The sequence below is a fragment of the Littorina saxatilis genome, linkage group LG2 (genome assembly GCF_037325665.1).
Source record: "Littorina saxatilis isolate snail1 linkage group LG2, US_GU_Lsax_2.0, whole genome shotgun sequence".
Classification (NCBI taxonomy): domain Eukaryota; kingdom Metazoa; phylum Mollusca; class Gastropoda; order Littorinimorpha; family Littorinidae; genus Littorina; species Littorina saxatilis.
Window position 1 is genome coordinate 102,404,666 of NC_090246.1, and position 288,358 is coordinate 102,693,023.

General features: G+C 44.0%; 5 protein-coding genes and 1 non-coding gene across 9 annotated transcripts in view; 3 read left to right on the forward strand and 3 right to left on the reverse strand.

Annotated features, from left to right (window-relative positions):
- LOC138960386 (tyrosine-protein phosphatase non-receptor type 23-like) overlaps positions 1 to 28,508 on the reverse strand; it is a 64,654-nt gene extending 36,146 nt beyond the window's left edge. For both annotated transcript variants that reach the window (XR_011453955.1, XM_070332283.1), the window contains exons 1-17: positions 28,422 to 28,508; positions 26,767 to 26,841; positions 26,434 to 26,561; positions 23,129 to 23,255; positions 22,588 to 22,722; positions 21,807 to 21,968; positions 20,952 to 21,110; positions 19,847 to 19,905; positions 19,452 to 19,531; positions 18,953 to 19,067; positions 18,314 to 18,379; positions 17,371 to 17,510; positions 16,305 to 16,396; positions 7,916 to 8,120; positions 6,450 to 6,607; positions 6,092 to 6,243; positions 438 to 631 (exon numbers count right to left, since the gene is read on the reverse strand). Coding sequence is in view for 1 of the 2 variants with exons in the window: in XM_070332283.1 (XP_070188384.1) it covers positions 438 to 631; positions 6,092 to 6,243; positions 6,450 to 6,607; positions 7,916 to 8,120; positions 16,305 to 16,396; positions 17,371 to 17,510; positions 18,314 to 18,379; positions 18,953 to 19,067; positions 19,452 to 19,531; positions 19,847 to 19,905; positions 20,952 to 21,110; positions 21,807 to 21,968; positions 22,588 to 22,722; positions 23,129 to 23,255; positions 26,434 to 26,561; positions 26,767 to 26,841; positions 28,422 to 28,508 (2,134 nt within the window). In the remaining variant the exon portion in view is untranslated. The remainder of the gene's footprint in view (positions 1 to 437; positions 632 to 6,091; positions 6,244 to 6,449; positions 6,608 to 7,915; positions 8,121 to 16,304; positions 16,397 to 17,370; positions 17,511 to 18,313; positions 18,380 to 18,952; positions 19,068 to 19,451; positions 19,532 to 19,846; positions 19,906 to 20,951; positions 21,111 to 21,806; positions 21,969 to 22,587; positions 22,723 to 23,128; positions 23,256 to 26,433; positions 26,562 to 26,766; positions 26,842 to 28,421) is intronic.
- LOC138960505 (5S ribosomal RNA) lies at positions 15,036 to 15,154 on the reverse strand. The gene has a single exon (XR_011453987.1). It is a non-coding gene; the product is annotated as a 5S ribosomal RNA (ribosomal RNA).
- A 1,422-nt stretch (positions 28,509 to 29,930) lies between the features above and the next one.
- LOC138960381 (protein singed-like) lies at positions 29,931 to 71,591 on the forward strand. Its single transcript, XM_070332277.1, has 4 exons — positions 29,931 to 30,932; positions 55,967 to 56,126; positions 58,800 to 59,107; positions 66,611 to 71,591. Exons 1-4 carry the CDS (start codon positions 30,092 to 30,094, stop codon positions 66,814 to 66,816), a joined length of 1,515 nt encoding a protein of 504 aa, XP_070188378.1. The 5' UTR covers positions 29,931 to 30,091; the 3' UTR covers positions 66,817 to 71,591.
- Positions 71,592 to 73,904: 2,313 nt separating this feature from the next.
- Positions 73,905 to 149,559, reverse strand: LOC138960383 (cytochrome c oxidase assembly protein ctaG-like). 2 transcript variants are annotated; one of them, XM_070332279.1, is made up of 6 exons: positions 149,419 to 149,559; positions 147,735 to 148,224; positions 146,992 to 147,147; positions 145,843 to 145,968; positions 145,327 to 145,368; positions 73,905 to 74,886 (listed from the first exon to the last, which is right to left on the reverse strand). In XM_070332279.1, exons 2-6 carry the CDS (start codon positions 148,200 to 148,202, stop codon positions 74,734 to 74,736), a joined length of 945 nt encoding a protein of 314 aa, XP_070188380.1. In that variant the 5' UTR covers positions 148,203 to 148,224; positions 149,419 to 149,559; the 3' UTR covers positions 73,905 to 74,733. The 2 variants fall into 2 exon arrangements, with proteins under 2 accessions (XP_070188380.1, XP_070188381.1); XM_070332280.1 differs by having other exon boundaries at positions 149,468 to 149,519.
- A 162-nt stretch (positions 149,560 to 149,721) lies between these two features.
- Positions 149,722 to 174,672, forward strand: LOC138960382 (developmentally-regulated GTP-binding protein 2-like). The gene is made up of 14 exons (XM_070332278.1): positions 149,722 to 149,881; positions 152,156 to 152,244; positions 153,863 to 153,934; positions 155,095 to 155,184; positions 156,226 to 156,286; positions 157,548 to 157,638; positions 158,804 to 158,876; positions 160,894 to 160,984; positions 161,258 to 161,355; positions 170,932 to 171,008; positions 171,407 to 171,495; positions 172,056 to 172,114; positions 172,393 to 172,446; positions 173,549 to 174,672. The coding sequence occupies exons 1-14, from the start codon at positions 149,818 to 149,820 to the stop codon at positions 173,633 to 173,635; spliced, it is 1,095 nt and encodes a 364-aa protein (XP_070188379.1). The 5' UTR covers positions 149,722 to 149,817; the 3' UTR covers positions 173,636 to 174,672.
- Positions 174,673 to 177,889: 3,217 nt separating this feature from the next.
- LOC138960384 (uncharacterized protein CG5098-like) lies at positions 177,890 to 199,874 on the forward strand. Of its 2 annotated transcripts, XM_070332281.1 has the most exons (10): positions 177,890 to 178,078; positions 178,199 to 178,301; positions 183,605 to 183,718; positions 184,329 to 184,429; positions 184,714 to 185,190; positions 186,530 to 190,633; positions 191,151 to 191,244; positions 192,517 to 192,566; positions 195,073 to 195,130; positions 195,647 to 199,874. In XM_070332281.1, exons 1-9 carry the CDS (start codon positions 177,983 to 177,985, stop codon positions 195,115 to 195,117), a joined length of 5,184 nt encoding a protein of 1,727 aa, XP_070188382.1. In that variant the 5' UTR covers positions 177,890 to 177,982; the 3' UTR covers positions 195,118 to 195,130; positions 195,647 to 199,874. The 2 variants fall into 2 exon arrangements, with proteins under 2 accessions (XP_070188382.1, XP_070188383.1); XM_070332282.1 differs by lacking the exon at positions 178,199 to 178,301 and having other exon boundaries at positions 177,971 to 178,078.
- The last annotated feature ends 88,484 nt before the right edge of the window (positions 199,875 to 288,358 follow it).

The following is a 288,358-nucleotide window of genomic DNA, read 5'->3' on the forward strand; positions in this document are numbered from 1 at the left end:
TACAGTGTATACATGTAGAAAAAAAAAACTTCACAAAAAGAGAATTAAAAAAAAAATTAAAAAATAAAAAGACTGATTTGTCAGAATTTTGGAGGTTTTAAATGTGGGTTCCACTGTAATTGTTTCTTATTAATAGTTAACGCTCAATGTCTGGGCCACAGTATGCATCAGTGACTAAATTGCCTTCTCATCTTTTGGAATCATGTAAGGTTTATCAACATATAAAGCTGTGTGTGCATAAACTCTTATTTGAAATTGCATTGTCCCCAATACCAACACACAGACACACACACACGAACACACTCTGCCCCCCCCCCCTCCCATTTTTCATGTTTGCAATGATAAGGCCACTAGTACCGAATAACCAACTCAAAACCTAGCTCTAGCTACAAGAGTGATAATGCTGTCATGACATTCACAACCTTTCAGCTGCTCACCTTTTGGCATATACTTCGACATGATCAAGTCTCGTTCCTCCTGGCGTACTTTACACTCGCTGCGACATCTCTCTAAAGTTTTCAGCACGGATTCGTTCAGACGTCGGTAGTAATCCTGTCCTTTCGTAGACTTGGCCAGCAATTCTTCATACTTCTCAAATGAGATGAACAGGTCCTTGATTTTAGCCTCTCGCCTGCAGAGGAAGACACAAGAGAAAACACACAATACAGACGATATAATGACTAACACATTAATCCAATGACATTGTGGAGAAAGAATCAAACAAGCAAGACAGACGAAATAATGACTAACACATTAATCCAATGACATTGTGGAGAAAGAATCAAACAAGCAAGATAGACTACTAATCCATTAACAAAAACTAGTCCAGTATCAGGGGCTTTAACAGGCAGATGACATAAACACCTGCAAACCATTCAAAGACAACTTCAGCATCTGCACGATTAAACAATTATGACATCCATTAAATTTATGAATGTTTGATCTCAAGTGATTTTGGACTGTACATAAAGCGATAACTAACTTGGAATGTCAGCAAACAATGGCCACCTGTTTATTTCCTACCATTCCTAACTGCATCAAAGTAGAAATGACAACAGTTTTCACATTGTTTTCCTACCATTCCTAACTGCATCAAAGTAGAAATGACAACAGTTTTCACATTGTTTTCCTACCATTCCTAACTGCATCAAAGTAGAAATGACAACAGTTTTCACATTGTGTTCCTACCATTCCTAACTGCATCAAAGTAGAAATGACGACAGTTTTCACATTGTTTTCCTACCATTCCTAACTGCATCAAAGTAGAAATGACAACAGTTTTCACATTGTTTTCCTACCATTCCTAACTGCATCAAAGTAGAAATGACAACAGTTTTCACATTGTGTTCCTACCATTCCTAACTGCATCAAAGTAGAAATGACGACAGTTTTCACATTGTTTTCCTACCATTCCTAACTGCATCAAAGTAGAAATGACAACAGTTTTCACATTGTTTTCCTACCATTCCTAACTGCATCAAAGTAGAAATGACAACAGTTTTCACATTGTTTTCCTACCATTCCTAACTGCATCAAAGTAGAAATGACGACAGTTTTCACATTGTTTTCCTACCATTCCTAACTGCATCAAAGTAGAAATGACAACAGTTTTCACATTGTGTTCCTGCCATTCCTAACTGCATCAAAGTAGAAATGACGACAGTTTTCACATTGTTTTCCTACCATTCCTAACTGCACCAAAGTAGAAATGACAACAGTTTTCACATTGTTTTCCTACCATTCCTAACTGCATCAAAGTAGAAATGACAACAGTTTTCACATTGTGTTCCTACCATTCCTAACTGCATCAAAGTAGAAATGACGACAGTTTTCACATTGTTTTCCTACCATTCCTAACTGCATCAAAGTAGAAATGACGACAGTTTTCACATTGTTTTCCTTCTGGGAGTTTTTCTGGTCTTCTTTTAAAAGGCCAAGCAACCAAAAAATGGTTGTGGAATATGGCGCCAACAAAGCACAAGGCAGAAGACAACACAGCACAAGGCAGAAGACAACAAAGCACAAGGCAGAAGACAACACAGCACAAGGCAGAAGACAACAAAGCACAAGACAGAAGACAACACAGCACAAGGCAGAAGACAACAAAGCACAAGGCAGAAGACAACACAGCACAAGGCAGAAGACAACAAAGCACAAGGCAGAAGACAACACAGCACAAGGCAGAAGACAACACAGCACAAGGCAGAAGACAACAAAGCACAAGGCAGAAGACAACACAGCACAAGGCAGAAGACAACAAAGCACAAGGCAGAAGACAACACAGCACAAGGCAGAAGACAACACAGCACAAGGCAGAAGACAACACAGCACAAGGCAGAAGACAACAAAGCACAAGGCAGAAGACAACAAAGCACAAGGCAGAAGACAACACAGCACAAGGCAGAAGACAACAAAGCACAAGGCAGAAGACAACAAAGCACAAGGCAGAAGACAACACAGCACAAGGCAGAAGACAACACAGCACAAGGCAGTAGACAACAAAGCACAAGGCAGTAGACAACAAAGCACAAGGCAGTAGACAACAAAGCACAAGGCAGTAGACAACACAGCACAAGGCAGTAGACAACACAGCACAAGGCAGTAGACAACAAAGCACAAGGCAGTAGACAACAAAGCACAAAACAGAAGACAACACAGCACAAGGCAGAAGACAACACAGCACAAGGCAGAAGACAACACAGCACAAGGCAGAAGACAACAAAGCACAAGACAGAAGACAACACAGCACAAGGCAGTAGACAACAAAGCACAAGGCAGTAGACAACAAAGCACAAGGCAGTAGACAACAAAGCACAAGGCAGTAGACAACAAAGCACAAGGCAGAAGACAACACAGCACAAGGCAGAAGACAACACAGCACAAGGCAGAAGACAACACAGCACAAGGCAGAAGACAACAAAGCACAAGACAGAAGACAACACAGCACAGGGCAGTAGACAACAAAGCACAAGGCAGAAGACAACACAGCACAAGGCAGAAGACAACAAAGCACAAGACAGAAGACAACACAGCACAAGGCAGAAGACAACACAGCACAAGGCAGAAGACAACACAGCACAAGGCAGAAGACAACACAGCACAAGGCAGAAGACAACAAAGCACAAGGCAGAAGACAACAAAGCACATGGCAGAAGACAACACAGCACAAGGCAGAAGACAACACAGCACAAGGCAGAAGACAACACAGCACAAGGCATAAGACAACACAGCACAAGGCAGAAGACAACAAAGCACAAGGCACAAGACAACAAAGCACAAGACAGAAGACAACACAGCACAAGGCAGAAGACAACAAAGCACAAGGCAGAAGACAACACAGCACAAGGCAGAAGACAACAAAGCACAAGGCAGAAGACAACACAGCACAAGGCAGAAGACAACAAAGCACAAGGCAGAAGACAACAAAGCACAAGGCAGTAGACAACACAGCACAAGGCAGAAGACAACAAAGCACAAGGCAGAAGACAACAAAGCACAAGGCAGAAGACAACACAGCACAAGGCAGAAGACAACACAGCACAAGGCAGAAGACAACACAGCACAAGGCAGAAGACAACACAGCACAAGGCAGAAGACAACACAGCACAAGGCAGAAGACAACACAGCACAAGGCAGAAGACAACACAGCACAAGGCAGAAGACAACACAGCACAAGGCAGAAGACAACACAGCACAAGGCAGAAGACAACACAGCACAAGGCAGAAGACAACACAGCACAAGGCAGAAGACAACAAAGCACAAGGCAGAAGACAACACAGCACAAGGCAGAAGACAACACAGCACAAGGCAGAAGACAACACAGCACAAGGCAGAAGACAACACAGCACAAGGCAGAAGACAACACAGCACAAGGCAGAAGACAACACAGCACAAGGCAGAAGACAACACAGCACAAGGCAGAAGACAACACAGCACAAGGCAGAAGACAACAAAGCACAAGGCAGAAGACAACACAGCACAAGGCAGAAGACAACACAGCACAAGGCAGAAGACAACAAAGCACAAGGCAGAAGACAACACAGCACAAGGCAGTAGACAACAAAGCACAAGGCAGAAGACAACACAGCACAAGGCAGTAGACAACACAGCACAAGGCAGAAGACAACAAAGCACAAGGCAGAAGACAACACAGCACAAGGCAGAAGACAACACAGCACAAGGCAGTAGACAACACAGCACAAGGCAGAAGACAACACAGCACAAGGCAGAAGACAACACAGCACAAGGCAGTAGACAACAAAGCACAAGGCAGAAGACAACAAAGCACAAGGCAGAAGACAACACAGCACAAGGCAGAAGACAACAAAGCACAAGGCAGAAGACAACAAAGCACAAGGCAGAAGACAACAAAGCACAAGGCAGAAGACAACACAGCACAAGGCAGAAGACAACAAAGCACAAGGCAGAAGACAACACAGCACAAGGCAGTAGACAACACAGCACAAGGCAGAAGACAACACAGCACAAGGCAGAAGACAACAAAGCACAAGGCAGAAGACAACAAAGCACAAGGCAGAAGACAACACAGCACAAGGCAGAAGACAACACAGCACAAGGCAGAAGACAACACAGCACAAGGCAGAAGACAACAAAGCACAAGACAGAAGACAACAAAGCACAAGGCAGAAGACAACAAAGCACAAGGCAGAAGACAACACAGCACAAGGCAGAAGACAACACAGCACAAGGCAGAAGACAACAAAGCACAAGGCAGAAGACAACAAAGCACAAGGCAGTAGACAACAAAGCACAAGGCAGAAGACAACAAAGCACAAGGCAGAAGACAACACAGCACAAGGCAGAAGACAACAAAGCACAAGGCAGTAGACAACAAAGCACAAGGCAGAAGACAACACAGCACAAGGCAGAAGACAACAAAGCACAAGGCAGAAGACAACAAAGCACAAGGCAGAAGACAACACAGCACAAGGCAGAAGACAACAAAGCACAAGGCAGAAGACAACAAAGCACAAGGCAGAAGACAACACAGCACAAGGCAGTAGACAACACAGCACAAGGCAGTAGACAACAAAGCACAAGGCAGTAGACAACAAAGCACAAGGCAGTAGACAACAAAGCACAAGGCAGTAGACAACAAAGCACAAGGCAGAAGACAACACAGCACAAGGCAGAAGACAACACAGCACAAGGCAGAAGACAACACAGCACAAGGCAGAAGACAACAAAGCACAAGGCAGAAGACAACACAGCACAAGGCAGTAGACAACAAAGCACAAGGCAGTAGACAACAAAGCACAAGGCAGAAGACAACAAAGCACAAGGCAGAAGACAACACAGCACAAGGCAGAAGACAACAAAGCACAAGGCAGAAGACAACAAAGCACAAGGCAGAAGACAACAAAGCACAAGGCAGTAGACAACAAAGCACAAGGCAGAAGACAACAAAGCACAAGGCAGAAGACAACAAAGCACAAGACAGAAGACAACACAGCACAAGGCAGAAGACAACAAAGCACAAGGCAGAAGACAACAAAGCACAAGGCAGTAGACAACAAAGCACAAAACAGAAGACAACAAAGCACAAGGCAGAAGACAACACAGCACAAGGCAGAAGACAACAAAGCACAAGGCAGAAGACAACACAGCACAAGGCAGAAGACAACACAGCACAAGGCAGAAGACAACACAGCACAAGGCAGAAGACAACAAAGCACAAGGCAGTAGACAACAAAGCACAAGGCAGTAGACAACAAAGCACAAGGCAGAAGACAACACAGCACAAGGCAGAAGACAACACAGCACAAGGCAGAAGACAACACAGCACAAGGCAGAAGACAACAAAGCACAAGGCAGAAGACAACACAGCACAAGGCAGAAGACAACACAGCACAAGGCAGTAGACAACACAGCACAAGGCAGAAGACAACACAGCACAAGGCAGAAGACAACACAGCACAAGGCAGAAGACAACACAGCACAAGGCAGTAGACAACAAAGCACAAGGCAGAAGACAACACAGCACAAGACAGCAAAGCACAAGACAGCAAAGCACAAGGCAGACGAGTTACTTTGATCTCTTAGTACTGTTGTATGGTGAAAAAGACTCACTGAGAAACCTGCTGGGTAAAGCCCTGCCTGAGAGCTGCAAACCTGGCGTTGGCATCAGTCAGTGCTCGCAGAATGTTTGATTGTGCAATCAGGTTCTGACCAATGACGTTGATTAAAGAGTCATGTTTCTTCAACTGGTCTTTATACACATTCTGAAAAGAAAGGGGAAAATAAGTGTCAGGCAGTCCATTTCTTTTCAAAAAGCATACAGCTATACACACATTCACTTTTTAAAAACTCATAGTCAACCGAGTAAACACAGGAACAACATTTTCACCTCACAAATTCTAATTTAGGTTAAACCCTATAAACACAAACACCCCCCCCCCCTCCCCCCCCCCCAAATCAACATACTAACATCTCTGTTGGAGTCTAAGCCCATGAGAACTGTGGTGATGTCGTCCTTGTGGATAGCCTCCCTGAACTGGTTTTCCAGCGTGCCCCTCTGCTTCTTCATCTCATCCACCTTGCTCAGCAGCCGACGCATCTCTGTCATAACTTCTTCATCCTCAGGGCCTGACAACATCCATAGCACACCGCTTGTCAGTCACACATTGAAATTCACCACTGGTGTACACATACGCACGCACGCATACACAACACAACACAACACAACACAACACATGCACGCACACACACACTTTCACATTGGAGACCATGTTTCAGGAAAAAGCGTGTTCGTCAAAACGCTTTTTTAACACACTTTTTAATATCACTAAAGCAAAAAACCCAACCGTGTCAGAATGGCTTTCGAAGACTTTCTCTTCCGAACATGATTTTCTTAGATTTGTAGAGGTCTAAAAATGGGGATTCCACTGTATTAGACACATTTATCATTGTTGCCAATTGTACACGTTACACATGATGCAATCTGAGTATTCCTAGACACATTCATCATTGTTGCCAATTGTACACGTTACACATGATGCAATCTGAGTATTCCTAGACACATTCATCATTGTTGCCAATTGTACACGTTACACATGATGCAATCTGAGTATTCCTAGACACATTCATCATTGTTGCCAATTGTACACGTTACACATGATGCAATCTGAGTATTCCAAGACAAATGGGGATTCCACTGTACTAGACACATTTATCATTGTTGCCAATTGTACACGTTACACATGATGCAATCTGAGTATTCCAAGACAAATGGGGATTCCATTGTACTAGACACATTCATCATTGTTGCCAATTGTACACGTTACACATGATGCAATCTGAGTATTCCAAGACAAATGGGGATTCCACTGTACTAGACACATTCATCATTGTTGCCAATTGTACACGTTACACATGATGCAATCTGAGTATTCCAAGACAAATGGGGATTCCACTGTACTAGACACATTCATCATTGTTGCCAATTGTACACGTTACACATGATGCAATCTGAGTATTCCAAGACAAATGGGGATTCCACTGTACTAGACACATTTATCATTGTTGCCAATTGTACACGTTACACATGATGCAATCTGAGAATTCCAAGACAAATGGGGATTCCACCGTACTAGACACATTTATCATTGTTGCCAATTGTACACGTTACACATGATGCAATCTGAGAATTCCAAGACAAATGGACATAAACACATAACTAATACACAAAAGCAAAAATAAGAAGAGGTTGGTGAGCCAGACAAAGCTTGTCAAGAAATATTCAACACACTAACACTGCCGAGTAATCAGTCGAACATTTGAAGAAAGGATTGAGGGCAACAGTATGAGACATAGAAAAGCCCTCTGCTATTCCAAGGCTCAAGAACTTCCTCCAAACACACAGTACCAAATCAACGAGCAAAATACACGTCTTACTTTTTGGTGGCTGTGCAGGTGGCAGTTGAGCCTGAAGCTGGTCGGGGGGTAGTGCCAGCATCTTGAGGTTTGCGATGTGTGCGTTCATGGCAGCGTGCAAGCTGGCATTCAGCTGACTGCCTTCTTCGTGTTTTTTCAGATGCTCCTCGCAATCCTGCACCATGTTTGGTAACACTACGCTGGTCATCTTCTTGCCAAACTGCTTCTGCAACAACACAGACAGAAACGTTTACTGCCTGAAATATGGGTAGCACAAAAACATTAAAGGGGAAAAAAATCAAAAAAAATCAAAGAAACAAAGAAAACTACGGAAACAGACATCAGATTCACTGATTTCATCTTTTACCAAAGTTTAGCTGTAAGAACTCACACATTTAATTTCTTTACTCAAAACATTTTCGTGACTTTGAAGATCAGGGGCTTTCAAATGTACTGAAATCCATAAATTGACAGAAAAAACTCATGTTCAAAAAGACAAGAAGAGCAAACGCTCGATCGAGTCACTTTCGCAGTTCTGAATATTATATGAGGCATCAGATGGACAGGAAGAAATTGCTATTCACAACACAATGAGTCACGTTCACATAAAATTTGAGCCCGGTCACTTTTATAGTTTCCGAGAAAAGCCCAACGTTAAGTTGTATGTTGCCGAACAGAAAAGGCTAGTTATCTCCCTTGTTTTTCTGATAACGTTCGTAAAAGGCTACAGATGTAAATACTTTGATGTAAAGAATAATCCTACAAAGTTTCAATCACATCCGATGAACTTTGTCAAAGATATAAAATGTCTAATTTTTCCTTTGACGCTGACCTGTGACCTTGAAAAAGGTCAAAGGTCAACGAAACCATCGTTAAAGTGTAGAGGTCATTGGAGGTCACGACTAAACAAAATATGAGCCCGATCGCTTTGATAGTTTCCGAGATACTTTGTCAAAGATATAAAATGTCTAATTTTTCCTTTGACGCTGACCTGTGACCTTGAAAAAGGTCAAAGGTCAACGAAACCATCGTTAAAGTGTAGAGGTCATTGGAGGTCACGACTAAACAAAATATGAGCCCGATCGCTTTGATAGTTTCCGAGAAAAGTCCAACGTTAAGGTGGTGTCTACGGACGGCCGACCGTCCGGCCGGCCGGCCGGACAGACTAACACTGACCGATTACATAGAGTGTAAGGCTTCTTTTTAAGCCTACTGTCTATATGATACTTACCGAGACAGTACTATTCTTGCACATTATCTATTATAGGCCGAAAAAATTGGACAAAACGCTGAGTGGGTACAATTATCTCCCATAACCATGCGCCACCGTGGATCCCAAGCACTGTCCGAGTGCTTCCCCCTTACAGGATGTAGGTGGCGCGTCCTCTTTCTTTATGAGCTGCAGACCCTCAAAAAGCCCATAACATATCAAGAGGGGAGGCGGGAGGGAAACTCTAATAGTACTGTCTCGGTAAGTATCATATAGACAGTAGGCTTAAAAAGAAGCCTTACAGTCAATATAACACTTACCTCGACAGTACTATTCTTGCACAGAATACCAGAGTGGTGTGAGGGTGATATGTAGAGTATTAAACTCCTTAATCAAAATCACTTAAATCCAAGGATTAAGATACCCAGGCAATTTTCGAACAGTACTACCGTAAAAGAAAATATACCCAAGAAACATACCTTAGACTGACGTGACCATGCTGGCAACCACTGCTGTGTGGTGAACTCAATGTCAAAGTCCAGGCCACTCAAAGCTTGAATACCACTGAGTCTACGGCAAGTGGCTAAAGCGATGAGGAACAATTAGTCTTAAAAATCAGCAACTTGATACTGATGCCTGCCAGGGGTTCAAACTCATTGCTACGCAGGAGTTTGAGGACCAGAAAGACATCCCCCTTGGGAAATGAAACCCGAGGTTTAGACACCGCTGCATTGCTAATACCCGAAAGGACATTAGCGATGAGGGAGGACCTGATCAAGTGTTCAGATCTGCGACCAGTAGCGGCCGCAATCGTGGAAGCGATGGCAGATCTGTATCCAAGAAGAGTCTTAGAAGAAAGACTCTTCTTTTGATACACTTCCACCAGGAAGTTGGCCAAGTCCTGTGTTGAGGGATAAAGCGGCTTTATCCCCTTGGACAAGGCGAAGGTGGCCCAAGCTCTCCAGCGTAAGTCGTAGAGCTGATTAGTTGATCGCCTCTTAGCGTTCAAGGAAAACTCTACTGAACTCTTGTGCAATCCTAGTGCAAGCAGTTTGGAGCGCACAAGAGCCATGCGGTCAAGCACAGACTCTCTGGACGTGGATGAGGGAGGCATGATCGAGGCTGGAGCAGACCTCCCCCGTCCAGATCCAGAGGTAGAGGGTCTACGTGGGTGAGACCGCGAAGATCTGGAAACCACGGAGCTGTTGGCCAGTAAGGCGCGACCAAAATCAGTCTTGGTCGTTCCTGCAGATATTTTGCCAGCACCCTCGGAATCAGAGATGTCGGGGGATAGGCGTAAGCATCGAGGAGCCTCCACAAGAGAGTGAATGCGTCCAAGTGGAACGCATTCATGTCTCGAAAGGGGCTGACGTACCTGGGAAGCCGAGCGCTGAATCGAGTTGCGAACCGATCGATCAGAGGACGGTCCCACCTTGCCCACAGACGCTGTAGAACGTTGTGAGCGATGGTCCATTCTGTGGAGAGAACCTGATCGCCCCGACTGAGAATGTCGGCCAGGGCGTTCATTTTCCCCGGAACGAACTGGACTGACATCCGGACCTGATTGGTCTGGCACCAGAGCAGAATCTCCTCCGCCAACAGGGAGAGGGACCGAGAATTGGTGCCCCCCTGGTGGCGAAGGTAAGCTAAGCATGTGGTGTTGTTGTCCCCGTTGAAAATCAGAGGGGCCAAGGACAGGCCGAATGGGAGGGCCCGAAACTCGAACACTGTGCCCTCCCAAACGAACCGGAGCAGATGTCGGTACCCCGGGGCCACCAGGATGTGGAAGTAAGCATCCTGGAGGTCCCAGACATGGCCCAAACGTTTGGCCGGATGACCAACCGGACCGACGAAGGGGTTTCCATCTTGAACTTGCACCTGTGAAGGTACAAGTTCAAGGTGGAGAGGTCCAACACCGGCCTGAACCGGCCGTCCTTTTTGGGGACGGTGAACAGGCGGGAGCAGAACCCCCGAGAAGGCTGAGAAAGGGGGTAGACCGCCTTCTTCTCGACCAACGAGTTCACCTCGTCCTGAAGAGCCTGCCATCTGGCAGGGTCTCGAGGAGGGGGGAACGTCCAGGGTAGAGCGGACAATGGAGGTTGTGACGACAGCGGTAGAGAAAACCCCGACCACACCACCCTCAAGAAAAACTGGTTGGAGACCAGTCTGCCCCACATGCCGCGGGCCCGAAAAAGGGAACCGACGGACGAAAGAGGGGCAACTTGAGGGGGCGTCAACGTAGGGCCGGGACTCACTGAAAATTCTGCTGGCGGGCAGGCGCAGGCTTGCGACCACCCCCCCTGGTGGTGGTGCTTCCCCTTACCTGTCTGAGCACCCTTCGTCTTGCTTGGGAACGCAACAGGCGCCTAAGAGGAGGAAGAAGGAGGCAGTGAAACTGGCTTCTTCTTCTTCTTCTGAGGCTGGGAGCTGGAGGTGACTGTAGCACTTCTCTTACTCCCCGCCGCCGTCGCCGAAGCAGCGAGGCCAACCATCAGAGAATCAGTGTTCCTCTGGCGTGTGGACTCCACCACAGAACGAACAGTGTCCGGATGAAAGAGGGAAGAAGGCTGAGGAAACGTGTTCCTCAGACTCTTCCTCATATCCGGAGGCACTATAGAAGTAGGCAGAAAATGATCACGGAACAGGGCCAATAAAGTGGACCCGTGTTCCAATGGCCAATTCTGCCGCAGACGTCACGCACGATCGCACGGCATGCAAAGCCCGATCCACTCGAACCGTGTCAAGGACCCGAGTGGAATCGGACTCTGCCCGATCGGGAGGGTTCAACAGTGTGGACAGCGTGCTCATCCATGTCAAGGCCTGTGATTGGGCCTCGACTGTGGAAGAAACGGTGGCCTCAAGATTGTGGAACGAAGCAGAGCTCAGTTCCACCTTCTTGACCGAAGGCACCTCCCCAACGAACACATCACCGTCAGCCCCACCCTAAACACTCGAAGTCTGGAAAGGGAGAGTTCGAGAGTCAAAGGGAAAAGGGAGGGACGAAACAGATTGGACACGAGGAAACAGTGGAGGTGCGCCTCCCAAAGGAAAGCATGGCACTGAACCCGCGTCCTCCCGAGGAACATAGGTCGCGTTTGCACGTGAATCTGTACTCCTCAGGCGATGTGCTGCCGCTTCCACCGTGGCACTAAGACTAGGGTGGAACGCGAATTGCCGGCGGACGGATCGTTCATAAAACGAGCCGCCGGCAGACGCGGCGTGAGCCTCCCACGCCCGGGCCGAAGCGGACTCAAAGGACGAGAGGGCGTCTCAGGGAAGGACGTCCTGAAACTGTTCAAACGTCCTTCTAGCTGTGCGAGGACGAGCCTCCTGCCTCTCGTCCTCAGACCCCGGGTCCAGGTCCTGTGTGTCAACACTAGACGACAGACGCTTAAGAGAGGCATCCGTGACGTCAAGACGCCGCGTGATGTCTGTCATGTACTGTTGGAAAGTACGAAGCATAGCTTCGGAAGTTCCATCAGAAACCGGCAAGGGTAGAGGATCAGTGTTAACCTCAGGGCGACCCTGATCCTCCTCCCTATCGTCCTCCGACTCACTCTCCTCTTCACTTCCCGACAACTCCTCAAAAGCAGGAGTGTAGGGAGCTTGAGGGGGAAGAGCCGAAAGCGATGAAGCAGGCTGTGAAGAAACGCCCACAGAAGCAAGAGGCCGCGAAGACCCCTGCCCCAAAGACGAAACGTCTCCAGCAGCCGAAGGGGGAGAAAAACAACAACCCTGCGACTGTTGGGTCAGCCCAGCCAACGAACCCCCGCCATTTATAGACTGAACAGGAACCCATCGGGTCTGATCAGAAAAGAAATGGTCCGGTCCGGTCGGGGGTGCCGATCCGGTCCGGTAGGGTGGTCCGGTGTTCCGGTCCGGTGCCGGACCATCCGGAGGTCCCGTTCGGCACCGAACCATCGTACCCACAGAAGTGTTCGGGTGGTTAGGTCTGGACGTGGACATACCGTACCATACGGACCACGGTCCGGTATGGTCCGGTTCGGTGCCAGACCATCCAGACCAACAGAGGTGGTCGGGTGGTCCGGCACCGGGTAGGTCCGGTACCATCCGGAGGTCCTGTTCGACATCGAACCATCCGTACGCACAGAAGTGTTCGGGTGGCTCGGTCCGGGCGTGGACGTACCGTACCATCCGGACCCGTAGGTCCGGTTCGGTGCCAGACCATCCGGACCAACAGAGGTGGTCGGGTGGTCCGGACCGGTCCGGTAGGGTGGGCCGGTGTTCCGGTCCGGTGTTCCGGTCCGGTCCCATACCATCCGGAGGTCCCGTTCGGCACCGAACCATCCGTACCCACAGAAGTGTTCGGGTGGTTCGGTCCGGACGTGGACACACCGCACCATCCGGACCCGTAAGTCCGGTGGTCCGGTGCCAGACCATCCGGACCAACAGAGGTGGTCGGGTGGTCCGGTCCGGACCGGACCACCGGTCCAGTACCGGACCATCCGGACCCGTAGGTCCGGTCCGGTCCCGTACCATCCGGAGGTCCCGTTCGGCACCGAACCACCCGTACCCACAGAAATGTTCGGGTGGCTCGGTCCGGACGTGGACATACCGTACCATCCGGACCCGTAGGTCCGGTTCGGTGCCAGACCATCCGGACCAACAGAGGTGGTCGGGTGGTCCGGACCGATCCGAAAGGGTGGTCCGGTGTTCCGGTCCTGTGGTCCGGTCCCGTACCATCCGGAGGTCCCGTACGGCACCGAACCACCCGTACCCACAGAAGTGTTCGGGTGGTTCGGTCCGGACGTGGACCTACCGTACCATCCGGACCCGTAGGTCCGGTGGTCCGGTATGGTCCGGTTCGGTGACAGACCATCCGGACCAACAGAGGTGGTCGGGTGGTCCGGTTCGGACCGGACCACTGGTCCGGTACCGGACCATCCGAACCCGTAGGTTCGGTCCGGTCCCGTAGCATCCGGAGGTCCCGTTCGGTACCGAACCATCCGTACCCACAGAAGTGTTCGGGTGGCTCGGTCGGACGTGGACATACCGTACCATCCGGACCCGTAGGTCCGGCATGGTCCGGTTCGGTGCCAGACCACCCGGACCAACAGAGGTGGTCGAGTGGTCCGGCCCCGACCGGACCACTGGTCCGGTACCGTACCATCCGGACCCGTAGGTCCGGTGGTCCGGTGTGTTCCGGTTCGGTGCCAGACCACCCAGACCAACAGAGGTGGTCGGGTGGTCCGGTCCCGACCGAACCACTGGTCCCGTACCGTACCATCCGGACCCGTAGGTCCGGGGGTCCGGCAAGGGCCAGAGGTACTGTCCCGCACCGGACCCTAAGGTCCGGTACGGTCCCGTACCATGGGTCCCGTCCGGACCAAACCCGGAGGTCAAGTCCAGTCGGGACCCGTGGGTCCGGTTCGATCCCGACCCGTAAGCCTGGAACGTTCCGGACCCTTGGTCCGGACCATCCGTCACCCGAACACCAGACACTAAGGAATGGCGTGGGGTCAAGACGGTCCGGTCGGAGGTGTCGGTCTGAGCAACAGAAACAATGTTCCCGTCGCCCTGACCATTCGACAGAAGTACCACGTTCTGTCGAACACCTCCACGTCCAGTAACTAGTCGGCCGGAGCGTCTAAACAAGAGGGACAGCCACCAGTCACACGGACGTCAGAGGGAACCGTAGTAGCAGTGGTCGTAGGCACGAAGCCTGAAACCCCTGCCCCCACAGGACCGCCCTGAACGGGGTCAATTCGCATCCCAACCCCAGCGGGGAGGGAATTCAGAGACCCCGTCATCTCCTCCGATCTCCCCCCCCAGGAGGCCGAAACTACTGTCGAAACAGCAGCAGACGACCCAGCGAGGGAGTTCAGAGGAGGACCCGTGTCCCTCCTGGCTTCCACAGCGGTGGAAACCGAGGAGGGCACAGGAGAGGCACCGGAAAAAGGAAGATTTTAATGCCAACTGCACCCGGTGTTCCCAGGCGGTCACCCATCCAAGTACTAACCGGGCCCGACGTTGCTTAACTTCGGTGGTCGGACGAGAACCGGTGTTTACAACGTGGTATGGCCGTTGGCTGTCAAAACCTGAGTCTCCCCAGTAGCCCCTAGATCGGATTCACCAACCCCCAAAGAGGGTTGGGAATCGACCTGCCCCCGGATTCGAGCCAGGGAGGAGAAGGAAACCTTCCCCCCAGGCTTGAAACCGGGAGGAGCTGAAGCCTGAGACTGAGGGCCGGACAACGGCGTCGAAGGGGGGGAAGCCTGTTCCACTGAAGGAGAAGGAGAAAGAAGCTTTTTCTTTCTCCTCGACCTTCCCCGAACCTTCGACGGCGCAGCCCCGCCCGAAGTCCCAGGCTCAAGCCCAGCCTGTTTGAGCAAGCTCGCATTGAGCTTGCTCAAACAGGCTTTCTCCGCCCTCCCTCGCCGCAAACGCAAAGCGTTTGGGGAGGGAGAGTCGGAGCGCCGAAAGATCCCCTTCTCCGTGCGTAAAACATGACGCTGGGCGCCCGGAGAAGGGTTGCCCCCGGCAGACTCTGGTTCCGTAGAACCAGAGCCCAAAACAGGACGAGACATCCTACCTCGCCCTGTACGTACCCTTAAAGACCGAGAATTAACAAAATTCAAAGAAAATTTAGGTCAATACTCAAGTGAATGCGGCGAAACGAGAAGCAGACGACCGGTCACCACGAAGTAGGACGGGAGGCACGCCGAGTCCGCCACACAAAAACGGAGGCACAAGTTGAAGGAAACACAACGTAGCCTCAAGCCAGAAGTGGAAAAACACACAATAATCCAACAGGTGATAGTCCACACAGAAAAGAAGCCTCTTAGTCCAAAATAATCCGGGAGCGTAGCAGAAACACAGCCGGTCTGACACGCGCGAAAAAAGAAAGAGGACGCGCCACCTACATCCTGTAAGGGGGAAGCACTCGGACAGTGCTTGGGATCCACGGTGGCGCATGGTTATGGGAGATAATTGTACCCACTCAGCGTTTTGTCCAATTTTTTCGGCCTATAATAGATAATGTGCAAGAATAGTACTGTCGAGGTAAGTGTTATATTGACTCACTTTTTCTCAAGTGACTCAAAAAACATAACAAATACGTCTCCTTTAAACCGAATGTTGAAAGAACTGACACAAAACACCACAAGTCAGTTGGACAAAACACTACAAGTCAGTTAGATAAAACAACACAAGTCAGTTGGGGAATGGTAGGGTGCTCACCTCAAACTCTTCTGATTTCTCTGAATCTTCAGCTATCATAGCCTGGGTCTCTTTGATGTTCATCTCAGCCTCTGTGGCTAAGCCCGACAAAACTGTAAAACATAAAATACACTGTATACCAACACCTTTCAACTCACACATTCACCCAAGGATTTAGATCACCGGGCGTCTCAAGAATGCGTAATGATTAACATACACAGAGATGGCCACACCTGCTCGGCTGCTGGCGTGCCCCTCTGCCTGAACATACACAGAGATGGCCACACCTGCTCGGCTGCTGGCGTGCCCCTCTGCATGAACATACACAGAGATGGCCACACCTGCTGCTGGCGTGCCCCTCTGCATGAACATACACAGAGATGGCCACACCTGCTGCTGGCGTGCCCCTCTGCCTGAACATACACAGAGATGGCCACACCTGCTGCTGGCTGCCCCTCTGCCTGAACATACACAGAGATGGCCACACCTGCTGGGCTGCTGGCGTGCCCCTCTGCCTTAACATACACAGAGATGGCCACACCTGCTGCTGGCGTGCCCCTCTGCATGAACATACACAGAGATGGCCACACCTGCTCGGCTGCTGGCGTGCCCCTCTGCATGAACATACACAGAGATGGCCACACCTGCTCGGCTGCTGGCGTGCCCCTCTGCATGAACATACACAGAGATGGCCACACCTGCTCGGCTGCTGGCGTGCCCCTCTGCCTGAACATACACAGAGATGGCCACACCTGCTCGGCTGCTGGCGTGCCCCTCTGCATGAACAAACACATTTACAATTCCACCTTACATTCTAATAGGTTCTGCCTTTTCTATTGAGCAAGCCTGAATTTTCAGGCAAATGATGTGCAGTTGCTTTTATCAAATGTGATCGTTTTAAGAAGTAGACATTGGCACGTTTAGTATCTTAGTTCAGTTTTCTATTAGAAAGGACATATTCACACACACACACACACACACACACGCACACACACACACACACACACACACACACAATGTCTTGGTTCATAAGAAAACAAGCCACTGCATCCAGAAAGCTATCAACGTCTACAAACACGTGACCAACCTGACATGGAGCCGACCAGGTCTTTGATGGCATTAGTCCTCACGCTCATGGCTGCACACTTTTCCAGCAGATCCTGAGGCAACCTGTCTGGTGCCTGTTCAAACATGCTCGGGTCGATCTGAAGCGACTCCATGAACTGCCTGCAAACATCAAACATCCTGATATTAGTGCTGAAGATGCAAGCTATGACGCTTCTTTCTTATTATCAAAAGCAGCCTTTACCGATAACTGTGCATTTGTACATGCTCTCATATGAAACTTTTTGTTGTTGTTGCTCAAACAATTGTAACATGCAAACATCAACCATCGTGATATTAGCACTGAAGATGCAAACCATGACGCGTCTTTGTCATTACATGTATCATAAGCAACCTTTACCGATGACAACTATCTGTATTTGTACATGCTCTCATCTAAAATTCTTCTTTATTTAGTGGCCTCAAACAATTGTAACATAGGCAATCACTTGTCTTCCCCCGATCATCCTCCACGTCCTATCAAACATAATCAATCGCATTTTAGTTTAACAAGAGACGGGCGCTGTGGCGGGGTGGTAAGACGTCGGCCTCTTAATCGGAAGGTCGTGAGTTCGAATCCCGGCCGCGGCCGCCTGGTGTGGAGATTTGTCCGATCTCCCAGGTCAACTTATGTGCAGACCTGCTGGTGGCTTATCCCCCTTCGTGACCAAGTTCGCACGGAAAAGATCCTGTAATTCATGTCAGAGTTTGGTGGGTCATAGAAACACAAAAATACCTAGCATGCTTCCTCCGAACGCGTCGTATGGCTGCCTAAATGGCGGGGTAAAAACGGTCATACACGTAAAAATCCACTCATGCAAAAACACGAGTGTACATGGGAGTTTCAGCCCACGAACGCAAAAGAAGAAGAAGAAGTTGAACAAGACAGTGCATAGAAATGAGCACAGTGCAGTTTGGTTACTTACTCCAGCTCTGTGTTGGCCGTTCCTATGTCCTCCGTAACTGCCCTCAAAACTTTGGCCTTCTCCTCGCTGGAATCAAAAACACTTAGCATTATTCATATACAAGAACATGGAATCAGGCACTAAATTGATGTTGTCTGGCAGAATAAAGTAGCATTTACTTTGCAGTTCCAGAAACAAGCAAAATCCACAAACATATATGAGAACTGGAATGTGTGTGTGTGTGTGTATGTGCCAACCTATCAGCGTCTCTATCTGTTTGCATGCAGTCGTGCGCATATGCGTATGTATGTGCACTTATGTGGGCACATGTTTTTTTGTTTTGTATGTTTTCCTGCACTTCAACTGTCACTGCAAGTGCAAATAAGCTTAGCAGCAAATACTCATATCTTTACAGCGACATTTCTTCACAAAGAAACAACACATTTACAAAACAGCAGAAACTTCTAAAATGTTGCCAAACATGATCATCACATGACTACTTTCCTTCCAGATGTTCTAGAAAGGTCTGGTGTACCACTGTCAACCTGAATACCTCTTGGTCATTTTCATTTACAAATTTAATAAAAACACCACACCCTACTGCAAGAAAATAAGAGCTGTAGCCTCCCTGCAAGCAATGCATTTCAGAATTTGTTCTACCTGTAGACAGAAGATGCCTCGTGCGCCTCCATGGGAACCAGCTTTTGGAAGAGGTCTGGTCCACAAATCTCAGGATCAGTTGGATCGAAAGGGATGCCCTTCACCAAAGGTGCCCCTGTCACACACAAAAATAAGTCTGTCAGCTGTTCACGCTGATGCAACATCACTGTTACCGGTAATCAATCACAACAGCTTCAATCGGAAAGTTGTATTTGCTTTGGTCTCATAACAATAACAATTACATAGACAAAACGGTACTCTAAACTGTTCTATCCTCTATCCCTATAATAAGCATCCATGCTGCTGAATTGTAACAGATTCAACAAGTGGAAATCACCGGAACATAGACACCTGGACGAATGTGCGATGGTTAGACAGGAATGCTATATTTGAATTAAAATAAACTAAGCTCTCCTGAAAAAAAACATCAGGCTTTTATATTTTATGCAGCACCCGCATAATCATACACATGAAACTGATAAAACTGAATCATAAAAACCTTTGACTTCTGGCAAGCTCTCAATGGGAGGAATCTTCTCATGGTAGACGAAGTCATTATCCTTTTGAGCTGACTGTAACCTGAAAATATACCAGAAGCCAAGAATACAATGTCATGTGAGACATCAAATTACAAAGACTTCATTTGCAAAATATGAAGAGAAAATGCTGCAAAAACAGACAAGGTCATTTCAAAATTTAGCAAGAATACTTAAAGAATACGTAAAAAGGACATGGTTTTGCATCCACATGAACATGTTCTGCCTGTGAAATTGCTTTCAATGATACACCTGCTCTCATGAATGGAAGCTTAAATTGAGAAACATGCACGCACAGCTGCTAGCCCCCCACTCCCCCCCCCCCCCCCGAATTTGTCTGGGTCAAAACTGTACTTACTTTCCTCCCACCACATCCTGAGCGAAGGTGAGAGCCTCCTGCATTTCTGGCACTTCATTCTGAAACACGCACAAATCAAGCTTCCTCATGATCCTCTTTCAACTGTTACCAAAAAAGTATAAGGTAATATTCTAGAAAGAAAGTGAGCCAAGCTTGTCCCTAACTTTAGAAAAAGGCAGACAACAAATACACACACGCACAATGTTTTCAAAACACACCACATTCATGTTACCATCACATGCACAATGTTTTCACACCACATTCATGTTACCATCACATGCACAATGTTTTCCCACCACATTCATGTACCATCACATGCACAGGGTGGCCGAGTGGTAACGCACTTGCGCTCGGAAGCGAGAGGTTGCGTGTTCAGGCCTGGGTCAGGCCGCAATTTTCTCCCCCCTTTCCTAACCTAGGTGGTGGGTTCAAGTGCTAGTCTTTCGGATGAGACGAAAAACCGAGGTCCCTTCGTGTACACTACATTGGGGTGTGCACGTTAAAGATCCCACGATTGACAAAAGGGTCTTTCCTGGCAAAATTGTATAGGCATAGATAAAAATGTCCATCAAATACCCGTGGGACTTGGAATAAAAGTAAAAAAATTCCATCTCACACGGCATTAAGTCTCAGGAAACATGAATACACGCATGCAGGAAAAAAAAAATATGGGTAGCGCCGTATGTATGGCAGCTCGCTTTCCCCGGGGAGAAAGCAGCCCGAATTTCCATGAGGGTAACCTCACTGGACTGTAAATCTTATCCAATCCAATCCAATCCAACAATGTTTTCACACCACATTCATGTTACCATCACATGCACAATGTTTTCACACAACATTCATGTTACCATCACATGCACAATGTTTTCCCACCACATTCATGTACCATCACATCAGAACAAAGTCAACATGTGGAAGTGAATAACAGCAATGTCATTAAAACTGTACTTAACATGAATCTTTGTCAAAAATATTGCTCAAACCAAAGTAGAAAGTTCCCTTGAAAAGTGTAGTGTACCATTCCAATGTTAAGTCGCATCCCTCTTGACACACTTTTCTAGTTTATATCTCAAACATGCAGACAAACACACTCCAGACAACAGACCTTGGCAAGTTTGACTGATTCATTCAGCTTGTCCTGAGCAGCCTGGAAGTATGAGAGTCTCTCGCCCCACTGCTGCTGCTCCTCTGTTTGACGGCCCATGTAGTAGTGCGTGATGCACTGGTAAAAGGCAATCTTCAACTCTATGCGCTTCTTCCAGTCCTGTGCCAACATGAACAAGAAAAGAAATGATGTAGACTGATGACTTATGTTTACCAGAGTTGCCAAACCCTGTCAAGCTTCAAGTGTACCATGTTAGAAATCTAAATTTAACAAATGGTGTTGAAGTTTAGTATTGTCTCAAATTCAACTGCACATTTGCGTTTCTGCTATCTCAAACAAGAATATATACGTAAATGTTGGCTAGGAAACAACAGCAGGAACGTAGGTCCATTAAAGAGTGTCTGCAGTTGCACTTTTCAGTGTGAACAACATGTTCCGACTTCCACAAAGAGAAGTGCGGAAATTAGTACCAGGATTCACAACAAAGAAGAACACTGTTGCAAGCTTGTTATTGTTTGTTTGAACGCAGAATGTTTTTGCTTGGCGTAACAGCATAGCACTTACTGCTACAGCATAGCACTTACTGCTACAACATAGCACTTACTGCTACAACATAGCACTTACTGCTACAACATAGCACTTACTGCTACAACATAGCACTTACTGCTACAACATAGCACTTACTGCTACAACATAGCACTTACTGCTACAACATAGCATGCTATGCTGAAAACATAACAGTCAGCAGCTCTGGTTCACACACACAGTCTAAATATTGTAGAGTTTAATTTCCAAGAGACTGAAAATTAATTCAAAACTAAAACAAACTCTTCAATTTTCACTCCAAAAATTCACCTTGTAGCTCCTTGAGTTGATGATTTGTTCTTGGTTGCATTGGTTTAAGTTTTTGACTGACTGACGATAAAACTCCACCACCTGGGCCGCAACTTTTGCAGTGATGGTGTTTTTGCGGCTGTCGATCATTGACTTCTCTAGGATGCACTCTTGTGCCTGAGCCTGAAAAATATAATGTCATCTTTAAAAAAAAAATCAAAACATTCAAGCTTTGGTGCATGAAAGCATAAATACATCAGCAAACAGAACACACAAAATCCAACTACAAACAGTTACTGGTAAGCTCGAGGCAGAATGCAAAACATATAATCATAATGTTGTTCTTATTCTGCAAACAACTATTATATTGATCCAAATAAGTGTGCATTTGTAAAGTGAAAGCAGTACAGGTGCAAATATTGCCAGCTTCCATTATCTTAGTCTTACCATGTACCCCACCACATACTGACTTTAAAGAAAGTATCTCCATGGATCAAGTAAGGATGAATAGGCAAATGCACATTCATGTTCCCTGTTAGATTTACGCAAAATAACACCAAAAGAACTGCATTTTTTTTATTTGTAAAACTGTCATCACATTGTGCTTTTGTCTTCACAGTCATCAGTTGCTGCTGGGAGTTTCTTCTTCTTCTGCGTTCGATTTTCATGGCCGTTAAATCTTCAGGTCGGCGGCTGCCATGAAGTCCGCAGTCTTCTGTAGTTCGGCAGCTGCTAGGAGTTTAACTTTTATCCTGACAAAAATAAAAAAACAAGCTTTCACACACACACACAATCTCTTTACCAGCATGAGGTTGACATGGAAGGTAAGGTACTCGTGCGCCAGATCCGTGCTCATCGCTGAGCTGCCGAAGTGATCTCGCAGGTGCTCAAAGGCCCACGCTGCGCATTGAAAATGGGTGCACGACACCTTCATCCCCTGCAACAACAACACAACGTTCACAATTGTTACTATTATTTGATTTACATGACACACATAACATCAGCATTCAAGTACACAATCAGAAAACCTGGGTGACATCACCAACACCATCAGTTTTGACAATTACCACCATTGAATTCATGTAACAAGAAAAAGACAGTCATACGACACCTTCATCCCCTGTAACAATAACACAACGTTCACATGACTTCCACATTTCCTGTAACAACAAAAAGACTCCAACATTCCCCATAATAATGATATAACATCTATATCCTAGATTCTGCACGACATCATGAGCAATGGCAAGAACATCCTTCATGTCAGCAAGAAAACAAATGTAGTATAAAAGCTCTGCTCAAACTAAACACTGCTTCCCTGTTGCATGAATAAAGGGACTGACCTCTGCATTCTGCCTGGTATCAATAGCCCCAAGGTTGGAGTGAAGAGCTCCAATATTGTAGAGAATGCACGCCTGTTCAAACTTGATGTCTGCTATCACATGATCCCTGCCTGTCTGGTTGTCCTCCCTGAAAAGAATGATTCTTTGTAAACAATCTACTGTAATACAAAGTTACCTCTTCTGCTTTTTCCATTGGAGATGGAGGAAAACTGAGAAAAGGGGTGTGGGCATGGAGGAAGGGTCATTCACTGATTCAGTCACATCAATTGCTAACGAGTAACAACGTGTATTTTGATTCAGTCATATTGGATTGGATTGGATTGGACAGTCCAGTGAGGTTACCCTCATGGAAATTCGGGCTGCTTTCTCCCCGGGGAAAGCGAGCTGCCATACATACGGCGCTACCCATATTTTTTTTTCCTGCATGCGTGTATTCATGTTTCCTGAGACTTAATGCCGTGTGAGATGGAATTTTTTTACTTTATTCCAAGTCCCAATTGCTAACCAGTAACAACGTGTATTTTGATTCAGTCATATCAATTGCTAACCAGTAACAACGTGTATTTTGCAGGTTGCAATATTGTCCAAAAATCACATCATTAATAATCAGTCAGCCTTCTTACTCAGTACTTAATTCAATCTTTTTTTTGTTTTGTTCCTACAACATGATGTAACCATCTGACCATTTGTTGGGAATAAATGACCAATTTCTCCTTGAATGAGGCGGTACATTGCACAATACCTTTTCGCAACATGGTCGGTGCAAGCACTGGAGGATCTGCTTCTTTCGATCTTTGCAAAGTCTATATTTAGGTTTACTTCAACAACAATATTAAAAAATTAAATTAAAAAAGCCATCTTATACAGTAGAACTCCCCCTCAGCGACCCCCCTGTTTACGACCACCCCCTTTTTACGACCGATTTTGCTACCAAGGATGCATTCTACTATAAACAGGGTTCCCACTGGTTTTTAGAAACAAAATTCCATGACTTTTCCATGACTTTCCATGAGCCTCAATAACATTTTCCATGACTAGATCCACAGGTCGCCATTTCCGAACACGCAAACTTTTTACGTCTTGTCACTGCCAGTTTTGACACTGGCTTGCTTTGCACTGAATTTGATTTTGAGTCAGTTTCTACGCAGTGTCTCTTCGACAAGCAAGTCAAGCACTTGCTACGCAGTCAGATTATCAGTAATGCTTGCTGGTCCTGTCATTTCACTAAACTGGACCAGCCACTGTTTGTATCTGATGCACTTTCGTAAATTCCGTTTCGTAACTGTCACTGTGACTTGACAAACTGTCATTTTTTTTCACCGCGATACACAGTTCATTGCAAAGATCTTCCTCGGTATTTCGTTCCAATTCCGCATACTTTTTGTTGTCAAGAAACAACTCGAAAGAAAGTTTCAAACTCATCCTCCTCTATCTTGCTTGTCGAAGCGCTAAAGTACTTTATCGATGCAAAAACAAAAGCAGAAAACTTCGACGAAACCGACTCAAATGCAGCGCAGACGACACGACGAGATAACGGAAGGAAGTGAGCCTCGCTTTGGCTCAAGTGCCGTTAAAAATACCGTTATTCTCGTATGCAAATACGAACGAGAAGTTGGTCATACGAACAAGCCTTGTGCTGGCGACGCAAATCGCTGCTGGCTGGCAAAAGGGGGGGAATGGCTGGGCATCAAAAATCGCCGCTGGCTTCTAAAGGTTAATTTTTTTTTCTTTCTTATTTTTGTTAAATTCCATGACTTTCCATGACTTGAATTGAAATTCCATGACTTTCCAGGCCTGGAAAATTAAAAATCAAATTCCATGACTTTCCAGGTTTTCCATGACCTGTACGAACCCTGTATATAATGAACCCCCAGTGAACGACTCACCCCAAAACACGACTTACGACCGAGCTTTTGGGGGTGAATTACGACTTTCGCGCATTTGTAGTCGAGCAGACGAAAACAATACATGGCGGCTCTTGCTCCTCGAACTATCGCGAGACGAAAAAAAAATTAAATCTCGCGCACGATAGAATCCGCGGCGACTTCCTCAGGAGTCGGGAAGACGCAAATCCTGTGTATCGTCAAGGATAATGACCCAAAATGCGACTTACGACCGAGCTTTTTGGGATGATTTACGACTTTTGCGCATATTTCGAGCAGACGAAAACACAACATGGCGGCTCTCGCTCCTCCAACTATCGCGAGAAGAAATAAAAACGAAATCTGGCACGCGCGAGATCCTGATACATCCGGTTTTTTCTGCATGCTTTCTTGTCACGACGACTGTCTTGTTGACAAACGAAGATTCGCGAAAGAAAAAGAAAAGCGCTGACTCTTGAGTAGAGAGCTAATAAAGTAATCGCTAATCGAGCGAAGTGGCAATCCGCGGCGACTTCCTTGGGAGTCGGGAATACGAAAATCCTGTGTGTCGTCAAGGATAATGACTCGGTGTTATCTAGATGGTGAGAAGGATAGCGAAGCGAAAGTACGCAAAGAGAGGAGCCTGTACGAAGACCTCAACGATCGTGGTCAAGTTTAGCGATGCAAGGCGACGAATCATTCATATGAGCGGAAAGATGATTCGGGAGAAAAGTCGTTATGCTTTCTATCGAGTTAGGACATTCGGATTTTACTGGTTGCGCCACAATGTCAAATGTGCTTCACTCAGCGGGGAGCGAGTATTACGCCATGAGTACATTTTCTTTGAAATTTGAGTTCAAGTTGTTCTGCTGTAATGTGTTTGGGTGTGTGTGTGTGTGTTTTGATATGACAGTAAACTGCAACTGTGTGTTTGTGTGTAAACATGACAGTAGATACACTGCAACCAAATTCATGACCGACCGGCCAAAAACTCAAACCCCCCTTTTAAGACCCCCCCCTTTTTACGACCTAATTTTCAAGGTTTTTCCAAAGTCGTAAACAGGGGGTTCTACTGAACATCTGTGAACATTGATCTGGTAAAAGGTATTGTAAGTGTAACACTTCTGTCACACACACACACAAGCATTTTCTCAATCTGGGACTAAATTTGAACGATAGCTTACATTTCTGAAGTTTCTCCCTTACTTTATTTATAATACACCCGAAAAGAGCCTCAGCCTAAACAAACCTTCCATACAATAAATAGCGAAGATTAAACACAACGACAAATGCAAAACTACTAAGCCCAAAGGGAAAAGACGATTGCCAGAAAGTGACCCAGGATTCAGGCCCCGAACTGAAAGACCGACTAGCTGTGCTGGCACGTTACCTTGCATTATAGATCCATTTCCGTCACAACCAAGCCCCACTTGTCGGACTTACCAGGTGAAAGTGATGGCTGCCTCTCCTGCTTCTCCCATAGGAAAGCGGCCGTTCATCAAGTGCAGCTGGGCGTAGTACCTCTTCAGTGTTGCACAGCCGACAAAGTCACGAGTCACATGGATGGCATTCTGCAAAACCATAATTAGGGGCACACCTTTGTTTAAATTTGTTTAAAGTTAACTTAAACTCAGATTACAGAGGACATGTAACATCAAATTTATCAATCTTGTGGCAATATATCTGTCACCATATGGCATATCTGTCACAGGTAATAAAAATTGAATCACAATTTCTAGCTTTATTTGAATCTCTAGCTTTTCTTTTTTGCCTTACCTGTCTCAGTTGGTCAAGATCAGCAAAGTTTTTATTGTACACTGCTGGGTCTTCTCCATAATGATCACGGATGAACTGAAAACAAATGAAAGAAAGAAATGGTAAGAACAGATCATGAGGCAAAGCAAAATGCATCAACTTTAGCCGATCCATGTTTAACAGTGGGATACAACATCCAGTTTGACAGTAACAATTACAATTGTTACTATTATTTGATTTACATGACCATAAATTGTCCAGGCTCCCTGTATGATATTGGAGCTCACTGCCCAGATTGTGTTTTCAAAGCATGACTGGCCACTGCCTTTTCTGCCAAAACCACCATCACACATATGTTCGCTTTCAAACGCTCTACAAGACACACATAACATCAGCATTCAAGTACACAATCAGAAAACCTGGTTGACATCACCAACACCATCAGTTTTGACATTTACCACCATTGAATTCATCGGTAATCAACGCAGTTTTTAGTTATCATCCTACAAACTCTAGCTTTTCTATTCTCAGAAACTAACTTCGCTTCATAATCAACATAAATGAAAGGTAGAACATATTCATCTTGCACTTCTTTTAAAATTGCAATTACTGAATTAGACAAAAACTAGATCATTGGCAAAACTTGTTTGGGCTGGGCTTTGGTTTTGGGTGGAGTGCCAGGTCCATCCTCCTTGAACCGACTCTTTGCACCTCCAGCCGAGGCCTTGATTGTTTGTGTGACAGCACTGACACATGTGCAAGAGAGTTTCCGTGCAATGGGAAGTTTGCATACATGTGTGTGTGTGTGACATGTGACATACATGCCAGTGTTTCTGGGCAGAGAAATGTTTGCCAAATAGCGACCCTTTCCATAACGACCACCTGCCTATAGTAATAACCACCACTTTTGCTCAGCCCATGACCTTTATCGATAGGTTTGACTAAATTTACCAATATTGTTGAAAACAGCGTAACGAACAATAGCCGCTGCTTTCAAACTATTCCTGGAAAAACAGACATTCACAGGAACTCTTATTTTCGAAGGACGATCAGAGACTGGAACCATGTACAGGACGATCAAGTTCTGGCAGGATCTGTGGAGATCTTTAAATTTCATCTCCACCCAGTCTAGGAATTATTTATGCGCTCCTCCCTTCCGTTGATCAAATGCCAGAAGTGGTTTTTCAACGTATTGTCACAGATACAGATACAGATCATGTACGCAGGTTTATGCCCGAACACTCCCTTTTCTTCTCTTCAAGCTATTTCTTTATCGGTACTTTTCATTTTGATCACACTTTTCCACTCAGTGTCACTGTCACACCCGATTTTGTTTTGGAGCTGTGCAACTGCAAGTGTATGTCACCGACACACCCTCCTTACAAAACAAAGTAAACATCCAAATTCAATCATTTGCCAAAGCTAAACTGTAGTTATTAAAAAGAAAACAATTCTGCAGATAACTGTACATGTGTAACGATGGTTACTGTCTACCACTGTCAGTTAGTGAGTTACGTTCGTCTGCCACTGCCAGTCGGTCACTGTCAGTAGCAGAATAAAAACTCCAAAAATTGTGTTGTGTTTGATACAAAGATCGAGGGAACCATAAGGTCCGCCAGTAAATGACAAAAATCAACTGGTCTAGAATGCAAGCACGAATAAATTTTCTTCATTACCTTCTTCAGAGTAGGTCCAAAATCAACATATTCTGGGCTGTGTTTCAGTTCGAAAGCAAGCATCGGCAGACGAGGTACAGCCTCCATTTTGGTTATTTACAAAATGCGAGTTGGCGGATGACCCGAAACGAAAGAAAGATAACTCTGACGCCAAGTCAGCTGAGAATGAATCACGAATCCGTTTTAGAAACTGGAATCGCATTTACTGATATAAAATTTCTAATTCGTTCCTGAAGTTACTTTGATTTTCTGTTCTGTTTTTATTGTCAGGGTTGATGTTGGAGCACTGAAGACCTACTAAAAGTATTTAAGTTCTTAGAACTTTATGTTGTTGTTGTTAGTTTTGATTTTGAAAGTCACTATACACCCGAGTCTTTCCTCAATCTGTGAAGCTTTGCTACAAATCAGGGCTGGATCAAGTGTGTTGGGGGGTTGGGAGGGGGTGTTCCTGGGTATGGGGAGGCCCCCCCCCCCTCTTTACCCGGCAAATATACCCTGTTTTTCTCAAGGCGCGGTAGACGAAGGCAAGTGAAAACACTGAAGACCGACTCAGACTCTTTGTCTGTCTCTGTCAGTCTGTTGCCTGCCAATATGCATGTCCGTCTGTCTATCTGTCTGTCAGTCAGTTTCTCTCGTCACCACTCGAGCAAACACTTGAACACGGCCGATAAATGGGACGTAACTGTGGCCGCTCTATATGAGACGCAAGGGACACAACCGGGCAGTCAAAGCGAGCACCAATAAAATATTGGCAGTAATCGACTGGACTGATAAATAAAAGAAGAATGCGCACAAACGCGGCCTCTGCCAGTAACATTATCACTTGTGTTGTATTTTTCTGAATCTGCACATGTAGTTCCCCCCCCTCCTCCTCCCCGGACATAAACAGGGAGTGTGCGGGCACGTGTGTTTTGTGTGGAGAAAGCAATATTTGCGTCGTGCCGGTGTATCAAATCCGGCAGGGTAAAGGTGGTGCGTGTTCAGGCAGTTTGCTGCGAGTGTATGTGCGTACAGGTTTGCTTTTATGAGGGCTTGATAAACAGCGATCTAAAGCATAACATGATCACAGATTCCGACAGCTTTGCGTATACTGTCGACGGCTGCACGTTGTCTAACTGACGATACATTTGAGCGTTGCACGAGGGCTACACTGAAATTGAATGACCTCCCCTGTTTTAGCTCGCCTTTCTCGCTGTGGCAGACGATTTAGATTGAGGGAAAGTTTCCAGTGCCATAAAAAAAACACCGCAGGATTTGTTTATATTGCAAACACATCAACAGGGAAGTCTTCCTACTTCAACTATTCTTTGATAACCCTCACGTGATTTGTTTACAGCAGCTTCGAGCCTTCACACACGCGGCCAGTTGAGACAGCACAAAGAGAAACATTGTCAGGCGCACAGTCAAAGGGGAGCGACTTGCCACAGCCAATCAATACGCGGCTTCTTTCTTAGTTATTTTTGTCGTCCAATCAGCGTAGTCGTTAGCAGCCCACGAACCGGCGAGAATAAGCGTGCTACTCGTGTATCGTCTGCTCGCTCACAGATGGGGAGAGAGGAGGACACCGGATCAGTTTGTGTCGTCTGAAACCGTGAAACGTCTGCGCGAAGAAGGCAGGTCCTGAATTGTGGAACATTTTTCGAAGCGTTGTAAAGCCTGTATTGCAGAAAATGATGGCGGTCAACGGAGTAAACGGCGTGAACAAAACCGAAACTGGCTGGAAAGTCGGCTTGATTAACTATGCCCAGAAATACCTTACAGCGGAATCTTTCGGCTGCAAGATCAATGTGTCTGGCACCGCCCTGAAGAAAAAGCAGACGTTCACTTTGGTGCAAGACCCCGTGGAAGAGGTGGTGTACATCAAGAGCCACCTGGGCCGCTATCTGTCGGCGGACAAGTACGGCAACGTGACGTGCGAGGCGGAGGAAGCGGACCAGACGGAGAAGTTCTCCGTGGAGTACGACAAGAACTCCTCCGGGCGCTGGGCATTCCGCAACGTGGTGCACCACAACTACCTGGGCGGCACGGAAGACAACCTCAAGTGCTTTGCCAAGGCCATTACTGACCAGGAGCTGTGGACCGTGCAGTTGTCCATCCACCCGCAGGTGCACCTCCGCAACGTCAACAGGAAGAGGTACGCCCACGTCTGTGACGACCAGCTGCAGGTAACTGAGACCATCCCCTGGGGGGACAAGGCTCTGCTGTTCCTGGACTTTGTGGACGGGCGGTATGCTCTCAAGACCTTCGACAACCGCTACCTGCAAACCAGCGGCGAGCTGTCCGAGCAGCTCTCGGATACGGCCAAGTTTACCCTGGAGATCAGGTCGGGTCAGAGCGGGGGGCTGGCGTTCCGCGACTGTAACGGATGTTACCTGACGGGCGTGGGTGCCACGGCCACAATGAAGGGCCGCAACAAGACGGTGGGCAAGGACGAGCTGTTCACCCTGGAGGATACCCACCCGCAGGTCGTTCTCTTCGCCTACAACGGCAAGAAGGTCTCCGTCAAGCAAGGTAAGAAGAGCGTACTTTTTTTTCGTCTGGGTATACTTTTTTTGCTGTTTGTTTTGCTTGGTTACGTGTGTGTGTCTGTCCGTCTGTCTGTCTGTCTTGTTTTGTCTGTCTGTCTGTCTGCAATGGAGGTCTCCCTATTGACGTCATCACTTCGTGCGCACCGGGGCTTGGAGGGCAAGAAGCCACCACGCCGCTTAGCGAAAACATGGAAGCGTGGTGCCGATCGCGAAGTTTCGCTGCGGCGATTCCGTATTTGCGTCGACGATTTGGTTAAAATTCATTCAAGATGGTGAATACTTGTTGCATAATCGGTTGCACAAGCCGAAGCAACAAGGAAAATGCTCTTGCATTTTTCAGAATTCCGAAAGTCGACGCTGGAGGAAGACACCGAGATTTACTCAACAGCAGTATTAATTTTGCTAATGATTGAAACACCGATTCACTCGCTTTTTGACTGAAATGTGCAGTTTGAAACAAGATTCAACACTGCTTATGTTAATGCCATAGCTTTTTGACTCAAGTGTGTGCCTTAATCAATGCTGGTTAGCATGTCTGTATAGTTTATTGACAAGTGTGTGATTTAAAACAGAAACAAAACTGTTTATGTGGATGCCAAACCTGAAACACAGTATTGATTTGACTTGTGTACAGTATCTGTATGACTTGTGCTGGCTGGCATGAGTGTAGTTCCTTTTTTTGCTTCCTGGCTCAAGTGTGTATAATTCAAAGCATTTTCAAGACTCAACACTATTCCTTATTTGATTTTGAGATCTGATGCGAAGTGTGTGTGTGTACAGTTCTTTTCTTTTTTTGTCAGTTTTTATATGTAAACAGTTACCGTTCATTGATTGGAAACACTAATTCACTCATTGTCAGACATGTGATTTTTGACTGAAGTGTGCAATTTGAAACAGATTCAACACTGCATATGTTGATGCCATAGCTTTTTGACTGAAGTGTGCAATTTGAAACAGATTCAACACTGCTTATGTTGATGCCATAGCTTTTTGACTCCAAGTGTGTGCCTTAATCAGTGCTGGTTAGCATGTCTGTACAGTTTATGCTTTTTTTTATTGAAGCATGTGATTTTAGTAAGAACTAATAAATACATTGTTGTTGCAGTAACGTTTTTGTTCTTAAGACTTTTTTTTTAAGCTTGCGTGTGTCTTATCTGAGACATTTCTTAATTGTGAAGAATCTGGTGAGTGATTGTCAGAATGAGTGTGTATCTGTGTAATGGCTCCTTTGTTTAGTCAACAAAGTTAATATGTTGAGCCCAGCTGTCCTAAACGGAAAAATATGTGTCTGGTTTGTCTCAAAACAGTAACGTTTCACAAAATTGAACAAAACTGTTGAAAACACACCTACTGGAGCTAACAAAGGCAGAGATTAGGTACAAATCAAAAGTAATGTGTTAAATATCACACTCACACCAGCTTCACATTCACAGAGTGACAGATTGGTAAAAATTAAAATACATATAATGTGTTCAACGCTTTATTTAACTGAACTGTCATTGTCAACATATATATATAAAAATTAAAAACAAAAAACACGTAACACTGAATTCAGGGAAATTTTTAGTTACTGTCTTCAGCAGCACTAAAGTAAAAAGAAATAGAAAAAAGAAAAAACAAAAACAAAAAAACACACACACATTACACATTTACAGGTTCACAATAAATGTTCTAAGGTAATATCAAAGTAAGCACTAAAGCAGACACCAGACTTGATCCCAAAAAGGAAAAAAGAATCGCTTCTCCAAACATAAACATACAAAGTTAGAAATACCATTTCTCGAATAACAATGAAATGAAAACTCACACACACTGAAGCAGAAATAATAGGTAATCTAAAACTAAAGAGCTTCACACATAAACATACAAAGTTAGAAATAGAACTACAAGTTCTTGAATAATAACAAAATGAAAACTCATGCACACACACTGAAGCAGAAATTATATGTAGTCTGAAACTAAAGAGCTTCGGTCAATTTCTCCAAGTATCGCACTTTAGCAACGTCACTCAATGATGTAATGTACTTCTCTTTTGGCTGGTCGACCGTTTTTGTTCCTGATTTTGACATTATTCAATTAAAACACTCCCGAATCATCGAGCGGCGCACTGACACTACTAGCCGTTCCGCTTCTTGCCCTCCAACCCATTTCTGCGTATCACGTGACACCGCTCCGAAGTACGCAAAAGGGAGACCTCCATAGTGCAAAAGAAACACAAAGAAATGACAGATGGAGATAGAGCATAGAGGTGCATGCTTTTTAGGTGCATGCTTTTTAAGCACTGGACTGACATATTTCTCACAGTGGAATTTGATAAAATGATACAAGATACAAGATACAAGATACAAGAAATTTTATTGTCCTCATCAATACAAGGAAATTTGGCATGTGTGTGGCAAGACATAATACACTGATACATAGACATTTACAAAGCAACAACTGAAGTTCAATATCAACACACCCTTACGCACACATACCCACTACTTCAGACACACAGGCTACATGTGCCCCTCGGACGTACGCAACCCACAATTCACCCAGCCATACAACTCCACATGCACTTATTCATGCAGCACTCTAGCGCCCGGCCATGCACAACTCACACACTGGAACCCTCGTACGGCTACATATGACACCCGCACAAACATTACAGCCTCAAACATCGTACTAAATCTACAACTAACAAGCATACATCCACTATCAAACACCGAATACATCATCACACATTACATCATAACATATTGCATTATAACACACGCACAAACATTACAACATCAAACATCGTACTATAATCTACAACTAACAAACAATCATACACTATCAAACACCAAATATATCATCGTACATTAAATTACATCATACCCCCCCACCCCACCATACATTCACAATCGACACAGAATACATCATCATACATATACATTACATCATAACCCCCATACATGCGCAATCAACACATAGTACATCATCATACATTACATTACAACATAACCCCCCCCCCATCATACAAAGTAAACAGACGTCAACATTCCACTCTTACCCCCCCCCCCCCCCCCCCCCCCGCCAATCACACGTCCTCTACTCTACCATCGCTCACACCTACTAAACATCACCCATAGTCCTCCAAGTCACAGTTCACAGCACTCATTGTCCTTCCGCAGTCACAGTTCACATCACCCATAGTCCTCACATCACAGTTCACATCACCCATAGTCCTCACAGTCACATTTTACAGCACTCAAGTCTATCTAGCATACTGTCACATTCATATTGATGAAAAGAGTCATGGCATAAAAGAATAATTATCAAAGACAGCAGTAAACATGACCCTAGGATGTGTGTCTGTCGGCCACACTCAGTGGGCTTCATTCCGGCTTGACAGCTGCGTGTTGCATGATAACGGCCAACGCGGATAAGACTTGCCCGAGTACTTCCTTGTTCCAGTGGCATCAGCCTAGTGTTGCCCATCTGTGTCCGCAATTGATGTCTACAGCTAATCAGCATGCAGTCATAGACGGTAATAGAATCATCAGCCGCAAGGGATTATAGACGCCCGCGCTTACGCATTCTCACACAAGCGGCAAACGTGCACGTGCATCACACTAGCAGATAGGGAGCTAATTTCAGCAGACTTCCATAGCGCCTTGGGAGTGACAGCTGCGGCTGCAGCACACTCGTTCAGTTCACAGCTTGTCTTTGTTTGCCAAACATCACGGCCAAAGCATTCGCTCTTATTGCAATTATTGGGATCGTATTTTCCGCTTTGGCCAATAACCAGCTATAACATAATAGTGCTTTGACAAAGACGATCATTTCAGCCAGATCCTAGCTTTCTGAACTAGTCTCGTGTGCTTTACGGTGGATAATTGGACTGGGTAGTTTATTATTCGATCATCTAAATCACTTCTTGCACGAAAACGAGTTCTCTATTTGTTGCTATAGAATGTCATCCTTGTGTCACTGTGTGTTCGTATTGCTCACCATGTTATTTATCATGTAGGAGTCGAAAGCGGTTATTCAGATTTGTGACACAGGAAGGTTGAAGGTTCAAACTGGTTCAAAGAACTCGAGAATGTTGGCACAAAAGCGTGTGTGTGTGAGAGAGAGAGAGAGAGAGAGAGAGAGAGAGAGAGAGAGAGAGAGAGAGAGAGAGAGAGAGAGAGAGAGAGAGAGAGAGAGAGAGAGGGCACTTTTAAGTTAATTTCTGTCTCATTATACACACTTTATGTTTAGTTGTGGTTTTTTGTAAGCTCAACACTTCTAATTATAGGCTAAGTTTGGGAGCCTCATTCAGTCGTATCAGAAAAAAATCAAGAAACCACGTTTCCAGACTATTATTGATTGGAGAACAAAAAAGTTGGAATGATCCCTTCTATTAAACGCCGCCACAAGGCTGTCAAAGGAAGTATGAGTCACACCCGGTGCGACGCTGGGTGCAGACACACATCATGAGGCAGGCGACAGAAAGAAAGAGAGAGAGAGAGAGAGAGAGAGAGAGAGAGAGAGAGAGAGACAGAGAGAAACAGAGAGAAGGGGATAGAGAGAGAGAGAGAGACAGAGAGAGAGAGAGAGAGAGAGAGAGAGAGAGAGAGAGAGAGTGTTAGTTCTAGCTGTGTGACACTGGCAGGCACTGTGATGGGCAAGCAGAGAGGGTGGTGAAGATGGCGATAAAATGACCTTGATAACTCCGGAGTGCCAGACCTCGGAGTGTCTGCTGCACGGTGTGTTGCCACTGATGAGATAACCTCATGACTCACTGATTTCTACCGGCCACAGGCACTGGAACCTCTGTGAAGTCAATGTGGATAGCTTTATTGGGACCTCTGTGAGGTCAAAGTGGATAGCTTTATTGGGACCTCTGTGAGGTCAAAGTGGATAGCTTTATTGGGACCTCTGTGAAGTCAATGTGGATAGCTTTATTGGGACCTCTGTGAGGTCAAAGTGGATAGCTTTATTGGGACCTCAATATTTGGTCACTTCATTGACCTCGGTATCGTTTCAGCGTCGTTCGCATCTCAGTACCGTTCGCATCTCAGTACCGTTCGCATCTCAGTACCGTTCGCATCTCAGTACCGTTTCAATATCCTTGTATGTCAGGTCTCACCAGCACCATCCCCAGCACAATTTATGCTATGTTAGCACCTAAACACTGTGTCAGTTTTATTTGCAAAAATCAGCACTTTGTCTGCTTCGTCTGGGCCTACATCTTATCACTGTTTCAGTTGTAGAACACTCGCAAGATCTCCCACTGTATCACTATCAGCTTTATTTTACATTTCACGTGTGTCAGCATTGTTCATGCCTCGGCACTAGTGTTAGATGTACTGACTCTTTCCTACTACTATGTCAGTGCTGTAGGTAGTATTGCCCACCCTGGTAGTATTGCCCACCCTGGTAGTATTGTGGGCCCACCCTGGTAGTATTGCCCACCCTGGTAGTATTGCCCACCCTGGTAGTATTGCCCACCCTGGTAGTATTGCCCACCCTGGTAGTATTGCCCACCCCAGGGCCGGACTAGGCGAAGAGGAGGGGGGGGGTTGCCAGTGGTGGCCCAGGGGTATGTCCCCCCCTGGCAGCAGGGGCGGATCAGTTCATTTTATGGGTGGGTTTTTTTCAAAAGTATATTGTGAAGATATGGGTGTGAAGGCGCGAAGCGCCGAGCCGACGGCGCGAAGCGTCTAGCTATCTAGGGGGGTCCGGAGGCATGCCCCCCCGGAACATTTTGAAAAAAAGGATGCAAAATGGTGCAATCTGGTGCATTCTGAGGATGATCATTACCAGTTTCAGGCAGCAGATTTTGTCACTGATTAATACCCCAAAAATTGAAACTCAATGTAAAATAAAGAAATGCATACCTCATTCAATATTTTTATTTTTTGGCTGGGGGGGGGGGGTCCGGAAACCCTAGAACACCCCCCCCCCCCCCTCGTTGTGGTGGTCAGGGGGCGAAGCCCCCTGAAGCTGATGGGTAGGTCATATTCTGATAGGAAAATGGTCGCTCCTTGCATGAAACGGCATGAAATAAGCAATAATAAAAAAAATTAAATAAGTAAGGTACATGTTTAGGCTAGGGGGGGGGGTTGCGCAACCCCCATAACCCCCCCGGTAGTCCGGCCCTGCACCCTTTCTATGTCTCTTTTCCTTTTGACATGAGAGTCTCAGAGATGCTGTTACTTTGTATCAGTCACTCTCCCGTCATTTGTTAGCATGAAAGATCGATACACGAAGAAGGCGTCTGCTGAGATCATCTTCACTCAGGTTGACTCTGTTGTATTGGGCTTCGCGGTTAGGACTCTGGGTGCCGTACTCGAACGTGTAGGGCAAAATCAGCTAGCTTGCTGGCAGCATCAACATTTGGATTTTCAGAAAAAGTGGAGTGATACAGTAGCAAAACAGCATTTGGCCGATCTGTCCATTCTGCATTGGAACCAATTTAGTGCTAGTTAGGTTACTAGGTCTCGTTGACGCACCATTGGGATTCGTGAATGGACATTTGGCACGTGTACTTCTCACCAGAACCTTTCTTCTCTGTGCATTGACGCGTCCAACTACTACACGACAGCGTTGAAATGTAATAAATGCAAATAAAGCCCTTTTCAAACGCTTCCGCTGCCTGTAGTTCAGCATCTCTCTGCCTCGGAAAGCCCTGCCCCCTCTGCTGTTATTCTGCTCTGTTTAGAATGACAACATATCGATTTATTTTCACTTCTTGTCCGCGCCAGTTCCTTTTTCACCGTTTGGTGTCCATTCCGTGTGTGAGAGAAGAGGGGGCTTTCTTTTTCTTGGCTCGGGTTCAACTAGCTTGACCCCGCTTATGCCAGTAAGGGTCATAAACCGAGGTCATTTGCGCCTTCTGAGTTATCGTTATGTTCTTTCTTTCGATTTCTGGAGGGCTGAAATATATGTGCAAAGTAAAATGTAATAGTGCGGCGGCCGTGATTTTTCGACCCAGTTTCTTTGTGCGCTGTCCAAAATGAGTAAAAACGTGGGCAATAAGAATAAACTGTGCAGGATGTCATGAACTAAATCACACCATATACCGTGGTTGCACAGGCAAATCTGTCCGAAGCGGTTGCACCAGAGACTATAGAGTATACATCTATAGTCTCTGGTTGCACCCTTATTTTTCTGTCCGAAGGGAGACACGCGACGTAAGTTTCTGCACAAAATCACCTGTAATTCCTCACAAATGACATTTCATCACAAAACTACCGTTTTTACTTTGGCCTGAGGTGTCATAGCATCATATCATCGATTTGTTTCATTGCTTCAATGTGTTTGTGAACGTTGGCCTTCAGGTATTTACACATTTCAAGCGCATTATGTGCACATTTTGACTTTCCGCAGTTACTAGGGAAATTCAAGCACATGAGAAAAGCTACACGCGATTGTAATGTGATCTATGGTCATTTCTTGACATCTGGGTCAGATGGTATGATTTAAAGTGGTGCAGGAGCGTCATATTGCTGCCATTACACGACTGTTCGTGGGGTATTCCTTGGCGGTGTCAGTTATTTGTCCTCGTCTGATCGTCAGTGAAGCTGGGTGTTCTTCCTTTCGCACGTTTTGTCTTGGACAGCATTTTTTGTTTTTTCGCTGGCTTTGCTTTGGAGAGCATTCGCTGTTTTCCTTTTCTTATGCCTGTTTTGCTTATTCTAATCACGTGCATGTCTGTGGGCTGGAACTGAGCAGCTGTGAAAGAAAAAGGGGTAACCCTATCTCGTAGTTTTCAGCATCAGTGAGATAGCTGCAACTCGCGTCTGTCAGAACGGGCACTTGGGTCAGGCCGTCTCCTCTTTCACTTCCTTCTGTCGTTGGATTTTCTCTGATGAAGGCCTGTGTGTGTTGTGAATTCAGTGCTGCTCATAGACATAAAAAGCTGCTTCTGCTGGTGATGCTGCGGGTGATGCTTGAGAGGCGGCAAAGAATGTCTGTGTGCTCTTTGAACGCCTTGACAAATTCCTGTGTACTGAGATCCGTGCATCCGTCTCCACACAGACACGAACCCCGGGACACACACGACTTAGAGACGGAGGCAAACACAGACAAGACAGTTTCGGACATACATACACACAGACAGACAGAGGCTCTGTGTGTCTGGTTCTGTTTGTGTGTCTCGGCTTGGCTCTCTCTCTCTCTCTCTCTCTCTCTCTCTCTCTCTCTCTCTCTCTCTCTCTCTCTCTTCACACACACACACACACACACAGATCAAGAGCACTACCCAAAAGAGCATTGTGGCTCGATCAATTTTATCAATCGCGAAAGGGAAATACTACCCCCGAAAAAACCGGCCCCCTTCCCTTTTAGTTTTACCACTCGTTAGTGGCGAACATCGGCAGGAATTTTTCTCCTGGAGAGACCGCAACTTGCAAAAAACAGACTTGCGTTCACAGTTACATCTTAGCCCAAAATGGCACTTTGCCTACTGCATTTTGCAGGAAGCTCACACATGACTGTGACTGTTTTCCTGCGGCTCTCCTAAAAACGTAGCGGCATGCAAAAACTGATATCTTCTTCGGCAGCGGGACGCAGCCACCACATCTCGTCGTGAAAAAAAGGCCGTGGGAAAAGGAACGCAGCGGGCAATACCGGAAAGTCTCTGCTGCTTCTACTGTCATTTTCGGACCAGTGTTTGTATACAGACCTTGGCAAGGGGTGGAGAGGAGGGGGGAGGTGGGTGGTGAGGTTGTGTGTGTATGTATCTGGGGGGGGGGAGAGGGTTAAGATAAGCTGTTGATGGTATACGTAACACTGTATTTGTCATCGATGTTCAGCCAAGCGCGACGACCACAGAGATATAGAATTCTATATCTCTGTGGCGACGACCTTTCAGAGGTCAGGTTTGGTCAGGTGTGATCCCCCCTCCCCCCTTATTTTTTTTGTACGAGTGTTTGTATAAAGATATTGGCAAGAGGAGGGTGGGGGTGGGTGGGATAAGGAGATGTAAGACAAGCAGCTGATGGTATACACGCTGGTCTCAAACGACGTCACCGATGTACAGCCAAGCGCGAAGGCCTCACCGTGACAATCAATCAATCAATCAAACAATATGAGGCTTATATCGCGCGTATTCTGTGGGTACAGTTCTAAGCGCAGGGATTTATCCCCCCCCCCCCCCCCCCCCCAACCTAATAATATACCTATCTTTTCTTCCTGTTCTTTTCCTCTTTTCTCGCAAGAGTTTAACTGGTGTTTGTGAGCAAGCCTCCACCACTCACACCTGGATGAGATTACACTTGTTACCTATTTGTCATACACACTATCTTTGGCATGACTGACTGATTTTCTGAGAATACCTGCTGACTCGGAAGTTCCTCAACCGGCTTCCCTGTTCTTTTCCATCAGTTTACGTATGTCCTTACTTCACTGTTCTTTTCCATCAGTTAACGTATGCCCTTACTTCACTGTTCTTTTCCAGTTAACTTCTTCTTCTTCATCACCTGCCTGTGTCAGATACACTTTTATTAGTTCAACATGACTGATGTTTTGAGAATTCCTGCTGACTCAAAATTTAACAGCCGGTGTGACGATTTCATCTTTCGCCGTGGTCATATTTCGATTCTCGGCCTCGTTGATCTAGTATCTTCTCTTCTTGTCGTTCGCTGTTAGATCGTCAGTCCGGACTGCAGGGCGAAACGTGCTGTCCTCTCCAAGTCCTCTTTGGGGCCGTATAGCATTTTTTGTAGCGCTGTCTCCTCTGGCCAGGTGGTGTCCCTCAGAGCACTGTGGTATGGATGGACAAGCCTGCAGGATGTGCTCTGCTGTCTGATTCTTGCCACACGGACATAGGGGGGAGGGAACTAGCTTCAGCTTTGTGGCCATATGATGGTTTAGTCTGTTATGTCCAGTGCGGAGTCTGAGTAGGACGACTTGTTCTTCACGTTGGAGCAGGTGGTAGTCATCTTTCTCCGCTCTGGTTTTCCTCTTGATCTAGTATAAACTCCACACTGAACAAAACAAAAAAACTTCGATTGTACTGATGAGCGACTATGTGTACCTTACATTCATGGGGCCAAATTTGTCCAACCAATTTGTTTGTATTTAACTTAGAAATTTGATTCATCCTAAAATGTTTCCCTTCTTATTCAAGGGACGTAACCACTCGGTACACGTTTTCGAAGAAATCGATTTTGGGGGTGAAATCTATTAAATTTCACCACCAATTTTCTTCACATGCAAGAAACTGACATGCTTTTCGTCCATAAATAATTTCACTTCTTAATTTTACCAGGAAACATTTCAGTCTTGAGTATGTATCGAGGGGGAAATTTATATGAACACGGGCGAAAGATGAAATCGTCACACCGGGTAGAGACCCATATTAGGACATCAGTTTAGATAGGCCCATTATCACTTCCCTCTCCTTTAGTCGCTACGAGGGGTTCACTAGTCCGAGGGTTCACTAGTCCGAGGGTTCACTATAGACGCTTGAACAAAGGATATTCAATTTGATTTGTTTTTATTGTGTGTGTGTGTATGTGTGCGTGGATGTGCGTGTGTTTTTCACTGCTGTGGGAACCAAATCGAAGAATATTCTCATGAAAACACTGAGTTGTTTTCATTCAAAAAGATAATGTGGTGTTTTATATTTTGACTGAAGAAATCTCAGACTATTTCCCCCAAGAAACTTAGTTATTTATATTTTGACTGAAGAAAGGATATTACATTTATCAGGATACCGCCCCGACTGGACAATTACGTGATCGAACTGCCTACAGTTTTTAGTCATATGTGACCCTCCACCACGGAATGAGTCGCATGTCACCTCGCGCGGTTCTGCGCCAGGCTTCATATAAGTCCGGGGAGTGTCTGGTAACAGTGTGAGGGTCACCTTAGTCACAGGCTTATAACTCAAACAGTTTTCGCTCTTTTCTAAAACGGTTTTCACCACTAGATAGAGCATACAAAACTCTGTGGGAAAATGTAAAAATATGAAAATCATAATAATGTGACATGTGACTCATTCCGTGGTGGAGGGTCACATATTATATAGCACCTCGGGTTTCCTTTTGTCCGTGAGGGTCAATTAGTTTTCCCACCGACCTGTATTATGGAGAGGATCGAGCCTGGGTTGTACTACAGCCTCACACATAATTTCATTGAAATCGGTTCTCAAACATCGGATATCTATTTGCGGACAGACAGACACACACACACTGACACACACACACACACACACACACACACACACACAGACACAGTGAAACCTATATACCGCCTTTTAAGGGGCGGTATAATAACTGGAAAATCAAGCGTCTATAGTGAACCCTCGGACTAGTGAACCCTCGGACTAGTGAACCCTCGGACTAGTAGCTACATGTAACTTCTTTTTTCTTGTCCTTGACCTTTTCCTTGTTGTTTTCTTTGTTGTTGTTGTTTTTGCTGCTCTTCTTCTTCTTACCGTCGTCATCGTCGTCATTTTCTTCATGTTTCGGGCAAACTCAGGTGACGAAATCATCAAACGGCTTTCATTCAACACTGAATTCGAACTTGGCTCGCTGAGCAGTCCTGTGGTGACCGAGACCTTCCTTGCTTGCTAGCTACAATGAAGCCTTTTCTGGCCTCTCTCTCTGATTTTTCCCCCTATCTCTGTTCTTTCAGCTCTTTAAATCCCTTCCGTCGTTTTTTCTAATTCTTCATTAAGGTGTTGCATTGAGGACAACACACGTTCCTTGACTTTACATCCCTTGTCCACATTGAGGCCCGCCAGCTGTCGCAACAGTCGCGATGGGGGCCGTGCCAAAACAAGTGTTGCTGTTGATACAGTGTGCTGTGCCCCGGCCACTGAGAGAGGGGCACCGTGCCCTCAGGCGAGGCGAGGTTCGATCCCCTCGAGAGTAACACCATCCTTGTTCTGGCGAAGGACGAAGGCATTGGGGTCTGACAGGCATTTCGCGGCTGCTTGTGCTAAAGTGCCCGTGAGGTTGTTTCTTTGGGGGGGGGGGGGGGGATTTCACTGGTGTCCTATTGAGAGCGAGTGTTTTTTAAGGCAGTGATTTCATTCAGTTGTTTCTTTTTATTCTGCGTGTGGGTTTGTCAAGGGGGGGGGGGGGGGGGGGGCAGGACCCCTGACAATGCCAAAAACGGTGGTGCTGAAGTCACGTTTTGTAACTTTTTGTGCTGTAGTGAATAGCTTGCAACGCAAGCTGTGTGCACATTAAGGTTATTGTGCTCACCTATTCAGCAAGAACGGTTTCTATAATATTCCTTTTGCTGTTGCCACTTTGTGAAATTTGAAGCCACTCGCGCGTAACTGCCGAGGAAGGAATACTGTATGTCCCTTTGCTTGTAGAATGCTGTGTAATCCGAGGGGCTTGCCACACACACACACACACACGGAAGAGAGGAGAGGGGGGAGAGAGAGATCGGGGGGGGGGGGGGGTGTAGAGTGAGAGAGAGGGGGGACATCTCGTACTGTTATGGGGTTTGGCTGGTTTGTTGCAAGACTTGTATAATTTATACAAAACTGTATGGTATACACAAAGAGAGAGAGAGGGAGAGAGGGGGGACGCTGACACCAGACGAAGAATTGGTCTTACCTGAAACTCTGTCGTCAAATGCATTGTCAGCTTTGTCTTTCATACATTAATATTTTATCGTCTTCTTCCAGGCAGGTGCAAAATGTGATGATACAGCATGTGTACAGTATAACGCTTTAGAAGACACCACTATTTGCCGTTATTGAAACTTCAGGTTATACCCTAGCTGACACAATGACAGCTATTTCCCTGGTCACGTAACCTCACAGCTATCTTCCTTGTTGTACCTTATCACGTACCATGACCGCTATTGACCTCGTAACAAGTCACGTACCCTTTAAACTAAGCCTGACACAATGCACGTGACCGTTGCATTTTTTGTTTTTTGCTGGAGTAAACATCACGTTATGCTAACACTCATATTTTCACGCTTTGCAGGAGCAAAATCCTCTGACAATAACAAACATGCAGATGTGTTTGTTTGTAGATATGTCCATAGTTGTATACTTGTTGGGACAAATGGAGGTCAGACATACCTGATGCATGGTGTATGAAAACAAAGTTGCACGTGTTTATTGTTGTTGGGGATTGATCATGGCTGTCTCCGAGGACACCGGTGCATGCTGGGAAGAATCTGTGTCTGCAGACCACGCTCTTTTTCATGTTTAGAATCTCCGAACATTACTGCGGGTCTGTTAGGTCTGCATTGATCATGTTTGGCGAGGTGTATTTGCCGCGACCCACGGGGTCCTCTTTGGACAGTTCACTTACAGTATGCCGATATGCTGTGCGGTCCTGTGTGTAGACAATCCGTGGACAATGTCCCGTTGTTGACCCGAGGCTGCTTGTTTTCCCACTGCGGATTAATGGTGTCAACAAGAGTCGGCCAACGGCGATTGGAACGAGCTGCAAGAGCTCTAGGTATCTAGGATTTTCTGTGCAGACGCCCCCTTTTTGCCGTGCAGGCTCTACTTGCCCTCTCGCCTCTCGGGCGCGTGGAACTGGATGTCACAGTGTACTCGTAGAATCGAAAATTTCAAAACTAAATTTTCATTTAATTAATATACTTACTCAACTCACATAAATGGCATTAACTTCAGTTCATTGCTAAGATATTGAAGTAGTACTCGACCCTGGTAAGGGGGGAAGTAACTCCCTAAGAAAAACAATCCGTAGTCAAGGACGGGAGTCACCTCCCCTACCGGTAACCCGCACATGCGCGGTCCTGCTACCGGCCGTCATTCCCCCACGGAAACACACACCTGTAACACATATAATGTTAGCGGGGATGGATGGGAGGGTATAAACGATGTGAGTTGAGTAAGTATATTAATTAAATGAAAATTTAGTTTTGAAATTTTCGATTCAATCACATATTCTTACCTCAACTCACATAAATGGCAGATTGCACATAAAGGCGGTGGGATACTCACATTAATCTCTTGGAAGTATCTGGCCTGCGGCAACCATAGCTGGGAGGCAGTTGGTACCGTCCGGATGAGTGCTGGCAATGCCCCGGAGGTAGTAGCTGAGGAAGACATCATGAGTCGTCCAGTATGCAGCTTTGAGGACGTCTGACATCCTTCCAGACTTGAGGACAGCTAAGGAAGTTGCCCACGCTCAAGCCTCGTGCGTACGAGGTGATCGAGGAGGAAGGACTGACTGCCCCCCCCCCCCCTTTTTGTGTCTGCCACCACTGATAAGCATGCCTTATAAGTGTGGAAGACCATCTGGAAAGCGTGGTTTTTGCAAAATCTTTATTTCGGGCTGAAATGATCGAAATAAACAACTTCGGAGCTGATGCTCGAAACGGAGCGGTGCGCGACAAGTAAGCCTTAAGCGCGCGTACCGGGCAGTTAGAAAAATCCGGATCGCCGGGGGCTAAAAATGTCCCGGAGAGGCCGAATGGAAATGATCGGTGAAAGTGGACCAGGTTTTTGATTCTTGGCGAGAAAATCGGGACGGACACGCAGTGAAACCGAGCCGTCTCTTCCGAAAGTGATATCCCGGTCTAGGCCTGAGAGGCCGTGGATCTCACTGCCCCTCCGCGCGGAAGCGAGCAGTATGAGCATGAGAGTTTTGCGCGTAAGGTCAGAGAGACTAGCGTCTTGTAAAGGTTCAAAAGCACTAGAACGGAGAAGTTCGAGTACTAGAAGAACGTCCCAAGCCGGGACAGAAGTTCTCTCCGTTGCAGAACTGAGGGCCGCGCCCTTTAGCACACTCGCGATAACTCCCCCGAGGGAGATGGAGCGTCCAAGTTGCTTAAAAGTAACAGAGATGGCTGAGCGGCGAGCGCGCAAAGCGGACGCGGCGCGTCCCCGAGCGGAGAGCCATGCCAGATGGTTTGCGACCTGCATTGATCGCAGGGCGACCGGGACAACATTGTTAGCCGCAAACCATCGAGTCCAAGCCAGCCAGTGTGACTAGTAGACAGAGGAGGTGGCCTGTGAGCCTTCTGGCCTAAGTCCAAAAGCGAAAACGGAGGCGCCTGAGCACCCCAGTGATCTCCGAACCCTCTCCAGGCGTGAGGATCCAGGCCCTCGGGGCGATGTGCAGAGTCCCCGTTCTGGGCTGGAAAAGCTCCCCTCGCCGGCGGCCGAGCGGGATTGGCGGGCCGCTGGTGAGCCGCATGGGGTCCGGGAACTAATGCTGACTGGGCCAGCGCGGTGCCACGAGAAGGAGATGAAGCCGCTCCAAGTCGGCTTAGGCTGAACCCTTCCGATGAGTGGAGTGGGAGGGAAGGCGTAAGCCTCTAGCCCTGCCCAGCTGATCGTCATCGCGTCGATCTGCCAAGCTTCCGGGCCCGGAAACAGACACAACGATCGGGAGGCGACGTGAAAATCTCGTGGCGAAAAGGACGACCATCGGACGCTCTACCTGCGCCCAAAGAAGGAGGAGCGCCTGATGGGTGATGGTCCACTCCGTGTGGAGGATCTGGAAGGAACGGCTGATGACGTCGGCAAGGACGTTCAGGCAGCCAGGCAGATAGCGAGCCGAGATCAGGATCTAACAAAGCGTCTCGCATGCTCGGCTGGACCACAGCCGAGATCGGGACCCGCCCTGTTTGTTGGAATAAGCAGAGACCGCCGTGTTGTCGTAAAGAAACAACAAATGGGTGCCCTGGAAAGCGGAGAGAAAGTGATGAACCAGAAGCCAAGGAGTGTTCATCCACTGAGGCGTGGTCTGCTGCAACCAGACCTCGAAACGGAACTGAGACGTCCCAGCCGTGTGACGTCAGATTCCAGACTGAACTGAGCGCCGCCTGAAAAGGGCGCGCCTGCAGTTTGTATAAACGACGTTGAGTGGGACGGACTGCCCACTCCCGTTAATCGAACACCATGCCTTGGTGCAACACCCCGGGGACAACCAAAATTCTGCCGTAAAGTCCCAAGAAGGGGTGGCCGAGAAACTCCTCTATAGCCTGCTTCCGCAGAAAGAGAAGGATTTCCGCCTGTAAAGTCTCCTGAGCGTCTGGGCTGACCGGAAACCGGAAGTTGGCCGGCGCCCTGGACGAAGGGGCTTTGCCTTCCTGCCAAGGAAGGCGGAACCCCGATCGAATCACCCCCATGCCCCATAGGCTGCTTGTCCGAGACAGCCAAGCTGGCAGGACCCGGAAGAGGCCGCCTGCTACCAAAAGGGTAGAGGCTGGGGGGGGTGACTGGATCGGGGGTGGCTCATTGGGGGTTGGGCTTGCGCCCCGACCCCCGCTTCCCGAAGGAAGGTTTACGCTGGTAAGGACGGGACCGTGACCCACCCCTACCTGCGCGAGACGACTGCTGCCCAGAAGAGCTGTCTGGCGCTGACGCAGAACTCCGTGGTTTGTTGCTGTGCTGCTTAAGAGCGAGTTCCGTCAGTTGCACCACATGTTGGTCACGAGTTTCCTCAGTTTGCTGCCGAAGGGCATCCAAAGAGCGTGACCCCAGCAACGCACCCTCTGAAAAGGGAGAGACTCTCAAAGAGTCTATGGTGGCCTTATCCGTTAGGCGAGAGCCGTTAAGAAAAGCCTCGCGCCTCCAGAACACCACCTGAGAGTAGAGCCGAGCAGCAAGCGTCATCTGACTGTCAGTGACCTTCGCAAGCGCCGCCAGGAGCATGGCAGCATCAGCCTCAATAGCATCGTCACGAAACCTAAAAGGCTCGATGGACGAAGCGATGGCTCTCGTGAGAGACCGGATGAGCGTTTCCGCTAAAGAGGTCAGTTCAAGGGAAGAACGCCCGCTTTCCTCCAGCCCGAGTAGACTCTGTTCCGTACAAACGGAAGTCCTATCTCGGCTATAACCATCCTGCCGCAAGCGAGCCAGTTCCGGAGTCACCGGAAGTGGAGCTGTGGGCAGCGAAAAAGAGGAGAGAAGAGAATGTGGCCTGCTAGGCAGCCGCGATCTTCTTGAGTTGGCTGGGAGGCCGCCGCCCGCCTGAGCCGAGGTTAACCAAGGCTGGGCAGAAGGGGGGGCTTCCCCATGAGCAGCCAAAAGAGGGTAGGGTGTGTTAGCGTCCGCCAACACCTGAGCCATCACAAACGGGACGGAAGGAGATTCCGTGAAACGGAACTTCGCCCTCGTGTCCCCCGCGCCCGCAAAGTCTGCCAAAGCAGAAGGAGGGGGTGCGACAACAGTAGAGTCGGCGGAGACACCCTCAGGGAAGTACCGTGAGGTTATCTCCGCAGCCAACTCCAGAGTAGGGCCCAGCTTATTGGGAATCCGTAAGGGGGTAACGGATTCGGAACGATCCTCATCCCCTTCCTGTTCCTCTCCAAAACCTTCCTGATCTCCATCAGAAGGAGGGTCCGGTAAACCGGAAACCCACCCGTCCACGGAAGCGGAAGTGGCTAGAGTCGGTTGAACAATAGACGGAAGCGCCGCAAAATGTCCACCAACAGCACCGCCGACAACCGGAACCGCCGCGGCGGAACCGGAAGTCGGGGCCGGAAGTCGATGCGTAACCAGGGACGGGATAGCAGGGACACTGCCACCGGAACCACTAGCCCGCTGTCCTCCACCGGAAGTGCCTGCCACAGCACAACCGGAAGTCGAGGACGACAATCCGCGGGCAGGCCCGACCGGAAGCCCCGAGGGGCAACCAGAGGAGCCTACCCCCTGCGAACTCCAACCAGGAACGGCGGCAGCCGAACCAAGAGCTACAGGTCGATGACCGCCGACAGAATCTTGTAGGCCAGAACTGGGCAAACAAGACGCTGCTGCCTGCCCCCCAGAGGCCGGGACAGCCGAAACTGATCCCAGGGGGGCAGGCTGGCGCGCTACGCCGCTCCCTAGCGCACCCGCCACGTGATGGACGGTGTACTGCCGGGGAGGAGCCGTCTGCGAACCCGGCGACGCAAGAGCGTAACCCGGGCCCGCAGGCAAGTGTGAGCCCCCAAAAAGATGGGGACTCCCACAAACGCCGCCCAACGCCGAAGCGCTGGAACCGGGCGGCGCTAAGGCCGCGAACCCCCCTGAAAAGGCAGGGGAATCCGCAACCAAACCAGAAAAATCCGGCCCGAGATCAGCCGACGTGATCGTCGCGGACGGCCGCAGCCGAGAAAGAGAAGCCACCCCCCCCACGCCAGGCGGGAGGGGAGCGACAGGCCTTTCAGCCGAATGTAAGGCAACTAGGTCATGTTTCAGAGTGGCAAACATAGCCAGAATTTCTTCCCGCGACACGGACTCGCTAGACCGTGGCGTCTGCGAGCGCGAGAGAGGAGGAGAAGAACGTTCCCGCGTAGGGAAAACCGGTGACGGTGACGTAGAGTCGAGCGACACCCGTTCTGTCTTCTTAGTCACCGGGTCAGTAACCAGAATTAAAGAAGTAGGCTGTGAAGAAGACACAGAGGCACGCGTCTTTGATTTAGACTTAGACTTGTCTTTATCCTTCTCTTTTCCCGGTGAAGAGAGTAGGGAAACAAGTTTGCCCTTGCTTTTTGAGTTTTTGTCCGCCATTTGCAATATCGAACACGCGCACGTGGAGATGAATTACAACAGCGAAAATACTCAAACGAACGAAAATACTCGAACGAACGCAGCGAAGAGATAGTGAAACGATCTTACCTAAAGATAGCAACGCAAAGACCAGGGTCAAATGGCCTTCCACGAAAGGCCAAGGCAAAAAATATGCCGGAGTACAACAACACGTCTGTGCAGTAGTGTTGAAGTGGGTGGAATGACGGCCGGTAGCAGGACCGCGCATGTGCGGGTTACCGGTAGGCCGGGGAGGTGACTCCCGTCCTTGACTACGGATTGTTTTTCTTAGGGAGTTACTTCCCCCCTTACCAGGGTCGAGTACTACTTCAATATCTTAGCAATGAACTGAAGTTAATGCCATTTATGTGAGTTGAGGTAAGAATATGTGATTGAATGAGGGCAGGTGTGCTTGAGCATTTCAAGAGAAGACAGCTCAAAAGATAGAGTTAAAGTTAGCGCCTATACTGTGCCTTCAGCCGATGTAAGTAGATTACTGGATCGCTTGGAGTGTTAATTCCGTCTCCACATTGTTTACTCTTCACAAATCTCTTTCCACCAGTTCCCGTTTTACCGACACTGCTTGTCTACCTGAGCCTTCTTGCGCACAGCCTTGCATCTACATCATTTTTTGGGGGGAGTTTGTCTTTTGATTATAAACAGAGGCCGCTTTAAAGTCTTGGCATATTCATGGAGTGCCTGATTTGATGCAGCTAAAATCCACAATATATTCATGGAGTGCCTGATTTGATGCAGCTAAAATCCACAATCGCAGAGCAATCGTTCAGAATATACATGTTTAACATCGGGGAAAAGTTGTAAGCAAAAGCGTCCCTCATTTATCGATAGATCATAGGCTGTTGCTTTTTTAGTCCTTTTGAAGTCCCCAATAAATGTCTGGTCGTAATTCAAAGGAAAAGCGCTTTTTGGAACTTGGGGTTTTCCCCTGCTTTTATTTTATTTTTTTTTTCTTCTAAATTTTAGAAAAATATTCAGATTTAATGAATATATAAACCGTAACACGCTCTATGTCATTTGACAGGGAAGCTTTGGCTCTGTCGTTGTGAGAGTTTGCACTCATAATTTATGAAAGTTACGCTCATTATTATGAAAATAATGCTCACTTTCAAATCCACATACTGCATTTTGTGCCTAAAAAGGAGTTGTATAGTGTATAGGTCATGCTAAGATGCAGCTCGCGATTTGGGTGCCGTCATGTTTGCTTGATTTTTACATTTAGTCAAGTTTTGACAAAATGTTTTAACATAGAGGGGGAATCGAGACGAGGGTCGTGGTGTATGTGTGTGTGTGTGTGTGTCTGTGCGTGTGTGTGTGTAGAGCGATTCAGAGTAAACTACTGGACCGATCTTTATGAAATTTTACATGAGAGTTCCTGGGTATGATATCCCCAGACGGTTTTTTTATTTTTTCGATAAATGTCTTTGATGACGTCATATCCGGCTTTTTGTAAAAGTTGAGGCGGCACTGTCACACCTTCATTTTTCAATCAAATTGATTGTAATTTTGGCCAAGCAATCTTCGACGAAGGCCGGACTTCGGTATTGCATTTCAGCATGTAGGCTTAAAAATTAAATAATGACTTTGGTCATTAAAAATCTGAAAATTGTAATTAAAATTATTTTGTTATAAAACGATCTAAAATTACTTTTATTTTATTCTTCATCACGTTCTGATTCCAAAAACATATAAATATGTTATATTCGGATTAAAAACAAGCTCTGAAAATTAAAAACATAAAAATTATGATCAAAATTAAATTTCCGAAATCGATTTAAAAACAATTTCATCTTATTCCTTTTTGGTTCCTGATTCCAAAAACATATAGATATGATATGTTTGGATTAAAAACACGCTCAGAAAGTTACAACGAAGAGAGGCACAGAAAAGCGTGCTATGCAGCACAGCGAAACCGCTACCGCGCTAAACAGGCTCGTCACTTTCACTGCCTTTTGCACTAGCGGCGGACTACGGTCATTGTGAAAAAATGCAGTGCGTTCAGTCTCATTCTGTGAGTTCCACAGCTTGACTAAAATAATGTTGTAATTTCGCCTTACGCGACGTGTTGAAACTGTTCCACCTCTAGACATGAATAAAAATATCTCAGTGACTGGTAGGTATTTCAAACAATTGGTCAGTTATCGTTTGCTGACTTCTTCACTAAACTGAGCAATTACATGCAAAGCCGCCGCAAGCCACACTCTGTGGTGAGTCGCTGTGAGCCGTGTGTGTGTATAGTGGATGTCCTATACAATACTAGTACTCAATGCCAACACCAGGTCGATTACTAATTAATGCCCCTCTTCTCTCGCGGGTAACGGAGATCGCTGGCACCTGTTTCCTGTCGATCCTATACCTGCCTGCTTTTGATGAATATTCAATGCCCTGGAGATAACAGTGACCGGAATGATTAAGTCAGCGCAGGCCACATAAAAGATTGGGTTAATTAGCTCTCACGCGTAGCAGTTTCAGGCTGATTGTGCGGATCAAGCTGCTGGAGTCAGCAAGTCTGCTTTCGTCTACAAATATGGGAGCTCTCAGACTCATGTGTTGCAGCCTTTTTTCTGCATGGGAAAAAATAATTGAGTTTTGCAGAAAGCATGTGGTCTAGATTTTGCCGGGTGTGATGGGGTGAGATGCGATAAAGTGCCTGAGCAAAAACAAGCAGGGAGGAGGAGGGGGGTTAGAGGGGGAAGCTGCAGTAACAAGCTCCAAAAGACAGAAGGCTGCTCTCACCAGTCCGCGATAATGCAGTGCATAGATAGGAAATTGGGAATGTTGTTTTCTGTTCGTTCTGGATGGTATTACATGGTCGAAGAAAAGCACTACGTTTCCTTGTCACACAAGACCTGGGGGTTGGTTAACTGTGTAGATAAGACGTACTGATGTAAAATCAACAACACAAAACTCCCTTTTCACTACAGCTTGAGCTCAGCAGTAACAATTTGTTTTCTGAGACTGAACACTTCTTTGAAAACAAACGTATTTAGTCAGTTTTATTGACAGAAAGGACCTTGCCTGTAGCAAACACCACGGAAGTGATCCGGCAGTATACCCGGACTACTTTTCCCAAGCGTATTTTCACACGGCACCTGGCTGGTGGATTTATGGAGTTTTCTGATGCATGGCGAAATATGAATGGCACATAAAACTGTCGCCAGTTTCCTTCTGACTGTGACTCAGGGTCGGGAGTACTTGACACTCAAGGCGCTGTTGAGAACTTCCGCGATCTTTCTTTCGTGCTTTCGGAAATGGTTCTACACGCGTTCAGGAAGCATCTGCCTCTGCCGCTCGATGTAGAGGGGACAATTTGCAAAAAATGCAGAGTTTAGCATATATTTACATCCGCACTCTCGCTACCGTCAACAATAGTGTAATTGTAAGAATTCATTGTTTTTGGTTTCATGTTCGTGCTGGTGTCTCCTGTTGCAGCATTATTCTTATCGCAATTCTATTCACGTCGGTGTGTTTTCTGACAACTTATCCTCATTAGACCAGTTCTCTTTAAGGTGCGTCCTGCTTTTGCAATTCATTACTTGACGTTTAGAAAACGCACACACACGGCACACACACACACACACACACATAATTGCGCGCGCTGCTTTGAGCCATTTGCTGACTGAGGAACGTTACACAAACCCAACTTACCAAAGGTTAATTGCTGACACAGAGCCCAGAAATCTTTGACAGGAACACATCTTGACATTTTGAAAAAAATCCTACAGAATTAACTTAGGTTGCACAGCGTGCCGGTATCGATATGAACTGTTGACATTTCTTATTTTTACTGGCAGTGGGGGATAGAAGACTGAACCAAAGACGCTGTAGAATACCTTTGACCCTGCCTCAACGGAGAAAGCTGAAACCGTTGATTGTATGTAATTAGTCTTGAGTCGAGCGTTTGAAAATGCCTGAGCCTGAAGGCGGGCGTAACTTACACCTCGTGGTATCAGCCTGCCTTAGACGGAGATGAGGACGGCAGTTGGCCAGATGGCCAGAATAGCGCGCTGCATTTTCCTGCATAGAACTAAGGCGCGTCTGCCGCGACGCTGCCTGAGCTAAACATTGGTGGGAACTGCTCACAACCCGGCACACGGCACTGTAAACATTCCCCGTCCATTCACCTCTCTCGCCACCATCCGCCCTACCCTTGGTCTCATGCCTGTAATGGCAGTTTCAGCTCTGTAACAGACGCTTACATACGATAAATGTTTGTTGCACCATGATCAGCACAGTCTTCAACCCGGCAGTATTGACACGTGTTTATTTAAACTCTCTCTCTCTCTCTCTCTCTCTCTCTCTCTCTCTCTCTCTCTCTCTCTCTCTCTCTCTCTCTCTCTCTCTCTCTCTCTCTCTCTCTCTCTCTCTCTCTCTCTCTCTCTCTCTCTCTCTCTCTCTCTCTCAAGGGCACCTGAGAAATGTTCATAGCTTTCGACTTGTAACCGTTTCGTGAAATCTCCCACTGCCAAGGTTTATTCCCCCCCCCCCCCCCCCCCCTTCTTCTTCAACGCTTCCAAATAAGAAACTTTGGCAAAACGGTTCCTCAGCAGCTGTTTCAGTTCGTATTCCTGGGGCCATTATGTCCTTTTCCTGCTGTTTCAGCGTTGTGAGTGACCAGTTCATGACCTTCGCTCGTCATGCTAGAACTAAGAAGATACGATCACAGTGCAGAGAATTGATGGGATGTAGGGACACAGCAAGTTATCTTGATCTGAACATATCTGTCGACCTTCTGGGTGGTCTTCCCCATTGATCAAGACATTTTAATTTTAATCGGTTCCGACTTTCAGGACCTTTTATCTTTAGCTTTTTCTGTCTCTTTGGTTCACAATTCTTCTCATTCGATTTTCTTTTCTGTTACAGTTTTTCCAATTCTTTGATTTCTACTTGTTCTGAACTTCACCTCATACCTCGGGTTAACCTTCTATTCTTGCAAAGAACTTTCATTGCTTTTGGCACGCCAGTCGACAATGGGGCGCATGAAGCCAGGCGCCGTTTTCCTTCTGTTCCTTGCTGGTTTTTCACTGTTCTCGAACACGGGATTTTTTTCTGGTGACTTCGGCATCCCTTTCAGCGAAGAAACCCGGTGAACTCACCTGAGCTTCACCTGTTGTTAAAACGTCTTTCCTCAAGCCGGCTGACCTTTGCTTCTCCAGAGGTGTCAACGAGAGTGAACTCTGGCGGAGGAAGAGGCAACATATCCTGTGGATAATCGTCGTCAGAGGGCGAGGAATGTGATGAGAGCACGTGCTTCACGCGCTCAGCATGCTTCGCTGTGAATCCCATGGCCTGCTTGCTTGCCTCCTTTCCCTTTGCCAGCCTGGCAAGCTTCAGCGTCTGTCCTTCGGTGCGAAAGTGGCTGCTTCGCTCCGTCTTCTTCGTGTCTTTTCTTTGAACGATATTTTTGTTTTCATTGCATAACCCAGCGAAGTCAGCCGCAGAGGATGTCAGGAATTACGTTAACATGTGGTTGTGTTAGACAGACAGCGAAGGTCAGATGCTTTAGCGTTTGGAGACTCCTTTATTATGATAATAAACATGGAGATAGCCGTAAGCCTGGTACTGGATCAGGCATCAAAACGACTGAAATTAGTCACGAACGTTTAATGGCATGGACAATTAAAACATTAAAACACGAAGGATCACAGGAATGTGTATGGAAAACATTCTGATTTATTCAGCTGCACACCATACAAAACAATTACCAACAAAGAAAGTGCAAAGCACTTAAATCCTTCGTCAGTCATCGAGAGCAATTGGAGAGCCATAGTGAGAGAGTTGTTGAAGGGTCTGCACTTGACTCCTAGCCTGTAATGGTATGCGCTAACGAGCGCCGGCTCGTACCGGGTATGGGAAGCTGTCAGTGACATTTGTTGCCCTAGCCGTCACCGTGTTGACGAGACCTCACTAACCTTTGTGCAGTTGCAGTGCACCATGTGCGGGTCCTGTGTCAAGGCAGTGTCATGTAACTGTGCCGTGAGTGTCAGTGAATTGTGTCAACGAGGCTTACTCGTAGTTAATCTCGTTAGTAACCTAAACGTTCGCCACGCTCTGCAGTGGCTGAAGTCCTGGAGGGATGCGAGAGCATGCACTGATTATGGCTGTGCGTTTTACTTCCGCCTTGATTGCTTGGTTGCCCTGGATGGAATGCATATTATTTTAAAAGCAACAAATTCCCCTTGAACCTGAATGATTTCCAAAAATGTCTACATATACACCCATTTAGTGTTGTTGTTGTTGTTGTTGTTGTTGTTGTTGTTGTTGTTGTTGTTGTTGTTGTTGTTGTTGTTGTTGTTGGAAATAGCATTAACAAACCCATACACACCCATTAAGTGTTGTTGTTGGAAAGAGCATGAAGACCCCCATATACACCCACTTAGTGTTGTTGTTGTTGTTGTTGTTGTTGTTGTTGTTGTTGTTGTTGTTGTTGTTGTTGTTGTTGTTGGAAAGAGCATGAAGACCTCCATATACACTCATGTAAGTGTCTACGTGTTTCTTCATCTTTTCGAAGTAATTCTAGACGATAATAAAACGCTCATTCTCCTGACAGTTGCTATAATATGTCGTTGCAGGTGTGGACGTGTCCGCCAACCAGGACGAAGAGGAGGGGGAGAGGGAGATCTTCCAGATGGAGTACGAGCCCCACAGCCACAAGTGGGCCTTCCGCACCGTGGACAACAAGTACTGGTCATTGGAACCCCTCGGCGGAATCCAGGCCGTCGGAAAGGGCGTGTGAGTTACTCTTCCATATTTTGTACTTTACCCACCTGTAACGCTTTACATTTGGGAACATGAAAGGGTTTAGCCTGTCCTTAACTAGGCGAAGTGGACTACGCGAACTATACTTTGCGAAGCTGGCCGCACGAAGCTTCAGCACTGAGTGTTGGGTAAAGACTACACCAAGCTGGCCACACGGAGCTTTAGCACTGAGTGTTGGGTAAAGACTACACCAAGCTGGCCACACTAAGCTTTAGCACTGAGTGTTGGGTAAAGACTACACCAAGCTGGCTGCACGGAGCTTTAGCACTGAGTGTTGGGTAAAGACTACACCAAGCTGGCCACACTAAGCTTTAGCACTGAGTGTTGGGTAAAGACTACACCAAGCTGGCCGCACGAAGCTTCAGCACTGAGTGTTGGGTAAAGACTACACCAAGCTGGCTGCACGAAGCTTCAGCACTGAGTGTTGGGTAAAGACTACACCAAGCTGGCCGCACGAAGCTTTAGCACTGAGTGTTGGGTAAAGACTACACCAAGCTGGCCACACTAAGCTTTAGCACTGAGTGTTGGGTAAAGACTACACCAAGCTGACCACACGGGGCTGTAGCACTGAGTGTTGGGTAAAGACTACACCAAGCTGGCCACACTAAGCTTTAGCACTGAGTGTTGGGTAAAGACTACACCAAGCTGGCCACACTAAGCTTTAGCACTGAGTGTTGGGTAAAGACTACACCAAGCTGGCCACACTAAGCTTTAGCACTAAGTGTTGGGTAAAGACTACACCAAGCTGGCCACACTAAGCTTTAGCACTAAGTGTTGGGTAAAGACTACACCAAGCTGGCCACACTAAGCTTTAGCACTGAGTGTTGGGTAAAGACTACACCAAGCTGGCCACACTAAGCTTTAGCACTGAGTGTTGGGTAAAGACTACACCAAGCTGGCCACACTAAGCTTTAGCACTGAGTGTTGGGTAAAGACTACACCAAGCTGGCCACACTAAGCTTTAGCACTGAGTGTTGGGTAAAGACTACACCAAGCTGGCCACACTAAGCTTTAGCACTGAGTGTTGGGTAAAGACTACACCAAGCTGGCCGCACGAAGCTTTAGCACTGAGTGTTTGGTCCAAAAGACTTCGCGAAGTCGACTTCGGGCTTAATGAAGGACCGCCTTTACAGTTGCATGCCTCTGACCATCTGTCAAGGTTATCAATATTACTTTCAATGGTGTCTCTCTTAATACTTGTATTCGTGCCGTCCGCACAAATGTTGCACACACTCTGGGTTTGGTCGAACGGACATCTGTTTAACTGCCAGGACGTGTTTTTATTGTGACTAGAAATAGCATGTAAATAAGGATCGCAAGAAGTACCATCTTATAATAATGCTCATTAAAACATAGTATTTTGCGAAAGCAGAGTTTGAAACCTTGAGCGTATTGAATCTGATTATGTTTTAGTTTTCTCTGGCCTAATTCTTCTCTTGACAACAAGAAGGTCGGGAAAAGTTTTGATAGGTCGGGTCGCAAAAAATCTTTTTTGCAGGCGTTTTTCGGCCACATAGTTGCTGCCACTCTTTATTCTCATTATTATTCAGTGTTAAAGACACACAACAGACATTTTTGTTCCACCTAATGGCGGGAAACCCGCGGAGTCACATTATTCCGCAATCCATCATCGTGTGAACTTGATACCCCATCGACATTCATTCTGCTCGCGTACTGGAATCCATAAAGCAAGAGACCTTGCCGTTGTGATCAATAGCAATCGCTACTTCCATACCCCCAGCACGATGAATGCACTTCCTTGAAGGTTCCTTGCCCCTGTACGCCAGACAATGATTGAAGGTTCCTTGCCCCTGTACGCCAGACAATGATTGACAGTTCCTTGCCCCTGTACGCCAGACAATGATTGACAGTTCCTTGCCCCTGTACGCCAGACAATGATTGACAGTTCCTTGCCCCTGTACGCCAGACAATGATTGAAGGTTCCTTGCCCCTGTACGCCAGACAATGATTGAAGGTTCCTTGCCCCTGTACGCCAGACAATGATTGACAGTTCCTTGCCCCTGTACGCCAGACAATGATTGAAGGTTCCTTGCCCCTCCTTGCCCCTGTACGCCAGACAATGATTGACAGTTCCTTGCCCCTGTACGCCAGACAATGATTGAAGGTTCCTTGCCCCTGTACGCCAGACAATGATTGAAGGTTCCTTGCCCCTGTACGCCAGACAATGATTGACAGTTCATTAGGGTTTATTGTTTATGTCAACTGCTGCCGACAGTGATTGTTTTCGAATGGAATTGATAAGGCTTATATTCCGTCTCTTTGTATCAGTTAAAAGATGGATTCATCCGCCGGTTAAGTGTTATCATTGAACAAATAGTACTGTTAATTACGATTTACCTTTCGACTTACCAGCCAGATATTTGCGTTTTAGTTAGTTCTTGTTGTTTTTCAAACAACACAGATTGCCGTAGTAAGGCGTAGTTAGTTCTTGTTGTTTTTCAAACAACACAGATTGCCGTAGTAAGGCGGGCCTTTCTGTTCCTTCAAGATTTCTTCCACAACTTTTACTGATAGTTGGTGAGTCTTGAGATACAGGTACAACTACTGAAAGTCCAACCTCGCAGGACTGTACGACTGTTGAGACAAGTATTAAACCCAACCTCTTCCTTTGTTCCAATGCTGCAGCTGCGACGCGACGCTGTTCGACGTGGAGTGGCAGGATGACGGTAGCAGCGTGGCTATCCGCGCCCACAACAGCAGCTACGTGTACAACAAGCCCACGGGCAGCCTGATGGCCGGCAGCGAGAGCGTGACGGAGAAGGAGCGCTTCGTGATCAAGGTGGCCAACAGGCCCATGCTGGTGCTGAAGAGCGACTTCGGCTTCGTGGGCAGTAAGTCACCAGGTGCCGCCAAGGCCGAGCTCGTCTGCAACCGCTCCTTTTATGAGATCATCTACGTGGAGCCCCGAATCGACGGTACTTACTTCTTGAAAGGTAAGGATTGTTTTGGGCTAAGAGGTTTAAGGGAAAGATACACAATACAGCTTTGTCCAGTGTAGTTTGTTGAACGCAGCACGTTGTATTGTACAGTCGAACCTGTCTAAAGAGACCACCCAAGGGACTGAGCAAAAGTGGTCTCTGTAGACAGGTGGTCTCTTTAGACAGGTGGTCTCTTCAAACAGGTGATTTATATAGACTTAAAAACCATCGGGGATCCTTTGGGGTGGCCTTAATGGGCAGGCGGTCTTTATGGACTGGTGATCTCCAGGGCAGGCTCCACTGTATAGCACAATGGTTCGTGCTATCTATGACGTTGCCTTCAACATTTTGGAGTTGATTTCTAAAACGAAAACGACAGACAGGTTCCGTTTTCTTGACATTGTGAAGTGACAAGCTGCAATCACAATGCTGGTCAAGATGATCTGGTGGCGCTTTAAATGCGGAAGCCGGAAAAAAACAAAATAATAAAGCTGGTCAAGATAGCTGATCGCAATGCCTTGTGTGCGACAATTTTATACAAGTCGTATTGTGTATGTTTCCCCTCAGCGGCTTATGCTTTGTTTATGATGTCTGTTGAGCAGCCAAGTTGAACTATTCCTTTCCGTGAGATTGAAGTTTATGTGTATTCTATTATGTAGATGAAATCTCAAACGTTAGAGGATTGGTGTAGGTTTTGTGTTTTGCTTAGTTAGTTGGTATTATGTTTGAATCAATGTTTGTCAGCACGTTTTAACCCCCCCCCCTTCTCTTCCTCCCTCCCTCTCTCCCTCCCTCCCTCCCTCCCTCTCTCCCTCCCTCTCTCTCTGAATTTTTTAGTCTAAATTGTCAGATTATACTACGCAGTAGAATTTGTCCCCCTCCGACTAAGATTAGCCTATGTGATTGCATCGTGGGTTTGTCTTTTGGAGGGCTGTCAACTGTCCTTCTTTATGCATACATCAGATGCGGTCCCTTGGCTGATCGCCATGAATTTTTGGGTCAATGTTGCCCCCCCTTCCTCGGCCCCTACTTTCCACCATCATCCCACCTCCTCTCTTTGAGGAAACTGGTCTTATCAAAACCTTCCTCGGCCCCTACGAATACGAATACGAATACGAATACTTTATTATCTCATACAGAGAAATTTCAGTGTGGTGCACATTAAAAGACAAAACAAATAATAAGACAACAGATAAAAATACCATACGAAGCATACTACACTCGCGCACGCATATGTACACTAACAGGAATAGTAACATGATTCCAAATAGGTTAATTGCCGTCAGCTTTAGCTAAAAGTTTACCGCTAAAAACTATCATTATCACAGGACTAGATATGTCATTGAACAATATTTATCACAGGACTAGTCATTCGAGGGTTATCACACTCAGCATAAGGGTGCACATCAAAGAATATACTTTCCACCATCATCCCACCTCCTCTCTTTGAGGAAACTGGTCTTATCATCAAAATGGTCATAACCTCTCACATCAAAGGTATTCTCTACGTCAAGCCAAAAAAAGTTGTTCAAACAAAGAATAGGATTAAGTCGTGCCGATGATTGAAGGCAACCCTGGCTAGCCTTTGATCCTGCCTGATACACTTGTCGGATTAAAGGGAGACACACACCGAGTGCTCGTTGATTAACTGCGAGGAAAACGCAACCCTTGTTTTCCTAGCTCGCCCAAGCATGCTGGGGGATTCGTAGGCGTCGCGTGGAATTGGCGAAATGGTGACCCTCTCTATTGTGTGACCCCGTCCAGAACCTGTGTGGACGGCCATAGAACGTGCAACAATGCAGCACTGGCGATTAACGCATCGATCATGCTGTGTATCAATATTGAGAGAGAGAGATTGGGGTGTGGGGGTGGTTGTGAGAGAAGGAGATAGGGGATAAAGAGAGGTGAAGAGGAAGGGAAGAGAAATATAGGAATGAAGGAACAGACTGAATAGTCGGGAATACGAGAGAGAATTGGGGACTAATGCTCACTGTAGCAACTTGTTTTCCCGATGTATACCAATTGGTACACCCAACTTAGTGAGAGAAAATAATAATAATAATAAATGAGCATTTATATAGTGCAACATCATAACTTTACAATTATGCTCTTTGCGCTTGACACATTTAAAATTAAAACACAGTTATACAAGCATTTACATCTACATTCATAGTCAGCAACGCTTAATTAAAAGCATACACCATCAAACATACATTACAAAAGATTCTTCCACTAACTAAGTAATAAAAACATGAATAAAATAGGTAGTGAAAACAAGGAAATACCAGCTGAATACCCTTAATCAAACAGAACATGTTATCAACAATACTGAAAACAGCCCTAGATGTTTATATACATTATCACATTATCACTAAAACAACAAATACACTACATGTAGCCTACTGATGGACTGAGAAAACAAAATCAGGGGTTGTATTTCTTGAAGAGGTGCGTTTTAAGTGCTCGTTTGAATGCTTGGGGTGACTGAGAGTGGCGGATGTGAAAAGGGAGAGAATTCCATTGTGTGGGTGCGCAGAAAGTGAAAGTGTGTTGTCCGTATGTTTTAGTTTTGGTGTGTGGAATGGTGAGGATGCGACAGTCAGAAGAGGCACGGAGTTGTCTTGCTGGAGAATAGACAGTGAGGAGTTCAGAGAAGTAAGCAGGAGACGAGCCAGAAAAGAAGTTAAAGCAGAGGGTGGACAGTTTGTAGTCAATGCGGGCTTGAATAGGTAACCAGTGCAGTGTGTGAAGAAGTGGTGTTGCGTGATCTCGTTTTCGTGCTTTCAGAATGAGGCGTGCTGCCGAGTTTTGGACTTTTTGTAGTTTATGCAGGAGGTACAGAGGACAGCCAGAGAGAAGAGAGTTGCAGTAGTCAAGTTTAGAAAGAACAAAGGCACAGACAAGAGTGTTAGTTGTTTGAGAGGAGAGTGTGTGGCGAATGGTGCTGATCTTACGAAGCTCAAAATAAGCTGCTCTACAGACTAAAGATATATGTTTGTTAAGGGTCATGTCAGATGAAAGGGTGAATCCAAGGTTTCTAGCTAAAGGTGAGAAAAGAATGTCGGTGTTGCCTATTTGAACAGAAACAGGTTGGGGAGAGGGAAATGTAGTGTTCTTCTTTTTGCACAGTAAGACTTCAGTCTTATCATCATTCAGCTTAAGTTTGTTATCGACCATCCAAGATTTAATATCAGTGATGCATGTCTGAATGGTCTGGATGGCGTAATGTGTCTCTGCAGGGGGACTGGGTTTATACAGCTGGGTGTCATCAGCAAAAGACTGATTTAAAACAGAATGGTTTTGAATCAGTGTGGAGAGGGGCTTAGTGTACATGATGAAAAGGATGGGACCGAGTACTGAACCTTGAGGAACGCCAAAAGAAAGTGGGGCTGGAGCAGACATCTGGCCATCGACAAGCACAGCATGAGTCCTGCCAATGAGATAGGACTCAAGCCATGCTAGCGGTGGACCGGAGATGCCGTACAGAGTCTGAAGTCAATGGAGAAGCGTGACATGGTCAATCGTGTGGAAAATGGCTATTCTCCCCCCACCCCTGCCTTCCCGTCCCCTTTCCCTATTTGGGGGGGGGCGGGGGGAGAAGAAACCGAGTAACTGGGAATGGGAATGAGAAGTGGGTGCGCTTATATTGCAAGAACGTGTTTGTAATAGTTTTTAACAATAAAATATACTCATGTTATCATCGAATAATAGGAAAGAAAAAGGGCCACATCTATCTTACCCCCCCCCCCCCAACACACACACACACACACACACACACACACACACACACACACACACACACACACACAAGGAAAAGCTTGAATTGAGCTTACCGAGCAAATGCCTATAATCGAATTACAGGGTAATTGTTAGTTTGCGTCATATGGGGCGCTCCCTTTTGTTTTACAAAACAAGTCGCGTAAGGCGAAATTACTACATTTAGTCAAGCTGTGGAACTCACAGAATGAAACTGAACGCACTGCATTTTTTCACAATGACCGTAGTCCGCCGCTTGTGCAAAACGGAGTGAAACTGACGAGCCTCTGCGTGTCTGTGTGTGTTTTCTGTTGATGCTTCCGTCCTTGTCATATTTGTGCCTATCAAATGATTTACAATTGATCTCAAACATTGGGAATAGGGAACGTTGACACTGTCACATTGGCACACAGTTCACAATTGCTGTCAAACAGTTGATGGGGGGGGGGGGGGGGGGGCTGAGATTGCTCGGAGAGAGAGGGGAGGGCTGAGATTGCTCGGAGAGAGGGGTTTATCACTGATGGTTTAAACGAAGGCGAAAGGGACTTCATATAAGTACAGATGTTGTGTGGAGAGATGTTTTTTTAACAACTTATCTGTGTCGATCTGCCGACTTCGGAGAGAGAGAGAGTATTATTAGTTATTTCTAATATGCTGACTGTTAGAAAATGATAAGACATGTCTCGTAAATGATATGGCAGGCTCATTTGGATATTACATTTCCTCGACATGTCTGTTATCATTTGCTAACAGTCAGCATATTAGAAATAACGGTTTTATTACCATGCAGTTTATTTCGACCAAACAGAACAGCCAACGGGGACGGGATTGAACCGAGGCTGTTGTGACCTTTATGCACATGACCTCATGCAGCTAATCGCAGCCAATCACACTCTTGACCTCATGAATATTAACAGCTGACAGGTTCTCACGCAACACTCTCACATCAGGTTCAACAACCCTTTTGCTTTGCTTTGTCTAGTCTACCAGATAGGGTCAGATTTATTATCAATATTAGACAGTAAGTAAATGATTTAAAACTGCATTTGAAGTAAACTGAGTCACGCAATTTCAGTTCATTTCTCGGAACTGTTACCATGTAAGTCAGTTTTAAGCGAGCTGAGCACAACATGTCGTTTTCAGAAGGTGGGTGGTGCCTGTATACCCACCCCCGCCGACAAACTGTGGGTGGTGCCTGTATACCCACCGGGCTCGCCGACAAACTGTGGGTGGTGCCTGTATACCCACCCCCGCCGACAAACTGTGGGTGGTGCCTGTATACCCACCCCCGCCGACAAACTGTGGGTGGTGCCTGTATACCCACCCCCGCCGACAAACTGTGGGTGGTGCCTGTATACCCACCCCCGCCGACAAACTGTGGGTGGTGCCTGTATACCCACCCCCGCCGACAAACTGTGGGTGGTGCCTGTATACCCACCCCCGCCGACAAACTTGGCTGTTCGGGATTTAACATGGTGATGGGTTTCATTGTGAAAAATACAAATTGTCACTCCTTAGAATAAGTTTTAAGTTCAAAGTTTCAGTTTGTCTTTCTTAATTTTAGCTTGATAAATAAAAAGGGTCCTTGCCTGACCGTTATAACATTTAGAGGGTCACCTAGAATCAGCCCTGATTGGTCAGCCAGTGATATGGTTCACTAAAGTGGTAATACATGTATATATTCATTGTAGTCAATGGTAATACATGTATATATTCATTGTAGTCAATGGGAAGGCGTCGAGTAAGTGAGGCGGGGATATAGCTCAGTTGGTAGCGCGCTGGATTTGTATTCAGTTGGCCGCTGTCAGCGTGAGTTCGATCCCAGGTTCGGCGGAAATTTATTTCAGAGTCAACTTTGTGTGCAGACTCTCTTCGGTGTCCGAACCCTCCCCCCCGTGTACACTACATTGGGTGTGCACGTTAAAGATCCCACGATTGACAAAAGGGTCTTTCCTGGCAAAATTGCTTAGGCACAGTTAATAATTGTCTACCTATACCCGTGTGACTTGGAATAATAGGCCGTGAAAGGTAAATATGCGCCGAAATGGCTGCAATCTACTGGCCGTATAAAATTTCATCTCACACGGCATCACTGCAGAGCGCCTAGAACTGTACCCACGGAATATGCGCGATATAAGCGTCATTGATTGATTGATTGATTGATAAAGAGATTGGAAAGACAGAGACCGTGATGTATCTTCTCACTCCTCAGAAGAGAGAGAGGGGGTTCGGGGTTGGGGGCAGAAAGAGAAGGCTTACGCGCTCCTGTGGAAGGATTGAACATTTCCTCGAAGCCGGCAAAGAGGCAACCGGTGCAGCATCCGACAAGCTCACAAATTCCGTTGGTCCACAGTGAGCGTCAACACGAGGAGCGAAACAAAAGGCGACAGGGCTTGGTCGCGCATCGCGAGTTGGACACCCGCGTTTTCTGGGCAAACAGCTTCGCACATGTCACTGTGACTCGGGAAGAGGGGGGGGGGGGGGGGGGTGAGCTTGACTGCCTGACTGCTTGCCTCTTTTTGCACACGAAGTGCTCCTCCAAATTGTGAGAAAAGCCGTTGGTTCGGGGATTAAGTTGTGGAGGTTGTTTGCCGAGACAACGAAAACTTGGCCCGCATTTGAAGCGAAAAAATGATAAGGGTTGCGACTTCTCCTGCTGACTGGAATTGATGATGGCATGACTATCCTCCCAGTGCCGTGAGGGCCGTGCGAGAGGTCAGTCCTAACTGCACTGTACCTTCCCGTCTAGACGTCAGGTCTAACTGCACTGTACCTTCCCGTCTAGACGTCAGGTCTAACTGCACTGTACCTTCCCGTCTAGACGTCAGGTCTAACTGCACTGTACCTTCCCGCCTAGACGTCAGGTTGGGGAGGATTTGGTGTCCAAAAAGGTATGGACCGATTAGCCGAGAGAAGTGGAGCAGGCAGGATTATTGAAAAGTGACACAGAACCGCCAGCTGTTGTTTCCCTCCAAAGTGTGAAGTCCGCATAGTGCAAGCTTTTGACAGGTACAACACGTTGACCAGCGACTGATGACTTTGATGTTAATATAATAATCGCTGAGAGTAATAGTATGCCGTGTTTGCTTTTTTGCTTTGATGACAAACTGCCACAATTAAACATGTGCGTGTCACTGGTGTATGCATCGGCGACCCCCTTGTGTGTTCTATCATATGCCCGATTCGGTAACTAGGACTGAAAACAAGTTGTTACAGGGGTTGTGCTTCGTCTTAGTTGACGTTCTGCACTTGTACTAGTGTTGTTTCTAAAGGCAAGTGTAACTACGTGTTCTGACTCGAATCGTGTCTAGAAGTTGTAACCCCTTTCTTCCCATCCTGCTCCCTCCCTCCTTTCGTCTTCCCCTTCACTTTCGTCTTCCCCTTCACTTTCGTCTTCCCCTTCACTTTCGTCTTCGTCCAATTCCCCAACCCACCCCCTCCCATCCCCCCCCCCCCATCCCCCCCCCCATCCCCCCCCGCCACACACACACATCTTCACCCGTTTTGATGCAAATGTTTAACATTCATATCTTCGCAAAAGACAAGTTATCTCACTGACTTATCGTCGCATGTACATGCATTATAAATTCATTGTCAAACAATTACTCTTCAATAAAGATCTTTCGTTCGATTTGCCAGTTTCGAGCAGGTTAGGTCGAATTCCTCGGTATCGATCAGAACTTGTCTTATTCACAATTCACTGCGTTTACAACCCCGCCAAAAATAAGTTTAACACGAATATGTCTGTCTTGTTTTTTTCAGCTGCTAACGGCAAGTACTGGGCGATGGCAGAGGACAATTCCATCATGGCCGACGGATCCGGAAAGTCTGTTTTCCGCCTGCAGTTCCGCGACAACCGAATGCTCAGCATCTTGGCCGAAAACAGCTGCTTCATCAAGGGGGAGCAGAATGGACTCTTCCGGGCCGTGGCCCAGGAACTGGAACCCGCCGTGCTGTGGGAGTATTAAGGAGTGCTCGTTATCGAGTGGGAGTACTTGTGGCGTCATCAGTTGTCATCATCGCAACATCTTATCAACCTGAGAGGCAAGGTCATACCAGAAGAAACATTGCCAACGAGAATGACAACAAGCAAGAGTCCGGTGCCTTCGTGTTTACCCTGGAGGGCGTTGGTCAAGACTGAAGATCTGACATGGTGACCAAAGTTGAACGATCTGTCCTCGAACAAAACCCCGGCTCCTCCTGGTATGTGGTGTATGCTCACTGCCTCGTATGTGTGCGTGTGTGTGTGTGTGCGTGTGTGTATGTGTGTGTGTGAAATATCCTTGCCAGCCGTCTTGTCAGTGTTTCGCAACTTCAGCCATCATCAACTCGTGCCCCTAGCATGTTCGTCTGCACAATGTCTCTTTCTACGAACTCGCCCTGCATAACACTCGGACAGTCACTCTGTTCGCAACTTCGCCTCATGCAGCCGAGAGCCTTCAACAGCAGCTTCACGGAACAAAATCCCAAAGAACTCTTTCAAGCTTTCAGAGGTCTAGGTCACAGGAGACACAGACTGTGTATGGTTCTCGCAATACATTGTATACATATTCTCTCAGAAGACTGTATGGATTATATTCTAATACTGACGAGGGACTGCAGTAAGTGACGAGGTGTTCTCTACCAAGTGCTGACTACACTGCAATTTCGCGTGGCTACCATTCCTGTAAGTCTGCGCTAGGAGCCAAGAACGTATTGTTCGTTACTGACCTGTAAATACTGTCTCCCTTCTTGTCTTTTGTCCTGTCGTTCGTCTCAGCGCTACTGGTGACTTTGAGAAAATGAGGGGGAAGTTCTTGGTTATACTTACAAGGTTTTACTAGCTGCATTAGTTGAAAAGCTTAAATGTACCTCCATCACTGATGAGCAAGGTTGGATGGCTTTGGACACTAATGATAAAGGGAATATGCGTAAAGTATTGAGAACAAAGACAACAGTTTGTTTGTGAAAGCAAACACATTAGCCGTTGTATTTGTCTGTAGTATCCAGCGACTTCAAAGTATAACCTGTTGTTCGTTAATGACATATGAACAGTGGTGCTCAGTTTAAACCTGACAGAATCTATCAAAGCAAGCTGCTAATGGGTTGTCACCAGTTTTCAACGCGACTGTCAGCTTTTGTGTTGACATAGCTGCTACTTGACATGCAGGATGGTGATGGTGATGGCCATTCAGAGGCAAAAGTCACGTCATGTTCAGTCAGTCAATCACTTTACACAGAGGCAAAAGTCACGTCATGTTCAGTCAGTCAATCACTTTACACGCACAGCTTAGCCACTACCAGAAGCAAGAGTGGAAAAGTACAAACAGGTCTGTCCTTTATGTCACTGGGTTCAGTTGTAAAAGGGAAAGGATTATTTCATATTAGCTATAGAACATACTTGGTAACTCAGCAAGGTTCCTCCTGATGCTCAAGTTGATAATGCAGTATGTGAACATTTTGGCCTTTTGCAAAGATTTGGTTTCATGGCTTTTCTCTCCTTTTTCGTCTTCTTTTGTATACATGTTCAAACAACAGCTTTTGTTTTGTTCTCCAAGGTCATTTAGCATTTGCTTTATAAGTAAAAGTGTCTCGTTTGAATGTTTCATTTGAAGTTGTGAGGTGATACATTGTCCACTCAAGTTGCTCCAATGTCAATGACTTTTGTGCACACACGTGTGTGTGTGCCTGCTTCGGTTTTCATGGCCTTCGTTCAGCTCCTCAGCCACGGAGGAATATACTACAGCCGTTTTCTGCCTTTTTGCATATTTTGTATGAAAATTCAATGTTTACATTTTGGTGTCGAGCCTTTGTTCTCTTGCCTTTTGTTTTTCGGTGTAAGTGTAACCTGTCTTTGCTTTTGCTTTAACATATCATTTCGGCCCCGCATGGACAGTTGAACACAAGAAACTGAGATCTTGGGATGCGATGATTTATTGGAAACAGGCATGGAAAATGTTATTATCCAGGGTTTTGTTTGTTTACACAAAGTGCACATGTTTACTACGTCAAAACGCACTTATCTCCAGATATGTTTTTTGTGTGTAGATCTTATGTTGGCCAATTGGACCGGACCTCCTGTATGTATTTGCAGGACGATACAAAGCACTCCAGAAAGCGTACACATCTGTCACCAGGGACCAAACGTGTACTAACCGTGACGGTTGTCTTGCTCATTTTTACCCTTTAGTATACATGTAGTTTGAAGCAATTGTATCAATAACCTCCATTTTATTTGCAATTTACACTATAGGTTTAAAGTGTTCTGGTACCCTTACGTTCCTTGAAAACATTCTGATAATGATATTTTGACTGAATTTACATCCTGATTTACACCTTGTTGACGTCAAACTACACTGAAGAACTGGTGTTCTTAACGTTGTGTCTTTTGCTTTGGTATAAAATGCATCTGTTTATAAACAACGTGTCCCGCAGTGGGGCACTGCGGTTATGAAATTAAAGGCCCCTCCTGTTTTTGGAACCGCAGGAGCTTTCTAGTTTGCTGTTAGGTAGATTTTTGGTTCCTCTTTCCTGTCATGCTCTTTTTCTTCATGAATTCTTTTCTTTTTTTCTGCCTTCTTGCTCATTCACCTGTATTTTTTCCAAAAATCTCTTCTCTTGCCGCTTGTCTCGCGATTCATGTATAGTTTAATCTGTTAGTGTTCTGATGTAAGTCCAGCAGTAGATAGGTTAAGCCTATTTTAACATACTGGAAACTGGTAATCTTCCAGTAGGTATTAATTTAGTTTTACTAAAGCCTGCTGGGACACAAGTAATGGGTTAGTGCATTTGTAAACAGGAATCGCTTGACAAGTGGCCCCCTTCATCCCCCCCTTCCTCGTCCTGATATGGCTCTGCGTAGTCGGCTGGACGTTAAGCAACAAATAAACAAACAAACAAACAAAAATAAACAACGTGTACAGCCTGATCGTGTCTTTTGTGACAACTTGTGAAAGATCTGTGTGAATGTTGTATTGTGTATAATTTTTCATAATGACGATGCTTTTTAATTACTGTCAATATTCGAATATATATACCTACTATCTGTATTAACTCTGTTGCACAGGAAAGCAGCTGGGGAAATCAAAACACCTGCTTTTAAGATTAACCACCGTTTTAGAAAGATTGCAAAAAGGTTTGACCTCTTGCCTGTACCAAATTCAAAACTCTTCTTTTTTTCGATGCCCAACACGTTTTGCCATGTTCCTTTGAGCTGGGCTTTTCTCTCGACATTTTGATTTCAAGTTATTTTTGTTACGCCGCCTTTATGTAATAAAGCGGCGTATAGGCTTTACTCTGTCTGTTTGTTTGTCTGTTTGTCTTTTTCTCTGTTTCTCTGTCTACGAATTGGACTTGTATCTCTTGTACTCTGGGGTCAATTGAGCTCAAATTTGGTGAGTAGCTTGGAATTGTGCATGTGGCGCATACGGTGTGTGCAAAAAATTATTTATCTTAAAACAAAAAGCTACCTGAACAATACTCCGAATATTGATTGCAGTTGGTGGTGTTTTGTGTTTTCTTTACAATTACAGCGAAGGATATGTATGGATTACACGTGGGCAGAGTTCTTTCTGATGAAGACCTTACCTTTGTATACCTGTGAAAGATGTTAGAATCTTTAGGTATCAGCATTTGCTGCGAAGTATGTCTTTGTATTGCACGTGGGACGAGTTTTATCTGAGGATGACCTCCCTTTTGTATGGTACAAGATGCTCTCATCTTTGAATTATCAGCATTACAGTAATGGTTTTGTGGAGAGAAAACAATATATACATGTGACAACGAGTAGAAGTTATAATGCATACACTATTTATTTTTTTTTTCTTGACTTTTTTACTTCTCAAAAAGCAAATAACGTATCTTTCTTTTCAGATGCGCCTTTGGTGGCATTTGTATTTGCATTAGCAAGTTGACGTTTTTTCGTGTTTTTGAGTGTGTGGGTTTTTTTTTTTGTTTTTTTTTTGGGGGGGGGGGGGGCAGGGTTAACCTATTGCTTTTTTAAATACTGCAGTTCATTTGTAATCGCTTTTATAACGTACGGCATCTGTTTTGTATCTCACTTTGACGATTTATACAGATTGCTGTAGATAAAGAAGCCGATGCTCAGTAGGACTTGTGCTTCGCTGTGCATATTTGTAGCAACTGTTTCTGTCCTTCCAACACAGAAGTTAGAAAGAAGTGACCTGTAACATGTCTTGATCTAGTGACCTGTAACATGTCTTGATCTAGTGACCTGTAACATGTCTTGATCTAGTGACCTGTAACATGTCTTGATCTAGTGACCTGTAACATGTCTTGATCTCAGTTACGCATGAACGACATTGAAACGTAATAGATTGTAACAACTGTTATTCGCCCAAGCCAGCGAGAGTATCGACTGTCAAAGTACAGCCTAGCTCAAAACTGCCTGCATTTTCTCCTTTGTCTTAAGTCACAGAGAAAATATCGTTACTTTTGAGCGGTCAGCATCAAAAACTCTCGTCTGCTTTGTATGGAATGTTGCATTGTTTGTATGGCGATCATAATTGTGAGAGGTGAAAGAAAGTGCGTGGTAAACATGGACTGGATGTGTAAGAGAAAACGACAGACAGCTTTTCACCGTCAACTGTACATAGTATTTCAACCATTTCCTCGCATGACTCGCTATATTTCCGCTTGAACTGACGGCAAGAGACATTTTGTGAGTGTAGAACTGTCTAGCTTACAATTTCTATCTCAGAATTCCCCTTTTTCTCTTGTGAAGAATAAAGGCTTTTGAACTTTCCCATGTTTGTTTCTTTTATTTTTTGTATGTTGATGATCTACTGTCACACACACTCTCTCTCTCTCTCTCTCTCTCTCTCTCTCTCTCTCTCAGCGAAGCAGCACAAGTGTTGAGAGACTCTACAGGCAACAAGTGTTCCTTTAATGATTTTACCGTTTTCATCAACTCCACGAGCTCTAACGTAGTGCACACACACACACACACACTCACGCTCTCTCTCTCTCTCTCTCTCTCTCTCTCTCTCTCTCTCTCTCTCTCTCTTTCTTGACATACCTACACCAAACATACAATACAGCGCAAGTGTATACATCTTCCGACGACTGACTCTGACGCCGCTGTCTCCAGATGCTACGCCAACCACACACCCACCCCGGGTATTGACGCAGTGCCACACCCTCTCATTCTATCTCTTGCTCCACCCGTATATAGCGCTAGTTTCACAGGATGCTCATTTTGCCTTCAGGCGATGCTATCAGGCTAATATGTGTCTGTCACCCATACTCTCAGACCTATTATTACCTAATCTGGTATATTTCAGCGAGGTAATATTACACAAGGAAGAATCATTATTACAGTCTGCGATCGCGGTGTTCTCTTCGATTACTCGTTGTGTTAATGGAAAGCTTTAGCACTTGCTGATTCCAACATGTTCAGTTTTGTGCACTGCCGATAGATGGTTGAACTAAACACAGTTCAAACCAAAGCTTCACCACAGAAGAAGTTTGCCGAGGTAGGAACTAGTGTCACAAGCGAAAGGATACCACTCTCAGACCTGAAGAAAGCATCTTCATGTTCACAGTTTGTTCCTCGTAGAAAATTTAACTCCTGCATCACTGGTCTCCAATATTCACCGCGGTATTTCTACACTGAGAAGGCGGTTGTCATAACAACCAGACCATTTCCAGTCAAAGTGGGGTGGGGTTCAGTTCTTTGGGCCATAACAAGTAAAAGGCAAGCTAAACAGTATAGATCAATTGATCGATGTGTTAATACAGCCGCAGGAAGGCCGTTTACAAGTAATGTACCACGCCGTTTGGCGTCGGGGAGCTTTGATGAACAGCAAAATAAAGAAGATGTCAAGTCAAAGCAAGCATGGGTGAAACAGAAAAGTCAGTTAATAATCTTACTATTGAAACCTACACGACAGGCATTTCTTCTATTCAACACTTCCAGGGTGATGCAGTCATATGATCAGTTATAGGCAACAGAACAAACAACGTTAACGAAACTGATGTACCACGTGACATCACACACACGCCAGTGTAATACACGTGCTATATCTGCTTCCTTCCGTCCTTCCACGTTTTCGTGGTGATCAGCTCATCAGCAAGAAAATAGAACGCAAACTGATCGAATATTAAACGGATTACTGTGCAGAAATGTAATAATCACTTCCTCGTGTCTTACGTGTCTAATTTATTAAGCTACGCGATCAAGAAACTGGGCTATAAGGTTCACCTACTAGCTGACCTCGTGACTTCGGATCTCATGTCAACATCAGTCTCATTCAGAGCTTCTGAGCTTGGCGAAGTTGTCCCCCTTTACAGTCGACGTCTGGGCGAGGAGGGCTCAGGCTCTGATTGCATCATTCTTTCACATAATGGAAACATACTGATCCTTTGACACGATTTTTGCGAGAGAGAGAGAGAGAGAGAGAGAGAGAGGGAGAGAGAGAAAGAGCGAGCGACAGAGACAGACACAGTGACAGAAAGATTGAGAGACAGAGATGGAGAGACAGAATGAGAAGAAAAAGAAAAAGAAGCCAGCATGAGCTCAACTAAGAGATCGTAAAATGAAAGAGGAAGTAGACTTCAAGCTGCCAAGAAGTCTAGGATAACCTTGGGAAGAAGTAGAGAGCCTTGGTGAGCCAGCCATAGATCAATATTCCCCCATCCTCCATCCCGGCAGTCTGTACGAGAAACGGCGCCTCCGATTTATGGCCAGACCTAATTGCCGCCAATTGCCTACCGCGTCCGTGGGGAGCCTGAACAAATGTTTGTGCGGCCGTCAGAATGTATGATTCAGATTGGGCCCTTCTTGGCTTCATTTCCCCAGAAACATGCAATAACACAAGTGCCGTACACTACCTTCCTGTCAGTATGCGCACATAGCATCAACACGTACATTGCACACGCGTACACATAAAGATAGAGGTAGATAGAGAATTATGGCTGTTGTGGATCATTCAAACGACGAATAAGAAAAGATACATGTGTTGATTGTGTTTGGCCCTCTCAGGCGCCATGAGTCAAACGGGGTGCAAAAAAACATTCAACAACAACACAAAACATACACAAAGAACTTATTAATTCAATCAATTAATCATTCATTTATTTCATTAATACCATGTATTCTCTGTACAACTGTTATTGTTAAATAAAAATTACAAGAAAAAATAAAGCCAACTTCTGACATCAAAAGTCTCAAGATTCTTCAACCCCTGGAGTCAGTATAAGCGCCCGCGGACTCAATCAAGAGTCGCGAAGACACAAAGTCAAAGATGTCCAATTTTCGTCCCTCGTTTGGAAGAAAACGCAGATCAAAGTGATCACTGTCACTGTGTCTGTAGACGTACACGATCACGTCAGACACACGCAGAAGTTCTTCCTGGTCTCAAAAAAAGGTGTTGGAATATGACAAGGGCATCCAGTATCCCACCAAAGAGAGTGAGGATACATTCTTTTCTCAACCTCATTGATTCAAATATGCCTGTGTCGTGTAAGGCGTACTGTACGAATAGGGTTGAGACATTTCACTGTGCCTGAGGTAGGGGGACCTGGCCTCAAAGAACGTGTAGGAGAGGGTGAAGGTCACTGTGCCTGTGTCATGTAACCAGGCAGAGGGACCTGGAAGCCCTCCTTGGCCTCAAAGAACGTGTAGGAGAGGGTGAAGGTCACTGTGCCTGTGTCATGTAACCAGGGAGGGGGACCTGGAAGCCCTCCTTGGCCTCAAAGAACGTGTAGGAGAGGGTGAAGGTCACTGTGCCTGTGTCATGTAACCAGGGAGGGGGACCTGGAAGCCCTCCTTGGCCTCAAAGAACGTGTAGGAGAGGGTGAAGGTCACTGTGCCTGTGTCATGTAACCAGGCAGGGGGACCTGGAAGCCCTCCTTGGCCTCAAAGAACGTGTAGGAGAGGGTGAAGGTCACTGTGCCTGTGTCATGTAACCAGGGAGGGGGACCTGGAAGCCCTCCTTGGCCTCAAAGAACGTGTAGGAGAGGGTGATTGTCTCCACGCCCTGCAGCTTGGGGTCCTCGGCAAACTCGGGGTCGATGTAGAAGAACACTGGCATGTCCACCTGCAACAGAGAAAGGTACATCTCTATTACTGACAGGTTGTACTGAAGGGTCTTAGAGTACCCCTAATGAGCTCAGCGTGACTTGACACCTGTGGGTATAAAACAAAATTAAGTTACTTCCCAATGGCGCCCGACGCGTCCCTAATGAGCCCAGCTTTATGTGTTTCACTCGACTCCCTTCTCTAACCATAGAAACATAGAAGTAGCCACTACTCTATGTGTTTCACTCGACTCCCTTCTCTAACCATAGAAACATAGAAGTAGCCACTACTCTATGTGTTTCACTCGACTCCCTTCTCTAACCATAGAAACATAGAAGTAGCCACTACTCTATGTGTTTCACTCGACTCCCTTCTCTAACCATAGAAACATAGAAGTAGCCACTACTCTATGTGTTTCACTCGACTCCCTTCTCTAACCATAGAAACATAGAAGTAGCCACTACTCTATGTGTTTCACTCGACTCCCTTCTCTAACCATAGAAACATAGAAGTAGCCACTACTCTATGTGTTTCACTCGACTCCCTTCTCTAACCATAGAAACATAGAAGTAGCCACTCTATGTGTTTCACTCGACTCCCCTCTCTAACCATAGAAACATAGAAGTAGCCACTACTCTATGTGTTTCACTCGACTCCCTTCTCTAACCATAGAAAGATAGAAGTAGCCACTACTCTATGTGTTTCACTCGACTCCCTTCTCTAACCATAGAAAGATAGAAGTAGCCACTCTATGTGTTTCACTCGACTCTCTTCTCTAACCATAGAAACATAGAAGTAGCCACTACTCTATGTGTTTCACTCGACTCCCTTCTCTAACCATAGAAACATAGAAGTAGCCACTCTATGTGTTTCACTCGACTCCCTTCTCTAACCATAGAAAGATAGAAGTAGCCACTCTATGTGTTTCACTCGACTCCCTTCTCTAACCATAGAAACATAGAAGTAGCCACTACTCTATGTGTTTCACTCGACTCCCTTCTCTAACCATAGAAAGATAGAAGTAGCCACTCTATGTGTTTCACTCGACTCCCCTCTCTAACCATAGAAACATAGAAGTAGCCACTACTCTATGTGTTTCACTCGACTCCCTTCTCTAACCATAGAAACATAGAAGTAGCCACTCTATGTGTTTCACTCGACTCCCCTCTCTAACCATAGAAACATAGAAGTAGCCACTACTCTATGTGTTTCACTCGACTCCCTTCTCTAACCATAGAAAGATAGAAGTAGCCACTCTATGTGTTTCACTCGACTCCCCTCTCTAACCATAGAAACATAGAAGTAGCCACTACTCTATGTGTTTCACTCGACTCCCTTCTCTAACCATAGAAACATAGAAGTAGCCACTACTCTATGTGTTTCACTCGACTCCCTTCTCTAACCATAGAAAGATAGAAGTAGCCACTCTATGTGTTTCACTCGACTCCCCTCTCCTCCCACCGACTCGTCACTGAAACTAACTCCAAACGCTCTTTGCTCTAACCTTTTGACAAGCAAACATTTTTTTCGCTTGCCTCCAATTTGAAGCACGAAATGCAATTATGGGAGTGCACCATCCAGCAGGTAGAGGGAGAAAAAACAAGTCGCGTAAGGCGAAATTACTACATTTAGTCAAGCTGTGGAAGTCACAGTGTGCATAACAGAGTGAAACTGACGAGCCTGTTCAGCGGGGTAGTGGTTTCGCTGTGCTGCATAGCACGCTTTTCTGTACCTCTCTTCGTTTTAACTTTGTGAGCGTGTTTTTAATCCAAACATATCATATCTGTATGTTTTTGGAATCAGGAACCGACAAGGAATAAGATGAAATTGTTTTTAAATCGATTTCGGAAATGTAATTTTAATAATAATTTTTATATTTTTAATTTTCAGAGCTTGTTTTTAATCCGAATATAACATATTTATATGTTTTTGGAATCAGAAAATGATGAAGAATAAGATAAACGTAAATTTGGATCGTTTAAAAAAAAACATTTGTTTTTACAATTTTCAGATTTTTAATGACCAAAGTCATTAATTAATTTTTAAGCCACCAAGCTGAAATGCAATACCGAAGTCCGGCCTTCGTCGAAGATTGCTGGGCCAAAATTTTAATCAATTTGATTGAAAAATGAGGGTGTGACAGTGCCGCCTCAACTTTTACAAAAAGCCGGATATGACGTCATCAAAGATATTTATCGTAAAAAAGAAAAAAAAGGCCGGGGATATCATTCCCAGGAACTCTCATGTCAAATTTCATAAAGATCGGTCCAGTAGTTTGGTCTGAATCGCTCTACACACACAGAGAGACACACACACACACACACACACACATACACACATACACACCACAACCCTCGTCTCGATTCCCCCCTCTACGTTAAAACATTTAGTCAAAACTTGACTAAATGTAAAAAGAGAGAGAGAGAGACGAGGGGGGGACTCTAGAGTGGTCTAAAGGTATAAACAGAATGGTAGAATGTTCTATGAATTGTTATCCAGCAAAAACTCACACACAAAAATAACCCCGAGTACTTTCAGACTTGGGCCATTACACTTTTAACAAATCTCCCGGCCTTTGATCAATCTTTAGCTTTCTATCAAGCAGTTCCTTTGTGGTCGAAATAGTTTCAAGCAATCAGACTTGGGCCAATAGTTATAAGGCTTCGTCCCGACAATACATTCCATCCAACACGTTTACACTGACACCTATAGACATGTAGAAACAAAGCAATTAGCAGAAGTAGTAGCGAGACAGACACGGCAGACGAAGAGATAATTTAAATAACAATGCAACGTCACGGCAACTCCAGACTATTAGACCGCTGCACAGAGAAAGCGCAATGAAGTGAGTTCGTGACAGCGGGAGAGAAGAAACAGCTGGCCCTGTGCTGTGACTTATAGGGAAGGGGGCTGGCAAAACAAACAGGGCTTGTTCTCCGACTTCTCAGGGGATCTGCTCACATCGCTACAATTATCGCTGTATCAGTGTATGGTTTCATGACCTGAAAATGTTACTTTTGGCGCCTTCTTTTTCAAGCTGTTGTATCCTGGATTCTGGAGATTATTTTTACGACAACATAATTATGACTGCTGTTTCTTGTCAGCAGAGAAAATGGAGGCGACTGAGTTTATCTACAAAGTAAAAACGAGGAAGAAAAAATGGTATGTAAAACATGTACTCAATCAACTGTGGTTCACACTAACCACAGGGTTGTAAGAAATATTTTCTATTGTTACGCTACATTACATTTGGTTGCATAACAGGATTTCCGGTTAGTAGTTTTAACGTCTGTTTCCTGCCAGTTTATAACCTTGTTGGAATGGGTTCTATTTTGAACAATGCCACAGACAGTCACTTCTACCTCCACAGACGATCTGAGCCCTCTCAAGCGCGGCACTCAACTCAACGCTGTTTGGAGCAGGCTCACCAGTCTCAGATACCCTGTACTTTCTTTCTTTATTTATTTATTTATTTGGTGTTTAACGTCGTTTTCAACCATTCAAGGTTATATCGCGACGGAGGGAAGGGGGGGGGGGGGAGATGGGATAGAGCCACTTGTCAATTGTTTCTTGTTCACAAAAGCACTAATCAAAAATTTGCTCCAGGGGCTTGCAACAATATATTACCTTACTGGGAGAATGCAAGTTTCCAGTACAAAGGACTTAACATTTCTTACATACTGCTTGACTAAAATCTTTACAAACATTGACTATATTCTATACAAGAAACACTTAACAAGGGTAAAAGTAGAAACAGAATCCGTTAGTCGCCTCTTACGACATGCTGGGGAGCATCGGTTAAATTCTTTCTCGTCCCAACCAATATGGGACTCCCCCTAACCCGCGGGGGGCTACCCTCTACCTTCAACACCTGGACAATTCATGTAATCACTCAAAGTGCTTGTGAGTCAGAGGGGAGACTAAAGATAATGCAACCGATAACCAGCAGCGTTGACCATCACCACTGACCATGCAGCTATTGACCACAGGGGTCCACCTTCACACCACGTGCAGCCCAACAGCTATGGACAGCGAATTACCACGACCAGCAACATCCATTAACAGCTTAGGCAAATGAGATACAGCAGATTACGAAGAGGGAACGGATTGCTAGACTGAGCGCCAGGCGCTCTTTCCCCCACGAGGTCTGGCCCAAGTTGACACTATGCTGCCTTTTTGTAGCCATTGAAAGCAATTACTCAAACACAAGTAAAAGACGTAAGAACAAGCATATGATAGGGTCTATGTTCACAACTCCCCTGTCTGAGACCGTTGTTTAGACTTTGAGGTATTCAGGGCCTCGGGAAATAAATCATTCCGACACACCGGCTTACGCTGGCTTACTGGAATACGCACTGTAAACCCTGATACGCACATCCAAGCGGCTCTTGAAGATAGTCGGTGCCGTGGATCAGGTAAGCTATTAATAACAGTTTGACTCTCTCCGAGAAGAAAGACTTCTTTGTTGTTGTTTAGAATAAAACTGGTTTCCTAAAGGTCTTTTTAAAGTGCGTTCTCGTTTGTCCACATTGGCAGACTCAACTGGTAGATGCCGTGTTCATATCTGTAGGTATACACAAAGCCACATCTCCGCCTTCGGTGCTATAGTGTTAGGAGCTTGAGCTACTGCTATATATATAGTGTTAGGAGCTTGAGCTACTGCTATATATATAGTGTTAGGAGCTTGAGCTACTGCTATATGTATAGTGTTAGGAGCTTGAGATACTGCTATATGTATAGTGTTAGGAGCTTGAGCTACTGCTATATGTATAGTGTTAGGAGCTTGAGATACTGCTATATGTATAGTGTTAGGAGCTTGAGCTACTGCTATATATATAGTGTTAGGAGCTTGAGCTACTGCTATATGTATAGTGTTAGGAGCTTGAGATACTGCTATATGTATAGTGTTAGGAGCTTGAGATACTGCTATATGTATAGTGTTAGGAGCTTGAGCTACTGCTATATGTATAGTGTTAGGAGCTTGAGATACTGCTATATGTATAGTGTTAGGAGCTTGAGATACTGCTATATGTATAGTGTTAGGAGCTTGAGATACTGCTATATGTATAGTGTTAGGAGCTTGAGATACTGCTACATCTGGGTAAGGAGCACTTCTACCATACACTTGACACGGTGATCTCAAATTAACACTTTTTCTCTGCTTATTCTGTCAGCTTGTTACTGTCGTCAGGGCTGTTTTCCTGGCTTCTTCTTCTTCTTCGTCTTCCTTCACGTCCATTGTCCTGACTCAAAAGCGTACGTCAGTATATCGACTGAAGTGAATGTCTGACTGCAGAAACGAGATATTATTCAAAACGGAGTGTACAACTCACAACAGCTAGCGCCTAGTGGACTGGAGCTACGCCTTGTGTCCGATTTAAAACAAAACAAAACAAACAAACAAAGAGAGAGAGAGAATTAGAGAGAGAGAGAATGAGAGAGAGAGAGAATATGAGAGAGACAGAGAGAATGAGAGAGAGAGAATGAGAGAGAGAGAGAGAGAGAGAGAGAGAGAGAGAGAGAGAGAGAGAGAGAGAGAGAGAGAGAGAGAGAGAATGAGAGAATGAGAGAGAGACAGCTGCCGACAGCAAACATTATCCAGATTTCCATTTTTTGTCTTCAGCAAGAATGCAACAACTTTGCAAACCTCAAAACAGTAACAGTCTTTCAGTAATGTTTGAACCCCCCCCCCCCCCCCCCCCCCGGATCAATTTGCAAAACCGTACAACGGCTGAGAAAGCATGTACATGCATGAGTCGCCGATTGGTAGTCCTTCTACTTTCAACACTCTTCAAAGAGATGCCGGTGAAGAATCGTCTGCCCCAAAGGCATCATAGCTGCGGCAGAAATGACAGGGACGGTGACAGACCACAAACGCAAGCCACAATTTTCCCACCGTCCCCCTCGGCTGGAACTAAAGCCGATGACTCAACCCTTTTGTCTCCAGAGCCGCAGAGCGCGGCACTGTCATTCCTCGCTTTTTACTAGCACGTCAAGCCTCCCTTTGCACCCCGGCCCTCTGTGTCAGCGCGGCGAACTTGGGGGCAATTTTCACGCACATAATAAACCCGCTTGTCCCCGCCTCGGGTCGGGGATGGACGTTTCGAGCCAGACTGTCGAGGAAGGTTAAGACACAGGTGAAAAAGAAACCGAACTTTCTGGAGTGTTTCTGGAAGGCCCTTTTTCTACTTCACTGGTTGGTTATTTCATTGAAGTGTGTTAGTCCAGGGGTTAACTTCGGCTGCTGAAATATGGTGCAGCTATGCAAAACACGACTCGGGCAAAAACGGACGTGTTTCCACAAAGATTGACTCCGAGAGCTTGGAATGTGTGTATAGAGACGGGAGAACTGAGCAAAGGGGAGAGTAAGAGAGAGAGAGAGAGAGAGAGAGAGAGAGAGAGAGAGAGAGAGAGAGACAGAGAGAGAGAGACAGAGAGAGAGAGAAGAGAGAGAGAGAGAGAGAGAGAGAGAGAGAGAGAGAGACAGAATAGAGAGAGAGAGAGAGAGCTGTCAGCTAAATAATCCCACGGTCTATTGAATTACAGACTGGAGGGTAAAAAGGAAGTAATAGATACCCGAAAAGCTTTTCTCTCATGACATTCCGGCAAAACACAGGCATCCCTTGGGAAGCAAAACTAGGACAGCAACCACAGAGATATCTCTGTGACAGCAACCAAGCCTCCAGACACATAATTATAGGTTCACGTGGTAAAATGTACATGTTCTTCCCCCGAAGGAAGGATTTCTTTGTCACAACTTCTTTGCCTCCTCCTACACTCTGCACTCCGGCGATGTTAACAAGTCTACACATACAAAGCATAGAGCCTGAACCTTGTCAAATGATCAGACCGTAGGGTTAGGGTAAGATATTAAGAGCTGTGCGAATGGAACGGAATACCACCCAGAGTCAAGCTCTCAGGCATTTGAATTATTCTAAAGTCAAAGCTGAAACAACAACAAAATCATGTTGTGCCGGCTCATCACAAACAACAACAAAAATCATGTTGTGCCGGCTCATCACAAACAGTTATTGCTGTCAAACTTTCAACATGAACGTACGCAAAACGGTGATATGTGTCTGCCTGTCTGTGAGCCATTCACAATAGTGATATGTGTCTGCCTCAGTGTGAGCCATTCACAATAGTTTTAAAGTTAGCTGTAGGGTAAGCATCCCCGTATGAATTAGTTTAGGATTAGACTATAGGTTTAGGTTTTAGATTAACTAATGATAACGTAAACCCACAATATTGCCCGGAATCCCATCCTCTCAATTTATTGATATAATCGTCGTCAGCAATTCTCGTCAACACTTTTCAAACAGCACTGACGAGCTGCAATTTTCTTTGGCATCAGCTCCCGATATTCGATGACCAAACATGCCCCCCGGCCTTGACGGGAAGATATCCTCCCTCATCTCTATACATACGCCCGTGGCCAGAAGCAATGTTTTCCATGGACATGGGCCAAGAAGCCAAGAAACGGCACTCGGGCATTAGTTAACCCACAACTTCCCGTTATCAATGCTGGCTGACCAGTGCACCAAGAGGCACTGAATAAAACTACGATTCTTCTATATTTCTTGATTTAGTCTGTAGGCCATTGTGTCCAATGCTGACCAATAGTTAAGCCCAATCCCTTATTTGCTTGCCATCTGCAAAGATGTCTATGAACATCAGCCAATTAACAGCGAAACGTTACTCAGACATTATTACCGAAACACACACATCACGGTGGCTGACCAGTCCGTTGGATAGAACCTCTCTTCTTCCTCCTTCGGTCTATGTGACTGGCCTGTCCAAACACAAACGCGTGTTTGTTTGAAAGTATGCGAGCGTGCGTGCGTGCGTACGTGCTAATTGCTTGCTATTGTACAAGACTCAATACTTTTTAGTGATACTGACTCAAAGTTTCTGTTACTGTAAGAGCATCTGCTGGGGTCCAAGGAAGGGCGGCTCAGCAAACAGTGATGTATGGTTTGACCAGTAACAAGCTTCAGCTTTCCTATTTCAGGAACAGCAAACTCGCACTGTATCCGCCGTCTGCTTGAAGAAGGAAAGACTTGCGTATAAACGACTGCCAGATGGCATTCTGTCATGCCAAGTTTTTGACCCTTGCGATCTGTACCAGCTCTTGGCTTTTCTCGCGATGGTTTTTTTTAAAGTGTACGGAAATCAAACAATTTAATGGACACATTAAATTGTATGTTTCTATCGATGACCAGCTCAGCTGATTTGGAGCCATCTGAATGAAAGAAGACAAATGAACAGATTTATTGATTAATTTGGTGTTTAACGTCGTTTTCAACCGTTCAAGGTTATATGGCGACGGAGAAAGGGGTGAGAAAATGAACAGATTACAAATGCGTAAAGTGATCAAATAACACTAGGCCAACAACAACAACAAAGCAACCAGCCATGTGCTTCCGGTCTTGCCAGCGATCCAAAAGAAGAAAAGCAATACTAAATGATTCGAATGATGAATTAGACCAATCGCGACAACAACAAATAACCAAGTACACATCGCGACAACAACAAATAACCAAGTACACATCGCGACAACAACAAATAACCAAGTACACATCGCGACAACAACAAATAACCAAGTACACATCGCGACAACAACAAATAACCAAGTACACATCGCGACAACAACAAATAACCAAGTAGTAGTACACATCGCGACAACAACAAATAACCAAGTAGTAGTACACATCGCGACAACAACAAATAACCAAGTACACATCGCGACAACAACAAATAACCAGGTACAAATCGACCCTGCTTCTTCGTTGATGGGCTGAAAGTCACACGGCTGTTACCTGTATGGCCCAGGGCCGGACTACCGGGGGGGGGGGGGGGGGGGGGGGGGGTTATGGGGGTTGCGCAATCCCCCCCTAGCCTAAACATATACCTCACTTATTTAAAACATTTTTTATTATTGTTTATTTTATGCCGTTTCATGAAAGGAGCCCCCTGACCGGCCCCCACAAGGGGCTCTGCCCCTTGACCCCGCCAGGGGGAACTTCCCCCTGGACCACCACTGGCACCCCCCCCCCCCCCTCCTCTTAGCCTAGTCCAGCCCTGTGGCCGTTTACTATACCCCGCTATCTGGGCAGCCAGGCGACGCTTTCGGGGGATGCATGCTATTTTGGTGTTCCTACAACCCATCGAACATGGACATGGATTACAGGATCTTTTCCGTGGTTAACTAGAAATCAACCACAAATGTACGCGCGACCAGATTTTTAAAACGCGACCGAGACCACAAGACACCGAAAGGGAACGACAACTGCGCCTTGTACTTCCTGCCTGCCAGACGTGACTTTTCACGCCAGAGACACGCGCCGATAAGCCCGTGACAAATGTCTGAATTGACGGTATCGCTTCCTCCCTGCTGTCTCGCAAATTCTCCCATCTGTGTATACCCCCCGGGATCTTTCCGATTGGGGCTGAAGAAAGCGTTGGAAGCAAAGTTGTAACACACCCTTTGCTAGAAGTCCTATTGTTGGTCCAGAGAACTGGGCATGGGGTCGAGTCTTTGCTCAGGCCGTACTTGGCTCGATCAAGACTTTCTTGTAACACAAAACAAAAATATGTTAAAACATTTAGTCAAAACTTGACTAAATGTAACAAAGCCTAAAATATAAAAAAATCGTTTCCTGAACAAAAAACGAAAACAAAACCTCTGCTGACGTCCAGCATCTCTGACACTGGTCGCTGTACTTTTATTGACATTTCACTTTTTTTTTTCTGTTTGAGTGTGTGCGTGTTGTGTTTTGAGGGGCGAGAGGGGGGTTGTCCGCAAAAGCCACGTTTCATCAAACACTATCCCTCGTTTCTCACTTCTCACACATCAAGACCCTACAGTGCCAGACTGATTAGATTTTCTTGGTCAGGTCCTTTGTCACTCAAGCCGAGGTGCTGGACCAAGAAATGCTTTCAAGTTCCTGCCATAGTTCCGGCCGATCGAGAACACAGACATATTTCGTAAACTGTGCTGCCAAGACAAATGAATGCTTGTTTTGGGTTTCTAACGTGATATGTTAGATTGTTGGAGTTTAAAAGCTGAGCTTCACTGAGAAGAAGAAGTGTAAGACATGCACACCCAGAACGGTACACATAAATCCCGTCATACAGCCGTGTGCGGGTCAAGGAGACTTGCTTATTCGACAGACACTGCACACCTTTTGACTAAATATTTATGTTATGTTATACACATTGTTTTTTTCTTCATGTTTTTTTTTAAATTAGAGACAGTGGGTGCGAGTGTGTTAAACAGAGAAAGAGGAAGGGGCCGGTAGAAAGAGACTGAGCTAGAGAGGAAGAGATTGTGTGTCAACGTAAATTTACAAAACGTTTTGCTGACATCTTATATATAGCGCTCACATGATGTACACTGCATCTGTGCGACATGACATGCACTTTGCATCTGTGCGACGTGACATGCACTTTGCATCTGTGCAACATGACACTGTGCGACATGACATGCACTTTGCATCTGTGCGACATGACATGCACTTTGCATCCGTGCGACGTGACATGCACTTTGCATCTGTGCGACATGACATGCACTTTGCATCTGTGCGACATGACATGCACTTTGCATCTGTGCGACATGACATGCACTTTGCATCTGTGCGACATGACATGCACTTTGCATCTGTGCGACATGACATGCACTTTGCATCTGTGCGACATGACATGCACTTTGCATCTGGGCGACATGACATGCACTTTGCTGGCAAAGAAGCTGGGAAAGCCAGGGAAACTTCCCTGTTATCAGGGGCCGACGGAAACATTGCATGCACTTGTCGCTTCTGGCCATGACGCGCGTAACGTGCACGTGCAACCTGTGCAACTGACAAGGAAGTGCACATCAGTGTAGGCCACGGACAGACTATCTGCAACTGACAAGGAAGTGCACATCAGTGCAGGCCACGGACAGACTATCTGCAACTGACAAGGAAGTGCACATCAGTGTAGGCCACGGACAGACTATCTGCAACTGACAAGGAAGTGCACATCAGTGTAGGCCACGGACAGACTATCTGCAACTGACAAGGAAGTGCACATCAGTGCAGGCCACGGACAGACTATCTGCAACTGACAAGGAAGTGCACATCAGTGTAGGCCACGGACAGACTATCTGCAACTGACAAGGAAGTGCACATCAATGCAGGCCACGGACAGACTATCTGCAACTGAAAAGGAAGTGCACATCAGTGTAGGCCACGGACAGACTATCTGCAACTGACAAGGAAGTGCACATCAGTGCAGGCCACGGACAGACTATCTGCAACTGACAAGGAAGTGCACATCAGTGCAGGCCACGGACAGACTATCTGCAACTGACAAGGAAGTGCACATCAGTGTAGGCCACGGACAGACTATCTGCAACTGACAAGGAAGTGCACATCAGTGCAGGCCACGGACAGACTATCTGCAACTGACAAGGAAGTGCACATCAGTCAGTGTAGGCCACGGACAGACTATTTCGTAAGTGTGTGTGCACTTCAGGCTTAGGCACAACTGATACAGAACACGTAATAGAAGTAAGTGTGAATTTAAAAACAATGCTTCAATACAATATCGACCCTAACATTTTCCGCGACAGGTTTCAAGGCGTGCCTGGACCTCAAGACACAGAAGACTGCACCCACGGTTTCTGGTTGGACACAACAGGTACAAAACACACAACAGGTACAAAACACACAACAGGTACAAAACACACAACAGGTACAAAACACACAACAGGTACAAAACACACAACAGGTACAAAACACACAACAGGTACAAAACACACAACAGGTACAAAACACACAACAGGTACAAAACACACAACAGGTACAAAACACACAACAGGTACAAAACACACAACAGGTACAAAACACACAACAGGTACAAAACACACAACAGGTACAAAACACACAACAGGTACAAAACACACAATAGCGGCGCATACAAATTAGCGTGCCTTAGAAAAGCAATGACGCAAAACAATTTTTCTAAGGAACTTTTTCCTCGTGAAAATCGTGACCAATAGGATTTAATGTTCCTTACATAGTCATTACTGTCTCTCTGTCTTATTTTAGCCTTCTTAGAAAACAAGTCACTTAAAGCAAAATGATCTCACTTGAACTGATCACGCCCTTATCACAAGATTCCTGCTTATGTAAGCAGGATATCGTATAAGTATCTTATAACTATACTATCGTTAGTATGTTATAACCCTGTCACAAGATATCTATCGTTAGTATGTTATAACCCTGTCACAAGATATCTATCGTTAGTATGTTATAACCCTGTCACAAGATATCTATCGTTAGTATGTTATAACCTGTCACACGATATCTATCGTTAGTATGTTATAACCCTGTCACAAGATATCTATCGTTAGTATGTTATAACCCTGTCACAAGATATCTATCGTTAGTATGTTATAACCCTGTCACAAGATATCTATCGTTAGTATGTTATAACCTGTCACAAGATATCTATCGTTAGTATGTTATAACACTGTCACAAGATATCTATCGTTAGTATGTTATAACCCTGTCACAAGATATCTATCGTTAGTATGTTATAACCCTGTCACAAGATATCTATCGTTAGTATGTTATAACCCTGTCACAAGATATCTATCGTTAGTATGTTATAACCCTGTCACAAGATATCTATCGTTAGTATGTTATAACCCTGTCACAAGATATCTATCGTTAGTATGTTATAACCCTGTCACAAGATATCTATCGTTAGTATGTTATAACCTGTCACACGATATCTATCGTTAGTATGTTATAACCCTGTCACAAGATATCTATCGTTAGTATGTTATAACCCTGTCACAAGATATCTATCGTTAGTATGTTATAACCCTGTCACAAGATATCTATCGTTAGTATGTTATAACCTGTCACACGATATCTATCGTTAGTATGTTATAACCCTGTCACAAGATATCTATCGTTAGTATGTTATAACCTGTCACAAGATATCTATCGTTAGTATGTTATAACCCTGTCACAAGATATCTATCGTTAGTATGTTATAACCTGTCACAAGATATCTATCGTTAGTATGTTATAACCCTGTCACAAGATATCTATCGTTAGTATGTTATAACCTGTCACAAGATATCTATCGTTAGTATGTTATAACCCTGTCACAAGATATCTATCGTTAGTATGTTATAACCTGTCACAAGATATCTATCGTTAGTATGTTATAACCCTGTCACAAGATATCTATCGTTAGTATGCTATAACCTGTCACAAGATATCTATCGTTAGTATGTTATAACCTGTCACAAGATATCTATCGTTAGTATGTTATAACCCTGTCACAAGATATCTATCGTTAGTATGTTATAACCCTGTCACAAGATATCTATCGTTAGTATGTTATAACCTGTCACAAGATATCTATCGTTAGTATGTTATAACCTGTCACAAGATATCTATCGTTAGTATGTTATAACCTGTCACAAGATATCTATCGTTAGTATGTTATAACCTGTCACAAGATATCTATCGTTAGTATGTTATAACCCTGTCACAAGATATCTATCGTTAGTATGTTATAACCCTGTCACAAGATATCTATCGTTAGTATGTTATAACCTGTCACAAGATATCTATCGTTAGTATGTTATAACCCTGTCACAAGATATCTATCGTTAGTATGTTATAACCCTGTCACAAGATATCTATCGTTAGTATGTTATAACCCTGTCACAAGATATCTATCGTTAGTATGTTATAACCCTGTCACAAGATATCTATCGTTAGTATGTTATAACCTGTCACAAGATATCTATCGTTAGTATGTTATAACACTGTCACAAGATATCTATCGTTAGTATGTTATAACCTGTCACAAGATATCTATCGTTAGTATGTTATAACACTGTCACAAGATATCTATCGTTAGTATGTTATAACCCTGTCACAAGATATCTATCGTTAGTATGTTATAACCCTGTCACAAGATATCTATCGTTAGTATGTTATAACCCTGTCACAAGATATCTATCGTTAGTATGTTATAACCCTGTCACAAGATATCTATCGTTAGTATGTTATAACCCTGTCACAAGATATCTATCGTTAGTATGTTATAACCTGTCACAAGATATCTATCGTTAGTATGTTATAACACTGTCACAAGATATCTATCGTTAGTATGTTATAACCCTGTCACAAGATATCTATCGTTAGTATGTTATAACCCTGTCACAAGATATCTATCGTTAGTATGTTATAACCCTGTCACAAGATATCTATCGTTAGTATGTTATAACCCTGTCACAAGATATCTATCGTTAGTATGTTATAACCCTGTCACAAGATATCTATCGTTAGTATGTTATAACCCTGTCACAAGATATCTATCGTTAGTATGTTATAACCCTGTCACAAGATATCTATCGTTAGTATGTTATAACCCTGTCACAAGATATCTATCGTTAGTATGTTATAACCCTGTCACAAGATATCTATCGTTAGTATGTTATAACCTGTCACAAGATATCTATCGTTAGTATGTTATAACCTGTCACAAGATATCTATCGTTAGTATGTTATAACCCTGTCACAAGATATCTATCGTTAGTATGTTATAACCTGTCACAAGATATCTATCGTTAGTATGTTATAACCTGTCACAAGATATCTATCGTTAGTATGTTATAACCCTGTCACAAGATATCTATCATTAGTATGTTATAACCTGTCACAAGATATCTATCGTTAGTATGTTATAACCCTGTCACAAGATATCTATCATTAGTATGTTATAACCTGTCACAAGATATCTATCGTTAGTATGTTATAACCTGTCACAAGATATCTATCGTTAGTATGTTATAACCCTGTCACAAGATATCTATCGTTAGTATGTTATAACCCTGTCACAAGATATCTATCGTTAGTATGTTATAACCCTGTCACAAGATATCTATCGTTAGTATGTTATAACCCTGTCACAAGATATCTATCGTTAGTATGTTATAACCCTGTCACAAGATATCTAACATAGAGAACCAAGACACAATGTTAACAGACTTCCATGTTGCGTTTATTTATATCACTACATGCAGTCAGTGGCATTATGGTTCATGGCTCATCGTCCACAGTTCAGGTCCCAATTTATCAACTCGCGACAGCCAAAAAGACACACAAAGAGGATAATTTGATTCTAATTATAAGAGAACACGATGAAAAATGAGCAACGAACACTAATCGATGCGGTTTTTGAATGGAGAAGAATTGTGTGACTGTAAGGCAACCGGAAAACGCTGTGAGGGGTCATGCAGTTGCCAGCTGGCGCCATTCTTCTTTCTCTTATGATAATTCTGCTGGCAACGGTTAGAAATCAATCAGGGTTTGTTGTGAAGATACATACAGACTTCTTCCCTCTGTCTCTCTGGACAGAATCACGCATACACGTGTATAAACACCCTCTCTCATGCACAGAGCGAGAGACGGAGAAAGAGACCTTTAAACCCCGACGAAAGCGTTTTTTCCCAACGCTAAAAATAACAAACAGCAACGATTACTGAAGACGTGAGTAATATGATGACCAGAAGATACACACCTGATGAAACACCACGGTTTACGAACTGATAATTGCTGAACACAGTGATTAAGGTGCAATTGAGTATCGATTAACCCACATACAGACGCCTTACCATTGATGTGCAACACCCTTTGAGCGACATGACAGAGTCTCAATGACTGACGGCCCTGGGGCACAAGTCTGTTTCATGCTGATGTACAAACTGATAATCTTCCTAATAGGGAGTCGCCCGACGCAGTCACCAAGAATTGTGTCCGCTAAAATGCTGTAAAGTGCATTCGAAAATATACAAAGGGCACCAGGAATTGTGTCTCTTTAAATGCTGTATTAAAGTACATTCCAAAAGTGTACTAAGGGCATGAACATGGGCAGTGCACCTCTCTCTCTCTCTCTCTCTCTCTCTCTCTCTCTCTCTCTCTCTCTCTCTCTCTCTCTCTCTCTCTCTCTCTCTCTCTCCCCCCCCCCCTCAGTTATAACAATAACGTGAAATCTGAGTCACCTTACGGACACATGCAGCATCACAGTCACAAGAATGCGCTTCGTCATGGGAAATTCCAGTGACCGCAAAGTCTTGGTCATCACCTCAAATAACCCAGATCCATCGATTTTTCTTTTAGTGCCAAAGAACGTATCCATGTCGTGCCGAATTCACGGAATTGCCGAATTCGCGGAATCGGCAACATTTTTGCCCATTTCGCGTAATCGGCAAAACGCTGCCCATTACGTGAAATCGGCAGCGTTTTGCCGAAAATGCGGAAAGCCTTCTAAAATTTGCCCATTTCGCAAAAGCGACAGCCAGTCTGTTACTTTTTGTGTCACCAGAACATTGCATTAACATTGCTTTACCTCTCCACTATGTTTTGTATGGTCTATATTCGTCTGTGTCGAGCATAACTCCGGAAATGCATGAAAACTACACTTTCTGCAATAACTTGCCATAACTTATCGATTATTGCGATATCTATCCATTGGAGTATCTAGTTGTCTAAGTGTGATGATATCCCAGGCATTTGAGAACTTTAAAACCAAAAAGTGGCTGCCGATTTTGCAAAATGGGCAAATTTTAGAAGCCTTCACGCGATTTCGGCAAAACGCTGCCGATTTCACGTATTGGGCCGCGTTTTGCCGATTACGCGAAGTGGGCAAAAATGTTGCCCATTAAGCGGAATCGGCAATTATGTGAATTCGGCACGACATATATATATATATATACTAGAGGGCGAGACAGAGACAGACAGCGTGGCGGTTCACCACAATCACCTTTGAAGGCGAAGTCCTGTCAAACGGGATTGAGAATTTTAGAGCTTATTTCTTAGCCCTATATTATCTGTTATGGCTTCTCAAATGCCAGAACATACAGACAGACAAAAGCCGCCAGACCCCATCACAAACAGAACTCTACAATCCACAGGTGTTGCCTCCACACACACACACACACACATAGACACAGACACAGAAGCCGTATATATCTATCTATATATATAAATATATAGAGATAGATGACAGTGGATTTTTCGATAAATAGATTCGACCTTTGCACTTTTACAGTGAGGACAACTTACGGGTACATGCAAGGAAAGCCCACAACTTCTAAGGCGAGTCTGCTTTGAAGGGCGACGGTAGTCTCCCTGTCACACTCGACCCCCTTTGAATGAACTTAGGTCCCTCCAAGGTGGAATGGGAACAGCACGAAAATGATTCAGTGGCCTGAACATTTCATGTCGAGTCCCATCGCTGTCGACGACGCCAAATGTAACCGAGTGCCAAAACACGAAGTCACACGGGATTGAGAATAACTGTTATGGCTTCTCGAAGGAAGGCCTGAACATACAGACACACCAAAGCCGCCAGACCACATCACAAACAGAACTCTACAATCCACAGGTGTTGCCCACACACACACACAAACACACATACACACACAGAAGCCGTATATATATATGTGTATATGTATATCTATATCTATAAATATATAGAGATAGATGACAGTGTATTTTTCGCGTGGCTATAAATTGATTCGACCTTTTCACTTTTACAGTAAGGACAACTTACGGGTGCAATCGTGACATTCTAAAAATAGTAACGTAGTAACGGGAATATGGATTGACGCCACACGAAGGAAGGGAGATAAACGCTGAAAACACTGGAGAAGATAAGGAAGAATTACTGGGAATGGATCCAGAGAAAACCAGAGAAAAACCAAAATCGGTTCAGCGCTGCGCGCTGAGAGCACGTGTTGAAATATCTCATCGATGAGGTTATGTCCGGGGTGTAGCTGAATACGGTCTCCAAATTTGAAAAAGATCCACCGAGAACTTTGGCTTGGCATCGCGGACACACACACACACGCGCACACACACACACACACACACACACACACACACACACACACACACACACACACACACACAGACAGACAGACAGGCAGAAGTCGTATATATATATATATAAATATACCAACTCCACTTCTCTCTATGTCTGATAATTATAACGTTGCAGCCAGCCTCTGACCGGGTGAATTTAAAACAGGGTAAATGGACAACAGTAAATTGAACACAGGGTAGATGAAACACAGGGTAAATGAAACACAGGGTACATAAAACACAGGGTAAATGAAACACAGGGTACATAAAACACAGGGTAAATGAAACACATGATACTTTGGACACAGGGTAAATGAAACACAGGGTAAATAGAACACAGGGTAAATGAAACACAGGGTAAATGAAACACAGGGTAAATGAAACACAGGGTAAATAGAACACAGGGTAAATGAAACACAGGGTAAATAGAACACATGGTAAATGAAACAAAGGGTACATAAAACACAGGGTAAATGAAATACAGGGTAAATAAAACACAGGGTAAATGAAATACAGGGTAAATAAAACACAGGGTAAATGAAATACAGGGTAAATAGAACACAGGGTAAATAGAACACAGGGTAAATGAAACACAGGGTACATTGAACACGGGGTAAATAAAACACAGGGTAAATAGAACACAGGGTAAATGAAACACAGGTTACATAAAACACAGGGTAAATGAAATACAGGGTAAATAAAACACAGGGTAAATAGAACACAGGGTAAATGAAACACATGATACATTGAACACAGGGTAAATGAAACACAGGGTAAATAGAACACAGGGTAAATGAAATATATACCAACACCACTTCTCTCTATGTCTGATAATTATAACGTTGCAGCCAGCCTCTGACCGGGTGAATTTAAAACAGGGTAAATGGACAACAGTAAATTGAACACAGGTTAGATGAAACACATGAGACATTGAACACAGGGTAAATGAAACACAGGGTAAATAGAACACAGGGTAAATGAAATACAGGGTAAATGAAATCAGGGACCTAGGTCTATGATGAAATACAGGGTAAATTGAACACAGAGTAAATGCAACACAGGCTGCATTGAACACAGGCTACATGAAACACAGGCTGCATTGAACACAGGGCAAATGAAACACAGGCTGCATTGAACACAGGGCAAATGAAACACAGGCTGCATTGAACACAGGGTAAATGAAACACAGGCTGCATTGAACACAGGCTACATGAAACACAGGCTGCATTGAACACAGGGCAAATGAAACACAGGCTGCATTGAACACAGGGTAAATGAAACACAGGCTGCATTGAACACAGGGTAAATGAAACACAGGCTGCATTGAACACAGGCTACATGAAACACAGGCTGCATTGAACACAGGGCAAATGAAACACAGGCTGCATTGAACACAGGGTAAATGAAACACAGGCTGCATTGAACACAGGGTAAATGAAACACAGGCTGCATTGAACACAGGGTAAATGAAACACAGGCTGCATTGAACACAGGGTAAATGAAACACAGGCTGCATTGAACACAGGGTAAATGAAACACAGGCTGCATTGAACACAGGGTAAATGAAACACAGGCTGCATTGAACACAGGCTGCATTGAACACAGGGTAAATTACACATTCCCCTCGGTCACTGTTCTCTGTAATGAAGGGCTTTGTCAAAAGGTTTTGACAGCCTCCCCTCCCCCACTTCATCCCTTGATGAGGTTCCTGTCAATTCCACTGAGGCCCATTTTGCAGCTGCCGTGGCTCCTGGTTAGATGAACCTTGGCCATTTCCAGACATTGCAAGGTCGCTCTGTGGCTCTAGGGAGAAACATTAGATCTGTTCTTACAGACATTTCCGAGGGAAGTGCAGTTTTTTCTCTTGATCTTATTGGACCTATCGAGAAATTGATATTTCGTGTTTCTGAGGCGCCAGCATCAGCAATGTCATGACATGAAAAAGAAAGACAGCCGGGCCGAAAGGACAAAATAAAAGAAATAAAGCAAGATGCAAGAAAGATCAGTTGGCGAAATGTTCATCTACATTAAAATAAAATAAATCCCTTTGTGAAGTGTCCAGACCATAATATTCAAACATAGACACTCCCCCTAACTAGCTTTAGGACTCCCCACCCTCTTTAATTCTATCTCTTTCTGATCCCCCCCTCTCTCTCTCTCTCTCTCTCTCTCTCTCTCTCTCTCTCTCTCTCTCTCTGTCCGTGTCTCTCTCTGTCCGTGTCTCGTTCTGTCTGTCTGTCTATCTGTCTATCTCTGTCTGCTGTCTGTCTCACTCTTTTTCTCGCTCGCTCTGTCTGTCTGTGATCTGTCTGTCTGTCTGTCTCTCTCTCTCTGTCCGTGTCTCTCTCTGTCCGTGTCTCGCTCAGTCTGTCTGTCTGTCTCACTCTCTTTTTCTCTCTATGTCTCTCTCTCTGTCTCTGTCTGTCTCTCGCTCTGTCTGTCTGTCTGTCTGTCTGTCTGTCCCTCTCTCTCTCTCTCTTTCTCTCTGTTCGTGTCTCGCTCTGTCTGTCTGTCTCTCTCTGTCTGTCTCACTCTCTTTTTCTCGCTCGCTCTGTCTGTCTGTCTGTCTGTCTTTCTCCCTCTCTCTCTCTCATCAAAGCAGCACAAGTGTTGAGTGGCTCTACAGGCAACAAGTGTTCCTTTATTGATTTTGCCGTTTCCATCAACCCGACTGGCACTAATAGAGAGCAGGAGAAAATACAGCGACATGCAAACGGAAACGTTGTGTGGAGTGATAGAAACCCACTCGCAAACGTTTTCTTCACGCGAGATTCGCCCGATTCCGTAAAATATTATGAAGATATGTGTGTGAAGCTGATTGCATCAAGGAGCGGCTGCGAGATATGTATATTATTTAAAAAGTGCCGTCCTCGTGCACGTGAACGCCACACCAGCCCACACACCAGGGGCGGACGAGGGGGGGGGGGGGCACAGGGGGCACGTGCCCCCCCCCCCCCCGAAAAAAAAGAAGAAGAAAAAAAAAAGATTTTTCTATGCTGATTCTATGACCATTTCTAAGTTCAAATGGCACCAGATGGCACCATTTTGCTTCTTTAGCTGTTTTTGTTCCAGGAGAAGTTTTTTTTTTGCATTTTAAATACTAAAAAAGCTTGGACCCCAACTTTTGCCGGTTTTTGGAATTTTCCAGGTTGCACCCATGGAAATGTACGCGGATCTGTACACAGGAAGCGCCTTGTCTGTTGTCCCTTTTACTTATAATTTATACGCTGGTTCCTTGGCTCAGTGGCTGCTTCTGTTTTACTTTATATCGGCCGTGAGGGTGAGAGAGAGAGAGAGTGAGAGAGAGAGCATTGACAAGGATGAATACACATACACCGCTACTGTAAAATACTCTCTCTCTCTCTCTCTACCCCCTCCCTCTCCCTCCCCCCCCTCTCTCTCTACCCCCCCCTCTCTCTCTCTCTCTCTTTTAGATCAAACAAATTAGGATGCCAAAGTACCTAGAACAGAACAATAATCACAGGTTCCTTCCTCGTTCTTATCTCTCGTCCCATCCGTGACAAGTGTGCTGAAAGTAGCGTGAGCTGACCTGCCCTTGGCCCTAACTCTAGAACCCCCCCCCCCCCACCCCTTCCTCCCCCCCCCCCCCCCCCTCACTAAACTGACAAAGCTCTTCAAGCCGTGGTCATGACAGGCTCTGAAGCGGCCCTCAGCATCACTTCCGTAATCACTCATTCCAAGAGATTCCACTCACGAAAACGTGATTATTCACACTGATACTTGAGAGATATTCATAAAACTGATTCATTAATTCCGGTATAAGTGAAAAATTCTATCAGCGATTTTAAAATCGCAGCGCTGTCCGAGCGTAAGCGATATATTAACAAAATGTATTCCACTCCATTTACCATGGTTTCGAGTCTCTAACAAAACAAGAAAAGCAACTTTACAAATGAGTCGGCGCTTATTATTTCTCAGAAAAGTGTACAGCGACAGACAGAGTGTGTGTGTGTGTTTGAGTGTGTGTGTGTGTGTGTGGGACACACAGAGGATGACACACACACACAAGACATACTCCACAAACATCTACGATCATCACTTCAGCCGGCGCTTGATGACACAGCAATTGCGTTGTAACCATTAGAGACATTCATTGTCCATTGTTGTCTGCCCTGGGTCGGAAATGGTACGAAGGAGACCTAACAATCTTTGGACAACAACAGATCAGTGACAGCAGCTGCTTCAAAGTGAAGTAATACTAAGCAATCAACAAGAACAGCTAACAAACTGTCAACTGAGCACTTTAAGAACGATTCGGAGCTGTAGAAATGTTGCAGACATGAAGATGCAAGCGGACATAACATTTTCTGCGTATATCCCGAGTTTGAATCTCTGCCAGTTCAGTCTTTAGTTTATACGTGGTTCCATAATCGCAGAATTTCCGAATACGCGGAATCGACAAAATGTAATGCCGACTGCCGATCTGACGAAATATGCAGGCATTTGCCGAGACACGATTCGTTTGAAAACAGCTATTGCAGGTGTGTGTGTGGGTGTGTGTGGTTGTTGTTGTTGCTGTTGTAGTAGTGGTAGTTGTTGTTGTTGTTGCTGTTGTAGTAGTGGTAGTTGTTGATGCGGCTGCTGCTGTTGTTGTTGCTACTGTGTTTTCTATCATGCCCCCCGACGAAGACTTCTTCTTCTTCTTCTTGGCGTTCGCAGAGGTTACACAATCAGTCCAGCACTGGTGATAAATGTTGTCGTTTTCTCCAACTCCTGTCGACTGCCGTATAGTTTGGTCTGCAAGGGAGTTGGTGACGGCCACACTTCTTTTCGTTCCTCATCTAGTAAGGGACATCGCTGTAAGATGTGTTCCGCTGTTTGGTCCTCTTGACCGCAGGCACAGGTTGGTGATGGCGCCAGCTTGAACTTTCGGTTCATGTGAGCATTGAGCCTGTTGTGGCCAGTACGCAGCCTGATGAGGTTGACTTGCTGCTCTCTGGACATTGTGTGGTAGTCATCTCTGTTTGTCCTTGGCCTCATCAATGCCTTGATGATTGTCTTCTGCTCACTAAAGCTGACACTGTTTTCAGGTTGGTCTTCCACGGCTCCTTCTTTTGCCAGCTCATCTGCCCTTTCATTTCCTGGTATCCCACAGTGTGCTGGTATCCACTGGAGGACAACTCTTCTGGTTTGTCTGACCATCTGTAATGCTTTGGCCAGCTGTGGGAGTTTGTCGTTCTCTAGGGCCTGAAGGACTGAAAGGGCGTCCGAGAGGAAGACAACTTGGTAGCAAGAGTCTGCGGAGTCCTGAACGAAGGAGGCGGCCTGCATGAGAGCTTCTGCTTCTGCTTTATAGTTTGTGCAGTGTTTGCCAGTGGCAACGCTGGATGTAGCTGTATGTCCCCCAGGGAACTGGATGAGAATGCCTGCACCTCCATTGAGCACGGCGTTAGTTGCTGATCCATCGGTGTATACATGGATCCACGCCTCTTTTGGGTACTGTTCGTCGATCAGGGCTAAGGTGAGTGCCTGTCGAGCTGTGTCATTCTGATCTTCTCCTGAGGTAACATGTGGAACACTGGTGCAGATCTGGATGCCTGGTTTCTCTGTTGCCTTGGGGGTTTCCTCTTCTTCTTGAGTCAGAGGTAGAGTGTTCTGTGGAAGGACTTCCCTGTACTGTCGAGAAAGTCTCTTGCTCTCGTGTACAAAACTGCTCCGTTTAAGCCGGTTCTTGGTGAGGTTGCTCAGTCTGTGCTTCATGGGGTGGTCGGGTAGGCACTTGAGCTTCTCGGCCTGTACCATAGTCTTGGCTTCTCTTCTCTGACAGAGGGGTTGGATGGTGGTAAGCTTCTCCATTTCCTTGATGGGCGTGGATTTCATTGCACCGGTGATGAGTCGGAGGGCCTGGTTTTGCACACGGTCAAGGGTCTGCAGGTTTGTCTTGGCTGAGGTTGACCACGCTGTGGAGCCGTACTCGAGGTGGGGTCTGATTGTTCCCTGGTATACTGTCTTCAGTATCTTCTCGTTCGCTCCCCAGGTGGTACCTGCCAGCTTCCTGAGTATGGCTAGCTTGCGCCGGGCCTTCGTCTCTGCCTGTGCAATGTGTGGTTTCCAGGTCTGCCGTCTATCAAAGGTGACACCAAGGTACGTTGCTTCTTCATCCTCTCTCAGAGGAGTTCCACCAAGCCTAATGGTTCCGGCTTTCTGCTTTGGCGACAGTGTGAATAGGGTGGTGGAGGATTTCTCCTTGTTGATGGAGACGCACCAATCTTCTGCCCATGCGTTCAGCCTATCTGCCGCTTGCTGCATTCTGTAGGTGGCAGTACTTGCGTGCTCCTCCTTGCACCAGATCACAAGGTCGTCTGCGTAGAGAGCAGCTTTGATCCCCTTGGGCATCTCAGACACCAGATCGTCGATGAAGAGAAGGAAGAGTGTGGGGGAGAGGACTCCGCCATGAGGGACGCCATGACGAAGGAGGAACTTCTTGCTTTTGGTCTGGTCGACGTTAACTCTTGCCCTGCGGTTATAGAGGTAAGAGCGAATCCACTGGTACATGTTGCTGGACACGCCTTTCCTCAGCAGTTTTACAAGGAGTCCATCTTTCCAGACCTTGTCAAAGGCCTTCTGAAGATCTATCCAGGTGACGAAGACCAGCTTCTGTTCCTGAAAGGCATCTTCAACTTCTTGCGCTAGGTAAGTGACCTGATCTTCAGTGCTGCGGAACTGTCGGAATCCAGCTTGTTCAGGGGCGAGGAGGTTCCTGGATTCCAGGTACCACCTGAGGCGCTCGTTCACAATTCTCTCCAAGGTCTTCACAACACAGCTGGTGAGGCTGATTGGGCGATAGCTGGTGGCCTTCTTTGGATCCTTCCCTTTTTTTTAAGATGGGGATCATGATCGCTTCTCGCCAGAGTTGTGGTAGCGATCCTTCTTGCCAGCTGCTGTTGAAGACCTCGAGTAGCTTGTTCTCTGCTGCACTACCAAGGTGGGTTAGCATCTCGTTGGTGATGCCGTCTGGGCCAGGGGACTTCTTTGCCTTTGACTTTTTCAGAGCTGAGTGCAGCTCGTGGAGTGTGAGTGGTTGACTCATGGCGTCCACTGTCGACTGTCTGGCAGGTCTCTCTCTTTTCTCTCTTCTTGCTTCTCTCTGTTTCTCGGGGCTAACATGGAGGTTGCTCTCAGCTGCATAGCTTTCAGCAAATTGGTTGGCAGCATGCTTTCCAGTTAGCACCTTCCCGTTCTCTTCTAATGTGATCTTTCCTCTGCTGGTGTTCTCATCATTCAACTGCTTGGTGAGCCTCCAGAGCTTTCTGCCATCCTTCTCAAGGTTCAGAGAGCTTGTTTTCTCTTGCCAGCTTCTCCGTCTTGCCTGTAGCTTCTTTTTGAGAAATTTGGCTTTGGCTTCCTGGAGGCGGATGTTGTTGTTTTGTGACGGGTTGACTTCTGCTTCCCTTCTGGCGTCTGCCAGATCATCATCCAGTTCCTGCAATTCATTGCTCCAGTAGGGCTTATAGTCTCTCCTGGCACCCCTGGGAATGGACTCACGCGCTGCTCTGAGGATGCTCATGTTGAAGTCCTTCGCCACCATGTTGATGTCTCGACCCTCGACTCTGATGTCTTTGGTGAGTTCGCTGGTGCGGTGTCTAAAGAGGAACCAGTTCGCTCTTTTGTAGTTCCACCGTGGGAAGGAAGCTTCAGTGCAGGACTCCATGCCCAGGGTCAAAAAGACTGGCCGATGGTCACTTCCACCTAGCTGTTCTCCGACCTCTCTGCTGGTTAGCTGGTGCATGTCTTCCGTGCAGAAGGCTAGGTCAGGAGTTGATGTAGTGTGCCATCTTCTGGAGTAGAATGTAGGGCAGTCAAAGGGACTGTTCAAAAGGATGAGACCTTTGTCGTCCTGCCAGTTCTCCACCTCTTCTCCTCTCCGATCCAGGTGGTCATATCCCCAACTCTGTGAATGACTGTTGAAGTCACCCACCACGATGAAGTTGGAGGCCTTTGCGGGGATCGTGTCAAGGGCGAGGTGTCTATCATTGGGGCAGTAGAAGTTGACAAGATGGAATTCTGATGTCTTCGTCTGGATTCGAATCACCTGATATTCGGAGTCCTCCATGTGCGTTTCTATCAAACAGGCATTGATGTTGTTCCTGATGAGGGTCAGGATTCCTCCTTTGCTTCGGTCTGTTCTGTCGGACCTAAGGCATTGGTAGCCTCTCACTTTGAAGGACTTTTGTGGTGTCAGGTGCGTCTCCTGAATACAGCAGATGTTGATGTTCTTCTCATGCAGGATATGCTCCAACTCTGTCTTCTTGTTCAGGATACTTTCTGCGTTCCAGTGCATGACCTGAAAAGGTCGCTGCTGACTGGGTTTCTTCCTGGTTGTGGTGGTGCCAGTCACTTTCCTCCCGCGTCCCCTGGCGTGACAAGACGGACGGGAGGGACCTCCAGTAGTTGGGGCTGGGTCCCTTTGAGGCATGGGACCCGACGCTGCTCCACCCTGGGGGGTCCTCAATGGGCGAGCGCCATTTCCATCTGTGCTGGTTGATTGTGTCATCATTTGCGTAAGTGCGTGTACCCGTGGTTTGTTAGAATGCGCCGTGCGGCCCGGGTCCTCCGTCTTCAGCATTCGGGGTTTTCTGTCGGGGTTACCTCACCCTTAGCTCATGGCCCGTACGTCCTACCCTGAGAGCACAGGGGGGAGGATTTGCCGGGATCCCACCCGGAGCCAGTTTGGTCCGCGGCCGCAAGCGGCTGATCTCCATATCTGAAGATCGTTCCCCTATCCGCCACCCGGGGACGCGCTGGGTTGGGGGTGGTCGCCCCACTGAAAATCCCACACTGGGTTAAGAAAGATCAGCCTGTCCCAGTCCCGACGAAGACAATAATGGTGTTGCGCAACAGGAGTTGTGCTTATAGAATCAATTCTCTTGCCCGCTTCATTTCAAGCAGCGGATCGCCTGCCAGTAATAACAGGGCTGTCAGGAAACTATGGACAACTGTCAACTTGACAAGCGGATCGCCTGCCAGTAATAACAGGGCTGTCAGGAAACTATGGACAACTGTCGCCTGCCAGTAATAACAGGGCTGTCAGGAAACTATGGACAACTGTCGCCTGCCAGTAATAACAGGGCTGTCAGGAAACTATGGACAACTGTCAACTTGACAAGCGGAGAACCGTGCAGCACTGAGCAGACACTATGGTCCATGCGACAAGGAACATGCAGACACTATGGTCCATGCGACACTGAGCAGACACTATGGTCCATGCGACACTGAGCAGACACTATGGTCCATGCGACAAGGAACATGCAGACACTATGGTCCATGCGACACTGAGCAGACACTATGGTCCATGCGACACTGAGCAGACACTATGGTCCATGCGACAAGGAACATGCAGACACTATGGTCCATGCGACAAGGAACATGCAGACACTATGGTCCATGCGACAAGGAACATGCAGACACTATGGTCCATGCGACACTGAGCAGACACTATGGTCCATGCGACACTGAGCAGACACTATGGTCCATGCGACAAGGAACATGCAGACACTATGGTCCATGCGACACTGAGCAGACACTATGGTCCATGCGACACTGAGCAGACACTATGGTCCATGCGACACTGAGCAGACACTATGGTCCATGCGACACTGAGCAGACACTATGGTCCATGCGACACTGAGCAGACACTATGGTCCATGCGACAAGGAACATGCAGACACTATGGTCCATGCGACAAGGAACATGCAGACACTATGGTCCATGCGACAAGGAACATGCAGACACTATGGTCCATGCGACACTGAGCAGACACTATGGTCCATGCGACACTGAGCAGACACTATGGTCCATGCGACAAGGAACATGCAGACACTATGGTCCATGCGACAAGGAACATGCAGACACTATGGTCCATGCGACAAGGAACATGCAGACACTATGGTCCATGCGACAAGGAACATGCAGACACTATGGTCCATGCGACACTGAGCAGACACTATGGTCCATGCGACAAGGAACATGCAGACACTATGGTCCATGCGACAAGGAACATGCAGACACTATGGTCCATGCGACACTGAGCAGACACTATGGTCCATGCGACACTGAGCAGACACTATGGTCCATGCGACACTGAGCAGACACTATGGTCCATGCGACAAGGAACATGCAGACACTATGGTCCATGCGACAAGGAACATGCAGACACTATGGTCCATGCGACAAGGAACATGCAGACACTATGGTCCATGCGACAAGGAACATTGCCAAGACGGTTTGACAGCCTTTCTTCTCGACTGATGGCTTTTGACAACACGATATAGCAGCTATCTTCTACGACAGAGACAGAGAGAGACAGACAGACAGACAGACAGAGACAAAGACAGACAGACAGACAGACAGTCAGACAGTCAGAAAGACTGAAAGACAAACAGATAGACAGAGACGGACAGGCAAACAGACGGAGCGACTGAAACTAACAGAGAGACTCAGAAACAGAAAGAGACAAAGAGGGAAAGAGGGAGGAGGAATACAGAGACAGAGACAGACAGAGACAGACAGATGACAGACTGACTGACAGACAGACGAGCAGACAAACTCACACATACTACAGCGCACCCCAAAAATCACAAAATCCATAAAATCAGATACAAAACCGTGAAGCAACGGGACTCAAACCCGGAACATTAATCTAACGAAGGGGGGTCCTCACGCATGACTGATGATGGAGGAACAAATCACATGGTGACTCACTGGACCTGGTCACGGGTGACTGATGTTGGGCGCAAAGTAAGAATCCGGGGCAGAGTTGGAATAATCGGGAATTCCCGAAACCTCATTTGATTTCCAACAAAGCGCCGCATTTCCGGAAACAAGCTGCCTCGTTCTAGAAATGGCAACCCTTCGACTGGCACACAAAAAGTATACCCTTTTCACAGGTCATGAATAAGGTATATGAAAAAGCAAGGTCTTATACAGGGGAAGTCTTGAATTGGGGGTGTGGGGGTACACTGTGTAACAATTCTCTCAGTGACACTCAGCGCATGCAGCTAGCTAGTTGCTGCTGTCTCGATCTATTTTGAACACAATGATTTTTTTTTCCTCAGAGTAGAGTGTTAGTTTGTTACAACAGGCTGAAATCGTCTTTAATTTGAATCAACATTTTGCAACAATCAATCACATAGCGCACAGACTTGCACATTACGTTTCAAGAGCCTAGATTACCATGCAGTGACAAGAGCCTACTCAGTAAAGGGATGTAATGCTGTCTCTGCAGCCCAGAGAGACTGTGTGAGTTTAATATATAATCAGTTAAGACTGAGTAAAAAATTATTACAATCGATAGTTACCAGTGAAAAGTTATATCGGAACACTCTTGTTGTGTTTTTGTTGTTGTAAAATGTAAGATCTGAAACGTTAAAAATTACGTAAAATTGGTGCGTTTTGGTCGAGTGGGATGGGTCGTTGAACTGTGTTGTTACCAAGTTATCAAAAGTGTTTTTGCTTTTTGTAATTCGGTTGGTTTGGTGCGTTATACAATGCATCTGCTTTTTCAAGACTAAGCATTGATCACTTTAAAACACAAGGATCATCATAGGCCATCATGACTTGTATCGTTTTACATCGCATTCTAAGAAAGAGCAGAATTCTCACTATGCGCGCGGTACATTTCTAGAATCGCGTAGCGCAAAGTTGGAATTCCTACAATGGCGGCCATTGTTGGAATTCCAACAAAGCGCAGGTCATTTCCGGAAAAGCGCCGATGACGAGATGGGTCGCAACACTGATAATGAGAGTTCCTCTTCCTAGTCCCCTTCTGTCCACTTTGTTATTGCGCGGCTGCGTGTGCCCTCGGGCTGAAAGGGCGCTTCAGTGGACAAACTTGTCATTTTCGGCTTTCGCTGACCAGTTCTTCCTGGTCACTCAGACCATAATTGGGACAGTACAATACAAAGACCCGACGGCTACCATCCTATAAGTGATAGGAACCCCAATGTCCTTGAGGAAATCTTTCTTTCTTTATTTGGTGTTCACATGACGACAAAAAGTGTGTTATATTTAACGAATTGATAAATAAATATAAACATTACATAAAATATTAGCAATCTTGTATCTTTTTCCCCCAAGAAAATGTCACAGGCACCTTGGTTGGTGTGGGTGTCCAACAAGAGTGGGGGTAGGTAGGGGACCAAGGATCTACCATGTGACTGTTTGTCTGTCTGTCTGTCTGTCTGTGCACGTGAACATTCATGTCATCCTCTGCGTCTTTGTAATGCCTCCCCTGTGTATATATCGGCTCGAAAAGAGTATCTGTCTGGTTGACGTGTTGCATTTCATTAGGCCTATGTGCCAGATTTGATACGGTCAAAAATAAAATCCAAAACAGACAGTCAGACAGTCAGACAAACAAATGCGAAAACAAGCAGCGACTTGAGACAGCCGTCAGAACAGCTGCATTTGCCAGAATCTCTTGGCATAAGTTGGCCTCATTCAGTCACTTTCAATCAACGCCTCAACTCTCGCCCGGCAATACCAACTGCATGTGGTCAATGCCCGCTGGCCATCTGACCCTCGAGCTCACTACATGCAAAATTAATCATGTCCGGATCGTGACCACCGCGACAGTTTATATACCGTATGATTCTATATGCATACGCGTGTCGACCGGGTGTATACCCGTTTCCAAGGAAACCAACATTACATGAGACGAGACATCAATAATGTGACTATTAGAAAGCTGTCGCTGAGACGCGGTTGACACTTGAGTGGGACAAGGATATATATAAACACAGCCAGCTCATCATAGGGCAATAAATGTCGTGTTTAGCTGTACAGGGTATTTGAAGAGGGTAGATATCAATTTTACGAAGATGTCGAGAAACAGATAGATATGGTGTTACAGAAGGTGCGAGAAACAGATAGATATGGTGTTACAGAAGGTGCGAGAAACAGATAGATATGGTGTTACAGAAGGTGCGAGAAACAGATAGATATGGTGTTACAGACGGTGCGAGAAACAGATAGATATGGTGTTACAGAAGGGGCGAGAAACAGATAGATATGGTGTTACAGAAGGTGCGAGAAACAGATAGATATGGTGTTACAGAAGGGGCGAGAAACAGATAGATATGGTGTTACAGAAGGGGCGAGAAACAGATAGATATGGTGTTACAGAAGGTGCGAGAAACAGATAGATATGGTGTTACAGACGGTGCGAGAAACAGATAGATATGGTGTTACAGAAGGTGCGAGAAACAGATAGATATGGTGTTACAGAAGGTGCGAGAAACAGATAGATATGGTGTTACAGAAGGGGCGAGAAACAGATAGATATGGTGTTACAGAAGGTGCGAGAAACAGATAGATATGGTGTTACAGACGGTGCGAGAAACAGATAGATATGGTGTTACAGAAGGGGCGAGAAACAGATAGATATGGTGTTACAGAAGGTGCGAGAAACAGATAGATATGGTGTTACAGAAGGTGCGAGAAACAGATAGATATGGTGTTACAGAAGGTGCGAGAAACAGATAGATATGGTGTTACAGACGGTGCGAGAAACAGATAGATATGGTGTTACAGAAGGTGCGAGAAACAGATAGATATGGTGTTACAGAAGGGGCGAGAAACAGATAGATATGGTGTTACAGAAGGGGCGAGAAACAGATAGAAATGGTGTTACAGAAGGTGCGAGAAACAGATAGATATGGTGTTACAGAAGGTGTGAGAAACAGATAGATATGGTGTTACAGACGGTGCGAGAAACAGATAGATATGGTGTTACAGACGGTGCGAGAAACAGATAGATATGGTGTTACAGAAGGTGCGAGAAACAGATAGATATGGTGTTACAGACGGTGCGAGAAACAGATAGATATGGTGTTACAGAAGGTGCGAGAAACAGATAGATATGGTGTTACAGAAGGTGTGAGAAACAGATAGATATGGTGTTACAGAAGGGGCGAGAAACAGATAGATATTGTGTTACAGAAGGTGCGAGAAACAGATAGATATTGTGTTACAGACGGTGCGAGAAACAGATAGATATGGTGTTACAGACGGTGCGAGAAACAGATAGATATGGTGTTACAGAAGGTGCGAGAAACAGATAGATATGGTGTTACAGAAGGTGCGAGAAACAGATAGATATGGTGTTACAGAAGGGGCGAGAAACAGATAGATATGGTGTTACAGAAGGTGTGAGAAACAGATAGATATGGTGTTACAGAAGGGGCGAGAAACAGATAGATATGGTGTTACAGAAGGTGCGAGAAACAGATAGATATGGTGTTACAGAAGGTGCGAGAAACAGATAGATATGGTGTTACAGAAGGGGCGAGAAACAGATAGATATGGTGTTACAGAAGGTGCGAGAATAAGGGCGGGGGTGGTGGGATGAGGTGTCGTGTCAGAAAGAAAGATAAAAAGAAAACACAGAGAAGCTAACATTGTAATATCCTTTGCGCTATTTATGATCCCCCAAAAAGGGCAATAAAAACGTAACTAATCCTTCAATCAGAAATCTTCATCTTTTTCAATCAGCATGTTTTTCTTGCAACGCAGCATGATCAATGCGACAACGCCCATTAGTGTCACTGATGCACACACTAAAATTAAATCAGCGTCAGGCATCAAACCATCTATATCTCTGAAGATCACTCACACGCAAGCACACATACATTCAGAAACATAAACACGCACGCACATGCAAACACACACACACACACACACACACACACACACACACGTGCAAGCACGCTCGCTCGCACATACACACACGCAAGCACGCACACACATCCCATTCCCATCCCACCCCAACTTCGCTGTAATCTCTTCAACTAATGACAAGCACAACTTTGTCAGCAGTGTGCACGTAAGTTTGTTTTATATTATGAGAATTGTTGTGCCTCTTTGGCCAGTGAGGCATTAGCATAATACTCGAGTATCCTGCTAAAGGCTAACTGCAAAAAAAGGCATAGCAATGCTTGATCCATCCTGAACTCAGGTCAAAATGAGTTCGGCTCATTCTCTCCCTGACAGGATGCCTTAAGTTTCCTGCGACTTTTTTTTAATTTTATTTTTTACATATTTAGAGCTTTTTGTAATGTATTATTAATATAAGCAGATTCGCGATCGTCGATAATGATTTTTCATGGTGTTTTGTAATTTTTAAATTACAAAGGAATTGATATGTAAGACAGTTTCAAGCGAGCTATTTTTCGCGGCTGTATTTACTGTGCAAACAACTCTAAATATGGCAAAAGTGTCACGTGATAATCATTCGTTTGGTTTCGGCACTCACTGGAGCAGACGATTTTTTTCTGTAACCAGTTGACAGTGATGAAACCATATATTACGGTCTCCTTCCGGCAGCAGTCCCAAAATTTCGACTTGTTTTGACCTTAGAACGATGTCTTTATCATAACTGTGAAGAACAGAACGGAGATCACTGTCGAAGTCGGCCAATCTGCAATCATTTTCGTCTCGCGAACACTGATCTCAAATTTAGATCAATGCTCGCGAAAACCATATGGGAGATAACTCTGTATTTTTGTTTTGATAGATTCGCGTAGGACTGTTGCGTCCGGTCAGGGAGAGAATGAGCCGAACTCATTTTGACCTGAGTTCAGGATGTGCTTGATCATGCAAGGTTACATGTCTCTGAAATACATGACGTTTGTTTAAGGATTCTCAAGCAGCTCACGCACTGACTCTGTTTCTTAAAAATAGCCTGGACTTTCAATTTCAATGATGTGTATAAAACTCCATCCTTACTGGGGAAAAAAATAACCACGTCATGTCCTAAATAGTCGCTAGTACTGGGGACAGAAATAGTATAAGTTAGTTAGTCAGTCAGTCAGTCAGTCAGTCCGTCCGTCAGTCCGTCAGTCATGGGAAAAAATCCAGGCTCATTTAATTAAATGCAGGTACTTTAAATGTTGTTTCCAACTAACAATTACAAATAGACGTTTCACCCTACACACACGATCCCTGTTACTAAACTTGAATAACATCAATAAAACTGCTCCTGGGTGCAAAGATAACCATAGGTGATAACAACCCGTTCTTCCTGTCTACATATTTTATTTGTTCGTTTGTTTGTTTAACGCCCAGCCGACCACGAAAGGCCATATCAGGGCGGTGCTGCTTTGACATATAACGTGCGCCACACACAAGACAGAAGTCGCAGCACAGGCTTCATGTCTCACCCAGTCACATTATTCTGACACCGGACCAACCAGTCCTAGCACTAATCCCATAACGCCAGACGCCAGGCGGAGCAGTCACTAGATTGCCAATTTTAAAGTCTTAGGTATGACCCGGCCGGGGTTCGAACCCACGACCTCCCGATCACGGGGCGGACGCCTTACCACTAGGCCAACCTTTCCACTAGGCCAACCTTTCCACTAGGCCAACCTTTCCACTAGGCCAACCTTTCCACTAGGCCAACCTTTCCACTAGGCCAACCTTACCACTAGGCCAACCTTACCACTAGGCCAACCTTACCACTAGGCCAACCTTACCACTAGGTCAACCTTACCACTAGGCCAACCTTACCACTAGGCCAACCTTACCACTAGGCCAACCTTACCACTAGGCCAACCGTGCCGGTCTACATATTTTATGGCTGTCACTTTTTTTTGTAAGGATATTTTACGGGCTTGCTTTCTGTTTCGTTCAGTTTAAAAACGTTAAGAATGTCACTTGCGTTAAATCACCACCATTGGAATGTGCGGACAAAACGGGCAAGCAAGAGCTGAAACTGCAATATTGTAACTTGTTCTCCATGCTGTTGCAATATGATTATTTCCCTTCACTTTTTTCAGTAGCAAACAATCCCATAGTCAATTCATCAGAGAGAGAGAGGGGGAGAGAGGGAGGGAGAGAGAGAGAGACAGAGAGAGAGAGACAGAGAGAGAGAGACAGACACAGACAGACTTACAGACAGACTTACAGACAGACAGAGACAGACAGACAGACAGACAGACAGAGACAGACAGACAGAGACAGACAGACAGACAGACAGACAGACAGACAGACAGACAGACAGACAGACAGACAGACACACAGAGTTAGAGGCAGGGACAGAGTGAGAAATAAAAAGAGAGATTGACAGAGGCAGAGAGAACGTAGATTTCATGTTTTCCCACAGAACGAACTGAAGCAGAACCTAGGTCATAAAACAGTGGCATAAACAGGAGAACCCACGAGAAACAGCAGGAACCACACAATGACATACGCTACTAGACGTACTGCAGCCAACGCCAGTCAGACCATGCATGACCTGGCTTTGTTACGTTACAACCCTTCCAAGATCTCGTATAACCTCCTGTAATGTCACACATCGTGCTCACAAAGTCTTTACAATGTCCTCGGTAATTACAGGACATTTTCCTTCCCCCGGTGTTGGTATTTTCACAGACTATAATTATATAACTCCACTTACATACCCTCTGTCCTTCGCTTCTTCCCCCTTTACTCAAACCTATAATTTACATATAACACACAGACTATAGTTATATAACTCCACTTACATACCCTCTCCTTCACTTCTTCCCCCTTTACTCAAACCTATAATTTACATATAACACACAGACTATAGTTATATAACTCCACTTACATACCCTCTCCTTCACTTCTTCCCCCTTTACTCAAACCTATAATTTACATATAACACACAGACTATAGTTATATAACTCCACTTACATACCCTCTCCTTCACTTCTTCCCCCTTTACTCAAACCTATAATTTACATATAACACACAGACTATAATTATATAACTCCACTTACATACCCTCTGTCCTTCGCTTCTTCCCCCTTTACTCAAACCTATAATTTACATATAACACACGGACGTACGAGAAAGGGCAGAAAGAGAAAATAAGGGTAACGACCGTGTTTGTTTGTTTGTTTGTTTGTTTTTCACTGAGGCAGCTAGCATGAACAACTGCTGACCTTTAAAGTACACCCCACTGCCTGTCACGTTTTGGTGTAAACCGACACCATTTAATCCGTTAATGTTATGTGATATACCTTGAACAAGAACATAACAATATTTGTCATCTCTCAAATTGACGGTTTGCTTCGTTTGATGAAAGTTCACCTCTCCCCTCTGTCTGACCATCGGTCATACTGACAGTCAATCACTATCGGCCATGTTACCCGGGTCTTCCAGAGCACCTACACATTCAGTCTGACATCGGACATACTGAGAGTCTATCACTATCGGCCATGTTACCCGGGTCTTCCAGAGCACCTACACATTCAGTCTGACATCGGACATACTGAGAGTCTATCACTATCGGCCATGTTACCCGGGTCTTCCAGAGCACCTACACATTCAGTCTGACCATCGGACATACTCAGAGTCAATCACTATCGGCCATGTTACCCGGGTCTTCCAGAGCACCTACACATTCAGTCTGACCATCGGTCATACTCAGAGTCAATCATCTATCGGCCATGTTACCCGGGTCTTCCAGAGCACCTACACATTCAGTCTGACCATCGGACATACTCAGAGTCAATCACTATCGGCCATGTTACCCGGGTCTTCCAGAGCACCTACACATTCAGTCTGACCATCGGACATACTCAGAGTCAATCACTATCGGCCATGTTACCCGGGTCTTCCAGAGCACCTACACATTCAGTCTGACCATCGGTCATACTGAGAGTCTATCACTATCGGCCATGTTACCCGGGTCTTCCAGAGCACCTACACATTCAGTCTGACCATCGGACATACTGAGAGTCTATCACTATCGGCCATGTTACCCGGGTCTTCCAGAGCACCTACACATTCAGTCTGACATCGGACATACTGAGAGTCTATCACTATCGGCCATGTTACCCGGGTCTTCCAGAGCACCTACACATTCAGTCTGACCATCGGACATACTCAGAGTCAATCACTATCGGCCATGTTACCCGGGTCTTGCAGAGCACCTACACATTCAGTCTGACCATCGGACATACTCAGAGTCAATCACTATCGGCCATGTTACCCGGGTCTTCCAGAACACCTACACATTCAGTCTGACCATCGGTCATACTCAGAGTCTATCACTATCGGCCATGTTACCCGGGTCTTCCAGAGCACCTACACATTCAGTCTGACATCGGTCATACTCAGAGTCAATCACTATCGGCCATGTTACCCGGGTCTTCCAGAGCACCTACACATTCAGCCTGACCATCGGTCATACTGAGTCAATCACTATCGGCCATGCTACCCGGGTCTTCCAGAGCACCTACACATTCAGCCTGACCATCGGTCATACTGAGTCAATCACTATCGGCCATGTTACCCGGGTCTTCCAGAGCACCTACACATTCAGTCTGACCATCGGACATACTCAGAGTCAATCACTATCGGCCATGTTACCCGGGTCTTCCAGAGCACCTACACATTCAGTCTGACCATCGGACATACTCAGAGTCAATCACTATCGGCCATGTTACCCGGGTCTTCCAGAGCACCTACACATTCAGTCTGACCATCGGTCATACTCAGAGTCAATCACTATCGGCCATGTTACCCGGGTCTTCCAGAGCACCTACACATTCAGTCTGACCATCGGTCATACTCAGAGTCAATCACTATCGGCCATGTTACCCGGGTCTTCCAGAGCACCTACACATTCAGTCTGACCATCGGTCATACTGAGAGTCTATCACTATCGGCCATGTTACCCGGGTCTTCCAGAGCACCTACACATTCAGTCTGACCATCGGACATACTGAGAGTCTATCACTATCGGCCATGTTACCCGGGTCTTCCAGAGCACCTACACATTCAGTCTGACCATCGGACATACTCAGAGTCAATCACTATCGGCCATGTTACCCGGGTCTTCTAGAGCACCTACACACTGTTCAACCTCATGAACTCAACACCAAGGTAACAAGAACAAATCTAATCAAAACGGCACCGACGCAACAATGACAGTGCAGCCGGCAAAGATGGTACGACGTTAACGAACCCAAGAAACGTCAAATAACAATGTTTGTCTCTTTTCTTCCATTGCCCAAGGCTTCTGAATCTCACGAGAGAGGTGATCGAATCCTTCCATTGCCCAAGGCTTCTGAATCTCACGAGACTGAGAGGTGATCGAATCCTTCCATTGCCCAAGGCTTCTGAATCTCACGAGACTGAGAGGTGATCGAATCCTTCCATTGCCCAAGGCTTCTGAATCTCACGAGACTGAGAGGTGATCGAATCCTTCCATTGCCCTTCTGATTGGCTTCTGAATCTCACGAGACTGAGAGGTGATCGAATCCTTCCATTGCCCAAGGCTTCTGAATCTCACGAGAGAGGTGATCGAATCCTTCAGAGATTAAAGTCAACGTCTTAAATTGGCAGTGCAAGGACGGTAGCAAAGTGCCGAAGGACGCAACATGGGAGCGAGAAACAGGACGCAAGCATCGAGAAGCTCCACCAGGTGCAAGGGCCACAGACTTCAATTAGGCCAGGGACTTTTTGTTGAGGATGTGTGAGGAGGCATCTAGGCAGGTGACGGTCAAGAGGGGATTTCACATCCAGTAGCAGTATTTTCGTGTCGGCCGGCTAGTCGGCCTACTCCATCAAATGGGCGGAAAGTGGCTTCTTTAAAGCACGAGGGAAAAGTTACGGTGCAAACGGCTTTTTGTACATGTTGACTTCAGACTCACGACCGTTACACTACAAATTTGGATCAAGTTTCTTTGGGTGATAAAAAATAGAGAGAACACTGTTAAACTACAATACATAATTATATTGTCATTCTAGGGTCTCTGACGACGTCAAATGAAACCCATTTCACATTTACTTCTTTTTTTTAAATTAATGATCTGATTTGAAAAGAAAAAGTCAAAGCCCCCGAGGCTAAGAATATTGAAACAAGTTCTGGCTACAGCAAAAATCAAATGAGCGTCTTCAAAGTGAAAAAAAATCAAAGCCCTCGAGGCTTGGAATTCCTGTAGAGCAAATGTGCACAGTTCAAACAAAGCCCTTGAGGCTTGGAATTCCTGTAGAGCAAATGTGCACAGTTCAATCAAAGCCCTTGAGGCTTGGAATTCCTGTAGAGCAAATGTGCACAGTTCAATCAAAGCCCTCGAGGCTTGGAATTCCTGTAGAGCAAATGTGCACAGTTCAAACAAAGCCCTTGAGGCTTGGAATTCCTGTAGAGCAAATGTGCACAGTTCAAACAAAGCCCTTGAGGCTTGGAATTCCTGTAGAGCAAATGTGCACAGTTCAATCAAAGCCCTTGAGGCTTGGAATTCCTGTAGAGCAAATGTGCACAGTTCAATCAAAGCCCTCGAGGCTTGGAATTCCTGTAGAGCAAATGTGCACAGTTCAAACAAAGCCCTTGAGGCTTGGAATTCCTGTAGAGCAAATGTGCACAGTTCAAACAAAGCCCTTGAGGCTTGGAATTCCTGTAGAGCAAATGTGCACAGTTCAAACAAAGCCCTTGAGGCTTGGAATTCCTGTAGAGCAAATGTGCACAGTTCAAACAAAGCCCTTGAGGCTTGGAATTCCTGTAGAGCAAATGTGCACAGTTCAAACAAAGCCCTTGAGGCTTGGAATTCCTGTAGAGCAAATGTGCACAGTTCAAACAAAGCCCTTGAGGCTTGGAATTCCTGTAGAGCAAATGTGCACAGTTCAAACAAAGCCCTTGAGGCTTGGAATTCCTGTAGAGCAAATGTGCACAGTTCAAACAAAGCCCTTGAGGCTTGGAATTCCTGTAGAGCAAATGTGCACAGTTCAAACAAAGCCCTTGAGGCTTGGAATTCCTGTAGAGCAAATGTGCACAGTTCAAACAAAGCCCTTGAGGCTTGGAATTCCTGTAGAGCAAATGTGCACAGTTCAAACAAAGCCCTTGAGGCTTGGAATTCCTGTAGAGCAAATGTGCACAGTTCAAACAAAGCCCTTGAGGCTTGGAATTCCTGTAGAGCAAATGTGCACAGTTCAAACAAAGCCCTTGAGGCTTGGAATTCCTGTAGAGCAAATGTGCACAGTTCAAACAAAGCCCTTGAGGCTTGGAATTCCTGTAGAGCAAATGTGCACAGTTCAAACAAAGCTGAAGGCACATTGTTTCCCGTGAAAACAGTTCTGTTTATTATCTCAGATCTGCACTAGCGGCCATAAAGGAATGTATTTGTTTAAAAAAAAAATCAAACTGAGCACAGAAAGCAGCCAAGCTGTTTCTATTTCACTGGACGGAGTGCTTTACCCCCCACATGTAAACTCCTGGCAACATTTGACACGTGGCGCTCACTTGTTGACACAGGAAGGACAATGCCTTTAAAGTCTAAAAAAGCAAAAAACAAAAACACCTGACTGTGGTTCCGGTCATTTTTGTTAAACAACAACAACAACAAAAACAACAACAACAACAATCAAGTTTGTATAGTTGCAGATCTTAATTTCTAGTCTTCAGCGCTTTCAGAACGTACAGAAATGAGTTCCCTCGAAGCCAACCAAGTTGTGTAACGCTATAGTGACCGTGACCCTGCACACAGACCAAGCGCTCCAAAAAGTATGTGAGGCTGTGTGTGACCCCGTGAGTGTATGCACAGGCAGCTCGCTACATATGGCACAGCTTCCCCAATCCACATCACACACACGCAACTTCAGGGGCAAAAAGAAACCATCACACGAATGTCTCTTTTTATTTCTCAAACTACGCGCCATACTACTGGCACAGAGCTACTAACATGTTGAAGACAAGCTACTGGCACAGAGCTACTAACATGTTGAAGACAAGCTACTGGCACAGAGCTACTAACAGGATGAAGACAAGCTACTGGCACAGAGCTACTAACAGGATGAAGACAAGCTACTGGCACAGAGCTACCAACAGGTTGAAGACAAGCTACTGGCACAGAGCTAGTAACAGGATGAAGACAAGCTACTGGCACAGAGCTACCAACAGGATGAAGACAAGCTACTGGCACAGAGCTAGTAACAGGATGAAGACAAGCTACTGGCACAGAGCTAGTAACAGGATGAAGACAAGCTACTGGCACAGAGCTAGTAACAGGATGAAGACAAGCTACTGGCACAGAGCTAGTAACAGGATGAAGACAAGCTACTGGCACAGAGCTACTAACAGGTTGAAGAACATTCTAGTGTTAGTCCAGCGACAAGGACGGCTGACGGTGTGAGAGAGAAAGAAAGAGAGAGAGACAGAGAGGCGGGGAGGGGGGGGGGGAGCAGGGAAACGTGACGGGCGAGGGGTGTGTGTGGGGGGGGGGTAAAGAACAAAAGACATAAAAGGGGCAGCCTGATTCATAATTTACGAGTGCACAAAACCACGCACACACGCACACGCACAAGCACACACACACACACACCAACACACGTGCAGGGGTGTATCTGCTTCCGTTAGGCGACGGAAACCGGCTTTTCGATGATAGGCAGAAACGGAAATTCCGTTTTTCAAAAAATTCGGGGGATTCGTGTATTGTGTGTGTGTGTGTGTGTGTGTGTGTGTGTGTGTGTGTGTGTGTGTGTGTGTGTGTGTGTGTGCGGGAGGGGTGGGGGGCAAAGAACAAAAGACATAATAGGGGTAGCCTGATTAATTATTTTCGAGTGCACTAAACCACACACACACACACACACACACATGCAAGGATGCATCCGCTTCCGTTTGGCGACGGAAACCGGTGTTTTTTTATGAAAGGCATGCAGAAACGGAAATTCCGTTGTTCAAAATTGTCGGGGGATTTTTTTATTATAACATGTTTGTTCATTGTTACCAAAACTTTAACAGTAGGCTTTGAGAATACCTACTGTTGCTTCCATTTAATTTCTATTCTAATTATCTATACATTGTCGTCGGCATCTGGGGGGCGTTGACATTTAGCGTTTAAAGGGTTATTTTGGGCCCTACCTTCAGATAAAGGTACAACTGGCAAGGAGGGGGGGGGGGGGGTCCGAACCCCCCTATATCCAGCCCACAGACACAAACAGGGTGCTCGAACGTACAAAGTCCACGCACATACACACGCGCACGTTTTCACAGCGCCTTGGGATGACTCAACTGACATCTCTAAACGGGTCTGCATGGACTTCCTCGCCTCTCTCTCTCTCTCTCTCTCTCTCTCTCTCTCTCTCTCTCTCTCTCTCTGTCTCTCTCTCTCTGTCTGTCTCTCTCTCTCTCTCTCTCTCTCTCTCTCTCTCTCTCTCTCTCTCTCTCTCTCTCTCTCTCTCTCTCTCTCCAGACTGGCCCAGTCGATGACTCTCTAACTATCGTTCTAAGTTCTGGCACTTCCCTGCAAAGGTATATAATTCATATTCAAACCCCCTCTGCATTACGAAATGATTCTGACAAGGAAAGAACTCTGCAGAATGTGCGAGAGGGATTCCTACGGGACATCGCAAAAATATGTTTTTATTGGGTGGAAAGGTCATGAAATACATGCTGGGTGAAACCAAGATGAGACGATTGAGCACAACTAGAAACAACTCAAGTCCCTATCATAACCCGATCAGGTTACTGCAAACAGACACTTCTGACACAAAACAACCATGGCTTGAAACAAAACCCTTCCATCTCGGAAACAAAAACAGATCACATGACAGCGTAACCCCATGGGAATAATAAATATATGTTTTGTTCTTTTTTTTGCGTGCGGTAAGCTTACGCTGTGCAGTTGTGCGCCCTGAAAAAAGAAAGGCAAAGGAATCCCCGAATTATTTTGTTTGACACGTACTTTTCAGATTTTCAGAGCCTTCCATGTCCTAATAACCTGAAAAATACTTCATTATCGAATGCGTGCAAGGTCAATGGCAATGTGTTTGTCCGGCTTCTTGCTTGTTGTGAAATTCATCAGCTGATGATTCATGGTACATGCACTTTACTGTTCTCGCGCAACTAAGCTGTATCTTTACAGACGAGTCATTATTCTCACATCGCCGCACTGCAGTCAGCTAGAAAGTGAAATGTCTGTACTAGTATGAATGAGATCATACGCGCACTTTGATCAACGAAAAAAGTGAAGAGTCTCAATCTGTGCCATTGCCAACGTTTTCTTGCTCTATATCCTTCGCGGTAGGTGGTATGGTTAATGTTCTTCACAGCCGTTCGCCAGTGACAATTGTATACATATTACTTGAACAGTCGACTCGGCCTAGCATCGTTCTTGCCTTTGAATGGGATGCCGAATAAGTTTCACATAATGAGCTAATTCGAAACTGCAATATTATAGACATGACAAAAATCTATGTTCAGAATAGCCTCTTTACAAGGGTTTCTTTTCTCAGTCTCTTCAGTGTACCTTGTCCTGTAAAAACGTGGAGCGTCCTATTTCTTGTCATCAAAGTGCTCCTGCTTTGTCCCCCACAGCCGATGTCAAATCTTGGAGCGTCCTATTTCTTGTCATCAAAGTGCTCCTGCTTTGTCCCCCACAGCCGATGTCAACGTCAATCAAGGAGGATCAAGGCGTCTGCACACCATGTATCTGATATAGAACCAATATTTATTCTCTCCTTCTCTATCTTGCGATTAGCGTTTTTAATTGAGCGTTATACCTGCATAGTTACGGTTTGTCTCTCGCCTTGATTATGGTAGTGAAAGCGTAACGCCCCTATGCTTCTATGGACGCGTGGAGACTCTTTAGCGTTTAGTATGGACCATATGTCCACTTATGCTATGTGCCTCTAGTAATCAACCAGTGCACCCTGTTTGCTAGGAAGTGACTTAATTAAATCACGACATGGGACCCGGCCTGACATGACACACCCTTTGAGTTCTTGTGAATGTGGTTTGCAACTCTGCATGCAGTCAGAGCAAATACTCGTTCACACGGGCCCTGTGCATCTCCATGACAAAGAATCTCTTCTCTTCTGGTGCTGAACATAATGCGGTTCACATTTCTTTCCTCGTAGCAATGCAGAAGAGTAAAACCACATTGGCTCTGACCGGGATTCACATTAAACGAATGTTGTCCTTGCAAAGCACAACCGAGAAAAACCACTAACATGTCAACCAGAACCTGACTAGCTTTAATTCTCTTCCCCGTTTTTGTTTTGAACCACGTCATGAACATCTCCGATGCTTTAACATCTTTCATCAAAGATCCAGGGAGTCTTTTCAACCCCCAACCACTTCATTACCTCTGCCTTCGACTGATGCAGCGCTCCTTTCAGCAACTCCTTCGACTCATCGCTTTAACATACCCCCACAAAATCACCCCACCCCCTTTCTACACACACCCTACCCCCCATCCCCTTCCACTTCCTTTTGTGCATCCGAATGTACCCGTCCCCTTGCCTAGCCCTAAACATTGAGGTGAACGACAGGCAACAGAATCATGACAGGTTTTCGCCTTCTTGTTTTCTCAACTTTCAACTGCAGTTTCGTGAAAAGTGCCTGAGCCAGGGATGGAGGTCGTCCTGACGTGTAGTGCACGCTGCACGTGCTCTGTGTGCACACCGCGTGCTGTACTTTCAGGTTTTGTAATGATCCGAGGAGGTATGACCCAAAGCTGAATTCCTCCAGTGACATCCAATTAGGCACGCCGCTACTAAATCAGCAAGTTACAATATCAACAAAGCATGACTTAACTACAACTTTTATCAACAAAGCATGACTTAACTACAATATCAACAAAGCATGACTTAACTACAATATCAACAAAGCATGACTTAACTACAATATCAACAAAGCATGACTTAACTAAAAATCCTTTGAATGAAACACATGACAACTCGTCACTATACATACTACAATCTTACTTTGGATGTTCAAAATCAGTGTGTAGGGCGGGAAATGTAAAAACCAAACTGTAGCTGGCTGATGGACAAAGAAATGCTATAGTTTCTCACATCCCCTCCCCCTTCACTTCTCTAACTCCAGCACTAAGGCGCGGAATTCGATGTCATGATTAGCTCAATCCAAAAAAATGTATCAGAGCCAAGAAGAAACTGATGAAAAAGATGATAAACTGATTCCAGCGCCTGTACATGTACGAGCATGCCTGCTTGTGCAACATGTGTACAATTCCCCGTCTGTTAAAAACATTCACAACGTCGAGTGAAAAAAAAGGACCTACAAAAGCCCGAGTGCACGATAGGGTTGAGGTCGCCACGAGATGGAGCACCCATGCACGCGCGGGTAAAAAAAAACCCACCAAAATAACCTAGACGGTCGGCAGATAAAGAACATTATTTTTTCTTGGATTGATGATTAACACACGCCGAAATAGCTGCGATGCCATAAAATTAGGGCACCAGCGCAGCGTGATGTGGCTTTCCTTCCACTCGGAAAACTGAACATCTAATCATACATGTTATGTTTGCTGTATCATCTGCATTCCTCAAACGAATCTAATTCAAGCTGATGTGAGGCACTTCATCATACCTCGCCTGCCGCCCATGCCCCCCCCCCCCCCCCCCACCCCTCCTTCCCGGGCTCTTTTTACTAACAATTCTCCATCACTTTTCTGTGTAGTGTGTAGCTTATGCATGTGCGATGGTGAAGTATGTCAAAACATACCGGTATAGCCTTGACCTCCTGAGCATGACGCACAGACGTCAATAATTATTGTTCCTTGACAAAGGCATCAGTTTGACATTGTTCTGCACAATAGTGAAGACACTATTTTGGTCTTCCTTCCAGCTTCCCTAGTTTGGTCAGTTCAGTGCCAACACATCTATAACATAAGAAGCCGATGCTTACTTGTTTGTGCTGATTTTAAACCTAGTATTGCCTGACTCAAACTCCCTACCCAACTATAAATTTCAAGTGCCACGCCGGCGGCCAAGTCAGTTTAACATCTACACAGCAAACCCATCGTGAAAGTCAGAACTCCCATCCTTCCCATCCTTTCTCGTTCGCCTCGTTTTCCCTGCCTAGCCCACAGTGAGTAAGTGAACGGGAGAAAAAAGCAAGAAGCAGACCTATATTTTGCCATCCCTCACCTCTCAAATTCAGCCAATTCTGTTGTGACTGTCAGCGTGTCTGGAGAAACGTTAACCTTATGGATGGTACTGCATCCCGCACCTATCCTGTTTTCACTGCCCAGTCTCATTTTATTTTTTAAATACCAAGAGCAAGAAACAAAGAAGGTCAAAAAGGTTCTTGGGCCTGTTTTCTTTTTCCTCACATCTCTAATTCTTTTAGCTCATTCCGTTGTGTCTCTATGTCTGGAGAAAAGTTCACCTGATGGTACTGCAGGCATCTGTCATGCTTTCCCCTGCCTGATGGTACTGCAGGCATCTGTCATGCTTTCCCCTGCCTAGCCGTTGTAAAATGGCGTCATTCTGGTGATGATGTTGTTATTGCTTTTGTAAAGCGCTTTGTGTGTTCGAAAGCGCTATAGAAATCTCCATTATTATTATTATTATTATTAACAAGAAGAGCAAACGCTCGATCGAGTCACTTTCGCAGTTCTGAATATTATATGAGGCATCAGATGGACAGGAAGAAATTGCTATTCACAACACAATGAGTCACGTTCACATAAAATTTGAGCCCGGTCACTTTTATAGTTTCCGAGAAAAGCCCAACGTTAAGTTGTGTGTTGCCGAACAGAAAAGGCTAGTTATCTCCCTTGTTTTTCTGATAACGTTCGTAAAAGGCTACAGATGTAAATACTTTGATGTAAAGAATAATCCTACAAAGTTTCAATCACATCCGATGAACTTTGTCAAAGATATAAAATGTCTAATTTTTCCTTTGACGCTGACCTGTGACCTTAAAAAAGGTCAAAGGTCAACGAAACCATCGTTAAAGTGTAGAGGTCATTGGAGGTCACGACTAAACAAAATATGAGCCCGATCGCTTTGATAGTTTCCGAGATACTTTGTCAAAGATATAAAATGTCTAATTTTTCCTTTGACGCTGACCTGTGACCTTGAAAAAGGTCAAAGGTCAACGAAACCATCGTTAAAGTGTAGAGGTCATTGGAGGTCACGACTAAACAAAATATGAGCCCGATCGCTTTGATAGTTTCCGAGAAAAGTCCAACGTTAAGGTGGTGTCTACGGACGGCCGGCCGGCCGGCCGGCCGGCCGGACAGACTAACACTGACCGATTACATAGAGTCACTTTTTCTCAAGTGACTCAAAAAGTGGCCGAGAGTAAAAGAAAGAATTGATGAGTACTGGAGTTATCAATGTGTTTGTCTCATTGAATGTGCACAATGAAACAGGTCAAGTTAAAAACAAATCTAACCCGATTTGAACACGTTTTTCACATAGTATAGGAGAGAGAGAGAGAAGCGGTCAGCATTTGTAGCTGACAACACCAGCAGCAAAACAACGTCCCTGTGTACGCGCGGATCTCTGTGGCAGAAAACTTATCTATCAGCATCACCTGCACGGAAGCAATCAAACACAGGCGACATCTCTCTCACTAATTCATACCTATAGGCCTCCTGTCAATAATTCACCCAAATCAGTAAGTAATTCAGTCCAAGTCCATCGGACAGCTATAGCCCATCCGATCAATTAATGTTAACGCTGAGAGTACAAGTTATCTTAGATGGACGTCATACCTACCAAGCTGCTCCAACAACACGCACTCAACGCTGACCTTTGGAGACTTTGGGAGACTATAGTAGCATACAGAGAACTATACCGTCTCTGTGCCACATAGTTAGTGGGGACCCAATGCTGACCTTTGGAGACTTTGGGAGACTATAGTAGCATACAGAGAACTATACCGTCCCGGGGAGCCCGGGTAGCTCAGGTGGTAGAGCACTGGACTTGTGATCGAGAGGTCGCTGGTTCGAATCCGGGCCGGGACGGACACGGGTCAACTTTATGTGCAGACCCAGAGACGGTATCCATCTCCCACCCCCGTGTCACCACAATGGCACGTTAAAGATCTTGGTCATTCTACCATAAGTGCAGATGGCTGATACCACCTAAACACGCAAACATCAAAAAGCCGTGAGGGCGTAAAACTCGAATCGTATAAACCAATTCATGTCCAATATAGGCAATTAAGACCTGACGGACAATAAGCCCCTTAAAATTTACTCTCTTTTTTTATACCGTCTCTGTGCCACATAGTTAGTGGGGACCCAATGCTGGATCGCGAAGAGCAATTTGTGACTTATGTGGGATATGTGTGCCCATGTATCGGAAAAAAATCGTGAGAAAGAATAATCAACGATATCAATAAATACATAGCATTATAAACTACTGCATACGAAAGTAAACACAAGAACAGAAAAACAATTAAACAAAATGCTTAAGAAGAAATTCTCTTGCATTCACCGTTTTTCAATTCAAGTGCAACTGGACGAAAAGACAGATTCCTGCCCAAAGTGCGATGCACCACATGTCGGCGAGGTAGTCAAACTGAGCAAACCTTGACTGGGAGAGAGTTCCTTGCACGTCGTGTGCATGCTAAGAACCCCGGGTGGCTTCCGGGACAGGTTTCTGTGCCAGGCTGCATCTCAATTAATGCGGTCGACACGAAACTCAACTTTTTTTCAAAGTCTTAAAAGCTATGCAATCCGGAACCAGTTGCACAGGTTTGCGCATTGCATAAATATTGCTTTGCGCAAAAATGACAATCGGCACCGCTATATACATCACGTGTAATCATTATGCTTAGCTGACGTTTCAAGCCCTGAGGTAGATCGTGCAACTCGTCCCAACAGAAAGAAAAGTTGAACAATGTACAATAAAAAAAAGAAGGCATCAGAAAAAAACAGCATCCTGACAAAACCAGCAGAAAGGAAATAACTGAGCTAGAACATTCTGAAACATATCCCGAAAGAAATACGCGTACAACAAAATAAAACCCACATGCGGAACAAAAGAAACCTACTCCTTCAACGTGAGGGAAGCACACACCCCAAAACGTTAACACAGGCTTAAGTGAACACAAAAGACGACACTGAAAAGTTGACAGCAACCTTTGTCATGTCAACCTCGAAGATGTACAGAGCGCTTCAACAGACAACACGACAGTTTGACAACAGTCAATAGCGGAAATCTGTGTCTACTCCGCTATACTCTTCCCAAACATGGGGTCAATACTGACCCAGTCCAGCTCCCTGAGAACCAAACTGGACACAAGCACACAGATAAACATTTAGGGCCCTGCAGTCGTTGCTTTTTCACGAAACTATGTCCGCCCCTATTTAATCCCAATGTTTTCATTTTTTGGTTCGTAAAATAAGAAGTCAGGTCACAGCGGGCAAGGTACACGTACACAGATACGTTCCCTGGGATTACACAGGTGAACGTGCTGACATCTCTCTCTCTCTCTCTCTCTCTCTCTCTCTGTCTCCCTCTCTCTTTGTCTCTCTCTCTCTCTCTCTCTGTCTCTCTCTGTCTCTCTCTCTCTCTCTCTCTCTCTCTCACACACACACACACACCATCCTCACAGCCAAAGCACACCCCAATTTTCCTCTTGTTCTCGGCTAAAAATTTGGGGGAGCGGGATGGGGGGGGGGGGGGTGTATGCTGATCATTGTGATCGTTGACCGCATCGACAGCAGTCAACAGGGGATCAAGCCGGACAAACCTACGCCCCGTTTGCCCAGACAATGCGAGTCTGATTGCCACAAAGGCGAAGATGATGTGCGGGCAAACCGTGGCCCACGCCAAAAACCCTTCCCGCCTTAAAGCCAGCAAGCCAGATTTTTGTCCCACCACAGCGATACTGGCAGAAGGTCGCATCGGTGTCCTTTGGTCCTGCATGAGATAGCGCCTTTTGGCTGACCACCAAGGCATAAAAAAACATGACAGAGACAGAGAAGATGCCTGCGGCCAATGGCCCCGGCTCGCTACGACACGCGCTGGCAGCATCAGAAGCAGCAGCAGTACTAGCATGGCAAGACTTGACCGGGAAGCGGCGGGTGGACAATATATGAGACAGGCAGAACAAGAGGGCAAGGCCGACTTTGGAGTGGACGTAGGAATCACGTGTGGATTTAAAGGCGGAGGACAGGACTAAAGCCCGCAAGCTTGGACACGGTTTAGGCTGTGACTTCTTCAAACTGATCAATCTGGGCTTGGGAGACAAGTCATCCTTCTAGCCGGCCAGGATCAGCCTAAACCCGTAGCACGGCTGCTTCACTGATCGAGGCTTGCTCCAGCGGGGCGGGGGCGGAAAGGGCAGGGAGTGTGCCGACAAACAGGAACAGATCTCTGGTCCTAAGCCCACAGCAATTGCCTAATCCTGTGCCCTCACTGACTCACCGAGGACAGTTTTGCTGCTGCATCATCACATCCTCACCGATGTGTCCACCTTCCAAAAGCGTGCAGGGCAGAAGGCTGATCATTTCCTAATGTTGCATTTGTAATTTGTCTCAGTAGTGTAAACAGACACTGATGTCTAGTCCCAAGCCTTCCTCGAATCCTGTGCCCTCCCCTAGCCACGGCCCTTGCTGTCTGAGGCTACTTTCATGCTGCATCACCACATCCCAATGATATGTCAACCTCCCAAAATGCGCCGAGGCCAATCTTGATCGTGTCCTAATGTGGCTTATATAATTTGATTCACCAGACAGAGCGAACAAGGTCCTCCAAAAGTCAAACCAAAACAGATCGTTTTCTAATGTTCCCTCTAAGATTGACCTCAACAATACTAACAGACAGAGCGAACAAGTTCCTACAAAAGTCAAACCAAAACGGATCACTTCCTACTGTTCCCACTATATGATTTGCCTCCGCAATACAAACAGACACAGCGAACAAGGTCCTCCAAAAGTTAGGCCAAAACGGATCACTTCCTAATGTTACCTCTACGATTTGCCTTCGTCGTACAAACAGACCAACAGCGAGGCTATTTCAAAGTCAGGCCAAAACTGACGAGTTATTTCCTGCTGCTGGCTTTAAAATTTGCCTGAGCCGTTCAAACAGCGGCAAAACGCAGGTTGTCAGGTTGACGGCGCTCCAAATCTTCTGACGTGGACTTAATCTCGCATCAAAGCGGCAATGCCAAGACAAAATCGTGAAAGGATGAAGCCATAATGCTCAGAGAGAGAGAGAGACAGAGAGAGAGAGAGAGAGAGAGAGAGAGAGAGAGAGAGAAAGAAAGAAAGAAAGAAAGAAAGAAAGAAAGAAAGAGAGAGAGAGAGAGAGAGAGAGAGAGAGAGAGAGAGAGAGAGAGAGAGAGAGAGAGAGAGAGAGTGTGTGTACGTCTGTTTTGTGGGTACGTGTGTGAGGCGGGTGCGTACGTGCATGTGTATCTGTGTGTGTGTGTGTGTGTGTGTGTGTGTGTACGTGCGTGCGTGCGTGCGTGCGAGCGTGTTTAGTGTGTGTGACAAACAGAGAGAGAGGGGGGGGGGGAAGTAGTGAAAGAGGGACCATTTTTAAACCACTACGGGTATCTATATATATATATACGACTTGTGTCTGTCTGTCTGTGTGTCTGTCTGTCTGTGTGTCTGTGTATGTGTGTCTTCGCGATGCACGGCCAAAGTTCTCGATGGATCTGCTTCAAATTTGGTGGGCTTATTCAGAGAGACCCCGGACACAACCTCATCGATGAGATATTTCAACACGTGCTCTCAGCGCGCAGCGCTGAACCGATTTTGGTTCCACCTCAGCTACCCGGGCCCCCATACCGACACACCAAAGCCAAAGTTCTCGGTGGATCTTTTTCAAATTTGGACACCGTATTCAGCTACACCCCGGACACAATATCATCGATGAGATATTTCAACACGTGCTCTCAGCGCGCAGCGCTGAACCGATTTTGGTTTTTGTGTTCATTTCACCATTCCCAGTAACTCTTCCTTATCTTCTCCATGTTTTCAGCGTTTACCTCCCTTCCTTCGTATGGTGCACTATAGTATGAGGGGGCATCTTCGGATATTCCCGGCGTTCTGTTACTATTTTTAGAAGGTCACCGCAGTGTCCAGAACGTAAATTGGACCCGTAAATTATCCTCACTGTAAAAGTGCAAAGGTCGAATCAATGTATAGCCACGCGAAAAATACACTGTCATCTATCTCTCTATATATACGGCTTCTCTGTGTTTGTGTGTGTGTGTGTGTGTGTGTGTGTGTGTGTGTGTGTGTGTGTGTGTGTGTGTGTGTGTGTGTGTGTGTGTGTGTGTGTGTCTATGTGGACAACACCTGTGGATTGTTCAGTTCTGTTTGTGATGTGGTCTGGCGGCTTTTGTGTATTTGTATGTACTGGCCTTCCTTTCAGAAGCCATAACAGTTCAAAAGGGCTTAGAGATAAGCTCTAAATTGCTCAATCCTGTTTGAGTGGAGTTCGCCTCCAAAGGTGATTAACACGGTTACATTCGTCGACAAGGATGGGACTCGATATGGTCAGGAATGGCATTATGGCCACTGAATCATTTTCGTGCTGTTCCCATTCCACGAATCTGGGAGGGACCTAAGCTTGGCGAGTCCATTGTTCGAAGCCGGCGTACGGCTCTAAGTACTTCTTCCCGGCGAAGCCGGCTACCCGGCGAAGCGGGTATTCATCTAGTAATAAATACACGAAGACTACGTATCGTACATTCGATGTATTTTCTTTTTCGGTTTGCGGTTCTTACCACGCCGCCATGTTTAAAGGATCAGGCAGATTGCAGTGGAGGCTGCTGTCTAAATAAGAAGACAGATTGCAGTGGAGGCTGCTGTCTAAATAAGAAGACAGCATCTAAGTTAGGTATGGCCCATTTATGAGATTTTGTTCGAAATCTCCGACTTGAAGCGAGTTATATCTGTGTTCACATCACGCATGTCTGGTCCACATATAGATCATTCATTAGCAGCCTAACCAAAGCTTCAGAAGGACTGTAAAATGAGTTCATCGGGTATATTATACGAAGTGACCATCACCATCACAGTGGAAATAACAAAGGCCTGAAAGAAGTATTAGACCCCGTCATTGGAAACCACGCGTAGGATGCCACCGAATGTCCCACGGGAGCAGCTTCAATGGAGAGCAGTCCAAGGCTGCATCAGAATGTCCCACGGGAGCAGCTTCAATGGAGAGCAGTCCAAGGCTGCATCAGAATGTCCCACGGGAGCAGCTTCAATGAAGAGCAGTCCAAGGCTGCATCAGAATGTCCCACGGGAGCAGCTTCAATGAAGAGCAGTCCAAGGCTGCATCAGAATGTCCCACGGGAGCAGCTTCAATGGAGAGCAGTCCAAGGCTGCATCAGAATGTCCCACGGGAGCAGCTTCAATGGAGAGCAGTCCAAGGCTGCATCAGAATGTCCCACGGGAGCAGCTTCAATGGAGAGCAGTCCAAGGCTGCATCAGAATGTCCCACGGGAGCAGCTTCAATGGAGAGCAGTCCAAGGCTGCATCAGAATGTCCAAGGCTGGTCAGTGAACACCACACGGCCCACGCCAACAACTGACCCGTTATCAAAGACGAATGTTCACATTTCAGATCTAACACGGACAACTGCTAGTATTAATATTCCGTCTTAATCGTGTAGAGAAAGTCTCTAGAGCCTTCCGGGCCTTGGCATGCAGGCATCTCGTCCACAGGCTGACTCTAGTATCGGCATGCAACTTTAATCAAGTTGGTGCAGTCTCAAGTCATTTGCTCGCTGCGATAACTGCATTTTCCCTCGTTACTCAGGGACCAGCAGTGAGTCAGAGGTGCAATGTATGAATATAAGTGTACACAGCTTCAATCCAGTTGGTGCAATGTATGATATAAATGTACACAGGATCAATCCAACACCTCACTGTCCTCGGCATTTTCATTCCTGTTTGTTTCGTTTTCCCTTTAGTTTCAGTCTCAGTCAGGCAGTAGTCGCCCAAAACGATCGTTTTTTGGTGAACTGAACATGCATCGCTTGCTTGTCTTAAAGGTTCCATCTTATACCTGTTATCAATGCCCGAGTTTTCCTGGCGTCTTGTCTTTTCTGGCATGCATTGGGATTCCGCCGACTCAACCACGAAAACGGGATGCCTCAAACAACAGAACTGACAAGAACAGGGCGCCTTTCTCACGACTAAGACCGTTTAGTAGTACCTCCTCCAACACTGACACAAAGGGGAAATTCGTCATCCTACACCTTCCTTCCCTTCGAGAGTTTGTTATTATTGTTTCTTGTCCCGAAAACCCAGGGGGGGGGGGGGGGGGGGCTCACGAGATCGACTCAGCATCGATCTTATCATTCTTACACTTGCAGGTACGGTAACGAACCTTCCGTCATCAACTGGTGGCAGTATCTCCACAGATTTCGCGATTTCTCGCCATGTCCAGGTACCCCTTCCATGTCTGAGTGATATCGGCATACGCCTTCCATCACCGATCACTCAGATAAAAGCAACATCCTTCATCACTTCCCATCCCTTCACGAGCTAGTCTTCAACCCAGTCTGAATTCCTGAACCTGCCGGCCACGAAGGCACGGTAACGACTGACTCGGAAACATCTGTCGTGAACTGATGTTGTGGCTATCTCTGGATCGACTGATACTTCTCGATTTCTCGCCACGTCCAGGTACACCACTTCCATGACTAAGATATCGACATACGTCTTCTATCACCTCAGTCGTGAGCCCACAGAGAGTGCGAAAGATTCTCCTCATGCCTGACGCCCAGAGAAGTCAAAACCTCCTGTCTTCATTTTTGGCTCACGTAAGTGTAGCCTATGCGATGATAAACTTTGTCTGTCTGTGCGTGCGTGCGTGCGTGCGTGCGTGCGTGTGTGTGTGATAGAAACTTTAACATTTCCGAGTCTATGGATAAAGCTCGCATAAGAAGATTACGTCTCGGTCAAAAGTGTTTGACGTGTGTGATAGAAACCATTTGAAGACGTCACATTATGACGTAAGAGGGTTAGACGTCACGCAAAGGAATTACTGAAAGTCTCGGTCATTATATTTAGTCAAGTTTTGACTAAATATTTTAACATCGAGGGGGAATCGAAACGAGGGTCGTGGTGTATGTGCGTCTGTCTGTGTGTGTGTGTGTGTGTGTAGAGCGATTCAGACTAAACTACTGGACCGATCTTTATGAAATTTGACATGAGAGTTCCTGGGTATGAAATCCCCGAACGTTTTTTTCATTTTTTTGATAAATGTCTTTGATGACGTCATATCCGGCTTTTCGTGAAAGTTGAGGCGGCACTGTCACGCCCTCATTTTTCAACCAAATTGGTTGAAATTTTGGTCAAGTACTCTTCGACGAAGCCCGGGGTTCGGTATTGCATTTCAGCTTGGTGGCTTAAAAATTAATTAATGACTTTGGTCATTAAAAATCTGAAAATTGTAAAAAAAAATAAAAATTTATAAAACGATCCAAATTTACGTTTATCTTATTCGCCATCATTTGCTGATTCCAAAAACATATAAATATGTTATATTCGGATTAAAAACAAGCTCTGAAAATTAAATATATAAAAATTATTATAAAAATTTTTTTTTCGAAATCAATTTAAAAACACTTTCATCTTATTCCTTGTCGGTTCCTGATTCCAAAAACATATAGATATGATATGTTTGGATTAAAAACACGCTCAGAAAGTTAAAACGAAGAGAGCTACAGAAAAGCGTGCTATCCTTCTTAGCGCAACTACTACCCCGCTCTTCTTGTCAATTTCACTGCCTTTGCCATGAGCGGTGGACTGACGATGCTACGAGTATACGGTCTTGCTGAAAAATGGCATTGCGTTCAGTTTCATTCTGTGAGTTCGACAGCTACTTGACTAAATATTGTATTTTCGCCTTACGCGACTTGTTCTTATTGTGAGCGGGCCGAGACTAATTGGCAGATCCAGGGTCTCGCTTTCTTGCACAGTTTCACCTTGCTTACTGTGTGTGTGTGTGTGTATGTGTGACGGAGTGATTGAGTTTGTGTTACTGTTTGTCGATTTCTTACGTGAGCCTTGAAGGCTTCGCCTCTTGTCTTTTTTATATTTAGTCAAGTTTTGACTAAATATTTTAACATCGAGGGGGAATCGAAACGAGGGTATGGTGTATGTGCGTCTGTCTGTGTGTGTGTGTAGAGCGATTCAGACTAAACTACTGGACCGATCTTTATGAAATTTGACATGAGAGTTCCTGGGTATGAAATCCCCGAACGTTTTTTTCATTTTTTTGATAAATGTCTTTGATGACGTCATATCCGGCTTTTCGTGAAAGTTGAGGCGGCACTGTCACGCCCTCATTTTTCAACCAAATTGGTTGAAATTTTCGTCAAGTACTCTTCGACGAAGCCCGGGGTTCGGTATTGCATTTCAGCTTGGTGGCTTAAAAATTAATTAATGACTTTGGTCATTAAAAATCTGAAAATTGTAAAAAAAAATAAAAATTTATAAAACGATCCAAATTTACGTTTATCTTATTCTCCATCACTTGCCGATTCCAAAAACATATAAATATGTTATATTCGGATTAAAAACAAGCTCTGAAAATTAAATATATAAAAATTATTATCAAATTTTTTTCCCCGAAATCAATTTAAAAACACTTTCATCTTATTCCTTGTCGGTTCCTGATTCCAAAAATATATAGATATGATATGTTTGGATTAAAAACACGCTCAGAAAGTTAAAACGAAGAGAGGTACAGAAAAGCGTGCTATCCTTCTCAGCGCAACGAATACCCCGCTCTTCTTGTCCATTCCACGTGCACTGCCTTTGCCACGGGCGGTGGAGTGACGATGCTACGAGTATACGGTCTTGCTGCGTTGCGTTGCGTTCAGTTTCATTCTGTGAGTTCGACAGCTACTTGACTAAATATTGTATTTTCGCCTTACGCGACTTGTTTTCTTTCTTTTTTTGCAACTCGATCGCAGCTCCTGGTGCGGGGGTTCCCTGACTCTGATCAATGGGGAAGATTGGCCCGCCGTCGACAGAAACGAGCAGCCGTTAGACACATCAAGACACGCGCTACTACACACGTGTGTACACACGTCGTTGTTTTTGTGACCCCCTTGGGTTAGCCCCGCAGACAATGCCAACAAGCAAGTTAACATCAACATGCCGAGTAGATGATGGCCGCTGTTAAAGTGATGGCAAATGTTTGACAGGATGGACAATGGTTCTGTCGACAGCATGCACGACGTGATATACAAACAGAAACAAAGAAGAGGGTGGACAACAATTCGCTATGCTTTAACTATCAAATAAATAGCATTATAATCTGCGCATACAAAATCAAGAAAGTGAAGGAGAAATTGTCTGCAGCAGCCGGTATCATTCAGTTGAGTCGAGCCTTGGGTTATTAATCATCCTATTTTACTTGCCTGAAAATCCCTTGCGTGTTTTAGTGTCTATCTCAGTGTGTGTGTGTGTGTGTGTGTGTGTGTGTGTGTGTGTGTGTGTGTGTGTGTGTGTGTGTGTGTGTGTGTGTGTGTGTGTGTGATGTGTGTGTGTGTGTCAGTGTGTGATGTGTGTGTGTCTGTGTGTATGTGCCTGTGTGTATGTTTGTGTCTGTGCTGACTGCAATCCAAATCAGAACAAGATACTCAAAAAATGATAAACCTTTCCATGTGATGAAATTGCTGTCTTCGTCCTTTTGTTTAGAATCAACTGGACATCAAGCTTAAGCCACACATCAAAGATAACAAACATTACAACAACGACAACGACACAATACACACACACACACACACACACACACACACACACACACACACACACACACACACACACACACACACACAAATAAAACACTATTCGTCATAACCCGAGGAATGAGGAAATGTATTGTCCAGAAAATAGCAAAAGGTTGGGTCAAGAGAGCAAGCGAGGATGAGCAGTGTTGTAGGTCCCTCCAGACAGCTGTGAAAACAAGCAACAGCAAACTGTCAGCTCATCTCTACCCTGGGGGGAGCAACTCAGACACAAAGAAGGGTAGGATGGTAGACGAGCTAGCGGGTAGCACTAGAGAAGTCTAAACATCTGCCAGGCTGTTCGAATGAATTGTCTGTCTCGCCTGGCTTCTCTGCACCTATCGCCACAGGGGTGTGAAACTCTACCCAGCGATGTGGAAAGCCTCAATGAGCAGTTTATTGACAGCGGCTCGCTAATGCAATGGGGCGTTTGAGTTTGATATTAACACAGGTAAACTGTTCTGAGTGTGTTTAATATTAACACAGGTAAACTGTTCTGAGTGTGTTTGATATTAACACAGGTAAACTGTTCTGAGTGTGTTTAATATTAACACAGGTAAACTGTTCTGAGTGTGTTTGATATTAACACAGGTAAACTGTTCTGAGTGTGTTTGATATTAACACAGGTAAACTGTTCTGAGTGTGTTTGATATTAACACAGGTAAACTGTTCTGAGTGTGTTTGATTAACACAGGTAAACTGTTCTGAGTGTGTTTGATATCAACACAGGTAAACTGTTCTGAGTGTGTTTGCTGTTGTGGGAGCAGCAGCAACATTACTGTTGTTGCCCTCTTCGCACACATGCGCTGATTGTGTGAGTATTAAGTGTATAAGTCTATTGACAAAGACAAAATCCACTGTCTTCAGCAATCAGTAAATAGATCATTTATACAGTGAAACCCCCACTTCCACAACTCTGGGTAAATCAGGTATTCATTCAACATTTAAAAAAAGGAGGGAGTCTTATAATGGGGTATATCTACAGAGGTAATGAACAGAAAATGTGAGAACACAGTGTCTTAAAAGGCGTTCCCTCCTGCAACAAACGTTCTGACCTCCTTACAATATAAATTTAGGTCCATAGATAAAAAATGTTCACAGGAATTATGTGTAGTCTCTATATCTCACAAAAATGAGAGAGAGAAAATGAGATGAGAAGCTAAGCTCACTGCCGCGGTCCTAACGATTTTCATGAGCAATTAAACAATGTGGTTTAAAAAAAATGTATATAACTTAGTTGTTTATAGGGGTAGTGAATGATCAAAGCTACCTTAACTTTTGCCTGTTATTTTAATTTCCAGACAGTTTACCTAGTCTCCTTTCAACTTCCAACCTCCTATAATTTCCCTTTCAATCACAATTAATCCTTCTCTAAAATATAAAGCCTGAAAAAACATATCGTTATGTTTTGCATTATCTCACTCTAAGCATATCAAACAATGTTAACTTTTGGATCAAACGAAACTGGGACAAACTCTGCTCTACTGAACAAACTCGCAACACACATATTGGCTCTGCAAATGTAATGACAAATTTCTTTGATCTGATAATATTGGCATGAACTGCCCTTGACCAGTGCTGAATCTATGACGTGCTAGTTTGCGCTGCATTAATCTTGCAGCTGTAACTATAATTGGTATGGTTTGAGAATGTACGCAAAAGGGGGTCAGCAGGACATCTATCTGCAATTAGAATGAGGGGGTCAGCAGGACATCTATCTGCAATCAGAATGAGGGGGTCAGCAGGACATCTATCTGCAATCAGAATGTAGGCAAAAGGGGGTCAGCAGGACATCTATCTGCAATTAGAATGAGGGGGTCAGCAGGACATCTATCTGCAATCAGAATGAGGGGGTCAGCAGGACATCTATCTGCAATTAGAATGAGGGGGTCAGCAGGACATCTATCTGCAATTAGAATGAGGGGGTCAGCAGGACATCTATCTGCAATCAGAATGAGGGGGAAGGGGAGAAATGTATGTGTATGTGTCTGTCTATGGATGTCTGTTTGTGTATGTGTCTGTCTATGGATGTCTGTTTGTGTATGTGTCTGTTTATGGATGTCTGTTTGTGTATGTGTCTGTTTATGGATGTCTGTTTGTGTATGTGTCTGTTTATGGATGTCTGTTTGTGTATACATGTGTCTGTTTATGGATGTCTGTTTGTGTATGTGTCTGTCTATGGATGTCTGTTTGTGTATACATGTGTCTGTTTATGGATGTCTGTTTGTGTATGTGTCTGTTTATGGATGTCTGTTTGTGTATGTGTCTGTCTATGGATGTCTGTGTATGTGTCTGTTTATGGATGTCTGTTTGTGTATGTGTCTGTTTATGGATGTCTGTTTGTGTATGTGTCTGTTTATGGATGTCTGTTTGTGTATGTGTCTGTTTATGGATGTCTGTTTGTGTATGTGTCTGTTTATGGATGTCTGTTTGTGTATGTGTCTGTTTATGGATGTCTGTTTGTGTATGTGTCTGTTTATGGATGTCTGTTTGTGTATGTGTCTGTTTATGGATGTCTGTTTGTGTATGTGTCTGTTTATGGATGTCTGTTTGTGTATGTGTCTGTTTATGGATGTCTGTTTGTGTATGTGTCTGTTTATGGATGTCTGTTTGTGCATGCCTAGAGAGGTATTTTCAACTCCCCTAAACATGGCCTCAAAACCACACATTTGTATGAGGTGTCTGTCCCCCTACTTTTGTTTTGGCTGAAAAGCTGTAGATTACTTATCTCTTGATTTGCAAACACTGTGTTACATCAGTGTACACAATCTACCAGCAACACTGTGTTACATCAGTGTACACAATCTACCAGCAACACTGTGTTACATCAGTGTACACAATCTACCAGCAACACTGTGTTACATCAGTGTACACAATCTACCAGCAACACTGTGTTACATCAGTGTACACAATCTACCAGCAACACTGTGTTACATCAGTGTACACAATCTACCAGCAACACTGTGTTACATCAGTGTACACAATCTACCAGCAACACTGTGTTACATCAGTGTACACAATCTACCAGCAACACTGTGTTACATCAGTGTACACAATCTACCAGCAACACTGTGTTACATCAGTGTACACAATCTACCAGCAACACTGTGTTACATCAGTGTACACAATCTACCACCAACACTGTGTTACATCAGTGTACACAATCTACCAGGTGAGCATGTGGAGTTCCATGTAAAAAACAAGTCGCGTGAAGCGATATAAAAGCATTTAGTCAAGCTGTCGGCATCAAAGTAAAAGATTTACAGCAAAAACAGTCATCGCCTAGACTATATAGATGAATACCCGGGAAGACGTCGAGCCAAATACCCGGCTGCGCTGGGGACCCGGCTTTGCGCACCGCACGAAGGAAGAGAGATAAACGCGCAAAACACAGGAGAAGAGTAAAAATAGTATAACGGGAATATGGATTGAGCGTTGTCGACAATGACCTTCTAAAAATAGAAACGGGAATATGGATTGACGCCACACGAAGGAAGGGAGATAAACGCTGAAAACACTGGAGAAGATAAGGAAGAGTTACTGGGAATGGATCCAGAGAAAAACCAAAATCGGTTCAGCACTGCGCGCTGAGAGCACGTGTGGAAATATTTCATCGACCAGGTTTTGTCCGGGATGTACCATATGGCCACCAAATTTGAAACAGATCCATCGAGAACCTTGGGCGTGCATCGCGGACACACACACACACACACACAGACACAAGTCGTATATATATATATATAGATAGTCTCAACTAACCACACCGAAAAACCGAGACGGGTCACGCTCGTCTCCGCGTATAGCATGCGCACGCAGTAAACCTTTTCTTTCTTTCTTTTCTTTATTTGGTGTTTAACGTCGTTTCAACCACGAAGGTTATATCGCGACGGGGAAAGGGGGGAGATGGGATAGAGCCACTTGTCAATTGTTTCTTGTTCACAAAAGCACTAATCAAAAATTTGCTCCAGGGGCTTGCAACGTAGTACAATGTATTACCTTACTGGGAGAATGCAAGTTTCCAGTACAAAGGACTTAACATTTCTTACATACTGCTTGACTAAAATCTTTACAAAAATTGACTATATTCTATACAAGAAACACTTAACAAGGGTAAAAAGAGAAACAGAATCCGTTAGTCGCCTCTTACGACATGCTGGGGAGCATCGGGTCAATTCTTCCCCCTAACCCGCGGGGGGTTACTTAAACCTATTTTCTGTAATTCTGAGCACATTTTTATAGTAAACATGACATATGTATTATTTTTGAATTCAAGAGAAATTGAGGAATACGATGCAATCATTTTTAAATCTGTTGGAGAAAATTCGATTTTAATGACAACTTTAATGAGCAAACTAATTAAATAATGTTTACGCTGCCAAGCTGAAATTCAATCCCATAGTCCGGACTTTGTCGAAGATTGCTTGACCAAAATTTCATTCAATTCAATTAAAAAATGTTTAATTACATTACATTTTAATTACATTTAATTTAATTACAGTGCTGCCTCAACTTTCACAAAAAGCCAGATATGACGTCATCCAAGACATTTATCGAAAAAATGAAAAAAACGTCTGGGGATTTCATACCCAGGAACTATCATGTGCAATTTCATGAAGATCGGTCCAGTAGTTTTCTCTGAATCGCTCTACACACACGCACACACACACACATACACCACCACCCTCGTCTCGATTCCCCATCTATGTGAAAACATTTAGTCAAAACTTGACTGTAAAACTTGACTGTGTGTTTGTTCTGTTTAAAACCAGTCTTGATCTAAGGACTAAGTCCGGTCGAGAATAAAAGCTGGTTCTTGTATATGACTGTGTACGTAGGTGTTAGTTGGAGTGCCTTGGAGAATAATGAGCATATGAGCTTGCGGTGATCATCCTTTTCTGAGGATGAAAGTCGCTTGTTCATTTCAATGCTTGTTATTCTCTCAGGTGCCAGGAGAAAAGGTTCCGTACAACTCTCGCTTACTCTATTACACATGTCGTATGCATTGAGCGATTACTTCCCTTTGGTTATTTGATGTCAAAACTTGACTAACTGTAAAAAGTTTAACCTGTCTATAATGACCAGCCCAGAGACCAACGGTGGTCCTAATATAGGTCTATGGACCAACCAACGGTGGTCCTGATATAGGTCTATGGACCAACCAACGGTGGTCCTGATATAGGTCTATGGACCAACCAACGGTGGTCCTGATATAGGTCTATGGACCAACCAACGGTGGTCCTAATATAGGTCTATGGACCAACCAACGGTGGTCCTAATATAGGTCTATGGACCAACCAACGGTGGTCCTAATATAGGTCTATGGACCAACCAACGGTGGTCCTAATATAGGTCTATGGACCAACCAACGGTGGTCCTAATATAGGTCTATGGACCAACCAACGGTGGTCCTAATATAGGTCTATGGACCAACCAACGGTGGTCCTAATATAGGTCTATGGACCAACCAACGGTGGTCCTAATATAGGTCTATGGACCAACCAACGGTGGTCCTAATATAGGTCTATGGACCAACCAATGGTGGTCCTAATATAGGTCTATGGACCAACCAACGGTGGTCCTAATATAGGTCTATGGACCAACCAACGGTGGTCCTAATATAGGTCTATGGACCAACCAATGGTGGTCCTAATATAGGTCTATGGACCAACCAACGGTGGTCCTAATATAGGTCTATGGACCAACCAACGGTGGTCCTAATATAGGTCTATGGACCAACCAACGGTGGTCCTAATATAGGTCTATGGACCAACCAATGGTGGTCCTAATATAGGTCTATGGACCAACCAACAGTGGTCCTAATAGCCAGCTGATGGTCATGGAAAGGTCAATTATATAGGAAAGAACCAGGATCTCTTAGGGGTGGTCGTTATCAAGGTGTTCGCCAGGGCAGATTTGCTGTACAATCAGCACAAATGTAATGTGGGGGACATATCACCTACCATCAGGATCTCTTAGGGGTGGTCGTTATCAAGGTGTTCGCCAGGGCAGATTTGCTGTACAATCAGCACAAATGTAATGTGGGGGACATATCACCTACCATCAGGATCTCTTAGGGGTGGTGTTATCAAGGTGTTCGCCAGGGCAGATTTGCTGTACAATCAGCACAAATGTAATGTGAGGGACATATCACCGACCATCAGGATCTCTTAGGGGTGGTCGTTATCAAGGTGTTCGCTAGGGCAGGTTTGCTGTACAATCAATCAGCACAAATGTAATGTGGGGGACATATCACCTACCATCAGGATCTCTTAGGGGTGGTCGTTATCAAGGTGTTCGCCAGGGCAGATTTGCTGTACAATCAGCACAAATGTAATGTGGGGGACATATCACCGACCATCAGGATCTCTTAGGGGTGGTGTTACCAAGGTGTTCGCCAGGGCAGATTTGCTGTACAATCAGCACAAATGTAATGTGGGGGACATATCACCGACCATCAGGATCTCTTAGGGGTGGTCGTTATCAAGGTGTTCGCCAGGGCAGGTTTGCTGTACAATCAGCACAAATGTAATGTGGGGGACATAATTTTATCACCTACCATCAGGATAGAAAGACTTCCAAGAATCTAATCAGTAATCAAACACCTGCTGATTAGCAAATGCCAAAAGACATACACACATTTTCCCAAAGTTTTCAACTGTAAAAATGCTAATTTATAAATAATCCAAAAAAATACCCTGCCTCCTCCAAAGTCTCGGTTCAAATAAAAGATCAAAACCTACAAACTAAAAATTCCACATTGATTTTAGGAATGAAATCATCCATGGTATCAATCAGTTTGTTTTCAGAATTAAATCTTAAATTAAAAGCATACTATAGTATGGCTGTACCATGCAGGATATACAAGAAATGACATTTACAAAATGAGTGTAAAATATTTCAGGTGAGCACACATGGGCTTAGCATCCACCTCCTTTGTCTCTCAATGAAAACTCACTAAGGTCAAGCATAACACCATGGAAAGGGTCAAAAAGCCATTACAGTACACCTGAGCGATTTTCCATCATAGGTGACACATCAAAGGATCACAGCAATGTTAATCAGTTATTAATTAGACACTAATGAAGTGTCTATCACCCCCAGGCACCAGGGTTATTACCGGGTGATTGACATGCTTGGGCTGCCCGACTCTATCTGTGCTTCATGCCTGGCTAGAGATTTGGACAAACAAAACTGAGGACAAAACCATACAATAGTTGGTAACTAAGGACAAAACCATACAATAGTTGGTAACTAAGGACAAAACCATACAATAGTTGGTAACTAAGGACAAAACCATACAATAGTTGGTAACTAAGGACAAAACCATACAATAGTTGGTAACTAAGGACAAAACCATACAATAGTTGGTAACTAAGGACAAAACCATACAATAGTTGGTAACTAAGATGAGTTTTGTGTGTGCAGGTCCAGCCATGACTGAACACATGTGTGAATGAAGAAACTGATTTATCCAATGTACACAGAAATGTCGTGCACATCGCTTTTTCTGTTCTGGTACATGCATGTTTTGTATACATTGTGACATCCCAGTGACTGTTCTGGTACATGCATGTTTTGTATACATTGTGACATCCCAGTGACTGTTCTGGTACATGCATGTTTTGTATACATTGTGACATCCCAGTGACTGTTTTGGTACAAGCATGTTTTGTATACATTGTAACATCCCAGTGACTGTTCTGGTACATGCATGTTTTGTATACATTGTGACATCCCAGTGACTGTTCTGGTACATGCATGTTTTGTATACATTGTAACATCCCAGTGACTGTTCTGGTACATGCATGTTTTGTATACATTGTGACATCCCAGTGACTGTTTTGGTACAAGCATGTTTTGTATACATTGTGACATCCCAGTGACTGTTCTGGTACATGCATGTTTTGTATACATTGTGACATCCCAGTGACTGTTCTGGTACATGCATGTTTTGTATACATTGTGACATCCCAGTGACTGTTCTGGTACATGCATGTTTTGTATACATTGTAACATCCCAGTGATTGTTCTGGTACATGCATGTTTTGTATACATTGTGACATCCCAGTGATTGTTCTGGTACATGCATGTTTTGTATACATTGTGACATCCCAGTGACTGTTCTGGTACATGCATGTTTTGTATACATTGTAACATCCCAGTGACTGTTCTGGTACAAGCATGTTTTGTATACATTGTAACATACCAGTGACTGTTCTGGTACAAGCATGTTTTGTATACATTGTGACATCCCAGTGACTGTTCTGGTACAAGCATGTTTTGTATACATTGTAACATCCCAGTGACTGTTCTGGTTCAAGCATGTTTTGTATACATTGTAACATCCCAGTGACTGTTCTGGTACAAGCATGTTTTGTATACATTGTGACATCCCAGTGATTGTTCTGGTACATGCATGTTTTGTATACATTGTGACATCCCAGTGACTGTTCTGGTACATGCATGTTTTGTATACATTGTGACATCCCAGTGACTGTTCTGGTACATGCATGTTTTGTATACATTGTGACATCCCAGTGACTGTTCTGGTACAAGCATGTTTTGTATACATTGTAACATCCCAGTGACTGTTCTGGTACATGCATGTTTTGTATACATTGTAACATCCCAGTGACTGTTCTGGTACATGCATGTTTTGTATACATTGTAACATCCCAGTGACTGTTCTGGTACATGCATGTTTTGTATACATTGTAACATCCCAGTGACTGTTCTGGTACATTCATGTTTTCTATACATTGTAACATCCCAGTGACTGTTCTGGTACATGCATGTTTTGTATACATTCTGACATCCCAGTGACTGTTCTGGTACATGCATGTTTTGTATACATTGTGACATCCCAGTGACTGTTTTGGTACAAGCATGTTTTGTATACATTGTAACATCCCAGTGACTGTTCTGGTACATGCATGTTTTGTATACATTGTGACATCCCAGTGACTGTTCTGGTACATGCATGTTTTGTATACATTGTAACATCCCAGTGACTGTTCTGGTACATGCATGTTTTGTATACATTGTAACATCCCAGTGACTGTTCTGGTACAAGCATGTTTTGTATACATTGTAACATCCCAGTGACTGTTCTGGTACATGCATGTTTTGTATACATTGTAACATCCCAGTGACTGTTCTGGTACAAGCATGTTTTGTATACATTGTAACATCCCAGTGACTGTTCTGGTGCAAGCATGTTTTGTATACATTGTGACATCCCAGTGACTGTTCTGGTACATGCATGTTTTGTATACATTGTGACATCCCAGTGACTGTTTTGGTACAAGCATGTTTTGTATACATTGTAACATCCCAGTGACTGTTCTGGTACATGCATGTTTTGTATACATTGTGACATCCCAGTGACTGTTCTGGTACATGCATGTTTTGTATACATTGTGACATCCCAATGACTGTTCTCAATTGTCTGCAAAGAGCACATTGTTTTCTTTAATAAGTGAAATTTCCAGCCACCAGTACCACTGAGCCAACACGGCCCCTGAAGTGAAGGACAGAATGAAAGGTGAAAGATGAAAGGTGAAAGGTGAAAGATGACATTGATACATCCACCACAGACAGCAAAGCCACAAAACTGAGTGAGGTGTTTGGGGTGACAGGGGGTTGGAAAGGGGGAGGTCAAGCCTTGTTTGTCAAGTCGCCCTGCACCCACCTCCTCCCCTTCAAATCAATATTTGCTGCTTGCGCTGCAGCTAGAGGCTGCTAGCTGCTCATGGAGGGAAGATTAGGTCAGACCTTGTGCATGAGATCCCCATGGTAGCTTCTCAGTGCAGCCGCTCTGTCACATGGAGGGGGGAGGGACAACAAAGCTAACCTCATGAAACTTGTGCAACTCTCCGCTTAGTCAAGATGAAGGGGTGACACCAAATGTCAAGAGGCAAACTTGCTGCAATTTTTTTTTTAAATACGCTCACTTGGGACTAAAACCTAACCCTTTGTGGGAAAACAGCTCAGGGAAAATAATGTGTTTGTTTCCAAGCCGTGAGGCGCATGGCAGCGCTAGGCCCCCCCCTCTGGCCACCTGTTTGCGAAGCTCCTGGGCATCCTGGGCATCCCACCTTGGTGTCTGTTGCACACAGCCAGGGCAAATTCTTCACCCGCCATTTCGTTCCCGATCAATTGTGTTCGCCTCTTTAACTCGCCCAAACTACCGACCAAAATATACTGTCCCAGTTCAACTTCGAGCCAGAGGGCCGAAAAGTCACGCCGAAACCGTGTCAGTATCCTGAACTCACGGCTTATGCATACATTTTTTTGGCAGTTAAGTTTTCCATTTTTCCCCCTCACAACACAAACTGCATCAGGAGCGTGTTGGTGGTGCTGTTTCAGCATGATTGGGGCTTAACATAGGTATTATTCATTTCAACAAAGGCGTTCAAAGAAGGTGTCCGAAGAAAAAGTCCAAATAATGTTAAACTGTATTGCAAATGGTAAAGGCAAATCATTGTTCAATCTGACTCAACACATTTCTGTAAAACTGATTCAGCAAAAGAAACATACAAAGCAAGAAAGTAGAAAAGAGCTTGAGAAGAACAAAATGTATTTTACAGTCTTCAGTTGTGAATTTGACTGGAACATACATTTATTTACAAAGTAATGGAGGCTCTTGATCAACACTGATAATTAACACACCATAACACACATTAACAAGAGGCGAAGCCTTCAAGGCTCACGTAAGAAATCAACAAACAGTAACACAAACTCAATCACTCCGTCACACATACACACACACAGTAAGCATAGGTGACACGGTGCAAGAGTGCGAGACACTAGATCTAGATCTGTCTGTCTGTAGCCTACTTACGGGGACACGACTGCCTGAGATGGCCAGATCGACACTGCGCTTTCGACAGCGCTGCGCTTCCTCGCGCAGACACTGGAAACACGCTGTGCAGATTAATTAACCAGTGTAGGAAATCTCCTTTGGTATCTTCTTTATCTATTTTTCTGGAGCTACGAAACCGAACAATGTAAAATCGTCTTCTCCGAATCGGCGAACTGCAGCTCGGTGATAACTGTATCTATACCACAATCCTTCACGCGATCTGACCTAACCTTGACCCCTGACCTGGTCTACATACCACACACGACACAAACCAGTCAGCTGTTTTTACCCCCCCAAAACCCCCCACCACCCGTTTTCTTTGGATACACACTTTAACTACATACGTGCCGACGAAATGTTGATCATTGCTTCAATACTTTGAAGCTGTTGCTTAAATAATAACCAGGTAAAATTAGTATTTCGGTGTTCAGTCAAATGTTAAAGTTTCTACCACAGACATACATACATACATACATACGCACGCACGCACAGACAGACAAAAGTTAGCATCGCATAGGCTACACTTACGTGAGCCAAAAACAGTTCAACAATTTCTGTCATTATTTCGTGCCATCAGAAATGCATTCTATATAACCTGTATTATATTCCAAGTCCTCTAGTCACCTAAAATATGTTTCAAAAGAAACTCTGTTGTTATTATTTGCTTGTTAGTTTCTTGTTTCTTTTCTTGTTTTAGCTGCTTGTGCTTGTAAACCACTACTTAAAACAGCATAAACACAGTAGGTGGGCTGACAAACCGTATTGTGAAACCATACTGGGTTACCAGGATAATTATGAAAAATGAGGTAATTTTCCTGTTACCTTTGTGAAAAATTAAACTGCATGCCACCTCCCCAACAAACAATAATTAACTCAAGAAATAAAAAGGCTCACATAGAATTTGCTCACATGAAATGTTCAAAAGTAGGATTGGCACCTTTAGGCATGAAAAGTTTTCCAGAGTGTTTTGCATGAACTCAGCTGCTCTTCTAGATGAAGCCAATGATATCCATCTTTCTAAACTAAAATTAATATTTTTGTAAAACAAGCTGACAGTAGGAAATTGAGAGAATAGTCATTAAAACCTTCCATAACAGGTAGTACAGAAACATGCAGGTAATTCAGTTTTGTAGAATGCTGTTTTACATAAAACTGAACAACCAATGTTTACTGAAACAGTCCCCATACACGGGTCTGTGGGTAAGGATATTTGTTCACTTCCTTTCTCTTTATTTCTGTGGGAATATCTATCTATTCAGGGTTTTCCTCTGTACACTTCCTCTCTCTTTATTTCTGTGGGAATATCTATCTATTCAGGCTTTTCCTCTGTACACTTCCTCTCTCTTTATTTCTGTGGGAATATCTATCTATTCAGGCTTTTCCTCTGTACTCTTCCTTTCTCTTTATTTCTGTGGGAATATCTATCTATTCAGGGTTTTCCTCTGTACACTTCCTCTCTCTTTATTTCTGTGGGAATATCTATCTATTCAGGCTTTTCCTCTGTACACTTCCTCTCTCTTTATTTCTGTGGGAATATCTATCTATTCAGGCTTTTCCTCTGTACTCTTCCTTTCTCTTTATTTCTGTTGGAATATCTATCTATTCAGGGTTTTCCTCTGTACTCTTCCTTTCTCTTTATTTCTGTGGGAATATCTATCTATTCAGGGTTTTCCTCTGTACACTTCCTTTCTCTTTATTTCTGTTGGAATATCTATCTATTCACGGTTTTCCTCTGTACACTTCCTTTCTCTTTATTTCTGTGGGAATATCTATCTATTCAGGGTTTTCCTCTGTACACTTCCTCTCTCTTTATTTCTGTGGGAATATCTATCTATTCAGGGTTTTCCTCTGTACACTTCCTCTCTCTTTATTTCTGTGGGAATATCTATCTATTCAGGCTTTTCCTCTGTACACTTCCTCTCTCTTTATTTCTGTGGGAATATCTATCTATTCAGGCTTTTCCTCTGTACACTTCCTCTCTCTTTATTTCTGTGGGAATATCTATCTATTCAGGCTTTTCCTCTGTACTCTTCACAATGTTGCTTGTTGGTTTGTTTTTTTTTAATTTCACAATCATTACACACACACACACAAATAAAAGTAGAGTCAAAAAGGTCAGAAAGGTAGAGTCAGAAAGGTAGAGTCAGAAAGGTAAACACAAGTTGTTACTGTTGGCTTAGAATCAGACACCTACCTGTTCATGGGGATTCAGCCTTTGTTCCTCAAAGCAGAAACACTGCAAACAAAGACAAGGGGCCAATAAAATAACCAGCATATTCTCAAAACCTGGTTACAAATGCATAATAAACTTAAAGCTGAGCATCCAAAAACAGCTGCTTTAAATAAAGACGGCAAACCCCAGATTTCACTACAAATCCAAGGGAGGCAACCAGTAGGACACATATCACACAAACTCATTCCCAAGGTTTTTTTGTTGTTGCAGTTGTTCCTGCTATTAATTATTTGTTGAATATATTTATCAAATGAACCTGCAATGTACCCTGTATTCTAACAGTCAATTTAGCTACCCGTTTTTAAATGGATTCATTGCGTGAACATCTATTTCCTTTTTGTTTTTGCAAACAAGAGTGCAGTGACGACATAAGCTGCAATACTTTAAAATACATTTCTATCAGATCCTTAATAAAATAAAATGAAGTAAAATAAGTTATATTACACAATTTGGAGTGCTAACTGGTCACAGACTCACCTGAATTTTGTTAAAATACTGTCCAGCTTCAAAAGGAACCACATTGTAGGTTGATATGCCGATGATGGGTTTGTCGGTCGGGTTTTTAGCTGTGTAGAAAGCCAGGGCCGTCTCTCCTGGGAGGACCTGCACATTACAAACGTAACATTTCACATATTTTTTCTTTCCCCATCAAACTAGGAAAAAGGAAAAAAATATTTAAATGGGGGAAATATGTTTTTGGTATGTGTACTCTAGTTTTTACCGATATTGTTTGTCCATCTTTTGTGCTTATGAGCCAAGGTTTGTTTTCGTGTTGTTGGTTTTTTAATCAATTTTATTCCTTGTCATTTTTTTCTCTTCTTTAGCCACTCTGAGGGTCACTTTAATATGAGTTTGTGCCACACGATGACCAAATTGTGCAGCAGGGGAGAAAACTCTGCTACTCCATGATCACTTGAATATGAGTTTGTGCCACTAGAAGACCTAATTGAGAAAACTCAGCTACTCCATGATTCATTTTGGCTGAGGCAAACCTTGGTGACATGTTCCAAGATGCAAAAACATGTATGTACAATGTACTCTCAGTAAGACTCTCAATAAGCTTAAAAAATGTATTGCAGGCACACCATGGCAACCAAACAACCACACACCAGGGATCACAGGCAACACAGTCTCTCATATAATGTCTAACCTTTTTCCTGTACAACGGGGGCGGGGACGTAGCTCAGTTGGTAGCGCGCTGGCTTTGTAGCCAGTTGGTCGCTATCAGCGTGGGTTCGATCCCCACGTTTGGCGAGAGATTTATTTCTCGGAGTCAACTTTGTGCAGACTCTCTTCGGTGTCCGAACACCCCCGTGTGCACCAAAGCGCACGAAAAAGATCCCACGTTCACAGCGAAAGTCTCAGGGCTTGGAAAACACGAAGACACGCATGCATCATCTCTCGTCTCCAATTATCATGATCGTATTTTGATACTTTGACGAGACAAACCCAATGCTGGTGTGTCGAAGAAGACAGCCACAGCGGGCTTGTTCGAATCAAAGTATCACACCATATCTTCAGCGTATTACCAATACCTGTCCCAATATAGACCAGTTGGTCTAAGAGGACAATAAAACCCTGATAGTGAGGCCTGTACAAGCAAAACATATGACATGAAATTGATACCTTGACTTCTGTTTGCTGTGGCTTGAAGTTCCATCTCATGCTGGAAGCTACATCTGCATTGAAGCGAATTTTGATGCTTCTCTCCGGCACTGCCTGCATAGTCTCTATCTTGGATGTATCATGGCCTCGAGATATTGTGCCACCAAGTCCTGTAGCCTGAAAATGGAATAAGATAAGATCAGACAAGGTAAGCTAAAATTAGACAACTGACGAGCTTAACTAAGCTAGGGTATTCGTCATACCTTACTGACTTCTATGCAGGTTATGAGATATACACAGACATCCACCCTTTTACAATGTGTTATTTGTATTTTTGACAAAAATATGACATATTACACAGATCCAGACAGTCAGTGTTCCTCTAAGACTGAGACTGTCGAGATCTGTGTAAAATGTTATATTTGGATCAGATATACATATAACGTATATTGTATTGATTGCTTTTAGTAAGCATTTCTTTTATTTTTTAAGAGTGAACGCAAACAAACATGCACTCTTTTTTAGTCTTGGCTATCCGCCTAAATATGAGTTTTTGTTGGAAGGAAAATTCCATGTTCAATCGATACATGGTGTGTTGATTCTCACGTGTTGTTCCTACTTACTTAAACTTACAAGTTACACATTCTGCAGAGAAAAGTCAATCTCTTTGTCTGTTTATTTGCATTTGGCTGCCGCTACCAGTGTTTGCCAAATAAAGTAATATGGTATGACTCATACTGCATGTATTATGACTACTGTTGTACCTGGCAGAACATTCTGTAGAGTGGAACACCCGCGTAGCTCATCCCCAGCATGAAGATGCCGGCAGCACACACATAGATGAGGCCTGTCCTTCTGTGGTAAGTATCCTTACTTTTACTATCCATAATGATAAGCCTGTGTCCCAGTACATTATTCCACGAAGCTCCTCTCACTCTCCGCAGAATGCCCTGGGTGGCCCTAGGAAGTCCTTCTGTCCTATGTAGCAGCTGATTGTGTGCAAAACATTTCTGAACTTTGAAAGGGCCCCACTGCCATAGCATTCTCATAGGTTGAAGACTCACACAGTTCTGGCTAAAACTCAGCACTGACATTCTGGCGACTTGCATCACACTGTATTTCACAGATGCTGCACAAAGTCTTACTGGAAGTTGGAAGTTAGAACTGGCAAGGCTGGTCCTGAGCACTACTGGAGATGTTGACACAGATGCCAAAGTGCAGAGTACACTCATCCTGAGCTGTTGAGCTGGCCTCCTGAAACACCACAATTCAAATACTAACTATCTTCTTCTTCTGTGATCATGGACTGAAACTCCCACGTACACTCGTGTTTTTGCACGAGTGGAGTTTTACGTGTATGACAGTTTTCACCCCACCATTTAGGCAGCCATATGCCACTTTCGGGGGAAGCATGCCGGATATCTTTGTGTTTCTATAACCCACCGAACTCTGACATGGATTACAGGATCTTTTCCGTGTGCACTTGGTCTTGTGCTTGGATGTACACATGAAGGTGTTAAGGTACTAGAAGGTCTGCACATTAGTTGCACCCTCAACCCACCAGGCGCGGCCTGGATTCCAAACTACCATCTGCCCCTTGGGAGGCCGACGTCTTACCACTAGGCCATTGCGCTCGTCAAATATCAAGTACATGAAGGCCAATCCAACTCAACGGCTAAAGAACATATTATACCAGTGCATAAATAGTATGTGTGTGTGTACGTGTGTGTGTGCATGCATGTGTGTGAGTTTGTGTGTGTTCATGACTTCAACTAAAAGTTCAAGTCATATGATCCTTGAAAACACTTCAGTCCTGTCGGAATTTTGTCTGGAAACCATCCAGAATGCTAGAGTTGGTCACAAAGTTATGGATTGTTCCCATTGCACAGTCAACTCCACTTCAGAATGAAAACAAAATTAAGCTGTGAATCGTGCGATATTCCTTTGTGCAAACAGTTTATCACTATCGCTATCACTTGTCAATAAGAAGCGACCAATCTGCACCTAATACAAAAAGATGTAAAAGCTAAACGTTCCTCGACACTGTTATGGTCTTAAGCTAACTGAGGCACATAAGTAGGGGTTATTGTTACCCTTGAAAAATAAATAAAGAATCATACAAACCGAACCAAAAAAATTGAACCAAATTTAACAACTCATTTTAAGCCACACAATTATTTGGGAACTTTTGACAATTTATTGGTTGTTTATTATTTACATTGGGTGTTTGCAGATGGGTCCGTGTGGAATAAATTCTCTTAAACTGATTTACTCACGATCGTCTGTGATGAACTTACGTGACAAAAAAACAGGTCTACATAACAACATGAACATGATCATGATGATGGACAAATTAATATTCAGCCATCAGATGCGTAGAAATGAGTGAATATGCAACACAAAAATTGGTTTATTTCATTCTTATTAATAAACGCATGCATAACTAACCTGAATGAATACAGAGAATAATGTAAAAGAAGTTGTCAAGCCACATAACACCAGTTAAACTTCAATTCGTACGTGCAAGGGCGCCGCCATTACGAAAGTAAACTCTGCGGTTATCCCAGACCAAAGAAAATATCGAGGCTGGTCGAGACTTATGTCGCAATATGCACACACAGGGCAAAACCAAACACAAAGCGGATAAAAACAACATACATTACTTTATTACAAAACAGATAGGTACATTCTAAAGACAATTGTGTATAATGAACATCATTTCCGGTGATTCTATACTTCAGTGAACCACTGCGACTTATCGTAAAGTGTTCTGCATGTGCCACCACACATTGGATCCAGTGAAACTGAAACAAAACTGTGAGACAGATTTCAGCAGAAACCGAAAAGATGGGTATTCTGGAGAAAATCGCAGAAGTGGAAGCTGAAATATCCAGGACACAAAAGAACAAAGGTATATGCTTGTTTTATCTGTTACGTACGTGGACCTGTGTCTGATACAAGTACTTAAATATTTACCAGGTGCCATTTTCACAATTTCTAACTTTCCCTTGCATGAATTGGTGCCCTGAACAGTGAACTGTAGTTCCAGCATATTCCTACTTTCACACCTGAAGTGTTAAACTTTAGTGTGTTAAATTCATAGCTCAGAATCCAGCGGCATTCTTTACTTATTTTTAATACAGGTCCCTGTAATCAAGCCAAAGAACATTTGTCGTGAAATTAATTGACAGATTGAGCTCCAAAGTTTGCACTGATCTTGTCTTGATGAAAAAAGAATTCTTTTATGATTAAAGAATGTTTGTGTAACAAGCTAGATTTTAAAAGTTAGGTCTAGCGCAAAAACGCACCACGGTCCAAAAACATTCTGATAATCATCGATCCACGGCTGTCGCCAGTTTAAGGGAAGTAACTCATTTTTGACCTGAGTTCAGGATGGGTCCAAAAAGTGTTCGAGACAATCTGCAAAATTAATTCTTTAAAAATTGCTCGCTCTTTACGTAGGGCACCTAGGATGTTCCCGTTTGGTGAGCGTTCAAATGGAAGGGTGTTTGTACTGTGTGTAAAAGCCTGACAGTATCTGTGATGGTTTACGGGAGGCTTACTGTCCGGGCGTTATTTCCGGGATATTCATAACAGCCGTCCAGCACCAAAACGAGGCGCCATTGTTCTTCTGGGCCAAGTCCACGAAAATAAATTCTTTGAAAATTTCTCACGCTCGACAGAAAGCAGCCAGGATGTTCCCGTTCGGTGAGCGTTTAAATGGAAGTATGCTTGTACTGTATGTAGACGCTCGGGGAGCTCTGTGATGGTTTACAGGAGGCTTACTGTGCCTTTAAGCATAATTAATTAATTTGGTTGTTAGATCGACTGAAAAAGACCCGAGAATGGCTGCGTTGTCATCCAAGGGACATCACTAAGCCAGTGGGAGTTGCCTCCCCTGTCGCCGCTTAGGATAATTCCTTCTTTGACGCATGTAAACGAAATGCATTCCGAGCATTCATACAGTTCATTCCGTGACTCCAAAGGAATCTACAATCAAATTTTCAGACTTAAATGCCTCTGAATTCTGAGAATTGAATTGAACACACAAAAGTTTACCCTTGATTAACTAACAGTAACGCATATATATATATTTCACGTATACATCTTGCTGCCATGTAGTTACATTAATCAAGATCTTCCTACGTTGATGTCACAATGTCAAATGTGTGTGGGTCTGCCCCATGCAGGCCACCCAGCAACATGACACATGTAAAGCCCATCCTTAATGGAGCACCAAGTCAACTTCACCAAGCTACGCAAAGACGTTTTACCAATAACCTGCAGGTACGGCAAAGTACTTCGCGGAGATATGCTGCAAATAGTTCAATTAATAGACTAAGCTGACGGGCGCTGTGGCGGGGTGGTAAGACGTCGGCCTCGTAATCGGAAGGTCGAGGGTTCGAATCCCGGCCGCAGCCGCCTGGTGGGTTAAGAGTGGAGATTTTTCCGATCTCCCAGGTCAACTTGTGTGCAGACCTGCTAGTGACTTATCCTCCTTCGTGTGTACACGCAACCACAAGACCAAGTGCGCACGGAAAAGATCCTGTCAATTGTCATCCATGTCAGAGTTCGGTGGGTTATGGAAACACGAAAATACCCAGCATGCTTCCTCCGAAAGCGGCGTGTGGCTGCCTAAATGGCGGGGTAAAAACGGTCATACACGTAAAATTCCACTCGTGTAAAAACACGAGTGTACATGGGAGTTTCAGCCCACGAACGCAGAAGAAGAAGAAGAAGATAGACTAAGCTTGGTGCAGCGAGCTTGGTGAAGTGAGCTTGGTGAAGTGAGCTTGGTGAAGCGAGCTTGGTGAAGCGAGCTTGGTGAAGCAAGATTGGTGCAGCGAGCTTGGTGAAGCGAGCTTGGTGCAGCGAGCTTGGTGCAGCGAGCTTGGTGCAGCGAGCTTGGTGCAGCGAGCTTGGTGCAGCGAGCTTGGTGCAGCGAGCTTGGTGCAGCGAGCTTCGTGAAGCGAGCTTCGTGAAGCGAGCTTCGTGAAGCGAGCTTCGTGCAGTGAGCTGGTGCAGGCATGATGACTTCTATGCAAAAATGGCCACTTTATCAGCTGTCCTAAAACAGTAGAAGAAAATGTAGATCAACTCAGCGTTACTTGTGTTTGCAATTGCAGCTTTTAGTTTTACAATTGTGCTTTAATTATTCAAATGATGTACATTTCGGTTGTTGCAGCTACTGAGTATCATCTTGGTTTACTGAAGGCAAAACTTGCAAAATATCGTCAGCAACTCTTGGAACCAACTGGAAAGGCTGGTGCGAAGGTACCCTCTCTGGCTTTCATTTTATAGAAGTGTATAGTTCTCAAATTCAAATTGTTTATATAGAGGTTACAACACGAGTGGTTTTTTATATGGCTTGTATTTCAGTTGTATTTTTGTAACCTCTATATAAATATATATGAAAGTTGTATGTTGCTGTTATTGTTGAAAAGCAACAAAAATACCAGAGTGTATCAGTGATGTACATTTTTCTAGCAGCCTTTAGGACAATTGTCCTGAAGACTGAAAATCAATAGGACACAGTGTCCTGAGATTGCAATTTCAATAGGACAATAACACGACTCGTAAAACCGCATTTAAAAAGATTTTTCAGTTTAAATTCTCGGTTGACGTTGTTGTTGGTTCAGCTGAAGCCACAGTGGCTGGCGAACGCAGCATGGACATCAATGTCTGCTGATTTTTATCTGCTTTGAGCTTTTTTTTTGGACCCATCTCGTTTCTCTTTCGTTTTATTTTCGTTCAAACGCACAACGGTTTTTCCGGATATTATGACGAAAAGTAATGCCTTGCGCATGTGCGAACATGCACGGGTGGTTCCCATTGGTTTAAACGATTTATTGCTGAGCCAATGAATGCACTCGAGGCACCATATGGGTTCGGTTTTCTTTTTTTCTTCTTGATCCAACTTGAGGATAAATTAATTCAAAAAATCAGATCCCATATGGTGCCTCGTTCACTCAACAAACTGGTCACACGCAGTGCATACTTTCGCTTGGCAAAACCGAAACCAGCTTTCCTCACGCAGTGTTTACTTTCGCTTGGCAAAACCGAAACAAGCTTTCCTCTTGAAAATTGAACAGTCCGCATGTCCGCTTCATTGTCAAAAGTGATCGGACCCTTGACCACTTCTTCTGTAGGTTAATCGGACCTGTGTCCTGCTGGGGTTAAAGCTATAGGTCCTGGGGAAATTGGATCGGTCAGAGACCGGAGACCGACTAAAATGTACATCACTGGTGTATGTGTGTGTGTGCGTGTGACTGAGTCAGTGAGTGTTTGTGGGTGTGTAAAGATATATTTTGAGTGTCGTTTGTGTACTGTCAATATAGATCAAGTTTTATTTCAAGAGTCGAACAGCAATAACAGCTCTCTGCTGAGCCTGATATTATGATGTGTCTGATCATGTTCATGGTTCAAAGTATGCTTGAGTTCAGATATTTACATATGATGTGTAGGTACGTGTGTGTGTATTTTTGCGTGCCTGCGTGTGTTTTCCCCCTTTTTTTTTTCCCCTTCCTCCCCCCCCCCTCCCCCCCTCCCCCCTTTATGAATGTGTATTACTTTTAGTCTGTATGCCTGTGCCCTTGCCATCATCCAACCACTTCTCTCCCCTTTCATTCATTTCCATTCCTAGAGTTCCTTCCCCTTTTTGCGTGTTTCCCCTCCATTTTCTTTTAAACCTTGTTCGTTCCATGTTGCGTCTGCTTTTTGTTGTCTTTTGTGTTCTTGTTTTTCCTGATGAAGCTTCCAGAAGCGAAAATTCGTTATCGTCTTGTGTCGTCTTTGTATCGGTGAGTACAGTAATCCTTTGTTTGTTAATGTTAACTTTGTTCATCTTACCACAGTCACTTCGTTGTTTAGATTATGATGTGTATGTTTGCAGGGCGAGGGCTTTGATGTTATGAAATCTGGAGATGCAAGAGTAGCACTGATTGGTTTCCCTTCAGTAGGAAAGGTAAGTGAGAAACCGTATGAAGGTATGATCTGCATAATATTAATACATGTGATACAATACTAGATGAATACAAGAGACACACACACAGAAGCCATATATCGCGAGACAGAGTATGCAGCGTGGCGGTTCGCCGGCTTAGAGCACGTGTTGAAAATTTTCATCGACCAGTTTGAATGACTCGCAAGAGAGTACAATGCGGTGGTGGTTGGTAAGCCATGTTGTTGCTGAAAGAGAAAAGGGCACAGTGTTGAAAGTGATTTGATCTTTTTTAAGACAGACACAGAAACACCGGCAAAGCTCCTGACTACTAATGTTGCAATGAATATTTACGATGGGAGGGGTAGTATTAGTGGCAATATTTTGAAGATGGGAGGGATTTTGTACACGAATTGCAATACTTAGATGTACTACCTGTGCAGAAAAGCGCTGCTTAGATTAGTGGCAATATTTTGAAGATGGGGGGGATTTTGTACACGAATTGCAATACTTAGATGTACTACCTGTGCAGAAAAGCGCTGGTTAGATTCGTTTTCGAAGTAGAGCCGAAAAAAAAAAGTGTTTAGTTTCGTATTTCGTATCGCGAAACAGAGTATTTACCGCGCCACCGAGCACGTGTTGAAAATTGTCATCGACCAGTTTATGCTAACGTAGATTCTATACCCCTTTGATTTTTAACTATCGGTAATAGGGATAATGAAGGATCTGAACCAACATTGAAAACTCGGCAGGTTTCAAGTAGAAGGGAAGCTACTGCTGCTTCAGCAACCTAACGTCGTTGAATTGCGTAGATTGTTTCCCTTGGCACAGTGGAATTTTTGTGTGGCTATAAATAGATTCGACCTTTGCACTTTTACAGTGAGGACAACGGGTGCAAGGAAAGCGTTCTGGACAGTGACCTTCTAAAAATAGTAACGGGAATATCTGAAGCTGCTTGTCATACCGTAGTATTCTGATCAGTCATCGCTCAACGGCTATCGCCAGTTATCTCAGAGAATGAGCCGTACTCATTTTGACCTGAGTTCAGGATGATACCGTAGCTGTGATCGGAAGATCAAACTTCAGATTTTGAAGAAGCTCTTTCTCATTCAGGGGTTTGTCTGTGTGTATTATTGAAGGCTTTGTGGCTGTTATGTTAATCTTGGTGATATTATTGTTTTCAGTCTACACTACTGAGCACCTTGACAAAGACTGAGAGTGAATGTGCAGCCTATGAATTCACAACCCTCACTTGCATTCCTGGTGTCATCGAGGTATACAATCCATTCTTCAATATTATGTTTGTTTGTATTGTGGACTTTACTAAGTTCATTTTGAATAACCTGATGCTTGCTGTGCAATGCAGGTTTACGTGTGTACAGTGGAGTCCAGCTATAATGAACCTGGGTATAACGAAATCCCTCTTTTAACAAACTGCCATTGATTTCCCGGCAGACAACCTTCTATTTCTTACTTGTTACTTTCTGGCTACATCGAACCTTTTGAACTCATTTGCATAACGAACCCCTCTTTTAACAAACACGTTTTCATCGCCCCAGAGCCGTTTTGTCTCTAAAAGTCACAAGGCTACAACGAACTGATGTCAATAATTGTCTCCAAAGACAAAAATACACAAAAATACACAAACACAAGTGCACATCGCGTGATGAGCGAACTCGGAACAAACTAACAGCGGGAGGTGCACAGATCGAACCAAAACCGAAAGTTGTGGTGACGTCATGACATTTTGTGGTCTGTCTTGCTAAAAACAATGGCTGACGAACATGGTTTCGAAATCTGGAACTGTTTTTTTGTTTTCTCCGATCCGTGACCAAGTGACGCGATATAGAACCACGCGTTCGTTTGAATCAATACTCTCCTCAGGCAGTGAAGTCTCCTAAATTGCTCAACACTGTGGACAGTCCGGAGTGCAGTTATGTCCCGTGAATGAGCGAGTCAAAGTTTTATCGTGAAAACTGACGCTTTTCATGCACCTCCCGCTGTTAGTTTCCCTCTCTCTATGGATTATATTATGAAGCTGTTGAAAACATGCAGAGATTGTACTCTCCAAGGAAAGATCGATGGGACGATCATTTGAAGGTGATTGGGAAAACTTGTCTTGAGGCCATTTAGGGTTGAAAACTCTACAGCGAATTACTGATATAACGAACTAAAATGTATCTCCCTTGAGATTCGTTGTACCCGGACTCCACTGTATGTTGTTTGTCTTTGTGAATGTTTGTGTGTTTGTCTGTGTGTGTATAAGAATATGTTTTCCTACGCGGTATCAATAAGTGCCATTGTGGATATTTCAGTATGCAGGAGCAAACATACAACTGCTGGATTTGCCGGGAATTATTGAGGGCGCCTCTCAGGGTAAGTTTATTTATGAATATGACTACATCTGTTCTCTAAGTATGTCACTCTGTGTGAATTACTCATTCTATGAGTACAAGTCTTCTTCTTCTGCGTTCGTGGGCTGAAACTCCCACGTGCACTCGTGGTTTGCACGAGTGGAATTTTACGTGTATGACCGTTTTTACCCCGCCATTTAGGCAGCCATACGCCGCTTTCGGAGGAAGCATGCTGGGTATTTTCGTGTTTCTATAACCCACCGAACTCTGACATGGATTACAGGATCTTTTTCGTGCGCACTTGGTCTTGTGCTTGCGTGTACACACGGGGGTGTTCGGACACCGAGGAGAGACTGCACACAAAGTTGACTCTGAGAAATAAATCTCTCGCCGAACGTGGGGACAAACTCACGCTGACAGCGGCCAACTGGATACAAATCCAGCGCGCTACCGACTGAGCTACATCCCCGCCCCATGTGTACAAGTTATTTTGTTTTCACTTTCTGGTTCTATGTAACAGTCAGAATAACTGCCTTGTTTTTGTTATGATGGTAGTTCACTTTGAGATTAGTAAACGTTTGCGAGTAAATCATCAACTTTTGGGGATAAATTGGTCAAGTATTGCAGTGTGCTCAGTCAAATCCGTGTAAGGCCAAAAAGAAAAATATGTCTGTTTCCGGTAACCCAACCAACCCTACTTTTAAGCGCCGACCCTAAAGTTTTTTTTTGCTTTTCGCACCAAAATAAAATAAAGAATAAAAATAAAAACGGGAGGTAATCGGTCGATGAGACTTCACAATCGAAGAGACTTACCTCCCGTTTCCGTCCTCACGCGAAAAAAACATGGCGGCCAATGAGGCCTTGGAAAGAAAAAAATACGTAAAAAGACGTTAACAAAACGTTAAAAAAAAGGGTACCCCAAAAAAACAACAAAAAAACCACCGACCGACCCTATTTTTTTTTTGCGATGTTACCGGAAACAGACATATTTTTGTTTTTGGCCTAAGAGGCTTTCAACTGACGGGGACAACCAAGCCACCATTATGCACCGACTTGACAGAGCCTGACTTGACTAGAGCCTAAATTTCCTGAATTTTCTGTAAGATCAAAACCCTGAACTATAACTACAGTATAATCACTTTTGCATCATGGCTACCAAAACAGATCTATACTGAATGTCTGATTTGCTGTTATCGCATGCCCATCATGTTGTCTCTATTCTTGAAATTGCAAGCATTATGAACACAACTATAGGTGTAATGACTTTTCTTTGTCATTTTCAGGAAAGGGGCGAGGTCGACAGGTGATTGCCGTCGCTCGTACAGCAGATCTGATCATTATTATGCTGGATGCAATGAAGGGGGAGAAACAGAAGTATGTTCTATTTTTGTTAATAAATTATAGTCCAATATGCATTTTTAACAGTCTGTGTACATGTGCAAACTACACCTGTTCCAGACTTTTGCTTCAAGTTTCATCACTTAACACAGCAGCACCGGCACGGTTGGCCTAGTGGTAAGGCGTCCGCCCCGTGATCGTGAGGTCATGGGTTCGAACCCCGGCCGGGTCATACCAAAGACTTTAAAATTGGCAACCTAGTGGCTGCTCCGCCTGGCGTCTGGCATTATGGGGTTAGTGCTAGGACTGGTTGGTCCAGTGTCAGAATAATGTGACTGGGTGAAACATGAAGCCTGTGCTGCGACTTCTGTCTTGTGTGTGGCGCATGTTATATGTCAAAGCAGCACCGCCCTGATATGGCCCTTCGTGGTCGGCTGGGCGTTAAGCAAACAAACCAACAAACAAACAAACCAACAAACCAACTTAACACAGCTCAATTCTGAGCTTGTGGATCTGATTATTGTTTGTGCTTATATATTAACAAGCAAGCTATAATGCCCCTGTTGGCCACATACAAAATTACAACTGAAAGTCATATTAAGTACTTCAGCTCATTTTATAATGGTGTTTTAGGTACTGGTAGGTACATGTTCCATTACACATACTCACCCAGCCACATATGAGACTTCTTTTCTTCAGACTATCTACTCAAAAGCTTGTATTTCTGGTATGCAAGAAAAATGATTGAGATTTAAGTTGACTATGATGTTACATGTACCAAACAATGCTTTTTGAATTTATTTTGACAGAAATTTGTTGAATTGTGTATGCCTACATACTACAAGACATGCAGGCATGGACACACACACACACACACACACACACACACACACACACACACACACACACACACACACATACACACACACACACACACACACACACACACACACACACACACACTTCACACATACGCTTGCACACACACACACATACACACTTCACATATACGCTTGCACACACACTTCACATATACGCTTGCACACACGCACACACACTTCACATATACACTTGCACACACGCACACACACAAGGTATATAAGTTGTGAGTTTATTGCTGCTTTTTTTTTTGCTGACCTTTTAAAAATAGCTTATTTTCTTGTTTATTATACAAGCACTTAGTATTTCTGGCCCGTTTCAGAGAACTCCTGGAACAAGAGCTGGAAGCAGTTGGTATTCGTCTCAACAGGGAAAAGCCAAATATTTACTACAAGGTAAGCTTCGCTGTGATATAAACAGACATGAGATTACGTTCATATGCTATCTTCCGTAAATTTCAAAGCCCCAACAGAAAGATTTTGCGGTTTTGTTAGTCAAAATCAGAACTGAAAAGTAGGTATAAACCACAGCTTTGATCACTTTCCGTAATGTCAGTAAAAATTGACTTTTCAGAATCACATCGCGCGTAACACATGATGCAGCACCCAGAAATACAGCTTACCAAGAACATTTTTGGCTCACGTAAGTGTAGCCTATGCGATGATAAACTTTGTCTGTCTGTGCGTGCGTGCGTGCGTGTGTGTGTGATAGAAACTTTAACATTTCCGAGTCTATGGATAAAGCTCGCATAAGAAGATTACGTCTCGGTCAAAAGTGTTTGACGTGTGTGATAGAAACTATTTGAAGACGTCACATTATGACGTAAGAGGGTTAGACGTCACGCAAAGGAATTACTGAAAGTCTCGGTCATTGTTATTGTGAGCGGGCCGAGACTAATTGGCAGATCCAGGGTCTCGCTTTCTTGCACAGTTTCACCTATGCTTACTGTGTGTGTGTGTGTGTGTGTGTGTGTGTGTGTGTGTGTGTGTGTGTGTGTGTGTGTGTGTGTGTGTGTGTGTGTGTATGTGTGACGGAGTGATTGAGTTTGTGTTACTGTTTGTCGATTTCTTACGTGAGCCTTGAAGGCTTCGCCTCTTGTTTGACTTGGTCTTTTTGATCTTGGTGTTTGATTTGTTAATTGTGATACATGGGGAGTACCACTGTACATGTACTTTTCATCTGTTCTTTCTGTCTGCCTTCTTTTTACATTTAGTCAAGTTTTGACTCAATGTTTTAACGTAGAGGGGGGAAATCGAGATGAGGGTCGTGGTGTTTGTGTCTGTGTGTGTGTGTAGAGGGATTCAGAGTAAACTACTGGACCGATCTTCATGAAACTTTACATGAGAGTTCCTGGGAATGATATCCTCAGACGTTTTTTTAATTTTTTTTGATATAATGTCTTTGTTTGATGACGTCATATCCGGCATTTTGTAAAAGTTGAGGCGGCACTGTCACACTCTCATTTTTCAATAAAATTGATTGAAATTTTGACCAAGCAATCTTCGACAAAGGCGGGACTTTGGTATTGCATTTCAGCTTTGAGGCTTAAAAATTAATTGATGAATAGTCTCCTGTCCGCCCAGCCGACCTTCCCCTTGACCCTGCTTGTGACCTTGATGTTTGATGCCCCCGCAAGGGGCACGGTACTCTCTAAGCACTCAAAACCTCAAAGAGAGATAACTGGCGGAAACCTTCCTATTGTAGTCTCATGTCCGCCCAGCTGACCTTCCCCATTGACCCTGCTTGTGACCTTGATGTTTGATGCTCCCGCAAGGGGCACGGTACTCTGTAAGCACCCAAAACCTCAAAGAGATAACTGGCGGAAACCTTCCTATTTGATCATTAAAAATCTAAAAATTGTAATTAAAATTATTTTTTCATAAAACGATCCAAAAACAATTTCATATTTTTCATCATTTTCGGACTCCACAAACATATAGATATGTTATATTCGGATAAAAACAAGCTCTGAAAATTAAAAGTATGAAAATTATGATTAAAATTCAATTTCCAAAATTGATTTAAAAACAATTTCATCTTATTCCTTGTCGGTTCCTGATTCCAAAAACATATAGATATGATATGTTTGGATTAAAAACAAGCTCAGAAAGTTTAAAATAGAGATACAGAAAAGCGTGTTACTACCGCTCAGCGCAACTACTACCGCGCTTTTCTGGCTTGTCGGTTTCACTGCTATTGCCACGAGCGGTGGACTGACGATGCTACGTGGTCTTGGTGATAAATGCAGTGCGTTTAGTTTCATTCTGTGAATTTGACAGCTTGACTAAATGTTGTATTTTTGCCTTACGCGACTTGTTTATTTTCTGTCCTTTTTATATCTTCCTCACCTTCTGTGCATCGTCTTCTTAGTTTGTTTGGCTAGTTGTTAGTGAGGTTTTGTTTCTGTTGCAGCAAAAGAAGGGTGGTGGCATTTCCTTCAATTCAACATTGCCCCTGACCAAATGCAGTGAAAAGATGGTTCAGCTCATTTTGCACCAATACAGTATCCTTTTGTAAGGTGTTCATGCATTATGCAGTTATAGTGTGTGTGTGTGTGTGAGTCTGTGTGTGTGTGTGTTTGCCAGACTCGCTTTCACAGATCTATGCATGTGCTAGCATGCTATACATGTGTACAGCGCTGCATGTCTTTTGAAGGCAATCACATTGTGCGTAGTACAAAATACAGTGTTCTAGCTCCTTGTTTGTTCTTTTGAAATGTTGATTATTTGGTTTGTTTTGTTTCTCTTATTTACAAAATTCCTTAGCTTAAATTCAGAAATTTTCAATGCTGAGATTTTGTTTAAAGCTGACTGCACCTCTGATGAGTTTGTAGATGTCCTTCTTGGGAACCGTGCCTACTTACCTTGTCTTTACGTAAGTGTTTCCCCGTCCTTCTTGGCAACCGTGCCTACCTGCCTTGTCTTTACGTAAGTGTTTCCCCGTCCTTCTTGGCAACCGTGCCTACCTGCCTTGTCTTTACGTAAGTGTTTCCCCGTCCTTCTTGGGAACCGTGCCTACTTACCTTGTCTTTACGTAAGTGTTTCCCCGTCCTTCTTGGGAACCGTGCCTACTTACCTTGTCTTTACGTAAGTGTTTCCCCGTCCTTCTTGGAAATCGTGCCTACTTACCTTGTCTTTACGTAAGCGTTTCCCCGTCCTTCTTGGAAATCGTGCCTACTTACCTTGTCTTTACGTAAGTGTTTCCCCGTCCTTCTTGGGAATCGTGCCTACTTACCTTGTCTTTACGTAAGTGTTTCCCCGTCCTTCTTGGGAACCGTGCCTACCTGCCTTGTCTTTACGTAAGTGTTTCCCCGTCCTTCTTGGGAACCGTGCCTACTTACCTTGTCTTTACGTAAGTGTTTCCCCGTCCTTCTTGGCAACCGTGCCTACCTGCCTTGTCTTTACGTAAGTGTTTCCCCGTCCTTCTTGGGAACCGTGCCTACTTACCTTGTCTTTACGTAAGTGTTTCCCCGTCCTTCTTGGCAACCGTGCCTACCTGCCTTGTCTTTACGTAAGTGTTTCCCCGTCCTTCTTGGGAACCGTGCCTACCTGCCTTGTCTTTACGTGAGTGTTTCCCCGTCCTTCTTGGGAACCGTGCCTACCTGCCTTGTCTTTACGTGAGTGTTTCCCCGTCCTTCTTGGGAACCGTGCCTACCTGCCTTGTCTTTACGTGAGTGTTTCCCCGTCCTTCTTGGGAACCGTGCCTACCTGCCTTGTCTTTACGTGAGTGTTTCCCCGTCCTTCTTGGGAACCGTGCCTACCTGCCTTGTCTTTACGTGAGTGTTTCCCCGTCCTTCTTGGGAACCGTGCCTACCTGCCTTGTCTTTACGTAAGTGTTTCCCCGTCCTTCTTGGGAACCGTGCCTACCTGCCTTGTCTTTACGTGAGTGTTTCCCCGTCCTTCTTGGGAACCGTGCCTACCTGCCTTGTCTTTACGTAAGTGTTTCCCCGTCCTTCTTGGGAACCGTGCCTACCTGCCTTGTCTTTACGTAAGTGTTTCCCCGTCCTTCTTGGGAACCGTGCCTACCTGCCTTGTCTTTACGTGTTTCCCCGTCCTTCTTGGGAACCGTGCCTACCTGCCTTGTCTTTACGTAAGTGTTTCCCCGTCCTTCTTGGGAACCGTGCCTACCTGCCTTGTCTTTACGTAAGTGTTTCCCCGTCCTTCTTGGGAACCGTGCCTACCTGCCTTGTCTTTACGTAAGTGTTTCCCCGTCCTTCTTGGGAACCGTGCCTACCTGCCTTGTCTTTACGTAAGTGTTTCCCCGTCCTTCTTGGGAACCGTGCCTACCTGCCTTGTCTTTACGTAAGTGTTTCCCCGTCCTTCTTGGGAACCGTGCCTACCTACCTTGTCTTTACGTAAGTGTTTCCCCGTCCTTCTTGGGAATCGTGCCTACTTACCTTGTCTTTACGTAAGTGTTTCCCCGTCCTTCTTGGCAACCGTGCCTACTTACCTTGTCTTTACGTAAGTGTTTCCCCGTCCTTCTTGGCAACCGTGCCTACTTACCTTGTCTTTACGTAAGTGTTTCCCCGTCCTTCTTGGCAACCGTGCCTACTTACCTTGTCTTTACGTAAGTATGGGAAACACAGTGAGACATGTCTTGTGCTTGTGTCTGGGTGTTGCTGCTAGTAGAGAGGTCTGAGCAATACAGACATTCGTTTTTTCCAAAGACTGTAGTGGCCTGGAACCAATTAGATGAAGAAACTGTAACCTCGGCATCGACCGAGAGCTTCAAGTCGGCGCTGGCAGTAGCCAGACGACGATAAAGAACTAGCTGCGCACCCCCACTCCGCTGCAACAATGCCAGACATCTGGATGACTTGTTCTACAAGTGCAGCGTAACAGACAGATACAGAGAGAGATTTCCCTGTATTGTTGCTGCTAGTATATGTCTTGTGCTTGTGTCTGAGTGTTGTATTTCCCTGTATTGTTGCTGCTAGTAGAGAGGTCTTGTGCTTGTGTCTGAGTGTTGTATTTCCCTGTATTGTTGCTGCTAGTAGAGAGGTCTTGTGCTTGTGTCTGAGTGTTGTATTTCCCTGTATTGTTGCTGCTAGTAGAGAGGTCTTGTGCTTGAGTCTGGGTGTTGTATTTCCCTGTATTGTTGCTGCTAGTAGAGAGGTCTTGTGCTTGTGTCTGAGTGTTGTATTTCCCTGTATTGTTGCTGCTAGTAGAGAGGTCTTGTGCTTGAGTCTGGGTGTTGTATTTCCCTGTATTGTTGCTGCTAGTATATGTCTTGTGCTTGTGTCTGAGTGTTGTATTTCCTTGTATTGTTGCTGCTAGTAGAGAGGTCTTGTGCTTGAGTCTGGGTGTTGTATTTCCCTGTATTGTTGCTGTTAGTATATGTCTTGTGCTTGTGTCTGAGTGTTGTATTTCCCTGTATTGTTGCTGCTAGTATATGTCTTGTGCTTGTGTCTGAATGTTGTATTTCCCTGTATTGTTGCTGCTAGTATATGTCTTGTGCTTGTGTCTGAGTGTTGTATTTCCCTGTATTGTTGCTGCTAGTATATGTCTTGTGCTTGTGTCTGAGTGTTGTATTTCCTTGTATTGTTGCTGCTAGTATATGTCTTGTGCTTGTGTCTGAGTGTTGTATTTCCCTGTATTGTTGCTGCTAGTATATGTGTGGTAATATCCAGTAGTAGATCGTATCTGTAGCAGACGATCCTTCTCTATGTACAATGCAAGGGAAGCAACTCCCTGCCCCTGCGCGGGCGGCCTCGTTTTGGTACTTGAATAAACCTGTTGTCATTACACTCGCTCGTCATCGTTTCTGACCGTATGCAAGAATACTACATGGTGGCAGCGGTCTCATAGAACCCACGATGCAAGGAGACAACAATGAACAGGCCCAGGCAGCTGAAAACAGGGTTCAGCGCCATACACCCCTGCCATTGCCGAAAACATTCGACGGCACGCCGGCTTCATGGCCAAAATGGCGGACGCGATTCGATCGCTACAGAACAGGCTCTGGACTTTTCGAGAAATCAAAGAATGAACAGGTCAGCACCTTTTTGTATGCGATGGGCGAGGCTGCAGATGACATTTTAACCACTCTGCGAGTCGACGAAAACACAGCAACGTACGAAGAGGTAAAACAGGCACTCGACGACTACTTTGGTGCCCGTAAGAACGTTGTCGTGGAGAGGGCCAGATTCAACAAACTGACCCAGAAACCTGGAGAGCCAGTCGACTCTTTCATCCAGGAGCTGTACCGCATCGCAGAGGAATGTGAGTACGGCCCCCTGAAAGATGAACTAATCAGAGACAGGATTGTGGTGGGAGTGACGGACGACGACTTGTCCGAGAAGCTGCAGAGCATGGCGAAGCTAACACTAGTGGACGCAATACAGCATAGCAGACAAGCAGAAGCCAGGAAAGAGTCGCAACCTCTGATCAGAGACAAAGCAGGAGTGGACTTCGTGAAGCACAGGCAACACAAGTCACGCTCTCATCCCAAGACGGCCTCCAGCAACAATCACAGTCGACGTCAAACCTTCCAGCCACACAGACAACAGAAGTGTGGTTATTGTGGAAAAGAACCACACTCACGGGACAGCTGTCCAGCCAAGAATGCAACCTGTCGAGCATGCTCCAAACACGGCCACTACGAGACGGTCTGCCGTTCCAGGAAGACGGCTTCACAGAAAGTCCATGAAGTGGAACAGAGCGACGAGGAATCCGACTATGACTCTGAGTACGAGACCTCAAACTTCATCGGAACTGTCGACAGCAACTACGAAGATTACTGGACAGCATCCATCAAAGTCAATGGTCACAACACACAGTTCAAACTCGACACTGGGGCATCGGTATCTGTAGTCAGCAACACAGAGAAATGGCTGAACAACAACAAAGTACAGACAACAAGCAAGAAGCTAAGAGGGCCTGGAGGTGTCAACTTATTCCCTGTGGGCACCATAGATGCAACCCTCACCTACCACGGCAGAGAGATGACAGAAAAGCTCTACATCTTGAAGAATCAGCCATGTTCCCTCCTCAGCAAGTCAGCATGTGTGAAGTTGGGCATTGTTTCACGCATAGATGCCATTGAAAACGAACCAGACTTCAAACAAGAATTTCCTGCACTCTTCAAAGGGCTAGGACTTGTCAACAAGTCCTACAAAATAACGATGAAAGCAGAGAAAACTCCAGTCTGCATCTACACCCCGAGGAAGATTGCACACCCATTGCTACCGAAAGTTCAAGAGGAACTTCAGCGAATGGAGCAGCAAGGAGTCATATCAAAAGTGACAGAGCCGACAGAATGGTGCTCAGGAATGGTGGTGGTGCCAAAACCAAGCGGCGCGGTACGGATTTGCGTGGACCTGACGCACCTCAACCAGGCTGTTCAACGAGAACCCCACCCAATGGCGTCAGTCGACGAAAGCCTAGCAAAACTTGGACAGAGCAAAGTATTCACAAAGCTTGATGCCAAAAGCGGATTCTGGCAAATCCCTCTTTGCCAGGAATCAAGACTCCTGACGACATTCATCACACCTTTCGGACGGTACTGCTTCAACCGACTGCCCTTCGGCATCAGCAGCGCACCTGAGATATTTCAACGCATCATGTCGGAAATTCTCCTTGGCCTCGACAAGGTCATATGTCACATGGATGACATCCTCGTTCATGCTTCAGATATGATCACCCACAACCAGCGCGTCAGGGAAGTTCTCGGGCGACTGCGGGAAGCAGGTATCACACTGAATGAGAAATGTGAGTTCTCAAAATCATCAGTCAAGTTCCTGGGCCACATCGTCGATTCAACAGGCATTCACCCTGACCCCAAGAAAATAGACGCCATCCAGAACTTTCCAGCTCCCACCAATGTCACAGAACTCCAACGCTTCATGGGCATGGTGAACCAGCTCGCCAAGTTTATGCCTGACCTGGCGAAGATCAACACTCCCCTTCGCCATCTTCTCCGCAAGGAAATCGCCTGGATGTGGGACGAACAACAGCAGTCAGCATTTCAGCGAATCAAAGACCTGCTGACATCTCCTCCAGTCCTAGCGCACTATGACACACACAGGAGGACGATCATTGCCGCTGATGCTTCAGCTACAGGCATCGGTGCAGTCCTTCTTCAGCTCCAGCAAGACGGGTCTCGTCGACCGGTCTGCTTTATCTCCAGGTCTCTCAGCGACGCAGAAAAGAACTATGCAGTTATCGAAAAGGAGGCGCTAGCAGCAACGTGGGCATGCGAACGCTTCAATGATTACGTCATGGGTCTGCAATTCACCCTCGAGACAGACCACAAGCCGCTGGTGCCCTTGCTGAGCACAACCGAGCTACACAGGATGCCGCCCCGTATTCAGCGCTTCAGGCTACGCATGATGAGGTACTCCCCAAAGGTTGTCCACGTCTCAGGCAAACATCAAATCACTGCAGATGCCTTGTCAAGAGCACCTGTCGGTCAACCAGAACCCGCCGACATCGACCTCGTGGATGACGTTGCAGCCCTCGCTAAGCAAACTGTGGATATCCTCCCAGCCAGCACCCAGAAACTGCGAGAAATACGGGATGCACAGAAAGCAGACGGGGAGCTTCACCAAGTGCGTGAACTTTGTACTCATGGTTGGCCGGCCTACATGCCAGAGAACACTCTACTAAAACAGTACTGGCTGAACCGGGAACACCTGACCATCGTAGATGACCTCCTCCTCTTCAATGATCGCCTGGTCATCCCAAGATCCCTTCGTATGGACATCCTCAGCCGTCTCCATGAGGGTCACCTGGGCATCACCAAGTGCAGGGCTCTCGCCAGAACGTCCGTCTGGTGGCCCTACATTTCCTCAGCGGTGGAAGAAATGGTCAACAAATGCACCACCTGCGCAAAACATCGACCCGAACAGAAAGAACCGCTTCTCCCGTCATCCTTTCCTGATCGCCCATGGGAAAGAGTTGGAATGGATTTGTTTGAGCTGCACGGAAAAACCTACCTCAGCATCGTCGACTACTACTCCAGGTGGGTAGAAACAAAACTACTCTCCCGTCAGACAAGTGCAGAGACCATAAATCAGATAAAGAGTGTGTTCGCGGTCCACGGCATTCCTGACGTCGTGGTCAGCGACAATGGCACCCAATTTTCCAGTGAAGAATTCTCTACCTTTGCCACTACCTACGGGTTCACACACGTTACTAGCTCCCCCAGATACCCAAGGAGTAACGGAGAGGCAGAAAGAGCGGTACAGACAGTAAAGCGTCTAATCAAAAAAGCAAAAGACCCTTACCTAGCCCTGTTAATGTACCGGGCCACCCCCCTCCAGAACGGCCTCGCGCCAAGCGAGCTTCTAATGGGCAGGAAGTTAAAGACACGTGTTCCAGTACTCCCCAGCAGCCTGGGCCCAGCAAGGCAGGACCATGAAGCGGTCAGGGCAACAGAGGCAGCCAACAGAGAAACCCAGCGGCAGAACTTCAACCGTCGACATCAGGCCAGAGAGTTACCTCCCCTTCAGCCAGGTGACTCCGTCTGGATACGAGACATGAAGCGCCCTGGGGAGGTCGTTTCAAAAACAATCCACCCACGCTCCTACATCATCAAGACTCATCACGGCAACATCCGCCGAAACAGATCTGCTGTCGTGTCTACACCCAGCGCAGACGGTGATGTTCAGCCCTCCACTCCACCAAAGTTACCGGTTCCTCAGCAAGTTATGCCAGGACAACCAGAGCCAACAGCTACGCCTTCACCCCTAACAGCTGGACCGGAGTGTGCTTCTACACCAAAACAGTCTTCATCAGTCCCTACCACTACTCGATCAGGCAGATGTGTCGTCAAGCCAAATAGACTTGAGCTGTGAGACAGTGTTACTCAACTTACTGGCAAGAACATTAACCCAGTCCAACAAAATAACTATGCCTGAAAAATTCCTTTGGTTTATTTCGGAAAGAATGAACCGTGCATATTATGAAGGAAAAAACACTGCAACGATAATCAACACTGTAGTTCTTCTTGATATACCAAATCAGTATTGTTGTGTTTCCGTTTATACTCTATAAGATTTCTTATGTTGTAGAATGTAGGTCTAACACATACTGGCTCAGTAGAAAGAAATGACAAAGGACCAAAAACAAAACTCTGAAAGACCTGAGTTCACTAGAAATAAGGACTGAACAGATTTGTTTACTTTAGTTCATTTATTATTCATTTAAAAGAACTTGTAAGGGAGGTGTGGTAATATCCAGTAGTAGATCGTATCTGTAGCAGACGATCCTTCTCTATGTACAATGCAAGGGAAGCAACTCCCTGCCCCTGCGCGGGCGGCCTCGTTTTGGTACTTGAATAAACCTGTTGTCATTACACTCGCTCGTCATCGTTTCTGACCGTATGCAAGAATACTACAATATGTCTTGTGCTTGTGTCTGAGTGTTGTATTTCCCTGTATTGTTGCTGCTAGTATATGTCTTGTGCTTGTGTCTGAGTGTTGTATTTCCCTGTATTGTTGCTGCTAGTAGAGAGGTCTTGTGCTTGTGTCTGAGTGTTGTATTTCCCTATATTGTTGCTGCTAGTATATGTCTTGTGCTTGTGTCTGAGTGTTGTATTTCCCTGTATTGTTGCTGCTAGTAGAGAGGTCTTGTGCTTTTGTCTGGATGTTGTATTTCCTTGTATTGTTGCTGCTAGTAGAGAGGTCTGGCAATGTTGCAAGCCTACAACCGAAATGACGGAATAAAAAGTGAATTTCCATTGAAGAAACGCAAAGCAGACGGACGAAATAAGTCACAGCATCAGTTATTTGTGTCTGTTGTGTCTCTTGTTTTCCCACTTTATAGGTTGATAGGTCCAAGTTCTTGTAATGTTTGCCCACTTTATAGGTTGATAGGTCCAAGTTCTTGTAATGTTTGCCCACTTGATAGGTTGATAGGTCCAAGTTCTTGTAATGTTTGCCCACTTTATGGGTTGATAGGTCCAAGTTCTTGTAATGTTTGCCCACTTTATAGGTTGATAGGTCCAAGTTCTTGTAATGTTTGCCCTCTTTATAGGTTGATAGGTCCAAGTTCTTGTAATGTTTGCCCACTTTATGGGTTGATAGGTCCAAGTTGTTGTAATGTTTGCCCACTTTATAGGTTGATAGGTCCAAGTTCTTGTAATGTTTGCCCACTTTATAGGTTGATAGGTCCAAGTTCTTGTAATGTTTGCCCACTTTATAGGTTGATAGGTCCAAGTTTTTGTAATGTTTGCCCACTTTATAGGTTGATAGGTCTAAGTTTTTGTAATGTTTGCCCACTTTATAGGTTGATAGGTCTAAGTTTTTGTAATGTTTGCCCACTTTATAGGTTGATAGGTCCAAGTTCTTGTAATGTTTGCCCACTTTATGGGTTGATAGGTCCAAGTTGTTGTAATGTTTGCCCACTTTATAGGTTGATAGGTCCAAGTTTTTGTAATGTTTGCCCACTTTATAGGTTGATAGGTCTAAGTTTTTGTAATGTTTGCCCACTTTATAGGTTGATAGGTCCAAGTTCTTGTAATGTTTGCCCACTTTATAGGTTGATAGGTCCAAGTTCTTGTAATGTTTGCCCACTTTATAGGTTGATAGGTCCAAGTTCTTGTAATGTTTGCCCTCTTTATAGGTTGATAGGTCCAAGTTCTTGTAATGTTTGCCCACTTTATAGGTTGATAGGTCCAAGTTCTTGTAATGTTTGCCCACTTTATAGGTTGATAGGTCCAAGTTCTTGTAATGTTTTCCCACTTTATAGGTTGATAGGTCCAAGTTCTTGTAATGTTTGCCCACTTTATAGGTTGATAGGTCCAAGTTCTTGTAATGTTTTCCCACTTTATAGGTTGATAGGTCCAAGTTCTTGTAATGTTTGCCCACTTTATAGGTTGATAGGTCTGAGTTTTTGTAATGTTTGCCCACTTTATGGGTTGATAGGTCTAAGTTCTTGTAATGTTTGTTTGTTTGTTTTTCCTGAATTAAACGTTACAATAATGTAACCTTCTTGCTTTTTGATTCGTCATACAAGCTGTTGTACTTTTCTCCTATATAAATGTCTTGTACTTTTCTCCTATATAAATGTGTTGTACTTTTCTCCTATATAAATGTGTTGTACTTTTCTCCTATATAAATGTCTTGTACTTTTCTCCTATATAAATGTCTTGTACTTTTCTCCTATATAAATGTCTTGTACTTTTCTCCTATATAAATGTCTTGTACTTTTCTCCTATATAAATGTCTTGTACTTTTCTCCTATATAAATGTCTTGTACTTTTCTCCTATATAAATGTCTTGTACTTTTCTCCTATATAAATGTCTTGTACTTTTCTCTTATATAAATGTGTTGTACTTTTCTCCTATATAAATGTCTTGTACTTTTCTCCTATATAAATCATTAAATGTGTTGGACTTTTCTCCTATATAAATGTCTTGTACTTTTCTCCTGTATATATGTCTTGTACTTTTCTCCTATATAAATGTCTTGTATCCTTTCAACTAAAAGGATTCTTCCCTCCTTGCAGGTGTACAATAAGATTGACCAGATTTCCATTGAAGAAGTTGACAGACTTGCCAGGAAGCCGCACACAGTTGTTGTCAGGTGATGCTAACTTGAGGCAGTTTTTGTGTGTGACCTGACTGTTTTAACTTGTCCATTGAATTTTATATACAGGATTGTATAAATACACTGTTTGTTCTAGCCATTTAAAAAAAAAAAATCTGTACAATTGCAAACCGTGGCTCTCACAGGAACTTGTCACTCTGTTACGCCATCCAGTTAGACCAAGTCTAAGACACAGTGATAACATTATAATATATTTGTCAGAAAGAAATCGGTTCCAAAAAATATCAACCTGTAAGAATGACCAGTTACTGATTTGTATGTGGTATTTTGAAAATGGTACCGTAAAATACCAGAAATTTCCTGTTTAAATACATTTTTATGAGGTACATGTATATATATATGGAGAATGTCAATGCGCTGAAATTTGTTGGCAGCTGCAACATGAAGCTGAACCTTGACTACCTCCTTGAAACCATGTGGGAGCATCTAGCCCTCCTCAGAATCTACACCAAGAAACGAGGAGGTTGGTATGAATTGAAGATGAATAGTTCGGTTGCTAAGATTTGTTATGGCATAAATAGCTCCCTCTATGTCACATGTTTGCCATGAGAAGAGAACGTAATCTACTTGCAGTCTTTCAAACTGAAACACAATGGTAAAAACAGAGAGAGTGGAACAAAACAAAAGTGAAACTTAAGTTTTTCTTCAATCAAGGACATATTTAGTGTTGAGTGTCACACAGTAAAAAAATAGTACATGTAGTGGTGCAACTTACTTTACTGCTCAAGTGTGTGGGAATTTAACTTTTCTTCTTTTTTTTCTTTCTTTTTTTTTGGAGGGTGGGGGGGGAGGGGGAGTGACACAAAGACAGAAGAAGGAATGTTTTAGCAAGATTCTGATTGCTCGCATGGTCATTTTCAGGGATACACTTTACTGTGGCTGCATACAAGTGTTGGTATCATATCTAAAAGCTGGAAGCCAAAATTATGCCTCTTCTGTATCTAAAATAATCCAGCATATCAATAATTTTGTTTGCAAAACTTATACTCAGTGTTATTTTGTTTGTTTGTTTTTTGTTAACAGAAAGACCAGACTTTGATGACGGCCTGATCTTGAGAACAGGGGCTACTTGTGAACATGTTGTGAGTTTCACTTTTGATTGAATTTGTAGACTTGTTTCCTTGGTAACTTGATCATGGAACTAAAAACAAAGTAGCGACATTGGAGTTGTTGGGGTGCCTACAGGATTGTCATACTTTGTAGGTGGCTAACTGACTGTTAAATCAGTCAATCAATCAAAGATAATGATTTGGAAGTTGATCCTCTTATTCTTCTCTTCTTCTGTTACGTTTTCAGTCTTTTCATATTTTCATGTTGCTATGCTATGGTGCTTGATTTTATAGCTGTGCTTTTTTTTCAGTGTCATACAATTCACAGAACCATTGCTCAGGGTTTCAAGTATGCTCTTGTCTGGGTGAGTAATATTAGCAACTCTCATTCATTCGCTCTTGTTCTTGTCATCTGAGGTGTCTGGTCTAAAAGATAACACCCCAAATGTTCAAAACAGAATGGCTGTGAGGATGTATCTGCAGACTATCATATGACCAACATATTTAGACAGACCTTATCCCGTTCCTGTAAGATTCTAGCAATCTAGGCCAATATTTCACTTGAAGCTTACACCCGCACATTTGGTACCTTGGGCACTAAGACTTCAATCAATCAATCAATATGAGGCTTATATCGCGCGTATTCCGTGGGTACAGTTCTAAGCGCAGGGATTTTTTTGGATTTTTTTTTATGCAATTTATATCGCGCACATATTCAAGGCGCAGGGATTTATTGATGCCGTGTGAGATGGAATTTTTTTACACAATATATCACGCATTCACATCGGCCAGCAGATCGCAGCCATTTCGGCGCATATCCTACTTTTCACGGCCTATTATTCCAAGTCACACGGGTATTTTGGTGGACATTTTTATCTATGCCTATACAATTTTGCCAGGAAAGACCCTTTTGTCAATCGTGGGATCTTTAACGTGCACACCCCAATGTAGTGTACGCGAAGGGACCTCGGTTTTTCGTCTCATCCGAAAGACTAGCACTTGAACCCACCACCTAGGTTAGGAAAGGGGGGAGAAAATTGCTAACGCCCTGACCCAGGGTCGAACTCGTTTCCGAGCGCAAGTGCGTTACCACTCAGCCACTTGTAACCGTTGGAGGCCACAGAGCTACACTGAGCAGTGTCAGTTACACATGATACATTGCAAACGCATCAGAAGAGCTGATTGAGCTGGCATACCAAAAGGTGTTGGCCTTATGTCAACTTTTTCCCAGAGGTAGGATGGGGATGGGGATGCTGCCAAATCTATATTACGCTGCGTTTTCAAATGATACTGTACACACAATTTGTTCATGCGCACACACTCCAAGACAGACACACGAAGACAAACGCATGCACGCACGCACACACACATGCGCGCACACACACTTGCGTGTGCGCACATACACACACACACACACTGACACATTTTGATTTGACTGCATGCTGAAGGAGTATTGATGTGTTGCAGGGGAGGAGCGCAAAGTACAGCCCGCAGAGAGTTGGATTACATCATCCCATGTGTGATGAAGACGTCATGCAGATTGTCAAAAAGTAGAGGAGACCAATGACTGTGAATCCATTGTCAAGATGAACTTATGGGTGCAAAACTGGCATGTTGCTAGGAAAAATACTGAAAACAGCTAGCAGCAGTTCCTGTGTTGTGAGGATGTTCATATTTCCAAACAGTTTCTTCAAGGAAAATATCATGCACTGAGAAGTCTGCATTGTGAATCAGTAATTTTGTCTGTGTATGTGTGTGAAAGAGAGAAAATAGGAATTGATAGTTCCGAAGACACAAATTGTGCAGATGGCCGGGCTTACCAAATAGACATTGTAGCTTGCATCGTGAAGATGCATGTATATAAACACGTCAAAGTGGGTGCCCTGTTGTTTGTGTACATGAAGAATATTCATGTCATTTTTACTTTCGCTTAATTTGACTTTTTCTTTGAATGCTCCTTGAAACAAACCACTGCTTTGCAGTTCCAAACTTGTCTTTGTTCCTTTGTTCATGCCTTCCTTTGTTCATGCCTTCCTTTGTTCATGCCACTGCAGGGTTTCACTTCAGCCACAGGGTGCAGTCTTAGCAAGGAGTTGTATTTTAAAATGTGTGGTTTTGGTATAGCAGAGAGGTACTGCATTATTGAACGCTGCTGTTGACATGCAGAAGATTGGATGGATACTGATATGGTTACTGTTTGTGGTTTTCTTTCTGTGAAAGATGAGCGTTTGACATTTGCTGCTCTTGATATATTTGTTTGTTTGTTTTTCCTAAAACACTGTGCATGCTTTCTTTATGTTAAATCAGAACTTAGTGACAAACAGGTTTGCAGTTTTGAAATGCACTCATTTCTGTATTTGTGTTTTTTTAAACACTCTGATTTTATACCCTGGATGCTATGGTTTCATATCCAGGATGCTACCTTAAACCTGTCTTTGGTTTGTATATCATAGACATAGTGCTACATCTACATGTACAACAAAATGCAGAGAATATCTAAACAGGTGGAACATAGTTTGCCATGCTTGTCTGTTTTCTTGAACATTGAATCCAATGTAATTAATGCGCCCCAATAAAAATGTGGCAATTTGTCTTTGTGTTAAAACTCTTTCTAATTTGTCTTTGTGTTAAAACTCTTTCTAATTTGTCTTTGTGTTAAAACTCTTTCTAATTTGTCTTTGTGTTAAAACTCTTTCTAATTTGTCTTTGTGTTAAAACTCTTTCTAAGAAGATTATACTTGCTTGGGTCTGCTTGATGACCCCTGACCCCTTAACTCCCACCATACTAACCCTACACAAACACTGTTACACACATACAAAAAAAAACCACACACACACACACATACACACATACATGTATTCACTCACATTGTTCTCATGGCAGAGTACATAGCTGGTTTCTTCTTCTTCTGTGTTTGTGGGCTGAAACTCTCACTACACCCGTGTTTTTGCACGAGTGGATTTTTACATGTATGACCGTTTTTACCCTGCCATTCAGGCAGCCATACGCCACTTTCGGGGGAAGCATGCTGGGTATTTTCGTGTTTCTATAACCCACCGAACTCTGACATGGATTACAGGATCTTTTCCGTGGGTACTTGGTCTTGTGCTTGCGTGTACACAAGAAGGGGGATAAGGCCAGGGGTGGGACTTTTCCGCGGATTTCCGCAGACACAACTTACGAATTCCGCTGGGGTAATCTATTTTTCCGCGTCCCATTTCATCACAGTATCTATAACTTGTTGACTGAATGATATGGAGAGAAGTGAAGATGGAACAGAACACTGGAGGCTTGAGAGTTAAATTGTGCTGACTGAAAACTCCTGATAACTAATAGTCATTTTGAGCTTCAAGGCATTGGGGCGTCACTAGGATCATACTATTGCCAGTATTGGATTATGGATACATGGTTCATTACTTTAGTATGCACCATTACAATGTTACCATTGTTGTGTGAAAGTGTTTTTTGTTTGGTTGGGTTGTTGTTTTTTGGGGTGGGTTTTTTTTTGGGGGGGGGGAGTGAGGAGAATGTCTTTTTTACCTGATCCATACGAGTTGAATTTTAGTCTCAGAATGCACCACATTGCGCAGATTTTAATGTACCATTTAAAAAAAAATTCGGGGGAGCCAAGAGAATCCCACCCCTGAAGGCACTGCATGGCAGGTCTGCACATAAGTTGACCTGGGAGATCGGAAAAATCTCCATGTTAACCCACCAGGCACGGCCGGGATTCAAACCCACAACCTTCCGCTTTGGAGGCCGGTGTCTTACCACCAAGCCATATAGCTGGTTTGAAAAGGAGGCTGTTTTACAACCTGTGCATTTAATTATGGTCTCAAATTTATTTTGATTACCACTCAAACACCTTTTGCATCACATTAAATGATTAATCCTATTTCTTCTTCTTCTTTGTTCATGGGCTTAGACTCCCACGTTCACTCATGTGTTTAGCACGAATGGATTTTTACGTGTATGGCTGTTTTTACCCCGCCATTCAGGCAGCATACGCCGACTTCGGGGGAATCCTATTTCATTACTGTGCAGAACATTTTTGAGCCAGTGATATACATTTTAAAGATAACATCAATTAATGGCCAACTTGCACAATACACTGATAGTCGGCAACTTAAAAATACTACAGTAGAATCCGCTGAATAAGGCCATGTTTAATAAAGCCACCCGCTTTTTGAGGCCATGTATAATAAAGCCACCCGCTTTTTGGGGCCAATTTCTGACTGCACGGATTTTTCCTTGTGTTTTATGCTTAAAATCACCCGCTTTATAAAGCCACCATCCCGCTTATTAAAGCCAGTTTTTGGCTCGCGTTAGGTGTGAAAAGCCGTAACAGTGAGTCTGTAATCGCTGTCTGATCACTCACAGCTAATGCATGACTGGTTTTCAAACAACCTGAGACGTTTTTGCCAGCCTCTTGTGAGTTTGAAAAAATCACGTTAAGTGCAAGTCAGTGGTCATAAACAACTTCCAACAGAAGCGTACTTCTGAGCTTTTGTTCATGTGCATGATTGTTCATGATCGCATTTCTGTCACATACACTGCCAACAAGACTTAGTGTTTAGTCTGAATCTGGACACCAGCAACCATGGCCACCAAACGCAAGAGAACAGACATGACCCTTGTAGAAAAGATCGCAATCCTAGAAAAGTTTAAAGCTCTGCCGTCTGTCTGTCAGGGAAGGTGCTGTAATTCTGGGAGTTTCACGTGGGATATGCTGACAAATCTGCTGAAAAATGAAGGAAATCTGCGTGAAACTGCAACTGGTGCACCTGAGAGAAAACGTCAGTGACTTGGGAAAGATGTGGAAACAGAGTTTTTCTGTTTAATAAGAGATGCACACAGAATGTCTCTCCTTTGTTTTAAGGACTTGGGAAAGATGTGGAAACAGAGTTTTTCTGTTTAATAAAAGAGATGCACACAGAATGTCTCTCCTTTGTTTTAAGGCTCTGTTTGCCTGAAAACCATGAGTTCCTTTTATTAAATCCACCCGCTTAATATATAGCCACTTTTGTCCTGCACCAAGGTGACCTTAATAAGCGGAGTCTACTGTACTAATAATAATAACAATAAAACATTCTTCTATAGCGCTTTTCACCACCAAACAGCAGAAATGCACTGGACATCAACATTCAATATTTCACACAGAATATGTCAGATACTGACATTCCTCTGTTACAATTATTTCTTGGTTTATTTTCTTCCTTCTCTGTAAAAAAAAAAAAAAATGCTGAAGGGAAGGGGAGAGGATTATTATGCGTTTTGGGGATTTTCTGGTTTTTTGGGGTTTTTTACTTCATAAGGAGATTCTTTATTATTGTCGTTATCAACATTTTTTTAAAAAAAAAATGTGCAAAGAGCGTTTCGTTTTCAAGAAAGGTGTCACAAGAAAAGAACTCAACCTTATTTGGTTTGAGTTGTGGGGCGGATCACAAAATCGTGGTGAAGTGAAAAAATTGGACTCCTTTTGGCTTTACTTTGATAGTAAATGTTACTGCGCATAAAGTTGCATCTATTTTTAGATCAGTGAGAAATGGAAAAACATTATAAGGGACGTAACTCCTACTACTGCGCGATCAAAGGGAGACTAATAGTGTGTGTACTGTCGCATGCCAAATAAGCAATACCCATCGCTTACATTTCTAGATGGTACATTCAGTTCGTACATGCCATATCATAGGAAGCATCTCTACTCTTATCGCCGGAACAGACAATTTAAAACGCACGCAGACGACGACACCGCAGAAACATAAACCTGTAAACAATGGAGAGTCACTGACCTCGCCTCTCACCAATCACGTGACTAGCGGCCATTATGCTAAACGCTGCATGATGCATTCGTTTATTTGCAGATCTAATGAGATCATTCAGTCTTAGCATGTGCTTGTATGATGTCAGATTCAGTGGAGCGATGGCTGCAAACCTTTCTATGTGCACAATACGCCGGTATATTTGAAGCTTATGGTTACACAACGTTGCAATCGGTAAGTATCGTTGTGCGCGGTTTTCCAATATGGCCACCGCTTTCTATTTGTTGTTACAGTTTTAGTTACAAATAAACTACTCCCTTTCTGTTTCACTGATCTCTCTTTAATTTCTTGTAGGTATGCCAGCTTCAACTGCCAAACCTGTTGGCTATGGGTGTCCCAAGAAATCACTGTGAAAAGATATTAGAAAATGTGAACAACTTGAGGCAGACGATGTTCGGTGAGAAACTTAAAACCGCATGATCACTGATGCGCAGCTTTATTTTCGTCATAACGCGTGTGTCCCTGGTGCTTCCAATAGTCGCATTGCTGGCTAGAGCTTCATCGTTGATTGTATTCATGAGAAAAATTGCTACAAACACTCTGACATGGCTTGATTTCCAGATGTGGAGTGCAGCACGTGCTTTTGTAATTAAATGCATTTTTGTTTACGAATTACAATACAATGATCAAAAAAGATTCAAAATCAAATACTTTAATAGTCCAGTGGGCCAGCATATCACTTGGTGTGATGATCTTTATACTTGGGCATAGGCCACCAGTGATTATACACACTTGTTCCATTACCTTCTTATTTATTACAATTTTGATCCTGCAGCTTAACCTTGTCATAATGTTGGCTCTTGTTGAGTTGTTCAAATCAATTAGGTAGGGGCTACTGTTACGCCTTTTTCAAGTCGTAATTCGACTCAGAAATTCTATAGTTACGGCATGACGTCATTTTACTGTCGTAACCCGCTCACTGCAGGCTTCGGTTACACCTTTTCCACTAGTTGTAGAGTCACTCGGCCAGACTTTGATTACGGCGCGGCGTGATCCTACCCGGACATTCTCTAGTTACGACATGACGCCATTTTACTGTCGTAGCCTACTGTAACCCGTGACCATTTTGAAGGGTAGGCCACTCACCTGCACGTTATCATTATTTTGTGTAACGATTTGTGCAATAATGCATCCTTTGAACACTTCCATGCCAAGTGATAAAGAGATCTGTATTCTAGCAAAGGAACTGCTCCTGCAAAGGGTATAGTACCTAGTAAACGCCCACCCCTAACTTTTGGGCAAAATTGGTGCATGGAGGTGGGGGGGTGGGATTATAGGGGAAGGGCTCCTAATATGGACCACTTTTTGTTTCATGCTGATAACTAGCTTGTTTTTTTGCGAAGATGTTTCATTTTGTGTTTGGTAGTCGCTGCACCTGCAGGGTTCGCGACGACCGAACGTAGAGCTGGACGAACACGTTCGTTTCAAAGTCCGAGATAACTTTTTGCAACCTGTCGAAGGACTCAAACGTACTTCCTACTGTCAAAACTGCTTCGCTGTGAAGTCCGCTATCCATGACTTAAGTAAACTGGCCTGCATACGGGTAGAAACGCACAACCCCTACTAATGAACTGTTGAACATGTCTGTCCTCACTCGACCCACGCTTTAAAATGGCCGCCCAAACCGGAAGTAGAGCGCGGCCCTGGCGGGGAAATGCTTTGTGGCGTAATCAAAGCAAAGAAGGGAAAAGTTACGGGCGGCGTAAGTGTAGCCACTGCGAATCAATTACTAACTGTATTGAGGTCTAACGAATGACGTCTCACAACGTGCGCGGTCGTCCTTGGCGGTCAAGAAAGCCGCCGCGATCATTGCGCAGACGACACTTCTAGACCGCCAATATTTTTTGTGCGCATCACGTGCTCCACATAAATCGGCCGGAAACTAAGCAATTGGGAAACCTGGATACTAGTATAGGTATAAAAAAAAAGTTTAACTTAATTTCAGGCCTTAACTTGTGAACAGTAGATCACATGTAATATACATTTATAGCTTTAGGTAGAATATAAAGCTGAAAGGAGGCATTGCATGTCATAATTTAGGTCTTTCAGTTGTGTATAGTCTGCACATCTGTTCTGACACGTGTTTCTTTCAGGCGAGACTTACTCGCGGCTAGCCGCTCGCAGAGCTAGGAGGCAAGAGTGTTTATTAAACAATTTGATTGCCAACAGGCCGTTTGGCAGCGAAGACGCTCCAGAACATTTTACCCTCGTGCCCTGCACCGGCTCTATGAACTAGTGAACGGGAAAACAACAAATGGCGGCCGTAGTGTTTGGGTTTCTTTTCGATGACGAAACTTTCTTTATAAGGCGGTTCTAGCGCTTGAATTGCACCAATTTAGGGATGATGAAAAAGTATTTCAACTCTAGATCATTTTGAAGTAAACTTTGACTGAAAATAATACCTATAAGTATAAGTATACCTATCGTATTCTACGACATTTCGTCCGCCATTTTGAAAGCACTTGCACAGAGCCAGTGGTTTCCCAAGCAAAGAAAGCGTCTTTCAAGGGCGTCCACGTTAAAACCCTTACACTGGTGCAATTCTGTAACACATGTTACATAGCCACTGGTGAATTAACAGAGAGAAAAATAAAGAAAAACGGTCATATAGGTTTTCGCATCCATCGGAGGTAATCGGAACCGACCAAACAGACTGAGCCAGTAGCGCGACATATGTCGTGACAACCAGGTGACAGTATATGTAAAGTAGCGCGACATATGTCGCGACAACCAGCCTAAGGGTTAAGAAACAACGGGCTGCTATGCAAGAATTAAACAACATTGGTTCATAGTCATACTGAGAAGGTCATCTACACTGGTGGGTAAATATCCATGGACAGCCAATCGGATTGGCAGCTGAGCGGCTGCCCTTTTTTCTCGCGCAGCGAGCAACCCCAAGGCATCCTCGCCTTCGCTTGCCAAATCCTAGCGTCCCTCGCGGCGAGATTTGCCCAAGAAACGGTACTTCCTCGCCCCACTCACCAATTCTTGCCTTAAAGAAACAAGGGACAGGTTGATTGGTTCACTTTGCAGAGCGCTCGATCTCAGGATTACCCCCCGCGGGTTAGGGGGAAGAATTTACCCGATGCTCCCCAGCATGTCGTAAGAGGCGACTATCAGATTCTGTTTCTCCTTTTACCCTTGTTAAGTGTTTCTTGTGTAGAATATACTATATAGTCAATTTTTGGAAAGATTTTAGTCAAGCAGTATGTATGTAAGAAATGTTAAGTCCTTTGTACTGGAAACTTGCATTCTCCCAGAAAGGTAATATATTGTACTACGTTGCAAGCCCCTGGAGCAAATTTTTGATTAGTGCTTTTGTGAACAAGAAACAATTGACAAGTGGCTCTATCCCATCTCCCCCCTTTCCCTGTCGCGATATAACCTTCGTGGTTGAAAACGACGTTAAACACCAAACAAAGAAAGAAAGAAAGATCTCAGGATTAATACTGATACTAGTGATAGTGAGTACTTGTAGTTGTGTGTACAGTTTGTTTGTAGAATGGGAAGTGAAGCTGATACTCATAATGCTATTGCTTGAAAACCAACTCATTCTGTATGAAATTGAAAGTCTTCAGAAAGTTTGGTCACTGAGTATTTTGAGATGAGTGCCAGAAGACAATCCATATTTTTTCTTGGACATTTTCATTTTGTCTTGAGTAGAGGATGCTTTCCAGTAAGTTGTAAGAAGTCAACTAATTTTAGGTACATGTCAGCAGGGTCAAACAGAGGCTCCTGCTCTTTCAGCAGGGTCAAACAGAGGCTCCTGCTCTTTTAGCAGGGTCAAACAGAGGCTCCTGCTCTTTTAGCAGGGTCAAACAGAGGCTCCTGCTCTTTTAGCAGGGTCAAACAGAGGCTCCTGCTCTTTTAGCAGGGTCAAACAGAGGCTCCTGCTCTTTTAGCAGGGTCAAACAGAGGCTCCTGCTCTTTTAGCAGGGTCAAACAGAGGCTCCTGCTCTTTTAGCAGGGTCAAACAGAGGCTCCTGCTCTTTTAGCAGGGTCAAACAGAGGCTCCTGCTCTTTTAGCAGGGTCAAACAGAGGCTCCTGCTCTTTCAGCAGTGTCAAACAGAGGCTCCTGCTATTTTAGCAGGGTCAAACAGAGGCTCCTGCTCTTTAAAGGCCTCTGGCATTATTCCAGTATTGAATTTGTAGGTGTTTTTACATTTAGTCAAGTTTTTTAAGGCATTGCATTTAGTGATTTACAACTTCTTTGAAGTTGGAACTTCGTTAATTACTTCAATAAAACAGAATATGGGCACAGACAATGACAGTACTGCTAAACTTGTGTGATTTTTTCCCTTCTGGTCTTGACATTGGGTAGACCTATCAATATTCTGCCAGTACATACTTCTCAAGTTTATGCCTGTTCATTCTGCAGCACACATAATAATATATTATATTATATATATTTTTTCTTTTGTTCAATGTGGTTTCATCCCTTGCCATTGCATACAACTGGGCATTAACAGCTTCCTTTGTACTCTTCCTAATGCTTATGAATCATTGAATGGCAACACGAGTTTTTATCCCTTCTTGAAACTTGTTGCTGTACCTTTGCTCACTAAAATTGAGTAACCCTTGTTATGTAATTTTATGTTAAAGACTTTTGAGACAATGACAAAAGGTGACGTTTTCATGTCAGTATGTCCCAAATGACATCACCAGTACATTTTTCATTCTATCTAATCTGTTTTCGTTCTATTTTTTCTAATAACATGCGTTAACAATTGATTGCCAACTGGAATGGAAGAGCACAAAAATTGTAACTTGATATGTAGTTTCTCTAGAGGGAAAACATCTTCCACTTTCATGTCAGTGTGTCCCATGCAACATACATTTGCCAAACAGCTATTCGTAAGTAGATTATTTGTTAGTGGTATAGAACATACTGATCAACAATCAAAGTCAGTTTTCACATTCATGTTCTACCTATTTCTTATATGTTTATTCTTTTGGCAATGGTGAAATGTCAGCAATCGTGTGTCATTCGGGACAGTAGACATGACTCCTGACCTTTTCCCTTTTGTCACTGTCTCTTTTACGTTTTAAATTTGTGCTCAGAATTGTACATTTTGAAGGTGTACAGTGTTTAATATCTCATAGAATCACTTTGCTTTTATAGATCTGTAGCTTGCCATTAATGCCAGTGTGTTTCTTCATTTACTTGCGTTAATTGCTTTTGAACGGCAGAATCCAAATGAAGCTCTGTTATTCAGTTCTAATAGTTACGCTTACAACTTACAGACCATCTAGCTTTCCGCTGCAACCTGAACTGAAAGGAGAACCACAAATTTTGAGTTTGACATAAATTTGTTAGTGTTTTACTGTTAGTGTTATTGACTTCCTAGTAACATTCAAAATCTGAGCTTGTGAATTGTTCAAAGTGAAATTGAAAATGTTTTTTTTTTTTTTTAGATGTGAGCCATTTGATCTGCAGAATTTTGACATGAAGGTCCTTCTGAAATCTTGACTCTTTTACGGCTGTCACACAGTGTGACTGACAATCTTTACTAAGTTCATATCAGTGATCAACAATATCAGCAGTTGTACCCAGCAATAACATTTTGTATAAGAAATTGATGTGGAACTGGAAGTAATCAGAAGTTTTGTCTGAAGAAAAATGACTGCAGTGTAATTGTCCAATGTTGCGTTTTCCTTAAAAAATTAAAGTGCTGTTTCTTGTACCTGTTACTTCTCAGGGCACATCCAGAAAAGAGGTGATTCCAGCTTGCATCACTTCCACAAACACAACCCCTCTCTGAATCCAGCAGTGTGGGCGCTGAAGACGGTAGCAATGAATGCAAATTACAGAGGTATTTCTTTTCCCTGGTCGCATATCATGTTGAGGCATATTTTGTTGTAAGCTTCGATTTAAGTAGTTTCTTCTTCTTCTCCGTTCATCCGCTAAAACTCCCACGTTCACTCATGTTTTTGCAGCAGGAGTGGGTTTTTACGTGTATGACCGCTTTTACCCTGCCATTCAGGCAGCCATACGCTGCTCTCGGGGGAGACATGCTCGGTATTATTGTGTTTCTATCCCACCGAACTCTGATGTGGATCACAGGTTCTTTTCCGTGCGCACTTGGTCTTGTGCTTGCGTGTACACACGAAGGGGCATAAGGCACTATCAGGTCTGCACATAAGTTGACCTAGGAGATATGACCTAGGAGATAAGAAAAATCTCCACCCTTAACCGACCAGGCGGCCGCGATTTGAACTCAAAACCTTCCGATTAGGAGGCCGATTCCTTATCCACTACGCCATTCCACCCGTCTAGGAGTTACAATACATCTAAACAACAACCAAAGTATAGTTCATTTTCTGGCAAGATGATTGTGTTGAATTGACGCATTCATGATTATCCTTCAGATAGTCTTGACATTGCTTCTGTACATTTTAACATTTTGTTTGTTTCTTTCCAAGGCATGAATCCATACCCAGATGACTACAGTGGCTATGCCCAAGGAGGGAGCAATATGCAGGGCATGGGCTATCACCAGGGCACTTACGAAAATGCCAATATGGTATGTGTATGGTCATACCCAAGCAAAGTTGCCTTTTGTGGGTATGAACTTGTTGAACATTTATTTCTGTACCTATTTTAACAACAGAACAGACTGGTTGTAATCTTGTATTGTCCAGTCACTTGGAAAAGATAATTTTACTTTTTGTCATGAATTTTCAAGGTTTTTCACTAATTCACTCATTCAGGCACGAGAAATGAATTTAAAGTGACTGCTTGGAGAAGAAATGTCCTAGATTTTGTTGCTTTGTGTCTTAAAATGAATGACAGAGAGCTTGGTTGCAGGCAATGATGAACCCCATGGGCGGAGCAGGCGGAGGAGGTTACCCAGTGCCGGGTTACGACACCAGCCAGTCACACATGATGATGGCGGGGCAGGGCCAGCTGTCTGCTGCTCACACTGCCATGTACCAGCAGCAGACCCAGCAAGCTTATTTGGCACAGCAACAACAACAGCAGCAGCAACAACAGCAACAACAACAGTACTACAGCAGCAGTGGTGGGGGTAGTGGTGGTGGCGGCTCAGGGACTCAGTACACCAGTCAGGCCTATCCCGTGCAAGCAGGCAGCAGTGTGCAGAATGTGACGGGCAACAGCCAGTACTACAGTGCAGGGGCCAGTCAAGGGGGACAGAGCAACTCCACGTCCAAGATGGTGCCGCCGCCCCACCACCATATGCGTAACACCACTGGCCAGCAGAATCCCCAGCAGGTGGCTGACAACATTCTGCAGATGGCCAACGCTTACCCCAGCCACCATACTGTAAGTGCTCACTGATGTTATTCCTTTTCAGTCTCTACTCTCTTCCCCCCCCCACCCCACCTCCTCCTCTCTCTCTCTCTCTCTCTCTCTCTCTCTCTCTCTCTCTCTCTCTCTCTCTCTCTCTCTCTCTCTCTCTCTCTCTCTCTCTCTCTTTCTTGTGCTTAATGATTCCTTTATTTTATTAGGGTCTTTTAACATGTGAAAACTGTAGCTTGTGACAAAAGAGGGGTCTTAAAATTGGGTCATTTTGCACTTGCAGACAGTGTCACCTGTAAATCTGAAGAAGTAATATCTTAACCCAATGCCCCCTGACAAAAAAATGGCAGGCAGCTTTCTTAATCCTGAGCAAAGGGAAACTACTCCGCACAACATGCACACATACAAAACAAAACAATTCATATAAAATCATAGAATACTCACATTTATATAGAAGATGGCAGAATAACTCGAGAATACACTATAGTTTCATATGCAAGTATGTTCTGTCCACTTCCAATGTAATAAATGTTGTTTTAAAAAAAAAATCCAGCAAGTGTTCTTCAAAAACGTCCAACATGTCAGCCTTCAGTCCTCATTTACACCAATATATGTTGAAAACTCCCAGAAAAATCCTCCCGAAAGTCCTGTTGTCGAATAACAACATCCAGATCGATGTCAGACTCATCCCCTTTCACCTCTTCAAGTAGAAAACCTTCGAAAGGCGTGTCAGAATCGTCATCCGAGTTCCCCATGATCGAACACCATACTTCCAAACCTTCGTTCAACGCCATTTTGTCAGGAAAAAAATCTCAAACTTTGAAAATTCACAGCTAACACACTATCGCATCGATTCAAACTCTGCAAACGCTAGAATGAAGCAGCCGGAAGGAAGTGCATTAATCACATCCGGTCGCAAGGCCTTATGGGTAAGGCTCAAAGCGAAAGTGAAAGTAGGTGACCTAGTGTTTAGCGGGCCATGCCGGGCGTTTCAGGGATTTCATAGGGCACTTCCGGCGGGCCATGCCGGGCGGTTCAGGGGGCATTGGGTTAAGGAGAGGAAGTCTTACATTTCTGAGAAGTGTATAAAAAAAAATGTAAAGTACTTTCTGGATGTATTCATATAATCAGCGTAGGCTGGTTGACCGTTTTGAACTGTCTGGTTGGTGTACACATGTAAATAGGCCCAGTGAAATTGAACACTTTATCTGTACATATTTATTATGATATAATATGCGTGTGGAAGGAGTGTGAAGTTTGGATGCATACACCATAACAAAATCCTGTGCTTTGCATTTGGTAAATAAACTGTTTGACTTGACTTGTCCTTTGCTATATATGCATGGTTTAGTTTTCATTTCAGGTTCAGGTGCCTTTGAAGAACAGACACGCCCCGTACCAAATTCCACGCTCACCACAGAACTTCTACCCAGAGAAAGGTGGAGGTCAGCAGCAAGTTGGGGGCATGGGTCAACAGCAGATCATGTCCAACCCTCAGGGTGTTGGTGGACAGCAGGCAATGTGCGGGGGGCAGATGCAGAGCCAAAATTGCCAGCCACAGTTGCAGATGGCTCTGGCTTCAGGGATGGGCCAGGTGGGGGCTGTCATGTATTCAGGGTCGTCTCCTCACAGTCAGATGCCTCCCCGCTCGTCTCCCATGATGGCCAGCCCTGTGGCCGCACACCAGGGTCTGTCCAGTCCCAGCGCCATGCACAGTCCCTGCTCAGCCACCGTGTGTTCCCCCATCCCCTCCTCTCCCGGCCTGGTCAGCATGCGTTCTCCTTGCTCCGTCCCCATGCGCTCTCCGGCTCACATGCCGTCAGGCTACCCCGGTCAGGCCATCAGCTCTCCGCCACAGAAGCCGTTTGCTCCGTCTGACTCATCCCTCACTCAGCACTGCTCACCCTCCTCCATGCATTCCCCGGCCAGCCACAGCAGCTCTCCCTACACCTCGGCAGGCATGGCTCATCACATCAGCAGCCCGCCGCGGCCGCACGTCTACTCCGGCCCCAGCCACAGCCCCTACAAGATGGATATGTTGATGGACTCGGGGCAGGGGCCGGGCGGGCAGGGGCCGGGCGGGCAGGTTGGCCAGGCTCCCCGCCCTCAGGGTTCGAACCCTCTGCAGTCCCTGCAGAAACTGGTTATGTTGCCCGAGACCCAAGTGGTGGACCCCAAGAGTGTGGTCAGTGACGGGTGCCTGCAGAATAACGATGAGGGTTCAAAAAACTTTGAAGGCCCAGCAGAGCAGTCTTGGGAGGCTGTGGATTGTTCTGCCGGGGTCGTCATCAGTTCTAGCCCTCCCGCTTCTCAGGAAACCAGTATGTCCAGTACTTGGCACCACAACATGTCCACCGACAGTGCTAATGCAGATAACACAGCCAGGTGTTCACAAAGTTCTGCTGTGTCATCTTCTGCAGTTGATAGTAACATTAACAAAGTTTCCATGGTACCCAGCACTGCAACGAATGCTGTTATTGCAGAGCCTAGTGCAGGGTCTTCTGTATGCCCAAGTCCTCAAGGGCTGCAGTCGTCTGTTTCTGGTAAATGGGATGAAACAGCTCCTCTGACTCCTTCCCAGCAAGGTCCTTGCAAAGTCGATAAGGGTGTTCCAGGCATTACTAGTGCTGAAAGTCAAAGTGTTTTACCCAAGAAAGGCAGTCATTCCCCAGTTTCAAAAGCAGAAACTGACATGCCAGAATTCACAGCTGCTGGCAGCCGTGAAGAAGAGGGCCAACTCGCAGACTGCAGTACTACACCAGACAAGTCTTACCTTGTACTTTGCAATGGGGTTCCGACGTCACCATCATCAAAAGATGAGACGACGGTGTTGCCAGGCCTTGTTGACTCTGTGTCAGATAACCCAGCCACTGTCACGCCTGTCAAAACAGATGAGAGTGCGAGTGTTACTGAAGAAAAACCAGAGAAGTGTTCACCTGGGAACCCTAAAGATACAACGAAAACTGCTCCCAAACCGTCCCCACCAAAGAAACGTAGCAGTGAGAGACTGTCGCAAACCTCCAGCACTAAGCAAGCTGGCAGTTCCAGCACTAAGCAAGCTGGCAGTTCCAGTGCAAGTAAGGTAGTAAACAGCATATGTGAAAGTGACTCTGAAAGAGATTCTGCAGAAAACTCAATGCATGTCTGGGAAACTCTCAACTTTACTGGCAGCGCTAAGCTTGTAAATGGAAATGGGGAAACACATGTGAATGGAACTGATCACTGTGATGCTGGCGAGAAAAAGAACAACAACGGTAACAAAAATCATGTTCACGTCAAAACAGCAGATAAACAGGAAACCACCCAGGCTGGTATGCATTTTGCAGGGAGTTCGACAGAGACGAAACTAGTGAAGAAACGGAAGTCTAGAGCGTCTGCTTTTGCACGTGGTGGAAACATGGTCACTGCTGTCAACGGTACTGGAGATGGAGTGTTGCTTACCTCATGTAATGCGGGCCTTGGAAGTAGTGACAGTGAAACAGAAGTTAATGGGGAAGGTGGAGGATTGAAGAAAGTTTCTGGAACCACTGATTGTAAGCCTGTCTGTAGCACCGGAGGCACCAGCCATCCAGCCAGTGATAATGAAGACGACCGCTTTGCCAGTGGCTTGGACTTTGGATGTGACAGTCCTCCCCCATGTGAAACGCTAGAGGATGATGCCTGGAAACCTGATGAGGAGAAACGTCTGTCCCGAAATGGTGTGGATGAGGCGGATGGGAATTGCGTGGAGGATAACTGTGACAAAGGTGAAGATCTCTGTGTCAAAGGTGAAGATCTCAACAACAAAGGCTCCAAGACCTCAAATTCTACCAAATCTACCCCTACCCCATCGGCCCGTGCTGTGACTCGTAGTTCCACAGGCAGAGCCCCAAAACGAAAGGTGGACGATGCATACATGACCCCTGCTAAGAGAAAGGTGGACGATGCATACATGACCCCTGCTAAGAGAAAGGTGGACGATGCATACATGACCCCTGCTAAGAGAAAGGTGGACGATGCATACATGACCCCTGCTAAGAGAGCGAGAAGAAGCTCGGGCGCTTCCAGTAAACAAAGCGAGACCATGTCGCTGTCAATGGAGTGCGATGAGATTGACACAAAGGACAGTTTTTCAGAGGTTGAAGTGATCAGCAGCAGCGATGAAGCCAACACTACCTGCAAAGACAAAAAGACACAGAACAAAAGTCTGAAGAGTGAAAATCAAAAGCTCGATGAACCAAAGTGTAAGAAGAGTCCTGTTGTTGTACTGACCAAACCAGCGGGGCAGAACAATAAGGTGGAACAGGGGACAGCCACGGGTGACCAAAAGCCCACAATAGTTAGTCCAAAACATTCTCGTCAAAACTCTAGTCAGTACCACAATGTGAGAGGAGAAAAGGGTAAGTTTGTGTCAAGACGAACTAGCGACAAGATATCTTCAATGACCATCAAGGTTGCTTCAGACTCTGACGACGAACCACTGATTCTAGTACAGCGACGCTCGAGCAGGGAAGAAGATAGCTCGGCCAGAGTGGACTGCTCTGCAAGTGTGAAAAATGAAATTGAAAAGCATCTTACCAGTACTGAAACAAACACTGAAGAAATGATTGATTTCAAGTTAGATTGTTTCTCCATTCCCACCCAAAGCATCTCGGCACCGCAAGAAAAACCTGGCCAGTCCAGGACGGTCTCTCCAGCCAGGTCGGACGGCAGCACACCAAAGAAGAGGGGCAGACCACGCAAGTCGGAAGAGGGTGATGCTGTTCAATACTTTAAAAAGGAAAAAAAAGGCACCAAGGATAAAAAGAAGAAGAAGAAGAAAATGTCTTTCAGCAAGCCAGACACTGCAGATGACTCCTTCAAAGACATGAGGCTCAGCAAAACCCTAAACCACCTAAACAGCAAAAAGAAGGGAGAGAACTCACAGTCAGGTGGGCCGTTTTCTCCCTTTGTCCGTGTGCAGGGAAAACGTGAGTTGCCGGGTAAAGTTTCTGTGTTTAACCACCCACCAGCTGACACCAAAGACCTGAAGTCTGTGAACAATAAGAGCTCCTCAGACACTGCTGCACCTACAATCACTGTGCAGATAACAAACTTTTCCTCCGACAAAACTGTGATGCTACCGTCAACAAAGACCACTGAATCTCCTTGGGTGTGCGGACTGTGTGGAAAGCGAAGCAGTTACAGGTTTCTGGGAGATCTTTTCGGTCCCTACTACCTCGAGTCTCATCTTCCTACCAACAGCAAATCTGATGGTAGCAAAAAAGACGTCAAACAAGAAGTGGGCAGCTCCGGCGAGGCGCAGAACGCACATCAGACGAGGCGCAAGTCGCTTGGCTACCGTCGCACCAGCAGCGTGGACGAGTCGGTGTCCATTCCGCAGGAGGTGTGGGTGCACGAGGACTGCGCCATGTGGTCCAGTGGAGTCTACCTGGTGGATTCTGGCTTGTACGGTCTGGAGGAGGCTCTGAGGGCGGCTACGACAACAGTCAGTACCCTTGTTTCTTAGCATACATCATTTCATGTCTGGATGCTCGCTTTGGTATGAAGAGTTTACAATCATGATTTAGATTATTTGGAGTCTGTAAGCCGGCACTCGTACTGGATTTGTCTCTCTTAGTCTTAGTGAGGATCTTAGTTGGGTATTTGCAATTTATGTTGGTATTAAAGGACCAGACTCGAGGAACTTAGTTTCATTCTGTGTATTGTTGTGTCACTTGTAAGTTGTATTCTGTAAACTTTGGTATTTGACCTTGAAGGCACAGATGCATGGTGGTCTAGCACGAGTGACTTTAGTAACGTAACGGGTGTCTTGAGATGGGCCTTCTTTGCATTATTCACTGTCTGGTGGCCATTATCCCTTCATCACCTCTGACAAGTAACATACTCACATAGATTATAGATGATTTGAAAACAGGACAACATTCAGAGTCACTGCTAAAAGTGTTCCAGGGACACACACTTGGCTGGAGAAAAAGTGAGGACGTGTGAAATGGTTTGTGCAGGTGTGTGCCTGCTGCAAGGAGAAGGGTGCAATGATTGGATGTCTTCACAAGGGCTGCAACCACAACTTCCACTTCATGTGTGCTGTGGACAAACGTAGGTACAACGACAACTACAAACAATTGACGGTTGCTGATGGAAGAGAATATTTTGAATAGGCTTACACTACAGTTAATGATGAACAATGTTTGTTATGGTTCAAAGTTCAACGAGATCTTTCCGCTTCAGTATGTATTTGCTGGAGAGTATGGGAGTGGAAAACATTGTCAGATTAGGCACAGGCAATTTTTAAGAAATGAAAATTGAAAAGCATTTCATTGACTCGATTGAGGAGGGTCTTGCTCAAGACTCAAGACTCAAAATGTTACTGTCCTTATAAAAACAAGGAAAAATGCTGTGCGCATATCTCAGCCACATTAAAAAACAAGTCGCGTAAGGCGAAAATACAACATTTAGTCAAGTAGCTGTCGAACTCACAGAATGAAACTGAACGCAATGCAACGCAGCAAGACCGTATACTCGTAGCATCGTCAGTCCACCGCGCACGGCAAAGGCAGCGAAATTGACAAGAAGAGCGGGGTAGTACTTGCGCTGAGAAGGATAGCACGCTTTTCTGTACCTCTCTTCGTTTTAACTTTCTGAGCGTGTTTCTAATCGAAACATATCATATCTATATGTTTTTGGAATCAGGAACCGACAAGGAATAAGATGAAGGTGTTTTTAAATTGATTTGGACAACTTAATTTTGATAATAATTTTTATATTTTTAATTTTCAGAGCTTGTTTTTAATCCAAATATAACATATTTATATGTTTTTGGAATCAGAAAATTATAAAGAATAAGATGTACGTAAATTTGGATCGTTTTATAAAAAAAATATTTTTTTTACAATTTTCAGATTTTTAATGACCAAACTCACTCATTAGTTTTTAAGCCACCAAGCTGAAATGCAATACCAAACCCCGGCCTTCGTCGAAGATTACTTGACCAAAATTTCAACCAATTTGGTTGAAAAATGAGAGCGTGACAGTGCCGCCTCAACTTTCACGAAAAGCCGGATATGACGTCATCAAAGACATTTATTGAAAAAATGAAAAAAACGTATGGGGATTTCATACCCAGGAACTCTCATGTCAAATTTCATAAAGATCGGTCCAGTAGTTTAGTCTGAATCGCTCTACACACACACACACACACACAGACAGACACACACACACACACACACACACACACACATACACACACACACACACACACACACATACACCACGACCCTCGTCTCGATTCCCCCCTCTACGTTAAAATATTTAGTCAAAACTTGACTAAATATAAAAATAAACAGTAATGTTGTTTTCCTTTGCTTGCAGTGTGTTTCCTAGATGTGGAGAACTTTTCCATGCTCTGCCCAAAACACAAGGTAAAGTCACTGTTGCCAATTGTTTTAAATCTCTCTGCCCAAAACACAAGGTAAAGTCACTGTTGCCAATTGTTTTAAATCTCTCTGCCCAAAACACAAGGTAAAGTCACTGTTGCCAATTGTTTTAAATCTCTCTGCCCAAAACACAAGGTAAAGTCACTGTTGCCAATTGTTTTAAATCTCTCTGCCCAAAACACAAGGTAAAGTCACTGTTGCCAATTGTTTTAAATCTCTCTGCCCAAAACACAAGGTAAAGTCACTGTTGCCAATTGTTTTAAATCTCTCTGCCCAAAACACAAGGTAAAGTCACTGTTGCCAATTGTTTTAAATCTCTCTGCCCAAAACACAAGGTAAAGTCACTGTTGCCAATTGTTTTAAATCTCTCTGCCCAAAACACAAGGTAAAGTCACTGTTGCCAGTTGTTTTAAATCTCTCTGCCCAAAACACAAGGTAAAGTCACTGTTGCCAATTGTTTTAAATCTCTCTGCCCAAAACACAAGGTAAAGTCACTGTTGCCAATTGTTTTAAATCTCTCTGCCCAAAACACAAGGTAAAGTCACTGTTGCCAATTGTTTTAAATCTCTCTGCCCAAAACACAAGGTAAAGTCACTGTTGCCAATTGTTTTAAATCTCTCTGCCCAAAACACAAGGTAAAGTCACTGTTGCCAATTGTTTTAAATCTCTCTGCCCAAAACACAAGGTAAAGTCACTGTTGCCAATTGTTTTAAATCTCTCTGCCCAAACCACAAGGTAAAGTCACTGTTGCCAATTGTTTTAAATCTCTCTGCCCAAAACACAAGGTAAAGTCACTGTTGCCAATTGTTTTAAATCTCTCTGCCCAAAACACAAGGTAAAGTCACTGTTGCCAATTGTTTTAAATCTCTCTGCCCAAAACACAAGGTAAAGTCACTGTTGCCAATTGTTTTAAATCTCTCTGCCCAAAACACAAGGTAAAGTCACTGTTGCCAATTGTTTTAAATCTCTCTGCCCAAAACACAAGGTAAAGTCACTGTTGCCAATTGTTTTAAATCTCTCTGCCCAAAACACAAGGTAAAGTCACTGTTGCCAATTGTTTTAAATCTCTCTGCCCAAACCACAAGGTAAAGTCACTGTTGCCAATTGTTTTAAATCTCTCTGCCCAAAACACAAGGTAAAGTCACTGTTGCCAATTGTTTTAATCTCTCTCTCAAGCCTCCTGCCCCCACCCCCTTTCTTTGCCACCTCTTAGAGTAGTCAACCCTGGCTGCATATGTCTGTCTTTGCCACCTCTTAGAGTAGTCAACCCTGGCTGCATATGTCTGTCTTTGCCACCTCTTAGAGTAGTCAACCCTGGCTGCATATGTCTGTCTTTGCCACCTCTTAGAGTAGTCAACCCTGGCTGCATATGTCGGTCTTTGCCACCTCTTAGAGTAGTCAACCCTGGCTGCATATGTCTGTCTTTGATCTTCAAAATTGAAGTAGGCTTCAGAAACATTACCAAAGTAGATTTTTTGTCCATGCCTAAAAGATAACTGATCTGTAGAACTGTTTATTAACTTGGATGAAAATTAAAGAGAGAGTGTGTGTGTGTGTGTGTGTATGCAGATTAACCTTCAACGGATCACGCTTTGGACTGCACAGTCCGGATGACGTGGGTCATATACGACCCGTAATTTTTAAAGAAGTATGCAACGTAAAAAGGATGGTTGTACAAGACCCACGCCATCCGAAATAGGGATTCACTTTTTCCCGCCTCTTTGCAGAGTATGGGTTGTAGACGACCCACACCATCCAAATAAGGATTAACACGGTAACATTCCTTCTTTGATTCCGTATGGCCCTTATGGGTCGTCCCTGACAACCATCATCCAGACTGTGCAGTTCAAATTTCGGAATCGTTTGTTTGTTTACAAAGATTGTCCTTGGAAAAGTGTGGAGGGGGAAGTAAGTTGTGCGAACTTTGACCTTAGTGTTACTGTGGCCTGAAGAATCACGCTTTATTCTGTTCCACTTACAGGACAAAAGATCATAGAGTGCTACTGTTGCCTGAAGAATCATGCTTTATTCTGTTCCACTTACAGGACAAAAGATCATAGAGTGCTACTGTTGCCTGAAGAATCATGCTTTATTCTGTTCCACTTACAGGTCAAAAGATCATAGAGTGCTACTGTTGCCTGAAGAATCACGCTTTATTCTGTTCCACTTACAGGACAAAAGATCATAGAGTGCTACTGTTGCCTGAAGAATCACGCTTTATTCTGTTCCACTTACAGGACAAAAGATCATAGAGTGCTACTGTGGCCTGAAGAATCATGCTTTATTCTGTTCCACTTACAGGACAAAAGATCATAGTGTTACTGTTGCCTGAAGAATCATGCTTTATTCTGTTCCACTTACAGGACAAAAGATCATAGAGTGCTACTGTGGCCTGAAGAACCATGCTTTATTCTGTTCCACTTACAGGACAAAAGATCATAGAGTGCTACTGTGGCCTGAAGAATCATGCTTTATTCTGTTCCACTTACAGGACAAAAGATTAAAGAGTGCTACTGCTTCCACAAGCAAGTCCTGACAGGAGATTACAGGTGCAGTATACTTTCATTGAGTGTCATTGGGTCATTCATCTGGTATTGTCATGTTGTTCCAGTTTTATTGAAGCATGACAATGAGACTTTGTTAGTTGTAATTGCACTGTTTAATTTGTCTTAGAGGACGGAATCGATTTGGGGGGGGGGGTGTAGAATTGATATAATGTTCTCCACCCCACCCTTATCTCACCCCTTTCTAGTGGTAGATTTTGCTACCGTCACATATATTCAGTGTTTTCGGATAAACTTAGCAAGTCTAATAAATCTTTCCTATGCACATAAGAGGCTTATTTTGAAAACACAAACCGGGAGGGGGGGGGGGGGGGGGTGGTCATGTACTTTTGAGTTGAACTCAATAGCTTTCTTGTTGTTTATCTCAGTTTAGCGCTGGTTTACTGCAACTTTATTCAAACTGATTGTGTGTGTGTTTTGAGAAGAACAAATAAAATGCTATCTGCCAAGGAGGTATGTGCTGCAACTTTATTCACACTGTTCTTTTGTGTGTGTGTGCAGAGAAGAAGAATTGAAATGGTATCTAGCGAGGACGTGTGGTCAATGGTAATGGGTTGTCCTGTGTGTGTCCTGACTGACCGGCCCTTTTCCTATGCGGATCTTCATCTTGGGCCAGATGCTTTCGCTGCCATTGTCAAGATCTCTGGCACCAGTTTCCTGCTCTTTGATGGGATTGAAACAAGATCCGAGGCTGCCATTGTCAAGATCTCTGGCACCAGTTTCCTGCTCTTTGATGGGATTGAAACAAGATCCGAGGCTGCCATTGTCAAGATCTCTGGCACCAGTTTCCTGCTCTTTGATGGGATTGAAACAAGATCCGAGGCTGAAGAGTGTATCTGGTTAGGTTTGAGAGACAGTTGTGTGTATGGTGCACGGTCCTCCTCTCTGACTGTTTGCTGCTCTCTTCTAGTTCAAACTGCTGAATTTCTCTCTGTGGTGCATGACTAACGCTTTTCCAGCTTCCAGTTTGTAACTTTGGTCTGTATTCCTCTGACTGAGAGTACAGTTTGAGATGTGTGATGTACAGTGTGATTGATGTTGCTTACTGCAGTTGTAAGTTTTGACCTGTTGAGTGTGTGACAGTGTGTTGGTGCTTTTGTGTGAAACGACAATGTAATTGTAGTGTGATGTTGTAAAAGCTGTCGTGGTAGGAGGTGGAAAGAAAACAAAATGTGGCGAGTAAAACTGTTACTGTGTAGCCTATTATTTGCAAAACAAAGTAGCTTGAAGCTGAGTCTCTGCTTTATGTTTCTGACTCAGTTTTGTCAAGAAGATTTTTGTTTTTATACTTAATTGTTCTGTGGAATATACTGGTGTCTTGAGTATGAGATGTTGAGTGGATCTGATACATGTATGTTTACAATCCACAAGACAACAAGTTTTTAGGAAAAAGTATTAATGAGTTGACGGAAGAATTGATTATATAATGCTTTGTTCTTATGTTTGATTAGTTATTCAAGCCAAGCTTTAACAGCTTATGTCCATGCTGGAGCTTAACACCAGTCCAAGACCATTTCTACATCACCTCATCAATCTCTACATCTTACACATTTTTTTCGATGGCCTTTTTTTTCAGACTTTTCTGCTCTCTTGTATGATTTCCCCTGTACAATGCTTTATTCTGGAGACAACTGAATTATTTATTTCCACACTATTTCAGACCGCTAGTTAGTTCAAAACTACATTACATACACAGAATAATTTGCAAGGAGCAGAAGAGATCAAGAAATATGTTCATATCAAATTTACTATATATATCTATATATAATATAAGAATCGTCTTGAAGGTGTGATTTATTTGATGAGGTACCACCATGGGAAGCTCTGTAGTGTTGAAAGAAAACCCTGAGCTTTACACAGGACCTTGTCTTACTAGTTGTACATGCAAGAATGGCATGTCTGTTGAGTCATATTTTGTAGAGCTTCTAGAAGTGGAATGGTTTATTTCATTAGAATGGAATGAAGTTTTTGGTCAGTCGCGGATGTGAGCATCATCAAAACTTTCACCTGGCTGCGACCCATGAAGACGACACCATCACGTTGATTCGTTGATGACACAACCATTTGTCGAGGGTAGCGTAGGCACCCGGTCTGCTCCCCGCCTAAAAAAGGCCAGTGCCGTTCCGTCTTCGAGGGACTGCGTGGGTTTCATTTCGGAGTTTTCCTTCTCCTAGACGAGTTTCCTTCCATGGATGATGAGCCTCCTCTACCCTCGTTTTGAATTCAGAGTATCAAAACTTTCATTGAGGACTAATGTGTTGTTTGATTGAATGAAATAATAGTGACACGGGTGAATTTTTACATTTTGAGTGCATGGCCCTGTTCTTATTTTTGGTCGACTTTTTATCAAATGCTTGGTTCATACTATTCAGGTTAAAGTTTTATTTACTCGGCATCTCCCTTGACTTACTTGACTTATTCCTGTAGACTCCCTGTGGAGCATAGGGCCGCACGGCATCTCCCTTGGGCTTCAGTTATGGTTGTGTTCAAGATTTATACCAGTAAAATCTAGGGCATAGTTTTATCGAGTTCACTTTTTTCTTTCCTCCCAATTGTCTTTTTACATTTAGTCAAGTTTTGACTAAATGTTTTAACATAGAGGGGGAATCGAGACGAGGGTCATGGTGTGTGTCTGTCTCTGTGTCTGTGTCTGTGTCTGTGTCTGTCTGTGCGTGTGTGTGTAGAGCGATTCAGACTAAACTACTGGACCGATCTTTATGAAATTGACAGAGTTCCTGGGAATGATATCCCCGGACGTTTTTTTTCATTTTTTCGATAAATACCTTTGATGACGGGCTTTTTGTAAATGTTGAGGCGGCACTGTCACACCCTAATTTTTCAATCAAATTGATTGAAAATTTTGCAAAGCAATCTTTGACGAAGACCAGACTTTGGTATTGCAGTTCAGCTTGGTGGCTTAAAAACTAATGAATGAGTTTGGTCATTAAAAATTGGAATCTTGTAATTAACATTATTTTTTTATTAACGATCCAAAAATAATTTCACCTTATTCTTCGTCATTTTCTGATTCCAAAAACATATACATATGTTATATTTGGATTACAAACAAGCTCTGAAAATTAAAAGTATGAAAATTATGATTAAAATTAATTTTCCGAAATCAATTTAAAAACAATTTCATCTTATTCCTTGTCAGTCCCTGATTCCAAAAACATATAGAAATATGTTTGGATTAAAAACAAACTCAGTAAGCTAAAAAGAATAGACATACGGAAAAGCGTGTCATCCTGCTCAGCGCGACCACTACCGCACTTTTCTGCATGGCTTGTCGATTTCACTGCCTTTGCCACGAGCGGTGGACTGACGAAACTACGAGTATGCGGTCTTGGTGAAAAAAGTAGTGCGTTCAGTTTCATTCTGTGAGTTCGACAGCTTGACTAAATGTTGTTATTTTGCCTTACGCGACTTGTTTTTCTTCTTTCTCTCTGGTTGTTGTTGAGATACCAATGGTAGCTTCACATGTTTTTACTTTTGACATAATTTGTTTCATTCCTAAGTTGTGATTATTCTCTTTTGGGCAAGTGACAATAATCCCTTTCATTATTTTCTCTTCTAATGCTCTCAGCTTCCCCCACCCACCCTTTGACTCTCCTTTGTTTGAATATCCCACTGGCTATGTATTTCTATCTCTACCCACCCTTTGACTCTCCTTTCTTTGAATATCCCACTGGCTATGTATTTCTGTCTCAACCCACCCTTTGACTCTCCTTTGTTTGAATATCCCACTGGCTATATATTTCTATCTCAACACACCCTTTGACTCTCCTTTGTTTGAATATCCCACTGGCTATATATTTCTATCTCAACACACCCTTTGACTCTCCTTTGTTTGAATATCCCACTGGCTATGTATTTCTATCTCTACCCACCCTTTGACTCTCCTTTGTTTGAATATCCCACTGGCTATATATTTCTATCTCAACACACCCTTTGACTCTCCTTTGTTTGAATATCCCACTGGCTATGTATTTCTATCTCAACCCACCCTTTGACTCTCCTTTCTTTGAATATCCCACTGGCTATGTATTTCTATCTCAACACACCCTTTGACTCTCCTTTCTTTGAATATCCCACTCGCTATGTATTTCTATCTCAAATGAATAATCTTGATTTTTTTTCAGCTGCTGATCTGAGCCTAATATGGTTTCTCCATATGGCTACTAAATGCGCTAGTTCAGTGAAACTGACACTTTCTGTGGGAGCATTTGATTGTGTCAGTGGTCAAATTAGTCATCGAGTTTGGACAGTTCAGTGAAACTGACACTTTCTGTGGGAGCATTTGATTGTGTCAGCGGTCAAATTAGTCATTGAGTTTGGACAGCTGCGGGCAGCCATACATGTATAAAGTAGACTGCACGGCCAGTTGGAGTTGAACACTGAATTGTTGGCCTGTGTTCCCACCCAAAGATTTGTGTGTGTTTGTGAATATCGTTCAAGAGTCAAAACCTGTACATTATTTTGGCTGTGCTGTGTAGATACAACATTATCTATATAACGGTTCTCAAGGTATAATGTCTTATCAATATATTATATATCGGTTATACTTGTATGCGTAAAGGAAATTGCTGAGGAGCAGCAGTTTTCTGTTTTAATGACGTGCCAGTCACGGAGAACAAATTGTCTTTCCCACCTCTGTTGTAATTTGTATTTGCTGCTAAGCTTAGTAGTGGCCTGGAGACAAAATAAAGTTATTTTTCTCATGACCGTATCCAGATTTTCATGATTAATGTGACTGATAGCTACTGTGTGTGTGTGTGTGTGTGTGTGTGTGTGTGTGAAGCGTCAATATAAATCCATAAGGCCATGTTGACATTCATGGAATGTAAAGGAGAAAATCTTTCAGAAGTGATGAGCACAAGAGAGTTGAAATGTTTGATGAGATGGATTATTCCCCCTTGTCCATGCCACTGAAACTTTCCCCCTTGTCCATGCCACTGAAACTTTCCCCCTTGTCCATGCCACTGAAACTTCTTTGTTGAAGAACAACGCATCAAGCACGCATTATGATTGACAAAATTGAAATTACAATTCATGAACCTGGTTTGTGATATCAGCTTTTTGTAAATCACCAATTATTACCAAAGCCATGTTACAAACACAACACTGCCGGTTGTTAGAGAAAGTTAACTGTTGATTATTGTATAACGTCAGCAAACACTAAATGTCACTTTCTGTAGGATATCTATAAATGAGAAGAAAAAAAACAACAACAATTAAAACAGTCCCTTGCAAATAATGTTCATACCTTTCCTTCATGCATATAAAACATTAAGTCATTATCTCCCAAATAAGGTTCATACCTTTCTTCTTCTTCTTCTTAGGGATAGGTAGCCAACATCAGCATGGTGATGAATCTGCTACGCTTGGGTGATGGTGGTTCCGGTCTATTGCTTGGTCAGGGGTGAAGTTCAGGGGGGGGGGGGGGGGGGTTGGGGGTAGGGGGGGGGGGGGGGGGATGATGGGTCAGTGGAGAGTTGCCAGCCTGGCCTGAAAGGATGCCAGGGATGGCGCTGTGGCAGTTTCTACAGGCAGGCGGTTCCACTCTGGAATGGTGCGTGGGAAGAATGTTTTCTGCCTGTAGGCTGTCCTGGAGTGGGGGATTTCGTAGGACAGAGCGTGAGTCTGCCTGGTCGTGCACTTGGGTGGGCTTGGCTTTGGTGCGTGGTTGCTCTTCACTGCGACAAGGTCGTGGTGGACTTTGTAGAAAGTTGTTAGTCTCGCTCGCCTCCGTCTGCTCTCAAGCGTAGGCCACTCAAGGTCTTCGAGCATGTTGTTGACGCTGGAGGTCTGGCGGAAGCGATGCGACACCCATCTGGCTGCTCTTCTTTGGACCTTTTCGAGAGAGGCACTGTCTTCAGCGGTGTGTGGGTCCCATACTGGGCTGGCATACTCTAGGATGGGTCGTACTAGTGCCTTGTATGCAGCCGCCTTGACCTTCTTGTTGCTAAGCTTGATGTTGCGTCTAGCAAAGCCAAGTGCTCTGTTCGCCTTGGTGGTGATGTTGGCGATGTGGGTGTTCCACTTCAGGTCTTTGGTCAGGGTGACGCCGAGGTACTTGGCCTGGGTCTCCTCCTGGAGTTTCTGGCCGTGGAGCTGGTACTCGTATGGTAGGGTGGTACGGCGTCGGGTCATGTGTACGGTGTTGCATTTGGCAGGATGGAATGCCATCTTCCACTTCTGTTCCCAGGACGCCAGTCTGTCGAGGTCTGTTTGGAGGTTTTCTTGGTCCGCTGCTGTCTTGACGTCAGCGTGGCACGCTGTGTCGTCGGCGAAAAGTCGCGCAGTCGAGGTCAGGTCTGACGGGAGATCGTTTATGTACAGCAGAAATAGCGTCGGCCCGAGCACGGACCCTTGAGGAACGCCACTTTCCACTGGAGCTAGCTCTGAGATGGCCCCGTTGACGACGACGGACTGCTTCCTGTTGGTGAGGAAATCCTCGACCCAGGCGTTAACTTTCCCACCTATGCCGTACTGACGGAGTTTATGCACGAGTAGACTGTGGCTGACCTTGTCAAACGCGCGGGAGAAATCCAGCACTAGAAGGTCCACCTGGTGCCCTTGCTCAAGCGCGAACGAGGCCTCGTCGACAAGCCCTAGCAGCTGGGTCTCGCATGATCTTCCCCGTCGGAAGCCGTGTTGTTCAGGGCAGAGTATTTGGTGTTGTTCGCAGTAGGTGAGGATGGCGCTCACAATGATGTGCTCTAGGAGCTTGCAGGGGATAGATGTGAGGGAGATTGGTCGATAGTTCTCCGGCCTGTAACGCTCCCCTTTCTTGAACACTGGCGTTACATGGGCTAGCTTCCAGTCTGCTGGTACCACTCCCGATTTGAGAGAGGCCTGGAACAATAGTGTTAGCGCCGGTGCAAGCTCCGTCGCTACCTCTTTCAGGACGCGGGGGCTGAGTTGGTCTGGCCCACTAGCTTTGTTGGGGTTCAGGTTACGTAGGAGTTTTTCAACGCCTGGGGCCGTGATGGTGATGTCTTCGAGGGGTGGTTGTTGTGGGCTGAGAGGGGGCATGGGGCAGCGGAGCTCAAAGTCTTCTACGTTGAGTTCTTCTTTGGTGCTGAAGGCAGATTCGAACTGGCGGTTTAGCAGCTCTGCTTTCTCTTTGTCATCTGTGATCAGTTTCCCAGACTCCTTGAGCGCAGAGATGCCAGAGTATTCGTTTTGCTTGGACTTGATGAATGTCCAGAATTTCTTGTTGGGATGTGGTTTATCATCACAGTCCTCGGTGATGAGTCCTTCCACGTAGCGCCAGTATTCTTTCCTCAGCTGGCGCTGTATCTGGCTCTTTAGGGTCTTGAATACTGGTTTGAGATCAGCTCTTCCTGTCTTTTTCATTAGTTTGTGGATCCGATCACGTATCTTGATCTGTTTTAGGGTCTCGTGGCTGATCCAGGGGGGGGTTTTCTTGGGGCCCAGTGTCTTCAGGGGGATGAACTGGTCGATCTGTTCATTCAGCCCTGTTTTGAGGTCTGACCAGATGGTTTCAGGGTCGTCCAGGTGTCCCGAGTGGGCGTCGAGGATGGAGGTGGTGAGTTTTTGGGTGGCAGAGCGAAGGCTGTCCCAGTCAGCCTTGCCGTAGCAGCGAACTTGGCGCGCTTTCTGTCGGACCCGTGAGGGGTTTATCTGCAGTTCGGCATATACAATATTTCCTTCATGCATATAAAACATTAAGTCATTATCTCCCAAATAATGTTCATACCTTTCCTTCATGCATATAAAACATTAAGTCATTATCTCCCAGATATGTGTACGCACGGTCGTTTGTGTGTGTGTGTGCGTGTTACAGGTGGACAGAGCATTGTTCAGAAACATTCACAACCATCACAATTATAGATTTCTTTTTTTATTACACCGCAGCAAGAAAATAGAAGATCCTGCACACGAAAATCTTCATGGCGATTCTTTCCAACTTGACCCCCAATGACCTCTCACTCTGTTGTTCCGACTGTCCAGCCAGTCCAGCCAGGCTCGCTTCTCAGCTTGGTGTGGGTTACGTACGTTCACGGATGCACGAGTCTGTGTGAAGATGACTTAATCGGATGGCAGCGTCAACGCGGTTGAAGAGCAGAGGCTAACGACCCTTGTAATTGCTCGTTTGGGCTTCGACACATGGATGGGGTATGGAAAGGGGTGGTTTAGAGTAGATGTATGATTTTTCGATGTTTTTTTTTTTTTTTTTTTTTTTTTTTCCCCTTTTTTTTTTTTTTTTTTCTTTTTTTTTTCCTTTCTCTTTTTTTTTTCCTCTTTTTTTTTAACCTCAGTTGCATGCAGGTTTGCTACTACAATTATTGTTTGCCTTTTTATTATATCTTTTTTTTTTTTTTTTTTTTTTTGGCTTGGAGCAAACCTTCTTCATAGGTCTTTTCTTTTCAAATGTGTACAATTTTTAAATCAATAAACCTTATCAGTAAACTAATATGTTCAAATAAATAAATAAATAAAAATAATCATAACATAAATTTATTCCTAATGTTCAGCTCAGTTTCCAGTACACCAAATCTTTTTTAACACTCAACTTATACCAGGCCCCTGAGGGTTAAGTCCCTTTGAAAAATAAATAATATTTCAAGGGGTGTCCCATATCTAAATTTACTTATACACATTTTTCCAATCAAGATTAAATGGGTAAGATACTTAAACATTTCATGTGTCAAACCATTCTTATCTCGCACATAAATCAGCACATCTGTTGCTTGTAGAATAATTGCTATGTTATATCGATTGTAGAACAATGTTTCAACATGCTTCCACAAATGGTGAATTTTACTGCAATAGAAAAAGAAATGTTCAATGTAATCAACTTGTTCAATACAGTATGGACATTTATCATTATTTGCGAGTCCCATTTTTAAGAGGAGAATATTGGTTGGGTATATATTGTGTAATATCTTCCACTGTAATTCTTTTAGTCTGGTTTCTGTTGTTGTTTCTTTTGCATTGAGCCAAACTTTTTCTTCAATACTAATACCAAGTTTGTTCAGCCAAAATCGAACACAGCAGGGTGGACTATATTTCATATCTGTCATAAAATTTCGAAAATCTCTAGCTTTTAACATCACTTTATCATTAAAATACAATTTCGAGAATTCTTCAGTGACAGCATATACATAATCCGTATTGTTCTTTAAATAACGAGACAACGCCGAGTGAACAACAATGTACTGTAAATAGAGTTCTGGTGAAGTACCAATTAGGTTCTGTACATTTTGAAATGACAAAATGGAATTGTTTTCTAAGAGGTCATTGACATGTGTTATTCCTTTTTTTGCCCAGTTGTCAAAATAAATTACATTATTTTGATATTTTATATCGACATTATTCCATATGCATGCCATCTTCAGAGATGACGAAGAGTGCAGTGTATTATGTTCCAACCAGACTCGCAGTACTTTGCTCCAGAAGGAGGACTGAAGACTATCTAACCCTTTAAACTTTTTAGGACCAATAATTGAATTAAAACATGATAAATCTGTTCCAAAATTACGGAAATATAATCTAGGAATCCAAGTCCATGTACTATTGTTATTCATATTCGAGAGCTGAGCAAGCCAGCCGCACAGAATAGATTCTTGCAATATTTGCATATCAATCATTTGGATTCCTCCTGTTCCTATTCCACTGCACATAACACTTCTCTTCACTTTCTCAAACGCTTTCTTGTTACAATTAATTTTCCTCCAAAGAAAACGAAACAATAACGTATTAATTTCTTTCAACACAGGTTCAGGGATGCATATTGCCTGCATAACATAAACGAGCTGAGAAATCAAAAAACTTTTTATTACGCACATTTTACCAAATATGCCAAGGTTCCGTTTTTCCCAGTTTAAAATCACCTGCTTAATACTCTTAATTCGTTGTGTCCAGTTTTCATCCACGAGGGAGGCACTGGATGTATTGCAAAAATATATTCCCAGAATCTTCATTTGTTTAACCCATCTTAATCCGTATCCTCCCTCGTTGCTATTCCGTTTTGATCCAATCCACATTGCTTCTGATTTTACTCTATTTATCTTCAAACCGGATATAATTGTAAACTCGTCTAATATCCCCAAAACAACTTTAATGTCATCTTTATCACGCAGAAACATGGTAACATCATCGGCATACAGAAGTGCCTTCAAAATCTTTTTAAACATATGCACTTCTTCTGAATCGTCAGTTTCAATTTCCAAACCTTTTACTTCAAAACCTTTTCGAAATCGGGTTGCAAGCAGCTCAATTCCAATAACAAAAGCCAGTGGTGAGAAAGGACAACCTTGTCGCACCCCACAGCTGACTTCAAAATCACTTGAGAGCCAACCGTTGTATCCAATGCAGCTTCTTGTGCTACTGAACAATACTTCTACCCAACGTAAAAAATCTGTTCCAAATCCGTATCTCTTAAAGGCATATAACATAAACTCTTTCGATATACTGTCAAATGCTTTTTTGAAATCTAAAGCAAGTACCAAACCAGGTTTTTCTTGTAATCTAAAGTGTTCAATAACATCATCTATTGTTCTCAGCGTATGAGAGACGTTTCTACCTTTAATAAAACCAACTTGATCTTCGTGTACTATGTTTTGAATAACTGGGCTTAGCCTATTTGCTAAACATTTAGCTAAAATCTTATAGTCTGTATTTGTCAAAGAAATTGGTCTCCAGTTTGATAAACTGTGTTTTGATAAGTCTTTCCCTTTGTGGATCAGGGTAATAACCGCCGATGCTTGGGTGAAGGACAGACTTCCATTCTCAAATGATTTGTTAAATGAATCAACAATAAGAATTCTTAACTTTGACCAAAAAAACTTAATAAATTCTGTGGTAAGGCCGTCCATGCCTGGTGAGGAACCATTTTTCATCAATTTAAGTGCCGATGATGCCTCTTCAACCGTTACATTTCCTTCACACTTTGCCTTCTCCTCATCACTTAACTGAGGAACATCGCAATCTTGCAAAAAGGATGTAATATTATTGTCTAAATTTTCATCAGGTAATTTTCGTGAATAAAGAGTTTGAAAATACTCTCTCTGAGCTTCCAGTATATCAAATTGATCTGTAATGACTTCACCATTCTCCAGTTCTAATCTTGGCATTAATTTAGAATGTGCACGTGATTTTTCTAAGTTAAGAAAATACTTTGTATTTGTTTCTCCTTCTTGATTTTTCGATGTTAACTTAGTGTCCAAAAAAATGTATAACAATATCTACTGTAGGACAATTTGGCGGACATTTTCAGTTTGCTTCATTTGTCTGCTTTATCTGTAGTGTTGTCTCTTTTCTTTGGAGCTTATCTGTAGTGTTGTCTCTTTTCTTTGGTGCTTATCTGTAGTGTTGTCTCTTTTCTTTGGTGCTTATCTGTAGTGTTGTCTCTTGTCTTTGGAGCTTATCTGTAGTGTTGTCTCTTGTCTTTGGTGCTTATCTGTAGTGTTGTCTCTTTTCTTTGGTGCTTATCTGTAGTGTTGTCTCTTGTCTTTGGTGCTTATCTGTAGTGTTGTCTCTTTTCTTTGGAGCTTATCTGTAGTGTTGTCTCTTGTCTTTGGTGCTTATCTGTAGTGTTGTCTCTTGTCTTTGGTGCTTATCTGTAGTGTTGTCTCTTGTCTTTGGTGCTTATCTGTAGTGTTGTCTCTTTTCTTTGGTGCTTATCTGTAGTGTTGTCTCTTTTCTTTGGAGCTTATCTGTAGTGTTGTCTCTTTTCTTTGGAGCTTATCTGTAGTGTTGTCTGTTGTCTTTGGTGCTTATCTGTAGTGTTGTCTGTTGTCTTTGGTACTTATCTGTAGTGTTGTCTCTTGTCTTTGGTGCTTATCTGTAGTGTTGTCTCTTGTCTTTGGAGCTTATCTGTAGTGTTGTCTCTTGTCTTTGGAGCTTATCTGTAGTGTTGTCTCATTTCTTTGGTGCTTATCTGTAGTGTTGTCTCTTTTCTTTGGAGCTTATCTGTAGTGTTGTCTGTTGTCTTTGGTGCTTATCTGTAGTGTTGTCTCTTTTCTTTGGAGCTTATCTGTAGTGTTGTCTGTTGTCTTTGGTGCTTATCTGTAGTGTTGTCTCTTTTCTTTGGAGCTTATCTGTAGTGTTGTCTCTTTTCTTTGGAGCTTATCTGTAGTGTTGTCTGTTGTCTTTGGTGCTTATCCGTAGTGTTGTCTCTTTTCTTTGGTGCTTATCCGTAGTGTTGTCTGTTTTCTTTGGAGCTTATCTGTAGTGTTGTCTCTTTTCTTTGGAGCTTATCTGTAGTGTTGTCTCTTTTCTTTGGTGCTTATCTGTAGTGTTGTCTGTTGTCTTTGGAGCTTATCTGTAGTGTTGTCTCTTGTCTTTGGAGCTTATCTGTAGTGTTGTCTCTTGTCTTTGGTGCTTATCTGTAGTGTTGTCTGTTGTCTTTGGTGCTTATCTGTAGTGTTGTCTTTGGTGCTTATCTGTAGTGTTGTCTCTTGTCTTTGGTGCTTATCTGTAGTGTTGTCTGTTGTCTTTGGAGCTTATCTGTAGTGTTGTCTGTTGTCTTTGGTGCTTATCTGTAGTGTTGTCTGTTGTCTTTGGTGCTTATCTGTAGTGTTGTCTGTTGTCTTTGGAGCTTATCTGTAGTGTTGTCTCTTGTCTTTGGAGCTTATCTGTAGTGTTGTCTCTTGTCTTTGGTGCTTATCTGTAGTGTTGTCTCTTTTCTTTGGTGCTTATCTGTAGTGTTGTCTGTTTTCTTTGGTGCTTATCTGTAGTGTTGTCTCTTGTCTTTGGAGCTTATCTGTAGTGTTGTCTGTTGTCTTTGGTGCTTATCTGTAGTGTTGTCTGTTGTCTTTGGTGCTTATCTGTAGTGTTGTCTCTTGTCTTTGGAGCTTATCTGTAGTGTTGTCTGTTGTCTTTGGAGCTTATCTGTAGTGTTGTCTCTTGTCTTTGGTGCTTATCTGTAGTGTTGTCTCTTTTCTTTGGTGCTTATCTGTAGTCTTGTCTCTTGTCTTTGGTGCTTATCTGTAGTGTTGTCTCATTTCTTTGGTGCTTATCTGTAGTGTTGTCTCTTTTCTTTGGTGCTTATCTGTAGTCTTGTCTCATTTCTTTGGTGCTTATCTGTAGTCTTGTCTCATTTCTTTGGTGCTTATCTGTAGTGTTGTCTCTTGTCTTTGGAGCTTATCTGTAGTGTTGTCTCTTGTCTTTGGTGCTTATCTGTAGTGTTGTCTGTTGTCTTTGGAGCTTATCTGTAGTGTTGTCTCTTTTCTTTGGTGCTTATCTGTAGTGTTGTCTGTTGTCTTTGGAGCTTATCTGTAGTGTTGTCTCTTTTCTTTGGTGCTTATCTGTAGTGTTGTCTCATTTCTTTGGTGCTTATCTGTAGTGTTGTCTCTTGTCTTTGGTGCTTATCTGAAGTGTTGTCTCTTTTCTTTGGTGCTTATCTGTAGTCTTGTCTCTTTTCTTTGGAGCTTATCTGTAGTGTTGTCTCTTTTCTTTGGTGCTTATCTGTAGTGTTGTCTGTTGTCTTTGCTGCTTATCTGTAGTGTTGTCTGTTGTCTTTGGTGCTTATCTGTAGTGTTGTCTCTTGTCTTTGGTGCTTATCTGTAGTGTTGTCTCTTTTCTTTGGTGCTTATCTGTAGTGTTGTCTCTTGTCTTTGGTGCTTATCTGTAGTGTTGTCTGTTGTCTTTGGTGCTTATCCGTAGTGTTGTCTCTTTTCTTTGGTGCTTATCTGTAGTGTTGTCTGTTTTCTTTGGAGCTTATCTGTAGTGTTGTCTCTTTTCTTTGGTGCTTATCTGTAGTGTTGTCTCTTGTCTTTGGTGCTTATCTGTAGTGTTGTCTCTTGTCTTTGGAGCTTATCTGTAGTGTTGTCTCTTGTCTTTGGAGCTTATCTGTAGTGTTGTCTCTTGTCTTTGGAGCTTATCTGTAGTGTTGTCTCTTGTCTTTGGAGCTTATCTGTAGTGTTGTCTCTTGTCTTTGGAGCTTATCTGTAGTGTTGTCTGTTGTCTTTGGAGCTTATCTGTAGTGTTGTCTCTTTTCTTTGGTGCTTATCTGTAGTGTTGTCTCTTTTCTTTGGTGCTTATCTGTAGTGTTGTCTCTTGTCTTTGGTGCTTATCTGTAGTGTTGTCTCTTGTCTTTGGTGCTTATCTGTAGTGTTGTCTGTTGTCTTTGGTGCTTATCTGTAGTGTTGTCTCTTGTCTTTGGTGCTTATCTGTAGTGTTGTCTCTTGTCTTTGGTGCTTATCTGTAGTGTTGTCTCTTGTCTTTGGTGCTTATCTGTAGTGTTGTCTCATTTCTTTGGTGCTTATCTGTAGTGTTGTCTCTTGTCTTTGGTGCTTATCTGTAGTGTTGTCTCTTGTCTTTGGTGCTTATCTGTAGTGTTGTCTGTTGTCTTTGGTGCTTATCTGTAGTGTTGTCTCTTGTCTTTGGTGCTTATCTGTAGTGTTGTCTCTTGTCTTTGGTGCTTATCTGGAGTGTTGTCTCTTGTCTTTGGAGCTTATCTGTAGTCTTGTCTCTTTTCTTTGGAGCTTATCTGTAGTGTTGTCTCTTTTCTTTGGTGCTTATCTGTAGTGTTGTCTCTTTTCTTTGGTGCTTATCTGTAGTGTTGTCTCATTTCTTTGGTGCTTATCTGTAGTGTTGTCTCATTTCTTTGGTGCTTATCTGTAGTGTTGTCTCTTGTCTTTGGTGCTTATCTGTAGTGTTGTCTGTTGTCTTTGGAGCTTATCTGTAGTGTTGTCTCTTTTCTTTGGTGCTTATCTGTAGTGTTGTCTCTTTTCTTTGGTGCTTATCTGTAGTGTTGTCTCTTTTCTTTGGTGCTTATCTGTAGTGTTGTCTCTTTTCTTTGGTGCTTATCTGTAGTGTTGTCTGTTGTCTTTGGTGCTTATCTGTAGTGTTGTCTGTTGTCTTTGCTGCTTATCTGTAGTGTTGTCTCTTGTCTTTGGTGCTTATCTGTAGTGTTGTCTCTTTTCTTTGGTGCTTATCTGTAGTGTTGTCTCTTTTCTTTGGTGCTTATCTGTAGTGTTGTCTCTTGTCTTTGGTGCTTATCTGTAGTGTTGTCTGTTGTCTTTGGTGCTTATCTGTAGTGTTGTCTGTTGTCTTTGGTGCTTATCTGTAGTCTTGTCTCTTTTCTTTGGAGCTTATCTGTAGTGTTGTCTCATTTCTTTGGTGCTTATCTGTAGTGTTGTCTCATTTCTTTGGTGCTTATCTGTAGTGTTGTCTCTTGTCTTTGGTGCTTATCTGTAGTGTTGTCTGTTGTCTTTGGTGCTTATCTGTAGTGTTGTCTCTTGTCTTTGGTGCTTATCTGTAGTGTTGTCTGTTGTCTTTGGTGCTTATCTGGAGTGTTGTCTCTTGTCTTTGGAGCTTATCTGTAGTCTTGTCTCTTTTCTTTGGAGCTTATCTGTAGTGTTGTCTCTTTTCTTTGGTGCTTATCTGTAGTGTTGTCTCTTTTCTTTGGTGCTTATCTGTAGTGTTGTCTCATTTCTTTGGTGCTTATCTGTAGTGTTGTCTCATTTCTTTGGTGCTTATCTGTAGTGTTGTCTGTTGTCTTTGGTGCTTATCTGTAGTGTTGTCTGTTGTCTTTGGTGCTTATCTGTAGTGTTGTCTGTTGTCTTTGGTGCTTATCTGTAGTGTTGTCTGTTGTCTTTGGTGCTTATCTGTAGTGTTGTCTCTTGTCTTTGGTGCTTATCTGTAGTGTTGTCTCTTTTCTTTGGTGCTTATCTGTAGTGTTGTCTCTTGTCTTTGGTGCTTATCTGTAGTGTTGTCTCTTTTCTTTGGTGCTTATCTGTAGTGTTGTCTCTTGTCTTTGGTGCTTATCTGTAGTGTTGTCTCTTTTCTTTGGTGCTTATCTGTAGTGTTGTCTCTTGTCTTTGGTGCTTATCTGTAGTGTTGTCTCTTGTCTTTGGTGCTTATCTGTAGTGTTGTCTGTTGTCTTTGGTGCTTATCTGTAGTGTTGTCTTTGGTGCTTATCTGTAGTGTTGTCTCTTGTCTTTGGTGCTTATCTGTAGTGTTGTCTCTTGTCTTTGGTGCTTATCTGTAGTGTTGTCTGTTGTCTTTGGTGCTTATCTGTAGTCTTGTCTCTTTTCTTTGGAGCTTATCTGTAGTGTTGTCTCATTTCTTTGGTGCTTATCTGTAGTGTTGTCTCATTTCTTTGGTGCTTATCTGTAGTGTTGTCTCATTTCTTTGGTGCTTATCTGTAGTGTTGTCTGTTGTCTTTGGTGCTTATCTGTAGTTTTGTCTGTTGTCTTTGGTGCTTATCTGTAGTGTTGTCTCTTTTCTTTGGTGCTTATCTGTAGTGTTGTCTCATTTCTTTGGTGCTTATCTGTAGTGTTGTCTCTTTTCTTTGGGGCTTATCTGTAGTGTTGTCTCTTTTCTTTGGTGCTTATCTGTAGTGTTGTCTCATTTCTTTGGTGCTTATCTGTAGTGTTGTCTCTTTTCTTTGGTGCTTATCTGTAGTGTTGTCTCTTGTCTTTGGTGCTTATCTGTAGTGCTGTCTCATTTCTTTGGTGCTTATCTGTAGTGTTGTCTCTTGTCTTTGGTGCTTATCTGTAGTGTTGTCTCTTTTCTTTGGTGCTTATCTGTAGTGTTGTCTGTTGTCTTTGGTGCTTATCTGTAGTGTTGTCTCTTGTCTTTGGTGCTTATCTGTAGTGTTGTCTGTTGTCTTTGGAGCTTATCTGTAGTGTTGTCTCATTTCTTTGGTGCTTATCTGTAGTGTTGTCTGTTGTCTTTGGTGCTTATCTGTAGTGTTGTCTCTTGTCTTTGGAGCTTATCTGTAGTGTTGTCTCTTGTCTTTGGAGCTTATCTGTAGTGTTGTCTCTTTTCTTTGGAGCTTATCTGTAGTGTTGTCTCTTGTCTTTGGAGCTTATCTGTAGTGTTGTCTCTTGTCTTTGGTGCTTATCTGTAGTGTTGTCTCTTGTCTTTGGTGCTTATCTGTAGTGTTGTCTGTTGTCTTTGGTGCTTATCTGTAGTGTTGTCTCTTGTCTTTGGAGCTTATCTGTAGTGTTGTCTCTTGTCTTTGGTGCTTATCTGTAGTGTTGTCTGTTTTCTTTGGTGCTTATCTGTAGTGTTGTCTCTTTTCTTTGGTGCTTATCTGTAGTGTTGTCTCTTGTCTTTGGAGCTTATCTGTAGTGTTGTCTCTTGTCTTTGTTGCTTATCTGTAGTGTTGTCTGTTGTCTTTGGAGCTTATCTGTAGTGTTGTCTCTTTTCTTTGGAGCTTATCTGTAGTGTTGTCTGTTGTCTTTGGTGCTTATCTGTAGTGTTGTCTCATTTCTTTGGTGCTTATCTGTAGTGTTGTCTCTTGTCTTTGGAGCTTATCTGTAGTGTTGTCTCTTGTCTTTGGTGCTTATCTGTAGTGTTGTCTCTTGTCTTTGGTGCTTATCTGTAGTGTTGTCTGTTTTCTTTGGAGCTTATCTGTAGTGTTGTCTCTTTTATTCCTGTCGTCAATTGTTCCTGTTTAGTGCACGTTGGAGGGTGTTTAGGGGCGGCCCGGAATTTAAAAAAAATTGCACTTGAAATAATAGAAGCTCATGTGAAAAAGGGAGCGGTTGGTATTTTCTCTGCTAATCCTTGTAAGAAATAGTAATAATGATAATGATAATGGTCCAAAGCGGCCTGGAGGTCAGTCGTAGGCTTGGATCCGCAAAGCTAGGCGAGGCAAAGCGGCTTGGTCGCTCTAGCAGCGGTGATGATGGTAGTGGTGCCGGGAGTGGTGACGGAGTTATATTAGGATGACTGTCAAGTGAGGGAGTGGGTGGGGGGGGGTAAGAAAAAGGGGTGTGGGGGGCTCAAGGCTTGACAGTGGCTTCTCTATGCTTGATGAGCTCAGCGCATTCCTGCGTCGTGCGGTCTGTGCTATATATGTTAGGCCGCATTCCTCTCTACTGCTGTTGTCTCAGCTCAGCATTCTGACAGTGTAAAGGAAAGGTGGCCGCCCCCGATACGATAAACAGCAAATCGAAGTATGGTTGTGCGTACAGTATCATCTGACCCCAGGCCAATGTTGAATGTCGATGTCACGTCTAGGACGTTTTCCTTTTGCTGCATCAGTGGCCGATTTGTTCTGGTGGTGATCGCCGCTAGTGTTACTGTCCGGCCGTTCTCAGTCTGTTCTGTCCCTAGTTGACATCTCTCTCTCTCTCTCTCTCTCTCTCTCTCTCTCTCTCTCTCTCTCTCTCTCTCTCTCTCTCTCTCTCTCTCTCTCTCTCTCTCTCTCTCTCTCTCTCTCTAACACACACACACTGACACACACACACTGACACACACACACACACCGTCACACTGACACATGCCCGCGCGCCGCTTGCACGCATACTCACACACACATCAGTTGACATCGCTCACACTCACACACACACACACATACCGTCACACACACACAAACACACACGCACGTACACACCGTGGCAAACGCACACACGTGACACACACACACACCGTGCACACGTGCACACACACACACACACACACACACACACACACTGACACACAATTATGTATACACATGGGCACTTTTGAAAGTTAGGTATCACTCACACACAGACACACACTGACACCCTCATGTCAGTAATCATGTTTCATAAGTGTGATACGGACATCCGGCACGCGTTTAAAGTTATCAGGAAATATAAAGAGATTATCAATTGTCTCACCAAAGATAACAATAACAGTCTATTTCAAACTAATTCGTGACCCTGTACATGTCTGCCAGAAAAAGGGTAGGTGTAGGTTTTTTTTTCAAATGCACAGGAACGAATCGTCATCTAATTGAGGAACCTTCACTAAAGGTATCTTGAGATAAAACAGAGAGTATCTATAGGTACGCTAATAACACTGAAAAAGAAACATATACCTTCCACAAGAAAATGTTACTTTTTCAAAACACACTGAGACAAATTATCATCTCCTTTAGTGAAGAACTGCCTGCACTGCCAGCTTGAGGAAATAAAAAAAGGTACCTGTCGCCAGTTGAACGCATACTCTGCCCACTGTAATTTGGTTATGATTCAAAATGCAGATGCACTTTTATGGTAGAAGTTCAATGTTAACAATCTGCTTGTGAATTCTGTGCCGCCGTGTACGTTACCTTTTTTTCCCCCTTGTTTCTTTTCCTTGTTTTTTGTTTTTGTTTTTGTGTGTGTGGTACAAACTGAGACTAAGGGGCTCCATCATTAGACATAAGTGTATGCAAGCGTTAACCCGCTGTACCTGGACTTGAACAACTTTCGCAGGGCTCGTGCAGGAAACTTGTATCAGTAGTTCAGTCTGAAACTTTGACATTTATCATTGTGCTTCAATACGTCCGTATCCCTACGGTAGGGCCTACCCCAACCAAAGAGCTTGTAGGCTACGCTACAAGATCTTTGCCCCAACCCCCCAAGGAAAAACAAATCAGGAAAAAAACATCAAACTCGTGTTAAAGTCTCCATAAGGATTGTTCCTCAGTTGAAGATCGTTTGGCACTAAATCCCAATCCTTGTTCAGCTGAGTGTAGTGGCAATATAACGAACAAGATATAAATGGGACCACCGACATCGACGTGTTCTCATTAACATATTCAACAGGGACTCGATATAATACAGTGTTGGCGTCGGCAGGGGAGAAAAACCAATAAAAAGTCTTGTTGGTACTCTGTGCCCCTGCTACACAGAGACAACCCTGTCATAAAAAAAAAATGAAATGCTCCGCTGCATGCATACAGTATTTGATGCGACGTCTGTCTCCTGGCTTGCGAAGAATCACTGTCGCTGTGCACGTCAATAAACGTCGCACTGAGGATCCGGTGCATGCATTGCGAAGTCGTACTGTCTTGTGGATGGGGCACGTGCAAGTCGTACTGTCTTGTGGATGGGGCACGTGTAAGTCGTGCTGTCTTGTGGATGGGGGACGTGTAAGTCGTACTGTCTTGTGGATGGGGGACGTGTAAGTCGTACTGTCTTGTGGATGGGGCACGTGTAAGTCGTACTGTCTTGTGGATGGGGCACGTGTAAGTCGTACTGTCTTGTGGATGGGGCACGTGTAAGTCGTGCTGTCTTGTGGATGGGGCACGTGTAAGTCGTACTGTCTTGTGGATGGGGCACGTGCAAGTCGTACTGTCTTGTGGATGGGGGACGTGCAAGTCGTACTGTCTTGTGGATGGGGCACGTGCAAGTCGTACTGTCTTGTGGATGGGGCACGTGTAAGTCGTACTGTCTTGTGGATGGGGCACGTGTAAGTCGTACTGTCTTGTGGATGGGGCACGTGTAAGTCGTACTGTCTTGTGGATGGGGCACGTGCAAGTCGTACTGTCTTGTGGATGCGGCACGTGCAAGTCGTACTGTCTTCAGTGTGGATGGGGCACGTGTAAGTCGTACTGTCTTGTGGATGGGGGACGTGTAAGTCGTACTGTCTTGTGGATGGGGCACGTGTAAGTCGTACTGTCTTGTGGATGGGGCACGTGCAAGTCGTACTGTCTTCAGTGTGGATGGGGCACGTGTAAGTCGTACTGTCTTGTGGATGGGGCACGTGTAAGTCGTACTGTCTTGTGGATGGGGCACGTGCAAGTCGTACTGTCTTCAGTGTGGATGGGGCACGTGTAAGTCGTACTGTCTTGTGGATGGGGCACGTGTAAGTCGTACTGTCTTGTGGATGGGGCACGTGTAAGTCGTACTGTCTTGTGGATGGGGCACGTGCAAGTCGTACTGTCTTGTGGATGGGGCACGTGCAAGTCGTACTGTCTTGTGGATGGGGCACGTGTAAGTCGTACTGTCTTGTGGATGGGGCACGTGCAAGTCGTACTGTCTTCAGTGTGGATGGGGCACGTGTAAGTCGTACTGTCTTGTGGATGGGGCACGTGTAAGTCGTACTGTCTTGTGGATGGGGCACGTGTAAGTCGTACTGTCTTGTGGATGGGGCACGTGTAAGTCGTACTGTCTTGTGGATGGGGCACGTGTAAGTCGTACTGTCTTGTGGATGGGGCACGTGCAAGTCGTACTGTCTTGTGGATGGGGCACGTGCAAGTCGTACTGTCTTGTGGATGGGGCACGTGTAAGTCGTACTGTCTTGTGGATGGGGCACGTGTAAGTCGTACTGTCTTGTGGATGGGGCACGTGCAAGTCGTACTGTCTTGTGGATGGGGCACGTGTAAGTCGTACTGTCTTGTGGATGGGGCACGTGTAAGTCGTACTGTCTTGTGGATGGGGCACGTGTAAGTCGTACTGTCTTGTGGATGGGGCACGTGCAAGTCGTACTGTCTTGTGGATGGGGCACGTGTAAGTCGTACTGTCTTGTGGATGGGGCACGTGTAAGTCGTACTGTCTTGTGGATGGGGCACGTGTAAGTCGTACTGTCTTGTGGATGGGGCACGTGTAAGTCGTACTGTCTTGTGGATGGGGCACGTGTAAGTCGTACTGTCTTCAGTGTGGATGGGGCACGTGTAAGTCGTACTGTCTTGTGGATGGGGCACGTGTAAGTCGTACTGTCTTGTGGATGGGGCACGTGTAAGTCGTACTGTCTTGTGGATGGGGCACGTGTAAGTCGTACTGTCTTGTGGATGGGGCACGTGCAAGTCGTACTGTCTTGTGGATGGGGCACGTGTAAGTCGTACTGTCTTGTGGATGGGGCACGTGTAAGTCGTACTGTCTTGTGGATGGGGCACGTGTAAGTCGTACTGTCTTGTGGATGGGGCACGTGTAAGTCGTACTGTCTTGTGGATGGGGCACGTGTAAGTCGTACTGTCTTCAGTGTGGATGGGGCACGTGTAAGTCGTACTGTCTTGTGGATGGGGCACGTGTAAGTCGTACTGTCTTGTGGATGGGGCACGTGTAAGTCGTACTGTCTTGTGGATGGGGCACGTGTAAGTCGTACTGTCTTGTGGATGGGGCACGTGCAAGTCGTACTGTCTTGTGGATGGGGCACGTGTAAGTCGTACTGTCTTGTGGATGGGGCACGTGTAAGTCGTACTGTCTTGTGGATGGGGCACGTGTAAGTCGTACTGTCTTGTGGATGGGGCACGTGTAAGTCGTACTGTCTTCAGTGTGGATGGGGCACGTGTAAGTCGTACTGTCTTGTGGATGGGGCACGTGTAAGTCGTACTGTCTTGTGGATGGGGCACGTGTAAGTCGTACTGTCTTGTGGATGGGGCACGTGTAAGTCGTACTGTCTTGTGGATGATGGGGCACGTGTAAGTCGTACTGTCTTGTGGATGATGGGGCACGTGTAAGTCGTACTGTCTTGTGGATGATGGGGCACGTGTAAGTCGTACTGTCTTGTGGATGATGGGGCACGTGTAAGTCGTACTGTCTTGTGGATGGGGCACGTGCAAGTCGTACTGTCTTGTGGATGGGGCACGTGCAAGTCGTACTGTCTTGTGGATGATGGGGCACGTGCAAGTCGTACTGTCTTGTGGATGCGGCACGTGCAAGTCTAATGTGATAGAAGACGACCTGTATAATTACATGGTGACCTGAAAACAGAGTCTCTAATTTAGTTTTTAAAAATGGTAAAAATTAAATGAAAGAGCTGCAAAGATTTTGTTTTTGTTTGGCATTCATTTATCTTTGTGCAGTTTTACTGCCATTGAATTAAAAAAAAGCGATCGAGAATGTTTTTGAATTTAAGCTTATAACGTGAAGAATACATACATATTTAGGCAAATGCAGAGTGACACTGGATTTGGCACATAAAACAAATGATACCTTTATATGGGTCTGTTTGTACTTCAGTCTTGAACTTTGACGTTTTTCTGATTGAAGCATTTGTAGAAGAGAGAGAGAGAGAGAGAGAGAGAGAGAGAGAGAGAGAGAGAGAGAGAGAGAGAGAGAGAGAGAGAAGGAGGAGGAGGAAGAGAGAGAGAGAGAGAGAGAGAGAGAGAGCGCACTCAATATAACCTCCTTCCTTATGAAGCGATTGCACAGTTATATTAGTTCAACACTAGCGTGTAACGACTTCCTTATGAGAAGATTTAATTCATTCAGCTCTTTAGCACGTCCTTCTTTGACCTTTCTTTTAAGTTTTTACTCCTCACTGATAAGATAAACCAGCGCTGACACAATGTGCAGGGTGTGCAGAATTTACAGCTTTCAAGCCTTGCTGTTACCTTGTCACTGTCACGCGCATGTCACTCAGTGCTAAGCTTGTCTAATGCATGTTGTCCTCTCCTCTGAGACAAAAACTTTGCTTTATCACCTCCGGGACAACCTGTGTCTGGCCTGTCTGAAAACACCTCCGGGACAACCTGTGTCTGGCCTGCCAGCGCGGTGGAACATTTTCTCTGCCCACGCGGCAGCAAGCAGGATGTCTCTGAACTGTTATGGCCTACTGAAGGGAATACAGTCTAAAACACTGCTTTAGCCGTCCCCCTCATTGTTTAAACAAAATTGCCCATCAGTGATGTATTGGACGCATACAGCCGATAACCTGTTCGAAAGGTAGCCGTCAGAAATGACCTGCAGTTCTATTCAGTCTCAGGTAGTTGAAACGGAAAGACAAGTCGCGTATAAGGCGAAATTACTACATTTAGTCATAGACCATTTATTTGGTCTATGATTTAGTCAAGCTGTCCAACACACGGAATGAAACTGAACGCACTGTATTTTTTCACCAAGACAGTACAGCTTCGTCAATCCCCGCGTGAAGGAAATCGCTCACCTCCCACGTGCAAAACGTAGTGATATTGACACGCCAGATTAGCGCGGTGGCGTATTGTGCTAAGCAGGAAAGCGCGCTTTTCTGTATTCTTGTTAACTTTCTGAGCTTGTTTTGAATACAACCTATCATATCTATATGTTTTTAGAATCAGGAAATGATAAAGAATAAGATGAAATCATTTTTGGATCGATTTCTTAAATTTTAATCGTAAGACTAATTAATCTATTTTCGTTAATTGTGATCACATTTTAAGAGTAAACATGACATATGTATATATTTTTAAATTCAGAATGTGATGAAGAATACGATGCAATCAATTATAAATCTGTTTGCAAAAAATCGATTTTAATGACAACTTTAATGAGCAAACTCATTAGTTAAATTTTAAGCCTCCAAGCTGAAATGCAATACCAAAGTCCGGGCTTCGTCGAAGATTACTTGACCAAAATTTCAACCAATTTGGTTGAAAAATGAGAGCGTGACAGTGCGCCTCAACTTTCACGAAAAGCCGGATATGACGTCATCAAAGACATTTATCAAAAAAATGAAAAATACATCTGGAGATACCATACTCAGGATCTCTCATGTAAAGTTTCATGAAGATCGGTCCAGTAGTTTTCTCTGAATCGCTCTACACACACACACACACACACACACACACACACACACACACATACACCACACCCTCGTCTCGATTCCCCCCTCTACGTTAAAACATTTAGTCAAAACTTGACTAAATGTAAAAAGGAACACGTGGGCGGTGTCAAGTGTTTTGGAAAAATAAGCTGAATGAGTATGTAAGTATTTGATCTCACCTGCTCCCCCGAAATCGGCGTATGCTGCCTGAACGGCGGGGTAAAAACGGTCACACACGTAAAAATCCACTCGTGCTAAAAACATGAGCGAACGTGGGAGTCTAAGCCCATGAACAAAGAAGAAGAAGAAGAAGATCTCACCTGCGTTTGATTTTAAGAGAAAGTGGGTCCCTGAAAGGGTAATATTTGAGTTATTCTCCGGAGTTATGTACCATTTTGTGACATGTATTTCAGTTCAGTCCTTTAAATGATTATAACGTATATTAAATGGCAGCTAGAATGAATTCTCGGTACTTTTTTGTGTGATACTCCACTTAGATAATGATACAGACATGCAACAAACAAAAACCTAGTATATTTTGGTCTTTTCGTTTTAATTGTTAGTATTCAAATCCATGTCACAGCCTTTGGTTTCCGATGTTACGAAGGTGATGAACTTTAAAACCCTTGTCATTTACTGAACGTAGACAAACAACATATGCAAGTATTTCTAATCATTATTTCTAATCATTTATCTGCAGGCCATGGATATGTATGGAACCAGTGTTCATTAATGAAATTAATGTGTATCATAGTATGGTTGAAAAAGAAATATCACCTTCGTAACATGGTTTCCAGTGGTATATACACAGCTCTTGGGAATAGCTCATTTACATCAATTCTATGTACGTAAAACCCTCGGGGTAAATTAAAATAAAGTCATTTCTGAAAGCTTTCTTGTACTGTTGAAGATACATTGTCTACAACGAAAAGATGAACCCTTTGGGGTTACTTCTTCTACTTATTTGATAAAAATTAGTTAAGTTACTAGGTCGATCTAGCGATGTAATCCTTTATGCTGTCTGTGGGACAAGGGGTGTAAATTGCCAGAACTCCTAATCGGGAAGTCGTGAGGTCGAATCCCGGTCGCTGCCGCCTGGTGGGTTAAGAGTGGAGATTTTTCCGATCTCCCAGGTCAACTTATGTGCAGACCTGCTAGTGCCTTATCCCCCTTCGTGTGTACACACAAGCACAAGACCAAGTGCGCACGGAAAAGATCCTGTAATCCATGTCAGAGTTCGGTGGGTTATAGAAACACGAAAATACCCAGCATGCCTCCCCCGAACTCGGCGTATGCTGCCTGAATGGCGGGGTAAAAACGGCCATACACGTAAAAATCCACTCGTGCTAAAACATGAGTGAACGTGGGAGTCTAAGCCCATGAACGAAGAAGAAGAAGAAAAAGAAGAAATTGCCACAAAAAAAACTGGAGAATATCAGATCTAACTTGTTGTGCTTTCCTTGGTCAAGCGTTGATTATTGCGTGACGGTTAGTTAATTATATCAACAGGCAATCTAATTGGCTGTTCCTTATCAGACAATTGTCTCTCTCTAATGGGTTCTTAATTAATGTAACCCCCCTCTAGGCCAAAATAACAATTGACCCCGGCGTGCCATCATAAAAGCTTTCGTGGAACCACATTTATTGTGGCTCCTTGACAGTCACTGTCCGGCCTTTAAAACCGATGGTGATTAATTCGTTCTTATTTTGCCTACATCAAACTATAGAAATAGTTGTGTGGTCGTAGACGAGGGTCGCTGATGGTTGTTGTGTCAAAGACGTCGTCGTAGTCGGCGTCTTCGGCTTTAAATATTACAGTGCTTGACGCAGTGGACTACAGCATCTGCATGCACTCTGTTAGTGTACCGAATCTTATTTTCCTGCGATTGGAAACAAAAAGAGGAGACGCAAAACACCCTTATTTGGTAGCGCATTTGTTGATAAGCGTGCATAATGCAAAAACTACATTTGTCTTGTTATACACACTGAATTACGATTGTCCTCTTTTTGCTTCTTGGTGGTGGACATCCATTCGCCATGGGAAATCTGGGTTTCTTGCTCCTTTCTTGTTCGTTTCTTACACAACGAAGTGTATCCCTAAAGCAGCCTCTCCCCCCACCAGCAATTCTGCTCGCCTCCACCTTCTGTGTGTCACGTCAAGCTTACCCCTGGGGACCAGAGCTGACCTTCTGTGTGTCACGTCAATCTTACCCCTGGGGACCAGAGCTGACCTTCTGTGTGTCACGTCAAGCTTACCCCTGGGGACCAGAGCTGACCTTCTGTGTGTCACGTCAAGCTTACCCCTGAGGACCAGAGCTGACCTTCTGTGTGTCACGTCAATCTTACCCCTGGGGACCAGAGCTGACCTTCTGTGTGTCACGTCAAGCTTACCCCTGAGGACCAGAGCTGACCTTCTGTGTGTCACGTCAAGCTTACCCCTGAGGACCAGAGCTGACCTTCTGTGTGTCACGTCAATCTTACCCCTGGGGACCAGAGCTGACCTTCTGTGTGTCACGTCAAGCTTACCCCTGGGGACCAGAGCTGACCTTCTGTGTGTCACGTCAATCTTACCCCTGGGGACCAGAGCTGACCTTCTGTGTGTCACGTCAAGCTTACCCCTGAGGACCAGAGCTGACCTTCTGTGTGTCACGTCAAGCTTACCCCTGAGGACCAGAGCTGACCTTCTGTGTGTCACGTCAAGCTTACCCCTGGGGACCAGAGCTGACCTTCTGTGTGTCACGTCAAGCTTACCCCTGGGGACCAGAGCTGACCTTCTGTGTGTCACGTCAAGCTTACCCCTGAGGACCAGAGCTGACCTTCTGTGTGTCACGTCCCGCCCATAAAACAAAGAGCGAGGACACAAACAGTATGTATGTGGGGTTGTGTCACGGTGTCCTCTTGTCTGACCTTGTCATTTGCATAGCTTCTCTTCATTTGTCACATCTTACTCCGTAAACATGTTGACATGTTGTTTTGTTTAATCAGCGAGATGATTGCTATACGCCGCGTGAGTAGTGATAGTAAGGTCGGGTCAGTGTGTGTCTGTGTGAGTGTCTGTGAGTGTGTGTGTGTGTGTGTCAGTGTGTGTGTGTGTGTGCGTGCGCGCTTTGGTGCGTTTGTGTTTGTGTGCGCGTGCGTGCGTGCGTGAGTGCGCGCACGCATGTTTGTGTGTGTGTGTGCAGGCTGTGTGTGTTTATGTTTAGTGTGTGTACGCGCGTCAGTGTGTGCGTGTTTGTGTGTCTGTCTCTCAGTCAGTCTGTTTGTTTTTCACGGTCTGTTCACTCCTCCGCCTGTCTGTTCGATTCATTGTTCGTGCTGTAGAGAAGTTTATAAGCACAACGCATGCTTTAATGACATCTTTGTTAGTTCGCTGTCGGCAAAAGATTTAGCTGCAGCAGACAAGGAAGTACAACTTATGTTTGTGTACAACTTATGAGAGATGTGCCACCATGGGTAAGACAATACCGGTCCACTCGGAATTCTTTCAGACTGTGGACCAAAGATAGAAGACAGTGGACCAAAGATAGCAGACAGTGGACCAAAGATAGCAGACTGTGGACCAAAAATAGCAGACTGTGAACCAAAGATAGCAGACTGTGGACCAAAGATAGCAAAATGTGGACCAAAGATAGCAGACTGTGCCGGGACCAAAGATAGCAGACTGTGGACCAAAGATAGCAGACTGTGCCGGGACCAAAGATAGCCGAGACTGTGAACCAAAGATAGTAGACAGTGGACCAAAGATAGCAGACTGTGCCGGGACCAAAGATAGCAAAATGTGGACCAAAGATAGCAGACAGTGGACCAAAGATAGCAGACTGTGGACCAAAGATAGCAGACTGTGGACCAAAGATAGCAGACTGTGGACCAAAGATAGCAGACTGTGGACCAAAGATAGCAGACTGTGGACCAAAGATAGCAGACTGTGGACCAAAGATAGCAGACAGTGGACCAAAGATAACAGACAGTGAGCCCATTGAAAAGCACCCCGGGCAGTTTTCACAAAACAAGAAAATCATCACGTACGCTTGCTTACTTATTGGCCGTGTTTGGCCGGATGTAGAGCACCTGCTGGGTGACCGACGAGTGGTAACCTGCTGGCTAAACGCCGCCTTATGGCCGGATGTAGAGCACACATACTTGATTGACGGCTGGGTGACCGACGAGTGGTAACCTGCTGGCTAAACGCCGCCTTATGGCCGGATGTAGAGCACACATACTTGATTGACGGCTGGGTGACCGACGAGTGGTAACCTGCTGGCTAAACGTCGCCTTATGGCCGGATGTAGATCACACATACTTGATTGACGGCTGGGTGACCGACGACTGGTAACTTGACCAAAATAGAACTGTCTCGACTGACAGGCCACCTGCTTTCAGTGTTGATGAGAAGACTTTGGGGTGGTCCCTAGATGCTACATTGCGATCAGAAGACCACTTGTGCAGGTTAAAGATCCGACGCCGTTCTTCGTTGGAAAGGAGGATCTTGTTGGCCAGTGATGAAAAGGAAACACTGAAATACGACAGAGTGTAGGAACATGCACCGCACTAGGGCTTAGAAACCACGCACGGCTTGCCTCTCTGAGGGGAAAAGGTTTAGCGTTTCGTGTCAAAATCCCCCGCTGAGATGAGCAAGTGTCAAATCCTTTATTAGATTACACGATGGATTATGTTCCTTTTGAATCCTTCATAGTTCATGGGGGAAGTTTTCCCCCTCCCCCACCCCCCTCCCCCACCACCATCACATTTGAAAGGACGCTCTCTCGCTCCCGTTCCCAGTCCAACCTTATTTCTTCCCATTCTTTAACCGTTAATCCGGTCAATTGTTGCCGGTGACCTTTTGCATACACTCTAGTTACCTAACCTCCAATGCCGATGTTTGTTTGTTTGTTCGTTCATGGGCTGAAACTCCCACGGCTTTTACGTGTATGACCGTTTTTACCCCGCCATTTAGGCAGCCATACGCCGCTTTCGGAGGAAGCATGCTGGGTATTTTCGTGTTTCTATAACCCACCGAACTCTGACATGGATTACAGGATCTTTTTCGTGCGCACTTGGTCTTGTGCTTGCGTGTACACACGGGGGTGTTCGGACACCGAGGAGAGTCTGCACACAAAGTTGACTCTGAGAAATAAATCTCTCGCCGAACGTGGGGACGAACTCACGCTGACAGCGGCCAACTGGATACAAATCCAGCGCGCTACCGACTGAGCTACATCCCCGCCCAATGGATGAAAGAGGCTGTTTGGGGCTGTGGTTTTGCCTCTGTAGAAGTATTTTAACATTACTCTGAAAAATAACCGATGCCTTAAATTGAAACGAACTAGGCCAGACAATTTTGTTCAAGCATCAATAACTTCAGTATGTATTATCTTGAGTGGAGTTCCTCTGACAGGTACATTTGGTTAAAATCGAAAGGAATGGAGAAAATAAACTTTTTCTTCTTCTTCTCCTGCGTTCCCAAAGAAAAGAAAAGAAAATATGTATGTGTGTGTATGTGTGTGTGTGTGTGTGTGTGTGTGTGTGTGTGTGTGTGTGTGTGTGCGTGTGTGTGTGTGAGAGAGAGCAAAACACACACACACACACACACACACACACACACACACACACACACAATTTCTATTCAAGTGTCAAGGCGTAAATGTAGCTCTCAAAGCAACAACAGGAGCGCTATGTTTAAAGACATGGATACCAGAAACCCCACTTCCTTACATGTCAACATGTCAACAGCGTACAGAACGTACAGAGTGTACAGAGCGTACAGAGTGTACAGAGCGTACAGAGTGTACAGAGCCGGAACGCTGCCTGATGGTGTCGAAGGACCGCCTTGCAGCATGTCTAACTAACCATTCAACGGTCATCCATCAAAACTGGTCACTGTCAACCAAGAGAGGGAGGGAATGACCACTTGACCACTCACTCATAGCTAGATGATATACTGATCTACAGAAGACGCAAATAATGATACATTTGAGTATGTTTAATGCTTGTATGTTATTTCTTACGAGGAAACTTTTTATATGTAAAATGTTGAATTTTAATGTCTAATGTAAAGCTCCATGAGACTGCCATTTGGCGGTGAACAGCGCTATAAAATAATGTTTTATTATTATTATTATTATTATTATTATTATCATGTTTGCTTCCGACCAAAGCTGAAGTAGAACTTTGATTTAATCCTGCTATCTTGTTGCCTACATTGTATTTGGGGTTATAAGACGGTAGGTTGCAGATCATCATTATTATGTTGGCAGTGAAAGCTCCAACATTCACCAGGGATGAACCAGGGGGGTGGGGGTGCACTTAGTAAACTCAGATGGTACCAGATAGCACCATTTTGCTGCTTCGGTCACAAAATGTCGGGGACCCGCCCCCTCTTCCTAGCGGCAGTCTCGGACGCGCTTCTTGTCCTCAATTTACACTATTACATTATCTAAGTGCCCCACCCCCCCACCCCGGCCTTACAAACTAACCGTGTCCGCCCCTGTTCACCATCTTGAAAGGTGCATCTATGTTGTCGACTGATGAAGCTGAAAGTAACTGACGGAGATGCTCACTAAGCACACGCAGGTCAGAGTCCTGGATATTTATTCACACCGTGTTGCACATGTCCTTTTCGCTTTTCCAGACTGGGTCACAGTCATATATAATCTTTTGATAAATGCTTTATGGTCAGAATTTTTAACCCATGATCTTGGTTTGGGCTTAGCTTCTTTGTAACTCTGTTTCACATGTTCACAGAGACTTCACTGGAGTCTTGTTTCTGGGGAGGGCTACACTAAGTCAAACCCAGAGTCAACAACGACATGCATGTGAAACATCGCTGACTGGGGTAGCCGGGTCGCTGTGGTGTGTGCATACACCTGGGCCGTGTGCAACACTGCACAACACCGCATTTGTGCATTTACTTTACGTATTCAAGTCTCTTCTCTATTCAACGCTCCGTGGGTTTTTTAGCTCGTGAAGGAGAAGCAGTGTAAGACGAAAGTGGGTCAGTGACTCCTCTCCGTCCCCGCTCGTCCTCCTCATTTGAACCCAAATCTGTATCCCCCCCCCCCCCAACCCCCACCCTCGGTTTAAACCTCTACCGCTTTCTTAGCCCTTCTTTCAGCTCTCTGTTCCCCCAACATCCCAATAGCTCCCACCCCCACCCCATGCCTACCCGTACTAATCTCCGACGAGAGCCGGCTAGCGGGACGATCCATGGCCCGGGAACCGCTTTTAGAACTGATTGCAACGGCTGCAAAGGCTTTTGGATGTAAAAACTATTAATTATGTACTTGTCCGTTTGACGCGGAAAAAAAGCGGATCTGCGCAGACAAATTGTGCATTCATCACGACCACGTAATACTACCCCAAGAGCCAGCGGGGAGCCATCCGGTGTTGAGGCAATTATGCGCCACGTTGAAATGTCAGTTTTTCTCGTCCTCTTAGTTTTCTTTGCGTACACGTTTTCTTCTTCCTAGTCTAGTTTTCAAAGCGTGACGGCAAATAAATATCTTTCTCTCCATACGTGTGTTCTTGTTTTAAAGCGGCATGACTGCAAATAAATATCGCTGATTTTCTGGGTAACATTGGGACTCCATTTAATTTGAGTTTGAAGTGATAGTGCAGTGTAAGTTTTAAGTGCATTCGTGTATCATGATAACCGAATCCAACCACTGAACATGCATGACGATTGTCCAACCTTGTTTGTTTTGCAATCTTGAGGACCACCCATTATGGGGTAAATTGCTTCTTCAAGTTGTTTTCCAGACTTGACTTTCCGGAATCCCCGTTGGCTTCTGTCTCTGTGCACCGTTTTCCCATAGTAATCGTTTTGTCACCAGTGTCCTCAAACGCCAGACGCACGTGCACGTAGACATTAATAGCTGTTGCTGTCGACATTGTAGGACTACCAATATAATTATGTGTATTTGAGGTTTCCCTCATAGTCAGGTGCAAAGTCCCTCGTGGACAGTGGGGTTACTTTCCGTTTCCCTGGTGTAAGTTGCAAGATACAAGATACAAGATACAAGAACCGTGTAGTCTATCGTCTAATAAAAGTCTTCTTGGAGCAATTCAGAGATTCATTAACTAACAGTATTCAAATGGCGTTTTCTGAACTTAAGTTTGTAGTGTTAGTCCCTTTGACAGAAAAGACCCTCCAAACGCTAGCATCCTGGCCAAGATACCGAGTTAGCGGTACAGGACACAGACATCCTGGCCAAGATACCGAGTTATCGGTACAAGACACAGACATCCTGGCCAAGATACCGAGTTATCGGTACAAGACGCAGACATCCTGGCCAAGATACCGAGTTATCGGTACAAGATATAGCCAACCCAGCGGACTGTCGGCATGGAAGGTCATGTTGGAGTCATTTCTCGTTGAACTGTTTGACTATTTATCATGGCTTGTCCCGGACATTTTTGCGTAATCTTCGTCCTCTCGGCGGCGAAGGACCTGTCTATATTAGTCAGTGTCCTGGCTAAGATGCTGCGATGGTGATTCAGCATGGAGATAACCGGACATTGCGATCTGTCGGCGTGTGAAGGTCTTTTTCGGGTAATTTATTTATAAAGGGACTGGCGATGTTCGAATAGGGTTTCTTGGATAATTGTTCGTACTTTTTGTCCACTTGACAGTGAAGATTATCTGAAACTTAAAATAGCATTTCGGCTAATGTGCTGAAAAAGTGACTTATAGACCATTCTTTTGGAGTTTTGCTATGTCAATAGTAAAGATTGTCTGATGGCAAAGAGTCAGAGGTTTCAAGGCGCCAGCTGTCACTTGTCGGGCATTATTCTATATATTTGTAATGATATGAAATCTGCATCTTGTATGGGCATGATTACATACGCTGCCAACCAAGATACATTTGAGATAAGAATGTGAACTGTCGGTAATTACTGCTGTTTGCTTGATAGCTTGCACATGATGTGTGTTGTATCATTGGTGGAGTTGTAAATTAGCAAGTCAGTCCAGAACTTTCAACCACAGGACTGCTGCAAGGTAAACTTCGCAGTAAACACCATCTGCAGACTTTGAGGGACAAAATACGTCTGTCCCTGAGCCTTCAGGTCGAGTAAGCATTTCCTTTCATTCTTTTTTTTTCCCCTCCACCCCTCCCCCCCCCCCCTTCAAAGAAACAAAAACATCAACCCACACATACAAACACACACACACACACACACACACACACACACACACTCACACACACAACTTTTTGTGTGTGAAAAACCTTGTGTATTTGTGAGTACTGTGTGTGACTCAGTGTCAAATTCTCTGTCTTTGACTCACCCCAAACACCGACAAGCTGTGTAAACTGTCCACCGCCCAAAAGGGTTTCAAACTCTGTAATTCTTCAAAAAATGACGTGATTCACCATGTCTCTTTTCCTTTCTGAGCACACCGTTATTACAGTGCGGGTGTCATTTCTATCGCTCAGTGTTCACCTGATAAAGGAACTGTCCTGGCGCCAGATTTAGGATGTGTTGCTTTCGATCCAATCCGGATACCGTTTAGACACCTTTAACGAGAAGTCGTGGCTTGATGCTTAGAGTGAAGTTGTATCATAGTGTGCCTGGTCTTGCTTTCCCATTCAGGTAAAGCAAGCAGGACCACAATAGACGATTTTCGGAAATAACTCTGTCGGGTTTGTAATGGTTGTCAAAGAGTGAATGCCCTTGCTTTTCCTCGGACAAATAAATTCACACATGCTCCTGTCCACGTGTTTCCGACACACCCTCGCTAGTGATTGGCCCCTCCAATGTTTGTCCGACACACCCTCGCTAGTGATTGGCCCCTCCAATGTTTGTCCGACACACGCCTCGCTAGCGATTGGCCCCTCCAATGTTTGTCCGACACACGCCTCGCTAGCGATTGGCCCCTCCAATGTTTGTCCGACACACGCCTCGCTAGTGATTGGCCCCTCCAATGTTTGTCCGACACACCCTCGCTAGTGATTGGCCCCTCCAATGTTTGTCCGACACACCCTCGCTAGTGATTGGCCCCTCCAATGTTTGTCCGACACACCCTCGCTAGTGATTGGCCCCTCCAATGTTTGTCCGACACACCCCTCGCTAGTGATTGGCCCCTCCAATGTTTGTCCGACACACCCTCGCTAGTGATTGGCCCCTCCAATGTTTGTCCGACACACGCCTCGCTAGTGATTGGCCCCTCCAATGTTTGTCCCAGTAAAAGCAAGGGCATTCACTCTTTCACAACCCATACAAACCCGACACAGTTATTTTCCGGAACTCGCCTATCGTCGTGATTTCTATGTCTAGACTATCAGACCAATTATATTTTCTTTCGTGGCTTTTGGCAGCCCCGGTTAGCTTGTAGTCGGGCCTTAAAGAAATGTCATTGCATTTTCCGAAACCCTCCATAATTTACGACAAGTGTTAGAGCTAAATGCAAATGCGATCAATTATATGAGATCAAACAGACCAAGTTTTATGGGAAGTACTTTGTCTTTTAAACAGCAATTTAACATTGATAAGTACCTTTATACACCCTTTTTTGTATTCAAGTAAAGAATTGAAAAGAGCCGACCCGAGTTTCACCTTGTCCCATTTTGTGACTGAAACCATATAAAAAGCGTATGGCGACATATTAGAGCCAAAAGTGAAAATTATAAAGTGAGCTTTGTAGTCATCAACGATCTCTCTCTCTCTCTCTCTCTCTCTCTCTCTCTCTCTCTCTCTCTCTCTCTCTCTCTCTCTCTTTCTCTCTAACACACACAAACACTCAGTCTCTCTCACACACACACACACACACACACTGACACACACACACACACATACTCACACACACACGCACACACACACACACACACGCGCACTCTTTCTTTTTCTTAATTTACTTGTTACATTTTTGTCTTATTTTTGGAAAGCGTACTAATGATAATAGGCATTTTATTGCAAGATATAGATTATCCATGAGGGTCCTTCGTTCGTATTAATATGACAAAACTAACATGCAGCTCATTGTAACCGTTAGTGCAATGTTCACTTTTGCTACTTTTATCTTACCATAACCACAGTTGCCTTTTCATCTTGAACTGTTTACGTTCCAGTTCCGCTGTGTCAAGACAGCCTGGTGCACAACGGCAGTTTACTGTGCGTCAGTTTTACAAGAGTCTTATTATTCTGCTTCTTCTTCTTTGCTTGTTGGTCTCGTGTTCGTTGCTTTCAGGTCTGCTGTGGCGTCGTGTTAGTGTTGGTCTCGTGTTCGTTGCTTTCAGGTCTGCTGTAGCGTCGTGTTAGTGTCAGGTCTCTTTGCTAGTGCGACTAAAGTGCACCCGCTGCACAAAGACACGCTGTGTTTATGATATGATCTGTCCGCTAAACGTCGCAGTATAACATCGAGCCACTCATTCTCTAGACAAGATCCGCTTTTAAATTGCTTCATATTACTGCACGTACGACAATACAACAATCGTGATATTTATTCAGTTGACGAGTTGATCCGGCTGCACTGAGTGCGAACAAAAAGGGCTGAGAAAACACTAAATAATTCTTTCCTACTTTGTTCTTTTGTTGGGATTAAACCCCATGTCTCCTTTATTTGTTTTCATTCTTTCTGTCTTTCTTTCTTGACTTGAAAAATACACTGCACTGCTGGCTGAGTTTCACTCCCTCTCTTGGATCATGTTAAAGATGGCTGCCTTGATGACGATTGGTCGACGTCGGAGAGTCATGACAGTTGTCACGTGGTCAAGGTGCCATGGACCCACATCAGACTGAAAATACCCTCGCTTCAAATGCAGCTCTAGATCTTGCCTGCTCTTGATAGTGTGAGTTGATGTATGATTGTTTGCATTTAGCCGTACAGGGATAGTCTAAAAAGGCACTGCTCAGCATTTTATCAGTGATATTTCGATTATAAAAAATCTGAAAAATATAAACGTTTATGGTAAAAGGAGCATTCCAAAACCAAACGTATTCGCAAAAGGGAAATGCCCCAAAACAATCAAATTCAGTTGTAAACGACATTTTAGTTTTTCACTCAGTGCATCGGTTCACTATTATGTCGAGAATATCGAGGCACTGTTTGTACACTGTTTAAAAAAAAAAAAAAAAATCTTAACCTTCAAAAGTTGACATCGAGCGAATTATGAATGGTGTCGCGTTGAGCTTTTTGAGCAGGCTAATCCTGCATTAAAGCTCCACATTGCCTGTAATCTAGCTTTGGGCTCTTCTCCAAACCAAGCTTGTTTCTACAAGTCAGTACAACAAAACACTTTGTTGTCTCAGATCGTGTCATGTGCGCCAACGACGAGGACTTGAAATCAATGCATCTTTGTGTTGTGCTCGTATCAACAGTGGGTTCACATAATGCTTCCTGTCGTGTATTGAATGCGTCTTTGCTTGTATGACGCTGAATAAAGGCCTAGGATTGAATGCGAGTGGCGTGACCATCGTTGAATGAAAATTGTCGAAGTGTGACAAAAATACAACTTGATGAGAAGAACACATACTCACACTTCTGTTCTGGACAATTGCTGAAAACTGATAGGAAATAGATAAATCACCAAGCGAACCGTGCATATACGGTCTAAGAACAGCCTAATCTCATTGACTACAACACACACACACACACTGACACACACACACACAGAGTCACACACACAAACAAACACTGACACACACACACACACACACACACACACACACACACACACTCGATCTCTCTCTTTCTCTCTCTCTCTGCCCCTCTCGGGCCGCTTCTATCATATCGTTACGCGCACCCCCCCCCCCCCCCACACACACACACACACATACACATCACACGCACACGTGTGCTTTCATCCTTTTCCCCAAAATTACATAGAGACGGAGGGGGAAAGAGAGGGAAAGTCTGAGCGGAGAGAGAGAGAGAGAGAGAGAGAGAGTGTACGTATAACCACTAAGCCACCAGGTACACAACATCAAAAATCCCTGAACATGCCAGACCACATGTTTTCAAAACCTTCACAAGGCCAATAACTACAAGAGTTCAAGGATGGGCTGATCCTATAAAAATAAAAATAAAACACGGTTTCAGAGACCAAAATAGCACCTGCAGAAAATAGTCTCGGTCAAACTGATAGGGGTTCAGAACACTGACCTAGGGTTCAGACAGCCACTGATCAGCAGCAGCCCCCAAGTCTCTCTGTCAGCAGTGCTATATTGTTAACTTTGGTGGAATCAAGAAAGAAAGCTGCTTTGTCGGAGACTCTACGAAGCTCGAAGAAAGGAAACGACAATCCAATCCTCTCTTCCGCCTCTTCCTTCACGTCTTCCTTCCTCCTCTTACTGCCTCACAGTGATACTATTGATGCGGCCCACCACGGAGAATGTAGTCTGGTTGTGCTGCCGGTGTTGTTGGCTAGATGATGGCGTGTCATACTTCTGACAGGCTTCAAGCATTCTTGACCTCAATCTCTTGTCTGGAGAGGACAATGGTGTAACGTCGATCTCCAGTCAGTGCTGGAAGAGTCTGTGGATAGTTATAATATGATTCAATGGCGTAAGAACCGGGCTGGGTTGGGGGGGGGGGGGAGTTTTGGCCAGACCTTACTTCCTTTTTGCAAGGTATCGTGTTCCAGGGTAAGCTTACCCTTAGGCCTTACGTCCTTTTTGTGTTGAAAGCTAAAATGTAAAAGCATTCAAGTGTGACTGATTTGCCAATTTCATTTCATTACAAGCTGTTCCGCACTAGTTTGCAGAACGGTGTTACGTGTGTTCCCTCATCATGATGTCATCACCAAAAAGTGTCCTGTCTGAGTAACATGGCCAAAAGTGTCCTGTCTGAGTAACATGGCCAAAAGTGTCCTGTCTGAGTAACATGGCCAAAAGCCCCGGGGGAAAAGTACTTATACTATTACCTACTTTTCATTTGGCTAGAAACAAAAATGGAAAGAACACACACATCATTTTTATTTTTATGTTGTATTGTTTTTAATTGTGTGTTTGTGTGTCTCAAGGACAAATTGTAAGAACAGACCTAGCTTTAAATCTGAACCTTTGTTAAAGAAATGTCAGTTCAGTTCACTGCACTGCTCTCTCTCTCTCTCTCTCTCTCTCTCTCTCTCTCTCTCTCTCTCTCTCTCTCTCTCTCTCTCTCTCTCTCTCTCTCTCTCTCTCTCTCTCTCTCTCTCCGTCACAAATAACTCCAGAAGATTTTAATCAACACTTTATTTCGCTCGCAGAGAAACTGAAAGCCTGTCTCACGCAGAATGAGTCCCTTGATATTGATGTCTCTCTAGAAAAATTAAAAACATTTTGTGGACGAAAGTTGACTCAAAACGAATCGTTTTCTATTCCACCCATTACTGTCCACGAGGTTGGAAAACTGATAGAACAGATGGCGAATAAAAAGTCAATGGGTCCCGATAAGATTCCTGTCCGGTTGCTCAAACTTGCTTTACCATACATAATTGATTCACTAACTTATGTCTACAACCTTGGCATACAACAAAACGTTTTTCCCTCTATTTTAAAATGTGCCAAGGTAGTGCCACTCCCAAAAAGCAAGGATCTTACGGACCCTAACAACTTTCGACCAATTTCCCTCTTACCTGTTTTATCTAAGCCTTTGGAGAAGCATATTCAGAAATATTTACTGGAATATATGGAACGAATGAATTTGTTTCATCCATTTCAGTCTGGATTTCGCTCTAAGCATTCATGCCACACTGCTCTCAGCTCTTTATGTGAAACTTGGTTATCAGCTATTAATGAGTCCGAAGTAACAGGAGCGTTATTCCTGGACTTTAAAAAAGCATTTGACCTTGTAGACCACTCCTTATTATTAAAGAAATTACAATGCTACTTAAAAGATGACTCTGCTTGTGCCTTCTTCGAATCATATCTTTCAAAACGGAAACAATATGTATTCATCAACTGTAAAACTTCATCGAATGATTTTGTCAAAAGTGGTGTGCCTCAAGGGTCTGTATTAGGACCTATATTGTTCTGTATTTATATAAATGATTTACCTCTTCATGTGTCAGATGAGAAAGTAAGATGTGAGTTCTTTGCGGATGATTCATCAATCCACACCAGTCAGAAGTCTTTGGTAGCCGTCAAGCAATCTCTTCAAAAAAGTATAGATGAGATGACAGAATGGTGCACCACTAATGCAATGGTTATTCACCCTGTTAAGACGAAAAGTATGGTGATTACAACTAGACAAAAACACCAATTAAAACCCTTACAACTTCAACTGTCAATTGATTCAACTCAAGTGCAACAAGTTAAAGAGCATAAATTATTAGGGGTTACCGTTGATCAAGAATTGAAATGGCAAACTCACTTGAGTAAAATTTGCAAATTAGTATCTAAAAATTTGTACTTATTGTCTAAATTAAGACATTATGCCGATGTGGAAGCACTCAAGTTGTTTTATTACGCTCACATAATGCCCCATATCAACTTTGCTTCAACACTTTGGGATAACTGCAGTGATGTTCATCTCAAACGACTCAATTCTCTTCATCGCCGTGCTGCAAAACTAATTCTGCATGAGTCAAATAAGCCAACAGATGATAAATTAAAGCTCCTTAATTTCCTTCCCTTGAAAGATCAGTTGACGCTAAACAAGGCTGTCTTTATGTACAAAGTAATTAACAATAATGTTCCTGGATATTTAAAATCACATTTCAGACATGCCACAAAAAGATATGGGTCCCAGAACCTGATTCCCCCCATCCCTCGTCTAGACTTGTATAAGTCAAGTTTAGCCTTCTCAGGAGCGTCTCTATGGAATTCCATACCCCTACCCCTCCGAAATGCCTCTTCTGTGAAAACGTTTAGGCGCCAGTTTCATTCCCGCTTAATGGGTAAATAGAACACTTTTCATGTCTGATATTTTAGTGCTTTTTACATTTAGTCAAGTTATGTTTGTATTTTGATTTGTTCTTTATGTGTATGTATTGATAATGATATACATGCGAATGATTGGGACAATTCCTCCCCACATTTGTTTTCTCCCTTTTGTTATTAGTTGTTTTGGATGTTTATATGCAATGCATTATTGCAACTATGCTGCAATTTCCAAACTATATTGTTTTTTTCCATTTTTGAATGTGTATACAAAGCCATAACCCTTTTCTTATTCCTATTTACATTATGTACGTCTGTAAGTAACAATAACCTTGTCAATTTTACTATCTATATTATGTGCGTCTGTATTAAGTGTTTGTATAAGGGACAGGTTGTAAGATTAGGCTTTGCCTAAAACCTCTATCCTTTGGTAATAAAGTTCAGTTTCAGTTTCAGTTTCAGTTTCTCTCTCTCTCTCTCCTTTTAACGAAAGCTGTCCGGACCTCCCCAGAGTGTCACCCTACGCGCCTGCTGCTGCCCGCTTTACGCTGTTCGGGTCTGTTGGAAGTGCCGTTCCCTGAAGGAAACAAGACCGGAAAAAATGTTGTTGCACAAGCCTAGTCTTGTCTTAATATTCAGCAGGTTGGCATCACGTCAGTGTGTTGTTGGGTGTGTCCTTTGTGAGTGTGTTGACGTACGACGTTGTTGTTGTTGTTGTTGTTGTTGTTGTTGTTGTTGTTGTTCTTGTTGTTGTTGTTGTTCTTGTTCTTGTTGTTGTTGTTCTTGTTGTTGTTCTTGTTGTTCTTCTTGTTGTTGTTGTTGTTCTTGTTCTTGTTGTTGTTGTTGTTGTTGTTGTTGTAGTTGTTCTTGTTGTTGTTGTCGAAGTCTTCGTCGTCGTTGTTATTGTTGTCTTGTTCCCAGTACCACCTTTTCACAGTCCCCTGAGGCCGAGGCTGTCATAGCTAAAAATTCAACAACAACAACAAACAACAAACAACAACTAGCCTGTTAAACCAAGGACCAAACATAAGAAAAATAAGAAATAAAGTGTCGAGAACATGGACTGCCGTCCACATCTGTCTCTATATTGAATATTGGGAAATACAGTAAAACAACTTGAGTGGCATCTACGCTTCCAAATAACCTGCCTTTGTCAATGTAGATCAACGATTAATAATATGAAATCCTGACCAGAAAAAAAACAATTCTGAACTATGATTTAATGTAAGCAGCCCCATTATTTGTTGTCAGCCTTGAAATAGGCGAACAACCGGATGTAAGGCTTACATTCGACAGTAAAAATAACTTCACTATGTCTCACAGTTGATTCTATTCAGCTTTGTTTTCTGTTTTCAGACAGATATAGGCCCACGTTGACGGATATATGAAAATGTCAGTCAGTAATTATATAAGTGAGTCATATAGTTTGTTTTTTTGTTGTCCACCGAGTTTAGTCATCAGTACAGATTGTTATTCTCCCTTTTGCCTTTGTCCCTTTTTTTTAATACTTTTTTTTTAGCAACAGGATATGATTTGCATACAGTTCCGGTCGTGCTACCCTCCCCGTTTAGTCAGAAGTTTCACTTTCATACAAGTTGTAGGTTTATTTTAAGTCATGTGGTCCTTTTTCCCCTGTATAGTAAGTATGTAAAATAAACGGTACAATTACTTTGTCCGTTCTCCCAAACTGTAGAGTGATAAAATCATACAGTCAAAAATGATTTTTTATTTTGTTTGAATAGTGTAGTGACGGCATAGTTAGTCTCACAGATAAATGCATGTTAGTGTAGCCGTTGCTAAGGGTCCATCTTTTACAAAAATTAAAGAAATTCTCAATTCTAGCTGTGCGGAGTAAATACAAATCAGCTTATGGTCGTCGTGCTTCTCCTTAGCTATCACAAAAAGGAAAACATATTGTGTCACACTGGATTCCTCTAGTTGAACAATTGGTCGGTTTGAGTGTGTCATTTTTACATTTAGTCAAGTTATGACTAAATGTTTTAACATCGAGGGGGGAATCGAGACGAGGGTCGTGGTGTATGTGTGTGTGTGTGTATGTGTGTGTGTGTGTGTGCGTGCGTGCGTGTAGAGCGATTCAGACCAAACTACTGGACCGATCTTTATGAAATTTGACATGAAAGTTCCTGGGTATGATATCCCCGAACGTTTTTTTCATTTTTTTGATAAATGTCTTTGATGACGTCATATCCGGCTTTTCGTGAAAGTTGAGGCGGCACTGTCACGCCTTTATTTTTCAACCAAATTGGTTGAAATTTTGGTCAAGTAATGTTCGACGAAGCCCGGACTTCGGTATTGCATTTCAGCGTGGTGGCTTAAAAATTAATTAATGACTTTGGTCATTAAAAATCTGAAAATTGTAAAAAAAAAATTTTTTACATAAAACGATCCACATTTACGTTCATCTTATTCTCCATCATTTGCTGATTCCAAAAACATATAAATATGTTATATTTGGATTAAAAACAAGCTCTGAAAATTAAATATATAAAAATTATTATCAAAATTAATTTTTCCAAATCAATTTAAAAACACTTTCATCTTATTTCTTGTCGGTTCCTGATTCCAAAAACATATAGATATGATATGTTTGGATTAAAAACACGCTCAGAAAGTTAAAACGAAGAGAGGTACAGAAAAGCGTGCTATCCTTCTCAGCGCAACTACTACCCCGCTCTTCTTGTCAATTTCACTGCCTTTGCCGTGAGCGGTGGACTGACGATGCTACGAGTATGCGGTCTTGCTGCGTTGCATTGCGTTCAGTTTAGTTCGACAGCTACTTGACTAAATGTTGTATTTTCGCCTTACGCGACTTGTTGTCTTTCTCTTTAATTAAATCTATTTTCCACCATGTTTTTGAATGGGTCGTTGGACTACACAATAAAATCAGTGTCAGTGTCAGTCTCTCTCCCTCTCTCTCAGTCTCTCCCCACCCCCTTTTCTCTGTCACCTCTCTCTGTTATTGTGTCGGTACGCATGCACGCCCTCGATCTTATCAGTTTGCCGAAGTACATCCTTTGCATGACTATTTGCTCTCGCTGATTTCTCGGGCGACAAACAAACAGACTGGGTGCTTGATCCGTCACAGGAGAGGTGAAGCATCCCATGCCAGACCGGCTGACGATCCCATCTCAAAATGTGAGCTATTTCTGGACACTCGCTTTCAACGAGCTGATAACGGCTTGTTCGCATATCGGTCTTCGGGAATTTTGTTAGTTTAGGCCCCCGGTTGCCGTGGAAATGAAACTAACATAGCCTGCTTGAACAAGGCTGCTGGGATACTCAGCCAGTCTATGTAGCTTTTGTCTTTGATTAGAGATTATTGTCTTGTTGTTGTTGTTGTTGTTGTTGTTGTTGTTGTTGTTGTTGTTGTTGATGTTGTTGTTGTTGGTGGTGGTGGTGGTGATTGCTGTTGTTGTCGTTGTTGTTTCACTGCTGTTTTCTTGTTGATGTTACTGTTACCGTCGGTGTGTTTAGACAAAATTTAGAGCCTTAATCTCTCTCTCTCTCTCTCTCTCTCTCTCTCTCTCTCTCTCTCTCTCTCTCAGTTTCTTTCTCTCTCTCTCCCTCTCCTCCTCTCTCCCTTTCAAACACACACACACACACACACACACTCTCGCACAGACTGACACACTCACACACACACACACACACATACACACACACTCACAAACACACACACACGTGCAACACCGTGCACCAGCACTTTGCTCTTCGTTGCTGTGCTTTCCTCGCTGCTGTGCAGTGTGCATCATGTTTTTCAGCCTGCAGGGAAACACCCACAACCTCATTATCTTAATTCTAAACATCCTCCAAACGTGTGATTTAAGTCGCCCACCTGTGACCTACATCTTTAATGCAGTTTTTCCTCTCAGGAAAATAACATTATAGGATCGCGATTAAGCTGATCTGTTCATCCGGAAATTTGCCTTGGCTTTGGGCCCGGTAGCTCAGTTGGTAAGGCACTGGACTTGTGATCGAAAGGTCGCTGGTTCGAATCCGGGCTGGGACGGACACGGGTCAACTTTATGTGCAGACCCAGAGACGGAAGCCATGTCCCACCCCCGTGTCATCACAATGGCACGTAAAAGACCTTGGTCATTCTGCCATAAGTGCAGGTGGCTGAATACACCTAAACACGCAGACACCTGGGTAGCGCGACTCCGTTGCTGCTAGCTTTCCACTGGGAGGAAGCGACCCGAATTTCCCAGCGATGGGACAATAAAGTAATGAAAAAAAAATGTTAGGGTTAAGGTTAGACCCCAACTCTCTGATTACAGCTAAAGTGGCAACTCATAACCGGAGACACCCGTTATAACAGTTCAAATCAGATAAGCTCACTCTCAATGCATACACAAGAATAATCGAATAAAAGGTCGACATTTCGTATCATTGTGACTAAGGAGCAGCCCAGTGTCATATTATATTTAGCCTACAGTTATTTAGATACATGATCTTCCTTTCTTTTTGTGGGTATGCCAAGAATCTGTAACGGACGTGACACTGTAAGCCAATATGAGGTGACTTTTATACCTAGATACTGAAAGGTTAGTCAGCGACACCGACTGACCTTGCTGTCATTTCAACAATCAGCTAATCAGCTGTGCTGTCCACTGGCTCTCGTTGCAAATGTAAGTGACTGGGTTTTTTGAATGTCTGATTGATATGACTGTATTATTGGGTACAGCTGTGCACTACCATCGTCAAGGGCAATGGCATTGTGTTCGGCATCATCATAACTGATTGGCCCATCTCCATCATGATCACCGTGGTGGTGGTGGTTGGTCGTCGTCGTTATCATCATCATCATCATCATCATCATCATCATCATCATCATCATCACCACCATCACCTTTCCTTCTCGGACTCACACTCAGCAGCAGCAGCACCGACATTCCATTTTGCGAGTGTCAGGAGCCCAGACAAACCCCATTAAATTAATGCTTACCACACCCCATACCCGTCCTCCTTCCCCAATCTAAAAATCAAAATCATCTCAAATGCCAATGTCCGGTTGTAAACAAACGGGAAGCGACACAGACATACATCAGTTTATACACACTGTACCAGTCTTGTTTCAACAATAGAAACTTGAGTAAGCCTTCACGTGCAGTCACAAGTAAGTCATTGACACGAAGCCTTTTCACCGTCGGGCCACTTGTTCAACAAACTAACACCGATCCTCCACTTCCTTGCCGCCGCTTACGAAACTCAGCGGAACTATCAACTTGACAGCATCGTTGCTAAAGGGCAAACGTACGCTAAAATAAATATGTGGGCGACGGTGCACCTTCTTTGCTGCAAACTTAACGTAGTAGCGACAAGGACCGCTTTCCCTTGCTTGCTTTCTTTTGGCGAAAGTCGTTTCGACGTAGATACGACCGTGTAGCCGTTTTAATTCGTTTTTATTGTCTTTGTTTTTGTCTTTTGTTGTTTGTTTGTTTGTTTCCTTGCTTCAAATGCAATTGCATGTCGACTTTACTTGTTTAACCGATTGTGCGTGCTTTGCGTTGGTGTTTTACCCATGCTACCGGCCGCCAGGTCACTCTATGGAATCTTAAACGAGTGTGCAACGATTGTGGAGAATGCATCGTATAGAAGAAGCCAGGGCGACAGGCGCTAACAAATCACACTGCCATCGAAAGTCAAATTGGAGAAACTGTATAACACCCCGGACAAAAGATTTTACTGATAGCGCAGATGCACCGACTATATAATATGATAAGCGCAAAGCCATATTTCGGCCCTGCTCGCCTCTTCTCCAAAACATGCCAACCTCACGCGCCCCTGCTGCTCTCGTTGGTGTATGAAATTCCACCTTCTGTCTTGTTTTACTAAAAGCGGGTACAGCGCCTTTGACAGTGCAGAAATGACCCCAAAACCGAACGGCGTTTATCGTGAGGCGTAGCACGAGCAATCGCCAGAGAAAAATGACAGAAATCCCAGAACAATGCAGGCAAGGGAACCAGTCTTTACAAGAAGCAGCTGGAAGTTCCAGTTACGCCGACATTTATCCAAAGGAGGGAAATGTTTGATGAATTCACAAGACTGAGTAAAAGCTTAGCACAAAATACTTCAATACATCAAAGGTCCTCTAGCACATAAATGGGGGGGGGGGGGTGGTAAATAAACGAAGAACCGTGACCCGGTATTCAAGAGGACAAGGAAAACACCCTCACGAGGAGCTGACGACACCGAGCATCATCTTTACAGGCAGGTATCGATCAGTGCAGATTGCAAAGGTTCACGAGAATGGTTTGCAATTTTCGTTCGAGAATTTCCTCAAACCTTCAAGGAAAATGAGAAACAATTGTAACAAAATGACCGGAGTAGGAATCTGTGTCACCACGCACCACAGACGCGACACGCACACTCCAGCACGGCAAGTAGTCGACAACGGGTTTCGCGAGACGACGAGAAATGTAACAAACGTACGTCGTGCCTTCAGATGTCTTACTACAGCTTTCCCGACCTCTGGCGTGCCTTCTAGACACAGTAATGTGTAAAACCACTACCACGTTTCCGTAGACCCAAACGAGGTTTCTGTTTTCTCATACTAAAACTGTGACCCCGGTTTGAAGAGAGAGCCAAGATTCCGTAACCTGACATCAAAAGGATGTGTGAATATGTACACGGGTGAAGACTTAATTAGGTCTTTTCTTAAGAGTATAAGGATTGAACACTACCCACAAGTGGACAAAAACTGACATCAGTGACTATACCGCACAACCACCTGTAACATGTGGACACAAAGTGACATCAGTGACTATACTGCACAACCACCTGTAACATGTGGATCAGTGACTATACCGCACAACCACCTGTAACATGTGGATCAGTGACTATACCGCACAACCACCTGTAACATGTGGATCAGTGACTATACCGCACAACCACCTGTAACATGTGGATCAGTGACTATACCGCACAACCACCTGTAACATGTGGATCAGTGACTATACCGCACAACCACCTGTAACATGTGGATCAGTGACTATACCGCACAACCACCTGTAACATGTGGACAAGGGAGTGTTGGATCTTTGTCATTCTATGCACACAACACTCCAATACTGAATCTTTTAAGAAAAGTGGAAGATAATTATGTGTAATAAAATGAACACACTCTTTAAACCAACGTCAACACACAGGAAACACGGACTAACCACCGAAACAAAATCTTACCATCAGCTTAGCTAATTGCTTGTTTTGCCGGACTGTTTTTTGTGTCTGTTTGTTAGTTTCTTTGCATGCTTGCTCCATCAGAATATCAAGATCTTGTTGTAACTAAAAATGTTAGACCAAGTATGACTTCAACCTTGTGTGTTGCTGGGATTGCACCAGCTGCATGAATAATATCATGAAATAAACTCTATAATATGTCCACAAGGAAATTCTTTCTTCCACAGGCTCACCTTGCTCGACGCAGGCCGAAATTTGAGGCAGATAACCGTTTAGATATTTTCCTTGGCAGCCGCAGTTGGCCATACTTTATATCGTGTGTTTTGTGTGTGCCAGTGGGTTCTGTGTGTGTATGTGTGTGTGTGTGTGTGTGTGTGCGTGTTTTGTGTGTGGGTTCTGTGTGTGTGTGTGTATGTGTGTGTGTATGTGGACTATGTGTGTGTGTGTGTGTGTGTCTGTGTGTGTGTGTGTGTGTGTCTGTCTGTCTGTTTGTCGACAGTCTGCTAACTGTCTGTGTGTGTGGACAGTCTGCTAACTGTCTGTGTGTGTGTGCGTGCGTATAGCGCTGCAGTTGTGGTGCTTGTTTCTCTTCCTGTTGTTCAAACGCAACATCCGCAGTCATCAAAACCGTGTGCACTATTTCCTTAATAACAAGACAAAGGCAGCCGAAAGGGCAAATGACTCAGTCAGTGTTATGGTGAAACACCGTTCACTTGTGGCTGGTGTGGAAAACTTCAACCTGGACTGATTCTGAGCCCTGCAATCACAATAGTATCATTCTTACCGCCATCTGTCCCAAGATAGCCAGGTGGTTGGCTACACGATGGCTAGTGATTGTGAGCCCTACAATGACAATAGTATCATTCTTACCGCCATCTGTCCCAAGATAGGCAGGTAGTTGGCTACACGATGGCTTCGTATCCCAGTAAAACGTACACTCCAGTCTGAAAGGTTGGCTCAATCCACGCTGATGTTAGAAATAATCAGGTTACGTTAAGCAAAATTACAATACATTTAGTCAATCTGTCGACCAATGAAACAGAACGCACTGCAGATTTTGTTCACCAAGACTTCACTTATACCCCGTGGCCGAGAAAACGCCGACACGTGACTAAATGTAAAAAGCTGGGTATCTTAGTATTTCAATCAATACTTCAAAGCAATTTCAATAATCGGATGAAGAACACGAAACTTGACTTTGTCACATGCACGATGGCCCATTGAAAACAAAACCCTAAAATGCTGCATTTAGTTGGGGTTGGGGGGGGGGGGGGGTACCGTTTGATTGTGGTGTTGTCAGGTTTTCGTTTCAAGAATTAAACAAGAAACAGCCCAAAGATATTCGTGAGTATCTTCCTGTAAAATTGCATATTTGCCAAGTTAATGGACATTTCTGAGAAGTAGTGTGTACTCGAAGGGAAGTAATGAATATTGACGTGATTCAAAGTGTGGGCAAAATACCAAACAATGTCAAACAGTGTCTTTGTTTTCTTTGTGCGCAGAAGGCTTTAAAAACCTAACAAAGAGAAGGGAAACATGAAGTAAATTTGTCCCAAATTATACTACATAGATTGTTCCCACATATTTGACATACAACCGGTAGACTGGCTGTAATGAAGCATCTTAATTTAGAACAGTTTAAATGTAATTTTTCACGTATACACGCTCATCTTTTATGCTTATTCTGCGTACACTGGCGGGTTTTTTTTTCGGGGGGGGGGAGGGGCACGTTTTGTCACAAGTTATGTTTTAAATACATTATTTCAGTTAACATCGTCGTTTTGGTCGTCGTCAATGTCGTCGTCGTCGTCACTGTCGTCGTCGTCGTCGTCGTCGTCATCACCATCATCGTCGTCGTCGACGTCATCAACATCAACATCATCCAGCATCAACATCATCATAATTTATATCAGAATTTACGTTTTTGCATCAAAACGTCAGCAACCCTCCTCCTCCTCTTCCTCCTCCTCCTCCTCAGTCCTTTTCATCATCATCATCATCGTCGTCGTCGTCGTCATCATCATTTTCTTCATAACCATCGTCATCATTATCTTCGCTTTCGTGCAGAAGTATCTGCTCCGATAACTCCTCGTTCACCACCAGCACTCACAGCAAGCTGTGGCATAAACGGCAAAGACCAAGGCTTATATTGCCACTACGATAACTCCTCGTTCACCACCAGCACTCACAGCAAGCTGTGGCAGAAACGGCAAAGACCAAGGCTTATATTGCCACTACGATAACTCCTCGTTTACCAGCACTCACAGCAAGCTGTGGCAGAAACGGCAAAGACCAAGGCTTATATTGCCACTAAAAGTACTGAGGTGACGCAACCATTGAACGACCCAGTTCCACAGTCACAGTTTCCGGTGCCAACGAAACACACGTGTCAGCCATGTGCAAGCTATTCTTCCAGTCTGCCCACCCACCTTCCACTGTCTCAAGATTTGTTGCACAAGAGTCATTGCCGTCGACAAGGTTACTAGTGTTGAACGGGTCCTTCACGGAGTCAGTTTTAAACCAGAATGTCATTGTTGCTTTCTGCTTTTTAGTATCATTCTTCAGCTTCTTCTGTAACGAAAAAAATAAAATTAAAATAAAAACACAACACACAAACTATAAAATACTGCCATGATATAAGATCACGCTTCAAAGTAGTATAAATTAAGTTAAGTTGTCTCACTTCAGAGTTTCTGGGCTTTTTTCTGTGTGTTTTTTCTTCACTTTCTTACGGCCTTTCTCTTAATGGAAGGGGATGAGTTGTCTTGCGTCTGATATGAATGCTATTTTCGGCGCGGCCTTTCTCTTAATGGAAGGGGATGAGTTGTCTTGCGTCTGATATGAATGCTATTTTCGGCGCGGCCTTTCTCTTAATGGAAGGGGATGAGTTGTCTTGCGTCTGATATGAATGCTATTTTCGGCGCGGCCTTTCTCTTAATGGAAGGGGATGAGTTGTCTTGCGTCTGATATGAATGCTATTTTCGGCGCGGCCTTTCTCTTAATGGAAGGGGATGAGTTGTCTTGCGTCTGATATGAATGCTATTTTCGGCGCGGCCTTTCTCTTAATGGAAGGGGATGAGTTGTCTTGCGTCTGATATGAATGCTATTTTCGGCGCGGCCTTTCTCTTAATGGAAGGGGATGAGTTGTCTTGCGTCTGATATGAATGCTATTTTCGGCGCGGCCTTTCTCTTAATGGAAGGGGATGAGTTGTCTTGCGTCTGATATGAATGCTATTTTCGGCGCGGCCTTTCTCTTAATGGAAGGGGATGAGTTGTCTTGCGTCTGATATGAATGCTATTTTCGGCGCGGCCTTTCTCTTAATGGAAGGGGATGAGTTGTCTTGCGTCTGATATGAATGCTATTTTCGGCGCGGCCTTTCTCTTAATGGAAGGGGATGAGTTGTCTTGCGTCTGATATGAATGCTATTTTCGGCGCGGCCTTTCTCTTAATGGAAGGGGATGAGTTGTCTTGCGTCTGATATGAATGCTATTTTCGGCGCGGCCTTTCTCTTAATGGAAGGGGATGAGTTGTCTTGCGTCTGATATGAATGCTATTTTCGGCGCGGCCTTTCTCTTAATGGAAGGGGATGAGTTGTCTTGCGTCTGATATGAATGCTATTTTCGGCGCGGCCTTTCTCTTAATGGAAGGGGATGAGTTGTCTTGCGTCTGATATGAATGCTATTTTCGGCGCGGCCTTTCTCTTAATGGAAGGGGATGAGTTGTCTTGCGTCTGATATGAATGCTATTTTCGGCGCGGCCTTTTTGATAAAAGTGTGCTTACGCGTAATCTTTATTACGAGTTTTTCAGTCTGCTTCAAGTTGTGGCCGACTTTGGATCTTCTAATTGCTTAGCAGAGAGAGTTCACACACACACACACACACACTGACACACACACACACACACACCGGCACACACACACACACACACGACACACACACACACACCGGCACACACACACACACACAAACACACACACATACTCACACACAAACATACGTGCGCGAACATCCAAGAATACCACGCTTCAAAATTAACTGTCTTTACCGGAAAATGTTTATCCTAAATTAACAACAATGAACCTTTTCCTTGGCACAGCAAAGAAAGAAATAGTTGCGCACACCACCATCATTGTTTTTCCTCGCGCCAGTTCTGGCACGTGCACCACCCATTCACATGACTGCATGGGAAAGTTGGCGGGAAAACAGCCAGGCAAGTTCTGAGTGAACTCATCTTTTGCTCGCGTCCGAGCCCTCACCTTGTAGAAACACTATTGTTGTAACTCTATATGAACACTTTCTCTGCTTGCCTCTTCTGCGAAATAAAATTAGCTCCTGACATCTTAGCTCAGTAGTGTGGGTTTATTTCCTTGGCGGCTTGCTCCTGCTCAGTGAATCCAAGCATTAGGCCCCAGGCCCCATCTATATAAGTTATATATTTGTTGTCTCTCTTTTCTTTTTCTTCTCTTTTCATAGTACCCAACACATAAAGGTAGGCAAAATGACTCAAATCCGAATAATGAAGATACATTGCCGGAGCATTAAAATTAAAAAAACTACTGATAAAACTAGCTGTGATCGACGGGCTGACATGTGCAGCAGATCAGGGTGTGTGGGGTCTGACTTGCATGCCACTCTGCGAACTCGTTTGTTTCACTTTAAACTCTGTAAAACATTGACAGTTTAAATCGTATACTGTTCAAAAAAAGAAACGCATAGCTTGTAATATTTGGTTAATTTAGTTATATGGCTACAAGGATATCCACCAAACTGCAGAAAATGTTTATCTGGTCGTCGACCTTTCGTCCATTGCCACAAGTGAGCTCTGCACGTGACGCATGCGTTATCAGTGGCTACAATGTCAAAATTGCTCATTTGGCATGACCACTCGTCATGCTTCAGTGTAATCTCGTGAAACTCGGGGAATATTGAGCTCTCACCATGTCTTCCAAAACCCATAAAAGCGGATTGTTCGCCACAAAGAAATCAGACGACAATTCAGCGACGAAAGATGGCCCGATTGAGCAGAGAAGACCGCCAAATTGCATTGGGTCGTGTACAAGCAGGCCAAAGTCCAAGTGCAATCGCCAGGCACTTCCACGTGTCCCAGAGCAGCATCAGTAGACTGTGGGTCAGGTTTCAAGCCACTGGCTCCGTTGCTGACTTGCCACGAGCGGGAAGACCAAGGGCGACAACTGCTGCTCACGACCGCTTCCTACGGCTCCGCCACCTCCGGAATCGTTTCCTGTCGGCCTCATCTTCTGTCCAGGCTCTCCCCGGGCCACACCGATTATCGGACCAGACCGTGCGGAACCGCCTGCATGAAGCTGGTTTGAGAGCTCGCAGACCTCACAGAGGAGCTGTCCTCACCCGCCGCCATCGCCAGAACCGAGTGCAGTGGGGCAACCAGCACCTTCGCTGGACCGTCCGGAATCACTGGAGACACGTGTGGTTCAGCGACGAGTCCTACTTCCTGCTCCAGCGACATGATGGTCGGAGGAGGGTCTACCGGAGAGTAAACGAACGTTACGCGCCCAACTGTGTGGATGAGGCACCCGTTCATGGTGGTGGAGGCGTCATGGTGTGGGGGGCGATCAATACCGCTGGAAGGAGCACCCTGGTGCACGTCCAAGGGCGCATAACTGCCCAGCGATACGTGGAGGAAATTCTGCGCCCACACGCCCTTCCTCTTCTGGCTGACCAGGATGCCATATTCCAGCAGGACAACGCTCGCCCGCACACAGCACGACTCACCACCCAGTTCCTCACCGACCACCATGTCCAGGTGCTTCCCTGGCCATCCATGTCGCCAGACATGAACCCGATAGAACACCTCTGGGATGAATTGGACAGACGTGTGCGCAGGCGAGAAGAAGCGCCGGCAAATCACCGCGATCTATTGCAGGCACTTCAGGAGGAGTGGGACACCATCCCACAGCAAGATATCCGGCATCTGATCCAGTCCATGCCCAGAAGGTGCCGGGCAGTTGTTGCTGCTCAAGGCAGTCACACCCCCTACTGACTTGACAGCCTCGGCACCCAATCGTATTGATTGACTGATTGATTTGAAGATGCAAATGAACTGTGTGTGCATTCAACTGTGTCCATACCAAATTTCAAACAAATAATCTAAATATTGGATTTTCTGTTCATTTTTTCGAAAAATAAAACAAATTTGGCAAGTAGCAACTATGCGTTTCTTTTTTTGAACAGTATATAATTCACTGTACCCAATTAAATGTGTAAAACTGATCACGTGATTCAGATATTTAATTTGATCCGAGTCCTAGTCCAGTTTACAACTAATATGACCGCCCCCCCCCCCCCCCCCCCCCCACCCTCCCCCCACTACACCCCGGCCCCTCCCCCAGACCACAGCATCAGTGTCTGCTTTGCATGCGAAACACGGCACATTGACAACAACACTGACAACAGTAACAACACTTTCAATCAGAAAAGTTGCAGACGATTACCAAGCACGAACATCAAGCGCGAAGCAACACACGAAGTCAAAAAACGGCCTGTTAACAGCCAGTCACGGTATTTGCTAATCGTGTTAACAGCCAGTATTTGCTAATCGCTGGCTTCCGCCAGTACGTAAAGACACTCCGGTGTTTAAAAGAGAAATTGCACAAGAGTCAGCATGCAACGTTCAATCTCCGATGGACACAGCAAGCTCTCCTTGCCATGCTTCACAAAGACGCCTTTGTGTCTTGACTGGCTTTCTGTGGATGTTTGCAGCATCTCCAAACAAAGCTCGAAAGCAACAATGTTCCATTCGTTTGAATAAGCTTTTATCCTTTGTTGTTTCATATCAACATTGTGCCGGAGGTTGTGTGCTGGAAGGTTGTATGTGATGCGTGTGTAGATGTCAAAACCTCTGCGTTGTGTGCTGGAAGGTTGTGTGTGATGCGTGTGTAGATGTCAAAACCTCTGCGTTGTGTGCTGGAAGGTTGTATGTGATGCGTGTGTAGATGTCAAAACCTCTGCGTTGTGTGCTGGAAGGTTGTATGTGATGCGTGTGTAGATGTCAAAACCTCTGCGTTGTGTGCTGGAAGGTTGTATGTAATGCGTGTGTAGATGTCAAAACTCTGCGTTGTGTGCTGGAAGGTTGTATGTAATGCGTGTGTAGATGTCAAAACTCTGCGTTGTGTGCTGGAAGGTTGTATGTGATGCGTGTGTAGATGTCAAAACCTCTGCGTTGTGTGCTGGAAGGTTGTATGTGATGCGTGTGTAGATGTCAAAACCTCTGCGTTGTGTGCTGGAAGGTTGTATGTGATGCGTGTGTAGATGTCAAAACCTCTGCGTTGTGTGCTGGAAGGTTGTATGTGATGCGTGTGTAGATGTCAAAACCTCTGCGTTGTGTGCTGGAAGGTTGTATGTGATGCGTGTGTAGATGTCAAAACCTCTGCGTTGTGTGCTGGAAGGTTGTATGTGATGCGTGTGTAGATGTCAAAACCTCTGCGTTGTGTGCTGGAAGGTTGTATGTAATGCGTGTGTAGATGTCAAAACCTCTGCGTTGTGTGCTGGAAGGTTGTATGTAATGCGTGTGTAGATAATAATAATAATAATAAATAACTTTTCTATAGCGCGAGTCCCATCAATTGGCTCCAGGCGCTTTACAAATTCATTATAGAATAAACTAGCACAAATCAACAAGCATACAAAGCATACATTTAACTGAGACATAACACCAAGAACCCAAGCACTAAGCAAAACTTAGATGTCAAAACCTCTGCGTTGTGTGCTGGAAGGTTGTATGTGATGCGTGTGTAGATGTCAAAACCTCTGCGTTGTGTGCTGGAAGGTTGTATGTGATGCGTGTGTAGATGTCAAAACCTCTGCGTTGTGTGCTGGAAGGTTGTATGTGATGCGTGTGTAGATGTCAAAACCTCTGCGTTGTGTGCTGGAAGGTTGTATGTAATGCGTGTGTAGATGTCAAAACTCTGCGTTGTGTGCTGGAAGGTTGTATGTGATGCGTGTGTAGATGTCAAAACTCTGCGTTGTGTGCTGGAAGGTTGTATGTGATGCGTGTGTAGATGTCAAAACCTCTGCGTTGAAGGGACAACCTTTCGAGCATTTAAAATATCCCAGTTTATGAAAGTGCACTGCCATTCCTTCTTCAGCAATGGAAACAAATTGGATTCCTACCCATTTATCTCCACAGGCAGTGAGGAAAGGGGGTGGGTTCCGTTTGATCACAACCTGTATTTACAGAGTCAGTACCCGCAAATGTTGAGTCAGCAAACGGAGCGTGTCCACTGTGGGATGACTGGAACCAAGGAAGATTTCTACCTGGTAGCTGCTGACCAAAGCTTACACCTTAGTCAGTGCAGCGCACGTTTTACCTACATTTGAGGTGCCTGTTCAGCGAACTGCTCAATGTTCGTTGTGTCACTGTGGGATGACTAGAACCAAGGAAGATTTCTACCTGGTAGCTGCTGACCAAAGCTCACACCTTAGTCAGTGCAGCGCACGTTTTACCTACATTTGAGGTGCCTGTTCAGCGAACTGCTCAATGTTCGTTGTGTCACTGTGGGATGACTAGAACCAAGGAAGATTTCTACCTGGTAGCTGCTGACCAAAGCTTACACCTTAGTCAGTGCAGCGCACGTTTTACCTACATTTGAGGTGCCTGTTCAGCGAACTGCTCAATGTTCGTTGTGTCACTGTGGGATGACTAGAACCAAGGAAGATTTCTACCTGGTAGCTGCTGACCAAAGCTTACACCTTAGTCAGTGCAGCGCACGTTTTACCTACATTTGAGGTGCCTGTTCAGCGAACTGCTCAATGTTCGTTGTGTCACTGTGGCATAGCCTTTTAAAATGTAAATATAACAAGACGTGCATACTGTATATACTGGTTCTTATTTTCTCTCTGTATAAAGCGGGATCATCTTTTTTAACCTTTGGTTTTATAAAGTGGATCTGAAATTTTTATCTCTTTAAAAAGTATTCTTTTTCGAAATAAACGTTTTCTTTTAAACAAAAAACGAACCTTACCCCAAAAACGCTTTTGAAGACAATATACACAGAAACGAAGAAACGAACCGAAAATCTTTTAATAAACTTTTATCACCACTCTTACCCGCTCCGACATCCTCCCTTGCTCACTCCTTCCCTCCCTCCCCCCCTCCCTAACACATTACCTATTTTCATGTCCCTAATAGATATTAGTATCTGTGAGGACGTAAAGGACCCCCATAGTATAGCGAACTGCTGCCAAGTGATTGACGTAGGTCAGTGCACTTTCTTTCTTTATTTGGTGTTTAACGTCGTTTTCAACCGTTCAAGGTTATATCGCGACGGAGGGAAGGGGGGATGATGGGATAGAGCCACTTGTCAATTGTTTCTTGTTCACAAAAGCACTAATAAAAAAATTGCTCCAGGGGCTTGCAACGTAGTACAATATATTACCTTACTGGGAGAATGCAAGTTTCCAGTACAAAGGACTTAACATTTCTTACATACTGCTTGACTAAAATCTTTACAAACATTGACTATATTGACTATATTCTATACAAGAAACACTTAACAAGGGTAAAAGGAGAAACAGAATCCGTTAGTCGCCTCTTACGACATGCTGGGGAGCATCGGGTAAATTCTTTCTCGTCCCAACCAATATGGGACTCCCCCTAACCCGCGGGGGGCGGTCAGTGCACTAGTCCTTTGGATAAAGAGGCGAGACCACCAAGCGTGATAGACGAATTAAACAAAACTAGGGGCATCGGGCGTTGACCCGAGTCAGTCAATGTCGTTGTAAGCACTAGCGGTGTTCAAGTTGTACTCCCCGCCCCCCCCCCCCCCACCACACACACACACACACACACACACACACACCCACACACACACACACACACACACACACACACACACACACACACACACACACACACACACACACACACACACACACACACACACACACACTCCCCGCTTCTCCTTTTCCTTTATTCCGCTGTCCGGTTCTTTCCAGTGTTGATTCTCTGTAAACGTAATTTTGATTCTCTGTAAACATAATTTTGATTCTCGGTAAACATAATTTTGATTCTCGGTAAACATAATTTTGATTCTCGGTAAACATAATTTTGATTCTCGGTAAACATAATTTTGATTCTCGGTAAACATAATTTTGATTCTCGGTAAACATAATTTTGATTCTCGGTAAACATAATTTTGATTCTCGGTAAACATAATTTTGATTCTCGGTAAACATAATTTTGATTCTCGGTAAACATAATTGCCTCTGTTGTTGACTGAGAGAAAAGCAGTCGTGTTGTCAGTGAAGTGTGTCCGTTTCAGTGGGAGACTGGCGAGAACTGTATGCATGAATTGGACCAGACTGTTTGCCGTCAGTGGGTACGGGTGTGGGCAAAGCTACACTTGTAACCTTACTTTCGCAATCAAATATTAAAGGCACATATTCGTGGCTAAGAACATGTCTCAAATGAGACACCAGAGGTACAGAATTTTGTTTGGCGCTTGGAATAATGACACCACGCACCAGGAGTACCTTGAAATTGGTGTTTGAACATTCAGTTATCCCAAATTTAAACGCTGTGTTGCGGTTGTCTTTTCAGACTGCAATTCGCCATGTATCCCAGTGTTTAACTACGCTTCTCACTACTTGTTCTCCTCTGACAGCATTAGAACTCGCCGGACTCAGTTATATTACGGGCTTCGTCTGCTAGACGTATGCGTACGAGACAGTGTTGACAAAAATGTAGGAGCAAGAATCGGGATTCTGACGCTGAAGAGCCGGGCGGTTTCACTATTTACATTCCCAGTCATTGTATTCATTAATTATCATAGATATATGGAGGTTATATAGGTTCAGGTTTGCCATGGAACGTCTCTAAAATGGCGCAGTGGACACTGTATCTTTAAATTTTCTCAGGCACTATCTTTCGGGTTAAAACAAATAGGGGAATAGAGACAGTAGTTTATCAACTCAGTTTTATGATCCACTGAAAGCATTGATACGTATCTCCCAATGTCCTGATTGACCTGTGCTGACGTTTGCCTTCATGGTTTTTATTTTTGTATTTGCCCATCAATATCTCGCTTAGTTTTCCCGTCTATCAATTTTTCATTGTAATACCTTCTTCACCTTTTTACGACGCTATCGTGTTTTCTATGGTCTGGCTACGGCTTTTATTGCCATTAAGACCAATTGCGGTGTCACTGAATTGCCACTAAGTCCCATAAGGAAAACCCTTGAAACACTTGAGTGGATATTGACAAATTAAGAATTACCGTGGGGGGCTTTGCTTTGGCGTTTGTAGCCTTGACTTGTTTTGATTAAACAAAACACATTTTGGAAAAAACCGTCGATGATTCATGATGCGTCATAGTAGTGAAGCGACGAAGAGCGTTGACCCGGCTAAATGTATAAACACGTGGAGATTTGAAAGGTTTAGAATAGTCTGAATTTATGTGGCGATGCACTAGTCAAACCATGCAGAAGATTGGCTCAAATGTGAACCTAGGGCGTTTTAAAAGGCTTTCTTTGGACACACCAGTTCAGGAGAAGATCTTCGGCACCCTGCTGAGTCTTCGCTGTACTGCAAAGTTCATCAGAAGTTCCGGAGTCCCTGTCTGAGCGATCGAGAAAAAGAAGAAAGTCTTTCTTTAAAGGCTAAATTTATTTGCTGAGGCACAGCAATATATATATATATATATACGAGTGTGGGGCATAGCCACCCACCTAGCCCAGACAAAAGAAGCAGCAGAGCACAAGGCAAAGTGAGGACAAAGCGGCGTGGCTGATTCATCAATCACTGCAAAGCCATTGAACCTGACAGTCTGTTTGTTGATGGCACTGACATATGATAGGGCTACATGCATTTTCGAAATCAGAACTGCACTTCGCCGAAGAACGCCGAGAAGATTACGACTGACAAACGTATCAATGCGAACCTCGGAATAGACCAACAGACAGACACACAGGCACGCACACACGCAATCACGAAAACACAGGCACGCACACGCACCACTACAACTTAAGAGAGAGAGAGAGAGAGAGAGAGAGAGAGAGAGAGAGAGAGAGAGAGAGAGAGAGACAGCAAGACACAGAGAGAGGGGGGGGGGGTAAAAATATGAGAAGGAAAGCACGATGCAGATTTTGTTCATGTGTAAAGCGATGTTCCGTCATCAATCTCCTTTTGCACATTCAAAGGTCCCAGTAGCTTTATAATTCGGCACTGGGATTTGGAATAGTAGTATTCCATTTCAAGAAAAGTTTAACTTTGTAGAACTTTGTGTATTGACTCAAAAACGTAAATCTACTCGACTGAGACTCTATAGACACTTCAGTATTGTGTGCAGAGTATAGACCCGTTGGCATGGCAGCTAGAATTGTTTGTATCCCACATACGTGAGAGAGAACACCTATGTTATAACTAAACCATATACTCACACGTGTGCATATCATGTAAATGAGGTCGTGTCAAAGTACTGTCTGGCAAGGACCTAATTTGCCACTGGCACTGCTCATGATGGCAAAGTCATCCAGACAAACCATTCTCGAAACACTTTCGCGTTTGCTGTTTCCTCTCGAAGAATTTTGAGAACTTACATGTGAGGCTATAATTTCTAGATGCTTTGACTCCGAGACGTTTGGAGCAGAAGGCACGCAATCACAAAAGGTAGTAGGGGAAGGGCTCCTAATATGGACCACTTTTTGTTTCATGCTGATAACTTGCTTGTTTTCTTGCGAAGAAGTTTCATTTTGTGTTTGGTAGTCCTTCTCTCTTAGGTGAACCGTTAGGCCTAATTAGAGTAAAATAGCTTTGATAGATATTCAGCAAAACTTAAATACAGAAAAAATCACAAAGGGTCCATATTAGGAGCCTGGGCGCCTAATATGGACCAGTGAAACGGCCTTCACGAATCACTGTAAAAAGCCCCCTATACTTCAAAATAACATGATACAACTTAGTGTGCAAGTCAGACTAATTCAAATATGCTTTAGATTTAGCTGTTTCGGGTTGATGAGAGCATTATTTGAAGCACACCAGGAAACTAAAGAAGCTTATCAAAAACAGAGTGAAAATAAGTGAAATTATCAACTTCCACGAAAATAAGACTATTTGTGATATTTTTTTTAAATCTCGAGGGCGAGTTATGGGTTATTTCCAGCAAGCTTCTTAATGAATTAATGAAAATAGGCTTTAGCTTTTATTTTCTTCGATTTGTTGAAGGTGGTCCATATTAGGGGACTCACACATACTTTGAGATTTTGCTATTATTTTTTGTTTGCAGGAGAAACTCGGGGTCAAGACTGCTAAATTGTAACAAATACGGTCTTAGCTGTCATATAAAGCAATTTTTGTGTTATAAAAGCGTTGGCTGTGGACAGAAACGAGTCCGTTTTAGGCGGCAAATTTAAACCATGCCAAAAGTGAAAAAAAGAGAAAAAGCCTAACGGTTTTGAGGTTTGTGTTTCTGCAACTCTTTTGACATGTCCAAGTTGTCCAGAGAGGGTGAATACAGCCAATAAAAAAAATTGAGCGCTCTAGCGCCGCCGTTAGTTTGTCAGAACAGGAGGTGGTCCATATTAGGAGCCGGTCCATATTAGGAGCCCTTTCCCTATAAACAGAATACTAAATGGCTTGCTGTGTGATACAAGGTTTACACTCGTTGCTTTTTCAAACATCGAATATCTCGCTTTCGTTCGCATTTCAATATTTGAAGAAGAAAAAAACTCGTGTAAATCTGGTATCACACTGCAAGCATTTAGTATTCTCTTTGTGTCCAGCAAGGCCTAGTGTTTTAGTGTGGACTTGGACAAATAAGTTTTTTAAGCCGCTATTTAGCAGACTTCTCGACAACGTACAACTGCATATGCGGGCTCAGTCGAACGGATGGACGTCACAGCGGGTTGGGGGTGACTTGTGTGTGCGAGTTGTATTTTACAGCTTTGGGATTGTGGGCTGACGCTCTACACTTAAAGCAACCCATATGCCTCTCTACGGAATCTGGGCCGGGACGGACACGGGTCAACATTATGTGCAGACCCAGAGACGGTATCCATATCCCACCCCCGTGTCACCACAGTGGCACTTTAAAGACCTCGGTCATTCTGCCATAAGTGCAGATGGCTGATACCACATACACACGCATACACTTGTGTATCTCATCCAAAGTCGGGGTAAAACCCGCGAACCTGCCCCTAATGGCTTTGCCTTGAGGGCGTAAAACTTGAATTTCTCTCTCTCTCTCTCTCTCTCTCTCTCTCTCTCTCTCTCTCTCTCTCTCTCTCTCTCTCTCTCTCTCTCTCTCTCTCTCTCTCTCGGTGCACCCTCTCTCTCTCTCTCTCTCTCTCTCTCTCTCTCTCTCTCTCTCTCTCTCTCTCTCTCTCTCTCTCTCTCTCTCTCTCTCTCCCGATAAAGATCTCTACTTGAAATAGAACCCGGCTTTCCAAACTGACAAGTGCTGCGATGACCTATGATGATAAGTGACCTTATTTAATCCATGCGAACGCTAGGCTGAATGGAACTTGTCAACTCCAAGCTCAATACAACTGTATGTGCAAGATGCATGCGATGTTTCTGCATTGTGATGTCGATCCTCAATTAAATAGTCGAGAGCCTCCTACACTTGATGATGTGAGATTGCACTTGACTCTCTAAACATGTTTGCTACAAGAACTCCTGTCTATGACACTAGTAAATAAAGCTTGGAAGGATGCAGGCTAGTCAAAGGAGAGAGTGTTTTTCTTAAATAATCGCAGATTCAAAGAACTTATCACAGAAACCAATCCAAATTTTGATCGTAGATTTTTTTTATTTTTTATTTCGGTTTCTGTCAATGTAGGAAAGATCCTCTAAGATTGTAACGTGTTATTAATTTAGCAGTCACTGGCCAGAAAAACTCAATTAGACATTATCATCTTGAAAGACCAAAGTAATTCAGGAAAGAAAATAAGCAAAGTAAGTCAGTTACTGTAAATGTAACGCCGAAACACCACAATCACCAGTCCTTCGGAGGCGAAGTCCAATCAAACAGGATTGAGAATGTAAGAGCTTATTTCTAAGCCCTATATAAACTGTTATGCATTCGCAAAGGAATCCATGAACATACAGAGAGACAAAAGCCGCCACACCCCATCACAAACAGAACTCTACAATCCACAGGTGTTGCCTACTTCAAAGGCGAACAACTCTGCAGAGTCTGCTGTGAAAGGCGACGGTAGTCTCCCTGTCACTGACATAGATATGACAGTTTTTTAACAACAACAACAACAACAACAACAACAACAACAACAACAACAACAACAACAACAACAACAACTACAACTACAACAACAACAACAGCGCAACAAACCACAAAAGATAACGGTGAATCAAAACAAATGTCAAGAGCACACACCACCTCCACACCACTTCAGCAAAGACCTCTTGACCCAAGACAAGCACCTATCGCCAACGCCGCGAAGAATGCTAAGGACCCTTAAGCAGCAAAACAATGTTATCAGGGAGGTGAGAAGGACTCAATGACGTCCTCAAGCCATCCTCACCTGCTGTTGCCACCGGCGGATGTTCCGGGACAAACAGGGAGTAGGGTATATACTGGTCAGTTTGCATTATACATGTACCTCATACAGACACTTTGCTTCGGTCTGCGAATGGCATAAACCTCTTACAGACACTTTGCTTTGGTGTGCGAATGGCATAAACCTCATATAGATACTTTGCTTTGGTGTGCGAATGGCATAAACCTCTTACAGACACTTTGCTTCGGTCTGCGAATTGCATAAACCTCTTACAGACACTTTGCTTCGGTCTGCGAATTGCATAAACCTCTTACAGACACTTTGCTTTGGTGTGCGAATTGCATAAACCTCTTACAGACACTTTGCTTTGCCGTGTGCGAATTGCATAAACCTCTTACAGACACTTTGCTTTGATGTGCGAATTGCATAAACCTCTTACAGACACTTTGCTTTGGTGTGCGAATTGCATAAACCTCATACAGACACTTTGCTTCGGTCTGCGAATTGCACAAACCTCTTACAGACACTTTGCTTCGGTCTGCGAATGGCATAAACCTCTTACAGACACTTTGCTTCGGTCTGCGAATGGCACAAACCTCTTACAGACACTTTGCTTCGGTCTGCGAATGGCATAAACCTCTTACAGACACTTTGCTTTGGTGTGCGAATTGCATAAACCTCATACAGACACTTTGCTTTGGTGTGCGAATTGCATAAACCTCTTACAGACACTTTGCTTTGGTGTGCGAATTGCATAAACCTCTTACAGACACTTTGCTTTGGTGTGCGAATTGCATAAACCTCTTACAGACACTTTGCTTTGGTGTGCGAATTGCAAAAACCTCTTACAGACACTTTGCTTTGGTGTGCGAATTGCATAAACCTCTTACAGACACTTTGCTTTGGTGTGCGAATTGCATAAACCTCTTACAGACACTTTGCTTTGGTGTGCGAATTGCATAAACCTCTTACAGACACTTTGCTTTGGTGTGCGAATTGCAAAAACCTCTTACAGACACTTTGCTTTGGTGTGCGAATTGCATAAACCTCTTACAGACACTTTGCTTTGGTGTGCGAATTGCATAAACCTCTTACAGACACTTTGCTTTGGTGTGCGAATTGCATAAACTTGAAACAAAGATTTGTTATTGGAACGTTTGATTTTTGACAAAATAAGACCTTCACACAAGCACGGTACATCGTTTTTGGAGTATTGCTTTTGTCTGTTTATTGCATAAACCTCATTAGTACAGACCCGTGTCAGTCTATTTGTCGCATTAACCTCATTAGTACAGACCCGTGTCAGTCTATTTGTCGCATTAACCTCATACAGACACTTTGCTTCCGTCTGTTTATTGCATAAACCTCACAAAGACATTTTTCTTTGGTCTGCGAATTGCATTAGTCTCATACAGACATCTTGCTTTGGTCTGCGAATTGCATTAACCTCATACAGACATGTTGCTTTGGTCTGCGAATTGCATTAACCTCATTCAGACATGTTGCTTTGGTCTGCGAATTGCATTAGTCTCATACAGACATGTTGCTTTGGTCTGCGAATTGCATTAGTCTCATACAGACATGTTGCTTTGGTCTGCGAATTGCATTAGCCTCATTCAGACATGTTGCTTTGGTCTGCGAATTGCATTAACCTCATACAGACATGTTGCTTTGGTCTGCGAATTGCATTAACCTCATACAGACATGTTGCTTTGGTCTGCGAATTGCATTAACCTCATACAGATACTTTGCTTCCGTCTGTTTATTGCATAAACCTCACAAAGACATGTTGCTTTGGTCTGCGAATTGCATTAACCTCATACAGATACTTTGCTTCCGTCTGTTTATTGCATAAACCTCACAAAGACATGTTGCTTTGGTCTGCGAATTGCATTAACCTCATACAGACATGTCTGCACAATATTGTACGCACGTACATACTTCACTTTTCAGTCCACAGATTGCAGAAACCTCAGTTTTACAAACACTTTTCAGTCTGTATATCGCACAAATCTTGGCGTCAATGAACGATTACTTCTTGCACTTTGAAAAGACCACTGGGTGGACGTACTGTAAATGTAACGTTTTGTTTTGTTGATAGTTAAAAGACCACTGGAATGACGTACTGTAAATGTAACGTTTTGTTTTGTTGATAGTTAAAAGACCACTGGAATGACGTACTGTAAATGTAACGTTTTGTTTTGTTGATAGTTAAAAGACCACTGGAATGGCGTACTGTAAATGTAACGTTTTGTTTTGTTGATAGTTAAAAGACCACTGGAATGACGTACTGTAAATGTAACGTTTTGTTTTGTTGATAGTTAAAAGACCACTGGGTCGACGTACTGTAAATGTAACGTTTTGTTTTGTTGATAGTTAAAAGACCACTGGGTCGACGTACTGTACATGTAACGTTTTGTTTTGTTGATAGTTAAAAGACCACTGGAATGACGTACTGTAAATGTAACGTTTTGTTTTGTTGATAGTTAAAAGACCACTGGGTCAACGTACTGTAACTGTAACGTTTTGCTTTGTTGATAGTGAAAAGACCACTGGGTCAACGTACTGTAACTGTAACGTTTTGCTTTGTTGATAGTGAAAAGACCAGTGGGTCAACGTACTGTAACTGTAACGTTTTGCTTTGTTGATAGTGAAAAGACCACTGGAATGACGTACTGTAATTGTAACGTTTTGTTTTGTTGATAGTTAAAAGACCACTGGGTCGACGTACTGTAAATGTAACGTTTTGTTTTGTCAATAATTAAACGATCACTGGGTCGACGTACTGTAAATGTAACGTTTTGTTTTGTCAATAGTTAAACGATCACTGGGTCGACGTACTGTAAATGTAACGTTTTGTTTTGTCAATAGTTAAACGATCACTGGGTTGACGTACTGTAAATGTAACGTTTTGTTTATTACTGGGTCGACGTACTGTAAATGTAACGTTTTGTTTTGCTGATAGTTAAAAGACCACTGGAATGACGTACTGTAAATGTAACGTTTTGTTTTGTTGATAGTTAAAAGACCACTGGAATGACGTACTGTAAATGTAACGTTTTGTTTTGTTGATAGTTAAACGATCACTGGGTTGACGTACTGTAAATGTAACGTTTTGTTTATTACTGGGTCGACGTACTGTAAATGTAACGTTTTGTTTATTACTGGGTCGACGTACTGTAAATGTAACGTTTTGTTTTGTTGATAGTGAAAAGACCAGTGGGTCAACGTACTGTAACTGTAACGTTTTGCTTTGTTGATAGTTAAAAGACCACTGGAATGACGTACTGTAATTGTAACGTTTTGTTTTGTTGATAGTTAAAAGACCACTGGGTCGACGTACTGTAAATGTAACGTTTTGTTTTGTTGATAGTTAAAAGACCACTGGGTCGACGTACTGTAAATGTAACGTTTTGTTTTGTTGATAGTTAAAAGACCACTGGAATGACGTACTGTAAATGTAACGTTTTGTTTTGTTGATAGTTAAAAGACCACTGGAATGACGTACTGTAAATGTAACGTTTTGTTTTGTTGATAGTTAAAAGACCACTGGGTCGACGTACTGTAAATGTAACGTTTTGTTTTGTTGATAGTTAAAAGACCACTGGAATGACGTACTGTACATGTAACGTTTTGATTTGTTGATAGTTAAAAGACCACTGGGTCGACGTACTGTACATGTAACGTTTTGTTTTGTTGATAGTTAAAAGACCACTGGGTCAACGTACTGTAATTGTAACGTTTTGTTTTGTTGATAGTTAAAAGACCACTGGAATGACGTACTGTAAATGTAACGTTTTGTTTTGTTGATAGTTAAAAGACCACTGGAATGACGTACTGTAAATGTAACGTTTTGTTTTGTTGAGAGTTAAAAGACCACTGGAATGACGTACTGTAAATGTAACGTTTTGTTTTGTTGATAGTTAAAAGACCACTGGAATGACGTACTGTAAATGTAACGTTTTGTTTTGTTGATAGTTAAAAGACCACTGGAATGACGTACTGTGAATGTAACGTTTTGTTTTGTTGATAGTTAAAAGACCACTGGAATGACGTACTGTAAATGTAACGTTTTGTTTTGTTGATAGTTAAAAGACCACTGGAATGACGTACTGTAAATGTAACGTTTTGTTTTGTTGATAGTTAAAAGACCACTGGGTGGACGTACTGTAAATGTAACGTTTTGTTTTGTTGATAGTTAAAAGACCACTGGAATGACGTACTGTAAATGTAACGTTTTGTTTTGTTGATAGTTAAAAGACCACTGGAATGACGTACTGTAAATGTAACGTTTTGTTTTGTTGATAGTTAAAAGACCACTGGAATGACGTACTGTAAATGTAACGTTTTGTTTTGTTGATAGTTAAAAGACCACTGGAATGACGTACTGTAAATGTAACGTTTTGTTTTGTTGATAGTTAAAAGACCACTGGGTCGATGTACTGTACATGTAACGTTTTGTTTTGTTGATAGTTAAAAGACCACTGGAATGACGTACTGTAAATGTAACGTTTTGTTTTGTTGATAGTTAAAAGACCACTGGAATGACGTACTGTAAATGTAACGTTTTGTTTTGTTGATAGTTAAAAGACCACTGGGTCGATGTACTGTAAATGTAACGTTTTGTTTTGTTGATAGTTAAAAGACCACTGGAATGACGTACTGTAAATGTAACGTTTTGTTTTGTTGATAGTTAAAAGACCACTGGAATGACGTACTGTAAATGTAACGTTTTGTTTTGTTGATAGTTAAAAGACCACTGGGTCGACGTACTGTAAATGTAACGTTTTGTTTTGTTGATAGTTAAAAGACCACTGGGTCGACGTACTGTAAATGTAACGTTTTGTTTTGTTGATAGTTAAAAGACCACTGGGTGGACGTACTGTAAATGTAACGTTTTGTTTTGTTGATAGTTAAAAGACCACTGGAATGACGTACTGTAAATGTAACGTTTTGTTTTGTTGATAGTTAAACGACCACTGGGTCGACGTACTGTAAATGTAACGTTTTGTTTTGTTGATAGTTAAAAGACCACTGGGTCGACGTACTGTAAATGTAACGTTTTGTTTTGTTGATAGTTAAAAGACCACTGGAATGACGTACTGTAAATGTAACGTTTTGTTTTGTTGATAGTTAAAAGACCACTGGGTCGACGTACTGTAAATGTAACGTTTTGTTTTGTTGATAGTTAAAAGACCACTGGGTCGACGTACTGTAAATGTAACGTTTTGTTTTGTTGATAGTTAAAAGACCACTGGGTCGACGTACTGTACATGTAACGTTTTGATTTGTTGATAGTTAAACGACCACTGGAATGGCGTACTGTAAATGTAACGTTTTGTTTTGTTGATAGTTAAAAGACCACTGGGTCGACGTACTGTAAATGTAACGTTTTGTTTTGTTGATAGTTAAAAGACCACTGGAATGACGTACTGTAAATGTAACGTTTTGTTTTGTTGATAGTTAAAAGACCACTGGGTCGACGTACTGTAAATGTAACGTTTTGTTTTGTTGATAGTTAAAAGACCACTGGAATGACGTACTGTAAATGTAACGTTTTGTTTTGTTGATAGTTAAAACGTTATTTCTTAGTAAGTGTTGTTCTTGTTGTTGCTTCAAATGACTAAAAACAGTCGTTTTCTTTCCTCGTCATTTGTTTCATGTTGTATACACTCAGGACCATTTCATCTCCGTTCATTTTGTAAACTTTTTTCCGACAGCCGCGTCAGCGATTTTGACAGGACCATGTCAAAATTGTGTCATGTTCATTCATTTTGTTTTCCTACTTTGTATAAAAACGTTTATGACCTCTTTGTTTACCTGCTTTTCGCTATAGCTTTCCCCTGTTTTTCGCTCCTTAACCACTGTTATTCCCTTTTAGAGAGAGAGACCCGTTCACTGATGCTTGTCCCATGCCTAGCTACCGATGCCCAGCCCTGGTTCTTCTTCTTCAAAGAAGTTGTAACCTAAATTTTGAATGCCTTTAGACATCGTTAATTTCAGATCCAGGGTTGGTTGTTTTTACGCAATATCGGCCAGGTGCTCGCAAAAATTGTTTTTTCTTGATCTTGACACCGTCCTGGTATATATGTTTTTAGTTTTTCACGGACAAAATGGTTTTCGAACAGCTCTCTTCATCTTTTTCCATGCACATTTCTTGTGTGTGTACTACGAGAAAAATATTGAATGTTTCAACTCCACACCCTTAAACCCCATACCCGACTCAAAATCGCAACCTTCCTATTTTAGTCAACCAATTGGAAGTAAGCGTTACGGGCATATGCTTTGGAACATTATATTCGTGCATAGTTTTGTGACACATGTTTTTGTCATTTTGCTGATGGTTTTATTGTCAGGAGATGTCCACCCAAACCCAGGCCCGCCTGGTAGAGAGCATGTTAAAGATACCTCTATTTTGCATATAAATGTACGTAGTTTGCGAAACAAGATTGATATTTTACAATGTGAAGTTAAAGAGCACGATATTGTGACTTTGTCAGAAACTTGGTTGTGTGACTCGATATCAAACGACAGTTTATGCCTCAAAGGATTTCATCCCCCAGTGCGTCTTGATAGGCCAGATGGATATGGAGGGGTAGCTGTTTATGTGAAAAACGATTTTATTTGCAAACCAAGGCCTGATTTGTTAATTCCAGGCCTTGAAGCAGTCTGGGTAGAAACTAAATTATTGCAAGAAACTGTGCTGGTTGGTTCATTTTACCGACCACCAGACTCTCGGATTGATTATTGGCACTTGGTTGACGAATCTGTAAAGCAAGTAATGAGAACACCACATAAATTTCTAATTCTTGGAGACTTTAACGAAGATTTTTTGAATAATCCATCTCCCCACTTTCTTAATTTAATACAAAAAAACAATCTGCACCAGCTCGTTACTGAACCCACACGTATTACAGAAACTAAATCCTCATGCATCGATCTGATCCTGACCACGAGTATAAACTTAATCAGTGAAGTTGTAGTGTTACCCCTCATTTGTAGTGACCATTCTGTGCCATGTGTAAAATTAACGTCACAGAGACTAAAAAAAGGTCAGTTCAAAAGGACTATATATAATTATGCCAAGTTAGATGTTGATACATTTTTGTTTGAATTGAACAAAATTGATCTTTTGAACACAGTTTTAAATGCGTCCATTGACGAAGCTGCTGCCTTGTTTTCTGAACATTTATTCCGTGTTGCAAAAACATGTATGCCTGTTAAGATAATAACAGTACGTGAAGATGATGCCCCATGGATGACTGAACATATTTTACAATTACGAAACGCAAAAAATTGTATACATCAAGTTGCTAAGCGCTTAAATACACCTGAGCAGTGGGCATTATTCCGCCTGACTAGAAATCAGTATACAGATGAAATTCGTAAAAGAAAAAGAGATTATTTTCTAGAACTTGATGAGAGGATAAATTGTAAACAGAACTTCGGAAGCAAAAATTGGTGGCAACTTGTTAATTCCTTCTTGAAGAAAAAAGGTGTTGCATGTAACGAAATTCCACCGCTAGAAGATAATGGAAAAATTATTGATAACATTTGTGAAAAAACGATTTTGTTTAATAATTATTTTGAAAGCCAGTCTAAAGTTGAAAATCCAGACGATCCCCTGCCCGAGGCAAATTGGTGTAATACATCTTTATCGACTTTTGAATTAACAGAAGCTGAAGTTGTCCAAGTGTTAAGGAATTTAAATTTATCCAAGGCCGTGGGCCCTGACGGAATACATAATAAATTGCTTGTAGATGGATTACCTGTTATCGTTCCACCGCTTACAGTTCTCTTTAACAGATCCTTGTCTGAGGGTGTTTTTCCAGTTGTCTGGAAAACTGCTCACATTACGCCCATTTTTAAGAAAGGCGATAGGAGTGCTTGTTCCAACTACCGTCCAATCTCTTTGCTGAGTTGTATTGGGAAGGTGCTTGAAAAATGTATACAAATCCGTGTGTTTGGTTATTTGAAAAATTATGATTTGATTACACACTGCCAATCTGGTTTTATTGCTGGTGATTCGACTGTTTATCAACTATTGAGTATATATGATGATTTTTGTGTTGCACTTGATAAAAACATTATGTCACAGGCAATATTTTTTGATGTATCCAAAGCTTTTGATAAAGTCTGGCATCGCGGTCTGCTCCACAAGCTTGAGGCGATAGGTATAAGAGGTCCCTTGCTTGTTTGGTTTGAACATTACTTGAGCGATCGCAGACAAGCAGTAGTATTGAAAGGAACCAAATCAAGTTATGCTACCCCTTCTGCTGGTGTCCCTCAGGGTTCTGTCTTAGGACCTCTTTTATTTCTCATTTATATTAACGATATTGGTGTTGGTCTTGAATCAGTGTTGAAACTCTTTGCAGACGATACGAGTATGTACTTAAGTTTAGATAACGATGATGTACGAGCAGAGATTTTGAATTCTGATTTGGATAAAAATTCGCACATGGGCTTCTAAATGGAAAGTCACTTTTAATTGTCAAAAGACAGAATTGTTGGACATTTGTAGGCAACAAAATGTTTTACTTCCACCATTGTATTTCGAAGATGCACACTTAGTTGATGTTGAAAATCACAAGCACCTTGGCGTCATTCTACAAGGTAATTGTAAATGGGATTCCCACATAAAAAGTCTAATTGCTAAATGTAGAAAGTCAATTGCGTGTTTTGGTTTATTCAAGCATCGTTTAAACAGAAAATCACTTGAAGTTATATATAAATCCTTTATGTTACCATTGTTTGATTATGCGGACGTTATCTGGGATAACTGTACACAGTGTTTGGCAGACGAGTTGGAGACATTGCATCTCGATGCAATCCGAATCATTGTAGGTGCAGTACGTGGCACAAGCCACCAAAAACTGTATAACGAATCGGGTTTTGTGCCCCTGAAAGAAAGGCGACGTCGTCATAAACTTTTGCTGTATTATAAAATTGTAAATCGTTTAACCCCAGAATATTTATATTCCAAACTGCCGGTCCTGGTTTCCGATGTAAATCCTTACCACAGACGACGCCCTCTTGAACGTAAGTTTCCATTGTGCAGAAGTGAGTTATATAAATCTTCATTTTTTCCTTCAACGACAGCTTTGTGGAATAATCTTCCAGAAAATATAGAACAAACGCAGTCAGTTGGTGAATTTAAAAGGTATTTGACCGATGGAGATGTTGTTGTTCCACCGTATTATTATTTAGGCAACCGCCAGGGACAGGTACTTCACAGCAGGTTGAGATTAAACATGAGCGATTTGCAACAAGACTTAGTTAACCGACACCTCTCTGATAATTTAGAATGTACGTGTGGAGCATGCCCGGAAGATTCTGAACATTTCTTATTACACTGTCCAAAATTTAAAGAACATAGAACCATTTTATTCAATAGTCTGCCAACACACGTTCTGGACTGCAAAACACTCTTGTTTGGAAATACTGATTTAACTATATCTTTGAACACGAAAATATTCTCTGTTGTACAAGACTATGTTATGTTAACTAATCGCTTCGGCTGATATTATATTAACTGTGCAATTGATGTAGCCAGGCATTCTCTCCCTCCCTCTCTCTCTCTCCCTCTCCCTCTCCCTCTCTCTCTCTCTCTCTCTCTCTCTCTCTCTCTCTCTCTCTCTCTCTCTCTCTCTCTCTCTCTCTTTACCCTATTTGTATAAAATATAATTAAAGATTATCAAGATAAGTGTTGAAGCTATCACTTGTTCGCCATGTTTTGCTATCTGAATGTGTATTGATTATAAGTTCAAGAACGTGTCCATAAGCAATCTGCTTGTTAACGTTCTCAATGTTGTTATTGTTTGAAACGTGTGTATGAGAATTTGAATAAACACGCTTAAACCATAGTTAAACGTTCCAATAACCTACCAGTCTTGGTTTTTGATTCTTGCGCTTTGATTTCACGTGCAAAACATCCTGCACAGGAAGAATGAAAAGGTGCTACGTTAGTTTGATTGCCAATTATCGCCAGTCAGAGCTTACTGAGCTCCCCTCGTAAAACACCTGGCCCAAACTTCTACTGCACAAGTATACCACCTCGCAGGGCCCAAAAAATGTAAATAACGTAGACTTATAAAATAAAATAAACTAGCTGTAGTAAGGCTTGAGTATACACAGTTCTATACGAGGATAGCTAAGACATTTAATTTGTGGCAAAACAAAACATTACGTTCACAAATACGTCCAAAACGCGTCTGTTTCTGTATGGTGTCTTGTGATATTTTTAGAAGTTAGAAGTTTCTAGGACTCAAACGGCAGCTTAGGAGTTAATATTTTGCCGGTAATGCCATATTTATCTGCTTATCAGTTATTTATTTCGGCACGATTTTAAAACTGTTACAAATCGTAGAAATCCTTCCACGGCAAGACCTCGAGCGCACGCAGTGGAATATCCTGCAAGCAGGCCTGATGCTACACTGTACATGTCGAGATAATCGGCGACCGAAAGTTGGCTATATTTCTGTCATTATTTAAAGCAGAGCTAAAGATGATGCATTCTCAAGAAAAGTTGTTGGTTTTGAAGCAGCTTTATCAAATCAACAGCTACACAACGCGAGGAAGAGCCAACGCTTGTGTTCATGTATTATCTGAGCCTTTTTCGGGGGAAACAACGCCGTCCGTATTATTTGGTTTATTGGTATAATGCGATTCATGTACAGTTATGCCTACCTTTAGTAAACACTCTCGCCTTTCGTCGGTCTGTCCACCAGTATGCATGATACAATAAATATCATTTACTTCTAAATATCTTCAACGACGTTTTTCTCAGCGGCCAATGTGCATGATACAATAAATATCATGTACTTCTAAATATCTTCAACGACGTTTCTCTCAGCGGCCAATGTGCATGATACAATAAATATCATGTACTTCTAAATATCTTCAACGACGTTTCTCTCAGCGGCCAATGTGCATGATAATACTCAAAATAGATAGTATGCTTCCGCTCTTCGTGCACTCAAGCCTTTTGTCGGTTTGGTCACCGGTGAGCAATGATACGATTAATGTACTTTTTTCCCCCTATTTTAACGACTTTTACCTCGGCTAGTCCGCTGAATACTCACAATAAACAATTCAGTGTTTCTATCATGCTCTTCTTGCACCTAACCGCTCTTGTGAAGAAGGGTGTGAGCGGTGATAGCCTACACCTTTCACGTTCCTTTCATCTTCACGGCAAAACGAGGTTCAAAGAGAACAGGCTGCGCTACTCAGCCTACTGCTTTGGATGAATAAGTTATTGAACGTGGCTGCTGTGCATTTACTGATTGAGCGTTTTGTTCACAATGATCAGAGCTTTGTACTTGCCTGAACTATTGTTATGTGTGGTATTCTTAATGTGTGTAAAGCGCCCTGAGTCTGATATTTGGCGGTGACTAGCGCCATATAAGAACATATTCTATTATTCGTAAGTATGATTGCACGAGAACACCTGTGTCTGTGGTCTACTGTAACCACTCTAATTGGCAACATCACCTGAAGGTGTTACATAATGAAATATATGGAACACAGTTCGTTCGCTATTCAGTGGGGACAGTGGTTGGCCTCGAAATTCTATATGCCATTGTTTATATTCGATTAGAATGATTCAGTTGGATATTGGAGACGAAATCATTCATGAATATGCAAGTAGAATAGTTGCATTATCTCATATAGAATAGTTGGTCACTCGCACACACTGACACGCACACAGATCTATGTATGTAGCACTGACACCCGAACACACACAAACTACTGCACGCACGCACTCCCGCACACATATACAGATGTGTGCACACACGCGGACACACACACAGACATACACACAAACACACACACACACACACACACACACATATATCCCTATTCCATACCCCCACACCACGCTCTTTGCCCTGTATTCGCAGTCATTGAAGTGTATGTACACCAAAGCTCCGAAGTTACAGTCAGCTGTGTTAGACCGGCAATTAAAGATAATCAGCATACCATGCATTCACGATTCATTAGCATCGTGTCCAGCAAGCGTGACTCAACTCGTTAGGCCAGGTGTGAAAGCTGCATACCTGATGCTCGCCGCCGCCTCCCCCCCCCCCCCCCATGCAATCTCTTTCTCTCCATAACTACTGCCCCTTCCTCCCTCTTGTGCCTCTCTGCCCTTGTTTCTGTCTCGGTCAATCTGTATGTCAGTCTGTCTGTCTGTCCGTTCTTCCGTCCTTCCGTCCGGCGTCAGTCCGCCCGCCCGTCCGTCTGGCTGTCCGGCTGTCTGGTTGTCTCTGTCTCTGTTTCTATCCCTCTCCATCTCTCTCTCTCTCTCTCTCTCTCTCTCTCTCTCTCTCTCTCTTAAATGCACATTGTGTTGCAATCCATACAATGTAATTCTGTATCTTATATGATTGAATTTTTATTTTTTATATCCGTCTGTCTTTATGTGTTGTATAAAGGACAGGTTGGAATAATAGGCTTTGCCTAAAACCTTTATCCTTTTGTAATAAAGTTCTGAGTCTGAGTCTGAGTCTCTCTCTCCCCCCCCCCCCCCCCCCACACACACAGCAAGTTTACCTGAGTGCGGAACATGTAAGGAGCTTCAGTGATACTGGTGTGCCTGGAATGCCTTTGTTTTCCGCTCTGGTTACCAAGTACTGTACAATTGCCTTAGTGTCATTCGTGGGGTGTACACGGCTATCAGTCCTGTGTAAAGTCCCCTTTGATGAGGTGCATCGGCGAGGCCGGATGGTGTGGAAAATTAGGCCTTATTCACTTGTGCAGCCGGGTGTGTTCGTCAGTCAGAGTTGTGTGACTGAAGTGTGCGTGAGTGTGTCCGTCAGTCAGAGTTGTGTGACTGAAGTGTGCGTGAGTGTGTCCGTCAGTCAGAGTTGTGTGACTGAAGTGTGCGTGAGTGTGTCCGTCAGTCAGAGTTGTGTGACTGAAGTGTGCGTGAGTGTGTCCGTCAGTCAGAGTTGTGTGACTGAAGTGTGCGTGAGTGTGTCCGTCAGTCAGAGTTGTGTGACTGAAGTGTGCGTGAGTGTGTCCGTCAGTCAGAGTTGTGTGACTGAAGTGTGCGTGAGTGTGTCCGTCAGTCAGAGTTGTGTGACTGAAGTGTGCGTGAGTGTGTCCGTCAGTCAGAGTTGTGTGACTGAAGTGTGCGTGAGTGTGTCCGTCAGTCAGAGTTGTGTGACTGAAGTGTGCGTGAGTGTGTCCGTCAGTCAGAGTTGTGTGACTGAAGTGTGCGTGAGTGTGTCCGTCAGTCAGAGTTGTGTGACTGAAGTGTGCGTGAGTGTGTCCGTCAGTCAGAGTTGTGTGACTGAAGTGTGCGTGAGTGTGTCCGTCAGTCAGAGTTGTGTGACTGAAGTGTGCGTGAGTGTGTCCGTCAGTCAGAGTTGTGTGACTGAAGTGTGCGTGAGTGTGTCCGTCAGTCAGAGTTGTGTGACTGAAGTGTGCGTGAGTGTGTCCGTCAGTCAGAGTTGTGTGACTGAAGTGTGCGTGAGTGTGTCCGTCAGTCAGAGTTGTGTGACTGAAGTGTGCGTGAGTGTGTCCGTCAGTCAGAGTTGTGTGACTGAAGTGTGCGTGAGTGTGTCCGTCAGTCAGAGTTGTGTGACTGAAGTGTGCGTGAGTGTGTCCGTCAGTCAGAGTTGTGTGACTGAAGTGTGCGTGAGTGTGTCCGTCAGTCAGAGTTGTGTGACTGAAGTGTGCGTGAGTGTGTCCGTCAGTCAGAGTTGTGTGACTGAAGTGTGCGTGAGTGTGTCCGTCAGTCAGAGTTGTGTGACTGAAGTGTGCGTGAGTGTGTCCGTCAGTCAGAGTTGTGTGACTGAAGTGTGCGTGAGTGTGTCCGTCAGTCAGAGTTGTGTGACTGAAGTGTGCGTGAGTGTGTTCGTCAGTCAGAGTTGTGTGACTGAAGTGTGCGTGAGTGTGTCCGTCAGTCAGAGTTGTGTGACTGAAGTGTGCGTGAGTGTGTCCGCCGTTTGCAACGTGTTTATGTTTTTGTTACTGAACAGTGTGTCTGCCATTCTATCAGTTCGATAAAGTGTGTGAACTGACTTGGCCCACAAAACTTTGTTACTGAACAGTGTGTCTGCCATTCTATCAGTTCGATGAAGTGTGTGAACTGACTTGGCCCACAAAACTTTGTTACTGAACAGTGTGTCTGCCATTCTATCAGTTCGATGAAGTGTGTGAACTGACTTGGCCCACAAAACTTTGTTACTGAACAGTGTGTCTGCCATTCTATCAGTTCGATAAAGTGTGTGAACTGACTTGGCCCACAAAACTTTGTTACTGAACAGTGTGTCTGCCATTCTATCAGTTCGATGAAGTGTGTGAACTGACTTGGCCCACATAACTTTGTTACTGAACAGTGTGTCTGCCATTCTATCAGTTCGATAAGTGTGTGAACTGACTTGGCCCACAAAACTTTGTTACTGAACAGTGTGTCTGCCATTCTATCAGTTCGATAAGTGTGTGAACTGACTTGGCCCACAAAACTTTGTTACTGAACAGTGTGTCTGCCATTCTATCAGTTCGATAAGTGTGTGAACTGACTTGGCCCACAAAACTTTGTTACTGAACAGTGTGTCTGCCATTCTATCAGTTCGATGAAGTGTGTGAACTGACTTGGCCCACAAAACTTTGTTACTGAACAGTGTGTCTGCCATTCTATCAGTTCGATAAGTGTGTGAACTGACTTGGCCCACAAAACTTTGTTACTGAACAGTGTGTCTGCCATTCTATCAGTTCGATGAAGTGTGTGAACTGACTTGGCCCACAAAACTTTGTTACTGAACAGTGTGTCTGCCATTCTATCAGTTCGATGAAGTGTGTGAACTGACTTGGCCCACAAAACTTTGTTACTGAACAGTGTGTCTGCCATTCTATCAGTTCGATGAAGTGTGTGAACTGACTTGGCCCACAAAACTTTGTTACTGAACAGTGTGTCTGCCATTCTATCAGTTCGATGAAGTGTGTGAACTGACTTGGCCCACAAAACTTTGTTACTGAACAGTGTGTCTGCCATTCTATCAGTTCGATGAAGTGTGTGAACTGACTTGGCCCACAAAACTTTGTTACTGAACAGTGTGTCTGCCATTCTATCAGTTCGATGAAGTGTGTGAACTGACTTGGCCCACAAAACTTTGTTACTGAACAGTGTGTCTGCCATTCTATCAGTTCGATGAAGTGTGTGAACTGACTTGGCCCACAAAACTTTGTTACTGAACAGTGTGTCTGCCATTCTATCAGTTCGATAAGTGTGTGAACTGACTTGGCCCACAAAACTTTGTTACTGAACAGTGTGTCTGCCATTCTATCAGTTCGATGAAGTGTGTGAACTGACTTGGCCCACAAAACTTTGTTACTGAACAGTGTGTCTGCCATTCTATCAGTTCGATGAAGTGTGTGAACTGACTTGGCCCACAAAACTTTGTTACTGAACAGTGTGTCTGCCATTCTATCAGTTCGATAAGTGTGTGAACTGACTTGGCCCACAAAACTTTGTTACTGAACAGTGTGTCTGCCATTCTATCAGTTCGATGAAGTGTGTGAACTGACTTGGCCCACAAAACTTTGTTACTGAACAGTGTGTCTGCCATTCTATCAGTTCGATGAAGTGTGTGAACTGACTTGGCCCACAAAACTTTGTTACTGAACAGTGTGTCTGCCATTCTATCAGTTCGATGAAGTGTGTGAACTGACTTGGCCCACAAAACTTTGTTACTGAACAGTGTGTCTGCCATTCTATCAGTTCGATGAAGTGTGTGAACTGACTTGGCCCACAAAACTTTGTTACTGAACAGTGTGTCTGCCATTCTATCAGTTCGATAAGTGTGTGAACTGACTTGGCCCACAAAACTTTGTTACTGAACAGTGTGTCTGCCATTCTATCAGTTCGATGAAGTGTGTGAACTGACTTGGCCCACAAAACTTTGTTACTGAACGGTGTGTCTGCCATTCTATCAGTTCGATGAAGTGTGTGAACTGACTTGGCCCACAAAACTTTGTTACTGAACAGTGTGTCTGCCATTCTATCAGTTCGATGAAGTGTGTGAACTGACTTGGCCCACAAAACTTTGTTACTGAACAGTGTGTCTGCCATTCTATCAGTTCGATGAAGTGTGTGAACTGACTTGGCCCACAAAACTTTGTTAACTGAACAGTGTGTCTGCCATTCTATCAGTTCGATGAAGTGTGTGAACTGACTTGGCCCACAAAACTTTGTTACTGAACAGTGTGTCTGCCATTCTATCAGTTCGATAAGTGTGTGAACTGACTTGGCCCACAAAACTTTGTTACTGAACAGTGTGTCTGCCATTCTATCAGTTCGATGAAGTGTGTGAACTGACTTGGCCCACAAAACTTTGTTACTGAACAGTGTGTCTGCCATTCTATCAGTTCGATGAAGTGTGTGAACTGACTTGGCCCACAAAACTTTGTTACTGAACAGTGTGTCTGCCATTCTATCAGTTCGATGAAGTGTGTGAACTGACTTGGCCCACAAAACTTTGTTACTGAACGGTGTGTCTGCCATTCTATCAGTTCGATGAAGTGTGTGAACTGACTTGGCCCACAAAACTTTGTTACTGAACAGTGTGTCTGCCATTCTATCAGTTCGATGAAGTGTGTGAACTGACTTGGCCCACAAAACTTTGTTACTGAACAGTGTGTCTGCCATTCTATCAGTTCGATAAGTGTGTGAACTGACTTGGCCCACAAAACTTTGTTACTGAACAGTGTGTCTGCCATTCTATCAGTTCGATAAGTGTGTGAACTGACTTGGCCCACAAAACTTTGTTACTGAACAGTGTGTCTGCCATTCTATCAGTTCGATAAGTGTGTGAACTGACTTGGCCCACAAAACTTTGTTACTGAACAGTGTGTCTGCCATTCTATCAGTTCGATAAGTGTGTGAACTGACTTGGCCCACAAAACTTTGTTACTGAACAGTGTGTCTGCCATTCTATCAGTTCGATGAAGTGTGTGAACTGACTTGGCCCACAAAACTTTGTTACTGAACAGTGTGTCTGCCATTCTATCAGTTCGATGAAGTGTGTGAACTGACTTGGCCCACAAAACTTTGTTACTGAACGGTGTGTCTGCCATTCTATCAGTTCGATGAAGTGTGTGAACTGACTTGGCCCACAAAACTTTGTTACTGAACAGTGTGTCTGCCATTCTATCAGTTCGATAAGTGTGTGAACTGACTTGGCCCACAAAACTTTGTTACTGAACAGTGTGTCTGCCATTCTATCAGTTCGATAAAGTGTGTGAACTGACTTGGCCCACAAAACTTTGTTACTGAACAGTGTGTCTGCCATTCTATCAGTTCGATGAAGTGTGTGAACTGACTTGGCCCACATAACTTTGTTACTGAACAGTGTGTCTGCCATTCTATCAGTTCGATAAGTGTGTGAACTGACTTGGCCCACAAAACTTTGTTACTGAACAGTGTGTCTGCCATTCTATCAGTTCGATGAAGTGTGTGAACTGACTTGGCCCACAAAACTTTGTTACTGAACAGTGTGTCTGCCATTCTATCAGTTCGATGAAGTGTGTGAACTGACTTGGCCCACAAAACTTTGTTACTGAACAGTGTGTCTGCCATTCTATCAGTTCGATGAAGTGTGTGAACTGACTTGGCCCACAAAACTTTGTTACTGAACAGTGTGTCTGCCATTCTATCAGTTCGATGAAGTGTGTGAACTGACTTGACCCACAAAACTTTGTTACTGAACAGTGTGTCTGCCATTCTATCAGTTCGATGAAGTGTGTGAACTGACTTGGCCCACAAAACTTTGTTACTGAACAGTGTGTCTGCCATTCTATCAGTTCGATAAGTGTGTGAACTGACTTGGCCCACAAAACTTTGTTACTGAACAGTGTGTCTGCCATTCTATCAGTTCGATAAGTGTGTGAACTGACTTGGCCCACAAAACTTTGTTACTGAACAGTGTGTCTGCCATTCTATCAGTTCGATAAGTGTGTGAACTGACTTGGCCCACAAAACTTTGTTACTGAACAGTGTGTCTGCCATTCTATCAGTTCGATAAGTGTGTGAACTGACTTGGCCCACAAAACTTTGTTACTGAACAGTGTGTCTGCCATTCTATCAGTTCGATGAAGTGTGTGAACTGACTTGGCCCACAAAACTTTGTTACTGAACAGTGTGTCTGCCATTCTATCTGTTCGATGAAGTGTGTGAACTGACTTGGCCCACAAAACTTTGTTACTGAACAGTGTGTCTGCCATTCTATCAGTTCGATGAAGTGTGTGAACTGACTTGGCCCACAAAACTTTGTTACTGAACAGTGTGTCTGCCATTCTATCAGTTCGATAAGTGTGTGAACTGACTTGGCCCACAAAACTTTGTTACTGAACAGTGTGTCTGCCATTCTATCAGTTCGATGAAGTGTGTGAACTGACTTGGCCCACAAAACTTTGTTACTGAACGGTGTGTCTGCCATTCTATCAGTTCGATGAAGTGTGTGAACTGACTTGGCCCACAAAACTTTGTTACTGAACAGTGTGTCTGCCATTCTATCAGTTCGATGAAGTGTGTGAACTGACTTGGCCCACAAAACTTTGTTACTGAACAGTGTGTCTGCCATTCTATCAGTTCGATGAAGTGTGTGAACTGACTTGGCCCACAAAACTTTGTTACTGAACAGTGTGTCTGCCATTCTATCAGTTCGATGAAGTGTGTGAACTGACTTGGCCCACAAAACTTTGTTACTGAACAGTGTGTCTGCCATTCTATCAGTTCGATAAGTGTGTGAACTGACTTGGCCCACAAAACTTTGTTACTGAACAGTGTGTCTGCCATTCTATCAGTTCGATAAGTGTGTGAACTGACTTGGCCCACAAAACTTTGTTACTGAACAGTGTGTCTGCCATTCTATCAGTTCGATAAGTGTGTGAACTGACTTGGCCCACAAAACTTTGTTACTGAACAGTGTGTCTGCCATTCTATCAGTTCGATAAGTGTGTGAACTGACTTGGCCCACAAAACTTTGTTACTGAACAGTGTGTCTGCCATTCTATCAGTTCGATAAGTGTGTGAACTGACTTGGCCCACAAAACTTTGTTACTGAACAGTGTGTCTGCCATTCTATCAGTTCGATAAGTGTGTGAACTGACTTGGCCCACAAAACTTTGTTACTGAACAGTGTGTCTGCCATTCTATCAGTTCGATAAGTGTGTGAACTGACTTGGCCCACAAAACTTTGTTACTGAACAGTGTGTCTGCCATTCTATCAGTTCGATAAGTGTGTGAACTGACTTGGCCCACAAAACTTTGTTACTGAACAGTGTGTCTGCCATTCTATCAGTTCGATAAGTGTGTGAACTGACTTGGCCCACAAAACTTTGTTACTGAACAGTGTGTCTGCCATTCTATCAGTTCGATAAGTGTGTGAACTGACTTGGCCCACAAAACTTTGTTACTGAACAGTGTGTCTGCCATTCTATCAGTTCGATAAGTGTGTGAACTGACTTGGCCCACAAAACTTTGTTACTGAACAGTGTGTCTGCCATTCTATCAGTTCGATAAGTGTGTGAACTGACTTGGCCCACAAAACTTTGTTACTGAACAGTGTGTCTGCCATTCTATCAGTTCGATAAGTGTGTGAACTGACTTGGCCCACAAAACTTTGTTACTGAACAGTGTGTCTGCCATTCTATCAGTTCGATAAGTGTGTGAACTGACTTGGCCCACAAAACTTTGTTACTGAACAGTGTGTCTGCCATTCTATCAGTTCGATAAGTGTGTGAACTGACTTGGCCCACAAAACTTTGTTACTGAACAGTGTGTCTGCCATTCTATCAGTTCGATAAGTGTGTGAACTGACTTGGCCCACAAAACTTTGTTACTGAACAGTGTGTCTGCCATTCTATCAGTTCGATAAGTGTGTGAACTGACTTGGCCCACAAAACTTTGTTACTGAACAGTGTGTCTGCCATTCTATCAGTTCGATGAAGTGTGTGAACTGACTTGGCCCACAAAACTTTGTTACTGAACAGTGTGTCTGCCATTCTATCAGTTCGATAAGTGTGTGAACTGACTTGGCCCACAAAACTTTGTTACTGAACAGTGTGTCTGCCATTCTATCAGTTCGATAAGTGTGTGAACTGACTTGGCCCACAAAACTTTGTTACTGAACAGTGTGTCTGCCATTCTATCAGTTCGATAAGTGTGTGAACTGACTTGGCCCACAAAACTTTGTTACTGAACAGTGTGTCTGCCATTCTATCAGTTCGATAAGTGTGTGAACTGACTTGGCCCACAAAACTTTGTTACTGAACAGTGTGTCTGCCATTCTATCAGTTCGATAAGTGTGTGAACTGACTTGGCCCACAAAACTTTGTTACTGAACAGTGTGTCTGCCATTCTATCAGTTCGATAAGTGTGTGAACTGACTTGGCCCACAAAACTTTGTTACTGAACAGTGTGTCTGCCATTCTATCAGTTCGATAAGTGTGTGAACTGACTTGGCCCACAAAACTTTGTTACTGAACAGTGTGTCTGCCATTCTATCAGTTCGATAAGTGTGTGAACTGACTTGGCCCACAAAACTTTGTTACTGAACGGTGTGTCTGCCATTCTATCAGTTCGATAAGTGTGTGAACTGACTTGGCCCACAAAACTTTGTTGCTGAACAGTGTGTCTGCCATTCTATCAGTTCGATAAGTGTGTGAACTGACTTGGCCCACAAAACTTTGTTACTGAACAGTGTGTCTGCCATTCTATCAGTTCGATAAGTGTGTGAACTGACTTGGCCCACAAAACTTTGTTACTGAACAGTGTGTCTGCCATTCTATCAGTTCGATGAAGTGTGTGAACTGACTTGGCCCACAAAACTTTGTTACTGAACAGTGTGTCTGCCATTCTATCAGTTCGATAAGTGTGTGAACTGACTTGGCCCACAAAACTTTGTTGCTGAACAGTGTGTCTGCCATTCTATCAGTTCGATAAGTGTGTGAACTGACTTGGCCCACAAAACTTTGTTGCTGAACAGTGTGTCTGCCATTCTATCAGTTCGATAAGTGTGTGAACTGACTTGGCCCACAAAACTTTGTTACTGAACAGTGTGTCTGCCATTCTATCAGTTCGATAAGTGTGTGAACTGACTTGGCCCACAAAACTTTGTTACTGAACAGTGTGTCTGCCATTCTATCAGTTCGATAAGTGTGTGAACTGACTTGGCCCACAAAACTTTGTTACTGAACAGTGTGTCTGCCATTCTATCAGTTCGATGAAGTGTGTGAACTGACTTGGCCCACAAAACTTTGTTACTGAACAGTGTGTCTGCCATTCTATCAGTTCGATGAAGTGTGTGAACTGACTTGGCCCACAAAACTTTGTTACTGAACGGTGTGTCTGCCATTCTATCAGTTCGATGAAGTGTGTGAACTGACTTGGCCCACAAAACTTTGTTACTGAACAGTGTGTCTGCCATTCTATCAGTTCGATGAAGTGTGTGAACTGACTTGGCCCACAAAACTTTGTTACTGAACAGTGTGTCTGCCATTCTATCAGTTCGATGAAGTGTGTGAACTGACTTGGCCCACAAAACTTTGTTACTGAACGGTGTGTCTGCCATTCTATCAGTTCGATGAAGTGTGTGAACTGACTTGGCCCACAAAACTTTGTTACTGAACAGTGTGTCTGCCATTCTATCAGTTCGATGAAGTGTGTGAACTGACTTGGCCCACAAAACTTTGTTACTGAACGGTGTGTCTGCCATTCTATCAGTTCGATGAAGTGTGTGAACTGACTTGGCCCACAAAACTTTGTTACTGAACAGTGTGTCTGCCATTCTATCAGTTCGATGAAGTGTGTGAACTGACTTGGCCCACAAAACTTTGTTACTGAACAGTGTGTCTGCCATTCTATCAGTTCGATGAAGTGTGTGAACTGACTTGGCCCACAAAACTTTGTTACTGAACAGTGTGTCTGCCATTCTATCAGTTCGATGAAGTGTGTGAACTGACTTGGCCCACAAAACTTTGTTACTGAACAGTGTGTCTGCCATTCTATCAGTTCGATAAGTGTGTGAACTGACTTGGCCCACAAAACTTTGTTACTGAACAGTGTGTCTGCCATTCTATCAGTTCGATAAGTGTGTGAACTGACTTGGCCCACAAAACTTTGTTACTGAACAGTGTGTCTGCCATTCTATCAGTTCGATGAAGTGTGTGAACTGACTTGGCCCACAAAACTTTGTTACTGAACAGTGTGTCTGCCATTCTATCAGTTCGATGAAGTGTGTGAACTGACTTGGCCCACAAAACTTTGTTGCTGAACAGTGTGTCTGCCATTCTATCAGTTCGATAAGTGTGTGAACTGACTTGGCCCACAAAACTTTGTTACTGAACAGTGTGTCTGCCATTCTATCAGTTCGATGAAGTGTGTGAACTGACTTGGCCCACAAAACTTTGTTACTGAACAGTGTGTCTGCCATTCTATCAGTTCGATGAAGTGTGTGAACTGACTTGGCCCACAAAACTTTGTTACTGAACAGTGTGTCTGCCATTCTATCAGTTCGATGAAGTGTGTGAACTGACTTGGCCCACAAAACTTTGTTACTGAACAGTGTGTCTGCCATTCTATCAGTTCGATGAAGTGTGTGAACTGACTTGGCCCACAAAACTTTGTTACTGAACAGTGTGTCTGCCATTCTATCAGTTCGATAAGTGTGTGAACTGACTTGGCCCACAAAACTTTGTTACTGAACAGTGTGTCTGCCATTCTATCAGTTCGATAAGTGTGTGAACTGACTTGGCCCACAAAACTTTGTTACTGAACAGTGTGTCTGCCATTCTATCAGTTCGATGAAGTGTGTGAACTGACTTGGCCCACAAAACTTTGTTACTGAACAGTGTGTCTGCCATTCTATCAGTTCGATGAAGTGTGTGAACTGACTTGGCCCACAAAACTTTGTTACTGAACAGTGTGTCTGCCATTCTATCAGTTCGATAAGTGTGTGAACTGACTTGGCCCACAAAACTTTGTTACTGAACAGTGTGTCTGCCATTCTATCAGTTCGATGAAGTGTGTGAACTGACTTGGCCCACAAAACTTTGTTACTGAACAGTGTGTCTGCCATTCTATCAGTTCGATAAGTGTGTGAACTGACTTGGCCCACAAAACTTTGTTACTGAACAGTGTGTCTGCCATTCTATCAGTTCGATGAAGTGTGTGAACTGACTTGGCCCACAAAACTTTGTTACTGAACAGTGTGTCTGCCATTCTATCAGTTCGATAAGTGTGTGAACTGACTTGGCCCACAAAACTTTGTTACTGAACAGTGTGTCTGCCATTCTATCAGTTCGATAAGTGTGTGAACTGACTTGGCCCACAAAACTTTGTTACTGAACAGTGTGTCTGCCATTCTATCAGTTCGATAAGTGTGTGAACTGACTTGGCCCACAAAACTTTGTTACTGAACAGTGTGTCTGCCATTCTATCAGTTCGATAAGTGTGTGAACTGACTTGGCCCACAAAACTTTGTTACTGAACAGTGTGTCTGCCATTCTATCAGTTCGATAAGTGTGTGAACTGACTTGGCCCACAAAACTTTGTTACTGAACAGTGTGTCTGCCATTCTATCAGTTCGATGAAGTGTGTGAACTGACTTGGCCCACAAAACTTTGTTACTGAACAGTGTGTCTGCCATTCTATCAGTTCGATGAAGTGTGTGAACTGACTTGGCCCACAAAACTTTGTTACTGAACAGTGTGTCTGCCATTCTATCAGTTCGATGAAGTGTGTGAACTGACTTGGCCCACAAAACTTTGTTACTGAACAGTGTGTCTGCCATTCTATCAGTTCGATGAAGTGTGTGAACTGACTTGGCCCACAAAACTTTGTTACTGAACAGTGTGTCTGCCATTCTATCAGTTCGATGAAGTGTGTGAACTGACTTGGCCCACAAAACTTTGTTACTGAACAGTGTGTCTGCCATTCTATCAGTTCGATGAAGTGTGTGAACTGACTTGGCCCACAAAACTTTGTTACTGAACAGTGTGTCTGCCATTCTATCAGTTCGATGAAGTGTGTGAACTGACTTGGCCCACAAAACTTTGTTACTGAACAGTGTGTCTGCCATTCTATCAGTTCGATGAAGTGTGTGAACTGACTTGGCCCACAAAACTTTGTTACTGAACAGTGTGTCTGCCATTCTATCAGTTCGATGAAGTGTGTGAACTGACTTGGCCCACAAAACTTTGTTACTGAACAGTGTGTCTGCCATTCTATCAGTTCGATGAAGTGTGTGAACTGACTTGGCCCACAAAACTTTGTTACTGAACAGTGTGTCTGCCATTCTATCAGTTCGATGAAGTGTGTGAACTGACTTGGCCCACAAAACTTTGTTACTGAACAGTGTGTCTGCCATTCTATCAGTTCGATAAGTGTGTGAACTGACTTGGCCCACAAAACTTTGTTACTGAACAGTGTGTCTGCCATTCTATCAGTTCGATAAGTGTGTGAACTGACTTGGCCCACAAAACTTTGTTACTGAACAGTGTGTCTGCCATTCTATCAGTTCGATGAAGTGTGTGAACTGACTTGGCCCACAAAACTTTGTTACTGAACGGTGTGTCTGCCATTCTATCAGTTCGATGAAGTGTGTGAACTGACTTGGCCCACAAAACTTTGTTACTGAACAGTGTGTCTGCCATTCTATCAGTTCGATGAAGTGTTTTTGTTGCTGAACAGTGTGTCTGCCATTCTATCAGTTCGATAAGTGTGTGAACTGACTTGGCCCACAAAACTTTGTTACTGAACAGTGTGTCTGCCATTCTATCAGTTCGATAAGTGTGTGAACTGACTTGGCCCACAAAACTTTGTTACTGAACAGTGTGTCTGCCATTCTATCAGTTCGATAAGTGTGTGAACTGACTTGGCCCACAAAACTTTGTTACTGAACAGTGTGTCTGCCATTCTATCAGTTCGATAAGTGTGTGAACTGACTTGGCCCACAAAACTTTGTTACTGAACGGTGTGTCTGCCATTCTATCAGTTCGAGAAGTGTGTGAACTGACTTGGCCCACAAAACTTTGTTACTGAACAGTGTGTCTGCCATTCTATCAGTTCGATGAAGTGTGTGAACTGACTTGGCCCACAAAACTTTGTTACTGAACAGTGTGTCTGCCATTCTATCAGTTCGAGAAGTGTGTGAACTGACTTGGCCCACAAAACTTTGTTACTGAACAGTGTGTCTGCCATTCTATCAGTTCGATGAAGTGTGTGAACTGACTTGGCCCACAAAACTTTGTTACTGAACAGTGTGTCTGCCATTCTATCAGTTCGATGAAGTGTGTGAACTGACTTGGCCCACAAAACTTTGTTACTGAACAGTGTGTCTGCCATTCTATCAGTTCGATGAAGTGTGTGAACTGACTTGGCCCACAAAACTTTGTTACTGAACAGTGTGTCTGCCATTCTATCAGTTCGATGAAGTGTGTGAACTGACTTGGCCCACAAAACTTTGTTACTGAACAGTGTGTCTGCCATTCTATCAGTTCGATGAAGTGTGTGAACTGACTTGGCCCACAAAACTTTGTTACTGAACAGTGTGTCTGCCATTCTATCAGTTCGATGAAGTGTGTGAACTGACTTGGCCCACAAAACTTTGTTACTGAACAGTGTGTCTGCCATTCTATCAGTTCGATGAAGTGTGTGAACTGACTTGGCCCACAAAACTTTGTTACTGAACAGTGTGTCTGCCATTCTATCAGTTCGATAAAGTGTGTGAACTGACTTGGCCCACAAAACTTTGTTACTGAACAGTGTGTCTGCCATTCTATCAGTTCGATGAAGTGTGTGAACTGACTTGGCCCACATAACTTTGTTACTGAACAGTGTGTCTGCCATTCTATCAGTTCGATGAAGTGTGTGAACTGACTTGGCCCACATAACTTTGTTACTGAACAGTGTGTCTGCCATTCTATCAGTTCGATGAAGTGTGTGAACTGACTTGGCCCACATAACTTTGTTACTGAACAGTGTGTCTGCCATTCTATCAGTTCGATGAAGTGTGTGAACTGACTTGGCCCACATAACTTTGTTACTGAACAGTGTGTCTGCCATTCTATCAGTTCGATGAAGTGTGTGAACTGACTTGGCCCACATAACTTTGTTACTGAACAGTGTGTCTGCCATTCTATCAGTTCGATGAAGTGTGTGAACTGACTTGGCCCACAAAACTTTGTTACTGAACGGTGTGTCTGCCATTCTATCAGTTCGATGAAGTGTGTGAACTGACTTGGCCCACATAACTTTGTTACTGAACAGTGTGTCTGCCATTCTATCAGTTCGATGAAGTGTGTGAACTGACTTGGCCCACAAAACTTTGTTACTGAACGGTGTGTCTGCCATTCTATCAGTTCGATGAAGTGTGTGAACTGACTTGGCCCACAAAACTTTGTTACTGAACAGTGTGTCTGCCATTCTATCAGTTCGATAAGTGTGTGAACTGACTTGGCCCACAAAACTTTGTTACTGAACGGTGTGTCTGCCATTCTATCAGTTCGATGAAGTGTGTGAACTGACTTGGCCCACAAAACTTTGTCGAAAAAATTAATTCCGCAAGCAAAAACAGTGTCCGGCTGCCTTTGATAGCGGAGCAGAAAACGGTCATACACGTGAAAATATATTCGCAATAAAATCGTGTGTGCGTGCAGCTCGCCCACCAACACAAAAGAAAAGGAAACTATTTGTATTGTATGTGTCTTATTCTTTACATATGCATTCCCTTACATTGATGATTTAGTGTCAAATAAAACGAAAAAAAATCCTCTTCATCAAGAAGAAAGCCAACATTATGGGGACTGATAGTGTAACACTTGAGAAGACCGGTCCCCAGCAGGATTGGCAAACGGAAGGACCATCCGGAAAGCCTGCTTTCGCCCGCAATAACAATCCCGCATCTCAGGCTAAATAATGGTCGCCTTTATGTGTGGGTGTTTGTGGTGGTGAAAGCTACGTTACGTTTTTGTCGCGTTGGTTGCTGTGTGTCGTCGCTGACACGGTGTGAGACGGTGAGAGAGAAAGAGAGAGAGAGAGAGAGAGAGAGAGAGACACACACACACACACACACACACACAGACAGACGGACAGACAAACAGGGAGACAGAGAGAAGAAGAGGCAGAGACAGACAGGCAGGCAGATGGATAGAGAAACATAAATACAGCCGGAGAGAGAGAGAGAGAGAGAGAGAGAGAGAGAGAGAGACAAACAGAGAGACAAACAGAGAGAGAGAGAGCGACAGAGACAGAGACAGACAGACAGTCAGACAGACAGGCAGACAGCGGAGACAGACTGAGAGAATGAAAGAGAAAGGGTATATATAGTGTCTGTTAGTGAGTCTTTGTGTGTATTCATTCGTCTGTGTGTGCGTCTGTCTGTGTATGTATCCGTGTTTATGATTGCTGTTTGAAAGGAAAAGAATATAACGATTTGACGACGTGCTCCTTTTTAATATCTGTACAATATGTAGCACATCATGTGCAAACATGCATGAGTCACTGGCATCTACGTGAACATGACAAATAATCGCAAGCGGTATTTTCTTTTCTCTTTATTTCGTTTTTTTCCTCTGACGACAAACGATTGAGTCTCCACATGATGAGGGTTTACTGCTGTGTGTTTGATGAGCCGTGCGTATAGCTATATAGGCCTAATCATCTTTACATTCAGCCGGTACAGCTGTTCAGAAGACGACTGAGACTGTGTTAAAGTCATAAACTTGATGATCCAGCAATCGACTTCATATACTGGATGTGCGAGCAGTATCTAGGAGAAAGATCTTTTTACATTTAGTCAAGTTTTGACTAAATGTTTTAACATAGTGGGGGAATCGAGACGGGGGTCGTGGTGTGTGTGTGTGTGTGTGTGTGTGTGTGTGTGTGTGTGTGTGTGTGTGTGTGTGTGTCTGTGTCTGTGTCTGTGTAGAATGATTCAGAGTAAACTACTAGACAGATCTTTATGAAATTTGACATGAGAGTTCCTGAGAATGATATCCCCGGAAGTTTTTTTTCTTTTTTTCGATAAATGTCTTTGATGACGTCATATCCGGCTTTTTGTAAAAGTTGAGGCGGCACTGTCACACCTTCATTTTTCAATAAAAATTGATTGAAATTTTGGCCAAGCAATTTTCGACGAAGGCCGGACTTTGGTATTGCATTTCAGCTTGGAGGCTTAAAAATTAATTAATGACTTTGGTCATTAAAAATCTGAAAATTGTAATTAAAATTATTTTTTTATAAAATGATCCAAAATTACGTTCACCATATTCTTCATCATTTTCTGATTCCAAAAACATATAAATATGTTATATTCGGATTAAAAACAAGCTCTGCAAATTAAAAATATAAAAATTATGATTAAAATAACATTTCCAAAATCGATTTAAAACCAATTTCATCTTATTCCTTGTCGGTTCCTGATTCCAAAAACGTATAGATATGATATGTTTAAATTAAAAACACGCTCAGAAAGTTAAAACGAAGAGAGGTACAGAAAAGCGTGCTATGCATCACAGCGCAACCACTACCGCGCTAAACAGGCTCGTTAATTTCACTGCCTTTTGCACGAGCGGCGGACTACGGTCATTGTGAAAAAATGCAGTGCGTTCAGTTTCATTCTGTGAGTTCCACAGCTTGACTAAATGTAGTAATTTCGCCTTACGCGACTTGTTTATTTGTGAACTTGGAGGATTGCTATCGAAACGCATGCGCGCGCACGCGCGTGTCAGTGTGTGTGTGTGTGTGTGTGTGTGTGTATGTGTGTGTGTGTGTGTGTGTGTCACGGGCAATGCGTACGTGTGTGCGTGCGTGTGTGTGTGTTTATGTGTCAAAATCCTGTACACCTTTCCAGTTGGCAGAGTACTCCAAAACTTACGTCATCTTTTCAGCAGCACAACTTGAAGTGGTGGATGATTAGATAAGCAGACATCAGGAGGCAGTGGGCGGATTAATTTTCATGTCACCACGACACACCCCCAAGTTAAGCGCGCAACATGTATCTCCTTTTGAGTCACTAGTAGGCCTACATACAACACATACAAGACTTAACAAGCAAGACTAAGCAGGTCAGTGCACTGGTCACAGGACAGACGTGGAATGCGGGGAAAGCCTCTCCTCTAGCCTCTTATCCTATCCCTGCGGTTGGCTTATTCATGCAAGGTTTATGTCGCCAGAAAAGGGGAAACGTCTCCCCCAGTGTCACTGAAATATGTGTGCCACACAATGTATAATACCTTGCCTTCAACACCGCAACAAAAATACCTCAAGCGAAAAGAGCAGACGGCCAAGGTGTGTCACCGTTTCTCAAGCCTTTACTTTGTGTTCCCTATGTAGTCACTTTTCATTCATGAGGAGTTTCCTGTGAGGAAAGTTATGCAGGAACCCAACATGTTGACTTATAAGAACTTGATCGACCAGATACACGACTGCAGTGGTTATGATTGATGATATGACACTTATCACATGAGTTTAGTGTGGTGGGTTTTCGTGTATATAGCCGTGTTAATGTAGAGTACAGGAAAGTTGTGAGATTTGAGTGGATATTGAGCAATAAGATTGATGACACGGCGACCAAGATGCTTCATTCATGTCCTGGCTGTTTGATACATCTGTCTCTCTCTGTCTCTCTGTCTCTCTCTCTGTCTCTCTCTCTCTGTCTCAGTCTCTCTCTCTCTCTGCGCGCGCGCGCGCGCGTGTGTGTGTGTGTGTGTGTGTGTGTGTGTGTGTGTGTGTGTGTGTGTGTGAGAGTGTGTGTGTCTTGTGTTTTCAAATGGGACACGAGAACAAAAGAAGGGTAGATTTTCAAATAACGAGAAAAAACTAGAGCAGTTTTGACACTTAAACCTTATATGAAAAAAATTCGGTTCATCCCGAATCAAAACAGCCTTCCACGGTTACATTTTGAGTGTCACAAGACGGTCAACTTTTACTTCATTCTCTCACAAAATGCCACGAAAATAATCGCATATCGCTGAAAATGCCAATCTGATAACTGCATACCGACTAGAAAGTCATAAAGATAACACGTACACCCTTGCATCAAAAGCTACTGACCAGAGACTGGTGCAAGGATCTTCAAGCAAAGTGCTTACCTACGTAGGGGGAGAGATCTTTTCTTCGAACAAACCCGGGCGCTTCCAGTAATCTCGTGTGACCTTAGTGACCCCACAACGGCGGAATGGTACTGTAGGTAGACACCCTCCTGGTGATTAACCCATTAGACCGATATCTTCACCCCATCTACCTCCACCCCCACCCCCCCCCCCCCCCACTTCCCCCATACCTGCAACCCCGCCCGGCCAAGTTCTCTCTTCTCTCCCTGCGGTCGCTTTCAGTGATGACCACAAGAGATTGCAATGTCGGTATTCAAGTGATTAACCCATTATATCGACACCTTTACCACCCCCCACCCCCACCCCCCTCCACCAGCACCAGCCCCCTCCACCAGCACCAGCCCCCTCCACCAGCACCACCCCCTTCTACTGTCTTCAGTCGTCTTCACCTGGTGTTGTCACAAAAGCCAACAGTGCGC

Bases quoted from the DNA above. Each gene is read 5' to 3' on its own strand.
- LOC138960381 (XM_070332277.1), top strand. From the start codon at position 30,092: ATGATGGCGGTCAACGGAGTAAACGGCGTGAACAAAACCGAAACTGGC. The intron at 56,127-58,799 runs GTGAGTTACTCT...CCAATGCTGCAG, and splicing joins CAGGCCGTCGGAAAGGGCGT to CTGCGACGCGACGCTGTTCG. The intron at 59,108-66,610 runs GTAAGGATTGTT...TGTTTTTTTCAG, and splicing joins CGGTACTTACTTCTTGAAAG to CTGCTAACGGCAAGTACTGG.
- LOC138960383 (XM_070332279.1), bottom strand. From the start codon at position 148,202: ATGAGTGTACTCTGCACTTTGGCATCTGTGTCAACATCTCCAGTAGTG. The intron at 147,148-147,734 runs GTACAACAGTAG...TTCCATTTTCAG, and splicing joins TCTACAGAATGTTCTGCCAG to GCTACAGGACTTGGTGGCAC. The intron at 145,969-146,991 runs GTATCAATTTCA...TGTAATGTGCAG, and splicing joins CACAGCAAACAGAAGTCAAG to GTCCTCCCAGGAGAGACGGC.
- LOC138960382 (XM_070332278.1), top strand. From the start codon at position 149,818: ATGGGTATTCTGGAGAAAATCGCAGAAGTGGAAGCTGAAATATCCAGG. The intron at 161,356-170,931 runs GTAAGTGTTTCC...CCCTCCTTGCAG, and splicing joins CCTACTTACCTTGTCTTTAC to GTGTACAATAAGATTGACCA. The intron at 171,009-171,406 runs GTGATGCTAACT...ATTTGTTGGCAG, and splicing joins CCGCACACAGTTGTTGTCAG to CTGCAACATGAAGCTGAACC.
- LOC138960384 (XM_070332281.1), top strand. From the start codon at position 177,983: ATGATGTCAGATTCAGTGGAGCGATGGCTGCAAACCTTTCTATGTGCA. The intron at 178,302-183,604 runs GTGAGAAACTTA...GTTACTTCTCAG, and splicing joins CTTGAGGCAGACGATGTTCG to GGCACATCCAGAAAAGAGGT. The intron at 192,567-195,072 runs GTAAAGTCACTG...TTCCACTTACAG, and splicing joins TGCTCTGCCCAAAACACAAG to GACAAAAGATTAAAGAGTGC.